At 31.6% G+C, this 240,930-nt stretch overlaps 12 protein-coding genes across 20 annotated transcripts; 6 read left to right on the forward strand and 6 right to left on the reverse strand.

The window, feature by feature from the left end:
• The first annotated feature begins 3,160 nt into the window (after positions 1-3,160).
• LOC134709290 (mammalian ependymin-related protein 1-like) lies at positions 3,161-7,515 on the forward strand. Its single transcript, XM_063569457.1, has 5 exons — positions 3,161-3,370; positions 4,369-4,403; positions 5,241-5,375; positions 6,545-6,819; positions 7,203-7,515. Exons 1-5 carry the CDS (start codon positions 3,307-3,309, stop codon positions 7,270-7,272), a joined length of 579 nt encoding a protein of 192 aa, XP_063425527.1. The 5' UTR covers positions 3,161-3,306; the 3' UTR covers positions 7,273-7,515.
• A 6,422-nt stretch (positions 7,516-13,937) lies between these two features.
• On the reverse strand, positions 13,938-15,188 carry LOC134710543 (probable ATP-dependent RNA helicase ddx55). Its single transcript, XM_063570914.1, has 2 exons — positions 14,916-15,188; positions 13,938-14,338 (listed from the first exon to the last, which is right to left on the reverse strand). Exons 1-2 carry the CDS (start codon positions 15,082-15,084, stop codon positions 13,938-13,940), a joined length of 570 nt encoding a protein of 189 aa, XP_063426984.1. The 5' UTR covers positions 15,085-15,188.
• A 6,425-nt stretch (positions 15,189-21,613) lies between these two features.
• On the reverse strand, positions 21,614-22,684 carry LOC134709291 (uncharacterized). Its single transcript, XM_063569458.1, has one exon. It carries the CDS (start codon positions 22,309-22,311, stop codon positions 21,655-21,657), a length of 657 nt encoding a protein of 218 aa, XP_063425528.1. The 5' UTR covers positions 22,312-22,684; the 3' UTR covers positions 21,614-21,654.
• Positions 22,685-30,716: 8,032 nt separating this feature from the next.
• Positions 30,717-31,757, reverse strand: LOC134710544 (uncharacterized). The gene has a single exon (XM_063570915.1). The coding sequence runs from the start codon at positions 31,755-31,757 to the stop codon at positions 30,717-30,719; it is 1,041 nt and encodes a 346-aa protein (XP_063426985.1).
• Positions 31,758-36,415: 4,658 nt separating this feature from the next.
• Positions 36,416-37,429, reverse strand: LOC134710546 (uncharacterized). The gene has a single exon (XM_063570917.1). It carries the CDS (start codon positions 37,427-37,429, stop codon positions 36,416-36,418), a length of 1,014 nt encoding a protein of 337 aa, XP_063426987.1.
• Positions 37,430-42,695: 5,266 nt separating this feature from the next.
• LOC134710605 (serologically defined colon cancer antigen 8 homolog) lies at positions 42,696-58,675 on the reverse strand. Its single transcript, XM_063570989.1, has 16 exons — positions 58,504-58,675; positions 55,702-55,904; positions 54,990-55,115; positions 54,190-54,312; positions 53,488-53,565; positions 53,007-53,071; positions 52,071-52,220; positions 51,152-51,290; positions 50,724-50,876; positions 50,161-50,295; positions 49,632-49,748; positions 49,270-49,398; positions 48,518-48,650; positions 47,065-47,182; positions 44,628-44,802; positions 42,696-43,263 (listed from the first exon to the last, which is right to left on the reverse strand). Exons 1-16 carry the CDS (start codon positions 58,556-58,558, stop codon positions 43,024-43,026), a joined length of 2,139 nt encoding a protein of 712 aa, XP_063427059.1. The 5' UTR covers positions 58,559-58,675; the 3' UTR covers positions 42,696-43,023.
• Positions 58,673-124,302, forward strand: LOC134710604 (centrosomal protein of 170 kDa protein B-like). Of its 9 annotated transcripts, none has more exons than XM_063570983.1 (17): positions 58,673-58,819; positions 72,523-72,636; positions 80,294-80,383; positions 81,453-81,531; positions 82,598-82,731; positions 87,995-88,265; positions 95,526-95,603; positions 97,210-97,577; positions 98,686-98,869; positions 99,771-100,441; positions 111,227-111,335; positions 114,444-116,275; positions 116,677-116,700; positions 117,434-117,616; positions 119,738-119,823; positions 121,402-121,553; positions 122,188-124,302. In XM_063570983.1, the coding sequence occupies exons 1-17, from the start codon at positions 58,811-58,813 to the stop codon at positions 122,406-122,408; spliced, it is 4,605 nt and encodes a 1,534-aa protein (XP_063427053.1). In that variant the 5' UTR covers positions 58,673-58,810; the 3' UTR covers positions 122,409-124,302. The 9 variants fall into 9 exon arrangements, with proteins under 9 accessions (XP_063427053.1, XP_063427049.1, XP_063427050.1 ...); XM_063570979.1 differs by lacking the exon at positions 58,673-58,819 and adding an exon at positions 67,034-67,208; XM_063570981.1 differs by lacking the exon at positions 58,673-58,819 and adding an exon at positions 68,674-68,988.
• Positions 124,303-139,292: 14,990 nt separating this feature from the next.
• LOC134710611 (protein PFC0760c-like) lies at positions 139,293-159,170 on the forward strand. Its single transcript, XM_063570994.1, has 8 exons — positions 139,293-139,431; positions 141,210-143,516; positions 144,893-144,978; positions 146,134-146,257; positions 154,124-154,255; positions 155,449-155,506; positions 156,057-156,122; positions 158,465-159,170. The coding sequence occupies exons 2-8, from the start codon at positions 141,243-141,245 to the stop codon at positions 158,656-158,658; spliced, it is 2,934 nt and encodes a 977-aa protein (XP_063427064.1). The 5' UTR covers positions 139,293-139,431; positions 141,210-141,242; the 3' UTR covers positions 158,659-159,170.
• A 9,599-nt stretch (positions 159,171-168,769) lies between these two features.
• LOC134709292 (potassium channel subfamily K member 16-like) lies at positions 168,770-175,806 on the forward strand. The gene is made up of 5 exons (XM_063569459.1): positions 168,770-168,975; positions 171,081-171,242; positions 171,961-172,293; positions 174,215-174,387; positions 175,431-175,806. The coding sequence occupies exons 1-5, from the start codon at positions 168,774-168,776 to the stop codon at positions 175,614-175,616; spliced, it is 1,056 nt and encodes a 351-aa protein (XP_063425529.1). The 5' UTR covers positions 168,770-168,773; the 3' UTR covers positions 175,617-175,806.
• A 2,399-nt stretch (positions 175,807-178,205) lies between these two features.
• Positions 178,206-217,690, reverse strand: LOC134710617 (endoplasmic reticulum membrane-associated RNA degradation protein-like). The gene is made up of 16 exons (XM_063571000.1): positions 217,533-217,690; positions 216,956-217,057; positions 213,585-213,674; positions 213,152-213,249; positions 212,106-212,224; positions 211,330-211,547; positions 210,934-210,963; positions 210,313-210,381; positions 208,012-208,182; positions 207,623-207,700; positions 207,401-207,471; positions 201,185-201,322; positions 197,688-197,769; positions 184,445-184,620; positions 183,171-183,272; positions 178,206-178,564 (listed from the first exon to the last, which is right to left on the reverse strand). The coding sequence occupies exons 1-16, from the start codon at positions 217,593-217,595 to the stop codon at positions 178,435-178,437; spliced, it is 1,737 nt and encodes a 578-aa protein (XP_063427070.1). The 5' UTR covers positions 217,596-217,690; the 3' UTR covers positions 178,206-178,434.
• Positions 217,691-221,770: 4,080 nt separating this feature from the next.
• LOC134710618 (uncharacterized) lies at positions 221,771-226,462 on the forward strand. Its single transcript, XM_063571001.1, has 2 exons — positions 221,771-221,874; positions 223,371-226,462. Exon 2 carries the CDS (start codon positions 223,384-223,386, stop codon positions 226,441-226,443), a length of 3,060 nt encoding a protein of 1,019 aa, XP_063427071.1. The 5' UTR covers positions 221,771-221,874; positions 223,371-223,383; the 3' UTR covers positions 226,444-226,462.
• A 9,563-nt stretch (positions 226,463-236,025) lies between these two features.
• On the forward strand, positions 236,026-240,037 carry LOC134710547 (DNA ligase 1-like). The gene is made up of 6 exons (XM_063570918.1): positions 236,026-236,319; positions 236,922-237,088; positions 237,672-237,833; positions 238,229-238,272; positions 238,802-239,072; positions 239,661-240,037. Exons 2-6 carry the CDS (start codon positions 236,929-236,931, stop codon positions 240,035-240,037), a joined length of 1,014 nt encoding a protein of 337 aa, XP_063426988.1. The 5' UTR covers positions 236,026-236,319; positions 236,922-236,928.
• Positions 240,038-240,930: the final 893 nt, after the last annotated feature.

Here is a 240,930-nt window from a genome sequence, read left to right on the forward strand (position 1 = left end):
CAAGGTCAAAGGTTAATAGGACGTTCTGGATTTTGACCTTTGCTTTAAATTCACATTTATACATTATAAAGTCATAGGAACTGACATTTTAGATTGATTTTTAATATTTTGAAAAAAAAATAGATCTCGACTTGTGGAAAGACCTTCAATTGTTCTCTGAACAATTGGTTTTTAATTATTTTTTTTTTTTTTTTTCTTCCGCCTAATTTTTTTCTTGCGTAGTATTGAGGTTTCAAAAGATGTCGCTTCGATATTTGAAATATCATATCATATAGTTTTTACGCTTTAAAAATTCACAACGACAAAATAAAATACTTTACGTTGTAAGAGTTATCTCCCCTTACACTGTTTTTCTTGTGGCCACTACTCCTTCGCAACCGTAAAAGATTACGACAAATTTATTTTACCAAATTGCTCGTTACATCTTCAGGATTAGGATATTCATTTGGACCGAAGCTTTACGGAGACTCCATATGAGAGTTATTCCCCCTTTTTCATTTGATTCAAGTGATATGCATTTTCAACTGGTAAACCATAAGTGATAGAGACCTAGGGTCTTCAGATTTGAGGTCCTTGGTCCAAAAAAAATGAAAATGAGGTCAAGGTCAAAGGTCAAGGTCATATTCTAAATTTTGATTTTGGCTTAGTTTCACTTATTTTCAAATACCTTATGACATATCGTCGAATAATTTTTCATAAATTGTTAGTTGTAACATGTCCTTACTTGTCTATTTTGGTTGAAACGGTGCCCACACAATAAATGGGTGTTTTTGCCCATCTTAAATTTAGAATTAAGCGTAAAGTTATATTACTCATTAACCAAACATATTTAAGACCTAGGGTCTTTTGACTTAAGGTCCTTGGTTTGTGACCTTGAAATTGAGGTCAAGGTCATAGGTTAATAGCACGTTCTAGATTTTGATATTCGCTTTAAATTCATATTAACACATCATAAAGCCATAGGAACTGACATTTCAAACTGATTTTTCATATTTCAATAATCAAAATAGATCTTAACTAGTGGAAAGACCTTCAATTGTTCTCTGAACAATTGGTTTTTAATTTTTTTTTTTTTTCTTCCGCCTAAATTTTTTTCTTGCGTAGTATTGATGTTTCAAAAGATGTCGCTCAGATATTTGGAATATGATGTCGTAGAGTTTATACGCTTTAAAAATTTACAACTGCGTAACAAAATACTTTACGTTGTAAGAGTTATCTCCCCAAACACTGTTTTTCTTGTGGCCACTACTCCTTTGTAAACGTAAAGGATTACGACAAATTTATTTTACCAAATTGCTCGTTACGTCTTAGAGATTAGGGTATTCATTTGGACCGAAGCTTTACAGAGACTCCATATGAGAGTTATTCCCCCTTTTTCATTTGATTCAAGTGGTATATATTTCTAACTAGTAAACCATAAGTGATAGAGACCTAGGGTCCTCAGATTTGAGGTCCTTGGTAAAAAAAAAATGAAAATGAGGTCAAGGTCAAAGGTCAAGGTCATATTCTAAATTTTGATTTTGGCTTATTTTCACTTATTTTCAAATACGTTATGACATATATAAATCATTTTTCATAAATTGTTAGTTGCGACATGTCCTTACTTGTATATTCTGGTTGAAAGGGTGCGCAGACAATAAATGGGATTTTTTGCCCATCTTACATTTAGAATAACGCGTCAAGTGATATTACTCATTAACCAAACATATATAAGACCTAGGGTCTTTTGATTTAAGGTCCTTGGTTTGTGACCTTAAAATTGAGGTCAAGGTCATAGGTTAAAGGACGTTCTAGATTTTGACCTTTGCTTTAAATTCATATTAATACATCCTAAAGCCATAGGAACTAACATTTTAAACTGATTTTTCATATTTCAATATCAAAATAGAACTTTACTAGTGGAAAGACCTTCAATTGTTCTCTGAACAATTGGTTTTTAATTATTTTATTTTTTTTTCTTCCGCCTAAATTTTTTTCTTGCGTAGTATTGATGTTTCAAAAGATGTCGCTCAGATATTTGGAATATGATGTCGTATAGTTTATACGCTTTAAAAATTGACAACTGCGTAACATAATACTTTACGTTGTAAGAGTTATCTCCCCAAACACTGTTTTTCTTGTGGCCACTACTCCTTCGCAACCGTAAAAGATTACGACAAATTTATTTTACCAAATTGCTCGTTACTTCTTCAGGATTAGGATATTCATTTGGACCGAAGTTATCCGGAGACTCCATATGAGAGTTATTTCCCCTTATGCATTTGATATAAGTGATATGCGTTTCTAACTGGTAAACCATCAGTGATATAGCCCTAGGGTCTTTGGATTCAAGTTCCTTGGTTCAAAAAAATGAAAATAAGGTCAAGGTCAAAGGTCAAGGTCATATTCTAAATTTTTGGCTTACTTTTTTTTTATTTTGGCTTATTTTCTCTTATTTTCAACAACCGTGAAAGATATTGACAAATTATGTTTACTTAATTGTGAGTTGCGACATGTGGTAACTTATAAATTTTGGTTGGAAGGGTGCGTAAACAATAAATGAGAGTTTTCGCCCATCTTATATTTAAAATCATGCCCAAAGTGATATAACTCATTAACCATACATATAACAGACCTAGGGTCTTTTTATTTGAGGTCCTTGGTTGGTGACCTTGAAATTTAGGTCAAGGTCAAAGCTTAAAAGGACGTTCTAGATTTTGACCTTTGCTTTAAATTCATATTTATACATTATAAAGTCATAGGAACTGACATTTTAGATTGATTTTTAATATTTTGATAAAAAAATAGATCTTTACTTGTGGAAAGACCTTCAATTGTTCTTTGAACAATTGGTTTTTAATTATATTTATTGCGTTTCTGCTTAGAAAATGTGTTAATTGATATGAATTTTGAAAGGCGCATTCAATAACTACAAAAACAGTCAGTGTGTCTTGTTTGCACACTTAGGTTGCAAGAGCAGTTTGAGAAGAAAAATATCTCCTTTTTACTGGTGTACGTTTGTCCTTGATTTAAATAGTTCTATCGTCCTAAAGATTGAACTCAAAACATATCTCTAAGTACATCGCTTGAGGATAACAGTATTTTGATCACTCATGTTCTTTTATGGATTACAAATTCGTCCGCAAGATAATTTCCCGATTTGGGTTGTAATGTTTTTGTCACCAAGCAAACGACTTACCCATCATTTTGCTCTGGATTCCACCCAGATAAGTAGAAAAATCAGTCAAGTGTGCACAGATAAGATAGATCTGAAATATATACATTATTCTCAGTCCCCTTACCTGTTTTGACCCAACTATCTCCATCATGAAAGTCTTCATTGCCATTTGTTGTTTGGTGGCTGTGTTTGGGCAGGAGCCACCGCCATGTGGTAAGTTTTTATTGCATTAATTTTTATAATTAGATATAATTGATAAACTTTCCAAAACAAACCTGTTTAAAAAAACTGAAACCTACATGTACTTTGTCGGGTACAAGGAGAGGGTAGGTCAAATAGAGCTCTCCTTCAGATTCAATATAAAAAAAAAGAAGATGTGGTATGATTGCCAATGAGACAACTACCCACAAAAGACCAAAATGACACAAACATTAACAACTCAAATAAGACACAGGTAACCAGCAATGTAAACATCAGTCATTACTGAGGCATTTAATAAAAATCTAACTTCATTATCTACAATACTTAAATTTTCGATGGTATATGTATAGTGGCTGTTTTTACTTTACCATTACATTAAGAATCCAAAATTCCAAATTTCGAATATTCAATGGCAAAACACATTGTAATCTTTGTTGTAAGAGTTATTTAATTACCATATGACATAGACAAATTATTATATGACATTGGTGTATGCAACATTGTTAAGAACAAATAATTGAACTGATGGAATGCATGAGTTTTTAATTCCTGACTGTAAAATAGGTTCAACTGACGTCAAACGAGCTTTTTTCGTATTACATTTTAGCACTTAAGAATGTTTCTCGTGATGCAATATATTTCCGTAAAAATTAGTAAAAAATTACTAGGGAAATAACTGTTGAAGTTATGTCTTCTAAAAATATAATACAAAGATAGAAGCCATCCTCGCCGGCGGAATACAAAACGCATTGCAGTTCCACAAAACATTAAAATGAAAACCAAAGGCTGGGCCATATGAACCGCATTCACTTGCAAATTTCAGAATTTTCAGCACTTGCTTAAAAGGTTGTTAATTCATAATTACTAATTTAATATAAAAAGTTAGACATAGCTGTATCGTTTGAGTTAATTTTCTATTTCATAGTATGTGAAGTGTCAGAAAATTTATGTTATAGTTATAGTTTCACTTCTCTACAAAACAATATTTTTTTATTCGTATTCCATTCCAGAATCACCAAAACAATGGGAAGGCCGACGTGTAGCGGTAAGTAGGCATTGAAATTACTAAACACAATATTTGATATGGCCTTCTCGTACGCCGTACGTCTTTAACGAAAGAAAGACAACTCACGATTAATTTAGTTTTAAAGAACTATAATATTCTTCTAAAGATAAAAGGCGGCACAGCTAACAGCTACAGAATTATCTGATAAAAACCTTTATATAAGCTTTGCATCGCTCCTACTTGTATGGAACACAACAAAAATCCTAGTGTCGTAAAAGACAATATAAAACGGATTCGAAAGGTACCGAAAGGGACATGCAAAGTCATAAGTCGGAAATAAACTGACAACGCCATTGCAAAAAAAATAAAAAGACCAAGAGACAACACTATACAAAACACAAAATAGAAAACCAAAGATTGAGCAACACGAACCAAAGAAAAAACTAGGGGTGTTCTATAAAAAGCTAATTTAAGGATGCTCAAATCTCACACAAATCCTCTAACAACATATAAATCGAGGTAAATGATTGTAGTTCCAATACCAGAGAAACCGGATGCGTCGACAGAACAGCTTTTCGTATGCAGCCATCACTTGCCATATGGACCCACACTCCGTTAGAAAAGTCTCAACCCAAAATATGACACAATCGTTACGACGACTTATAAAAATAAAACATAGTAGGCTTAATTTATATATGATTCAGAAAGTCAGACGAGCGTTTCTTCTTACATAAGATTCGTAAGTGGTGCTCAAACCAAAGCAGGTGACAAACAATACTAAAAAGATGTATCTCTTTTTGCGATTTATACTAAATGTTCGATATAACTGTAATCCAATTGGTGATTTTAATTTTTGTCATTCAAAATTTATTTCAGTATGACAGGTCAAAAATGTTTGAAGAAAGATCAAAGGTCAGCTACGATGAAACAAACGAAAGAGTGAGGATTGTAGAAGAAATAGAAATTGGTCAGGACAGAGAATACTATGATGTTCTATACCTCCATAACATTGTAAGTATATTGTTGAAGACAGAGATATATTTACTATATTATATACATCCATAACATTTTAAGTAAATAAGAAAGGACACAGATATTACGACGGTGTGCTTTACCTCTATAACATTGTGAATAAATTGACGAAGACAAATAATATTACGATGTTCTGTAACTCCTCAACAAAGTAAGAAAATTGATGAAACCGGAGATTACCAAAATGTTCTTCACCTTTTAAACATTGTAATTAAATTGCTAGAGCATGTACTACTACGATGTTTTATACCTTCTAGACATTGTTAGTAAATAAGAGGCAACAATTGTTAACCGATGTTAAAAGACACCAAGTTGATACCTTAGTACGCCAGACAACCTTCTATTATTCGTTTACATAAGACTCATCAGTGGCGCTCGAATCAAAATAGAATCATATTCAAAACAGTGTGGTCCTGGCCATTGATTGACGACCTAAATTATCCCATTGACTGGGACAGATTAGGTGAACGTTTGTCGGTAACAATCACTGCTCACTATGTACATGTTAAAGACACCGAATCTGTGGGGTCACCAAAGGTTCTCAACACCTAAATAAAGCAATTCGAAAAACTAATCCGGAATAATAGGATGTGTTGATTTATATCAATAATATAAATCAAAACATAAAGGTTATTCCTGAATAATTTTTCGAATTATTTTATTATTAAAAGCGTTAAGAACCTTTGGTGACCCCACAGTTTAAATTCTATAATAAGTAAGAAGTGAGCAATGGTCGTTACCGACAAACGTTCACCTAATCTGTCCCAGTCAATGGGATAATTTAGGTCGTCAATAAATGGCCAGGACCACACTGTTTTGAATATGATTCTACTAAGAAAGCCAATTGCTGACTTTTCAGTGCTCTTCATCTTTGTTCTTCTTAGAACGCAGTCGGAGGGCACTGGAAATCAAACATCCTTAAAAGTCTCGTAAATCTATTTTCAATTTAATTTTCAAAAACCTGGATTTTATGTAACATTGCATTAGTTTGGATCGAAAGCTTTGCAAACATCTTGGAGAATGATTTCCAAGAACTGTTTGAAGATAACTAGGGGGAAATCAGCAACCATAGATATATCCGTTATTATATATAAATTCGTATATGAAATATACACAACTGTCATAAATTTACACTTTTAATTTTAAAGGGAAAAGAATACAGATTAAATTTCAAAACGCGCCAATGTAATGTAACAGAACTGACAAGACCATTCAGACCTTTCGGAGTACCTCCAGAGGCAGAGTTCGAAGGATCTGCAACTCTCGGGGTTTCAGGTCTACCCGGAGAGTTTCTTACCATAGAAAATTTTGCAGGAGATTTGAAGCGTGAAAGCACACGATTCTTTGGTTTTGTTACATCACCTGACTGTTATCCTGTTCAAGCCAACTTCATGAGCACCGATACCGGTTTAGTTACCATGTCGTAAGTATTTTGTGGATAACAAATGGTGTATTCGAACACATTTGTGTACTTGTGTAATCGAACACACAATTTTATGATTGTTCCTGTTCTTAGTTATGATTTGGACTTGTTTAAAATAAATAAATAGAGAATTGTTCATTGAAAAGAAAATGTTTTTTTTATGTGGAACCCTTTCCAAAGTTTTGGAGTCTTTATGAAAAAACCCGGGAAATGGGTGCAGATGGTGCACGTTTACACAGAATTGACTGCCTGATTGTATGAATTTGTAATGTGGCAGCCATTTCCCTTCATTTGCTCTATTTTAGTTGCTATTTACCAAAGTAATGCACGTGAATCAGACACAACTGAAGAATTGTCTAATAGTATGAATTTACTTTTTTCAGATTCTATGACATCAACGTTGGAATCACAGATCCAAATGTTTTTATTCCACCTCCAGAATGTTTTAAATAAAGTTTTAAAAAATATTTTCAAAACATAAACAAATAAAAATATGCTAAAGAACAGTAACAGTAAAAAAAACCACTAAAAATTGCATACCTCATGTTTTTAATGTATGTCATGATAGTTTGCGTTACATGTTATAAATAAAAGTAAATATATGCCATATGCTTACCGTATGTGAGCAAATACTATAAATTGTAATTATGAACAAACATCTATGATGTCAGTTTCCTAATAAAGGTTGGCTGTGTTTTTAATTTCTATCACTCCTATTCGATATTTCAATAAGTTTAATTATTTAAGAATTAAACAGGGATGTGTTACTTTTTCTTTCTTTTTCTTGTGTACAATTTGTTCTGAAGATCTGTTGTACACTTTGAATTGGAGTAAAACGGAATCCTAAAAAAAAAGTATAATAAAAATACCGCATGGCAAATTTATAAAACAAGAGCCCATAAAAACTGTAATTAATGTAACGCAAACAAACATTGGAACAAGAGAAAACGATGTTATTGTTAAGATATTGATAAAGAGGTCGATGCAAGAAATAAACGGAATATTTCTGGAAGGGTTAGCGGTTCCCGTTCTTATAGTATGCATAAATGCTACAGTAGTATACAGTGTTCAAATGTCATAAATCGATTGAGAGAAAAGTAATCCGGGTTAAAAACTAAAACCGAGGGAAACACATCAACCATAAAAGGAAAACAATTAATAAAAAACAAGAAACCGAAATGCAATAAAAACAAACGCCAATATACAAATAAACGAACCATTTGATAACAACTGCCTTATTCATGACTTGGTACAGGACATTTAAGAAATGTTGGAGCAGTTTCTGTGTTAGGAGCACTCACGAGCATTACGTATCAATTGAGATACGTAAGCACCGTATGACGGAGCAGAGGATATTAAAATAGTACTGAGAATTGGAAAATTGATAATTTGGAAGTTGAAATCATCCCGTTTGTCATAGAAGTCAGTGTGAAGTCGTCCATCTGTGTCAATATTGTGGTAAAGATCAAGGTATGGAACATTCCTTCTTGTATCAGTAGTATCCATAATTTCAAGTTGGGATATATGAGATGCAAGTTCTGACTGGAATATGGGTTATACAGTGAAGGGACAACATCAATATATACCAGTATCTGCAAATAAATTTAATAATTTTGCAAGGTGCTTTTTCTTTTTGTCTTTTAAAAGGTTCTGAATGAATTTTGCTTCATAAGGTGTCACATATACTGTGAGTTTATGCTTATATTGTTAGCACTTAAATCGAGATGACTTAAATTTATTGCATATACGATGTTGAATTTGTTTAAAGTAGATATTGGTGAGATAGACCGACACAGAAGAACATTTGTAACCAAACGAAAAATCCTATTCTAAATAAGTTTTGATTATTTCCCTTTACAAACATATTAATATTCATTAACTTATATTTATTATCTACATGGGGATCTACAAATATGGTGAACGCTAGACTTTGCAACTTCTGAAAGCACCTTACCTTAGTCTTACGACACCCTTGATAACAAAGCCACCCTCATATACGAAAATACATTATGGCTGAAAATATATACCTGCTGTTTTGCTCAGTATATACATCATATGGTTTACCGTCACAGTGGCGGATTTGTGATTACCGAAAAGGGGACCACTGACTGGGATCAGCACAACTTATTACAGCAATTGGTTAAACATGAGTAACACATCAGGTGTTACTAGTAGAACAGGGCTGCTGTTGGTCCATTCTGGAGCACCCGATTTCACCTCCGGTTTAATAACCGTACTTTTTGCTCAATCTTGAGTGTTTTTTAATGATGTTTGGTTATTTGTGTTCGTCTTAAAGTAGTTTTTAGTTGTGTGCATTGTTGTCCGTTATTGACCTCACGATCTCTTTACCTTTTCAAACACATTCTATAACATCCTTTGGAATACACAGATTTTACCCCCAGACCAAAAATGTAGGATTTGTACAAACAAAACGTGCGTCGTACAACACTGTTAGTCTGATGCTTTGATTCATTTGTACATACTTATGTATGTAAGTTAAAATACATGAAAATCAATTTATTTAGATATGAAACGATGCGGTATGAGTGTCAATGAGACAACTGTCCATCGATATATCCAATTCACAATTGGTATAAGAAAACCATTATAGGTCAAAGTACGGTCTTCTTCACGGAACCTAGACTCACACCGAACAGAAATATATTAAGGGCCCCAAAAATCACTAGTATAAAACCATCCAAACGGTAAAACCGACGGTCTAATCTATATAATAAACGTGCAAACAAATCCAGTGAGTTAAACGTTTCAATAGGTACCAACCTTCACCCTTACCGAAACAATAGTGTAACATCACAATATAGAAAGACGTACTTTAAAATAAACTTTAAGGTTATTACATCCTCTTCTTGTACACCAATTCTGAAAAACCTATTAAAACGCAGATCTCTGGTTTTGTAATCCTCATATGATATAATATATACGAGCACTCTAATTAAAATATGACTGTATTCTAATCAGACTGAACATATGACAATGTGATAGTGTTACTAATGTTTGTGAGTGCTCAACTCCAGCCTATCACAGGACAGTGATGCAACTAAACAGTACAACATAAGAACAAACTGTAAATATAAGATGGAAAATTACTGAACTCATAATACCGGCAAGTAGCATAAAACGCCTATAGGAAAAAGACAAAATTAACGTGCCTTACTGAATTCATTAATTATTCTAATGGTGTGTTGTTGCAACTCTATCACACGCGTGTTAATAACACTAAGAGTGTTTTGAGAAGTAACAAACAATCAAACCTGACACATTATTTGCGTGTCTGTCCAAATAGAGGAGCATATAATTAGGTGGTGGTCTTTGGTTGTTGTCTGTCATATTAGTATTGCATGTGTCCATCACTCTATGGTTTTCGAGATTGGATATGTCTTGTAGGAGCTACTAGCCTACTATACAGTTTGGGTTGTGTATCATTGTTGAAGGCCATACTGTGCCCTATTATTGTATACATTTACGTCTCTGCATGGGACTCTCAAGCTGTAACTAGATGTCTTGTTAGCAAGCTTTAACATACCGGCAGCATCTTTTTATTTCTATGATTTTTTAGTATGTGTAAGATGGTTAGGTACCAGTCGATTTCGTGTTTTGGAGTAACTACTTTCACAAAATTATATTGGGCCATAGAAAATACATTAAGATAGTACTTGTTATGTGCCCTTGTTTTGTTTGGAGTTTTTCTAATTCATTTGTATTCAATAAAGCATTGACTCAGTAATTGAACTTATCTTCTTAGTTCCGGGCGAATTACATCTTACAAGAGGCAGGTCGGTTTCTGTCATCCCTTCATATATAGACAATAATAGTTCATTGACTTGACATATCAACGATATAAGGATGGGGCTTAGAAACGGGGAAATGCGAGGCTGTGCAGGATATGTCAAGTCAATGCATTATTATTGTCTTTATACTGCAATCTAAAAAAAACCATTTTCAATTGTTATTTAGTGTGTTAATGTTATTTATTTGATTTAAATATTTAATTCAAATATTTATTGCCATATAAACTTTAAACATTAAGTTTGTGACATATAAAATAATAAACAATATAACTATATTTCACATATATATATACACAATCATCCATTTACAGTAACTATTCCAGTGTTCACTGTCCTCAGTTCTAATGACCTTTTGATGTAGGACCCCAAATTATTTACTTGTGATGGTGTTGATGGATTGAGTATAGAAATCAACTTTTCTTCATCAGATAAATCTTTAACAGAAAAATTAAAATCCAAGTTGTTAAAAAAGTTATTTCTTAGTTCCATATTTAATTTACAATCTAATATAAAATGTTTTTCGTTTTCTAATGTTTTACATTTAAGGCATAATCTCTGCTCTCTAGGAATATTTGTATGTCTGCCTTTTTCTATATTTAAATTATGGTCACTTATTCTTAGTTTTGTTATTAATTTTCTATAAGTAAAGTTTGATGTTCTTAAATAGTCTTCAAAACACAAATTTTGTTTAAGATTCTTATATAAATAAAATTTACTTTTTTCATCTATGTTTTGCATCTTATCATGTATCAAATTTTCAAAGAAGTTTTTAGAGCTTGTTTTTATATAAACTTTAAATGAATTATTTATTTTTTTGTCTGAACTAGTATTTTGTTGAATTTGTGATATATCTATATTAAGTTCACTTAAAATATTTTTAACATAGGTAAACCAGGAGTATACTCCTTCCGAGTCTAAGTTTTTACTAAGCAGCTAAGCTTCTGTCAAAAGAGGATTTAATTTACAGCATTCAAATCTCTTTAAATATAATAAAGTTTGTGTTTTAATATTAAATTCTATAGGAAGTCTCCCCAATTCAGCTCTAGTTGCAAGATTAGATGCATTCTTTCTAGTTCCTAGTAAAAAAATTCAAAATTGCAAGTGTAATTTTTCAATTGGACTTTTTTCTGCAAAATTTAAAATATCTACTTTCTTTCCAGAATTTAAAGCTCTGTTTTTTGCTCTAAAAAGAGATATATATTTGTCTAAATATGTAACTTCAGAGTTGTATATCATTATTGGTTTATTGAGGGAATCAAAGAGGTGGCATGCAACTTTGACTGGTATTCAGAGACTTAGTGTAAGCTTTTAACCCAAATAATGCTTTTTTGGCTTTATAAACAAGTTCTTTAGTGCTATGAGACATGTTGCCATTGCATTTAATTAATAAGCCTAAAAATGAGTATTCTGATACATTATCAATGTGACTGTTTTTAAAATTCAAAAATGTTTTTTCTAGTTTAGAGCATGTCCTATTAAATATCATAGATTTTGTCTTTTTAATATTCAATTCTATCTGCCATTTATCACAGTATAAAGCTAAATTATTTAGACTATTATGTAGCCCTGTTTTAGTTTCTGAAAAAAATAACAAGTCATCTGCAAACAGCAGGCAACTTAGTTTTGAGTCTATAATTTTTAGAGGATAACACAAGTCATTATCAAAGACCTCTGTGATGTCTTTAATGAATATATTAAATAAAGTAGGACTCAGTGAATCACCTTGTTTTACCCCTCTTGTAATATTAAACATATCAGTTACCATGTTTTTGTATTTAATTGAAGACCCAGTGTCATCATATTGATGTTTTATAATGTTAAAAAATTTCTTCCCTACCCCCATATTATAAAGTTTGTTCAAAAGAGCATCTCTCCATACAGAGTCAAATGCCTTTCTTAAATCTACAAAACAAGCATAAAATTTCTTTTTGTTTTTATGTAAATACTTATTTATTAGAGATTTTAATATAAAAATGCTATCTGCAGTTCTGTGATTCTCTCTAAAACCGAATTGGCTGTTACTTAATTGTTCATCTATAATTTTAGTGAGCCTATTGTTTAGAGTTGCATTAAATATTTTTGCAAGACAATTAATCATAGAGACTCCTCTGTAGTTATTGGGATCATTTTTATCTCCAGATTTATGTAATGGGACTAAAAATGAGTTTCTCCATGTTTGAGGGTATTTCCCTGTTAACAGAATAAGATTAAATATTTTTACATAATTTTTAATCATAAATGGGTTAGAGTATTTTATAACTTCATTTATAATTCTATCAGGGCCAGCAACTTTCCCTACTTTTAGTCCATTTATAACTTTTTTTATTTCTGAGAAACTGAAAGGTTTATCTGTTTCTAAATTTTCTATAATATTATTTTCTATATTCTTAAGTTTATTTTCTATTTCCCTTTGGAAGGTGGTATTAATTTTAGTTGGATTTCCTTGATCTATAAAGTGCTTGATCAGTTTGTCTTCTTCTTTTAATATTTCAGGGATAGTATCCGTTTCATCTGTTCTCTTTTTTATAAATGATTTTAGAATGTTCCAATATTCTTTTGGACTTTTACCACTATTATTCTATTTTCTTTAGCTTTACCATCTTTTTAAGATTTTTGCAAAGAAGAAAATATTTTTGTTTTAAATGATTATTAATAGGGTTATGTTTTATTTTATTACCAATGGAATTAATCTCTCTTTTTGTTTCATAAATTACATTATCTGACCAAGGTTGTCTTTTTTTCTTTTTCTTTTTCTTTTTACTTCCAAAAAATTTCTTACATGCTTATTGGGAAAAATCCTCCTTTAAAAAGGCCTCATATCACACCTGTCAGGCGGAGAAATATACAACACGATGAAATGTACATCATTACCTGTTGAAAACCGCAATCAATGCAAATTCGTTTGTTTACAGACTAAAATATCAACAATAAACATAAAACATAATCATTTATAGGTTGCAAACAAAAAATAATAAGTGAAATATGTTTTCCCAAAAATTGTAAAAGAAACAAGTTTGAGTCGTAAACGCGTCATTGTTTACATTGGAAACAAGAACAGGTTGAAGAGGTCGTATGAATAATTAAATATAATTTCGACAATTTCTATTTAAATATGCATGAGGAAAAGTGATATCAGGTCAGTGATTGTATATGACATAGAAATATACGGTCAACGCATTTTGACTGCTCAAATACAACGAGTGCAGTATAAATTCAGCTATACTATTTTGACTGATCATTCAGAAAATAAAACACAACAACAGTGAAAAATATTGAAAATTTAATGTTAACTTATACAAAAACGATTTATCAAACTACAGATGCTGCTTTGTCCATTTCCTGTCGTTTAATACAAGAAAAATTCCGGAAAAATGCACGAATGTTTGCTGAAAATGTGTCCTTCTTTCCATCAATGGTTGTATCTATTCTTACAATGTTTTCCTTCATAATATCCAAAGTTTGAGAATCTTTCTCCTTTTGATCTATAACCTTTTCTTCTCCTTTTTTAGCTTTTCTATTTTTCATAGCAATTTCTTTAGTCTCTACATCATCAACAGTGTGAGCCTCTTTCTTCTCATAGTCCTCATTATTCCCTGTAACTTTCTTAACTTTGCTTTTCTTTATATCGTTTTGTTCTTTCTTTACACCTAAAGCTTGGGCCTGTTTCTTCTTTTCGTTCTTTACACATTCTTTCTCTCTTTTATTTATTTCTATAAATGTAAGTGTTACACTCAAATAAGTTTATGAAGTTTTAAAAATAAAATATGAAAATAACGCAAGTGCTCTTACGTTCAACGAGACACTAAAATACAATGAAGACACACGTGCAAAAAATATTTTTTTATTGCATACAACATACTTTGTTTCAGTTCCATCTATTTGATCATGTTTTACTTTATTTGTTAAATTGGCTGTAATTTAAATAATGTTTTAAGCAAATATTTTCACTGCAAGAAAAGCGTCAGCGTCCGAGAAGCAACTGAATAAGCGACTGGTTTTATTAATAAATTAAATGAGTTTCTGTTGTTCTTTTTTAACGTTAATTATATGTAGTGGGTATTAATAATAACAAAATACAACAAATATTTTCATAGGAAGCTTTGATGTTCAGTGTTCCAATCGTAAATCTAACCAACGCTTAAGAAACTTTTAACGGAAATGAATTTAAATATTATTAAATTTATAATTTTCGAGTTTGTACGATGTTTTATTCATCATTGGCATGTGTTGGTTAAACTAAAAAAAACATTAAGGAGAAAAACCCTAAAAGAATACGTTTCAATGTACCTTTCTCCAACATCTTAAGGGCTTTTTTCTCCGCCTTTTCCATTTGTTCCCTCCTCTTTTCTTCCTTCTTGTGTTGTATTCTAACATCCTTGCTGTACCTTGACATAATGCTGTCAACTGCTTTGAAATACAACTGCACGACTTTTTCCTCTTCTTTGGCTATTTTCATTCTAATTTTCTCCTCTTTCTTCAATTTTCTTTTTTCCCTTTTTTTGTCCTTTTTTGTAGGTTTGCTAATAGCTCCATTTAAATCAAAATTTTGGACTGTATCCTATAAAAAAAAATGCCCATCGTTTATATAGTCCCAGATGTCATCCTGTTCCACAATCATTCGAGGAAAATATCAATAATAACATATCTATAAATAAAACATTAAAAAAAAACCCAGGAATTTCCAAAGTATTGGACAGAACCACAGACTTCAGCAACCAACATCGCCTCCCTACTACTAACCAATTAACACGAAAAGTAACAATATATGGCAAAGATAGTGAGACTGTGGACATTAGGTTATATCTCTATTAGAAAATGCCTGTACCAAGTCAGGAAAATGGCAGTTCTTGTCCATTCGTTTTTGATGCGTTTTGTTATTTGATTTTGCCATGTGATTATGGACTTTCCGAATTGATTTTCCTCTAAGTTCAGTATTTTTGTGATTTTACTTTATACCCGTTGTACGTACTTGATAAACCTCCTTATTATACGTGTATCAAGTACAACACGACTTTCACCGATTGGAAATAAATCCTTTTAACTATAGTAAGACAAAACAAAAGATAACTGGATTTACTCACATATTCCACAGTACATTTGATCAGACCAACCATGAACCAAAACCCCACTCCGCAGATTGAAAAGAAACACCATATACTGATATACATGCACAAAGACCACAAATAACTGATAATATAAGAAGAACATAGCCAGATTCTACAACAAGTAGTGGGGTTAAACCGGGGCTTAAACCAGTTTGCCAAGAGGTCTCAAAAGTAAAACATGCTTTCAAAGTTTATACAGCCACCAACAAGATGACCATTAATAAGGGTAAAAAACATAGGAGTCCTGTAATTTAAACTGGTATTTTTTTAAAATAATATAAAGTTATAACAACCTTTGGAATGTTAGAGTTGTGCCAGTTCACATCGAAAATAACTATTTTCATTTGGCATATCTTTGTAATCTTTGCTCCGTGTTTGGAAATTTAAAAATTTTATTAGCGTCTGTGGTGTTCGCTTAAATTGTATACATTCAAGATTTAAAAAAAGTTTCTCAGTTTGAATATATTGTCATGATTCCTTTGACATCGTGCTATTAATGAAGAAGGATATCTGTCATCCGAAATATCTAATATTTTTTTTCATTTTATAGTTATTTATGGTAGAGCCCAGGTGGTCGTGTGGTCTAGCGGGACGGCTGCAGTGCAGGCGATTTGGTGTCACGATATCACAGAAGCATGGGTTCGAATCCCGGCGAGGGAAGAACCAAAAATTTGAGAAAGCAAATTTACAGATCTAACATTGTTGGGTTGATGTTTAGACGAGTTGTATATATATATATAGATATATATGTTATTAATATCAACTTCACTTTTTTTAAACATTTATCATGTATTATGTTTCTTGTCACTTGTGTATACAATGTACTATGTTTGCATTTCAACCCGTCAGTGTTTCATGTTTTTTTGCAATAAAGTTATAAAGTTATATATAACAGGTTTCATTGGTAATATTTGTTAGAGGCGTGGTTTTTTTTTTAACTTTATATTACTTAGTGTTTTCTGCAGGACATTATCAAGCAAATCTAGCAATCAATCAACCTTGTTAAATCTTACAGCAAAAAGTAACATTTTACCATTTTCACTTGTAACAGAGTGGCTATTCTCCCCTTCATGTTCAGTGGCAAATAGTTCGTACATATTCAGGACAAAGAAAAGCAATAAAAAAGATATCTGTCCACCGCCCATTAATAGTTCACAGTATATCATGTAAGATTGTTTCTGTAATCACCATCTTTCCTATTTACCTTAAAAACATATCTGTCATCTTTCATCGTTTTCTCTGTTGGTCCTATAAAATGAACAAAATAAATAAACTTAGTAAAGTGAAATATAAAGATGAAACATGAAATAATTCTTAATATCCTTCAAATCAATCGACTTTACCATTTATGTTATTTACTGATGTTTAATGAACGATCCGAAACTCTGTGCTACTGTTCAGCTCAAGGTGAATAACATAAAACAGGGAACTTATAGGTATAGCTGAAAAAACTTATCATTTTAACTTAAAGCAAAAACAAAAAAGAACTCAAGAAATACGACTCAATTATGGAGAAGATTTAAAAAGTATTACGTACTTGTGTCTCAAATGTAGGAAATAAAATATATTTAAACTTAACCAAATATTTGTTCAATTAGCAAAGTTGAATTCAAGAATAAAGAAGAAGTGACGTCATTACCTGGTGCTGTCATTGATGCATTCTGCTGTTCTTCTTCGTCAAGTGATTCCCCTAACTCTTTCAATATATCATCTACACATTGAGTGTCGTCTGGAACTGTCAATTCAGTGTCCTCTGTTTCTGTATTTTCTTCTGCAGTTGTGTTCTGATCTTTTAATTTATCTAAATGGAGAAACAGGCCTTTGTTAGGCTTGTATGATTTTTAATTTTAGTTTCTTGTGTATATTTCAGAGTTTAGTATGACGTCAATTATCACTGAACTAGTATATATTTTTGTTTAGTGGTCAACTGAAGCACAACTCCGGGTTAGGAAGTTTCTCGCTGCATCGAAGACCAATTGGTGGCTTTCGACTGTTGTCTGCTCTTTGGTCGGGTTGTTGTCTCTTTGACACATTACCCATTTCCATTCTCAATTTTGTATATCACAATTATCTTGAACAATGGGGGGATGGCCTGCTATATTGTGCATGATGAGACAACAATCTAACAGCTCAAATAAACAAAAGTGTCTGATAAACTTAAGTGACCATTTGTATACACGCGAGGCGATGTTGACCTTGACATTTGTAAGGCTTTGAAACAGAGAATCAGAATGACATTGTTTTATCTGAGAAATTACCCATTATTGTGCATGAAACTTTTTACTCAGTTTTGCCTTCATACAAACATATCTACAAACAATTTCGTTTTATATCCAGTATCATCTTGAACAGTTTGTTTTACAAAACATAAGGTTATAATTTGGTGGGGTTCGTGTTGTTTATTCTTTAGTTTTCTATGTTGTGTCATGTGTACTATTGTTTTCTGTTTGTCTTTTTCATTTTTAGCCATGGCGTTGTCAGTTTGTTTTAGATTTACGAGCTTGACTGTCCCTTTGGTATCTTTCGTCCCTCTTTTTTTTATCTATATGTTAAGAAAATACTAGTAGTGGTCAATACATGTACAAAAGGATCATAAAAGACAATCTTTATTTTGATTTATAATTCAGAAGTGTAAGCTAAGACAGAGGAGGAAGACTATTTGAATGACGGGCATACCTAATTCCTTTATTAATACAGACTCCCTAACTTCCGCTGCTCTGATTTCAACCTCCACAACTTCCCATTTTTCAAGCGTGAACTTGAAAGTTGCAACACTAAGGATTGCCTCACTCGGGCCAGCTTCTGTCTGATGTACCCTTTCTTCTTGGGATGACATCTCCATGTTTATCCTGTTGATTGTTGAGATAAATGACAAAATTAAAAATGCATTGTGAAATTTGTTGTTACCCCTCCCCTATGTCCCCCTTCAAAAATTCAGTCTGCTTAAGCAATTATACATTATATTTGATTGTTTTTATGACTACTTATTGTATTGTATAAATGAACAGAAAAATCTAAGCTAGCTCTTAAACATTCATTTGACCAATGCATTTACTCTAACTTTGCTCAATTTCAAATTTTCAAATGGCTTCAAACCCTGAAACTGATTCTAGAATAAACGAAATTTAACATATCTAATTTGCCAAATTTCTACCCAGTTAAGTTAATGGGAACTTAATATTGACCCTGAATGCATTTTATCTCAGATTACTGTATCATAGAGCTCCAATTTTAAGGTCAAACGTACTTTTAGAATTAGCTGTCTAGCCAAACTAAATGTATCGCAAAATCTATGGAAGTATAGAGGATGATCAGCAAATTTAACATACATTGAAATGTTTTAATACTTTATTAGGAGATATAACAACGACCTTCTCATTAACGTAACTTCAAGACAATGGAAAAGAAGACTTACATCAACTTTTAGGTGATGAAGGCCTTAAAAAAAATCCCTTAACGATGATTTTCCTTTTTTGTCTCATTAGCTTTTTTTTTTTTGAAATGGAAAACAGAGTGACTTGGTTAAAAAGTACATATTAAAAAACTCACCACACTTCTCTTTTGATTTCCACTATCTTCTGAAAAGCTGCACGGGATTAATATTTTAAAAAACTCTAAAAACTTATCCTTGTGTAATCTATTGCCGATACTTCGACAATAACGTTGTCAGCGGAGATGTTTGTTTATGACGTCGATGTGAATGGAATAAGCGCAAGCGCAACATCTTCTCGGATTCCTTGGATAATGCTGTGGTAAATGTCATCATCAATTTCGTACATTGTATTTTAATCATATCCCGCCTAATACAGTGACGGAGGAATTCGTCCGTCCGTCCGTATGTGTGTTGTACCGTTCGTAGTTTTGTTGCGGTATTTTATCCGCTTCCACGCTTTAACTGATGAACGAAAATTAATGAGACTTTGTCGAGATTTTACTGAAAATATTAACTTCTGCGCCTATTATTTCATTTTTATCATTTGACCACATTTTGGGTTTTACTTTTGGAAGAAATTATATTTACACACTATAGTAAACATTTGTTATCCCCTTATCACATTTACATTATTTTTTTGCAGATTCTCAACTGTGTAATGCTATTGTACACTTTCTCGTTGTTTTGTGTGTATGTGGGGCGGGGGATAGGATATTTTTCTTTGGGTTCCCCTAGTAGGCTAAGGTATGGACCACACTTTTGCTTTATTTTTAGTTTACCACTATTTTTATGCATAAATCTTCTTAATAAAATTAAGAATGGAAATGGGGAATATGTCAGAGAGACAACAACCCGACCAAAAAGCAGACATCAGCTGAATGCCACCGATGTACTGCTTGTTCCTTCACGGTATTTTATACATATTGTTTTGGTCATATTTTCCATATTCTGTGTAGTGTTGTGTGGACTGAGGTAAATTGATCTGTGTAGTGTTGTGTGAACTGTTGTAAGTTGATTCGTGTAGTGTTGTATGAACTGTTGTAAGTTGATATGTGTAGTGTTGTGCATACAGTTGTAAGATGATATGTGTAAAGCGACACGAATGGCCCCGTCCCAAACTCGTGTGCGATTATTTTTAGGAACTTTTGATATTGTGTCATATTTCTAAATTCAATATTGATTTGCTGATTATTGTACATAATGAGAACTCAAAATAAGAAGATGTAAGCAACTATATGTAACTGTATTGCAATTACTGTAACAATAAGCAACACTTATTCATATATGATAGCTAAATAAAAAGCCACCTACATGACAAAATGCAACAATTCAAAAGAAAAAACAACATCGGATGCTTTATGAAATAACAATAAATGACAAACAGAGTCAGCAACACACAGCAACCTTTTTGTTAATTGCAGATTCCCGACTTTGGGACACGCACATATAGCATTTGGGGGGTTGAACATGATTTTAACGATCAACCCTCTCCCTAACCTGGTACAATGGTGAACAAGGTATAAACAAAAATACCGAACGCCAGGGTAAATTAAAAAAGGGGTAGTTCATAAGACTTGACAATCTCAGGTGCTAGACTATTTCAACTAACGGAAAGAATGGTAAACAATTATGGTCATATTCCTCATAACAGCACTTCTTAAAAACAAATTGTATGAATAAGTTGGGAATAGTTTGATCTTTCATAACGGAACGACGCACATAAAATAACTAATATAAAAAAAGAAGATGTGGTATGATTGCCAATGAGACAACTATCCACAAAAGACCAAAATGACACAAACATTAACAACTATATGTCACCGTACGGCCTTCAACAATGAATACAACTGACACAAAGTACCGATCTATGAGTACTCAAAGCTTAAAGCCAAATCTAGGTAATATCAAAGATCTGAAATTTAACATAAAAGTTTCAAGTTGAAAATAGCGTGGTACATTGTATGTCAATCTGATAACGGTTCAGATATTTGTAAAACTTTTACATAATAGTTACATAACAGTTGCAATAAAACTTCAATAATTATACTTAGATTTTCAATGATCGAGTCAGGTAATTTGGACAAGACTAAAATGATCCGTTTATTTCGAGTGTTCTGTTATGTCAGATAATCATAATATTAAATCACAACTTTAGATCTATAAAATAATCTATATTGAAATAAATGAAATCAACAAAATGTTTACATAAAGGTTATAACCCACATTACAAAAGTCTTGCCACTGGACGTTAAGCAACCAACAATTATTATATTACAAAAGTGACACGCCGGAAAGTTGAATAAAATGATTACGAAATTAAATGAAAGAAACAAACAAAATGTTAAAAGCTATATTATGAAAGTTTTGCCACTGGACGTTAAGCAACCAATGATCATTATATTATGAAAGTGAAAGGCGAATAGTATAATTACGAAGTTCAAAGAAGATTATTTTTTACCAATTTATTAATGATCTAATAAATATTCCATCATAAACTCTCGTCTAATGGTAGTAATCTAACCGGGTATTTTATACGTCTTATAGGCGTAGGTTTTCCATAGTTTGTTTCCCATAGAGGAGGTTTCTGTTTGAGTTGTTCCATTCGACGTCGTTTCATTTCCTGTTTTAGAATTTCCTCTCGTCTCTCAGCACGAAGACGAGAAGTTCCAGCATTAAGCAACGTGGAATTTTCCATAGACAACCGTACTACGTCACTTAGATCTTTTTTCTTCTTTTTCCAAGACACCCACGTTGTATCTTCGAGTTCGAGTCTAAATCCTATCGTATGATAAGAATCTGGAGCAGTGCAGGGGAAATGTGGACACTGTCGGTCTCTAAGGACTCCATAAACACAAGAAACACTCCTTCGTATACTCTGTCGTGAATCTGGAGTCACTGATAATCTACCGTACATTGAACTTGAGGTTATCCTAGGAAGAGCTACGCCTGCTCTGCTATTTTCAAATTCTAAATTTTCCAATTGTTTCTTCACTAATTTGATAGAATTTTCCATCTTATCCTTTTGAATATTGCATTTCTTGTCAATGGAATGTAAATGGTGTTCCATCTGGTTCTCACAAACTCTTCGAATCTTCCTGAATTTCAGCTCAGGACTAATATTCAAAACTCTGTTCTTCTGCTTCATTTTTATTTTAATTAAATGCGATAAAATCCTTTAATATATCAAAATTCTCGACCAAACTTCAGAGCTATTTCCACATGTAACATATTGCAATTTCCTAACCTTTTTAAAGAATAGCTGCAAGTTCAAAGCATTTTTGAAAAGTAAAAGTATAATTTGTCCTGATGCATCCAAGCAAATATTAATGAAAGTTTAAATTCGCTAATCACTCTCTACCTGTGCTTAGTTTCTTTTACAATAGTCTATCAACTGTCGATAGAAGCCACAATACGTGAGCAAACATTAAACAATTTATATAGTATATATAAACGCAACTGCCAAGTGTGAAAACATTGAGAAATTTATATCTGCATTCTCTATACAAATGTAAATGAACTTGGGCTTTATGCTATTAATCTATCACTTCAAGGGAATTTATAAAGCTAATAAATTAAATATAAAATGGAAACTTTGTAAATTAAACATTTGATGGATAATATTGTTTAGTTATGGACATTTTTTGAATATATGTATTGACATAATCTATATAAACCCTGTTTGCATAAAACATTACAGCAGAATTTGGTCCTAAATGGTAAACAATGTATAAACATTCAATAGCAAATTTAAATATTGAAAATTTGATGCAGAAAGAGAAAAATCAATAAGAGTTTTCTAATAAAATCGTATGTTAAAGGGGAACACTATTGATTGAGGACAACGAAACAAAAGAAATCTATAGTATTGAAACCACGATTCAATAGAGAATTATTTACACTCGGTTTAAAAATCTCATTGAAAGTTCTTTGTCTGGATTATGCAACACCATAACCCTTTAACATCATATCCAGCTCGATAGAGAATTATTACACTCTGTTTGAATATATCATTGAAGTTCTTTGTCTGGTTTATGCATAACTATAACCGTTTAAAATTATTTCCAGCTCAAAGAAAATTGAAGGATAAAAGGAGAATATACAAATTAAGGCAGGACTCTTTTTGTAAACCCACAATAGTTGACTGATTGTAGAATGAAAACAATTATACAAACAACAACCAGAACTTTTTCCATATTTTTTATACTTTGTGAGTAGGACAAAATGTTAAACGCCTGCCGCTTCTGTAGATGAGAAGACACTATAAGTTTGCGAAATTATGTATTATCCTATTTGAATCAATGATCCAATAAAATGATGATATAAACTTATTTATAAATTCGTTATAATTTCTTAGGTACTAATTTTTGTGGACATTATTTGGTAAAAAAATCAATCCAAGAAAATTGTAACCTTCAAATATATCCAGAATATAGTGAGACAATTAACCGGTTTAATGGTATTTTTTAACGCGGTATAATTTTTAAAAGCTTAGAGTGATTCTTATCGTGAATAATCTATAAGTTTTCTTTAATTTAATTGATATCGTATTTCAGTTGTTGTGGAAGCTGAGAAACCATGGACAGCAACGTATCCAGGTGTAAATAAGTAATTGGATGCCAGAATACAATGGCTACAACAATCCATTGAATTTCTTTCTTTCTTTTGTTCATACCCCTCGTCTATTTGCGAACAACATAAACTGTGTAACATAATACTAAATAACTTTTTATCATATAGATTTATAGGGCAATACTTATTAGATGTTTGCTGAGTGGACTTTAAATCTGATTTATAGACCATTGAATAATTATCTGCACTATATATACATATATTACTTGTTGGAGTGAGATTGTAAATTAAGATTATTTATCTCCATGGCGGATGTATGAGAAAGGATAAGAAGAATATATAATTATAAATAGACATTGGCTAACTGTTTCTCCAAGTAGAAACTCCAACAGACAAGTTCCCAACATAGTTTGTGAAATCAGCTAATGGCACGATTAACTATGCCATATATTACGAATAAAACTTTCGGACATGTTCATATTTGGCAGATTTATAAAAAAAATTAAAAGAAATCAGTTCCAAACATCCAAGTTTAAAAAAGAAGGCATATAGGCGTGAATAAATGACTATATGTCAACTGAAAAATGTTATGGATTTTTGTCTAAGTCAGACATTTTTCTCTCGCGCAAAGCGAATTTAAATGGTTGTTCCCTTAGAAAAATTTATTCTCAGATCCCAGAACACTGAAATATGATAGACATTAAATTTAAAAAGAGATACCAGTATAGATAATTTACGATATCCCAACTGCATCTGCAAATCACAACAACTAAAGATATGACTGGAGAAAGCAACACAGTGTTATATTCGTGACATTATATAGTTTCTGCATGTATATGTTGATACAAATAAGGGCTTTAGTAGTTTATAATTTTATATTCAATATATATATAATAATAAAGAGGGACCTCACTGACCGCATGGTCTAAGTAGTTCAACTACTATATCATTAGCTCAAACCCCGCATGTATCAGGTGCGTTCGACTCCAATATTAGCAATTGCATGTCGATGGTCAGTGAATCCCTCCGACTTCTTCAACAACAACAAAAATAGACCGTCACAAAAGTGAGTTTAACAATCTATCTATGATCAAGAGGTCGTAAGTCTGTCCAAATGGTGGGAACTTTCCTCCACATATTTTAGAATATTAAAAAAAATAGACATCTTTTTTACCATTGAATCAACACAAGGATAAGGATTATGTACCCTTGCGTTGATTCAATGCTAAAAATATGGAAATTTGATAGAAAATTCACTTCCTTTCCCCGTGTACTCTCATATTTGGTAAATTCGGTGCTTTATGGATAGGAGAATTTGCTAGCAACGATTTCTTTAAAATTAGTAAATTTAGATATTAGTTATAACAAATCAAAAACACCTTTTAGTTCGACTTTAGCGACTACAAGCTTGCATGGATGCTTATGACTTTTTGTAAACATTAAACGCTGGCACATCATTGAAAAACATGTGACTTCTCTGTGTGTAATGAATTTCCTACAAGAACCTTGGTTTTATTTCCAAAAAAAATCCCCCTTTTCTGTTAAATGCACTGACACAATAAATAATAATGCTTTCCCCATAGTATATGTTCAAAATGGCCCATGTCTATTATTCATCATCTTTGCTGTTTTGATACTATTGAAATTTTGTAATTTACATGGCTACAGAAGGGGTCATAAACCTAAACTGAATGTTGATTTTAGTTTTAAAATGCTGATCAAAACATATTTACACTATACTCAAGGTCACACAAAATGCATGTGTATGGCGTGACTACAAAACATAATAATTTATTAGAAATTTTAATTGCCTTTTTATTGCCTAGTACATACTATATGCGTCGATTTCCGATGAGTTAATGAATAATTTACTTAGACATAATAGTTAATTCACATTAAATGATCACATTTACTTTTCTATATATTAAAATTTGATGGCACAATAATCATCATTAAAATTTATGTTCATTTCACATGCATCATTCCTTCAGTAAACTGTCAATCTATAAATTAAGACTTGAATGTATATATTGATCAATTGTGTGTAGTAGATTTTCGTGTCAATAGTTATCAAAGGTACCAGGATTATAATTTAATACGCAAGACGATAGTTCGAACTGAAAACGCGACTAAATAAAATTAATTCAATTGTGGTCTGTGTACATAATTGTATGGGAGTAACCAACGAACGTTTGGAAACATAAATATTAAGGGGAGTGGTTGGGAAGGGATATCTTCAACATTAGAGTTTAAAATGTGTGATTTCTATTTCGAAATAAAAATTTTGTCACGAATTATATTAGACGATAGGTGCAGATGATGATAATTGTAATGACGCCCTAATTGGTATAAGGCTGCTCTTAGTCAGGAACCTGATGTTCATTGGTTGTCGTTTGTTGATGTGGTTCATAAGTGTTTCTAGTTTTTTTATATGTATTGGACTGTTGGATTTCCTGTTTGAATGGTTTTATACTAGTCATTGTTCAGGCTCTTTATAGCTTGCTGTTCGGCGGGAGCCAAGGCTCCGAGTTGAAGACCGTACTTTGACCTATAATGGTTTACTTTTACAAATTATGACTTGGATGAAGAATTGTGTCATTGATATCATATCATATAATATCTTCTTATATCTAAAATTTAGCAACCAGTGCTGGTATTGTAATGGTTCCTGATGTAGTTGTTGTAATACACATTTCATTCATGGGAGAGGACGAAAACAACTACGGTTTAGGTTGTGACATGAAAGATTCATTCGAGTCTGTATCCACCATCCTTGAAACCAAGAACGAGTTGGCCTAAGGAGGTGCCACAATATTTGCAGTGTTTCCTGGCATCGTGTTTGCTGGCAATCTAAAAAACGTGAATATCTTGGTTGTAAGCTTCTGAGGTTCCAAAAAAATCTTCAACGTGCCTTTTAGCATCTTTCTTGAGGAATGGGCCTCCGGTAGGGGAGAAGTTGTCTTCCTGACCACTCCTCCTTTGATAAGATGATTAGATGTCATGACAGAGTTTGTTATATATTTTACTTATCTTGTCTCTCGAGGATTTTCTGATCTTACATCTTCGTCGGGTTTTGCTTAACCACTCGGTGTCTGTCCTCTATTGCTAACAACGATTTCTGATGCCTCCGACTTTGATACCTCATAAAATTACTTTTTCTGCTGATAGCATATGGACAAATGTCAAAAAGGTATTTTTTAAACAGCAGACCTTTTCTTAACACATGCTAGAACATGCTAGAACATGCTAGAACGTGATCATCAAAGTCCTTCTCGGTTTCAGTCATCCCTTCGTTTGATGTGTTCGAACTTTTGATTATGCCATTTGAGTACAAAGGATCCGTTTGGAATTTTCCTGGGAGTTCAATATTCTTGTTATTTTACTTTTTGAACAGTAAATTTGATCGTCTTGTTCATTGGTCTCATCTCTTTTAACAAAATCATATCCAATCGAGGCACTTTCGACAATATCTCGAGATTGGTCGTCCAATTCGGATACATTGTAATGGTTCACCTAATAAACCGAATAAACGTTGATCCAGCTGTTGGCCGTTTTGTCGCCGTTAAGCAGATAGGTTGCATCCGAGTATTGCTTTAACTTGTAAACTAAGGGGATATTCCAAACTTACGTACAAGAAAGAAAACACAAAAAACACTTCGTCATTTTTATTAAATGTATTCCAACTTAAATGTGTGTCACGATATTGATATTGCTTTTGCTGATTTTTTCTGTACAATCTGTGAGGCGTCCTATATTCTCTCCTGTAACTCCCATACCCATTTATTAGCCTGAATGGACTTCACCTCTCTTGGGAGATCATTTATAACATCAAGAAGAGAAACTACTTTTCTTTCTATCTATGTATGGTTCGGAGTGAACCAGGTGGTTTCGTGTGCAGCTGATTAAAACTGGTCGAAGTTGGTTTTACTAACGCACTGTTGAATCTTTATCGTATTGTAGATGTAATGGTTTTGTACGCGTTTTCCTGATTGGGAGAAGGTTACCCATTTCAGAGAATAGGTCACTCTCAAAGCGTCTTTCTTGATTGGAATAAATAATTGTTGGTACGCCGAATCTGCAATCTGGAGTAAAGGTATTTGTATGGTAACTCTCGATGTTTGTAAGAATATTATAAAAAACACTCGTTAAATAAAAGTCAACTCGTATCAACTTTGAGATGCATTTAATATCAACAATACATACAAATTTCTAATAACTTAACAGTATTCTAGTCTAACAAATAAATGTCTTATTAACTTTAGAATATAGTGAATTAAAGAAAATAGAAAGCGGAAAAATATACTAATACTCGGAAAGTTTACTAATTTCCGCAAATGATAAATCAAATTCAATGCCAAAAGATATAGTTTCTCTCCAGAAGATACTCTCTAAATGCAACGTGTAAAGGAATGAACAATCCCACATTATAGGGGCATCATCTCCTAAGACATTGTAATAGTGTTGGCTGTCTGGTTACTATCTTTGGTCTGGTATCTGAACGTATATCAAAATAGCTTGGAATTACCGAGTGTTACTTGCTAAGGGTAAAATCGTGCTGAAGAAATATCTGTATTCGTCGTCGTATCAATACTTAGGTAAACCAATTCACCGATTTGGTTTACCATTTACCATTTTGGTTTACCTTTTACTATGAGGTAGAATACCTAAAATACCTTAATTACCTAATTTACCGATTTGGTTTACCATTTAACATTTTGGTTTACCATTTACCATTTAGGAACTTACTTAAATTACCAAAAACGGAACTGACTTCATTGTACGTCATTTAAAATAAACAATTCAGAGGTTCTCCGAACCTTAAAACATAGGCAAGAATAATAAAAAGTTTTAGAGTTATTAATGTTTAATATAGTTATACAAGAAATATATAAGAAAGGTCAATTATCGGTACGAATAAATCAACGTCATCACACAATTTTAGGTAAAACAAGTTCCATTTCAGGCAACCGACATTTCGTTTCAGTGTTGCTCCAATTGCAGACTGACTTACATCAATATCGAGTATGAAAGGTATAGAAATATTTGGATGTGAGAATTTTGGCGCCTCGACGATCTTGGATTTCAATGTCTTAACTGCATGTTGACACTTTCCAGGTATTCGCGACTCTTTTCTGTTAATTTTTGCAGACATTTTACAATGGCTGCAAAATTGCAAATGTATCTTCTGTAATATCCACACATTCCGAGAAAAAACTCGCTTAAATCTTTCGGTTCTGTCCATGACTCTCACCTTTTGTGGATTCGTCGTCACAACATCGTAACTTATTACATATCTAAAGAAGGACACTAATTTGCGAACAACGAGCTCTTTTTGGATTTTAACTTTAATCCGGCGTTAATAACAGGTAAACAACACATTGGTTAACATCTCTTCGAAATTGCTGTCGACTACAATTATGTCATCCAAATACACCAATACACGAAGCAAATGTTTAACTGGAGTCAAGCCATAACTGTTTTCCATCATCCGTTTAAACGTTAAAGAAGCACAGACAGGCCCAAAAAGCATTGTTTTTTAAATTGGAAGAGGCAACGTAGTGTCGCAAATGCAGCTTTAGTGCTGCAACTCTCTTCTACCTCTACCTGCCGATAACCTGAGCTAAGGTCTAAAGTTGAGAACAACTTGTTGCAAGTAAGCTGTTCCAATGAATCGTCTTTGAGGGAATGGATACGCATCTTTTATCGTACATCATTAATACGACGATAATCTACACAGAAACGAGTATATCTGTCGTTCTTTGGAATCCATTCTTTCGGCTCGATTACTCGTGTGCTAAAATATGTGTGTCAAGTTCTTCACGCATGGCTACCAATGTCATAAAGAAAGTATTTGAGGTGTACATGTCGGTCTGAGAGGGTTCTTCTGACTGACCTCATTGTAAGTCTCACGTGGGAGCCCTTTCTGCTAGGATTCATATGACCTTGATCTCACTTCCATAGTCCATTGATAATAATGAATTTATGATACTTGTACCACGACTGCAATCTAGTTACAGCCCAACCAATGGTATACTAGAACTTAACTCAACAGATCGGTACAAACCACAAATGCAAGTTCTAACGAGAGATGAAGGGCAAAGATTGCTTTCATTTTTCAATTTTGTGAATTTTATTAGCATGGAATTGTATTTTGCTAGGCAAATTTAACCTTTGTGTTGGAGTTCTCTTCCTTTATTTATGATTGAAATATTTTGTATAACAGATTCATACATTATGCATTACTTGCAAATGTGTGTATTTAAAAAAAGCGCTTATATACGGTAATTTCTTATGACTGGATAGAATCTAAATAATGATTAGTACAAAATACAGATCTGAGAGTACTTGTACTTACTGACAGCTAATGAAAAGTCAATAACAACTAGTAAAAATTCATGTATCTAAGACTTAAATTAGATGAGTTGATACATATATGTTATTTCTCATGAATAGGTTACTACATAACTTCTCAAAAATTCATTTGGATTGTAGAATGTTTTGGTTATATTGACATAAGTGATTGAAGACTTCATGCTCAACGTTGTACCATGCTAGTTGATATGTACACTAATGGACATTGATATGTGCACTAATGGACATTGATATGTGCACTAATGGACATTGATATTTCAGTCATTTGTTGTTAAAAAAAGTACAAACAAGAGGAAACCATATTATGTTTAAGGTGATACCTATTTTAAAACACTACAGGGAGATAACTCTGTAAAGTCAGCTAAACGTTTTAATAACGTCGTGTTGCAAAAGGAATATTAAGCTTCTTTCTAAATGATCAAAATTAGTGTATGTCAGATTGCTATATAACCAGACAAAACCGTTCAAAGTTTTTGAATTTTTTATATTTTTGTTAAAGGGTTAAAGATAATACTTTGACAAAATTTTATGAAAAATAAACGAGCCAAATTAATTTTAGTTAAAGTGTTGGGTACCACCTTAAAAAACTAAAATAAATAAATAACTTAATTATACACATGTGATAGAAAGTTTGTGGATTTTAAAACCATCGCTTGCAACAAAATATAAATATTTCCCAATGTTTGTTAGACAGTCAATACTTTCTAAATCAATTGGTTTCCTATAAGCAAGATTGCCGTCTTGAGACAATACTAGCAAAGTCTTATCAGTAAGTATGAGTACACGGCCACTATCCGCACAAGCTACGGCATCTGGACAAAAAATCTCATCAGGTTCATCGAACGGTCCATGAAACATCCAATGAATGTTCCCTGTTTTAGATAAGCCAACAACTCGAGTTGAAACTTCACAATTCCAGTCTATTATTATAATGTCTCCATTCAATGGATTAACAGTAATTTGTTGAGGCAAAGCATCAATAAAGTCAGGCGTATCGACAATATTATATTGGAAATAATTCGTCAATTCCCCATTTGTGTTGTACATAACAATCTTATGGAATGGTTCTGCATCAGTCTCATTTTCTATAACCCCAACCACAATATCTCCTGAATCATATGCATAAATTCCACAACACCCATAGGGAGACTCGTCAGCAAACTTTTCATATTTTCCTTTTAAATTGATTCGTCCTATTTCACCATTTTGAGTAAGGTAAAGAAATCCAGCTTTAGAATAAGAAATTTCAAAAATTCTGTCAGCACTATAGTCACTTTTAACTTTCAAATCCTCTCCCAAAGTAATATAAAAGACAGTTGCATCACCTAATGCCCATAAAGTATGTTCATCAATAGCACAAATAGTTTCGAGTTTGACGTTTTTTCCATCTTCTTGGATTATTTCCTTCTCAGCTAGTGCTGAAGATAAGTCGAATATTTTTAATGTATTAACATTTGTATTTTGTTCTGGGTTTCTTGATTTATCTGCTGCTTCACGCCGGGCAAGCTCATTTTCGCTAAATTCAATTTTGTGGTCATCATGTCGTAGATTGCGACATTTTGGACAAAAAAGACTTTTAGGTTTACATGTTGTACACTTGAAACGAACATCGTAAGCTGACAAACAGCCTGAGCACACCACGTTCTGCATTTGGTTGTATATAAAACCACCTATCAACTAAATCCAGCGCATGCTCCCTTTAATACTTAACCACGTTCAAAATCATCTTCTTCTGATATGCCTGTACATTGCTTGAAATTTGAAACTCCTATTTCACAACACTTGTTTGATTCTGGTATCCACTGTTCTGTTTTGTTCTGTACATGTATTTTCCTCCGTTATATATCGGAGCACTCCCACTTGGGATACAGCTTAAATACTTAACAGCTATTTACAAAGATATCGCCGTAGTGTAATCGGGGTGCTGAAGTTTTAAAATTTTATATACAGGTGAGAATTGTGGGTTTTAAAAGCAAGAAATGACAATTTTGTGCTATTTATAGTTCTACTTAGGTTACAATTTAGGATTAAGGTAATATTTGAGTTTCTATTGAAGATACAGAGGGATGTTTATATCATATTTCTTTAAAAGTTAAAAAAAAAAAAAAAAGTTAAAAAAATTGTACGATTAAAATAAAGATAATTTAAACAAAAACAAAAAAATTGAAAGGAGGTAAATTAAGTCAGAATGTTATCAGCTTTACAAGAGAGAGAAAAAATGAATATTTCAATAATTATAATTTTATAATGTGCCGTGAAATTTGGAAATATGGTGACCCCCTGTCAAAGTTTAAGCATATAATTAAAAAAACTAACTGCTTTACCCATATATGGGGTCGTTATATAGTTAGAAATTCTATGCAGATTGATTTTTCCTTAGTTCCTGTAATTTATATGCATTGTATTAATTTGTATAGTCCAATACAATATTGTTACTAAATTTAATTCAACTTGTTGAGGGTCTTAGAGAAAAAGTATTTGGATGTTTCAGGATTTTCAATGCAGCCTCTGATTAATGTATCACTGTATTTGTAGGCCCGTGCTTTTTTTGCATTTGGTGACAGATTTTTTTCAGTTTGTTAAAATTAGTTTTTAGATGGGATAAGGTAGTTGTTGATAAATTTGAAGCATATCCTCTTGTTAATACTGATCTTGCATATCTCTCCCATTCAACCCGGTAATGATATAAGTTTGTTCATCTGTTTTCAAGATTCTCCAGAGACTCATTTTACAGTAAATAATGCGTAACATCCTCTTCCGCTTTGGTGTAGAGCTCACATATTCTAGATGTTTGATTTAGATGATTGATGCATGTCGGTTCTGGTTATAAGAATACTTTTAACCTTGGCTTTTTAAAAGTCATTCTGATTGTTTTTGACAGATTTCTAGATATTGTATGGGTTTTCAGTAGGGGTTTCTTGGATTGACAAGTATATAATTGCTGTATTTTTCAATTATTCCTCCTTCCAAATATTTAACCAGTAGCTATGGCCTTTTTCGTCAAGTTTTTCCATTTGTACTTTGATGGTGGATTTTCTGTAATTATTTCTTTTGGATCTGGCAAACTATATTTATTCAAGGTTTTTCCTTCTCTGTTTATAAATGATTATGTGAATTCCTTTCTAATTACTAGTTCCCTTTGTAGAATTGCATTTTCAATCCAAAAAATTGTAGAAATAAAAAAAAAACATATTTCAATAAACTGGTTCCATTCCAAGAGGAATATAGAGGGCAAATAATGCAGCCCTTTCAGGTAGACTTAGGAATTCTCTAAATATTTTCCATTGTAGTTTTTCTAGCTCATTTCTGTTTACTTTCTCTAAATCTGTACTTCTAGACCATGGATATATCTTAGGACTACATATGGATTTTGCAGAGAACTCGCGGGCACATTCCTTAACATGGATGCATGCATTCATTGTTGAAGGCCGTACGGTTACCTATAATTGTTAATGTTTGTGTCATTTTGGTCTTTTGTGGATAGTTGTCTCATTGGCAATAATACAACATCTTCTTTTTAATATACGTGTAAAGGAATGAACAACCCCACATTATAGGGGCATCGTCTCCTAAGACATTGTAATAGTGTTGGCTGTCTGGTTACTATCTTTGGTCTGGTATCTGAACGTATATCAAAATAGCTTGGAATTAGCGAGTGTTACTTGCTAAGGGTTAAATCGTGCTGAAGAAATATCTGTAATCGTCGTCGTATCAATACTTAGGTAAACCAATTCACCGATTTGGTTTACCATTTACCAATTTCGTTTACCTTTTACCATGAGGTAGAATAACTAAATTACCTAATTTAGCGTTTTGGTTTACCATTTACCATTTTGGTTTACCTTTTACCATGAGGTAGAATACCTAAAATACCTAAAATACCTAAATAACCTAATTTACCGATTTGTTTTACAATTTTGGTTTACCATTTACCATTTCGGAAAATACTTAAATTACCAAAAACTGAACTGACTTCATTGTACGTCATTTAAAATAATTAATTCAGAGGTTCTCCGAACGTAAAAGCAAAGGCAAGAATAATTAAAAGTTTTAGAGTTATCAATGTTTAATATAGTTATACAAGAAATATATAATAAGAAAGGTCTATTATCGGTACGAATAAATCAACGTCATCCCACATGTTTAGGGAAAACAAGTTCCATTTCATACAACCGTCATTTCGTTACAGTGTTGCTCCAATTGTAGACTGACTTACATCCATATCGAGTATGAAAGGTATAGAAATATTTATGTGAGAATTTTGGTGCCTCGACGATCTTAAATTTCGATGTCTTAACTGCATGTTGACACTCTCCAGGTATTCGCGACCCTTTTCTGTTAATGTTTGCAGACATTTTGCAATGTCTGCAAAATTGCAAATATATCTTCTTTAATATCCACACAGTCCGAGAAAAAAACTTGCTTAAATCTTTCGGTTCTGTCCATGACTCTCACATTTTGTGGATTCGTCGTCACAACATCGTAACTTACTAGTATTACATATCTAAGGAACGACACTAATTTTGCGAAAAACGAGCTCTTTATGGATTTTAACTTTAATCCGGCGTAAATAACAGGTAAACAACACATTGGTTAATATCTCTTCGAAATTGCTGCCGACTACAATTATGTCATCCAAATACACCAATACACCAAGCAAATGGTTAACTGTAGTCAAGCCATAACTATTTTTCATCATCTGTTCAAACGTTAAAAAAGCACAGACAAGCCCAAAAAGCTTTTTTTTTAAATTGAAAGAGACAACGTTGTGTCGCAAACGCAGTTCTACCTCTACCTGCCAACCTGCCAATAACCCGACCTAAGGTCTAAAGTTGAGAACAACCTGTTGCAAGTAAGCTGTTCAAATGAATCGTCTTCGAGGGAATGGATACGCATCTTTTACTGCACATTCATTAATACGACGATTATCTACACATAAACGAGTATATCCGTCCTTCTTCTGAATCCATTCTTTCGGCTCGATAACTCGTGTGCTAAAATATTTAAATATGTGTGTCAAGTTCTTCACGCATGGCTACCAATGTCATAAAGAAAGTATTTGTGATATACATGTCGGTCTGAGAGGGTTCTTCTGACTGACCTCATTGTAAGTCTCACGTGGGAGCCCTTTCTGCTAGGATTCATATGACCTTGATCTCACTTCCATAGTCCATTGATAATAATGAATTAATGATACTTGTACCACGACTGCAATCTAGTTACAGCCCAACCAATGGTATACTAGAACTTAACTCAACAGATCGATACAAACCACAAATGCAAGTTCTAGCGATAGATGAAGGGCATAGATTGCTTTCATTTTTCAATTTTGTGAATTTTATTAACATGAAATTGTATTTTGCTAGGCAAATTAAACCTTCGTGTTGGTGTTCTCTTCCTTTATTTATGATGGAAATATTTTTTATAACAGATTCATACATTACACATTACTTGCAAATGTATGTATTAAAAAAACAAACACTTATATATGGTAATTTCTTATGACTGGATAGAATCTAAATAATGATTAGTACAAAATACAGATCTGAGAGTACTTGTACTTACTGACAGCTAATGAGAAGTCAATAACAACTAGTTTAAACATATTTATTTAGAGTGGATTGGGAAACAAGTTTTGCAACTTATATTAATCCCTTTCCACTTTGCTGGTGCGAGTGCTGTCTTGTAGCGGCATTAGCCTACTCTTTACTCTAAATAAATATGTTTAAACTAATAACAGCTAGTAAAAATTCATGTATCTAAGACTTAAATTAGATGAGTTGATACATATATGTTATTTCTCATGAATAGGTTACTACATAACTTCTCAAAAATTCATTTGGATTGTAGAATTTTTTGGTTATATTGACATAAGTGATTGAAGACTTCATGCTTAACATTGTACCATGCTAGTTGATATGTACACTAATGGACATTGATATGTGCACTAATGGACATTGATATTTCAGCCATTTGTTGTTAAAAAAAAAGTACAAACAAGAGGAAACCATATTATGTTTAAGGTGATACCTAACACTACAGGGAGATAACTCTGTAAAGTCAGCTAAACGTTTTAATAACGTCGTGTTGCAAAAGGAATATTAAGCTTCTAAATGATCAAAATTAGTGTATGTCAGATTGCTATATAACCAGACAAAACAGTTCAAAGTTTTTGATTTTTTTATATTTTTGTTAAAGGGTTAAAGATAATACTTTGACAAAATTTTATGAAAAATAAACGAGCCAAATTAATTTTAGTTAAAGTGTTGGGTACCACCTTAAAAAACTAAAATAAATAAATAACTTAATTATACACATGTGATAGAAAATTTGTGGATTTTAAAACCATCGCTTGCAACAAAATATAAATCTTTCACAATGTTTGTAAGACAATCAATACTTTCTAAATCAATTGGTTTCCTATAAGTAAGATTGCCGTCTTGAGACAATACTAGCAAAGTCTTATCAGTAAGTATGAGTACATGGCCACTATCCGCACAAGCTACGGCATCTGGACAAAAAATCTCATCAGGTTCATCGAACGGTCCATGAAACATCCAATGAATGTTCCCTGTTTTAGATAAGCCAACAACTCGAGTTGACACTTCACAATTCCAGTCTATTATTATAATGTCTCCATTCAATGGATTAACAGTAATTTGTTGAGGCAAAGCATCAATAAAGTCAGGAGTATCAACAATATTGTATTGGAAAGAATTCGTCAATTCCCCATTTTTGTTGTACATAACAATCTTATGGAATGGTTCTGCATCAGTCTCATTTTCTATAACCCCAACCACAATATCTCCTGAATCATATGCATAAATTCCACAACACCCATAGGGAGACTCGTCAGCAAACTTTTCATATTTTCCTTTTAAATTGATTCGCCCTATTTCACCATTTTGAGTAAGGTAAAGAAATCCAGCTTTAGAATAAGAAATTTCAAAAATTCTGTCAGCACTATAGACACGTTTAACTTTCAAATCCTCTCCCAAAGTAATATAAAAGACAGTTGCATCACCTAATGCCCATAAAGTATGTTCATCAATAGCACAAATAGTTTCGAGTTTGACGTTTTTTCCATCTTCTTGGATTATTTCCTTCTCAGCTAGTGCTGAAGATAAGTCGCATATTTTCAATGTATTAACATTTGTATTTTGTTCTGGGTTTCTTGATTTATCTGCTGCTTCACGCCGGGCAAGCTCGTTTTCGCTAAATTCAATTTTGTGGTCATAATGTCTTAGATTGCGACATTTTGGACAAAAAAGACTTTTAGGTTTACATGTAGTACACTTGAAACGAACATCGTAAGCTGACATACAGCCTGAGCACACCACGTTCTGCATTTGGTTGTATATAAAACCACCTATCAACTAAATCCAGTGCATGCTCCCTTTAATACTTAACCACGTTCAAAATCATCTTCTTCTGATATGCCTGTACATTGCTTGAAATTTGAAACTCCTATTTCACAACACTTGTTTGATTCTGGTATCCACCGTTCTGTTTTGCTCTGTACAGTTATTTTCCTCCGTTATATATCGGAGCACTCCCACTTCGGATATAGTTTAAATGCTTAACAGCTATTTACAAAGATATTGCCGTAGTTTAATCGCGGTGCTTAAGTTTAAAGGTTTTATATACATAATACAGGTGAGAATTGTGGGTTTTAAAAGCAAGAAATGAAAATAAGGTGGTATTTATAGTTCTACATAGGTTACAATTTAGGATTTAGGTAACATTTGAGTTTCTATTGAAGAGACAGAGGGATGTTAAAATCATAATTTTCAAAAAGTAAAAAAATTATACGGTAAAAATAAAGATAATTAAAACAAGAAACAAAAATTGGAAGGAAGTAAATTAAGTCAGGATGGTAACAGCTTTACAAGAGAGAAAAAAACAAAAAAAATGAATATATCAATAACTATAATTTTATTATGTGCTGTAAAATTTGGAAATATGGTGACCCCCTGTCAAAGTTTCAGCATATAATGTAAAAAAAAAAAGTAGCTGGTTTAGTCATATATGAGGTCGTTATATAGTTAGAAATTCTATGCAAAACTGCGTTGTTCTTTGTTCCTGTTATTTATATGCATTGTTTCAATTTGTATAGTCCAATACAATATTGATGTTACTAAATGAAATTCAACTTGTAGGTGGTCTTAAAGAAAAAGTATTTGGATGTTTCAGGATTTTCAATGCAGCCTCTGATTAATGTATCACTGTATTTGTAGGCCCATGCGTTTTTTTTTGCATTTGGTGACAGAATTTTGGAGAAATTAGTTTTTAGATGGGATAAGGTAGTTGTTGATAAATTTGAACAGTAAATTACAATTTGAAGCATATCCTCTTGTTAATAATAATCTTGCCCATGTCTCCCATTCAACACGGTTAACAATATAAGTTTGTTCATCTGTTTTCAAGATTCGACAGAGACTCACATTACAGCAAATAATGCGTAACATCCTCTTCAGCTTTGGTGCAGAGCTCACATATTCCAGATGTTTGATTTAAACATTTAGCTTTAGATGATTGATGCATGTCGGTTCCGGTTATTAAAATACTTTTAACCTTGGCTTTTTAAAAGTCATTCTGATTGTTTCTGACAGATTTCTAGATATTGTATGGGTTTTCAGTAGGGGTTTCTTAGATTGACAAGTATATAATTGCTGGGTTTTTTTTTCAATTATTCCTCCTTCCAAATATTTATCCAGTATCTATGGCCTTTTTCGTCAAGTTTGTCAATTTGTATTTTGATGATGGGTTTTCTATAATTATATCTTTTGGATCTGGCAAACTATATTTATTCAAGATTTTTCCTTCTCTGTTTATAAATGATTCTGTGAATTCCTTTCTTATTTCTAGTTCCCCTTGTAGGATTGCATTTTCAATCCAAAAAATTGTAGAAATAAAAAAAAACATATTTCAATTAACTGTTTCCACTCTAAGATGAATATAGAGAGCAAATGATGCAGCCCTTTCAGGTATACTTAGGAATTCTCTAAATATTTTCTTTTGTAGTTTTTCTAGCTCATATATGTTTACCTTCTCTAAATCTGTACATTCAGACCATACATAAATCTAAGGAATACATATGGATTTTGCAGAGAACTAGCGGGCACATTCCTTAACATGCATACAGGACATATACTAGAAGTGTATGTATAGTGTGTCTACTGGTTTTAGTCTATCATCAGTGTTACTTATCTTTTGTCATTTTTTCTTTTATGGTAAGTCTAATTCTTCAATAAAAATATTTCATATGTCAGTTATTTCCTCTGTGTTTTAAAGTTTGTTTGATAACCTTTGATAACTATTTGCCAAACTGATTGATTGTTTTCTCCCTCAAATCTTTGGTTTCCAATGTAAAGTATATCTGTGTTTGTATCAAATGTTACTGTCCTTCCGGGGTCTTGCATAATATAGCGTTGATAAAAAAAATTATCTTGGAGGCATAGGCTTGCATTTGTAAGTCATCAGTCTGTCTTACGATTTGGTAATATTATTTATTTGTCTATATTTGAGTATGGACTTTGTGCTACCTTGTGTATTGAATTTTCAAGAAAATTGATACGTTTTCAACGCTATATAATTTTCTTCGACTTTTGCATTCCAGCTCTTGTTTTAACGTTGATGTGTATGAGTTGGGCTCTCATTTTCCCCAGTTTTGGTCTAGTGAAGATTTTGACTAGTTGGGTTTTGGTTTTGTTAATCTCCATTGGTATATTAGACTTCTGAAGTGTTCGTTTGATGTCTCTCCTCTATGACTATTTTGGAATTTCATATCCCAGCTTCATTTATAGGAAAAATTATGTAGTTTTTTTGGGGAGGTGTACGTCCCATTAATGATTGAAAAATGTAAGAGACGTTGGATATCTGTTGACTGAGGATGACTTGTTGTTGATCATGAATTCCTTTAGTTTTTGGTCGCGTATTCTGTTATCTCTGTGAAGTGACGCATTCATGTCCTCGCAAATAATTGTATGGTAATAATGTACCGTTCTTTCATTTTGGATATCTGATCCATTTTGTCTTTATGATCAAGATCTGCTTGAAGGGATGGCATATAGACATAACTAGGAGTGTTTTCAATGGACTTCTATTGATTGAGATCACTTGTATACGACTGTTGCCATTAGGCATTATATTTATATCTTTATTCCAAAATAATGCTGGTCCGCCTTACTCTCTATTTGCTCAATGATTTATTATGGGATCATCATCATCAACTGATTTGAAGTCATCATTTTTCATAATATCCTTTTTTCTAGTGATCGAATCAAGTGTTCTTGGATACAGAGTATTATAATTATTTTAAGATAGTTTGTATATAAAAGAGTTGCCTTTTATATTCTGGATGTTTAAGGTTCCTATTGTGGAGTTGCCTGATAAGAATTATGTGTTGGCATTCCACACCAATTAGGAAGTTATCCGAGGAGTGCGAGATGGAATTACATACCAGCTAACACCTGGTACAGTGTTAGTACTGTTGTATTCTCCAACACTCAAAGTTTGCAAAATTTTGATGTATTCTGTTTCCTTTCGATGGAGGTTGCATTTCAATTCATTAATTTCTGAATTGTGTTAAAGTTCTATGCTTATAATTTGCATTTTGCGTTGGCAGTTCATTCTAAATTCTTCAATTTGTTGTTCCATTTTTAGATGATTCTAACGCACATATATATAGTGTCGATGGAGGATGATTATTGTTATATCCTACAGGCGATGGTGTTGGTATCATCATTTGGAAGAGTCATATTTCGTTGTTCCGAGTTGGATGTTTTGCTGTGATTTTTTCTAGAATTCTGTGGCTTTTTAGTACCTCTTCTTCCTGTGACATATTCTGGTGTGGCAACCTGTAAGCTTTATCACCTTCTACGTTGTATTGATAAACATTAATTTGGGGAGGGATAGTTAAATTGAGTTGTTCATTTGAGCCTTCAATATAGGTAGAGTTCACAATTCGTTTTGATAGAGTCTCTTAACGATATTGTCTTGTTAAGACTAGTGCTCTTCAATAAGAGCATGTATATGAATCATATATATGGTTTGCCATGAGATATTCAGTAACCCCTTCACATGAGATGTGAAACCAGAGTTTGCATTCTGACATTCAATTGCTGATGTGTTTGTCAACAATGCTTTCAACATTGATTATATTTTTTTGTTAAATCATCAAGAAACTTCTTAATATGATGCCGAAATTTAACCAAAATATAAATGGTAATAACTGTCCTTTTCTTGATTTCATTACAAAATTTGACAAGCTCAGGAGCCTGTAATTCAGTGGTTGTCGTTTGTTTATGTGTAACATATTTGTTTTTTGTTCATTTTTTTATATAAATAAGCTGTTAGTTTTCTAGTTTGAATTGTTTTACATGGTCTTATCGGGGCCTTTTATAGCTGACTATGCGGTATGGCTTTGCTCATTGTTGAAGGCCGTACCGTGACCTATAGTTGTTAATGTCTGTGTCATTTTGGTCTTTTGCAGATTGTTGTCTCATTGGCAATCATACCACATCTTCTTTTTTATAAGCTTTTAATGCCACATCATGTCCAAAGAATTTGTATTTACAAACTTAACCTAAATATTAATGACAATGACTCTGACAATGGAATTCAGGAAGGTTGTGTGTCGATTTTACCACATTAATGTCACAGGCTTTACAAAAAAAACACGATTCCATAATAACAAGTGCATAACTTCAATTATGTGTGCAATTGTTCTGTAAGCTTTCAAAAAACAGCTTAAGTAAAAGTTTAAAACATAAAATTGATGAGGCTTTTTAAAAATCTTGCAGAAAATGACAATGGATCCTAGTCTTCTAAAACGGAAAAATTTCTTTAACAAAATTTAGTAATATGATGCCAAATTTCAATATGTGTGCAATCTCTTTGTGAAGTTTCATGAATCTGTGTTAAAGATCAATAAAGACCCTGGGAAGACAAAAACAAAGTCAGTTTCAGTTTCTTGAATCTGTGTTAAAGATCAATAAAGACCCTGGGAAGACAAAAACAAAGTCAGTTTCAGTTTCATGAATCTGTGTTAAAGATCCCTAAAGGCCCTGGGAAGACAAAAACAAAGTCAGTTTCAGGAATCTGTGTTAAAGATCACTAAAGGCCCTGGGAAGACAAAAACAAAGTCAGTTTCAGTTTCATGAATCTGGGTTAAAGGTCACTAAAGACCCTGGGAACAAATGCAAAGTCAGTTCCATTGTTGGAAACACAAGCCCAATAAAACCTGAAATCAAAAGATTATAAGAAGGTTTTTGCACTTTGTGCAACCAACCCGAAAAAGACGATAACATCCAGTAACTACACAAGATATATCACATATTTTTTATTTATAATATAATATACAAGTAAATAGCACATTGTAAAAATATCAATAAAATATCACAGAATATTCATATCTAAGATCCACTTAACCTACAACCTAACAGTACATTGGACACGTTAATGTTTAACTTGACTTTTAAAATATCATAACTGCTTTTATACTTATAATCATTTCATCATTTGAATCATACATTTACATGTATTAAAATAGTTTTTCTTTTGTTGCAAAATAAGAAATTTAAGGATTTCTTTTTTATAAAATCGAAAATTGATTTGTATTTCATTTACATTTCAAATTAAAAACACAAATAAAATTTAACCTCAACTATTCTGATGAAAATATTCCAAAGAGAGTAGCCATCTTTTAAGATCTATTTCTATACTAACCTTCTTACATGAAAAGTATTCAAAATTACAAAATGTATATAAACCAGAACTTCTGCCTGAGATGAACATGCCAGAACTAAAAACTCTTTTTAGAATTCAGGGCAGAATCGCCACTCTTTAAAGCCTAAATGCACTTTATCATAAGTCATATTCTTAAAAACTATCATGTTTTTGTTCCCTTAGGGTGTCATGTTTTTGTAGATTCATCGAAATGTACACGTTCCTTTGGACCTGAGAAATAAGCCTCCTTTTCCTCTGAATTAACAGTTGATATAATTTCATCTACTAAAGGTTTGTTTGATGATAAAAATTTGTTAAGATCTTCTTCATTTGATTTGGCGATTTCCTTGCGTAAAAATTCCACTTCTCTAACAAGTAACTGTCTGTCTTTCATCAGATGACTTTGACACGCTATAAGCTCTAAAATCTGCAAAAGAAAATTGAACATTGATATGCTGTCGCATGTGGTAAAATAATAGGCATAAAGGGTCAACCCATGGTAAAATCAGTATAAATTCAAGCCCCCATAACTATTTCTTAGACAATGCTAAGAGATAAGAAATTATAATGTTGACAAATATTTTACAGGAGAAGTTTCCACGTAATACCAGTCTATAACTGAGGATAGCCTCTTTTTGAATTCCAAAATTATTTTGTATGTAATTTTTCAAATAGTAAACAAGTAAGACAATTTCGTGCCTCAAATTTTCTTTTTGTCAGCATTTAAACCATTCAGAAGCAAAAATTATAAATATGGCTAGTGTTTATGTTTGATATTGGGAGTATAACTATATTGTCATATTGTTTTATATAATTGTATGACAAATCTAATCCCATTTGTTTTTGTAGTTTTTTTAGTAGAGAATTGTATTGTAAAGATATATACAGTAAAACAAAGCGAGTCAAAATAATGAGTAACAAGAAATGTAGCATATGAAAGAATCTTGTAACTGAATTTTCTTCAAACAATATAAAAACATAAACTTTGTAACAAAAAGTAAAACCTGAACTAATGCTAACTTATACCAACTGTGTGCTATAGAACAAAGTATAAAGAGAGACATCACATTGAGTTCAAAATAATGTTAAAGGTTGCAACAATTACATTACACATTTATAAAAATTATGGACAATCATTTTTTAGTTCTTGCAAACCTACAAAGCACTTTGGGTACAACTTAAATATAATCTATAAACAACAAAGGTGAGTTATTTATTGAGAATCTTTACTTGAACAAAACAAATTAAATGATACAAATGACAAGGAACAATTCTGTGCAGTAAATTTCAGGTATTATTTTTTTCCCCTGGCTTGAAAAGATATTAGATTCAACAATATCTTATACAAAAAGAAAAGATCTGAAAATGAAAATATTTTTTTTTATCATTAAATTATCTCCCCTAAATGAAATGAGCACTCTATGACACTAATAAATGTAAATATAGCTCCATCCATATTTTTTTTTAATAGTTTTGAGAGGTCTCACACTGATTTTTAATGATTATCTTAAACTTTTCTTTATTCAAACATAGTTGTAGTGCTCACTTTTTTGTAAATCAAACAATTGCAGGGGAGATAATTAATTCAAACTTTCAAATATTTAAGGGGAGATAATTAAATTTTCTGAAATTTAATAAAACAATTAATTTGTCCAAAAAACACTGCATCTAATTGTAACTTATATAAAATTATAACTCTTTTGGTGTAATTTTCTTAGATTGGAAATAAGAGAATTTGGTAAATCATCATATTTTGAAAAAGTAAAACCTGACATCTAGCAGCAAACATACCTGTTGTGACTGATTTTGGCCATGGTCATCCAACATTTTTAACCTTTCTGTCATCTTCTTGTGTACTCTGTCATGTTGTTCACTCTGTTCTTCTAAAGTGGTCATATGTGTTACAGCTCGTTCTAATCGATGTCGTAACTCATCATTTTGTGTACGTAAATTACCACACTCACTCCTGCAAAGAAAATACATAGTAAAATAAATGCCTTGAAACTATGCAGGTTATAATTGTTTTTAAATGCTTGATTCTACAAAGAGTTTGGTGAAAATATTGTTGACAATACTACCTCTAGCCTCTTAGAAATGTACAAATCTTCAAAAAATGCAATACTATAGGGTTATTGCATGAATATTGGGGAATATTGTTCGTGAGTAGAATTTTTATTGCACGAGCTTGCTAGTGAAATATATGTTCTATGAGGGACAATATTCCCCAATATTCATGCAAAAACCCTTTTATTGTATAGCAATATAAAATTTGAAAGTAAAAATCTGTTTAAATTAAGATTTTGTCAATGGTGACATCATAATTTTTTAAGATTTATTGCACTAGTGCAATATTATACAATTACTGTCTTTTGGTGAGGTAAATGTGTGGTTTTATTGACTTTTGAAAAACTGACATTCACTGAGGCCAACGGTCAATAAAACCACATATTTACCTAAACAAAAGACAGTAAATGTTTTATTCCATATTCCAAGAGAAATTAATGTAATGGAAAATATTTACCAAAATCAATTGTACATCAAACGTTTTTTTACCAAAATTATACACGTAAAAGCATGCGACGTTTTGCGCGGTGAATATCCTTTTTCCGCAGGTGAATATGCTTATTTATTCAAAATCCCATTCATTTAGAAAAAGCTACAAATATTTTATCAATATGGAATAATAGAATTTATTGCACACTAACTTTTGGTTACTTTCTGTGGGAAATATTATATTGCTATGCAATAATTATTCTTTATAGCCTTAAAAAAATATTTTCTTTCTTGGATTGTCTCACACTTTTATCCAAGGACCAATTATAGCTTACTGTAGGGTATGGATTTTACATTATATGTTGTTCACATTTTGTTATGATAAGCATCTTATAGCTTAGTACACACTAAGGAATTTTCTTGCTGCTGAAGCAGGGTTTTAGCTAGGATTTTGAGGGCTTTAGTCACTTTTGCGCGTGATAAAAATCAGCCTTATTTTTTTATAAAGCAAGGGATCTAGGATGTTTATCAAACTAGCATTACATATATGTCCAAGTCCTTCAAGGACTAGTCTAGGATCTTTGAAGACTTTAGGATTGCTAATGTAGGCAGTTATTTGCAATATTGAATGAATTGACTGATGTGATGCTAAGATATGAAGATAAGAACAGGGATCTGGTAATATGGTCAAAACTTCACTTCAGTTATTTTCAGGGCACACCCCTTATCAACAAAAGTTGGGTGCCTTTATATTTAACCACTGCACAAATGAACTTGTAACGACTTTTTCACTTCACAATCATTTATATCCTTGAAAATACGTTTTAATATCTATTTGGAATCAATTTCTTTAATATTGGATAGAAGGATCTGCATCTATACTTAATGGGACATTTCTAATGACTGTAGATCACGTTTACTTTCGATTTTTAAACGAAATGAAATGAAAACGGGAAGTGACAATTGAATAATAATTTTAGAATAAAACCGGATTCATCTACGAACTTTTACGCATGCGCAATGCATTGAACAGGAAGCACCTGTTTGCAAGTGAAAATATTTACGTTTTGAATAAAGTTCATTCTTTTTAATCGAAGTTGTCGAAAGTTTTTGATGAATATATTTATATAAAGTATGACGAAAATACGTTGAAATGACGAAACTACGACAAGCAAACTGCAAATTATAATCCTAAGGGAAATATTGAAATTTAAATAAAGTTGAAATGTCCGGGAAGTTTATCAATTTTGTTCAAATGACGAAAATACGACTGAACTGTGAGAAATGATTAAAATGAAATGCTGACTGACTGATTTAACTTAAATAGATTATTATGATGGTCATTTATGAGGTTTTATAATGATAATTAAGGGATTAGTGACCCATCTGATTGGCGATAAGCGGATTACTTGTCATCACAACTTTTAACACCTTTGGTAAACGTTAATTACCTGAGGGCCATAAACTTGTCAGAATCATAAAGACAGGTAGAATTCAAGTAATTTGATGTGTAAATACTTTTACACCTTCCAAATTTAAGTGACGAAATTGATATGAAATATTTTCGTCATTTCGAAAACCTTTTCGTAAAATACGAAAGTGACGAGCGCTAGCTAAATCACTGGCTGAAGGCTGTTCTGTGACCTTTGGTTATTTACCTCTGTGTCCTTTATTGGTGACAAGTTTTCTCATTGTCAAATCTTCTTTTTCTTTAATTAAATTATAACAAACAAACCTATTTTTCTTGACTAGTTTTTCTACTTGAGCTGTCTGCCGTTTACATTCCTCCCTCAACTTTCCAATCAGACGATTTTGTTTCTTTAACATAACATCCATGTCATGTGTTGTTCTAGCTACAATTAAAAGAAAAATAGCTACACATCATTTACTTTCAATGATAGTACTAAATAGAGTTTAATAACGACTACATTCACGGGTATTGCACCATTTTACTGTATATAAAAACATATCTAATATATGTTTTTAATTTATTACTATTTAGGAATTAACCTTTATTATATATTCATATTATAGAATATTGTGAGGTTTTTTCCCCTCTAAATTTAATTTTAATTAAACTTTGATGTGTATTTTAATTACCTCGTTTATCTTGTGTTTAATTTATAGAGAGAAGAAGAGTTTATGTGAGCTAATTATTCCTTCATATGTCATTTAGCCTGCTTTGTTTGCAAATATTAAATAATTTGGTAAATAGGTGTGTTTGTTGTTTATACATGATATACATGAAAACTAAGTATCAAATACTCTTGGATAGACATATCTGACTTTTCCAAATATGCAAATCTTTTATAAGTAAAAGTGCTATCTTCAGTCAAATTCAATATACAGAGAATCACAGTTTACCAAGGGCGTACGAGCCGCGGTATAATTGTATTAATGTATATACCATGTACCAGAATATGTCAGACCCCTTCTAGGATTTGCATATTTGGAAAAGTCATTAATACAAGTACACAGCAGCTCGTACATCCTTGGCAAATTGTAATTCTCTGTATATTGATTTTGACTGAAGATAGCACTTTTACTTATAAAAGATTCTTAAACTTACGTTCTAGAAAAAAATATATATAGTATTACCGTGTATAGATATAGGAAGATGTGGTGTGAGTGCCAATGAGACAACTCTCCATCCAAATAACAATTTAAAAATTAAACCATTATAGGTTAAAGTACGGCCTTCAACACGGAGCCTTGGAGTGTATGTATAATTAAGAACTGTAAGATTAATGTATTGTTGTAACATATGTGTGTGTAATAAATTGCAAGTGTTCATGTTTTGCTGATATGTACAGTGTTGATACCAGAGAGTGCTATCTTGGTAGTACTTGTTTTAGTGTACTACTTTTTTAAAAACTTTCGATAAGGTTTTAGTGTATATGATATTTTCAAGATAAAAGTAATAGCAGAGCTTTTGTAGTCTCTTTTTAAGTTTTTGCATAGCTTGTATAGACTTTGGGTACTAAGAGCTAACACTTTTTCATTGTTGCAAATCCTTTGTTTACCTCTAGATGATTTAATAGTGTTGATTGGTTTTAATGTAAATGTAAACTATGCTGAAATAAGTCTAGATTAAAGGGGTTCAAATTCTGACAGGCATAAATCTTTTTAAAATCACATTTTCAGAATAGAAGAATCATCATCCTTGTCAGATCAATAGAGAAACATACCATTTTTCTCTTCAACATCTTCAATAAAACTGCCCAATTGTTCTTCTCTCTGTTTGGCACGGATAGACACAGCTTTCATATCTTCATTTCGTCCCCTTTCTATACTGTCTCGTGCTAATTTAGCCAGATGCAGCTAAAAATAGATATCAGAGTAATTTATTCATGTAATAGAAATAAGGTTTTTGAAAGTATAATTTCTAATTATGCAAGAATAAAATTAAAAGTACTGTAGAATAAAAAAATTCTGAGATATACACAACATTTCTTTAGATTTAATTATAATTATCTATTTTTCTTTCATTCTTTTAATAAGGCAACCTTTATTTCTATTGATAACTCAAAACACCTGCATTATAGATCAAAACATTATTTAAAATGCAAGTTGAACTTCTAGGAAAACCTCAAGTTTAAATAACATACCTTAAGTTTCTGAGATTCCATTTTAGGTGACGAATATTTTAAAATCCTTTTCTTGTTTTTTTATAATTTTAGGTTACTTTTCATCATACATTTGATTTTTTTCTGAATTATCACAAAATGTAACCAGAATGTTTGGGTAACCTGAATTTTCACAGTGCATGGTTCACACATGGATAATCCTGCTTGTTGGGTAAGTTTTCATCATCATTTCTTATCAATTTTCCAGATTTAATTTTTTTTCAGATTCAAATACATGTGTAATTCCTTGTTATCTGTGTATAAAAAAAGAAGATATGGTATGATTGCCAATGAGACAACTATAATCTATTTACCTCTCTTTCTAATGCCTGTGTATTTGAAGTTAGATGAATACATTCTTCTTTACTATTTACTAAATCTCTCTCTGCTTTTTTCAATCTTCTCCTTAAATCTTCAATTTCCATTGACATTCTGCTCTTTTCCTTAAAGAATATATATAAACTCATAAGTCACCAATAATTTAACTAATAGAGTCAACAACACTACAATTATTTCATAATTAGGTTAAATTTGTTAAATCTTTCTAAAATAACCTCAAATTTAGACTATAAGACTTTTTTTTAAATGAACTCTGTTTGAACTACTAGTTTTATAACAATTTAAGAAGACAATTGACCACTAGCCTTTGTTTTATTATAAATGTATTGTCACCTACCTGTTTTGTCTCTACCGCATGTTCTTCAAATGCCTTCTTTGTTTTACTAAGTTCTAGTACAGCATGACTCTTTTGGATACTAGCATGAGTTGATTCTTGCCTGAATGTGTCATGAGCCTTTGAATTTAAAAAATATAGATTATTCATACTTGTACATCTTTTCTGTATGCAAAAAGCATGAGAAAGTCATTTTGTAAATTTCTTTACTGTTTTAACTTGAATTGAGTTTCATTTAGTAAATATTTTTTTTCTTTTCAGATACCTATAGCAGATAAAAATACCATGTTGCATGGGTTCGTTTTAAGTTTTTATTACAATTGAGGATGGCATTAAATGTGCAAGCAACTTTTTCATAGTATGTATATAAATCATTTGTGAAGTATTAAATTTTTTTAATTTTTTTTTTTATCTTTTTAACTTTTTTTTTATCAACTCTGTGTGTGACTGTAAATGATTAGTATGTGACTTCTAAGCGTGCTGTATATATTTTTGTATCAGAATCAGTATTTTCAGCTTATCAATAACTTACAATAGATGATTCTTTGTCAAATCTTTTCAGTTGTAACTTTGTTTCATCTAATTCTCCAATCAGAGCCACTTTGTCTCGAGACAGCTTCTCTAACTCTGCGGACCATGCTGCATTCTTTTCTAAAGTCTCCCTCAGCTGTTAAATAACAAAACTTTTAAACTTCTTTATACTGCCATTTTGTTCCTTTATCATTTTTATAATGATACCAAGGATACAAGATGGCAAAAGAGTTTTTTGAGACTGTATTTTTGGAGAAAATTATCATTATATCATGTGCATCTGCTATAAATTTCATTATACATGTTATAGCTTTGTTCAAACCTTTTCAAGGTGATTTAAAGATTTTAAGTCACATCTTTAAATCATTATTGTCCCCTTTTCAAATTATAATTCATAAGGAAAGGATTTACATACACAAATTGAAAAGTTGAAAACCCAGCATATAACTACTTTTTTCTATATTAATATTTAATTTATAACCAATCACAACTTGTTTCTTCTATCAATAAAAAAAATCAAATTTCCTTAATGATTAAATGGTTTCATAAATAAACTAGCAATACCTTAGCATTCAGTTCATCCACCAGAAGTTTATTTTCTCTACGGACTGATTCTCTCTCCTCATGTAGTCTAGCTTGAGTATCAAGAATACTCCTATCAAACCTCTCTTTCATATTGTTTAATTCTTCAGCTAATTGTTCTTTCTGTACTAATGCCTTAAATATAACATAAAATGAAATATTACATTAACATTGTTACACCATAAATCAGCCAAATCTCAATAATGGTCTTGCATCTGGTCATTTGAATTTAATAAAAATTATTTCATGATTGAATCTTAATAGAATCATATTGCTGAAATAAAAACATCTGTAAACTATCTAAAATAACAGTATCATTTGTCTCCAAACATACATGAAGATTTGATAGAAAGTATGATATCTGCCAACCTACATACCTATATTAGTATCTATAGTAAAGCAGACATTACCTGTGTTTGCTCAAGCTGAGCTTGTTCTACCAGTTCAATGCCTTTCTTCATTTGTCCATAAGCTTCGTCCTCTCTATGGTTCATCTCATGTACACGAGTCTTTAAACTGGTAACCTGATCCATTAATTCATCTCTTTCCCTGTTAATTATCAACAATAAAACATACAATATATCATTGATTTTCAAAATGAATATTGAACAATCTGACATGTCTCACTATTATGAGTTTCAGTCAATGTTGGTTGATTTTAAAAACACCACTATGAAATGAATTCTGTAAGGAAAGTTGTCTGCAAACTGCAATTTATTATGTTATGACAATACATGTATTTCTCTAATTAGTTATTTTTTTTGTGTTCATTTTTTTTTTTATTGTTTTACTATATTTTTTTTATCTCTGTATATTTAACCATGGCACCACAAAAATATATTAAAACTTAAAGCTTACAAAAAAAAAAATCTGTTTGCCTTATTTCCAAAAATTCTGCTTGTATAATGTCTATAATTTCTACAGGCCTTCATAACATTTGAATTGAGTTTCTGACTTTAATATCATTGCAAAAACTTTTAAAAGTTCAAATCAGCAATAAAAAGTCTTTTAAGAAGTACATTTTTTGTTTGTTTATTGCTATTTCATATGTGTCTTCACTCCATTTATTCTAAATGATTGGTTAATATCAATCAAAAACAAATACCAGGGGAATGTCAAACCTGTCTTTGTTCTCAATATGCTTTGAAATTTTAGTTTTAAACTGAAGAAATATTCTGTCATATTATTTCCTCTTGGAGAAATATTACAGTATTAGTTCATGACAGAATAAAGATTATAGAAAATTTGTTGGTGTTGGTTGTCCTTTTTGTAATTGTAATTTTTCATATCTTTTTTTATTGTCTCCTATATTTAACATAAAATAAATACCTTGTCAAAGAGTTTATAGTATGTACATGGAAAGAATTGTGACCATCAGCATAAGGTAGGAATCCATTATCTCTTGTTGGAATGGAGTCATGAACACGGAGTTGTGATTTGTAATCTTCAATCATCTGTTCATATTTCTGTATTTCTGACCTATATCAGAAATAATTAGATATGGTAGTACTCACACATTTCAGATATCATGGTAAATATCAAACTTGTTCATATTCTTTCATAAAATGATCTACAAATCTAAAAGCTTGCATAATTTTTTGGAATCATATTTTTCATTTTATATGTTGATCTTCACTTAATAAAATCATTACATAACAAATTTGGAACACCCAGTTTAAGACTGGTTTGCATTTTTAATACCTGTTCAAACACAGGTTTTCGAAAACAGATTTTATAAATCAAAATGTTCAAATTAAAACTGAGTTCCTATTTGAAGAAAAATACACCACAATTTCTTCTGTGCAAATAAATATTTCTTTTAGTTTAAACCTATTTTATGCTAAACATAAATTTAGAACAAATGCACACAGACAAATTAAAGATGACTGCTGTCTAATCATCTGTAATGATATCTGTTAATATATGCTTATTGATTAATGTCTTTATATGTAAAATCATAAGGATCAATCAAGCATCAAATATACACCCTCAGAGTGTACCGCTCTTTGAGAGGAAAATAAAAAATTTGAGAACCACATATGAACTCATACTCCATTGCCATTCTTTTCTAAAGATTTTTGCATTGCCTTTTTTTGTAAAGATGTTAACAAAAACCCGGAACCTGTGTCTTAAAACTTGGTACTGAGAACTCTGAGTACAAAATGTGTGCTTGAAACACCAAATCCAGCATTTAGATGGTTTGATTCATAATTCAAATACAACAATTGTACTGAAAATTTTATGACCCCAAGGCCAGAACCCCACCTTGAATGTTCTAACTGTACTTCCAATCTGTTACATTTAGCTGCATGTAGAGAGTTCAACCTTTCCTATAAAATAAAAAAAAATCACACTTTGAGTTATACATGTAACATGAACAGATATGTTTAATTCATTTTCTTTCTCTTCAGTTATTGGAACTTCAATTAAAAAGTGTACATGTGGAACAGAAATTATGTTCCTTTTTGCACAAGTTGAGTTCTCAAACTTAAACTATTTCCTCATTATCTGTGCTGGAGTTGTGTGTATCAAGATTGAAGTTATAAGTTAACTCCCCTTAACATTTGAGGCTAATTTTCCGTTATGAACTCACTCAGGTAGTGTTCTATAAATATGGTCACAAATAATATTTTCCATATTTCTTGTGTCTGAATTATGAATTTTTATATCTGCAAAAATGTAGGTCCTGAATGATAAACCAGAAAGCATACAAATCATATATATATTTTTTTTTATCATATCTTACCATTTCAACTTGTATGTTTTTTAATTCTCTTTTCTGAAAGATTCTTCCTCCTGTTTCTTCCATGAACAAATCATCCAACTAGAAAAACAAAAGAAAGTTCATATTCAAATAAGTTTTAAAAGGATTTTTTAACTGCCTTTTTATTTTATTGTTTGAGGGATTGAATTGCTGTCTAAAGGGTCCAGTGTATACCTGTATCTCTTTCATTCATACTTTCAAGCTAAGCTCTGCACTTGACCTCATTTTTGGAATATCAGTATTAATTATAAGATCTTTCTTTGAACCAATCAAGCTCAAGGGTTAGCTTTGTATAAAATTCATTTGTAAAATAAAAGAAGATCTAAGGCTGCAGTGAACTTATTCATGACACAAAAGCTCTTCAACAAATTAAAGTAACAGAGGTGTTGTTGCTACATTTTTTTGTATTTTCCATCTCTATGTTTACAGTGGTATCTCCAAAATGGAGCATTAAATCAAACCTTTCTTCAAATTCAAGACATCACCTTGAGTCTATTTATTTTAACATAAAATCTGATCATTGAAGACTGACACAGGGATAATGTATAATATTCTAGTTAGTACAATGTAACCCATACAAAAGGTTGATAGAACATTTTTGAAACTTGTTAATCATAACAATGTGCTATTGACATCTATGATTTGAAACTGATCAGACTTTATTCCCTCTCTTTTGTATAATACCTTGTGTATTTCTTTATCATCTCCCATGATTTCTTGTAAAACACTTGACTTCAGTTCTTCATGAAGACGTTTATTCTCTTCAATCAGCTCACTCAATCTAGCTCTCATTGCAAACAGCTCATCCTGAATAAAACAATATTAACATTATAGTACAATCTCAATAAGAAATGTTCTTTTATTTCTCTTGATTTTTTATATTCTTAATGTCATAGAGTTTGATATTTATTTTTACAAAAACTATTTTACATATTTGTTTCTTTTATTTTTTTACACATATAAGGCCGTTAGTTTTCTCGCTTGAATTGTTTTACATTGTCTTATTGGGGCCTTTTATAGCTGACAATATGCGGTATGGGCTTTGCTCATTGTTGAAGGCTGTACAGTGACCTATAATTGTTAATGCTTGTGTCATTTTTGTCTTTTGTGGATAGTTGTCTCATTGGCAATCATACCACATCTTCTTTTTTATATATTGTTTTCTAATAAAAAAATTCTATATTATCAACATAAACAATATTTTGAAAATTGATTGCATTAGTTTTCTTTGTTATTGAATTGATATCTCAGATAGACAGGACAACAATTGTATTCCATGCAACTTTTTTAGCATTTTTTATTTAGGTATGCTAAGACAATTTTTCTATATTGTTTCTAAGGTTTTGCTTGTAAGCGCTGCAGAAATTTTGAATATACCAGTAATCTCTACAGCATTTATATTGTAGTTAAGGCTTTTCCATTTGAATCATAGTTTGCACATGGAATATAGTTTCACTATTTATTAGAAAACATCTTAATTTCACCTTGCAGTATCTATTTTCTGATTCTAGTTGATACATATAGTCTGTCTGTGTTTGTACAATAACAGCCAACTCCTCTGATGATGGCAACCCTGACCTCTGTTCTGGACTGCCTGATGGTGGCAACCTCTACAAATTAAAGAAAGTGATCAAACTTTGTGTGTATGAAGTATAAACACATGTATGATTAAAAGATGTGGATCACCTGATAAAAAAGCACAATCAAAAGACAGACATTTTAACAAAGCTTTAAGTAAAAGTCACATAAAATAGAAATGTCAGGCTTGAAATACAAGTCTTATTCAATTAGATAAATAAATGTATAAGAAGATGTGGTATGAGTGCCAATGAGACAACTCTCCCTCCAAGTCATAATTCTGCTATTGAACTTGCACTGGTCCACTTTATATTTATTCATGGGTGGCAGATCTTTAATAGTCAATCTTAAATCAACCACTTTTTTATGTTTGCTTTGAAAAGATTAAAGTCTTTTAATTTTTTGTGCAATTAAAGATTTTAATCTGCATCCAAAATGCAAGTTATTTTTTTTTTTTTACTGTGACAGTTACATTCCTATTATACATGGATTATACATGTAATTATATATTAACGTTTGAATAGTTTGTTTTTAAACATGTACATGTAACAAACAAAAAGTTAAACTATGCTTAAAAGGAAGTCAAGTATATAAATGTTCTTGAACTATAAATCTTACCTGTGGCTCATGACCCAAGATTTGGTTGAGTTGACTAGCTGCATCTTTATACTTTGTGGGGCGATTATTTTCTTCATACCATTTCAAAGTACGAGGATGTAACACAGATTCTAGCTGGTGTTTAGCTTGAGATTGCAGTGTTGTATGATGTGAAGTTCCTTGTAAAATATCCTCTAGTTCATGCAAACTTACATTTGCTCTGTCTAAAAAACAAAATACAAATAACTAAAATAAGTGTTGGTTGCAAACATCTATTTCAAAATTCCCTTTTCATATACATCACTGTCAGACTGTCTTACAACTTATATATTGAACTGGGAAATGTTTGCAACAGCTTTATTTTCTCTAATCTCATAAAAGATAGGGAAAATGATCTTTAGGGTAAATCAGAATAAGAGCAACAAAAGGGGTATACAATAAGAAATATTAGATTTGGTCAGACATTTCACAATATTTATTATTATTCAAACAATAAAATTGAGAATGGAAATGGGGAATGTGTCAAAGAGACAACAACCCGACCAAAATAAAAAACAACAGCAGAAGGTCACCAACAGGTCTTCAATGTAGCGAGAAATTCCCGAACCCAGAGGCGTCCTTCAGCTGGCCCCTAAACAAATATATACTAGTTCAGTGATAATGAATGCCATACTAATTTCCAAATTGTACACAAGAAACTAATATAAAAATAATACAAGACTAACAAAGGCCAGAGGCTCCTGACTTGGGACAGGCGCAAAAATGCGGCGTGGTTAAACATGTTTGTGAGATCTCAACCCTCCCCCTATACCTCTAACCAATGTAGAAAAATAAACGCATAACAATACGCACATTAAAATTCAGTTCAAGAGAAGTCCGAGTCTGATGTCAGAAGATGTAACCAAAGAAAATAAACAAAATGACAATAATACATAAATAACAACAGACTACTAGCAGTTAACTGACATGCCAGCTCCAGATTTCAATTAAACTGACTGAAAGATTATGATTTCATCATATGAACCTCAGGCACAATCCTTCCCGTTAGGGGTTTAGTATCATACCATCTTAACATATATGAGAAGAGCATAACCCATGTCATGCCAACAACTGTTTTTAGAATAAATGTCTTTAGTTCCGACACAAAGACCTTATCAGTGACTCAATATTAACGCCAAAATATGCAATCTTTAATGACTTGACAACAGTATCGTAATTATATCCCTTCTTAATCAGTCTATTTAAAGGTTTTGTAAGTTTCTGAGGTGAATACTGACACCTTTGTGCTTTATAAAGAATATTTCCATAAAAAATTGGATGTGAAATACCTGAACGTATAAAAAGTCTGCATGTTGAGCTATATTTACGAATGATGTCTTTATACCGATGATAAAATTTAGTAAAAGTTTTGACTAGTTTGTGATATCGAAAACCCTGGTGTAATAATTTTTCAGTAATACATAAATTTCTCTCGTTAAAATCTAAAACATTGTTACAAACACGAGCGAATCGTACAAGTTGAGATATATAAACACCAAATAAATATACAGTACTGCTGGTTCTAGAGTATATGTTAGTCTTTTACATTTTATGTAAATAAAAACATCAGAAAATATTCTTAATTCATAGTGTCCAGAAGGACTTAAATTGACATGTGAACAGTGGAAGTGGAAAACTGAATCATGCTGCTCAATATGAGATCTTTCAAGATTTTTATTTATTCATTTTCATGATCTTCATCTTTTGGCTTGACTGTTTATCTGCATGAGCAATTCTGAGCAATGAGTGACTCTGCTATTTTTCTTGATGACCAGTGATTCTTTTAGAAAAAAGGTTATCATTTTATATAAAATTAGAGCTATTCATACTTCATAGATAAAAGACCAATACATGTACATTGTAAATAAAATTGAGAATGGAAATGGGGAATACAAACTACATTTGAAAAAAAAAAATTTAACTCCAGCAAAATTTTCATAAATGAGGGGTTGTTCACATTTGCCGAGTTGTTCTCTATGAATAAATAAATTTTAAAGAGGAGGCATGCTGTCAAAAATAGTATTATAATTAAAATTAATAATTATATTTTTTTCTTTCTTTCAATGCTACATTTAAGTCTATCATTTTACAATTAATATGCCTGTCTGCATGTCTGTCTGTTTGTTTTTGTTTTGTATTTTAGTAACAATCCAATTGTTTGGATTTTATACTAATAAAATTCTTGTTCTTATTCTTATTTTAAATATTTGACAGTTTGTGTCTAACCAAGTAAAAAAATAAAAAATAATTTTATTAATTTATGAAATTAAGTTAAATATTTGAATATGTAACAATCAAGTATGTATTTATTTGCATATGAATTCATATTAAAACCGAAGGAAAAAAAGGGTTTTTGAATTGTTTGCCTATGATATTTAGAATGTTTAGTCTTAAAAATTTTAAAAGCGAAAGACTAATTAAATTGAAATGACAATTAAAATTACTAACTTTCTTTCTTTCTTATGACAAGAGAGATTTTCCTATATCTTTACTTTTAAAGAGTGTAATAAAACATGTTCATACATGTCAGATTAAAAAAAGACATAACTTAACAACTTGTTTTGCATATTGTTGCGCATTAATGGTCAGTATTACGATTATGAAATATCCCTAAAATTAAAAACAACACAGTTATGTTATTACTGAAGGTGCTATTTTGTTTCCAAGAGAAGGTAAATCACTAAATGATACTCAGTACCACAGTAGTCTGGTAGTGGTTGACCTATTTTTTCTGAATTTCATACATTTTAAAGACTTTAGCATATAGAACTTTTAAATTTGCACCTCTCACTGATCTATGGTAATTTTCAACTGCATCTTCATCTGTATATGCATACATTTTTACAAATGTGACATGAGTGGTTTTTCGTTTGTTTTCTTTTTACCGGAAGTTGTCGGCCTAAAATAAATCATCCAATCAACGACTTCGTTACATTTGGCAATACATTAATGCATTTCCTGTGTATTCAATGATCTATTGAAGCGTGAAGAAATGATAAGTCACTGTCATATTTTCTGCAAAGTGAGCAATGCAGTTATTATTTCTTGAAAATATGTAGCAGGAATATTTTCCTCAGCAAAGTGAAATATAATGACATCGGTAAGAAATTAGTATTGACAGTAAAAACATCAACAATGTTGCTGAAGTTCAACTTCGTCTGCTATAATTTTAAATGAGTCATTTGGTCTACAGTCAATTTTTAGTCAATTAAGTAATGAAAAAACAATTATATATATGAAATTGTTCTATTGGCATTGAAATTTACATATAATTGAGTCAGTTTTTACATTCCTATCAAGAAAAATATCTGAAGCTTTCATAGGTTTTGTTTACTCCTTTGCTTCATCAGTCCATAGTAGTCCTTATCAAAAATATCAATTACAATGTAAACAAAATGTGTAAACATGTTGTGTAATTTGTGTAATAACCAAAAGGATAGCTACCCAACAATGTCTACTGGTAAAACAATGTAACACACAATTTAATGGTAAGCACTCAAAGAAACACTAATTAATACATTACATAATCAATATATCTTCTTCATATCTATTCTTTTAATTACATGTACCTATAAATTATAATACGTACTGCATGGTTTGTGCTGAATAATCCAACTTACTGTGAAAAAAGCTGTCTGTTATCTTAATTAATATGTAAATATGGACAGAATTTCAAAGTAAATTGGTCATCAAAGTAAGAATCTTAAAAAAATAAGATTGCTTATAGTTATTGTATTGATCTATGATTATAGAATGACATCTAAAGGGCAATGTTTACTGAATGTAATACTTTGTATAATAAATTGGTAGTTACCAGTCTTTTGAAATGATGGGCATAGGCATAGTCAGCATGTACACAGACATAACAGGTGCAGATTGGTCTCTAATAAGTAGTTCATCTACTGTCTTTCAAACTTGCCAACTTGGCAGGTGCTTCCAACTGCAAGCTTGATTGACCAGGATTGTCAGTTTGAGGTTCTTTATGAACACAGGCTTCCTCCATAAATAATAGCTGATCCCACAAAATAGCCTATATGCATGTACATATATACATGATACATGTATAAAGTTTATATCATGTATATATGTAGAAGTGTTTAAATTGCCATTTGGTGTGAGCCAAATCTCTAGGTTGTAGACTGTACCAATTATGGTTTGCATTTACAAATTGGGACTTGGATGGAAAGTTGTCTCATTAGCTTCACACCACATATTTTGTATCTTTAAAACACCAACAGTCATTCAATCTTCTGAAATTTTTGAAGATGATTCCTTATACTTTTTATTAGGTTTACAACATGTACAAAATGTAGGTATTGTAAAACCCAGGGTCCAACCCATTATTTAGCCATAGAAAACGTCATGCACCAATTAAGTCATGCACATGACAGTCTTTTTGCATTTTTTCCATTCTAGAGATTCATACGTACTTCCTTGGTACATTTGTAGTGTTTTTACTATTTTAGTAATATAAAGATCATAAGCTTGAAGATTTTTGTGAGTGGCTAAATAGAATGATTGGGTTAAGGACTCATTTTGTATTATAAGAAATAAAATGAAAGATACTGGAAACTCTTCATCACGAATGGTACTATAAATACAACTGCAAATATATGTATAAAAATCTCTTACATAACATTGGAAAAACTCCAGCTTCCTCACAGTTTTTAGGTTATTGGCTGTCTACTGGAAACAGACAATGACTAGAAAATTTCTTTGTACTAGATGTTCTGTGATTGAACAAAATTGCTTACAAATGAAAGCATGTCATTTCTGTCATACCGAACACATCAGAAGTGTAGAATCATCTCAGTTCTTAATCCCAAACAACTGTGTTATATAACAAGGATTTTGAAAACCAACATGAGGCAGTTTTTTTTTTGTTATGGCTGTATTGAAGGAAAAAAAGGGCAATGATTTCAAAAGATTTATTTTTGTATTTACATTTATTCCATGTATAGTGTACACAAAATAAACATGATAAACACTTATTTAACTGGTCTAATATTGTATGTGATCACATTAAAGCTGAAGAATTTTGTCAGTTTTCAATATCTTCTAAATGAGTATATTTTTTTTTAAATGCTAGGGAGGGGGAGTGTCATGAGCTATTAGTGTTCAGTCTTATTTCAATTTGAGAAAAGTTTGGTCACATGCATCATTTACAATGATTAAAGAGGTTTTTTTCTGCTGACATAAATGTAGAGCTGGTTTATCAATTCTTGTAAGAACCATGCATGTACAAATGGATTAAGGTGGCAGATAATTATTTAGAAATACATGTAATAATTATATTTTTTAAGTACATACTGAACATGCTGAATGAAAGAAACTCATACATGTGCTTTTTATGGATTTATTCTCTACAACATACATGTACATGACATGTATATTCAAGAAGAAAAAAAGAAAAATCTTGGTTTTTTAAAATATATTTTTTTGTTTTTGTTTAAGTTACTTCTAAACCACCCACTCTTTGAGATAACACATTTACTAAGGACAAGTATAGTTTTAATCCACTGACAATGACTGACATCATCATAAAAATATTAGCATAAAAAAGAAGAAATCAGATTTCTAATTTTGAAATCATTCACAATTTGTCTGAGTATTTGAAATAAACTTTATAGTTCACACAAGGTAAACTCTTACTGGTGGTGTTGATTATGATTTAAGGCATTGAAATGTAATTGAAGGTGACAACACTCTGAATTACGACCCTAATGTCTTTTGAATACACATAAATAAATATTTCAGAATGAATAACCCTAAATAACCTGCATATACTGTGAGAAACCACCACAAAAGTGATGTTTAATGGAATTAACTTATGTACCCTGTATTGTGTACTTTAATGTTCTGTGATATTACATAATATTTTATCTTCAAATCAGTAAATGAATGGATTTATTTTTGTAGGTAAAAGAGGAACAAATTTATCCCTGTAGGGATAAATAATTCAAAATCAAATAAATTTTCTGTATTGCACAATTTTATGCATATATTATAGTACATGTATATATCTTGAGGGTTTAAACATATATAATATTCAAGGTATGGAACCTTTGAATATTGCAAATTTATGTTTTAGTAGATTTAAAGCTGAAGTCAAAAAGATTTTTGTTGATGGATAGTTTTTTTGTGTTCCATTTATATTCCAAATTATTCCATATACTTTTCAAGGCACACATGAAAGAATCTGTTACCTAATTCATGAACAGTAACATATTTATAGGCCATCATGTTGGAATGGTTTTGTCTGTTACTTACAAATAACGTATGGTAGTGACTATTTTGAACAATAGAACTTCAATTCCCATAACCAAAAAGCCCTATCCTATACATTGGAATTAAACTTTTTTTTATTGAAAAATGGAAACACTTTTGTGAACATGAAGGGCATCAAATATACAATGACGGCCATCCAACGACCAATGCCACTTAAACTCAGGTTGATAGTTGTCTCATTGGCAAGTCAAACCACATCTTTTTATTTTTATATTGCTACTTTAGTCACTTTTAAGTGTATCTGATAAGTCAAAATGAAAATAAAAAAAAAATATGTATAGATAGAGAATACACTGCTTTGGTCTCATTATGAGTGTGCAAGCAATAGAATTTCTATCGTGGAGTGAACATATGTTCCTACGTGTTTACAATATGTATGATGGCTGTCATGGTATAATTACACATCAAATTATCAAAGAAATTGTTGTATACTTTAATCTTATTAATTGAAAAACTATGTAATCGAAAATATGTCATAATGCACTACATAATTTTATTCATTATACATATGTATTTATTCCTGCTCATATGGTTTTGTAATGAAATGTAAAAAAACATTTCCTTGGGGACTGACATATGAAATTACCTATATCAATGCTGGTGAATTTTAGATATGATTTAGATGAAATATTCTTTTCATGTGAATATCAACAACCTCATATATTAAACGTAGATATGATTACATCATGGTAATAATCTCTTTTGTCTATATGCATTGTGTGTTTTGTATTGGAAGATCTAAATGTTCAGTGAAGTGGAACGGTAATTGCCGATAAGAAAAGGAACAACTGTTGATAGTATACTTGTTTAAAATCTGATAATCTTGACAAATATAAAGATTAATGAATGGTTGAGTATTTCTGTGTCGAAAGGTCAGACTTTTTGTTGGTGTTGAAAAGGCGGAATTAATGAGTTGAATATACCTATATTATATGTTAAAAAAATAATAAGTCCTGTTTCCAGAACAATATTGTATGCAGATTTCTAACTAAGGTCAGTTCATGGGTCCTTGTTCAATTTTCTCATGAAGACTGAAATAATAAATTATATAGCAATTAAATTTCTTCTTCTAACTGTTGGACTCAGCATAGCTGAAAAAGACAAGTCTCTGGTCTCTCTTCAAAAAAAATCTTAGTGAAAACCCTGGTATGAAAAAAAAAGAAAAATAGTGCAGTTTATATACAGGTATACATGTTCATATAATACAGGCAGTTTAATTTTTAAAAAAAATGTTTTTATGATTTCAATTGGTTACTGAGCAGTGAGCAATTACACATCTTTTGTCATCAAAGTTCAGGTGTTAAAATTAACATTGAAGTGAAGGTTATACAATAACGTCATGTACTGTACATGTTGACATTGAAATTAATGATGATGTCTCTCCCCCAACACCATAGGTCCTCCAGCTCATATGATTATGGAATTGAGTCATGATATTTTGAAGCTACACCTGTATTTATTGTGTCGAGTTGACAATGTTATCATAGATCTGGAACTTATTAAGTATATGTTGTTTAGTCAAAGCTTTGATTTAGCCTTTTATACATGTTCAATGTATATCTGTGACTGAGTTGAAGAACAGCAACAAAAGATTTGTTTCCCTTTGCTTTTGTTTTTCATTGGTTTGTAATGATTTTATGTCATGCTATCATGGCCATTACTTCAGTTTATACATTTATGTAATCAAATGTTACATGTTTCACTGATAATATGCATTGTAAGATTTGTATTTCTTGTATTAGGTTTGTTGTCTGAACTTCCAAACTGATATTAGATGTGATAATTAAAACATGAAATATACTGCAAAGAAATTATACCATTTTAAATTAGAATTCATACACTAATCATTTTTGGGGACCCTTTTATAGCTTGCTGTTTGGTGTGAGCCAAGGCTTGTGAAGTGTTGAAGACTATACTTTGACCCATAATGGTTTACTTTTTACAAATTGTGACTTGGAATGGAGGGTTATCTCATTGGCACTCATATCACATCTTCTTATATCTATTAATCAATATGACTTCTCAATTTTCAGCCTATTGTTCAGATGGACAACAGCAATAAAAACTGTTCATTTATTAAACTGGTTAATTTTATAGTATTCCATGCAATTTGGGTTTCATGTACATGAATCTAAAGTTAAAAACTTGACCTCTAGGGTTAAAAAGTGAATTATCATATAACTTTCAGAAAGTTAGAATTTAGATTACGGAATCAAGCTGACAAAAGTATTGTCTAAAGTTTGATAAAATGGTTATCTTGGCTCAATGTGTGTTTAACAATCACTGAAAAGTATTGCTTTTTTCTGAATTACAAAATTTCTGTAATATTGCAAAATCAGGAGTACAAATTTTTACTGTTACAAATCTTTCAGTTATAAATATTCATTCACTTTAATGAAACTGACTCCTATACTTTTCATCAACATGATATTTTGTTATCAAGTGATGTCAGCACATATTTAGAATACCTTTACTACATAAGCGCAAGCTGTTACTTTAATATTTTGAAGATTTGTGATTCTGACATTTTTACAAATGAAAATTAAGTTGTATACTTATATTTTTTTTTTATAACTTATTAGGTAATTGGGGGTGAATAGTTCAAGCAGTAGTGGTTAAGAAAGTATACATGTATATACAAAAATGTATTATTATTTATGGGAAACAAATTTTGTAGATTTTTTTTATAATGATTGCTTATGTTTTGAACGTGTTCAACAAAATACAAATTGACTTTTAAGGCTTATATGGAGGATTTTATAAAGCTGTAAAATATAAATTTCATTATTGCTCCAAAAAATCTACAAAAAATATTATTTTTTTATTGAAAATCTTGATTTTTTTTACAGTTAAAAGTTACATTGTACTAAGAGCCATAGAGATATAGAAACCTTGCATGTTTTTTTTATAAGTACCTGTGTCAAGGCAGAAAGTTGAAAAAATATGCAAAAGTTACTAATACTTCATATTTGTCACAAACAAGTTTAATTTGTCTATATGACAATAAAGATTATTATTATTCAGTATTAAATTGCATTTCTTTGCTAATCTGTTCTTAAATCAAATGAAAGTACATAAAAACTGCATGACATGCACGGTATATCGTAACCCAGGGCATATATAGTATATCCATAAATATACTTAACAGGTATAATCGTATTACAACCTTTCTAAGTGTCATGTCTTCATTACAAACCCTTTCAAGGAAACAGACAGAGATGTTGGATGAAAAATGTAATTTAATATGTTTTAAAAAGTTGTTTTTAAGTTTTTTTTTAGATGAACCAAGTTACGTATATATGTTAACTTATATTATATTGTATATAGTAAGACTTTTTACAAATTTATCCTATTTGAGCTGTTACATTTGTAAGTTGTAAATGGAATTTTTAGGGAATCTTTGAATAGAATAAGTTCTAATTTTGTGAGAATTCCTACAAATGAAATGGCTACTGAAAACCCTCTCATTGACGAGGGCATTATCAATTAAGTAGCAGAAAAACCAGGATGTCAAGGGAGATAATCAAACTGATTGGAGCCTTTTTTGGAAAATCTTTAAAAAATTTGTCTTTTTCTAATATGTAACATTACTCTTGTATGGACAAATGATTGAGTCTATTAGCATTACAAATTAGAATTTGTTGTGAATTTGAAACAATTTTCTACTATTATTTTTTATTATTAACAATTATAAAATTTTGAATAATTACCTATTAGCAGATAATTTGAGGAAATAAATCTGCAAATTAATTGAGAGCAAAAAAGATTTGATTGATTGTTGGTTGCTTTACGGCGCATTAGCACAAAAAGGCTATATCGCGGCGAGAGCTAATTCGAATAATTTTTACAATTTAAATGAGAGTAAAAAAGAAAGCACACTCACCTTAGGCAAATACTGAAGGAAAAAGTGTACATGTATACTTGCCAGTTTAAGGGAGGGGCACTTTTTTACAATTTTTATGTAATCCAGCTCATTGTACTAATATTTTGATTAGGACAAAAGTTTTAATATATCATTCTATGGTCTGTAAATTTGAGTAAATGTATGTTTACTGGAAGTTATTATTCTTCAGGAAAAATATATAGAAGTGGCCCCCCACTTCATTCTAATTAAATAATGACCTTATATTTACTTAATTATTTTGTTCAAATACTTCATGTCAGAAAGTCTGTTTGTGTCCAGACAAGAATAGAAATGAAAAGCGAATTATGATATAATTTAATTTCACCTATGCCTAAGTTTACTTTTTTGTTGTATCTAAGAGTTGTTAGATGACGGAAAGTGATTGTACGTTTCATTTCAAACTCATTATCATAATACAAATTTAAATGATGACCTTTATCTCTTTAATTGAAATTCCATAAATTTAAAATCGGTGCCAATCGTAAAGGATTGTATACTACTTACCTTAAATCTGGTAGAGTATTACGAAGTGAAATTTTATACAAGTCGAATGATAATACTATCAGTGATTTTGCCACGGGGTGAAGAGCCCGCCCTCAGACCATGACAATAACAACAGTGTTTTGATTAATTAAGGTGTTCATCAGATTACTATTATCCTACTGTTAGTTTTGGACAGTGAAGTTGATTATCTTTATACATGTATGCAGCAGCAGGATTTTATTTACTGGATTTGAAGAAAAAAAACCGAAAGGATTATTTCATGGAATATAAATTGTGCATTTTTTAAACAGCCACCTGTGAGAAGTTTCTTTTCTATTGTTTATGTGAATTTAATTAATTGGCAATTTGGCAGTTATTCTTTCTTCGTAGATTAAAATAATCAAATTTCAAAAACTATTTGCAAAATCAAGGACTTTTGTATATATATGAATATACAGACAATTTTCGTTTAGAATTTCGTCTTGTATATGTGATATTATAATCAGTGTCCTCTAATGTATATACCTATATATATATTCATTTGACTTATCAAGTTTCGGTGTTAGTATAAAGCTTCTGTACAAATTATAAAGACATCTGATAGTTTATTCAGTGGATCTAATCCATTAACACCTAACTAATGTACATTAATCTGAATTAATGTGAAGAAATGTGTGGGATTTATAATATGGATAAAGCATTATCTAAAGCTCATATGCTCATTTCCAAACTTCAGAAAAAATATGGATTTAAGTACAAATCAGGGAATTACTTGTCTTCAGATTTATCTACAGAACTCATCAGTGAGGAAAAGGTAGGATGCAAAGAAAAAAAATATTAAAAACTTCTTTCATGACCTTTAGTACATGTATATATATGCATGTATGTACATCATGTACCTGTTGAAGATTTATGTCATTAAAAATGACAATGTGCGCAAGATTTTAGATGGTTTAGATTTGATGTGGTTTGCAAGATTGCAAATGTGTGGTTATTACCTTCATTTGGTACTTGAAACCAAAAGATACCTGGGAAAAAAGATTTTTATGAATGATTGTAATGTTATAATTCTTTGAGATTAGAGTTATGTCCCCTGAAGTATTTTTTTTTTGTGGTAATGGTATATGCAGATGTCTAGCTGTAATATTTATTGAATGTGATGTGACATGCCTTTATTACACAATTTGAACATCTGGTAGAAACTGATTACAAATATTTTTACATTTGCATGTAATAACTGTTGTTACATGCTGCAAGAAATTACATGAATGATCTAGCTCTGTTGTATGGCATTGGGTCTAAAGTAATTGAAATTTAAGGAACTCTTGAAGTTTCAAGTTTGCTGTAGGTTAAATATCATCATGTATTGAATTTTAAAATCTTCTTATTGTATATTCTATTATTGAAACAATGCTGTATTCTTTTGAAAGCTGAAGATCCGAATTTTAAATGCATAAGATCTTGAAAGGGTTTTGTTAGATTTGATCAAATGTATATTTATGCTACTAATCAGCTTGCATCTATTGGATAAAAAAAGTCAATTTTAAAAATTGGATTTTAATAACACATAAAAAAATCTATATAAAAGTCATTTGCAATATCAAGGATTTGTATAGGTAATTCATATTGTAAAAGGCAACCTTGTACAAATTCAGAAGACAAATAGGTCCCACAGTTTAATAAAGGCTAAAAATTGGACCAAGTAAATAAAATGTTACAATTACTGTAACTAGATATCAAGTTCTAGAATTGAAATAGTGTTTAAAGAATTTTTTTCTCAAAAATATAAAGGCCATTGGCAATAATTCATACTTTTGAATATTTCTGTGAGAAAATGTGAATTTGAATAAATAAGATATAGCAGGTTTATAGGAATTACTATTAATAGGAGGGGCGGTTTGTTCTTGACTTAAATGGATTATTCAGATTGTGTGTATTGATACAGTTTGGTCCACTTTTCTGTGATAATGTGCCAAGGGACTATTGTTTTTATTAAATCAGCAGTTTGTTATAAATCATTAACAGATCTGGGGGGCCCAGTCTATAAATTGCCAAGGGAGATGCGAAAAAGAAGTTCACCAGTACATTTGTAATATTAAGCTGTTAGGGAACGTGAGGATTGGTGTTTTAACAATTGTACCTTTATTAAAATTCGTTACATAATTAAAAATAAAGGTAAAAAACGACAACATTTACATCAATACTGAGTCATTGGTGCAAGCTGTTTACATCTAACAAACAGCTGTACAGGTAATCTCTCGTTAGTTATTGGCTTCAGGTATATGGCAGTTTCTACCTGTCCGTTCAACGATACATCCCTCAATGAATTCTCAGGATAATATCGATATAGATCATCTTGTCAACAAATATGTGGTCAGTTTGGAAAGATACTGAAAAAGACTTTTATTATATACTAAATATACCATAAGTGACATGATTTATAGGACAGTCATTTTTGGAAAAAATAATGATGAAAAACAATGAATTTTAAACATACAAATAGCCATTCCAATATTTTTGCCATACATGGTCATTTACAATTCAAACTGTTGACCAGGATTTATTTTGGTGGAGATTCCGAATTTTCTTCAGAGGTGAGGATAAATATTTTCTTTCTGTATTTTGATTTATTTTATTGATTTGAAGAAACATGTGCAAGTTGTCAGAAGTACGTCACATGTTTCATGTTATAAGACTATCGAAAATAAAATCAGTTATTTTCTATTTATTTTATTTTTCTACCTTCATTTCATCTTTATAAGAAATAGTATAAGGTTGGACAATTATAATAGTCTATATTGGCATGCCATATAGCACAAATATAAATAAGAACAAAGGACTACTGGTGAAAGTCACAACATATTCATGATATTGACAAGGGGATGGGGGAGGTCTTGTCTGGAATAAAAGCTTAGAAAATGATGCTTGCAGTGTTATCTGGTTTATAAAACGTGATGTCTGCAGTGGAACTTCAGTTCCTGTTGGTTTATAAAAAATGGTGGTAGCAGTGGCACTTCAGTTCCTGTTGGTTTATAAAACATGGGGGTAGCAGTGGCACTTTAGTTCCTATTGGTTTATAAAACATGTGGGATGCCATGGCACTTCAGTTCACATAGATTTATAAAGCATTGTGGCTTTAGTGGCACATATTTCTGTTGAACCAAGCATTTATAGATTGGCAAATTGATACTGATTCAAAAGAGCCACTTGAACCGCTTGAACTGATTGAGTGACCTAAGATTTTTTTCTTTTTATTCCCCACTTAGTGGCTTTAAGTTTTTTCTGGTCTGTGTGTCTGTAAATTAGTTTAAACATATTTGTTTATACATAGTGGATTGGGAAACAAGTTATTGCAACTTATATTAATCCTGTTCCACTTTGCAGGTGTGAGTGCTGCCGTGTAGGGGCATTCGTCTGATCTTTTTCGAAATCTATGTGTGTCTGTGCTTTCGTCTGTCTGTCCTACTTCAGGTTAAAGTTTTCGGTCAAGGTAGTTTTTGATGAAGTCAAAGTCCAATCAATGTGAAACTTTGAACATATGATCATTCTAATTTTAATGCCAAATTAGTGTTTTGATCCTAAAGTGACAGTCCACTGAACATTGAAAATGATAGTGTGAGTGGGGCATCTGTATTCTATGGACTCATTCTTGTTAAATTAACTATTCTGTTGGGGAGTTAGTTGACCTGAATTGTTTTCTTGAACATTCAACAGGCAGTCTTTAAAAACTAACAATTTCCACAAAATTATTTTTAGTTTTATGCTGACTCAGCTAGTAGTAGCATACATTTAAAAACAGTTTTAGTTTTTATTGAAATTTAAAACACATACATTATACATTGTAACACTATATCCTGGATCAGTTACAAAAAGATTTTAATTCACTATAAACAACTTACTCTAAACTGATGACCCAAGCAAAAAATGATAAAGATGGATATTAAGTATGTTAGACAGCAACCTAGAAAGTAAATGCAACAAGTCCATAAAACATTGTTTCAAGAATGGCCCATTGTCTTAACCATATATAAAGCTTTAAATAGTTTAGAATCCAGACAAGGTGTCAATAAATTTATCAGACTACTAAACATTTGTCATCAACCACCAAAAATTCTTGTAAGGATTAGATACACTAAAGTATAGCAAAACACAGCTACCAACACACCAACATGTGACAGGCTAGTACTATTTTTAAGGACTTATCCCTCCCAAAGTTTGATTTGAATCCCACAAGCTTGATTGTATTGACTGTGGCAGCTTTGCCTTTTACAGTCAAATCAGAAAACATAAATAATTTACTGAAACATTTTAGATGTCATTTGAAGCTCTTAGATAGCAAACATTACAAGTGACTAGCTTCAAAAATCAATATATAGTTTTTATATGATATTTTTTAAGAACTCTTCATTTACTTGCATTAAAACAAAATATTGATTCCATACTGTTAAAGATAGGCAGTTCATTGTTAAATGAATACAAATGGCATACTAATATGAACTTATAGAGTCTAATATGATTCATGGGACTTATTTAACAGTGATAATACCATTTAGTACTATACTTTGGTGGATAGCTAGGATAGTACCATTCTGGAAATGCAGCAATGCATAAAATTATAACCACTCCTTAGCAATAAATAGTTATGATTCTGAAAATTCCAGCTTCCAATCAATATTCTATTAGGTTCTAATAAAGCTATGGAAGACTAGAGTTCAGGATTGTCATTTTAACCAATGGTCGATGAAAACATATTGTTAGAATTACTCTGTATGGCTTAATTATTTATGTCTTTAAAAAAACAATTATGAAAACATCAATTTCGGTTTATCCTTAGCAGGAATATCTCCTTGTTTCAATTAATCATTTTAAAACTAAATAGATATCCAAATTTTTTTTCTTTGTTTGCCTTGTGTGTCATTGGAATTGGGTTGCTGTCTTATAGTCTGAAATCCTTACATTTTCTTTTTATGCCCTGCTGTAGCTGAGGGTGCATTAAGATTAGGTTTTGCCCTTAACAGCCAAAATGTGTAAGTTTCAGACAGATATACATTTGCATATTGATTATTCATAACTGTGTATTAATTTTATTGGGAGGAGCAATTATTTGATGACAAGATAAGGGTATCCTTGAAATCTTATAAATATTATAAATATTACTACTGGTAGGTAAATTGCTATGACATAATATTAGAGGCCTGCAGATCAAAGTTGTTCAATGAAGGATGACACAAAAATAGATAGTTTTTGTCAGTTTCTGATGATTTCTTTTCATTCATGACCGTGTATGGTCACGACAATCTTAAAAATTCAAATTTTAAGGTTTTGCTAATGCTAAGATAAAAAATTAAAATTCTAGACAGGAAATACTCATGTCTAGTCTCTGTTGCAATCTCTTTTTAAAAGGTTTTCATGTAAATATTCAAGTACATCACATGCATCAGTTAATAATAATGATATTTAAGCATACGACCAAAAGCAGGCTTATCCTGTACATTTATATATGATCATAAAGGACATTTTCATGCCATCAATTTATGCATAATTGGATTTGTATGGTGTTAAAATATTGTAAAGTTTACTTGATATGTGGTTAAGCTTTCAACATATAGGTATATAAATATAGGTTACTCCTGAAGGGGGAGGACAATCCATCTCAAATGGGAGTCACATATATAATTAAATTTAAAAGTAATCCTTGAAATTTTAAGTGTGAATATTAAGAAAGATGGCCATGTGTAATTTGCTTAGACCAAGTCACCTTGACAATTTTCTAAAAGGAGTCAGATGTATAATTAAATTATAAGTAATCCTCGAAAATTTTAATGTGAAGATTAAGAATGATGGGTATTTAGCTTAGACTAAGTCACCTTGGCAAATTTTAGAGCCAAATATCTTAAGCTTACATACAATCTATGACAAGTGTCTTGTTGAATATTTTTGTTTGTACTGGTCAGTTTATTTAAATAAATTTTATTTAGGAATATCTAAGGACAAACATTCAAAGTTTTGACAAGTTTAATACATTAACTGTGGACTCTAAAAAATACCTGGTTGTTTTAATTTAAAATATTAAAATCAGAAATCAAACTTAAGTTTTAAATCAAACATTTACTATTCTTGTTTTACAGGACCCAGAAACAAGTACAGATGACTGGGGTCTGGTGGATGAATGTGGTCAGAGGTACCTCCTACCCAAGACCATGCTGTTCATGGGGAGGGAGGAGTGTGATATAGTTGTCCAGGTAAGATCTTGTGGTACATTCTATACAATATAATACAGATGGGAATTGCAATAAGAAGAAATAATGAAAAATTGAATGAAAATGAATAAATATGAAAGTTACACCACAGACAATAAATATATAAGTTCTTGCCACTGGTAATTTCACGGTGATTTCATTGCTAGATATTGAAATCACTATATTTTGTTATGGTGGATTGGTGGTATCTTTATTCTGGTTACCTTATCCTACCTTTCTGACATCCACTTTAGCATATATTTTTCTCCCTCTAGTGGGGCTATATTGCAATCAGTTTATCATTTCATTTATTTATCACTTTGTTCATCCAACAAATATTTTGGAACACTGTTCTCAAAAACTACAAAAAAAACCATCCTGCTTTAATAACAGACACATTTTATGGTCCCAATATATACCTATCCTTGCAGAAAAGAATATTTAGAGTAGAGACCCATGCTTAATCTGACTTTTTTTTCTGGTCCCCCAGTGTTTCAGAATAGACAAGTTACACCGTATTTTGAAGTTCTTGTACATTTCTAGTCTTTAAAAAAACCCAACTAAAATTCATATCAACACACAAATTTCATAGATCTAATTTCAGATGATAATACTGAATTGGGAGTGTTTAGAAATCAAAACTTAATGTGTCAATAAACTGACAATAAATTCCACAGATTTGATGATCAATATGCCATTATATGGTTTGTTATTAGGATCAACACATTGTTGGAATGTTCGTTTGATATTTATCCAAAAGATTGCCTGTGCCATTATTAACACTTTCTCTCAGTTAATGTGAAGATAAATTAGAGTTATTCCCCTTTAAATGATCATATGACCTGACTGATTTTGTGAATGTAATGTTATGTTTGTGATGGAAACCTGTTCGACCACATGTGCTATTTAAACCGTTAATATTGTTAAAAAAGATATTGGGAGGATAAATAAGATAAATAACTGTTCGAAGGAATAAAAAAGTCAAAAATTAAATGTAAGTATGCTAAGGAATTTATTATATTGATTTTCTTCTTCTATAGTTCCAGGTTATTATCATGTAGTCAGAGACCTGAGATATTGGTTTTAAATTAAACATGTTTATTTTTGAATTTACCTTCTGTAACATGTGGAAGTAGAAATGATAATTGTATAGCTTCAGGTCAAGAACCAATATTGTTATATTTGACACGTTTTTTATCATCAAAGAAACGTTATAACTACATGTATTTATGGTAGAAAAATTTAAATTAGATGTAAAGTTTAATGACATAAGTAATATCCTACTGTGAAAAAATATTAAGTTACTTTGTGTAAACTTTATCGTAGAATGAATCAGCTTAGTATATGTTCCACATAAATTTGTCTTTTTAAAAAAGATCTTTCAATATTCAAGTTGGAAAATGAGCTTTTATATACTTTCTGTCCTGAAATAAGAGATATACAATGGATATATTTGTATAAACTAAATTCAGTTATTTGAGTAAGGTATACATTTATTTTTTGTTCTGATATCAGAATTCATTTGGACACAAATCATTTTCAAGTAGTAACTTGTATCAAATAAATTATTTCATTCATAAATGGATAGAGATCGTATCAGTTTTAGGATCAAAATTCCTATTTTATTTAGATTACAAGGTACTTTTAAAGTCAGGAGATTGGAAACTTAAATAAATTTGTGGTTGTTTAGTAAGTTAAATGGTCAAAATTAAACAGGAAAAATAGACTTTGGTACAAGTACATATTGTATAAAGGAGGGTGGTATTAGGGTATCTGATATAATAATGTATTGTAAGAGTTACATGTTCCAGTGTCTCAGATCCAAGTTAGGAGCCTCGTTGGTGTTTGTTCTTTTTTGGAATTCTGTGTTGATCGAAGATCTTTGATAATCTTTGTTAGATTTATTACCTTTCTGTCTAGACTTGGAATGATTTAGAGCTTGAAATTTTTTATAGACCACTGTCTATTAGAAAGACTGACAGTCAACCACCAGATGTCTTTTGGTTTTTCAGGTTGTTGGTTTGCTGTTTCAATTTTGGTATACACCAGTAAGCCACTATCTTCTTTGGTGAATGTTGAAATTGCTATCAGTCCTTTTCTTAGTATTATTTTCTTCTTTTGGGGTTTTTCAATAAATCTATTAGAAAAATGGAACTTCTTATGACAGGATATACTTATTTTGACTTCTTTATATTTACTGTGTAACACTGATGGTACATAGTCTCTTAAAAAACATTGCCTGATAACTGGTACTTTGGAAACACTATTTGTTCAAACCAAATGTTCTGAATAAAAGTTTTAAGAGTTCAACACGAACCCAAACCCATACAGTTAAGAAGCTGTATGAATGCTAGCTTCAAGACTAATCGTCCACAAAGTTTGGGCAGAACAATTAAAATGAACGAAATACTATTTACACATACTTCTATTTTCACACACATTCAAGAGTGTTCCATTCATATCTTTGAATTACATGTATAGAAACGTGTATTATGTATCCGTAACTGTCTACCCCACCCATTACTACTGTTTGCGTAAGACCATGTATTGAAAGAATTTATTTCCTAAGTCAAACTTGTTGGATAAACATACATGGTTTTCACGTTATGTATATATTTATCTTTAAGACCATTTAAATTATTGTCAATTTATTTATCGAGGAAAGTTTTTTATTATTCAAATTAAATAAGCATAAAACATACAAAGGATAGGTTAAAATAAATGTATTCCATTTAAGCCAGCTTTAAATTTCCATTATGGTCTCTTTGTGCCAAGTAGTTAATGGTGTCAGGATGATTAAATAGAAAGATACCTTGAGGAACTGTTCAGAGTAACATTTGATTTTAGTATATGAACTATATATGCAAATATAGAACAGTAATAAAAACTCTTTTCTTTTGCCTTGGGGTTTGTTGGTGCATGTATGGATTTTTCGTCATGAATAAATAATCTGTATCAATATTATCCCATTTGTTTTGAAAGAGAAAACAATCTTCTTTTTTTTGTCATATTGTCTAGTTCTATAGAATAATATATGAATATGCATGAAATATTTGCCACTGGAGATTAAACAAACTATAAGCAATCATTCACCTGATCTATTTTATTGATCATTTTATTTTTCATTTACTTTGAAAAAGTTCTCTTTTATTGGATAATTTCTGTCATATTGTCTAATATATACTATAAGTACATGTATATGCATGAGATATTTGCCACTGGAGGTTAAGTATAAAAAGGCCAATCAATCATACTCAATTTTATTTGATTAATCATTTTCTTTTTCCATATAATTTGAAATATCTTTTTTCAGTCTTATTTGGTTAAAACAAAGGTATATGAGTACATGAACTATTTGCCACTGGAGATTAAGCAAACAATAGTTAATCATTATCTCTTATTTTTTGGCTATCCAAGGTATATGAATATGCATGAGATATTTGCCACTGGAGGTTAATCAAACAACAATTGATCATACTGTTGATTTTATTTCATCTGTCATCTAACTGGATTACCCTTCTCACTATTAATGTCGTCAAGTTTTTTACTTGTCTATCTCCCCATTAGTTTGTCTGGCTCTGAGTATTATCCCATATTCTTGTCTACTTAGCACTTTTACTTCTTGTACATCTTCACAAGTCCTTAATGGATTGCAAGTACATAACTAGATTACAAGGTACTAAATAAATAGCACTTGCAGTATGAAAAGTGGTTCTTTCAGTAGGAGACTTAGAACTCATTTGTCCCTTTTTATCTACTATGAGATCATAGGTTTAGAAATCAGATATGAATTGGTACAAACTTGAAGAAAATACACACATGGAGCTCTAATACTGTGAATTTTAGTTAATATTGAAAGACTTTTTAAAATATCTGTGGCTTAAAGTAGATTCAGGGAAAATAAGTCTGTCCTCTTAAAATAAATTTTCAGAAGATGTATAAATAAAGTTGTTTCAGTCATATGGCTTCTACTAGTACTGGATATTTAGGGCCCAGTTGAAAACCTCTGTATGATTTATAACATTAGAAATTAAGAAGCTATGGTTACATCTCCCACCCAAATTGTTGATTTGGATATTCTTTAATGTTTTTACATATCAATTGGATTAATAAAAAATATCTGGTTTTGGATGTTTCCAGTGAAAATGATATCCTGAGGAGCGCTCCAGACTCTTTAAATTAATAAAGTGTTATTTTCATATTACTGACAATCAAAAACTATTGGTAGTTGCAAATTGAGTTTCAAATAGTTATGCACTGGTAGGACAAGTATATCATAAAAAAAATATATTGATGCTGAAACTTTAAGGGAAATATTGTACTTCTTAAATCTTACTTACTATTGTCAGATATGACATTAAGAAGATGAATTACAATTTTTCAGCATCATGTTCCGAAAATAAATCAATATTAATATTACAAAAGAATTCACTTCATTTACTCTAAAATTCAACACGTTTTTCATCTCTACGCCAAAGAAATTAATTTCATACATTTATCTTTGGAAACCTACAAACATCATTTCTATGACAATCCTGACAGTAAGATAATTTGCCAAATTAACTACAGGTGTTAGGGTTTCTTGTTTTTTGGTTCAGTTCTGTCTGTTCTGACAGTTATATTTTAAAAATACATTAAAGTTCTAAAAAAAGTTTAAAAAAGTAAAAAGGAAATCATCAATTGTCATTAGTTCACTTTAAATGTTTGTTTTGAGGTCGGAGTTTAGAGAAAATTGATGGAATCAAGAAATTAAAAAAAAGGTTTAGACATATGGCTGACTTCATTGATATGATTTAACAAAGTTCTCAAAATTGAATATTTCTTAACTTTTATATTTCAGCCTTGATTTATAGTTTTTTTACAACTTTATATTTATTGGTGTATGAATGACTAACAATATAGGAAACATCATGGACGAACGACAATGAAAACCCTCAATAGCAGATAAAATAGAGAGCTGTGGTGTAGTGCATCAGACTACTAACACAAAGGTTCCTGGTTCGATTCCCATTCGCGATGAAAATTTCAGGAACTCAATTTTTGGCTCTCCCATGACACCATTTGGGAGAATGGTCTTGAGGAAAAGATGATAGTCCAAGGGGACGATAAATGGCTGACCCTTGTTAAGAGAGAGCCATATCTCTTGCACGTTAAAGACACCCTTGTAGATTTCGAAAAAGAGTAGGCTTATGCCGCTACAAGGCAGCACTCGCAAAGTGGAAAGGGATTTATATAAGTTGCAAAACTTGTTTCCCAATCCACTATAAATAAATATGTTTAAACTAAATTCAATAGCAATATTGACCAACAAACTTGACCTAATAGTGTGTAATAAGAAAACAACTACTGGCATTAATCTGAAATTATTTGGCTATCAAATTCTCTTTTAGGATTTGCCCAGGCTGTGGGACTTCAGACTGAGTTCAGAGAACATTCCATATATAAAACTTGAAATTGATGGGCTTCTCTAGAATTTGCATTTATCAATGTTTTTCAGCTTTCCCATTTACTTTCTAAAAAGAGACTATATGTTTCTCCTTTTAGTATCATATCCACTTCATAATCACCTCTGGAAATATGAAATGTGTCTAAGCTTAGCTAAACCCCTTGCTACGAAACATATGTATAAATGTTGTCCTCACAGAACTCTACCACTAATAAACATATTCATATTACATAATGTTTTGTTGTTGCAGGGAGAATTTTTGGATTTAGATCAAAACTACTTAAACTTGTGAATTTGCCTAAAATACAGAGAGAAAATTCCTATGCTGCAGTAAGGAGGTTCACACATACACTTGTATACAATATTAATTATCAGTCGAGCACTGACTTCTGACCTAACAAACTATCATATAATACTTACTACATGTTTATTACTTGTTTACTATCTTATTATTATTGCATGACATAGTATTCCATTTTCTTTCTGGCATGATTTTTTTATTTGTGAATTTTGGCAGTACCTTCTTGAACCTTATCTTGACGAGATAAGACTTTTTTTTCTCAAAAGTCTGATTCAGTTTTTACTTTTTTTATAATTGCATCTTGAAAATATACAATACAGTCTTTGTCAAAACATTTTAACTTTTTGAAACAGAACAGAAACAAGTGCCAAGAGTTTCTTAACTTTCCTAAAGAATTTATAAAATTTAGGTCATCATTGAAGAAGAAGTCTGTGGAAGAATTCTTTACTCAATTAGTGAGCATTGCAAATATTACACATGACCAATTAAATTGGGGCTTTCAACATGATAAAGTAAAAATGTGTTTTGATGAAAACTTTGAAAAACAATGCTAACTTTACATGTCTTATTGAACAAATTTTCTTGCAAATGGTGATTTGGGTTAATTTATCAAGATCTTATTTAAAAAAACTTTAGAAGACTACTGTAGATCTGTATAAAATTAAAACAGATTTCACAAATTGCAAGAAATTTTGTTGACACATTTATTATTAATGCTGTATAGATTGTGATCTTTTGGTATTCTTGAAAAAAATGCAAAATAAGCCAACTTAATCAGCCTGTTTGACTCCATACTGACATTTGATAAAAACATATTTTGTTATATATTTGTTACATTGCATTTAAAGTTTAATTTTCAATGATTTTTGCATTCTTCACTGTATGTATTATACAAGGCTTACATATATAGGTCACTGTGATCAGTATAAAATTTTACTTGTAACTAACATCACTTCAACATTCTATTACATTGGCATACTCAGTATAGCATCTTCCAATGTGTTATATCTAGTATATATGGAAACTCTAAAGTTTTCAGTTTTCTTTTAACTTCATTTTGAGTCTTTGAATTTTTACTTTTATCTAAAAGAACAAAAAAACAACAACATAAGGACATACACCAAATAACATTATAAAAATTAGACATATAAAAAGCAAGTGAGTGTGACTCAAATGAAAGATTTATGATGGAATGATACAAATTATTAACTTTTGGTTGTAAAATGTCCAGCAGCCAGTATTTCAAATTCTTGACAAGAACAAGTTGACAATGTATCAACTGGCATGGAAGTTGGAGGGACAGATGATATTGACCAGAAAATAGATAATAAGTTTGATCAGTAAAGTTGACCTTATCAGACCACCTACGGTCCCACCCAAGAGTTGTTGCTCTTGTTCTTAAACTTGCCATGAGTTAGAAAATGACATTCTTTCAACACATACTTCTTTACTTAAAAACTGAAGGTGGTTGATTAGGTATGAAACAGTAAACATGAAATTTTGGTATAGCTGATGAATTTTATCTGATTATTCTTCAAACATTTAACTCTCACTACAGGTGATCTACATAATACTTTAATAGAGAGAATACATGTTTAATCACATTTATAATCACAACGTAAATAATTGCAGTGCAGTGGTTGGATGAGGTAGACTAGCTAGTAACATGATCAATGCCATACTTTGATGTGCGATATTCGAAGAAATTGTGTTAGATTTATAAGATTGACTATTAATTTATCGAAGCTTACAGGTATATTAAGGAGCCGTATTTATGTAAAATGAAAGCATATTTTCTGTATATATCTTGTGTCTGCCAGGGATGGATATAGTGTATAGTTTTAGTACCTGATGTCACGATGAATGGGTGGATTAAAATTGTAGACTAGTAATTGTGACATTTTTCTTTTCAGTCACAATCCGTGGACAAACGACATGCTGTGATAACGTTCGACCATTACCTGAACAGGTTTAAGATTAAGGATCTAAGTACAGTTAACGGGGTAAGATTTTTATTCAGCAAATATTTTTTTGTTTAAATAAAGATGATAGATAAGCCTTAGTTTGTCATATGAATGTTTAATTTATATTTTCTAGAATTAGAGATTGTCAAGAAATATAAATGTATTTTTTTTATACACTTTAAAACTTTCGGGTTTACTTCTCAAATTCATAAGTTTTTTATCATCTTCAACAATAGATAGTCTGTACCATATTAATCAAACCTATTGTTAATTGTTCGTAGTCTTGACAAAATGTGAACAATTAAAAAAGAGACCTGTCCATAACACTAAATTCTATTTCATCAACCTACAAACCAGAGCATATGACATCAGTTGTATATATACACAGTATAAAGGGGAGGGGGGGGGGGGGGGGGGGGGTATTGATCTTTTACTGATGGGAAGTGTCAAAAATTTTCAATGCAGAAAAAAGTCTTATCTTTTATTTTGATAATTATGGATAAAGACTTTTTTGCAGGATTAAACTTTCAGACGCTATCATATATAAGTTTGATACGATTTTAGCACACTAGGAAGTGCTTTAGAGATGAATAAGCAAAATGGAAAAACCTGATTTCAGACAGCAGCACTTTAAATACATGAGCACTAAAGCATGACTTTTTATGTACATATCCTTGAATATTTCAATGTTAATTGTAAATATTCATGGCAACAAAGTGTTTTATATATCGTAAAGAAAACAAACACATTAAAAAGATTTATGCTTTTTCAATTTTTTTATCATTTTTTTTTTCAATACATTAAATATTAGGGTGTACAATTCAAAACAGTTATAAATTTGTTTGAAGAATGAAACTCAATAGGTTTTTACATAAAATAAGTTTTTTGCAGTTTCATGTGTAAAGATTTTTAATGAACCATGAAGATATGAATTATTAACCAAAATGTTTACCTCAAGTAGGTTTTTTTGCAGTTTTAACTTGGTTTATGATTTTAAATGAACTACTTACGTACAACCATAAACAAGTTTCTCATTGTCAAATTTAAATGAATATGCAATTTATTAAAATGTTTATGTTTTTCAAAATAATGTGTTTATTTTTTGTAGACCTATGTGAATAACATAAGGATTCAGGACCAAGAATATGTCACCTTAAAACATATGGACTCTGTCAGACTTGGAACTGATATCCTTTTTATAAAACATATGTCATCGTTTCCATGACATTGGAAAACAATGAATCATGGGATTTTATATCGAAGTATACAGGTAAATAGTAAACTTTGCTTAAAACAGTTGGAACTCAATCTAAATCATGGTAAACATAGGACAAGAGATTTTCATAAATTTTAATTTATTTTATGTAGACGGAGAGAAAAGTGAAAATATTCTGATAATTAAATAATCAGAATATTTTCCAAATAGATGGATTTTTATGGATAAAATAATATATTGGAGTAATTAGACCAGGCAGATTGCCTTATAGAAAGTTTGAGGGTGAATTTGCTAGCTTACGCATGTATCAGAAATAGATGCTTACTAGTTCATGTTTTGTTTAGCTTAAAGACAAATATTAAAAAATCAACATTATTCTAATATATTCAACATGTATTTGCGAATATGAAAGCTGAAAAAAAAAATTCATGACACTAAGCATCTACTTCTGTATATCCTCTTGAGTATATCCTATGTCTCTTTATATTGTGATTAGGACCTCATTAAGCTTAAGTGAAAACATAATAGTTGATTTGAATTTTAACATGATATCATATGGTGCTCTAATGATGTATTTAGCGAAGAATCTAAGTTCTGAATAAGATCCACAATAGAAATATTGATGTTTTTCAAATGAACCGTGATTAGATCACCCGGTTTCCGAGATGGAATGTTTACTCCTGGCAGGTCATTATGATACTACCTTGCCCTTAGAAGAAATGAAGCTAGTATTTGAGGCGTTTTTCCTCTATATCTATTGTCATTTTATGTCGATAAATTGAAAATCATTTGCAGCTTACAATATTATAATGACCACGATAAATGATGTCAGCCGGAAAAATTAGTTTTCCCAGCTATGATGTCATTTCATTTGTCATAAAAAACAGATGTTACCACGTTAAAGTTATCAAACTGATTGTTGTAAAACTTAGAAAGAAATAAAAGTGACTAATTCTTCATATTTACTTTGTATCCATGTGTTTCGTATAAATTTCGGTAAAAAAAAATGGATATTTTTCTCCTTAACACTAACTAACATTCTATGGTTTACTACATGGAACAGATCGAAGAAAAATCAGCGATAAATTTGGACGATGACATCAACATTCCTCCCCCACCTACAATGCCGGCCTGGGCAACAAGAGAATTAGCATCCTTAGCCGAATGTGAGGTAATTTATCTTCGTAACTTCAATACGGTGAAGGTCATGACCAAGTTTTACATGACATTTCAGCCAGGGCTTTACTACATACCATATTAAACTTGTTTTTAAATTTACTTACTGGTTTAATCAATTGTAAATTTTGTATATTTAAACCATTGTTAAATTTTACCCCTCTGCTTTTTGTACACAAATGTATTAAACACCTGGGCCTATATCATTTACTGGTTCCTTGGTGTTACGTAATACCAGTTTTAATATACATGTATAAGAATTACAAATATAAGATAGCTACATAACTGGGTTACTATAGAATTTAAAAAAAAAATTATTAATTAGGTACCGGGCATGGATTTATTGTGTTGTTACAGCTATCCAGAACCCTGTCCCTCTCTATAAATATTTCTTTGGAACTAATGGGTACAAAGATATTTAAGAGTGTTCCTCTTCCCTTACCCATAACTGAATTTCTTGATCTACCCATTAATGAATTTTATTGTGCTTGTGTGTAGACTATTTCACTGTAAAATATCTTCTACTTGTGAATTATAGTTGTTATGCCATGATAGATTGCTGTAATAAGTTGATGGGTTCCTGGTATATCTAGAATTTGTGGTTTTGAGCTTCTACAACTGGTGCAAAAATTCTGTATCTGTTGACTGCATTATACCTTGGTGTTGTTGTAATGCAAGAGATCTGGTACATTGAACGATCAATTATTAATTGATTAGATATTTTGTAATTGTCTCATGACATTGAAAAGTCTGTCAATCAATCAATCAAGTTATCAATCTTTTGGGATCTTCTTCATTATTATCAGCAGCAGTCATACCTAACTAAACTCAAAGTCAGGAAGTATTTGAGTTATTGTTGACAACAGATCCAAATTACATGTTGAAATGAGTAATATTATGGAGGTATGGGCTGCCTTACAAAAACAGGTGTAAATTCTCTTTCTCTCAGAAGACTATCAGAACTAATAACAGAATGACATATATCAAACATGAAGAAGATTTCCCCTATCTTATCAAGACAATTAGTATGAAATATAGTTATTTATATTGACATTTGAACGAGGAAGTTTAATAGGCATGCAACATTGCAAGATTGAATGCTATACAATCTTAAGATATATTTGGCAAGAGGTGAAAGTATAAAGATATTATATAACTTCTTGTGAAATACCTTTATAACTAAGAGAAGATTAAGTGCTCTTTGAGAGAGGATTAAGTACTTTCAGCTCACTTTCATTTACTGGTAGCAATCTTTGATACAATATTACAAGGTGTTAAACTTTGGCTGTATTTTGATATGAAACTTTTTCTATATGACTAGCTTAGTTTTTTCCCTTTTACGTTTTCACCAGAAAGATACAGATAATCATGGGGTAAGGGGAGGATACTGTTCAACCTGTCATATGTTTGTGTGCTTGATCCTGTGTCAGGAACCTTGTCAGTTTTGTATTTTGTGAGCTTTTTTTGGCAGAATTTATGGCCAATCAAGATTTTCTTGTTTATATAGATAAATTAGTGTATTTTGTGTTATCTGTCCACTATTTGAATAACGACTATTTTGGAACATTTTGGAAAACTATATTTTAACCTTGGGATGTCTTTTGGGTGTGGTGGGATTGCTATATCTTAGATATTTGTCCCAACATTTACTTTTACAGAGGTTAGCTGATTTTTTTCAACCATACACTGATCAAGAAAAAATAGGTGAAAGACAATACTAAAGGGAAATTCAAACTTATAAGTTGAAGAAAAACTGACATCCCCATGTCAAAAAACGAAAATACCCAAAGACAAATAACAGTACACAAAACACAACATAGAAAACTAAATACTTAGCATCATGAAACCCACCAAAAGTCTCTAAAAAGAACTTCCTTAAAATATTGCTATTTTTTATCATTTGATGCTTGTGATTAACACATATATAGGGGGAAATTGAATCTAATCAATATGTATAAATATATAGGGTACATAGTTCAACAACTTTTGAGGTACAGAATACTGGTTTGTCTCTGACTGGTATAAGTAGAACATAGAATATAACCACATGTTTAATTTATAGAAGTATATAACCACATACATAATGTAGACATAGGTTTTACCTGTCTGATGTATTATTGATCAAGGATTATTTACCTGCCTTTTGATTAAAGGTATTCAGGTGTAAACTTTCTGAGGCCGAACAAAGTTCTGCATGAGAGTAAGAATGACGTGGATGAAAGAGGTGCTGTTGTTTGTACTTTAAATAGGTTCTTCATTCTATTCTATTGTGAATTATCTCAAATCTTCTGGGATGAATAGAGCTTTGTCAATATTTTATCAGTTTATAGTATTCTTTATAATCGGGACACATAGAAAAACAAATACTGTGAGAAGATGACATTACTAAGTACACATGACCTTAATATTTTTGTGGGTGAAAATTATGGTTTAGAAATTTTGTAAAGAAAATATTATTCAAAAAACGCTTTGACCATCCCCTCAAAAAGTTTTAAAAAAAATTGAAGATACAAGAAGATGATTTAAAGTGCAGAAGTTTAAATCTGCTTTACCAAAAAATAGAGTAAAGTAAACAAAAATCCTTGCTCAACATCACAGTAGCTCATAACATTAAAAAATAATATGACTTTTTATTGATCATAAGTTTTATTGAAATTTTCTTGACATAACTTTTCTTGGAAGATTTTTTCTAAAATTATTTGCTAGTATGTAAAATTATTTAAATGGTCAGTATAATTTTATTACATGACCTTGACTTGATGGTGTCAGACTTGTCTGACCTCAAGCTTCAGTTATTTGTTTTTATTATTTATCTCATCAACATCTACTCCATATATTTTTATACTCTAGGCCATCAACTTCATCATAAATACTAATTTCAATTAGAAGTCAGTTCATGGTCTACAACTTAACCCCTGGTGGATGAGACTTTCATTTGTGAACATATGGAAAACAAAAAATATCTGTATTTTAGTTTAAAATGTCTATCTTATAGTAAGGTCTAGCATGAAGTACTTGTTCCAAATATTTTTTTATGGATGTCAGATGGGACAAAGTTTCAAGTTGATGTACAAAAGGGGAAAATGCAATCTGTAACCATCTATGAATTTATTTAACTAGTATACATTTACTAGATTGAGTTGATTATTTGACAACTTTACATTCTTGTATAGATGAATAAATTTACATAGAAAGTTCAAGGTAGATGTAATATGTAGGCAAACCTAAACCATTGTCAAACAACTTTTAAAGGATATTGCTTATCTGTAAAACTAATACCTATGTATTGAACATATTAAAGACAACCATTGTATCAACAAAAAATTTTATTTGTAGATCATTTTAGGATTTATCAATGTAGAATAATTGCCTTCTAAGCTTAAAAATTTTAAGAATATTAAATTTAAAATTCTTGAGATTTTAAATATGTAAACTTGGCAAGCTTTCTTATTACTAACTACAACAATTAGATAATAAATATCTTTATCACAAAAAGTAGGTGAAATGTACTTTTGAAAGGGTGGATCCAGGGGCCTCTGAATGGGTGGGCTGAGCAACCCTTGTGTGGGAAATTTTTTGTTGATTTATATATATAGGGAATCACTGAAACATGACTGGTGTGGACCTCCTCTTAGGGCAGTCAGTGACCCAGTGGTCCCTTTCTGGATCCACCACTGAAGGGGTGTATTCTATTTAGAGGGAGGGATACACGATATATATAAAGAAGAATTTTAAGGCAGTTTCAATGTAATGGTCTTTCATAAAAGTATTTGATACTGTTTCAAGGGAGATAACTGTCAACACAAGCATTGTGTTCTTTTGTTAACTTAAGTACCCTTTTAGAGAGAAAGATATAAATACTGCCAGAAAAGTTCAATGGAATTATAAGAAAACAAAATTTAAAGCACAAAATGAGAGAAGAATTGAAAAAGTATTAAAAAGGAGACAGTTTGTATAACAATTTTACCGAAACTTGCACTATGCCTTACTTCTATTACAAGCCTTTCTTTATGACCTCAGTGGTCTAGTGGTCTAAGTAGTTCATCTTGTCTACAGTATCACTAGCTTGTCAACATTAAGGTTGGGAATTTTAAACCTGCACATGTCAGGTGTGTTTGACTGGTATCTTTTATTATGACTGTTTTTCTTGCTGATGCTCCATAGTCTCCCTGATGGTTTCTGGTAGTTCCAATTTCCCCAACAACAAAAATCTGGCCAACATGTTAAATTCAAGAGTGCTGAAAGTCTTGTTAAGCACCAAAAATCATTCAATCATATATTGCATTTCATTCATTCTTCAACAAACAAATAGAAGTTTTTAACGACCTTGACTGGCTATACAGCCCTTGCACGGTCGGGTCATTCTTTATTTTATATGTCTGCTTATATGCGTTTGATATGATGTATTTTTTTCTGTACATAATATGTCTACATATGTGAAATTTTTCCTTTTACAAAACTTCTAATGTGCCATTATTCATTCTATATGTTACTTGCTTGCTGCTATTTTATGAAATGTTATGCCTAGCTTTGCAAATCTGCTGGTATAATGATATTTTCATTCCTTATGTAAAAAGCATGTTTTGTAAGCTTGCTTATCTAATGATGATTCCTTTTATTACAAGCCTGCTTTTGAAGGAGTGTATATTCCTATACAACCAATTATGGTAGGTATTTTACACAACCAATATTGTGCTAATAGTTTGCATCTTAGTATATTTGTATTTTGCATTTCAAAAAAGCAAAAAGTGCTTATGTGGTTTACCAATCATATGAAAATGAAAAAATGAAAATGACATAAGCTTGAATATTTATCTGGGAACTGATCAAAATTCATCAGTTGAAGTTGATCGAATGACTGATGACTTTTTAATTATGAAAAACTAGAAAATCAGCATGAGGAAAAATCATATGAAACATTCATTGCCAAATGTCTAGAAAGAAGATTTAACTTGCACTTTAATTTGATAAGCCTCATGATTCCTATGTGATGATTTAAAAAAACGCACAATTAAATCGAAATATAACATTTTGGTACATTTCTACCCCTCGTGTCCAGTAACCTACATTACACCTCTATTGCATTGTTGCAGGCTAGGTGATGGTTGCTTGATTTTCTATTCAATCTACTTCCTTCTGCCATAAAAAAAAACATTTTCTCAAATATGTAAGAAGTATAAGTGTCACTATAGACTATATACAGCTATTAACAAGTATGGTTGAGAATTCAATTGTGGATTTGATTTTTGTCATTTTAGGGCTGCATAGCAGAACAGAAATTATGTCACACTTGTGGAGGAGAAAGAAAAGACGTTTATCTAGAAGAGGAAGAGGCTGAGGATGAGGTCCACATTCACACAAGTCATCACAGAGACAAGACAAAAGATTCCAATACATGGCCTCGAAAGAGGGTCAGAAATACTCAAAACATTGCCACATTCTTCCCTGATAATAGTAGTTTTGATGATTCTGAAACTGGTCACAGAATATTACGAGGTGAAGGCAGCATACCAGAAAATCTTCCTCCAGGTTAGATATTGCTAATTTTCATCCTCCTAAGAACCTATATCATCCTACTCACTGAGTTGTTCCTTGGACGTCAGCTGAACTCACCAGTCACAATGTTTCTGGTGAAGTTAATCTCTTAACTATTTTATCACATGCTAATGTTTTTTGCTGAAATTTAAAAAAAAGGTGGGTGGGTAGCGGTTTAACTATTATAACTGGATAAAAGAGGGTCAGTAAGAAATCAATTTGACAACACACTAGTTACACCATATTGATTATTAGAGATCACTGTTTGAGCTTTATACAAAAGACTTATATCACAGATTCACAGTGTTTGTTCATATTATTAAGCCAAGATCTCTGTTCTGTATACAATATATTGAAAATAATTGTTCCATGCCAGATGTGATTTTCTAGCTTATCATCTTACTATTTAATGACTTCCTGGGTCCATGCCTTGGTTATGAAATTCTTAGACTAGTACTTTATTTTTTGTTGAATTCAGCATATTTCAATGATGAAAATTTTCTTTAAAATAAATCTTGATTAAAAAATGATATATACAAGTATGTCAACAGTTTTTCTTTTGAAATGAATATTTCTACTGCATTTATCAGATGTTTGTTGATAAGTAATAATGTTATTGTTCTAGTTAAATTTACAAGCCTTAGAATCATTATCCTGTGAGAGTTTGAAGGTTGAATCAAGAAAAATATCTCAGATTAACTTGAGTTAAAGTTATACTCCCTAAAATGTGCAGATAATTCTTGATAAAACTGTGTATACTTGACAACTTGCAGGAGAATACATTGCGAGTCAGTCTAAATGCCTGGGTATCTTTTGGTTTGTTTATGTCTTTGGGTTTTGTATGATTGATGAATAAATAGTTACTGGTATAGATAGCGCAGTTAGAAAAAAAAGGCAGACAATACCAAAGGGGCAATAAATATTATTTGTAAAAATAAATAGACAATTTCATGGCAAACAAACAAAAACAATGACAATAAAAACAACAGTCTAGAAAACCTTTTCAGAAACTTATAGACTGAGCAACACCAACCTGAAACAAAAATGGGATTTGATCTCAGATGTCTTTTGTCAAATAAAATGTAGACGGATATTAAAATTCATTTCTATAGCGCTATGTCATTTATTACAGAAAATTATCATTTGATTTTTTGTACTTTGACAGATTTAAGCCTTTATCAGTTTAAGAAATGGTGCATCCAATTTTATATCACTTTACATTCCTAAAAATCATCGTTTTGCCAATTTTATCTCTCTGTAATTTGCATGTATGCCAAATAGAATATTTGCACAACATGCATTTTGTAATATTTTGCATGTATTACAAGGCATTTTCTTTAAACTAAGCAATACCTAGACATGCCTATATTTATCTCTGGGTAAAAAGTGAAGAAAGATCAAGGAAAAGACCTTGACTGCGATATTGCAGATTTGTTAGTATGGAAGTTGAATTTCAATACACAAATGCATTAAAAAATCTTTAAAGCTGTTCATTCAAGATTATGTTGCATTTGATATGTTTAAAGTATCGTTTGATACTCATAAGCTACATCCTTAGACTTTTGTCATTTTAACCCTTTGTGTATAGTTGTTTCACTAGCAGACATACCACATCTGGATAAAATGGGTTTTGGTCAAAGAAAAGAGGTTTGAAAAGCAAATTGTACTTTTATTCTAGGCGCTTTTTTTGTGAAATTGTACCATACTTACTCAATCTAAAGTTAGTTTTACTTCGCTTACTTCCCCTAATGAAAGTATAAAAAGTCTTTTTTTACAAACAATTCTTTTGTATTTTAAAGGCCTCAGACTATACATCCTGATACAGATGTCTGTCAAGATTTCTACTTTCAGATGATAAAAGTACTGCATAATCAATATTTTTGGCAATTTTTACACAGTGGAAAAAACCTATAATTGACCTTAGATAGGATTTAGAGTTGTGTCCCTTGTTTATCATGAGCATTCAAGAAAAATTTATTGATCATATTGTTTTTTACAATTATGGTTTCAGATTTTCTTCAATAATATTGATTCATTGAAAAAAGTGTTGAGTAGTGTCTTGAAATTCATTAACCACAAATTCATGTCAATAGGTACATATTCTTACTAGTTGAGAGGATTTATCTGAGACCACAAGATCACCTCCCCTTTAAGTTCTTATTAAAAGTGATTGTTATTTAAAGGGGTATATTCAAACCTCCCATTCCAACATAGGATCAGGTTTGACCTTGACCCACTGTAGATATTTCTTTGATGATAAGTTAAGTCCCAATAACACAGATGGTGTACATAAGCCATTTTTTATCTGTCATAATTTTTTTATATCCTCGTAAAAATTTTATTGAAGAAATGACAAATTTGGTCAAGTTATATGGATTTTGGTAGATATAATCCTCTGTAGTATGTTAAGGAAGAATCAATATAGCCCATCAATAGGAAATAAATGGTATATAATAAAACGCTGTGCTGTAACGATACTGCCAACTATAGATTGTCTTCTTATGTTGATGCCAAAGGACATTTTGTTGATTACTTGGATTTTACAGGAAATTTCGTCTTTCGAGGGTAGGTTATTTCATCATTTACTGTTGTATTCTTATGAAGTTGTCTTTGAGGGTTGTTAATTTAGTGATTCAAGAAGTTTTTCATTAGAGGTTTTTTAGATAGTAGATGAGATAAACAACCTTCAATTTATGTTAATGAATATCATAGTAATGATTTTTTTTAAAGAAAATAGTCTTTAGTGATTTCTACAAAATTAGAATCTCATACATTAATGTGACTCTGAAGTATGTTTTCTCAGGATAAAAATTGATGGTAGTTTTGTATATAATAACAATGGGGATGGAAATTATGTAATCGACTATTGCTGCCTTTTTATGATGACTCAGTTTTATCTTGAGTTTTTATTGTTCAATATTTGGATAATTAAGCAATACTTTCTCAATAAATATCCCTCTAAAGAACTACTTAATCATATAATTCTAGAAAGTTCGTAACATTTTCAGACTTTTAAAGTCTTATTAAACGTTGTGATGTAATTTGGATTGTTTGTATTTACCATACATGTAAACAAACATCTTCATAGTCAATCAGAAGACCTACCTGGCAACTATATGTATACTTAATCTAAAAGGATAAAATTTCAGGGTCAAAGGTTTGAATTTTGTAATCGATCACGTCCCATTATTGGTACCGTTCATTCTGAAATGAACCTACATTGAATGTGATATTTGAGTAGTCACCTGATAATTTATTAACTACCTATTGATAAATATTTTAGTTACCTTCTTAATTTAGGATCAGGATCGCTCTTGTCTATTAATCATAGCTCCTTGAACACTTGACAAAAGGGGGTCTCCTGCTAATGTGTAATGTAACCACTCTATAGAACGGTCAAATAACTTATGACAACATATAGTCATAACATGTTAATAAAAGAAATTAAATACTATATTTTATGTTTGATAATTATATTTGATGTGATTTGTTAATTGTGGGTATTGTATACTTCAATCAATCATAAAACTTACATATACTTAAAACTTCATTCATATTTTACGTTGGAAGAAAATTTCAATAAGTTTTATCAATGAATCACATTAAAAATTTGTAATTGATTTGTATACATATGAAAGATGAGAAAAATACATTTAAGATTATGGGAATATAAACTTTGATTTGTAACCTCTTAAAAACCTAGACAACTGACCGATCATGCATAAACAATAAAAAGCCATTTGAACTTTAAAATCTGACAAGAATTATTGATATTTAAATAGAATCGCTATCTATAATAGATTTCGACCTAGACTTATTATTTATACTTATTGTGTATTTCCTATGACAAGTTGGCGGTTGTCCATAAGGTCTCAACCTTGATTGTGGGCTTACTACTTTGTACATTTGCTATAATTTGTGATCAAGGACAGAAATATATAACAATGGAATATGTGTGATAAGGAGGGCAATTATTTACTGAAAATGGACTTCTATTAGACATTATTACGGCCCATTATTTAACTCATTAGGGTAAGTTATGGTGGTTTTAAGATAATATATTGGAAATGTCATTTGTGGGAAAAAGTGTTACTGACAAGGGCACAGTAAACATACGGGAAGATAACTTTGTGTCTGTGATAATGGTTCAGTTGGAGAATGATATTAATTTTCTAAATTTTGGATAAGATGAATGTGATCATTCAAAAGAAAGTATGTTGAATACAAACTTGACATAATTATGTAAACATGCACAGTGCTGTATGTTTGTAAATTGTTGAATAATACATTTTCCTGTAAAAATCAATACATACATTGGGGAAATTATACATTATAGTAAATCACGGTTACAGCAATAATATCAAAACTCTATATTATTCATTTTCATTTTTATCATTCAAAGGTGATCTTAAAAATCGATAGTGTGTGTAAATAAACAGGTTTGGGAAGTAAAATTCAGGGTTGTGATTCATCATAAAGAGAAAAAATATCCGCTTTAAATTGAATATGCAGTGTTGAATCCAGTTCAAAGTCTGAATTTTCAATTTATTTCCACAAAAAAAATAAAGAAAGGATTAGAAAATGATTGAAATGGATATGTAACTGTTGAACATAACAAAATCAGAAGAAACATTATACTACCAGTAGTATATGTGCATGCATTTATGAAATTCTGTTACAACCCAACACTAGCATGTGTAGTACAGTTTTCCTTGGAACCAATCAGTTAAATTCGAAAGATTGAAGAATCAATAGTCATTAAAATAAAGGTTGTTTTGGTGAAATATCTTTTTAAGGTGATTTCCCTTCAGATTTGATATAGTTTAATCAGATATTGATCAAACTGAGTTCAACAACTGATATTTGTATGTGCTGCCTACAACAGTAGATCGATTGATTGATTGGTGTTTTATGCAACTTTCAGCACTATTGTTCTATGTTGTGGTGGTCAGTTTTTATTGACCGATGAAGCCAAGCAAGAAGAACCAATCTTTTGTAGGAAACTGTCAATCCTAGTCAATTAAGATTGAAGTTGAATGCACGACCGCAGCCTTGCAAGGCTAGTAATACAGTCCAACTATTTAGACCAATTTGGCCACTGAGGCCATACAATAGTAGAGAGGCTGCATTTTTTCTGATCTGTGCCTCAGTCTGTCATTCTGGTTTCAAGTTGGACTTTTGGTTTAACATACTTTGCGGTCACAACAACTTGAAACTTAGTATTCTTAACATAAAAATAAAGGAGATGTTGTATGAAAGCTTATTAGACAAGTATCCACCAGAGTTCAATTGAAGTGGATGTAAGAAATTATAGGCAATTATATTGTTGTTCATTATGAGGTGACTTTTAAGATATATAATCCAAATTACACTTTTGACCCAGTTTTTGCTGTTCACTAAACATGAAGATGTGATATTGCAAGAGGTGCATGGTGTCTTTGTTTGATTAACTAATAAATTCTAAAATGGAATTGCCCAGTTTGAAGAAAAAAAGTGAACATCTCTCAAAATCCAAGATCTTAACCAAATTTATGAAGATCTAACTAATTTCTCTTGAAGATACCAAAGTATATATTTCATGAAAATCATTGAAGTAATACATTCCCAATATGTTTATGCATGAGATCTAAAAACAACTATCTTAACCCTGCTGCATGGTCAGATGCCTGTCATAAAGATGGGAACCTTATCCACATTTGTCATTTATCATTTTTCATATCAAGCCAGTAGCCAGGAATTCCCAAGGGGGGTACATGGACAATCACAGATACAATTCAACTTGAACCTTTAACATTGCTTATTTGTTATCAAAAGGGGGTTTGTATGGATACCTTGAACCCCCTTGGCTAGGGGTGTGCATATCATATATGTTTTTATGTTCCTGGAATTTAGTTTTAATGGTAGATCTTGTTAAAACCTTTGTAATTTATTCATAACATATTTTTAACTTCAGTAGATTTAAAGCTTAACATTTTGTAAAATAATGTAAGTTGACCTTTTAAATATCTTTTGTTCCTATTGTTAGGTTGCTGTAACATTGCCATATATTGTCTAAATCTCCTTTTCTCCATAAGTAAATGAAAAAAGCTTGTATATATTTATGTAATTTTCAATAACGTAATTAAATTTTTCACCTTATAAATATACTGAAAAACTTAATGTGTTATAAATGAAATATGATATTTTCTAAGTAGTTTTCAAGCACTTAATTAATTGTTTGAATATACCAAATTAGTATTTTTGATTTAAATTTCATTGCTTTGAAGTGTTGATTACAACAACAAAAGAAGAAATGAAGATCAAATTGTATTGTTCAAAATTATTCACAGCCTTTCACTTCTGTTGAAAGTTATTGGAGCAATTCTTACTAACTGTTAGATTATATATAATATGGGATAATTTTAGAAGTTTAAACTTGAATAATAGGATTCATTTATACTCTATTATTTCAAAATAAACACAGTTGTTTAGGATTTAAATATAAACACTGGCAGATATTATTTCAATTTCAAAACAGATATATGGAAATGAATTTCAGATACTGGTCTGAATATGAAATTAGGTAAGAAAAACCTGTTTTGGACAAGTATATATCTTGTTGTGTATTTGCAATTCATAATATTTTCTCAAATATGACAAGTAACTGAATTCATTTGCCCATGTAAACTTTAATAATATATCTATGATTTGCCAAAGTTCATAGATCACATAAAATGTGAAAATTCCTGTTTATGACTGCTGAGAACTCTTTAGTTTCCTGTAAACAAACATTTCAATATGTTTTATGGGGAAACTATACAGGAAAGTGTTTCAGAGTTTTATACATATATTTATATATATATATATATTTTTGTTTGATGTTTGATGGTACGTTCATCGTTTTGAGAAGATTAGCGCATTCTTCACACAGCCAAACTGATTGATTCCATGTAATGATTGATTATGAATTTATTTTGACTTTTAGAAGTACAGATGTACTCTTTATGAAATACTAGCTTTGGTATAATAATTACTTACACATTGTTTTTGATTGTACTGAACAAGTGACTGTAAAGAAGTCTATTTCTTGTATGAAGTGACAAACTTATAGTTCTCTAACTATGATTGATTGATCGAAAGTTACTATGTATGAATTACTACTAAGCTTGTAGTACACCAATTATTTTTGTTTCAGAACAGGAGACTGAATAGAAGTGTAATTCTCTGTATGTACAGCTAGAACTGTGGTTTAATGATATGTTTTGTCTTTTACAGAATTAGAGACTGTTAAGAAGTGTACTCCTCTGTATGGGCAGCCAGACTGGTGGGGAGAGGAGGAGGCTTATGAAAAGAGTAAGTTTTTCATCAAATAAAGGGGGGATAACAAAGGGACAATCAAGGTAAAATGACATCATGGCAAAGAAAAAGGTTAAAAAGATAAGCAAAAATATAGTTAATGCCAAAACACATAATGAACAGTGCATGGTAATGATTTAAAGCTTGACCAGTTTCAATTCTTAATCGACTTTCTTCAGAGTAGGATTGACTCTGGCACACTATTTGAATAGTGTTTCAAAGAGATCCCTGACTGGATAATTATTTGTTGTCCATTGCTGTCTTAAAAAGACAAACCACACTACTGAAACATATCAATTACACAAGTTTTTAATGATATAGCAGGGACAATTAAACATACAGAATTAATGAAATACTTTTGAACACATACAAAAGAGTAAAATCACATGGGGTGAAAAAATCCATTTTTTTAATACACTCCTACTAGGATATGAGATGACTGGGCATCATGTTGTCCTGCTTTTGCATCCATCTGCTAGTCAGCCCTTCCATTAGGCCATCTATTAGTTCATCCTGTATTGGATAAAAAAAATATGCTTATATATGTATTCAATCATGAAGTTATGGTCACATCCAATCTAAACTTTGTACATATGTTCATTATGATATGAACATTTTAAAATATATACCAAACTGTATCACCAAGACTTTGTGGTCCATTGAATATGAGAGAGTGCAAGGAGGCATAGTATCTTATGGACACATATTCTTCTTAAAAAAGAGGGACGAAATATACCAAAGGGACAGTCAAACTAATAAATCGAAAATAAACTGACAACACCATGGCTAAAACTGAAAAAAACAAACAAACAATAGTACACACAACACAACATATAGAAATTAAGAATAAGCAACACGAACCCCACAAAAAAATGGGGGTGATCTTAGGCTCTCTGGAAGGGTAAGCAGATTCTGCGTACATGTGGCACTTGTCGTGTTGCTCATGTTATAACCTACCGAATTAGACTTTTTACCGGATTTGTAATCACATAAGCAACACAACGGGTGCCGCATGTGGAGCAGGATCTGCTTACCCTTCCGGAGCACCTGAGATCACCCCTAGTTTTTGGTGGGTTCATGTTGTTTATTCATTAGTTTTCTATGTTGTGTCATGTGTACTATTGTTTTTCTGTTTGTCTTTTTTCATTTTTAGCCATGGCATTGTCAGTTTGTTTTAGATTTACGAGTTTGACTCTCCCTTGGTTTCTTTGGTCCCTCTTTTATAACAAATCTTGTAAATAGGCTACTTCATTAGGTCACATTCATGAAAGGGAAGGGGATTGTAGTTACGACGTAAGGAACATATCTGATATTATCTGTGAAACGGTTCAACGGTTCATAACGCTCAACCAACTCGTGATGGTGCTGTAAAATTTACGAAGGGATGATTTCAACTCCACCATTTGGAACTCTTGATTTTCTTAGTGTTTTTCACCATTATGTCAAAAAAAAATAGAGGCCTTCCATCAGGATACATAAAGAATATTTTATATTTTCTTTTAATTTGAACCTTATACGAGGCAATGAAATATATTTTGTAATAGCACAATATATTTGATAACAATTTATGAAGTAATTCATGTTATCTTTCATTTATTTCCAGATTCCAATTCAGAAAAACCATCCAATTTAAGTCTTCAGAACAATGTAGGAATAGGTGAAAGTAGTCCTCCTAGTGAAATTGACAATAGCAAAGCATCAATTTTGTCAAAAGACAGTTTAATATCTCATAAAACCGGTGAAATGGACACGCCCGAGTCTCCTGAAAATAATTCTGTCTCAACTTGTGCACCAAAACCTGCAGATGGCAGCATTAGTATGGCCTTTACTGTTGAATTTGACGAAGAATCACCTAAAATGAATATCAGTGGGAAACTAGAAGATTTCATGCCATCCAAAGTACGAAGAAGTTTCAGAGGTCGTACTGATAAGAGAGCTTCTAAATCATCAGAGGACTCTTTTAAAGAAGAAGTATGTATTTCAGCAGTTTAAAAAATCAAGAAATATAGATGCCATCCATCACTGAATCAAGTATTACAGTATATCTCCACTTGAGACAGTTACATTTTAAATTGAGATTGTGAGGCTTGCTAAGCTTTTTAGATATTTAAAATTTAACTGTTGAGAATGTAGGGGTATGGTCATACATGAGATATAGTGGTGGACTTTGTTTCTCTAATGATTTTTAGATGAAGTTTATCCTTCCTTTTCAAAGATTTTCCGAAAGTTGTGTTCTTTATATTTGAAATCAACAGACATGGTCGACTTTTTTCATGAAGTCACAATAGGAAATTCAGAAGAAATCAAGAAAATTCATAAATGACCAAAAATATTCTGAGAACAAAGTTTTCTCTAGAGAGGAGAAATATTTTTTCACACTGATTGAGAAATTAAAAAATGGCATGAAATTAGAGAAATATAGATTCTTACACTGCAACAAGTGTATTACGATATTTCTCCACTCGAGACAGTTAGATTTTATTATTTAAAGCGCGAGGCTAGATTTTTGACTAGTGAGGAGAAATATTTTTCTCACACCGGTCAGGAAATGTGAAAATAGCACAAAAATTAGAGAAAAATATTTATTTATTTTCAAAGAATTTTTTTTTTTTATATATATAAGGTTTGTGATGGCCAAGTTGTAAGGTACAGTCAGTTTTTATAAGAATCAATGATATACATATAAACTGTATAATTAATGACACATAAAATCTGTTTTATTCATCTCTGGAAGTAGATAAATAATCTCTATCAAATTACTTTCAAATAATAAATATTGTTAGGTTCCAATAAATGTTCTGAGAATTAATGCTTTCCCTGAATATTTACAGTAAACAAATTGCAGGGTAAACTATCTGTGTGATTGGTGTTATCAGTTATTTGGTAACGCTCAATCTTTTCATTCTTATACCTTTTAAAATGTTTGAAAGTCTATAGAAAATGGATATAACACCATCTAACAAATTTACAATCAAACAGATTTAAAAAATCTTAGAATAAACTCCTATTCAAAAATTATGTTAAAAATTTCATATGCAGTTATTTCCCTTTGATTAAGAAATTTATTTATTTTTCACAGAAAAGTTCATCCAGAGGATCTTCACCAACAAGGAAAAGCTCGTCAAGAGGATCATCGCCTGCTCGACAGAAAAAGATAGATGATTTGTGGGAGTCATCGGACAAGTCCCGAAAACCTATGCGACGAAATTCCAGTGGTGCTAGTGATTATAGGGAGGAATCTAAAACTAGTCATACAATAAAAGGTGATATGATATTTTCATTCCTATTTACTAGAATTTTTTTTGTTTTCTCTTAAAAGATATATAAGCTGTTTATTGATTTACTATTTTTGATACTTGATGATGTTGGATTTATGTTAATGAAACAGCAAATTAACATCCCAACACAACTAAAAAGAAATCAAGAGATCAATCTATGGGTAACTGTCTACATCATTGAAAAGCTTGTTATTATTTTCAATTTAGAGAAGTTGTAAATAAATATAGCTGATAATTATAGATTATCATTGATCATCTCAACAAGATTGATTTTCTCGCTTGAGCTGGTACAGCGAAAGTGAGAAAAGCAATCGAATTGAGATGACCAATGATAATCTGTTTATCGCTATTTTACCTATGACGACGTTGTCAATTTCATGTCAATTTCGTTAGCAACGCCACGTGCCTCCTTAATTTCTAGCGATAATTTTTCCATCTCAAACGAGAAGCATGATATGAAAATTATCACAAAAAAAGATCAAAGGAAAAATGCACAAAATAGCGATAATACCAGATATCCTCCTTCAACACAGATCCTATTAGGACATTGTGTATAACTTAAATTGGACGCATGCATGCAAATTTTCTTAGAACAAAAAATGAAAAATGTTGAAAAAAACCCTGTTCATTTTTATCTTATTACAGTAAGGGATATAAAGATATTTACAAAATGCATTCATCAGTTTGATATGCTTAAATTTTGCTATATCAAACCATTAAAAGATGCATTCTGTTTTTATGAAGGAAAAGCAGTTCCACAATATGACAACTAGGTCAATTTTAGAATTCTATGTAAAATTGTATTTGATATCCTTTTCTTAGATTTTTCAGAAAAAAGCATGATATCATGAGGACTGACTTAACTCTTTGTTTTATACTTTTTTAGAGCTGAATAATCAGAAAAGAAAGCTTTCGTCGGGAGGATTAACAAGAGGAAAATCATTAAAAACCAAAGAAAGTGAAATTAAACTTGAACCTGAGGTGAACGAAAGTGCTTCATATTTGATAGATAAAATGTTTTCTTCTGGTACAACTAAATCGCCATTGAAATCACCTAAAAGTGATAGATTCACTGAACATGCTCTGTATAGAGAAGCTAAACTGTATGAATTTGGTAAAGACAATGCCAAGGATACCAGTGCACCAAAAAAAATCACACGTCAGCCTCTTCTTAAAAAAATACCAACAGAAAAGGAGGAGCCTGTTCCTGCTAAAATTATCCCTGTTGAGGCCCCTAAAAAACAAGAAGAAGAGAATGTTAGTGAATCAGGGACCTATACTATTGAGGCTGACAGTAAACCAAAGGAAGAGGAGGAAAAAGCTCGTGAGGATATTGACAAAGCATTCGGTATATCGGATAATTATCTGTCTCAGACCAGTAATGAATCTGGTATAAAAAATCAGGATACTGTAGAAAATGGTGATGTAAAATTAGAAGATATTGAAGACCAGATTGATGAGTTAGAGAAGGTTAGGACACGAGGACCAGTGGCTGAAAGCCTTGATGTTGAAGTTGGCAGTGATATTTTGACAGAGCTCAAAATTGTTGAGGATGGGGTTAGTATAATTTGAAACCATTCGCAGTCCAAATTATTTGTTCTCATCTCTATAATAGATACAAGGATATTTTTCTTTATTTTCAAATTTAATTTTACAATTTTGAAAATAATTTTAGTTTAAATGAAAATTTACAAAAGATAGATCCTTCTATCTTTACATAAGAGTGAGTATCTAAAATTTAATTTTGTTTGACTAAATCTTTACTGGTAAATGACTGCACAAAGTAAACATATTTGCAATATCAAACTTTTTCGACAAATTAACTTTTCAAAGGTTACAGGTTTGTTATATTCTTTACTTACAAATCAGGACAAATTTTGCACTGCATTTTAAAAGTTTATTTAAGTCCTTATTTAAATCTAAGAAGGACTTGTTGTGTAGCTGACATTTTAAGTGTAAAATGAAGATATCCTTATGCATGTAGTAGAGAGAAGTATGTTATAAGTCTAGATCTAAGTGATATTTTAGGTGATCTCTCCTGTAACTTCAACTCAAATGGTCTCAATGTGTATTTTTAGTAACTTAATCATATCTTTAACTAGTCTACTAGATATTAATAGTTCCTTAAAAATAAGCTTTTGATATTTAAGATCCGAATTCGTAGGCGAGCCAAGAGGCCCACGTCATGGAAGGTATTATATGTATTTCTTTAGAATTCTTTTCTTTCTTATTCTGTTATTTTTAGAAATTTTAACATCCCTTCATGTTTTATTTAGTTTGGACAGGTTTTTACATCCAAATATAATTTTTGGAAAGGGTTTCCAAGGTTTTTTAGTTCATTTTATTGTGGTGAAGATTTTTTTTTTTTTATATATTTGATAGTGATTTATGTTTACACTAATCAAAGGTCATATAAGGTCAGGCTGATGTTTACAAACCATCAGTATCTGATAAATATATATAAAGATATGGCTAAAGTGTATTACATGTACATGTAGTCAATCAGATGATGGTGTGAATGACATTTATGATCATTCATTTTAAGTTGACAATTTAATTTTATTTAAAAAAAGACAAGTCTGAAGCCCAGAGTTAGCTTAACTGATAAAGGTTTTTGCAATGTACGAAAATAGATAGATATTGGCAATGGCAAGATTGAAAAAAATATAGGCATAGGACTTTTCAGAGATCATTGGACACACAGTAGAAGAAATATGTGACAGACTTGCAGGAGAAAAATAATTCTTAGTCATTAGCATTAGACAGAAAATAGCATTCTTTAAAAGAGACAGCAGCCCCTACTGCTAAGACTAGTAGTATTCACCTGATCATAAAAAACTGTCACCTACTGCAGAAGCAAAAACTTACTTTTCAAATACACCTAAATTGTCAACATATACTTATAAGTGAGAGAAAAAAAATGTAATATTTGGCCTAGTAGTCCTATCTGTATGTGTAATGTCAGGTTAAGTAAAGGTACTTAGCAACCCTATGTTTAAAGACCTTTAAATCTGTAGTATCACCGTTCTCATTGTACAGCCTTGATCAATACTATCAATAAAACCTGATAAAATTCTAACTTATTTGTCAAGTAAGATTTATTAAACTTGTAGATTTGTACCTACATAAGTAGTTCCTTGTGTGAAACCAAATAACGAAATTACTTTTTTTCCAATAGAAGATTTGTAGACTAAACAACTTAATGTGTAGTTTTTAGATAGGTGTTTAAAATGTTTACAATCTTTTAACCTTGAATTTGATTTTGGATTGGGATAAAAACTTGTTATTTGGTAAAGACACTTGTCTATATGTTGACCTCTTAATGTCACTCTGAGGGTGTGCTTGGTTGCTGTCTCAAGAAGTCATCTACAGCTACTGCACATGTGGTTGTGTTTTTTTCATCTTTTTTCATTGACACCTTAAACTGCCATCTTTCAGACTCCTATACTATAGTTTTTGTAAATCATTCAGGGGTAATCATAAGTTTTGATTGTACTACCAATCTGACTGTATATACCTATATTTAAATTGTATTCAGTAATTTCAAGTACTAGCCCTGGCTACAAACATTATCCCTCCATATACAGCATTTATATATCAATACGCCACAGATCATGTAGACTTTGCTTTTCCAACCTGTCCATAGTGGGAAAGGTGTTGCTGTTTCCCCTTGCATCCCTTTGAGAAGAAACATATTGTTTCTGTTGTTTTATTTTTAAAGATGTAATCCATAAATGAATTTACATAAGCATTTATGTTCAATACTTTTAATGAAAGAATAAGCATGTGAGTGACTATCAGGGTTGACTGTGTGCCTACTGTGAAAGATGAATAAAGCAAACTCTACTTGACCTGTAGTATAGGTTGTTATAACTACTATTAGCTAGTTCATTAAAAGTTTAGGTCAAGTATATTTGAATAGTCTTATACAATATATATACCATGTAAACATATTATATATAATAAGACAAATATCTACAAAAGATCAAAAGGATGAGACTGTGAATATCTACTTAAATACAGGTTTTAAAATCATATAACGTCAATTGAAACCCTACATGTGTTAACCTATTTTCTTGTTAGTGTTCATGTCAAGTTGAAATGAATCAAGAGCTATTTAAGTAGTTGTTAGGTATTAAAATCACTGTGTTTTTTATGAAATGGTTGACATTCATGTGGTTTCACCCATATATTTATCCAATTTTCACCCAGGCAATTTTCTTTTTACATCCTTATATTTTTATAGCCCTTTACTACATAAAATTCAATGTACATTTGTAATAAAATAGGACACTTTTTAAAGAAATGGGTTGACACAAGTGTAATTTCAGTTATAAAGGGTCTTCATAGTCAAAAAAATTTTGTTTTTACTTTTTCATGAGCTTAGTCATTTGAAAAATATTTCTTCGCACATGACAGATGTTACCATTGCAGATTCGACTAGCTTCTGTGTTGAAACCCGAGGAAGCTGATGACATTATCATACCATCTTAACACGTATGATATCCTGTTATCACATTAAATTCCCCCTCTGGACTGTTATTATGTAGCCATTAAAGTGTAGTCCTGTTCTTTTGTCATCTTTTATATTTAAATATCTGACAATTATGGTACAATTTACAGGTATATGGTTATAGTCTATAAAATTCTACACAAGAGTTTATAACAATATGGGTGTACAAAAGATGTGTATTCAGCTTAAACTGATGTTTATGGTACATATTTACTGGGGATTTAAACCTTTGATTTTTCAGTCATGAGCCATTTACAAAAATTTTACTGTTTTTTTTCTGCTGATGTCAATAAGTGTGGTTTTCTTCCTTGTTATGTACAATTTTGATTCCCACAATACATAATTCACTGTTTTTTAAAACAGTATGCAGGTTAATATTCTGCTCCGGTCAAGTGTCCAGCAATCTGTGTCAGTTTGAAATCATGTAACATATGAAAAAGATATTTTATTCCATTAACCATTCTGAATATGTGTAAAGTATTTGCTACTGAACATGAAGCAAACATCAAACAATATTTTGGGTCTCATTGTGACTTTAATTTGAAGAACAGTCTGAAAAGGTCTTTTCTATTCCTTTGCTGTGGATCTCATTTGGGTCTAAGCGTGACTCGGGATTGCCGATTTTTTGTAAGGGTGACACGTGAAAGTCAAATTATTGTTTTGTGAAAACAGGAATTAGGTCTTGTGGGACCCGGGAAATGACAAAAAATGAGAATTGCTTACGTGCATAGTGTAAGCCGTTAAAGCGGGATACGGGAATTTGACAAAACAGTAAGCAGGATCTGGGATCGGAACCCCCCAATGAGACCTCCTTTGCTTTTGATTTGTGTCAAGTGCTTGTACTAATTTTGTGTTACAAATCAATACACTGTTGGTACACATTTTATATAATGTATGTTTTTGAGGACAGAGAGTCTGTGCAGCCTAATTTAGGAGGAAGGAAGTTGTTGTATTGAACTGGTCATTACCAGATATATCTGTTCTATATAGTATATACATTCCTGAGTTTCATAGGATCAATATCAGCTGTTGTAGGAATATTTGGTATTTTTTATTATCACCATATGTATGGCTTAGGTTTGACATGTTTGTATTGAATTATTGGCAAACTTTCTTTTTTCAATAAGTGAAGATTAAATAGGTAAACAATTGTATTTATTGTATCAAGATACATTGGAATTAATTATATTTAATATATGGAGCTCATATGAAGTAAGAAAGATAACTCTTGGTTGTGAAATTTAATTGTTTTTAAATCATTATATTGAGCTAATAAGATTATTTTGAGATTAAAGACTTTGGATTTTCAATTTGTTTGAAATTTTCTATATTTCTTTTGTGTATAAAGAGACACAAGGTCAGAATGTGAATTGAGTGTGGGAACTGTTGAGATATTCAGAGACAGTGTCAGTCAGACATATTAGTTATACCTCAGCTCACTCGATTTACCAGATTTACCGTGGATATATTTTAGATATATATTTTATAATCTACCTTGGTATTTCCATAACAAAGAAGTAGCACACCATGTGGATTTGATACAGTGGTTAATATCTTGCAATTGTAATTTTATCTCGATGCTTTTGTGAACAAGTTTTGATGAGAAAAACACTTGAATAACTTTGTTATAGGAAGTAGAGTAACAACAACTTTTAATGTATTAAAAGATAGGTCACCTGTGAATAACAACATTATTCCTCGGGGAGTATAATATGATGTTAGGAAAGGCATCAGCAACGGTTTATAAGGTAAAAGTTTTAATTTTGATAACAAAATTATTCAGAATTTGAGTATTACATAACCCTTTCAGAAATGAAATTGATTTAAATTGTAATTTACAGATATTGATTTAACACAAAGTTAAGCTGCAGTTCTATTGACGTTTTAGAGGCGTTCTCTTCAATGTTGAGAATTTAATTTAGAATTATTTTTTTTAATATGGATTACTTATTTGTTGAAAAATAGTATGAGTAACGGTGCATGCATGTGGAATTATAGAAAAACACATATGACAGATGTTACGGAATTGAATATTTCATGCCAGATGTTTGCCTGCAAAAACTTCAGTTTCACACATAACAGAACGTAAACACAAAATCTGTATATTTTTCCTCGGACAGATTTGGAATTATGTGTATTTGGTGTCAGAATTTTGTTTTACATACATGTATATATGTTTGATGGATGACCTACAAACTAATGATTGATTGCTATAAAACATACCTTCATGACAGGGGGACATTAGTCATTCTCTTAAGTGTTAATTCATTATTATCACTCTGTCATTACTAGGTAATTGTTGTAATATTAGGACTGCAGACAGGGAAATAGACTTTCTATTTATAACCTTTAACCTATTGTGACTCTTTAGACTTTTCTCTGACCTGTAAAATATTTTGAATTTTGACCCTGTAAAAGAATGTGACTAGTCTTTACTTTGACCCTGTAAAATATAGCGATTTAATCTTTACCTCGACCTGTAAAATCTTGTGACTTTATTCTTTACTTTGACCTATATATATTGTGCCTTTGGTCTCTACTTCGACCTGTAAAATATTGTGCCTTTAGTTTTAACCTAAACTAGTAAAATCTTGTGACTTTAGTCTTTACTTTGACCTATAAAATATTGTGCCTTTAGTTTTAACCTAAACCAGTAAAATATTGTGACTTAAGTTTTACTTTGACTAGTAAAATATGTGACTTTAGTCTTAACTTTGACCAGTAAAATATTGTAACTTTCGTCTTCTTAATTTTAGCATTTAAACATTGTGACTTTAGTCTGTACTTTGACCTGTTACTGTAAATATTGTGGCTTTAGTCTTAACCTTGACCTGTAAAAAAAAAAATGATTTTATAGTCATTACATACACTATAAATTTGTGCATTTTCATGTTCATTTTGTTTTACAATGCTTATGTTAAGTCATGATAAGAACTTATTGTTCAATTATATGACTTCATTTATGCCAATTGACCTTGGGTCAACAAGTGTAATTCTTTCATAGAAAATAACTTGAGATTGGTCTATAATTGTAGTTCCCTTGGCTCAAAATATAATCTGGTTTAAGTTTAATCTGTTTTAAAATGCATTTAAGTTGAAAAGTTTTGAGCATACTTTAGGCTACATCTATATATTAAGAAGTAAACACAGATAACCGATTTAATTTTCCAAACAAATACCATTGCTTAACCTGTGATAGTATAGGGTCAGTTTATTTTCCTCTCTGTGTGTATTTGCATATGCCAGTCCTTTCTAACCATATCAGGTTAAAGTTTAGGTGAACAATACCATTTTGTGATCGCATCAACTTAACAATAAGTATGCTTGTTCTTCATGGCATGAACTGCTTGATGTAAATGCTAAATTAGGGTGTTGACCTAGATTTCACAGTTCACTGAACACTAAAAAGTAATAGTGGTAGTACTAGTAGGACATGGAGACTTGTGGACACATCTTCTTAATAGGAATATTTTACTACAAGGCTAGGTGCCATTTCTGTCCAATAATATGATCCCAACAGTTACACGGAAAGGTCTTTCCTGATTGAGTTTTGTTATTTGGTTACTGTCTGATGCTGATCATGCTAATGATAAATAACTTGTCTCTTTGTGAAGTTAATAAGTTTTGGTCAAGTGCAGCCACAAAATTTAAAGGTAGTACTACTGGTCAAAGTTTAATTGGATTTTGTTTGTTTTTTGCTGATTATGCCTACTAATTTAACTATTCAATTGGTCCAAAAGATTAATCTAATAAATCTATAACTGTTTTCTTTAAGCTCCTCAAAAGTTCTAAACCCATCAAATGAAATATAACCATAAATTAAGTAATCACCTTTTTATTTGAATTTGACAGATGAGATTATAATTAATATTTATCAAGGTATTAATCAATTGTTTACCTGTACATTGGGGGTATGCAGGGAACATTAAATACCTGGACAGAAAACTTTGATCGTTTTACATTTTTCAACCACTAAGGATCCTAATCTAACTGAAAAACAAACTGGCAAAATAAATAATACTGATTTATTTGTATTTTCCACATTTTTGGGCACACCTGGATGTGTTTTTTATTATTAGATAAATAGATGTATAATTATATGATCTACCTGACAGGTAAATTTCGCTAATTAATATCATGGTTGAGTGATTAGTTTTGACAGACAACAGTTTATACATGTCGTGACTACGAGTAGTGATCTTTTAAACCCATATTGACATACCAAACATACTGTAAACCTTTTAACATGTTCAGTTTATGAGAGAGGGAATATTATTTTGTGCTTAAATATGGATAATAATATAGTGCTGGAATCTTTTTTCCGTGGAGGCAGAAATTTTCAGGTGAGTTCTGTTGCAATATTGATGTTTTTTCTGCATGTATTGATCTGTTCTTCTCGGCCTATAATTTCAATGGTGTATTTAAATTGAAATGTACACTTGTATTACAAGTACACTGTAGAAATTTAATATGTTTGCCTTGAGGTAATGGTTTATAGCCAAGGAGACATATAGTCTTCAAAAATAATAATCCATAAATATATAAAGAGTTGAAAAAAGAACTTTATATTGTGGTTAATATTATTTAAGCTTTGTTTTTGAGCAAAATTACATATTACTGGACACACAAACAGTTTGGATAAGGTCCTTAGTAATGAATGTTATGAAGTGATGTTCATTGTTTTTGTGTGACTGTTGATTAAATGAAGTAAACATCCTTGTGACAGAACCCAATAACACAAAATGATCTGTTCAATTTTGAGTGGTCAATACACTGGTGGATCTAGAAATTTTCATAAGTGGGGGCCCATGGGGGCCCACTGACTGCTTTAAGAGGGTGCCTGCTCCAGTCATGCTTCAGTAATTCCTTAAATAAGCAACCATTTTTTCCAAAAAAAAGCCCCCCCCCCCCTAAATCCGCCTCTGCAATGCCTGTATGCATTTTTCCAAAACTAGAAAAAGATTGTGAAGTTCTATCAAAATTCAAAATTTGGATATTAGCAGACCACTGCATTTAATAAGCCACTGGAAAAATAGATCTTTTTGGACAAGATAAGCAGGCATTTTGCTCCCAACAAATCACCTACTAACCCCCTATGAAGATTTGTAACAGTTCTTTTAAATAGGATTCTAAAACATGTGGTTTCAGGTTTAGGATCCAGTGTCACACCTCAAGGTGTCACTCAGTGTATCGATAGATGGTAGTTCCTGATATACTTTGATTTAAAAGGGTTGAATTCATTTTCATATAAAGTGGTATGGGATTTGCTCATTGTTGAAGGCTGTACAGTGACCTCTAGCTGTTAACTTCTACATCATTTGGTTTCTGGTGGAGAGTTTAACATTGTCATTTGGCAACCATACAACATCTTCTTATTGTATACAATGTACTTTTATAAATCCAGAAATATGATTAGCTTTCGTCTTTTGATTCAAAAACATACATTTGTTATGGTACTTATTAATTGTCGGATTACATATTTTTCACCTATTAATGATACTACCTTGGGAGGTTAGCCAAAACATGATCATAACAAGCAACAATTATTAATAGATAGAAAGTGAATGGCTCATTAAAACTTTTCAAGATGATAAAATGATAGGTCTTGTTTAGATATGTGACTCATGTTTTACATCAGTTGAAAAAAGGTGATAGGTGGAGGAAAATAAAATAGCTGTTGCGTAACATCACTATGAATTAATTCTTAGTCCTAGTGCCTTGAATGATGAATTAATGATTGGGTTTATTATGGCATAAATCAGTCATGTGCTAACCAATCATTTTGTGAATTGTTAATCCTGTGTGCATTGATCAAGAGCTTTTTTAAAAAAAATGTTATGATTAAAGAGAAACTTGTTAGGGATTTAATGTATTGAAATCAATACAGCTTTACCTACCCATGTATTCTATGACCTTGCAAAATTTAGTTTCTTTTCTGATTTTCAAGTTTTTATTTCTTATTTTAATTGTTGTTGGATGTTTGATCTTCTAAAGTTGTTGCAATGCTTGATTCAAATGACTTCATCTGAAATCAACCTTACTTTTTACAAGATAAGTTTTTCTTATAACACCCTTTATCTAGAGTAACCTTAAAAACCTTCAAAGAATTAAACAACTGCTAGGAAAAAATTGGTTAACATGTGCATGGTTATGGTTGCAATTGTAATAGCTGTCTGTAAAGCATTCATTGCTGATGGAAACAGAAAATTGAACTGAAAAATAGGATATTCAGATTGAGTTTGACACTATTGTTATTTCTGTCTTGATTGATGTTACTGTTGGTCCATTTGATATTCTTAGGACTGGCAGCATTGCAATGTTTGAGAAAAGAAAAACTGTTACAAGCATTTCAATCAGAGGAACCAGGAATGTGTTTGTTACTGACTCATCTTTGATCATCTTTTGATTAGCCTTTATATAAACACCAGCAATTTGTGAATAAATAATAGCGCCAAAGTATTGTCACTTAGATAACCTGGGATGAATAAACATCAGAAGAGACGTAGGAATAAACCAGATATGTTTCTTTCTTTTTCTACTGTGTAATGAATTCCTATCAGCTGTTTTATGATTCGAAATCAACATTTCTACATTAGAATGTACGAGGGAATATATTTCATGTGTATCACATGGTAAGACCTTTTGTACCATGTAATATACATCTTTATAATAAGCATCAGCTGGGATAGAAAGGTTGAATGACATGTGATGAATTAAAACTTGTTCTGAGGCAAGATTAAGTGGCAAGGAAAATACCATTAGGGGGATAATATATATGGACGATAAAATCATGTCCATTTACGCTTTAATTTTGTCAAGTTTGATCTAATTCATGTAACTGTGTAACGAAAGGAAAGTTTAATGTTATGTAGACAAGTTGGAAGAGATGTGACATTACATTGAACCTTAAACTACTGGAAATAGCTCAAGTTCTAAGTGTGGTAAATTTCTAGTTGGAGATGCAACGCACCCTCCAAAATTGATGATTATTTTAAATATAAGGACATTTAATTATTACTTCCTTGGTAGGATCCTGTATGAATGATTCATTTAGTAACGCATTAGGAGTGTTGTTTACAGTTTTGAGTGGTACTTGTAGATATTTGTCAGCATTTATACTTTTTGGATTTATTTATTGTTGAATATTTGTGAATTCTGACCAAAGGTAAAATAGTAAAGGTACTTTTTTTGCTAGATACTGTACAACTGTTTAAAGAAAAAGATGTTGTTATCAAAGTTATGAATTTTATATGAAAAAATGCCATGTCACAAATGCTGTCACATATTATTGTAAAGTTGTGTGACATATTTATTTGACATTTTTTATAGAGTATGACAAATCCACATAGTAAATACACTTTACAATTTCAAGTGTTCTATTTGAAATTGATGTAGGGAAAATTAAGTCAAGCATTATAAATCCATAAGTTTCATTGTCGAAGGTTTTAAATTTTAGTGAAATACCAATAATTCTGTTGTGTGATAGATCCTTTTCACAGGTATCCAAAGCTAATATCAACAACATGGTATTCTGTTGACAGTTATTATTAGTTGTCATACAGCTGTTATTTTTAGTTTGTTCAAGGTAAAGGTACATTTTTCTACTGGTGTATTGAATTAAATGCAGTATGGATTTAAATAATTCTAAGAGATATGGTAGGTGAGAAGTTTCTCATGATTTGGTAAAAAATTTGCAAGATGGTGAATCACAATACATTTTTCTATGTCTAAGTAAAAGAACTTTTATGAATATATGATTTGGACCAAAGAAGACAATTCTTGTACCGATGACTTCCAAAGTAAAAAATTTGTACTACTTTCTTTTTCAGGATGACATGAAATCACGGGAGCATTCAAAGTGGATGTCTCAGTTGGAAGCATTGACCAGTAAATCGAAGTCACCATCAAATGATTTGGCTAGTCCACGATCTAATCCTGGTAAGATCAAATGAAAATTTCGTCATTAAGAGAATAAAACACAAATCTTAAATACAAATAGTGATTAAAAAATTTTCAAACCTGAAAATTCTTTTATAAATAAAAACAGGTTGTAGTTGTTTTAATGATTGTTGGCGAAACAGTTAAGCAGAAAAGTCAGATTAAATACCTTAGTCTTAATCTATACTAGAGGATAAGCTACAAATCCATCATAAAAACACAGTCTGAATGTCTTTTGGTTTTATGTCTTGTGTAATTTTGTCTCATTGAATAATTTTTAGTTGGGGGTAAAAATACTTTTGAAAATAAGTCAAAAGGTATATGGTAATTGTCTTTCCTGTTCCTTTGCCTTTAGCTTAGAACAATGATTCAGCATTTGCAACAAAAAGTACATTAGACATGTGTTTAATGCCTTGGAGTGGTTCATCTATATACCATATATCAAATGAAAACAGAGCTAGCCCTTAACAACTATTTTTATGTCAGGTTTATAGCGACTCAATACTGTAGAACTAAGATTTTTCTTTAAAATATGTTTACTGCTCAAACTTTCCTATTTCCATTTACAGAATTTGATAAAACTGATTATTTTGCAAGATAACCCATATTCAGTGGTGTCTTCATTTTCATTTAAAATTCTGTTTCTCAGGTTATGAAATAGACTACCACTGTTAAACATGTTTTTTCAATTCATCACTTTTTATTTAAGTTTTAATTTATTCTTGATATAAAGATAAGAATTGTAAATATGTTACTTGATAGTACATAATATTGCCATAAATGTCTTGTTTGTTGGTTGTAGGTCATATCATTAACATTTACCCCATATCTCTTTCTTTATGTGTTCATATTTGTAAAACACAGTATGGAAGGTTGTTCACTTGAGGGGTTGACGTGAAAAATGGGTTGAAGGTGTCAGACCATCAATTCAAAATCCTTATCTATTCAACCAAAATTTTCAACTTACACAGCTTTATTTCCCTTAATTTTTAACTTCATAGAAAACAAGCACAGTGTACATGTATCACCTTTCTACATTTAAATTGCCAGCCAATGTTTAAAGTCTTGTAGTGAAATACAACCTTTCAGAAGGCAGCTATTACTTAAAATAACCCCTGGTTTTCTTGAAATCTTAAATAAGCATACTATATTGGAGCTCCTCAAGTTTTAATTCAAACTCATGAACAATTAATTAAATCTTGGCACAAAAAAAAGTTTTAATTTCTGCAAATTAGTTGTTTAAGGTATCAATGGCATCTAAGCACTATATTTTGTGAGGAAAGGGCTACATTTACATATGTTCTAAATTGGAGATTGGTGAATTGCAGTGGCAGATCCAGCGGATGGGGGTTCCAAGGATTGTAAATTGGGGCCACACCTTATTATTGACGATCAATGCTTTTGAATGATGACATATGGTTGGAATCCCCCCTTTTTTTGACAATCAATGCTTTTGAATGGGGTAAAATATGGCTGGATTCGCTTCTGAATTGCTTGCAGGGGCGGATCCAGCCATTTTACAAAGGGGGAGGGGGGTTCCAACCACATGTCCCCATTCAAATGCATTGATCGTCCAAAAAAAGTGGGGTTCCAACCCCCAGAACCCCCACCCCTCCCTTGATCTGCCAATGGCTTGTCTTGGCACCCAAAATGTCATGAAAAATCTTTTAAGTTGTTGTAGTAGAAAAATTAAACTACAAGAATTAATCTGATTTAGGCCTTAGCGTGGTTAAGTTATTTTTTTCATACAATATTGTCTTATTATAATAATTTTACCAAAAGCCACATTTCTTTATCAAATTATCCTGATTAAATAACAAATGAAAATACCTCAAAACATATCATAACAGAATATTTGGCTGAAATCTGGTATAAAATTTATATGACCCTTCCATCCACAGTTCAGAAAGATTTTTTTTAGCACAACACAAATGTAGTATCTTTATAACATATCTTACATTAGTCTTAATAAACATCAAACATTCCTGGTGTGGTTGATACAGCAAATGTTTTGTTTTGCTTCACAGAAATGGGTATTTTGCCCAACAGTAATGTGAACCTGTCATGTATTTGACAAGGTATATTTAAAGATAATTATACTAAAAAATCTTAAAATGTTTAAATAAATAATTAGGTAAATTTATAGTTTTATTATGCTGACTTGCATATTTTAAGGAGATTTTGAAACCTGGCACAGTGTTTGGTTTGATCATTAGATGATTAAGGTTTTAAAAGTAATAACAATAAGTTGAAGGATATATATATTGTTAAATATAAATTCAAAAATAGAATAGAAAAATAATACAATATTAATTATATTTTTGATTTATGTGAAATTGAAACCTGTCACAATACTAGATATTCTCAATGAAAACATTATATAGAAATGTCTTTTCAAGTTCTGTATGAGTTCAATTAAAAATGTTGACTTCTTTAAATGACTGGTAAAAAAAGTGGTGTGCAAATGAAGACTATTTCTTTGGTCACATTTATGCAAAAACAATAAATTGGGAAGAGGTTGGGGGTATGCTTTCTACCATCTACCCCTCCCCTCTCCTGAATCTACAACTAATTGACAGAAGATCTTGAGAGTTTGTTTTGATTCCAAACTTAATTAAATTTTGGGTTATTTTGAACTTGACTTTCAGAATACGTTGACCTTTATAAATTTTGTTTTGTTGTGTTGCTGGCTTGCTGTTTTCATACTGATGGTTCCAATTAACTTTGAACGTATAATATAGCAAACAGTACTACAATTTTTAACCAAACAAACTTATTTTCCATAACTGTTTATATGTGCAAACCATGAAACTCAAACACACAAAAAAAAAGAATGAAGAAATTATTAATTATTGATTGATGTTGCTTGCCTAACATCCAGAAGCTTATAAATATTCATGTACATATGTCCATATAAAAAACCTTCACAGTACCAAAGTCTATGAATGTAGTCTATGAAACTTTTTTTACATGTGTGCACCCATGTATGCAGATGTTTCATTAAATCAATGGCATAGATGTCAGACAAAACAAAATTTATAGGCAAAACATTTTGTTCTACCTCCTAATGTTTCTTCTCTTGTTTTATTTAAACTTATTTACTTTCAGATGAAATGCAAGGCACTAGAAAACCATCATCTGGATCTAAAAAGAGGCCAGGTACTGGCAGAAAATTACCCCGACTTCCAAATGATAAAGGAAGTCCATCAGGAAGTGAAACTAGTTCCAGGATGAGTGAACGTAGCTCAAAATTAAGTGAATGTACAAATAGTCCACGATGTCCATCAACTCCTAATGAGTCGAAAATGAAAGTGACGATTTCTGACAAAGTTATAAATAGATATGATGACACTGATACAGAAACGGTATCAAAAACTAAATTTGAGACAGATTCAGAAAGTAACTTTACAAGGATTGAATCTGATACTGATAAAACTCCACAAAGTTCAAGGTCATCAGGGGCTAGTATTGATACAGATATTTTATTGCAGGACACGGCAGATGTCGTAGCTGCTGTTGGAAATAAGAAATCCATGAAACCTTCTTCTAAATCCTTACAAAATGGACATGATTTTTCTTATATGAATGGCAAAAGTCTTACAAATGGCAAAAGTCACATGTATGGAGATTATCATGATTCTGAAAGTATGGTAGCTTATATAAATGGTGACGAAGAATTTGATAAGCCGTCTGATTATGGAAGTCCAAGGGAAAACTTGGCAAAAAGTACAAAAACCAAAACTACCCCTAATAAGAAACCTCTAACTAGAGTTTACTCAACTAGTTCTGCCCAAAGACTTCAAAAGTTCAAGGAGACTAATTTAAAAAGGACTGTGAGCACTGGTGATCAATCTGCTGTTTCGGATGTTTTAAGTGAAAGTGACACTTCTACTGCTGATTTATCATTGGATCTTTCTACCTTTGAGGAAAACAATCCAGAGATAAATAGGAAAGGTTCCAAAGGTAAAGGGACTATTTCTTTGACAAGGCCAAATCGCGCATTCCAACTACGCCGTCAGAGAGCAGACGGCGATGTGCCAACTACTCCAGGTTCTGATATTTCTGATAGCTCATTCACAAGTGTATCAAAACCACCATCTAGAAATGCCAGAACCCCTACAACAACTTCTTCCAGGACTTCTAAAACCCCTACTAGTATGAGGGGCTTAGGCTCAAGGACTCCTACAGGTGTATCAAGTAACTCTTCACTTAGCTTTTCTAAATCTGTGGGATCTCGACAAAGCTGGCATGGATCATCGTCAAGGACAGATTTGACTGTAACTGGTGTTTCAAAGGGACGTTCTGGGAAAGTATCTGATCGTAGTGATGCTAGTTTAGGTGCTCAAATTCAGCGTAAGGGTGAAGACAATGCTCGTACTTCAAATTTAGCACGGACAGAAACTGGTAGACATAGTTTAAAACTTAATAAATCCTTAAGTACTTTAGACAATTCTTCTTCAGATGTTAGGAAATCAGATTTAAAATCATTCAAAAATAGATTAAAAACAACTCAGTCATATGGATTAAGTGTTTCTGGAGTAGGAAATAAAAGTCAATCTCAAACACAAAGTGCGAGTGCAACAAGGTTAGCTGAAGAGGCAGCATGGAAACGTAGAAAGGAATATGATCCTCGAAGAGCAGTTGCCGAAGCTAAAACTAAATCTAAGGAAAAAACTAGTACTAATATTTCATCTTCATTAACTTCAATGAAAAAGATGACTCGGTCATCATCTTTCACAAACTCTTCTGAACTAGGACGTAATCGTAAAGACAAAAATGACTCTCTTTCTAGTGCAGAAGGAACTGACACCTTTGATGACAGTAGTATAGCCTCCTCTCACAGAGGATTTATTCCTTATTCAGGAAGATCTCAGTCTAGTCACCTCTATAAAACCTCGTCAGAAGATGACGAGTTAAGTCTCGTAGCAAAATCGGGTCAGGTTAGTATTTTGTAATTGATACTTTTGTTAGAACGTTTTATGTACTGTGTGATGAAATATTCTTATTTGTCTTTTTTGCTTCCATTCTTGCACATAAAAATGAACCATACCAAAAAAATATACAAACACAAACAGGTAATTGTTTAAAATTTAAATTTAACATATATTATCTGATTAGTGCCACAGTGAGATATTTATAAGCCCATTACAAGAAATTACAATAATTGTGGCTAATTTGATAAATATTTGGCTAATTGGAAATTTATTGGTGTCAAAAGTTGGATGCTTTTAGCTGAAACACATTTTATACCAGACATGTTAGAACTTTTAGTTGGTGACTCAGACTTTTGAGACCAGACAAGTAGAATAATAAGTTACATAATTATCTTATAATTTTTTAGTCCCAGGATGCATCATGTTCTGAGGTATGCATGATATATAACATTCTTGTGCATATTGTGATTCTTAAAATGCATGACAAATATGAAACATACAGTGAAAATTGCATGAAATTTTAAATGAAATAGGGCAGTAAGGTCAAGTTTTGTTTTGTTTTTCTAAAGTTTTTATTAATTTATTTGAAAATAAGTTTTGAATAATTTGGTCCTTTTGATTTAACTTGATTATATAGTGAACGGAAAACAAATTTCAAGTTCATTAGCCTGATTATTCTGAAAAGGCTAACTGCTGAAATGGTTAACTGTAGATGCAGACTTATAGCTCTTGAATCTGAATCTGTGCAGTTTTCTAATATTTTGGAACATTAGCATGATTTAGTATTGATATGAAAAACATCATAAAAGTTAAATTTGTAGTTTTGGTCAATCAAACTTTTTAGATTTTTACAGCTTTCTTTCTATAAAGAATTATGAACAGAACTAAAAAAAAAAGGGGGGGTATTTACTAAAGTAGGCTTGATCAAGGTTCAAAGAAGAATTTTGATGTAATGTAGCATTAACAAAAATTCAAGTTCAAGTTCAAGGTCCGCAATATATGATAGCTTTCTTGCACTTCGTTTTTCATTTTGTTTCAGTTCAGTTTTAATGTCATTTTGGTATTATTTCTGTGCTCTTGGTGTATATTTTTGTTGCAGATTTCTTTTTCCTGTATTTATGTTTCATTGTTTTATTTTCTGCACCACTGAATTCTTATTTTTAGGATTTAAGTCGGTGTTTACTTGGTAGTAAACCACATTTGTCAGCATTCACTCCGCCACCTCCTAAACTTGCTTCTCCTTTACCACGACCTCGCTCTCTTTACAACAAACGCCATTCTGTCACGGGAGACACGACAGAGTTTTCCGATATCATCAGACAATATCATAATAACGTGTTATCACAGGTTTGTGCTTCCGTGTCGCTGATATCATTGTGGTGGGAGTAACTGCATGCTCGGCTATATAATTGCTGATGGCTACATGAATAATGTTTAATTGCTAAAAATAACCATGTCATGTATCTTAATTTACATATACATTTTTTGTAATTAACTTTGTAAACAAGTAATCTTTTATAAGCTGACTAAAAAATATGTTACAATTTTATTTTTAAAGGAAATAAAACCATGTTCTTTTCTAATTGATGGGTTAAAAAAAGCGGTTAACATTTTTTGACTTACCTGAAAATTCTCTGAAACAGATCTTTTTAGCACTAAATTTTTATGCATAATACATTTTTGAATGACATGGTTAAATCAGAATTCTACAACCTTACAATATTTTCTTGCATTAGCCAGAATTATTTGGGTTTCAATATAAGCTGCTTTTAAATGCTCTGAAATCAAAGTATCTGTGTTTCCATTTCATCCAGTATTCCAGAGTTCTTAAGAATCTTTTTTCCTGGTGGTCCATTTTATTTCTATTGCAAAATAGCAAAATTTTGGTGGTCAAAACCATTGGACTACCACTTTTCGAGAACTCTGGTATTCTTTTTTGGAATAGCCTTTATTGATATTCAACTAATAAAATATGAATGTTTTTTTATAAGAAAATATGGATAAGGTTGGAAGAACTTCAGCTATGATTTGTCTAAATGCTAAATGTTTTGTCTGTTACTGCTTTATTTTTTTAGCAATCAGATTTTGTTACATTTATTACATTTTCAAATAATCAGGAGAACATTTCTAAAAACCGATTCAGAAGGAAGAAAACTTTTAAACATTTGAAAAATGAAGCACTATACATTCACTATGTTTTTATATAGAAATATTCAATAAAAATTATTAAATTAAACTGAAATATTTTTTATTTCAATTTTGAAACGAGACTCAAAACTTCTATGCAAAATATCTATTTAATGTAAATCTTCCTATTTCCATATATCATTTTAACATCAAAGATCACTGATGATTGCCAATTATTATATATGAAACAAGGAGCCTGGGGCAAGATGTACGTCTTTATTATCTTATTATATATAATAAATATATACTATATCCAGAGAAGGTGAAAGGAGGCCTGCATGCTTTAATGTATAGACCTATGTTAATATTAAAATTCTGGCAAATTATCTGATAAATCTAACAAATTTATACCTTGAAGTTATACATGTAATAATACTTACATGACTTATATTTGTACCTGAAAGTGACGATTATAATATTTACATAACATTTATAAGATTGGATGGTGTATATGAACGCATGTATAACTTTGTTTACAAAATCTATTTTAATTATAATGAGGTCATTGCCTTCTGTGTAACGAAGGTTGACCTTTCAGGAGTTCAATTACTATTTCGTTAATGATATAGGTCATTGGCATTGTTACAGCGTTTCTTTCTATTTTGGTTTCTTGAAGTACTTTCACTGAAAAAAATACGCTAAGTGCTTCTACTTTTCATTGAGAATGAATAAAGATTCAGCTTTAAAACACTTATTAAAGATGATTTGGAGTATAAGTTGTGAATATTTCAATGAGACAACACAAAAAACTAAGATAAACTTCCTTAATTTATCTGTTACTGTCAAAGGCTGGTTAATAATAAATAATACCGGTTACAAAAAAACAGCAAATAAGTTTACCATTAATATTGGTTATATTATCTGCATTTTGTGGTGTCTTAGGACTTAAGTTTCTTCAAAAACAAAACAAATAAGTGAAAGTTGTATGGATGTGTAGCTAATGCATTTAATCATATGAGAAATAGCAGATGGGAGGTATATATCTGTGCGACAGAAACCTCCAAAAATGCAATATATGTATCTAATGATCAGATTTGTAGGTTATAATGGACTTCATTTCAATCTATTATGCAGCTAACAGTTTTAAAATGTATCATGTTTTAGAAATGCACATAGTTAATATAAGGCACAGTAGATTAGGAAAAAAAGTTCAAAGTTGCATGCATTATCAAATGTGCACTTACAACAATACCATGTATGTACATTCTTTGTCATTCAAATTGCCTGACAGCTATTGTATCTGTTGATGTAGTGTTCATTTGTTATGTTTATCTATTTCAGTCATATGACAACATTTTAGTATCCTCTATATACCAGCTGTCACAAAAACTCAAGTCAAAGACCAATCATGTAGTCCATAGATTAAGGTTAGTAGACACAACAATTATTCTCAGCTGGGGACTTTGTGGCCAAGTGGTACATGTATAAGTAGTTCTACTACTGTAATCACTAGCCAGTCAACACTGAGGTTGTGAGTTTAACTCAGCATGTGCTGGTGCACTCAACTCCAATCTTAATCGGCTAGGATAGTCAATTTTCCTGTCAAAAGTCAGTGATTTTCTCCTGGCACTCTGACTTCCTCCACCAATAAAAACTGGCCTCCACGAAATAACCAAAGAGACTATTAGAGTAGCGCTTAAAAGGGGCATTAAAACACCACCTATCAATCAATCAATCAATTATCCTCAATTATCCTCAGCTTACTGTATTATGGGGAAAAATAAGATGGGTTTGAGAGCCAATGAGACAACTATCAACCAGAGGCCAAATGACATTGATGCAAGAAATGTATAAGGTCACCAAACGGCCAACAAGCAAAACCTATTCTGTAGTGTAAGCTTTGAAAGGCCCTAAAGGTCACTGAAAGGCCATAAAAAATAGCAAAATCTATACTATATAGCTATGTATGAAAACTTCTGACATGACAAAAAAACAATTCAATTGAAAAAAACAAACTGGAAAAACAGTAAAGAAATACAGTTTCCTTGTTTGCTAGGTAGACCATGAAATTAACATTATGTTTGTCTACTACCTACGGAAAGAGTAACAATACTAATTATTAAGTATTCAAATCATGGGAAATTAATGATAGGATGCTGGAAACCTGTTGGGCTTTTTGTTTCGCTTGAATTACAATAGTTAAAAACATCATGGTTCACCAAGCCAACTAGCAAAGTTAAATGTTATGCTTGAAGAATTACACACAGAAGTTGTTTAGCTACAAAAAGATAAGAAGGGATATGGTATATAAATTCATGTCAAAAAAAGTTCTACACACACATGTAGGCACATATAAGATAAATGCATCACTGCAATTCTAAAAGATAGATCTTGACTGAAGGGAAATATCATTAACAAACATGATCTCCCCAGGTTAGGGGGAGGGTTGGGATCCCTTACATGTTTAACCCCGCCACTTTATTTATGTAAGTGCCTGTCCCAAGTCAGGAGCCTGTAATTCAGTGGTTGTCGTTTGTTTATGTGTTACATATTTGTTTTTCGTTCATTTTTTTACATAAATAAGGCTGTTAGTTTTCTCGTTAGAATTGTTTTACATTGTCTTATTTGGTCCTTTTATAGCTGACTATGCGGTATGGGCTTTGCTCATTGTTGAAGGCTGTACGGTGACCTATAGTTGTTAATGTTTGTGTCATTTTGGTCTTTTGTGGATAGTTGTCTCATTGGCAATCATACCATGTCTTCTTTTTTATATGATCTTGACCAAAGGGAGATAACTATTAACACTCATCACCATATATTGCAAATATGTGTATTTTATTATGCATTTATATACCATATGTGACTTTATAATTAAAACAAATATAGGATGACAGAGGAAACAAACTATACATCAATAGGACAACAAATTATTAACAATAATTGAAACTAGAGGTTTGTGTATAAACATATTGATGAAATTTTAATGATTTGTTTTTTTATTTCAGAGATGAAGATAGATTATTGGTAAATTCTCCTTCACCGATAGATGACATCATAGATCAATCCATGAACAGTGAAATGCCAGCTTGGAAATCAGCAAATCAAGAACTGGCAGGAATTCTTAGTAATTTACAGAAAATTGAACACCATTTACGATGTAAGATTTGAAATAAGGATTCAAAATCAAATGTTAAATGAACTCATCAAAGATGCCAGGGTTTAAATTTTGTATGCCAGACACATATTTCGTCTACAAAATAATCATCAAATTAAAAAAAAAGAAAGAAAAAAAGCCAAATAAAATAGAAGTTGAAGAGCATGGAGATAGACATTTACGCAAGGTTTTTCAAACTACATAAAGATATATTACTAATATTTTGAAAAGAATATTGGAAATGTCATATATAGTACAGTATCAATAGTACCATTGCCTACGTCAGTAAAACAGTATAGACTTGATGTATCTCATGATATGGTAAAATAAATAAAACAGTATAGACTTGATATATCTCATGATATGGTAAAATAAATAAAACAGTATAGACTTGATATATCTCATGATATGGTAAAATAAATAAAACAGTATAGACTTGATATATCTCATGATATGGTAAAATAAATAAAACAGTATAGACTTGATATATCTCATGATATGGTAGAGTAAAAAAAAAATTGGAGGCATTTATTATTCTATAAATATATGACTAAAATTTGATGTAACTGCTCTTTCATTAATAGAATTAACAGGGATACATGTAGATGAAGTAATAAAAAATATTTTCTCGTTCTAGGTTTAAATAGAGTTTTATTCCCGGGAGAAGTGAGTCCATCCGATTCTGCAATGTCAGGGAGAGAAAAACAAGAATATTTACAAGAAATAGAAAGAATAAGAAGTGAACTAGCAGGATTCCAACCTATTGCAAACAAAGAAGACACTTGGAAATTAAGACATGATGATGAATCTGTTGAATCTGATTGTGAAGAACTTGGTGGTGCAGAAGAATTCTTCTGATTTTTTGTTAATTATATTTACAAGCGCTTTGTGATATTAGAAATTGTTGTAGAATTCCAACAGTGCTTTTAATGCTGCCAAATATATCTGCTGAAGTCCCAGAATTATTAAAAGTGTTGTCTAATGCTCTGTGTTGTCAGAGGTAACATTTCAAGGTCATAGGTTATCAATGGATTCCTTTTAAAGGTCACAAGCAGTCAATCTAAATGGAAACTACTGACCATGTTTTAATGGTTTGAAGTTTTATTCCACAATGTTTTTATATAAGATTGGAAAAAAAGTCGAATTGTTTGGTACATATTTCTTAAGACGCATAGGAAATTGATTTATTTTCAAAATTACAGCTGTAGAAAAATTATTTAATTACCAGAGGTATTCTGTTTATTTCATATTGATGGAAAATATTTTTTTGATTTCTAAATTCATCTTTGAAGAATAAGATGTTGTCTTTTTTTTTAAGGATTGAAAAATGCAAATAGTGCTATATGTCCACAAAAATTATCAGGAATCTGGAAAAAATTATGTTGAAAGATAACATAATTATTTGTCCATTCTAAAGAACTCTAATGCATTAAAACAAATACTTTAAAACCATTTTATTTTTAAGAAAACCTTTTATCTGTTGTTAAGAGTGTTCAAAAGATTGTTTGTGATAAATAATGAATGATATTATTTTTATGAGGGTCATCCATTGAAGCAAGGTTTTCCTTTTTCATAAAGTCTTGCAATACAATTTGCCATTTCAGATTCTGAAGCATTATGGGTAATTTCACTGTTCTAACTTGAAATGAAAAATAATGTAACATTATTAATTCAATTTCCAATGTTTAGAATTTTAGTAGCCAATCACAACTTTGGTTTTTGCTGGAGTATATATTACCCAAAAGGCATCAGATTCTGAAACTGAATTGATGATGTAGAGACTGAGACAAAAGTTTTTTTTTCGCAATTCCTCTTTTTCAGCGGTAGAGATAAAATTTTACTGAAAAGGTTACAGAAAAACACATCATAGCAAAATTTGTTTAAAAATTTTGAAATTGATTTTCTTATTCAAGAACATTTAGATGTGATCGCAGAAATGGTGTGTTGTAATCTTTTTTTTTAGAATAAGAGGAATCCAATTAAAGGGAAGTAACTTATATTTGATGGATGATCCAGAACTTCTGTGATATAATTTCTCTATTGTATGTTGTATTTTTTTTTACTATTAAATGGTTAAGGCAGTGCCAACATGAATTTTAATTCATTACATATTTAAATTTTTATTTCTTATACAAATTAATCTTTATAAACTTTGAAGAGTAACTTTAAGAAAAAGTTTTATAAAGAGAAAAGTGAGTAATGTTTGAAAGTCTGATGTGATTTTTTTAATCTGTTTCCATAGACAACTTTAACAAATACTACAGAACTTTGTTCATACAAGCTTACTTTAAAGAGAAATGATTTAAAATAAATGAACTTACTAAGCAAATATCTGTAAAGCTAAGCTTAAGATTATATATTCAGTTGGCTATTGTGAAATCCAAGATACTGATGTTGTAGTTAAGTCTCATACCATACTTTCAAAATCTCAATGTACTAAGGCTTGTTTGTGAATTGTAAGAATGACAGATAAAAACACAATATCTGAATGTTAACAATATACCTTTAATATACCTTCCTAATCATGTATTGTAACTTATACAAACTTACAAAATTTAATTAATTCAAACCTTGTTAAGAATGTTGATTATGGTTGTTATTTTGTTGTTTGTACTTCAATATAAATGCAGAAATTAATATGGTGCCATTAACCAACCAATACACAACACCTAGCAAATGAACAAATTTTATGTCTTTGATACAAATTATTTATGAAGATGATGATGATGATGATAAAAAGTAGAATATCTTATTTTTATTGAGTTATTTATTACATTTTAGCTACTCATTATAAAATACCCATGTTTATTAAGGGTTAACAATGGGCCATTTTAGAGTTACCCCTATTTTTGATAAAAGCAAAATGGAAAACAAAATATTAGGTCTGAGCGTCAAATTATACCAAAGTGACATTCAAACTCAGAAGTCAAAAACAAACTGACAACATAAAAAGAAAAAAGACCAACAGAAAAAAAACACAGTACACAAAAGACAACATAGAAAACTAAGGACTAAGCAACATGAACCCTTCCAAACACTGAGGGTGATCTCGAATAACTGTGCAGATCTTTTGGTTTTGAGATCCCCACTCTTTTTATACAAAAAAAATATGCATAAAACAGACAACGTGTACATACTCCATAGGACACAATGCCAAATTTGCACCATCACATTTTTATTTTCAGAAAAAAATCATCAAAGATACTATGCTTGTAGTCAATATCTGTGAAACAATAAATATGGGTCCAACCCCTTATTTGGCATATTTAGGGGGAAATTACATCACAATAAACATGAGACCTAGTTTCAAATTGATTTGATCATAAAATCATTTTAAGCTACCTCATACCAAAACTTTAACTTGTGATGGTATTTATAAACAGTCCGACGGAGTAAGAGGAACATGCAGTCTGAAAAACATGATTCTCCCAGGCTTCTACTGATGGAGAGGTAGAAGAACAAAGGGGTAATATTTAGAGACTACTTAGTATTCATTTTCTTAGTATTCATTTTAACTGACAAGGATGTTTAAGAAGAGAAAAAGAAAATCACAAGAAAGATTGATAAACTCGAGACACAACCAAAAAATAACAGAAAGAATATCAAATCCAGGAACAAATGACAGAAAATTAAGATAGCTATACTTGAAACCCCAGCAGAAAATGGAGTTGGACTCAGTTATTTGAAATGTAATAAGTTCATGATCTGCTAGTAGAACCTGTTATGTTGCTTAGGCTGAGAAAAAAATCAGTACTGGTTTACATTTTGTTAATGACATGAAAGGGCAACAGGATTGTTATCATAACACATGGAACATAAAGTTGTTGGTATTTTTGTTATTTTATTTTCAATTTAATGCAATTAGATAACTGCAAAAAAACATTAATAGTTTAGTGATAATGGCTGTAAAGATTGTTGTGTTTACAAGCTGTCATTTGATGTTAGAACCTTCCTGAACATGATAATGATGCATGCAAACCTTCATGCTTTATGTCTGCTTTTATAGAAAACTTCAAAATGAACTGCAGCATTTACAAATGAAGAGAACTTAATAAAAAGTTCAGAGCAGGATTTTTAGTGATCAGAATATTATGATCGATATGGAAGTAAATCCAGTAGATAGAGAAGCCTGTTATAATGCCTAGCTCTATTAATAATGTTATAACTTTTAAGTCTAAGAATTCAGGGGCAATAGTTGACAAGGACTCTGCAAAAGAGGGGTGAAAGTCAAATTCATAGATCGAAAATAAACTGACAACGCCATGGCTAAAATAAAAAGACAAACAGACAAATAATAGTACACAAGACACAACATAGAAAACTAAAGACTAAGCAACACAAATCCCACCAAAAACTGGGATCTGCTCTTCAACTTTGTGCTTTACTTGACCTTTTAATTTTTTTAAATTCGAGCGTCACTGGTGAATCTTATGTAGACGAAACGCGCGTCTGGTACAAATACAAATGTTAATTACTGGTATGCATGAGTTTATCAGAAAATTTGACTTTGGGATAGATAATGCACCTTTTAATTTACAAATGAAGGTCACATATAGACCACAATTGTTCAATGTGTATGTGCCACCACAGACACAAAGGCGAAAAAAGACTAATGCAGTGCTAGATATAGAAGTGTTATACATAACAAAAAGGTTGAAATAAGCTAATACTAGAAAGGTAAAATCTTCTAAGAGAAATAAAGTAAATTTACGTCCCCTGCTTCAGTTAAGATGAAAAGTCAAGTTCACTGAAGTCAAATAAGATTTGGTTGGATTTGAATAGAACGCTGTTTTACATCTTGACCAACTGGCAATTAATTCAAAATCTATTTACTAGTATTTTCTCTTTTGAAAAGAGTGCTTGTATCTCAAATATCCCAGTGAACTTGAAATTAATGATAATACCGAAAGCCATCTCTGGATCTTTTGATATTGACACAGATGAAGTACTTCAAACTTAGACATGTGATGATCTGAACGATTTCAGTTCATCAGTTGACACCTTCCCCTTTTTTAGCTTACCTGGCCCGAAGGGCCAAGTGAGCTTTTCTCACCACTTAGCGTCCGTCGTCCGTCGTCGTCGTCGTTAACTTTTTACGTTTTGAACTTCTTCTAGAGAACCACTGAATGGAATGAAACCAAACATGGCATGAATGTTCCTTATGAGGTGTTTAACAAGTGTTGTTACTTTGTAGTCGATCCATCATCCAAGATGGCCACCAGCGGGGGACTTAGTTTAACATAGGACCCTATGGGAAATGCATACAAATGACTTCTTTTAGAGAACCACTGAATGGAATGAAACCAAACATGACATGAATGTTCCTTATGAGGTGCTGAACAAGTGTTGTTACTTTGTAGCCGATTCATCATCCAAGATGGCCGCCAGCGGGGGACTTAGTTTAACATAGGACCCTATGGGAAATGCATACAAATGACTTCTTTTAGAGAATCACTGAATGGAATGAAACCAAACATGGCATGAATGTTCCTTATGAGGTACTGACCAAGTGTTGTTACTTTGTAGCCGATCTATCACCCAAGATGACTGCCAGCGGGGGACTTAGTCAAACATAGGACCCTACGGGAAATGCATACAAATGACTTCTTTTAGAGAACCACTGAATGGAATGAAACCAAACATGACATGAATGTTCCTTATGAGGTGCTGATCAAGTGTTGTTACTTTGTAGCCCATCCATCATCCAAGATGGCCGCAAACAGGGGACTTAGTTTTACATAGGACCCAATGGGAAATGCATACAAATGACTTCTTTTAGAGAATCACTGAATGGAATGAAACCAAACATGGCATGAATGTTCCCTATGAGGTGCTGACCAAGTGTTGTTACTTTGTAGCCGATCTATAATCCAAGATGACTGCCAGCGGGGATCTTAGTTTAACATAGGACCCTACGGGAAATGCATACAAGTGACTTCTTTTAGAGAACCACTGAATGGAATGAAACCAAACATGACATGAATGTTCCGTATGAGGTGCTGATAAAGTGTTGTAACTTTGTAGCCCATCCATCATCCATGATGGCCGCAAACAGGGGACTTAGTTTAACATAGGACCCAATGGGAGATGCATACAAATGACTTCTTTTAGAGAACCACTGAATGAAATGAAACTAAACATGGCATGAATGTTCCTTATGAGATTCTGAACAAGTGTTGTTACTCTGTAGCCGATTCATCATCCAAGATGGCCGCCAGCGGGGGACTTAGTTTAACATAGGACCCTATGGGAAATGCATACAAATGACTTCTTTTAGAGAATCACTGAATGGAATGAAACCAAACATGGCATGAATGTTCCTTATGAGGTGCTGACCAAGTGTTGTTACTTTGTAGCCGATCTATCATCCAAGATGACTGCCAGCGGGGGACTTAGTTTAACATAGGACCCTACGGAAAATGCATACAAATGACTTCTTTTAGAGAACCACTGAATGGAATGAAACCAAACATGACATGAATGTTCCTTATGAGGTGCTGATCAAGTGTTGTTACTTTGTAGCCCATCCATCATCCAAGATGGCCGCAAACAGGGGACTTAGTTTAACATAGGACCCAATGGGAAATGCATACAAATGACTTCTTTTAGAGAACCACTGAATGAACTGAAACTAAACATGGCATGAATGTTCCTTATGAGATGCTGACAAAGTGTTGTTACTTTGTAGCCGATCCATCATCCAACATGGCCGCCAGTGGGAGACTTAGTTTAACATAGGACCCTATGGGAAATGCATACAAATGACTTCTTTTAGAGAACCACTGAATGAAATGAAACCAAACATGGCATGAATGTTCCTTATGAGGTGCTGACCAAGTGTTGTTACTTTATAGCCGATCCATCATCAAAGATGGCCGCCAGCGGGGGACTTAGTTTAACATAGGACCCTATGGGAAATATATACAAATGTCTTCTCTTAAAGAACCACTGAATGGAATGATACAAAACATGGCGTGAATGTACCTTATGAGGTGCTGACCAAGTGTTGTTACTTTGTAGCCAATCCATCATCCATGATGGCTGCCAGCAGGGGACTTAATTAACATATATATAGGCCTATGGGAAATATATACAAATGTCTTCTTTTAGAGAACCACTGAATGGAATGAAACTAAACATGGCATGAATGTTCCTTATGAGATGCTGACCAAGTGTTGTTACTTTGTAGCCAATCTAATATCCAAGACGGCCGCCAGCAGGGGGACTTTTGAATAAAATCAAACATAGCCTGTATGTTCCTTTCCTTATTTTAGCAACAAAAAAATATTTTTTTATATGATTGCAAATACCCAAGTAGAATCAGGTGAGCGACACAGGCTCTTGAGAGCCTCTAGTTAACGAACCATTCCCTCTGTCTTATCTTACATATATCAACTGATAGCTAAAGTTCCCTGTCTGTTTTATTTTTACTCAGATTCTAACAGCAAAGTTATAATTTTTATGCATATGAATTAATATAGAGCTCACCGATGTTCAAATCTCCTTAATCGATAAGGAATTAAGAGAAAAATCAAGGCAGCAAACACCTAAGTGGAATCCCATGAACACCTGGAAGGTATAAGATTGGGTGTGTCGACAAAGTAATCGTCTCCATGCATGGATCACCGGTCATGTGAATTCTCACTCAGTAAAGAATCACAGCCAAGAAGAGGTTACAGTTGGTAAAATTACAGTCCAAGTTTTAGTGGTATCTAAGACTAATGAGAAGAAACTTTGTATGGTCATATTTATACGAAACTTTGATGTTGACATGAATATCAATAATGTGGTAATTTTTATCAATTTCTTGTTTTGAATTTTTTTTCGAAAAACTAAGGATTTTCTTATCCCAGGCATAGATTACCTTAGCCGTATTTGGCACAACTTATTGGAATTTTGTATCTTCAATGCTCTTCTACTTTGTACTAGTTGGTTTTATAAATATATTGATATGGGAGTAACTGATGAGTCTTATTTAGACGAAACGCGTCTGGCGTACTAAATTATAATCCTGGTACCTTTGATAACTATTTGAATATTTGAAATACTAAGGCTTTTCTACCTCGGTAATATAATACCTTAGCTGTTGGTTCTTCAACTTCGTACTTCATTTGCTCTTTAACATTTTTTTATTCGAGCGTCACTGATAAGTATTGATCAGTATTTTGTATACGAATCGCGCGTCTGGCGCAAATTTTAAATTTCAATCCTGGTATTTTTGAAGAGTTTATTTGCAACTACTTGCTAGTGGAGTTTTTATTCCCTTAGGGTATCACGAGCCAAGTAGTCAGCACTTTTGCCTTGATATTAATTAATATTGATATGGTCATAATCATAAATTAACTGTTAAAAAAACTTTGTTTTGTTTTTTGAATAATAAGACTTTTATACCTCAGGAACATATTACCTTAGATGTATTTGGCAATTTGTTTTAGGAATTTTAGAGCCTCCACTTCGTACTTTATTTAACCCTTACAATTTTTTTGATTTGACTGTCACTTGTAGATGAAACACGTGTCTGGGGCAAATATAAAATTTAAAATCTTGTATCTTTGATAAGTTAATTTACTGCTGAGAAAAGAAAAGTTTACAACTGAAATGTGGAAATCATCACATGTGACAAACATTGTAGTTTGAAGTTGTCCTTCAGTGTTAATAAAGGCAGCAGTAGTATACCGCTGTTCGAAATTCATAAATCAATTGAGAAAAAAAAACCAAATCCGGGTTACAATCTAAAACAGAGGGAAACACATCAAATTTAAGAGGAGAACTACAGAAACACAACACTAAAATGTAACACACAGAGAACCAAACTATCATTTAATAATGGCCATTTTCCTGACTTGGTACAGGACAATTTAAGAAAAAAAAACAGTGGGTTGATCCTGGTTTTGAGGCTAGCCAAACCTCCCGCTTTTACGGCAATGTAAATATAACATTAAAATGACAACATTACATGACTCAGGACTACAATACAAATAAATGGGAGCAAATAAACATATAGGACAGAGAAACACACAGATAATAGCTATCAAAGGGTACCCGGTTTATAATTTAATACGCCAAACCCGCGATCCGTCATCACAAGACTATAATCAGTGACGCTCAGATAAAAAAAAATCGAAAGCCAAAATAAGTACAAAGTTGAAGAGCTTCAGTGAGGACCAAAAGTTCCAAAAAATTGTGCCTAATACGGCTAAGGTTTTCTGCCTAAGATAAGAACATCCTTAGTACATGTATTTAGAATAATTCATACTTTTGCAAACAGTAAATTCATAAAAACGAATCGATAAAAACAACCTAAACCAGCACAAAAAAGTCACAGCCGAGTTGGCCGAAAAGATCGACGCATAAAGTGACGTCACATTTGAATTTCTAACAAAAAAAATTTAAAAATCGGATACAAAAAGGAATATAACGAAAATTTATATAATTCACTTGGAAACCCAATATTTACTTCTCTTCAAGTCAACAAACCATGTGCAGTCATATGTCCATCTGTGTTTTAATGGGAATCCAAATAACAAAAGCGTCCTCATAAATAGGTTTAATTGCTCTTTGTCAAATGCAATACAAGATACTGGTATTTCTTTGTTAAATATGAACCTTTTTTCATCAACAATGAAAACTATGTGTTAATGATGACACTAAAAGATTCCAATGTTCTATTCAAAATACATACACTTGCAGTCCCTCTCCTTGTGTGGAGTGGTAACCTATGTTGTTCCTCTCGTTTCTCTGTTCGTATGGAACGAACTTCTTACATTAGCTTCTCACGAATTTTACATTCCGCCATCAAGATAAAGTCCGCCCATTGTAAATTTGATGACTACGTGTCCCCCCCTCATTCTCATAAAGCATACGTTGATACCACAGATATGCATATATTTTGCATAGAGATGTTTTGACTTGGAACTCAAAACTTAACACCTTTGAACTGTATATGAAGGCAATAGTAGCATACCGCTGTTTGAAGGTCATAATTCGATTGAGAAAAAGCAAATCCGGATTACAAACCAAAACCAAGGGAAACACATCAACCATAAGCTTAAGAGAAAAACAACGAAACACTGAAGTGAACAAAATACAAACGACAACAGACACAAAACGAACTATAAGATAACAACTGCCATTTTCCTGACTTGACATGAAAAATGGTGGTTTGAACCTGATTGTGTGGCTATCCAAACCTCGCGTTTTTATGGCAATGTTGAATATAACACTTAAATGACAACATAACATAAGTTTGTATACGTTTCACATTTTCCTTCGCTCTATCTTCAAATATCTTTTTTGTTGTTATGTCGCATTTGCCTCGGTTGTCTCTTTATGTTGCATAGACTGCACCTAGTTTTACTTTCTGTTGATAAAATATACTGTTTGCATCCTATAAGATTTTTGTATTGTGGTCTTTGGATTGCTGATTCTACCATTTAGTGGTTGTTGTGGCATTGCTGGCTTTTAATTTTAAGCTGATAACAGTAAGTTTCATTTTACTTCCTCTAATGAATCTACCATTTTTTAAGTGCTGGTGTGGCAGTGCTGGTGTGAAAGCAGCAATTTTGATGTCAACCTTGAACGGTACGAGATGATTAGCGTTTTCTCTCCTTGACGAGGGTTTTGTCGGATTTTTTTCCGGTCTTTTTGTCTTGTTTCCCCCTTTGTTTCCTCATTTGTGTTACTGTAATAACGCTTGTATTAAATTTGAGATGAAAAATCAATATATTTCCCACTATATCTATGTTAGTTCAACTGGGCTTTCCTGCATGTATGTTCAAATGTTAAGCATTGGACGCGAAGCGATATTCAATAATCAGTAAAAGAACACGTATATGACTTTCTTTCACCGTAGTATTAATCTAAAAAAAGTAAAATAGTCAAAATACTGAACTCTAAGGAAATTTCTTGACGAAAAGTCCGTTATCAAATGGAAAAACCTAAAGCTCAAACACACCAACCAAACCGGAATGGAAAACAACTGACTCGGTATAGCCATTTCCTCATGCATGAAATTGTGCAGCTAGCAAACCCTCTAAACTTGACTAAAAACTATTGCAGTTTTAATATTTAAAAATCATACTTTTATCCATATGTATCATTTTTATCTATTGGATTATTATTTTAGATTATCTGCATTCCATACATGGAAGCAAGCTGTGCTACTCTTCTTGTGGGAATGTTCATGTGTGTCAGACAGGAATATGACAGGTGGTGTCCATTCGTTTGATGTGCTCTATCCTTTGAATTTGCCATTTGATTAGGGACTTTCCGTTTTGAATTTTCCTCGGAGTTCAGTATTTTTGTGTTTTTACTTTTTTACAGGAGCTTCTCAGAAAAATATCAGACGTTATCTTTAAACTTTACTTCACCTTCCAAGGATAAATAAATAAATAATCTTTATTTCAAGAGGATGATCCCATTAGTTAAAAACTAATCTTCCTGAGAGTCCTCAAGTCTTGATATAGCAAAAATCGAAAATTGGCTTGAGTGGGAAAGATAGATGATGCCAACCCACTAGATAACATGAACGGTACAAAGTGTTTTTGTTCTGATTGATATTGTGACACGGTGATGATGTCTGTATCTCTATTTTGACAATTTTCACCTGTTTTGTCTTGTTCACGCATCGACTCGTTATAATTATATTTGAATTCGATGCGACTGTCATAGAAGTGATAGGTTAAGAGCTATAAAACCAGGTTCAATCCACAATTTTCTACATTTGAGAATGCCTGTACCATGTCAGGAATATGACAGTTGTTGTCCATTCGTTTGATGTATTTTGCCATTTGCTTTTGCTTTTTGATTTGGAAAACTTTCCGTTTTGAATTAGTTTTTCCTTGAAGTTCAGTATTTTTGTTATTTTACTTTTTTTTGACAATCTATGTTCTCTGTGATAAGTGTTCTTGTGTGTGTTTATGTTGCATGTCTGTTACATAGTGTTGTCGTTTTATTGATATTGTTTACATTGTTATTTAAACGGGAGGTTGGGCTAGCCATAAAACTAGGTTGAATCCATCATTTTTTCTTAAAATATACTGTACCAAAATTTGGCAGCTGTTATCAATTAGCCCGCTTCTACGAATGTTGGCGTTTGTTTTTGTTGCACTACCGTGTTTCTGTTGTTCCTTTGTTGTCCCCTTATGGTTGATATGTTTCACTCGGTTTTAGTTTTTAACCAGGCAATGATTTGTTTTCTCTTAATATTGTTTTTTTACTTTTGAACAACAGTATACTACTTTTGCCATTATTTTTACGTTGTTGTTCGAAGCCAAAATAAAAACCCTAATACAAGCAGCAAGGCGATGTTATAAAATGAAAAGGTCTAAAAGTAATGCAATTCTATGACAATGAATCAAAACTATGCACGAGGAAGATAAATTCCTAAATTTAAAATGATTTATTTTTTTTATTTTGTTGCGGCAAGTTTCAATAGAACAATATTCATATTTTCATGCCAGCAACGAAGTATTGACTCCAAAGTTGGATGAATATTTTCAATGACCATTTTCAAGGACTATTTACTCGAACTTGAAATAAAAGATATTGAAGATAAATTTCAGCCGCCTTTGTATCCTGAACCCTCTGGCAAAGTATAAGAATGATTTTGGCTATTCGCTTTAGCTCATAGATTCAGTATTATCATTCCTTGCCGGCTAGTATCCAATTTTCAGATCATCATAGTGTTCTGAGTATGGTTAATCCACTAAGTTGTTCGTTGCCATCACTGCTGATGGATTATAAGCGCTTGATGTTAACTAAATTCCAGTAGTCGGTGCTCGGGAACTTACCGTGATTTTAAACATAAATAAATGTTTAGAAATTATAACAAAACCAATATTGAAAATTGATGAGTCATATTTTATCTAAGTCAGATTCGGCTAGTACTCTAGTCATACAACAACTCCTGACGTTTTTTTGTTGTTATTATCCATGGGTTTCTCAAAATTTAAGTTTGAACATGCCTGGTGAAGATAAAACTTTTATTGAAGTATTTTGGACGCACAAAATTCATAAAGTGATGTCTTCACTTCAATAAGGTGTTCTCAATTTGCTTAGAAACTCAATATTACTCTCAAGACACTTACAAAAGAAGAAATTCCTTCACTCTACTGGATAGCCAAATTACAATTTTAAGTGTTCATACAAACAACGTTATATTTCCTGAGTCTTCAAAATGCTCCACGAAACCTGTCCTCTTTAATTTCCAAATCATTAACTTCATGCTATCTACTAGTAATTACCGGTGTCATATGGTATTTTGAACCCCCTAAAAATTGAACCCGGGGTCAAAATACCATGCGGTAAAATGACATATGGTATTTTGCACCCCCCTGCGGTATATTGAACCCCCCTATTTTTGAGAAATAGTATTGCAGATAATCTAATTTACAATTGATTGGCTATTATTTTTATTTTTAATTTGAGGTTTTGAGTAGGGGGGTTTAATATACCGCAGGGGGGTCAAATTACCATGGCTATGTAAAATTTTGCACAATATCTTTTCCAATATGCTAAATACATACAAACTACTTATTGGAGTATTATACCTATGTTAAAAATGCATACAATCTACTTATTGAAGTATTATTACTATGTTAAGGAGTTAGAATAGCTAGAATTTTTTAACGTTAAGGTCTATGGAAGGGGGTTCAATATATCGCAGGGGGGGTCAAAATACCATGCAAAATAATTTTTTTCCTAATATTTTTTTCAGCATGTTAAATACATACAAACTACTTATTGGAGTATTATTACTATGTTAAGGAGTTAGAATAGCTAGATTTTTTTTAATTTAAGGTCTATGGTAGGGGGTTCAATATACCACAGGGGGGTCAAAATACCATGCAAAATATTTTTTTTCCTTATTTTTTTTCAGCATGTTAAATACATACAAACTACTTATTGGAGTATTATTACTATGTTAAGGAGTAAGAATAGCAAGAATTTTTGAAATTTAAGGTCTTTGGTAGGGGGTTCAATATACCACAGGGGGGTCAAAATACCATGGCTAAGTAAAATTTTCAAAATATCTTTTCCAGTATGTTAAATACATACACACTACTAATTGGAATATTATTACTATGTTTAGTAGTTAGAATAGGTCTATGGTAGGGGGTTCAATTTACCGCAGGGGGTCAAAATTCCATGGAAATTTTTTTTTTCAAAACATCTTTTCCAGCATGTTAAATGCTTACAAACTACTTATTGAAGTATTATTACTTTGTTTAGGAGTTAGAATAGCTAGAATTTTTTTAATTTAAGGTCTATGGTAGGGGGATTCAATATACTGCAGGGGGTCAAAATACCATGCAAAATATTTTTTTTCCTTATATTTTTTTCAGCATGTTAAATACATACAAACTACTTATTGGAGTATTATTACTATGTTAAGGAGTTAGAATAGCAAGAATTTTTGAAATTTAAGGTCTATGTATACAGCAGGGGGTCAAAATCCCATGGAAATTATTTTTTTTCAAAACATCTTTTCCAGCATGTTAAATGCTTACAAACTACTTATTGAAGTATTATTACTATGTTAAGGAGTAAGAATAGCTCGAATTTTTGAAATTCAGGGTCTATAGTAGGGGGTTCAATAGATAAGATAACATAACATAAGATAAAGATATTTATTTCCTAATCATAGGGCTCATAACAAGCATGTAATCACATAAAGTAAAAATTAAAGGCCTTTCTCTCCCACTCACATACAACTATTGTTCTGATGTATATACCCCAGGGGGGTCAAAAACTCAAAATACCATGGCTAAGTAAAAATATCAAAATATCTTTTCCAGCAAGTTAAATACATACAAACTACTTATTAGAGTATTAATATTACAATATTAAGGAGTTAGAATAGCTTGAATTTTTGAAATTCAAGGTCTATAGTAGGGGGTTCAATATACTGCACTGCGGTATATTGAACCCCCTACTATAGACCTTGAATTTCAAAATTTCAATCTATTCTAACTAAAAAAAATTAAATAATAATTAATAAATGCAGTATATTGAACCCCTACTATAGACCTTGAATTTCAAAAATACAAGCTATTCTAACTCCTCATCATAGTAATAATACTATAATAAGTAGTTTGTATGTATTTTACATACTAGAAATTTTACTTAGCCATGGTATTTTGACCCTCTGCTGTATATTGAACCCCCTACCATAGACCTTAAATTTCAAAAATTCCAGCTATTCTTAATCCTTAACAAAGTTATAATACTCAAATAAGTAGTTTGTATACATTGTTAAAACATGCTTGAAAAGATGTTTAGAAGAAAAAATATTTTCATGGTATTTTGACCCCCTCCTACCATGGTATATTGAACCCCCTAATATAGAAAATTTTACTTAGCCATGGTATATTGAACCCCCTACTATAGATCTTGAATTTCAAAAATCTAAGCTATTCTTACTCCTTAACATAGTTATAATACTCAAATAAGTAGTGTGTATGTATTTAATAACATACTGGAAAAGATATTTTGAAGAAAAAAAAAATCCATTGTATTTTGACCCCCCTGCGGTATATTGAACCCCCTACTATAAACCTTCAATTTTAAAAATTCCAGCTTTTCTTAATCCTTAACAAAGTAATAATACTCCAATTTGTAGTTTGTATGTATTCAACATGCTGGAAATGATATTTTGAAAAATTTACTTAGCCATGGTATTTTGACCCTCTGCTGTATATTGAACCCCCTACCATAGACCTTAAATTTCAAAAATTCCAGCTATTCTTAATCCTTAACATAGTTATAATACTCTATTGATTAGTTTGTATGCATTGAACATGCTTGAAAATATATTTTGATGAAAAAAATATTTTCATGGTATTTTGACCCCCCTACCATGGTATATTGAACCCCCTACTATAGACCTTGAATTTCAAAAATACAAGCAATTTTTACTCCTTATCATAGTAATAATACTCTAATAAGTAGTTTGTATGTATTTAACATACTGGAAAAGATATTTTGAAAATTTTACTTTAAAAGCAATGGTATTTTGACCCCCCTCCGGTATATTGAACCCCCTACCATAGACCTTCAATTAAAAAAAATTCCAGATATTCTTAAAATCCTTAAGAAAGTAATATTACTCAAATAAGTAGTTTGAATGCATTTAACAGGCTTGAAAAGATATTTTGAAGAAAAAAATATTTTGCATGGTATTTTGACCCCCCTGCGGTATATTGAACCCCCTCCTTTAGACCTTGAATTTTAAAAATCCAAGTTTCTAACTCCTTAACATAGTTTTTATACTCCAACAAGTAGTTTGTATGTATTTAACATGCTGGAAAAGATATTTTGAAAATTTTACTTAGACGTTATTTTGACCCCCCCTACCATTGTATATTGAACCCCCTACTATACATCTAAAGACCTTTAATGTTAAAATATCTTGCTACTGTAACTCCTTTACATATTCATTATACTCCAATAAGTAGTTTGTATTTATTTTATTAGCTTGAAAAGATGTTTTGAAAATTTTACTTTTTAGATTAACTGCATGAGCCATGGTAATTTGACCCCCTCCCCCTTTTTTACCATGAAGAATTAAAACTTAAGTCTACCATTCTATATAAATATTTTTTAAATTTCAAAGAATTTAAGTGTCCAAGCTACATGGTCTTGTTATAATGCTTTAAGAAGTTTTTTGAATGAAATTTTGTTGGTTAAGATTACAGAGCACTTATACCAAGCAAATATTTTTCTTTTAACCAATCATTGAAAATTGACCTCCCCTTCTTGTATTAATGATTTTTAATATTTGATTAGCTTTTATATAATGTTAAATGTTTTATTAATCATCTCGAATGAAAAAAAACAGGGGGGTTCAATTTACCATGGTGGTTCAATTTTCCATACAGGGGGGGGGGGGTCAATTTACCATAGCTGTATTTTGACCCTGGGGTCATTTTACCATGGGGTTCAAAATACCATATGACACCGGCAATAAAAAAAAAATTTTTTCTCTTGGAGAATTCAAGACTACTGACAGATTCCATTTGGTAGCTTCATGAATTCAAACCCTAATGAGTATTGGCTAAAAGAACCCCTTCCTTACATGCTGAGATATAGAAAGATTTTTCTCATATTTCTTGTGATCCAAATAATCTGGTGATAACTATCTTCTGTACAGCAGTCAACATTGTATCATAATCTGTAATGTTTTGCAATGTTCAAAAAGCGCTTTGCTCATTGTTGAAGGCCCTAAGGTGAACTATAGTTGTTAATGTCTGTGCCGTCATTTTGGTCTCTTTTGGACAGTTGCCTCATTGGCAATCATACCACATCTTCTTTTTTATACTATATAAGGCAGCAACCATTTGATTTTCTGGGGGGGGCTATGAATTTTTTTTCTGTGCAAACTTTTTTTTTCGCCTTCGGCGAAGAACAATCTATTTTTTTAGCGACAAACCGTAAACAATTTTTTTCTTTCACTTTTAACATTACATATAGTGGCAGCTGAGGGTGAAACAAACAATTTTTTTTTCTCAGGGTCCAAAACAAATTATTTTTTTCACCAAAAACTGGAAACAAACTTTTTTTCCAGAAGCTCGTAAATATACGTTGATAGTGGTTCTTCCAATGGGTAGAAACAAGTGCCTGTGCGAAAGATGTCTCGTTGTGATAGTTATAAAGTGTTGTTTTCGAGTACGTTGTAGTTTTATTACCTTTTTAACTTTGTTTGTGTAATAAGATGTTCTGTTTTTACCGGAAGTAAGCAAATAAATGGATTGTGGGGGAATAAAAAGTGTCAGAATATCTTTTTTGATGACAAACCACAACTGTTTCAAGCTGTTCTAGAAATTTTGAGTCAGAAATTGGGACAGATACTATCTGATATAAGCACTGACATCAGTTTTCTGTAAGTGTGTGTCGTTAAATTTCCAAAGACCTGATTTTTTATAGACTAAAAACGTAAATATGACTTGCCACAGGTGTGTCGGAAATAACTTTTGCATGGAAAAATAACTTTATTTTTGAAAATATGGGACACGAAGCATACAATTTAACAACCTTTTTCTCAGAACTAATAGGTGATCCTACCAAAAATTACCTAGACTGCCGAGGATTATATTTGCCTGGGTTGGAGAAGATCCTCATTCAATGGGTATTTCCAAATTTAAATTATATGCTTTGTATACCTAATTTTAATTTCCTCTCCCATTTGATTTTTTTTTATAATCCATGTGTTGTGTATTTGATCTCAGGTGTTCATCTGTCAAAATCAAGCATGGCAAATTGACATTTTTTTTTGCTTCTGTTCATTAATACCCATTGTGACGTCCGTCAAAGGAGACTATTACAGGGCATCACATAAATGCAGAGTCATGAGTGGCTCTCATTGTCATTTGGGTTTGGGCGTGACGCAGGATTGCTGTTTTTTTTGTTGTACGCTTTACATGTGAAATATTGTGTTGTGAAAACGGGAAATGAAGTCTAGTGGGACACAGGAAATTACAAAAAAAGAGAACTGCTTTAGTATGTACATAGTGTAAGGGGGATATGGGAAACTGACAAAACAGTAAGCAGTATCCAGGATCTGAACCCCAGGCCCCCCTCCCCTAATGAGACCCCCTCATGACAGTATTGCACTAATTGAAAAAAATAACATATTTTTGCTGATCACTAATAAAACATATACATGATATATAAGGCCTTACAAAATTGCAATAATAAATAATAAATTCACACAATAATTTCTAAATTTACAGTACATGTACATTTGTACATGATTAAACCCAAACAATTTTCTGTGGATGGGTATCATGATACATTTGTATTTACTGTCATGGCACCAATGTTCATTAAATTTTTGGAGGCCTCTAGGCTCTAACTTATTCACTTGATACAATTTGAACTACGTATCTATGTATGTATGTTTTGGTAAAAAGATCATGGTTAATTTCAATTTTATTTTTCATGTGACAAGTGTAAAATACAATTCTGTACTAAGTTACTAACTACATGTATATAATACAAAGGAGTTGGTCCAGTAAGACCTTTTTTTGGCCCCAAAATATAGCAGTTTTACAAAGATTTTCAAATGTTAACTTTTAGTTATTTATTGGATAGTAGAATGCTTCTGCTACATAAATATGGGCTATTTTGACAATACAATGCACATATATCAGGTGCTAGCACCATTAAGTCATGCTAAATTATGAAAATCTTAAAAATTCTAGCATTTTTGTTAAATTTTAGACGGTTTCCGTGTAAAACGAAAGTGGCTGCATTCGTGTTCATCCAAAATATTGAAATATAAGTTCTATTTGATGATAACACATAACATATTTAAAGGTTGGGGATGAACACGGATGCGGCCGCTTTCATTTTTGACAAAAACCATCTGAAAAGTGACATTTTTTGGCATACATGTATTTCCCAAATTTTTTATATTTGAGCTTGAATTGGAGTGTTTTTAATGCCTAAATTAGTTAAAATCTTTCATATAAATTAATTGAATGAAATGAAATAGACACTTATTAATATAATAAGTGTTTAAAAAGTGGTCCAAATCTTTTGTTAGATGAAATTGAAATTTGAGGCCAAAATTGGTCCTTACCGGACCTACAAAAATGTACTCCTTTTGTGATGTTCCTAAATTATGTAAATAATACAAATGTTGGCTTATTTTTTTAGGACTTTTAATCTGTGAAGGTTGATGGAACAAACATGTCAAACGTAATACCAATTGTTTCATCTTCCCCACCCCCTTTGGAGGATACAGGGGGTTTTGATGATTGGGGAGATGATGATGATTTTGGAGGGTTTATGGGAGCAGATCAGACTCCTAGTACCTGGAACAACTCTATCAGTACTGATAATACTAATACATGGAACAACTCAATTAATGAGGACAAGTCCACAACATTAGATGAAGTCAACGCAAACATTACCAATAAAATACCTCAACATTTCACAAATGCAGACAAAATTGAAAATTGCAAAACAAAATCCAGTCCTTTATCACTTAATTTAGATAAATCCTTGCCTTATGATAACATATCAAATGATGTGTCAAATGACCAACATACAGACTTAACAGAAAGTAAAACATCAGACACAATCAGTGGAAATTCAACAGGAGATTCAGGGTTGTTTGACGTGTCTCCAGTTCCTATATCCGAAGACACGAAAAGTGATAATTCAGAACTTTCTACTGACCAAGAGACATTCCAGAATACACCAGACGACATTCCATCCGATAAATCAACACTTCAAAACAATGACTTTAAAACAAATTCAGAGGAAAATTTGAATCACGTTGGTCTAAATGATAATGGTAAAAATTCTTCAACGATACAAGTTTCACAAAATGTTGAATCCAAGGAAGTGGAGAGCATTTGTGATGTGGATACCGAAAATGAAAATAAAAATGACTCTGTTGTTGAAGAATCTATAGGTAGTTGTCAAATAGAAACAGGTGAAATTAATGAAGAGAGTGTTCTCTCTAATTCATGTAGTTCGCTGGACAATGACGGTGCAATTTCTAGTGATGATCTATGTTCTAGTCATGAAGAAAAACAATGCAGTATTGAGTATGCAGCTAGTCAGGAAATTGTGAACCAAAATGATGTTGAGAAACAGACAGATAATTCTGAAAATTCAGTGCAATTGTCAGATGAAAACTCTCTTGATAAGTTTGAAGTTTGTGAAGGTGAAGAAGATGAAAATGTTTCTGAAAATGATAATGTAAATACCAATTCCCCTGGTGAGACTGAAAAGATAAATGAGATTTTAGAGGATGAAAAAATTACAACTTGTGATGATTTGGAAGATTCTGGTGAAGAGTTTGCCGATTTTAGTATGGCAGAATGCAGAGAAAATCATTCTGAAAATTTAGTGCAAAGTGATAAAGTAGAATTGGAAAATTCAGTTCAGGTCAACGATTCTGAAAACAATGAAAAGGTTATTTCTAGATCTAAAAATAATGAAAATCAAGAAACCAATATTAAAGACCTGGAATTGAAAGATGAAGTGGAATTTGCAGAATTCGGTGATACAAATGAAGACAGTGACAAAGATATTGAAAATGTCAGTTTGTCGTCTGCAGATGAAAGTAAAGAAGTATCTGCAACAAATTCTGATTCTGTTCAAACTGAAGAAAAATTGGATGAAATTATTAAAAATGATTCAGATGAAGATGAATTTGCTGATTTTAGTTCTGCTCCAGTAGGAACAGATGAAAGTAAAGAAGTATCTGCAACAAATTTTGATACTCTTCAAACAGAACAAAAAGTGGATGAAATTATTAAAGATGATTCAGATAAAAATATTTCAGATGAAGATGAATTTGCCGATTTTAGTTCTGCTCCAGTTGGAACAGAAAATGATGGTTTTGAAAATTTAACATCAAGTAAAAAAGACAAATCTACAAAGACTGAAGATCAAAATGCAGGCTCTGTATACGTAGATACAGAAGAAAGTTCTAATAACTCAGGTTTAAAACCTATTGACAAAATTGAACAAGTTGAAATTTCAAATTCCACAACAGCCGATGTTGAAAAAGATAATTTTGCAAACTTTTCATCAACACAAAATGAAAATGAACAGCAAGAAGTTGAACAAACAAACTCAAAAAGAGATATAAATGAAGACGATGAATTTGCTGACTTTAGCTCAGCTACAAAAGGCGATGAATTTGCTGATCTTAGCTCAGCTTCAAAAGACGATGAATTTGCAGACTTTAGTTCTGCCGTGAAAGAAAATGATGATTCAGAATTTGGAAAGTTCAACAATTCAGGAGACAAGTCTGAAAGTGATGATGAATTTGCAGACTTTAGCTCAGCCACAAAAGGTGATGAGTTTGCTGACTTCAGTGCCACAGGATCACAGGGGCAGACGTCTTCATTACAAGCTAGTGACAAATCAGACTGGGCAACATTCCAACAAACAACTAAACCAGAATCTTCGAACACACCTATTGAATCCAAATCCTCTACACAGGTGAGTGAAAAAAAAATTGTGTCATTTTGATACCAAGTATAAGTACAAGACACACTAATTAACAGGTTTACAATTGGCGCTGGGTCAAACTTGCCAATGAACACTTAAAGACTCAATTTCTGTTTTTCTTTTATTTTGCATTGTCTACCAAAGCTTTACATGTGGGCTACATGTAAGGTTTGGTTTAAAATCACCATTATAAAATGAAATGTACTGGTGGTCAGTGTATCACGGTCACAGATGGTTATTGCAGGTGATTAAGAGTGATACCATTTTAATGGCTTTTTAAAAATCATTTACATGAACAATGTAAATGTACATGTAAAGTGAAATTGTATATGAATGCACTTTTTAAGTGAAGTGGAATTTCCTTTCCGTCAGTTCACTCAAGTTTTTTTGTTACAAAACATAAAAAATAAATCATTCGATTTTATTTGGAATTTTCTATGAGAACAAAGGAAAACAGTATGTCCAGTCCATATAAAAGTGCAGTATAGTTACACATAAAAATGTGGGATTATTAATATTGTGAAAATTTCTTTTCAGAAATACATGAAAATCAGTTGTTATAACTTATATTTTTCATGTCAAATATAAAATCAATGAAAAAAGTTGTTTGTACGTTGTAAATGCTGTGTAACATTTTGTATAACATAAAAACCTATCCCCAGTGAAAAAAAATAAATCTTAAGCCTATTAATGGGACAAAATAAACATGACAAGATATTTCATGTACAAATACATGTGATATATGTTGTGCAAGTTTAAGACATCTCTCATTCCCCCTGTAGGTTAATTACAGAAAACATGTAAAGCTTTGTTCAATGTTGTTCAAATAAAGATGCATGTTTTATACAAATAATTAAAACCATTACTTATCATGTTAATGTACATTGTGTACATACAATGTTAAAGATCATGATCATAACTATATATATTATTATTGGAAAATTATATCATTATGGGAATTGACCCGAAGACAATATTATTGATTTATATTAGGCATGGTTCATATTCATGTCTCGCTCTGATATTCTTTGATATATTTACAAGACACATATATATCGCACCCAAAATATCTTAATTTTAATAAAAAAAAAAATTCTTTCTGTAACACAAATTTGATGAAGACAAAGTATATATTTCACTACTGGATGATACTAAAAATTTTCTGATTTTCATACCATGAATATGATAAGGGTTGATGTACATCATATACATGTACAAACAATGTATAGCTTTCTGCAAATTGAAGTTAAACCAACAACCTTTGATACTGAACATATACATGTAGAATAGCTGCCATTCAGGTTTATGTTCATGAAGCAACTCTGAAAGTTTTGAACTGACCATTAATAAATTTATGTATTTTGCAGAAAAATGTTGGCAGCTTGTTGTCTGGATGTTTCGAGACCACTGCAGTTATATCTGAGGGCGCCACTGATTTAGATGTTGTTGTAGAGTAAGTACTTGATAAGATCACACAAAGTGATTATATTTAGATATCAAAAGGCCTGAAAAGTGAAATAAATTAGCAAGTATTTATCATTAACAGCATTGTTATATGTTAGCATTATAATTCATATGTTATCCAATTTTCATGCAAGTGATCAGTTTAATCAAGATCTATTTAAAAATTACATGCTGAAACAAAACGTTAGTAATGATATATATATACATATAACAGGGTAGGAAACTTTGGTCATTTGTACACACTAACATGACAACCAAATCATGCTTCACTGTAATTTGTCTCGTTTGTGAAGAAAATCGAGGAAAGAGAAACATAGAGATTGCTTTGTTAAGTGGTACTACATGTACATCTTCTACTATATGACTATTGGTTGCACTAAACACAAATGAAAAAATTACTAAAACTCTTCAAACTTGTACAAAATGTAATATGAAGGTCAATGCAAGATCCTTCCATTCGTAAGACTTAAACCATATAAAAGACATGTAATTGGCTTATAAGTGGATTGACTTGATACATGTACTTATATAATACAGTAGTTGAAGATGATTGCACATTAACAATACATCTAAGTGGATAGCCCTCCAATCTCAAGAGTCTACTTTAAAAATTATTTCTAATCTCTGATATGCATGAAAAGATATTCCGGTATGTTATAAAAAAATATACTGACTGCATAAGACCCTTGTGAGTAGTCAAGGTCATTAAAATCCTCTATCATATAAAGATTATAAGTTAATGGAGAATAGAAAGTGCAAGCTGGAAGTTTTGTCACAGATCTATCTTCCCCCTCCAACTGTGAAAGCAGTTGTGAGTTTGTAGAGCCCAGGTGGTCGTGTGGTCTAGTGGGACGATTGCAGTGCAGGCGATTTGGTGTCACGATATCACAGTAGCATGGGTTCAAATCCCAGCGAGGGAAGAACCAAAAATTTGCGAAAGCAAATTTACAGATCTAACATTGTTGAGTTGATGTTTAGATGAGTTGTATATTATACAAAAGCTATAGATAAGGTGTCTGCGTAATGCAAGGCAGTGTTGTGGCAGTTAGCAGCCCCGCTTTGGGAGGAAGTAACAAATCAGAACTTCTCTAACATAGTTAGGTTGATTTTCTAGGCACTATATATATTGTTTGTTTTTTTACAGAGACAATAGTAACCAGTTATGGATGAAAATTCAGAAGATGGATAACTCTGGGCAGCTGAAATGGCCACAATGTTCTTGTAACAAAAATCTTTATGTCTCACTAAAGATTGATACTAAGAATATAGTAAGGAAACCCAAGCAATTTTAGATATAGAAGTATAATTATTAATTTTCTAATTAAAATCTGATTCAGAAGAATGGTTTTTGCTGTCTATGAAAGTTATTAAAATTTAATTTTAAAGATGAGTCAGATTTTAATTAGGTTTTATCTAGTCACCTTTTGTGCTTTTTTTGTGTCGTTCACATTTTATATTAACTTATGTTGAAAAAACCCATCTAGATCAAAGTCATGTGATTAATTCAATATATTATGCCAATGTGCTTTCGTATGTCATTCTTTATTCAATTTTTGCTCAAAGCAGCATATTTATTAGCAATTGAATGATACTTTTTCAACGTTTTATACATTTTTGCTCAAAGCAGTATATTTATTAGCATTTGGATAATACTTTTGCAATGTTCTATACATTTTTGCTCAAATTAGCATATTTATTATTTAGTTTTTAACTTTTGCATCGTTCTTTACGTATTTACTAATTCGTACTTAACCAGTTTTGTTTAAAAACCATTTTCAAACAGCTTCATATATTATATTTTTGTAGATATGTATTATTTGGTGCATTTGACTATTTATTTTACTTTTTTGTAAATAAGAATATGGACATTAGGGTACCTGGCTATTAAACTTGGTGTTATGGATTGAAGTTATATAGTTTATTAATTTGATATTATACAGTTTTATTGAATGTCACAAATTAGATTTATTAATTGTCACAAATTTTAGTTTATTTATAGCTCAAGTGTCGCAAATTTTAGTTTATTTTATATAGATTAGTCTGCATCTTGATAATTTATTTATTCTATTTATGAAAATAAGATGTCTCATATTATCTAGTATTAACCAGATTGAATAAGTAAATGAAATCTTAGAGAAAAACAAACGTTAGTAGTCAACTTGATATTTAACTATATCAGAAATTATTTTATCTAAATCACAAACTAGATTAAACAAGAGGCTGTCACAACGACAGCCTTAATTCTCTCCGCGCCAGAAGTCGCATAAGGCCTCCACGCTGCTTTTCCACCCTTTTCTATCTTTTGCCGCTGTTCTGGCTACGTTCCAACTTGTCCATCCTTGTTGGTTCCTTTCTCTCTCTGTTGTTCTTCTCCATGTAGTTTTTGGCCTTCCTCTAGTTCTTTTCCCTTCAGGTGCCCATTGTAGAGCTACATAGCTGTTGTTGTCTCTTTCACGTCTTAATGTATGTCCTATCCATGTCCAGCGTCTCCTTCTGATTTCACAACTGATGTTTCTGGTGTTAGCTATTTCGTTTACTGTTTTGTTTGATGTTTTACTCTGCCATCTTATTTTTAGGATCTTTCTTAGGCATTGGTGTTCTACAGTATTAAGTTTCTTTTCTTCAATGTTTGTTAATTTCCATGTTTCGTATCCATACAATAATACAGGTCTTATTAATGATTTATAAAGGTGAATTTTTGTTTTTCGGCCAATTCCTCTTGCATACCATATATTTCTTAGGCGATGGAATGTCCCTCTTGCTTTCTGTATTCTGTTTTTGATGTCACAACTGCCTCCTCCCTCTTTGTCAATGATTGCTCCAAGGTATGTAAACTTATCTACATCTTCTATTTTCTGGTCGTATAACGTTATCAACTCTTTATTCTTTGTTTGCTTGGATCTCAGAGTTTTACACTTTTTGGGGTTTAGTTTCATTCCAACTCTTTCAGCTTCAGTCGTTAATTTCTGTGCTTTTTCATCAAGGTCGCTAAATTTTGAGGAAAGGAGTGCGATGTCGTCCGCAAAGTCAAGATCTTCTAGAACAGTATTAAAGTTCCATCGTATTCCTCTTGCTTTGTCTGCAGTTGTTTTCCGCATGATCCAGTCTATGACTAGAAGGAAAAGAAAACCTGACATTACGCATCCCTGTTTCACTCCTGATTTTATCTCAAACCATTCTGATTCACAACGACAGCAAACCGGATTTATTAGCATTTATTTGTGTCCTGGCAATATCACAAGAACCATTACTGATGATTGGTGAAAGTGAAAATCGTCAATATCAGATTTGACCTCTATATTGTCATCAGTATCAACATATTAAAATTTGAAAAGCTTAGATTGAATGGTTCATGAGTAAATGCAACAATGTGAATGAAAACAACATTTTACAATCTTTCAAGAACCATAACTCCTGAACGGTAGAAGTCAAAATCGCCATTATTGAACTTGACCTCTATTTTGTCATCAGTAACAACATATTAAAATTTGAAAAGCTTTTGTTGAATGGTTCATGAGAAAATGCATGCACAGACACGACTGGAAACACCATTTTTCAACCTTTCAAGAACCATAACTCCTGAACCGTAAAAGTCAAAATCGTCATTATTGAACTTGACCTCCATTTAGTCATCAGTAACAACATATTAAAATTTGGGAAGCTTTGGTAGAACATTTCATGCGTAAATGCACGGACACGACTGGAAACGCCATTTTTTGATCTTTCAAGAACCATAACTACTGAACAGTAAAAGTCAAAATCATCATTATTGAACTTGACCTCTATTTTGTCATCAGTAACAACATATTAGAATTTGAAAAGCTTTGGTTGAATGGTTCATGAGAAAATGCACGGACACGACTGGAAACACCATTTTTCAATCTTTCAAGAACCATAACTCCTGAACCGTAAAAGTCAAACTCGTCATTATTGAACTTGACCTCCATTTTGTCACCAGTAACAACATATTAAAATTTGGGAAGCTTTGGTAGAACAGTTCATGCGTAAATGCACGGACACGACTGGAAACGCCATTTTTCAATCTTTCAAGAACCATAACTCCTGAACGGTAAAAGTAAAAATCGCCATTATTGAACTTGACCTTCATTTAGTTGTCAGTAACAACATATAAAAATTTTAAAAGCTTTGGTTGAACGGTTCATGAGTTAATGCACGGACAACATTTGATTGCCGACCGACCGCCTGGCCACCCGCCCGCCGAGCATCCCCAAATCAATAAACGACCTTTTTGTCACAAAAATCCAGTTAAAAATGAAAAATTTTGTTGTAGCTATCAGTTATTTTTTACTAGAATATCCTTTTCATCTGTTATAAAAGTGTATATTTGTTCCTTTGAATTTCTTAAGAATTCCTATTATATCCAAACTATAAAACAACCTTTCTTTAGAAAATATGTTTTTTGTAGCTTTGACTACATGTACTAATAATTTATGGTTAGATAAAATGAGACAACTGTTTTGATGAGTTATAATGCATGGAATTTCTTTGTTTTGTTATAGATCTGTTTAGATGTAATATAATCAAATATAATTATTTATTGTTATGCCCCAGTTGGCACTGAAGGCCAGTATTTATAAGCTATTGCAATTACTTGATGAACTAGATTACCTTTTTGTCTGAAACCTATTCATGATCAGGTCACAATCATCTGGATAAAGGTGATGAACATTACAATTTTTACAATTCTGCTTTACCAAACCAACAAGATAGTCATAAATGAAAAGAATTTACATGTAGGTGAAGTTAACCAAATCATGAAAAAAACTTTACTTTCACATTTTGTGATTCATTTGCAAGTTATAACATTTGTATTGAGAAAGTCCTATGCACCTTCAAATAGAGTTCTCATTTTTATTTGATTTTTACTAGACAAGAATAATTGGACATCTAAAAATTTTGTTCTATTACTTTAACAAATCCTACAAAGTAGAAGAGAAAATAGATCTCTGAATTATATTGACGACTGCCAATCAAACACACCCCTCCCCTATTTATTGAAAAACAAAACCGACAAAAGAATTCATTTAAATTCTGTAAAATTGTGTCATTTTGTTAAAATGAGCTGAATTCAGGATTAGTAATAATGGAAATAGTACCAAATTAGATTTATTGACCTCAACCATGGCCACCATTTTTTTTTATATTAATATAATTTTTCCAAACCAGATAAAAGTCTAATTGCTTTGGACAAACTATCATTATTGGATTAAAAGAAAAAGGGAAATTTAACAAAATCATATATTCAATTTATTTATTTTGATCTCAGATTGATCTCTCTACCGTTACTATACAAAATTGCATATCCCCCCTTTTCACAAATGAATTTCCCAAGTTTGGATTTTGATTCAAATTAATTTTTCTACAGTTTTTCACCAGATCCATGATATTCCCCTGACAGATAACACACTTTCATTGATGTAAGGAAGTTGCTATCATGGAATTATTTGAAGATTTTTTCCCTTTTTTTCAAATTTAGGAACTTTTTAAGTAGTTTTTCAGCAAATTTTTCAAAACACAGTATAATCTTCTTGAGGTTAAGTTTTAAACCTGAATCTTTTAACTTCACAGTAAGTTCCACACCTTTTAAAGCTACCACCGTATGTATCTCCTGTTATGGACACGATGGAATATATAGAAATATTTTGTACTTAAATTTTCATTATAGGCAATTTTCCATTATTTGAGAAAAACTTTGCTCAACCAATTAAGTCTCTCAATCTATCTATGGTGTTAATATTGTCAACATCATGAGAATTTATGTCTAAACACTATTTTTTTAACAATCATGATTGTCATCCTTATTTGTGTTCTCTTGGGTAAATATCTAGTCAGTGTGGAATAGTTGAAGTTGATTCCTGATTAAGTTAGATAGTTTATATAGTCATGTCTGTCTCTATTTTGAGTTTGCAATTGAGTTTATTGAAGCTAGTAAAATTTGACATAGAATTTGGGCATACGACACAACAGAAAATTTTCTGATAAGTGTGAGCATTCAAATACTTATGAAAATCAACATAAAATTGTTTAAGTAGTGTTAGTATTCTGATCTTTTATAAAATCTAATATCAGTGTGAAGTAGGAAAATATCAAAAAGGTGGGAATAGTAGGAACATATCAGAAAATTTGGAGTAGAAGGAACATATAAGAAAAGTCTGAAGTAGGAACATATCAGGAAAGTGTGAGTAGCAGAAACATATCATAAAATTTAGCATTAGTGTGAATAGTTTAAACATATCAGAAAAGTGTCAGTAGTAGGAACATATCAGAAAAGTGTGAGTAGAAGAAACATCAGAACATGTAATAAAAGTAGAAGTAGAAAAAACATATCAGAAAATCAAGTAAGGGTGAGCAAAAGGAGAGAAAAAAACCCAGAAATATGCTGAAGGGGGAGCATTTGAACACATTAGAAAATCTATGGAAAGTTTGAGCATTTGAATGTAATAGAAAATCTACTGATAGTGTGAGCATTTGAACACATTAGAAAATCTATGGAAAGTTTGAGCATTTGAATGTAATAGAAAATCTACTGATAGTGTGAGCATTTGAACATAATAGAAAATCTACTGATAGTGTGAGCATTAGAACATGATAGAAAATCTATGGAAGTTTGAGCATTAGAACCCCATAGAAAATCGATGGAAAGTATGAGCATTAGGACCCCATAGAAAATCTATGGAAAGTATGAGCATTAGGACCCCATAGAAAATCGATGGAAAGTATGAGCATTAGAACCCCATAGAAAATCTATGGAAAGTATGAGCATTAGAACCCCTTAGAAAATCTATGGAAAGTATGAGCATTAGGACCCCATAGAAAATCGATGGAAAGTATGAGCATTAGAACCCCATAGAAAATCTATGGAAAGTTTGAGCATTTGAATGTAATAGAAAATCTACTGATAGTGTGAGCATTTGAACATAATAGAAAATCTACTGATAGTGTGAGCATTAGAACATGATAGAAAATCTATGGAAGTTTGAGCATTTGAACATAATAGAAAATCTATGGAAAGTATGAGCATTAGGACCCCATAGAAAATCGATGGAAAGTATGAGCATTAGAACCCCATAGAAAATCTATGGAAAGTATGAGCATTAGAACCCCTTAGAAAATCTATGGAAAGTATGAGCATTAGAACCCCATAGAAAATCGATGGAAAGTATGAGCATAAGAACACCATAGATGATCTATGGAAAGTATGAGCATAAGAACACCATAGATAATCTATGGAAAGTATGAGCATTAGAACACCATAGATAATCTATGGAATGTATTAGCATAAGAACACCATTAATAATCTATGGAAAGTATGAGCATTTGAACATAAAAGGAAAGCTAGTGATAGTGTGAGCACTTGAACTCTCCAGGAAATCTACTGATAATGTGATTCAGAACATAATAGCAAATCTTTGGAAAGTGTGAGCATTAGAACACATCGGAAACGATTCAACTGATAATCACTATGCTGTAAAAAAAATTCTAGGGAGAACACTATTAGTGTAAGCATAAGAACACAATAGAAAATCTACTAATATAATATTATGAGCATTAGAACACTATTGTAAATCTACTGATAGTGTGTGAGAATGAGAACACATTCTATGATACAATTCTCATTCATTGATGAAGTTATGTAGCTTATTTTGTTTTATTTAGTTAAAAAAAGTAGCAACTTTCAAAAACTTTGAATGATTTATTCAAGAATTTCACTGTATGAAATATACTTAATATGTACTTAAACCTTTATTGTATGGATCTGTTTTGTATTATATGATGAAAAGATAGGGTGGTACAATGTTTTTTGATTGAATGCATGAAGATGATTTTATATTTGGAGCAAAAATAAAAATTGTTCAATATGAACAATTAATACTTAATGTTTTAATCAGGAACTGTAAATTCAGATGTTATTTGGTGCATTTGTTAATTGTTGATAAATAGGGGGAAAATTAATATATTGCTTCAAAATTTAATGGGGAATTCTTATTCTAAAATGTGATATTAATCCTGTCCATTTTTTTTTATGATAATTAAAAATCACAAAAAATCTGAATTTACAGCATTTATTAATTTTGTTGTTATATTTTTGAAATGGCATTTGTCTTTAATAATAAAGAAATTATCAAAACCAGTTTTATTCTTTTATTTTGAGTCGAGATTCTCCATTGCTCTTTATTTCTATAAAATAATATCATCTTCATGGATTTAAAGATTGAATTGGTTGTCCTTCCTGAATGTTTTCACTGAGTGAAAATGTTCATGAATCATTACAGCATAAACAATGCATGTGCTAACACATTTTTTTCAATTCAACATTTCAATTTTATCCAGAGCTATTTGAAAATTGCTAAGTATTTAAATCAAAATGACCAGGATGAATAGTCTTTTCTCCAAGTCAGATTAACCTGAATTCCAGCTTTGGAGTTCAATATTTGACAATTGTAGCGTTTCTTTTACATAAATTAGAATAGAGTTGAAAGAAAATGTGTTGAAAATATATGGTTTATGCTGTGAAGTCAGTGTAACAGTTGGTAAAAATAAAAGCAGTGTTCCACGATATGACGTTTCGATGAAAGAGAGGGACAGAAATTTAACACATTTTAATTGCAAAATCCTATAGTAAAGTCTTTATTTTGAATTTGATATTGAAATTTTCTCTAACCAGTGGTACTATGTAATTTTGTCAAAATTAAGACAACTCTTCATGGTGGATCTACCCTTTTATGATGAGAGTGTGGTCCACAATACCCAATTTCTTATGACAAAATGCTTGCCATACTTCTGCTTTTGCTGTGTTTGGGAATTTGGACAGGAATTGTACTCTAAAAGAATATGTATTGCTTAATGAAAACTTAAATTCTATCAGTATATGATCCATAATAGACCGAATTTCCAATACTATATGATCTAATTCAGACCTCTATTCTTAAATTCTTTGAAAATCAAAATATTAATACCTCTTTATTGAAACTATGAATCTAAAGATTTAGAGCCTGATTAAAACTCCTTAGAAGTAAAGATTTTATACATAACTTATTTAAAGTTTTAGATGGTTAGCTTTGATTTGGATATTGAATTTGTCAACACCTCTGATATGAGATTTTCTTTGATAGTTATTTGGTCAAAAGAAGCCCACAGTACCAATCTATGCTTCCAACATGACTTTACTAGAACCTACAAAAGGAGCACCACCATTAATACCAGAGGTGCCTCTTGTGGACACAAATAAAGAGGTGGAGGTTAAGGTTAGTGTACTCATTTTCAAATTACAAAGAAAGATTAAGCAGAGGTTAAGGTTATGATATTTCAGAACTCTTTGCCATGCATGTATCATGTGACCATTTTTTAATGGTAGAGGAATAAGCAGAGAACCAGTACCTTTTGCAGGAAAACTTGCAATCATAGTCTTTTAAAATCTTGCCATGAGGCATGCATTAAAGATGTGGGACAGCAACAAAACAACACAAATAAAAAACAAAAAGATAATAAACCAGTGAAAAAAATATAATATACGGTCATGGTTTAGGTAAAAAACCTGAATTATGTAAATAAACTGGGGAAAAAAACATAAAATGGTACTTGGATTTTAAAAAGTTCTACACCATCAAGGTCCTTTGCAGAGTAGTATTCCATGAAGTCAAAGGATATTTTCAATCAAAATAAATTTGTACATATTTGGTCCTCTTGTCATTAATGAGATCATATACAAGATATTTTTGTACAAACCAGTTCAATGTTCATTACATGGAACTACAAATCAAATCGATTTGTCAACCTCATGGTAGAGTTGGTTGTTAACAAATATGATCAAATGTATCCTGTTTCAGATTTGTGATAAGGAATTTGTTAGTTATATACTTATGTTCAGTGTATTACCCCAAGGACTTGTTTCCTCCATAAATAAAAGTGATAAAATTAAACTTGGTAAAAGAATTAAAAAAGTGACAATAAACCCTCAAAGTTATCAATTCAGGGAAATCCTGTCACTGCTGAGAAGCTGAGCTGTGCTTTTTTAAAACATTTTAATTTAACCAATTTAGGCAGCTTGAGAGATGTTTTAAATATATAGTCTAAGTTCCAAAGTATTGAACTATGGAAACTCATTTTTGTTCCTATGAAACACATTATAAACCAAAATTCTACTGATGATGTTTCTTGTCTAATGGAATATTGTTTTTTTTTTTTTTTTATGAAATACAAAAATGTCTGCAGTTTCCTTAAATAATTGTGAAATTTATTATGATTTATATATTTAGTGAAATCACTGTTTAAAGACAAATATGAATTTCGAAACAAAAAAAAATGATATGGCTATATTGGATTTTTTTTGGTTAAATTCCAATTTTTGTATACAAATAATGATTTCTCAGTAGAGACATGCATATATATGTCGTATAAAAATATTCCATGACCATTTAATATTTTTTTTAATTTTCAGGATTTGCCACCGGTTCAGTTTGATTGGACGTCTAGTGGTTTAACGAATCCTCTAGAAGGTAAGACAAAAGTCATATGATCAATGTCAAAGTTCATCTTACGCTTCTCAATTGTATTAGATAGGATGTCATATTTATTGGCTTATCATTCACACAGCCAAAGTCATAGTTACTCAAGACGTTAAATACACACCTCAAAAATGATAGGTGTTGTGTAAGAATTCAAAGCTGAAGGAAAGATGTTTAACTAGCAAGATTGAACAAAATAAAAGTGGTAATGATTATCTGAAATATCAAACCTTGAAAAATAAGCAGATCATACCAAAAAGACAATAAAAACTCAAAATTCACAAAAGAGACTAACCAAAACATGCAAAAAAAAACACAGAAAAGAAAAACTTGGGAAGAGACAACAGTTTACAAAGCACTACCTAAAAATATGAAAACTGAGCAACACCCCTGAAAAAACAGGGTAATATCAGATGCTCTGGAAGGGAAATATGTGTTGCTAATGGTTTGTGTTGAAGTGAAAACAAAAACAGAAATGTTCCCTGAATATAGTTGACATTGGTGATAAAATGTTTGTACATGTTTTTTTTTTTCTTCTCAGTAAACAATAAGCATCAGCATTTGGATTTCCTCAATATAGATGATTCTGAACTTACAGCCAAAAAAGGTATGTGCTCTTTTAAAAGCAAGCAGTCGCAATTCACCTAAGAAATCTATCTTCAAAAATTTAAAGACTTTAAGACAATAATGAACCTTTGGCAATGCATTTCTATTGCCTTTAACTAGTGATTTTTTTAAAACCAATAAAGAATGAACAGAACAAATGTATGCGGAGGGAAAAAAATTATCAAAAATCGCCTAAAGGAAAAAATGTCAAAAAAAGACAAAAAAGTGAAAAATGTAATTTGTAATATATGTTTGGCATAAGTTTACATCATGGATGTCAATAACATTTGAAATGATTGGCAAAATGAATAGCATCTTTAAACATATATGGGTATCAAAATTTCTGTAACTGTGATTGATATTTCACAGAGGATATTACTTTAATTTTGTTCCAAATTTTACTAGACAAATGGGATTGGGGTAAATATTATATGTTGTGTCCTTATAAAATGTTGTTAAACTATTTGTTAAGTTTAAAGTTGGTGTAATTTTTTTGGACAGTTATTTATAAGTTTATGAATTTCCCCCAGTTTATTTATAGAGTTATATTATTAATGTTTTATATGAACTGATATGATTATATATGGTTTCATGTCTCTTCCACAGAAAGCAGATGCACATCACTTGAATATTTTAGCATTTTTGTTTAGTCAAATTCCTTGTATAAATGTTGTTATCTTAGAACTATTGTATTGTAATGTCTGTTTTCTGTAATGTAGTTATTTTTGTATTTGATATATGATAGAGCAGAACAGATACGGGTATCCATCCATTACACAAAATCAGTACATGCACAGCAAAACTCACAAAAAAGCAAAAGATAGACTTTTTTTAACCTAATATAGGGATTTTTTTGGTAGATGAACCACAAAATTTTTTTAGGAAATAAATTTTTCTGTTGGCTTGTATGCAGACACTTCCAAAATCATGAAATCATATGTCATTGTCATTGCATGAAAATCAGTACCCATAAAAAAATAATCCACAGTAATTATATCCTTGACAGGGGCGTGTCCAGGATATTTGAAAGGGGGGGCGTAAAATAAAATATTCGCCGAGCAAAGCAAAGCGAGGCGAAATTTTTTTTGGACCTTTTTTTGGCTTAAAAACATAAAATAATAGAGAATTGCACTAATGTAACGGTTTCTGACTTGGAGCATGTATAATTGATAGTTAAAGTGTCAGGGTGTGACATTTTTTATGCCGAGTTCTCTCCATTAATTGTCTAAAAATCAGTTTAACAAGACTTAGCTTCCAAAGCAATCAAACTACAAGTACTCTGTGACTATCTAATCATATTTTGAAACATGATAAATGAACAATTATCGTTATAATTTTAACACCAATATGCGCATATCAAATTAAGAATATTCAGTTGTATTTCGAAAAAAAATTTTTTTTTTACCCTGCAATTCTACCACTCAATATCTTGGCCTTTTTGACACACAAAAAAGTAACAACTTGTAAGTTGGTTAAAATGCAGTTAATAAATAATATTCGCTGCTGATTGATTTATCAAGTACATAAAGACAGAAAGTGGGACAATCTGTGTGCTAATTTAAGTTCGGGTTTCGTTGAACGACACACATGATACAAGATGAATAAACACTGAAGAATAAAGTTCTTTCGTTCTGAGTATTGCTTTAATGTGGAAATATACATATTTCTAGTATACATGTACCTTGACGCAAAACATAAAATGAACACAGAAAAATACTGACGGACTCTCATTTTCAATTACTAGAGTGTATTCATTAGAACCATTTTACGTGGATTTCTCATGGTGTAATCGTCAATAATTTTATCAAAATCAAGTTTAATGTCTCTGTGAACATATAAAAGAAGCAGAGCATTTAGGCGATCCTCCTTCATGGTGCTTCTCAAATCATTCTTGATCAACTTAAGGGATGAGTTAGCTCTCTAGGTGGAGCTTGACGTGACGCTCGTCAAAGGAAGTAAGGAGAGAACTTTCTAGATGTTTGGAAATAAAGTCGAGCATGCCCTTACATCAGTTAATGTTGATGTTATCAGTTTAAAAGAAATCAGAGTATGTGTTTAATTAATGAATATGATAAACTGCCATTATTCAATACAATACAAGCAGATTATAACGATAGTTTTTTTTTTTTTTTTTTTTTTTTTAAAGGGGGGGGCGTACGCCCATTACGCCCTTACCTGGACCCGCCCCTGCTTGAAATCCAAGAGAATAAGTACTGGTATTACATAAATTAATGATGGATTAATAGGTTTTGTCAGTTTCTCTTTTACCTATGAACTTTTGGTATCTTGCATCAAATTTTTTATACAGACAATGCAGAAATAAATAATTTATCTCTTTTCCAGCTTTTGATGCAGATTTAATACATGGACAGAAACCTGCAATGCAACCATTACAGAATATTCTTGCCAATTTGAAAGTGACTAAGAAAACGAGACTGGAAGATCTTAGTAATGAAGCTGGTCGAGTTATAAGCCACCTACCAAACTTATCATTTATGAAAGCTAAAGTTTTAATGTTTCCACTCAAAACAGAATGACATGTGATACGGAAGTGTCAACAGAAAGCTATAATGTGATAAACAGTGCTTGTTTGTTTTACTGCCAATCGTGTGATTTTTCTTCCCAAATCTACTATTTTATGATAAATTGTAAATTAAATCTAGCTTACAATCGTAGCAATTTGGAGGAAATATAATGTCTTATATTTTCTCTATATGACAAAATCATCAGAAAACAGTTATTTTTTTTCCAAATTGGTAAAATTGTAAGCTTGATTTTGCTTCTTTAAGTAGCTTGTATTTGACTGAGTACCAGAATGTACTATCATAATGCAGGCAGTTTTGTTGAAAAATTTCATTATACAGAGTCAAAAGGGCTATTCCAGAAAAAAATGTATGGGAGGGTTGGAAGGCAGTTTTTGTCAGCACCCGCCACCCAGACAATTGTAATTGAGAATTATAGTGCATTATAGTGTGAAAAGTTGCTCTGATACCCATCACCCATGTATTATTCATACAATGTGCCTTCCAACCCCCCCCCCCCCCCCCCCCCCCCCTACATTTTTTTCTGGAATAGCCCTAACATGAAAATACTTTATTTGTCACTGTTCACATTAATTAGCTATTTGTTCTAAAAATAACTTTTCATTCGGAAATTTCTCATGCATTTATTATTGCAATTATTTGATTATGAACACACAAGTGATATTGAAAATGGCAATTTTTGGAAATGATGCATACAAATAATACTATCAAAATTAAATATGTGATTATTTAAAAAAGATTTGCGAACTAATCTTGCCACAATTTTGGCAATTATTTCCAAAATTGACAACACACAATTTCTGTGAAAATTTCTTTTACCACTTACTACACATGATATTTTTTGGTTTAACAATAAAATGACTCTACAGCAGATTAGCACTGTGTCTGTAATGTAAAAAAAGGTAATTTAAGAATATATATTAGTGAAAAAAATGTTGTACTAATTAATTGTATCGATATGATTCCAATATGTATATATATATATATATTTCTGAGAAATGTTTTTAAATATCACTCATTATTAACAAACATGTGTAGTTTTATGTTTTTGACATAAACTCAATTCCAGCCATTTGTTATTGTCATTTTGTTTTAATATGTATATTTAATACACAAATTTGGGAGAATTTAAACCTTACAATTCAATATCATACTTGGGAGAATTTGAATTGGTAGAGAAATATTGGTGCAAATTGTTAAAATGTCCTGGTGTATATTATGTATTTTGTGTTCATTTGTGTATTTTGTTATTTGTTGTTAACACCTGTTTAAAGTTGTAATACAACAAAGTTGTGTAATTAATTTATCATGCTGAAAATATGAATACTTATTAATGTAGGACATCATTATTTGTCAACAGTAGTGTGCAAGCTTCTTTTTTTTTTGATTTCACAAAATAAACATATTAAATGATAACAAATATTAGCCAATAATTTGCATGCAATTGCTCTGACATCTAATAGTAAACTCATTAAAAAAATAAAAGTATTTTTTGTTAGCTATATAAAGTTTGTTTGAAACAGGAATTTATGATGTTTTCATTTATCCATTCTTGTGAAAAATAAGTTCAATTCATGGTTAATCATTTAAAAAAGCTGCATTCCTGGATTCTTGCTCAGATGTTGATCTCAGAGGAACAGTTACATATTAACCACCAATAATGTTTTCATAAATAAAATACTTAAATCATCTTGTAAAGAGTTATAGGTTTCTGGGGATATATTAAAAAAAAATCTATTGAACTGATTTCTTCAGAATAATTCAAGATTGTTATTGTTGTTTTGTTTAAAATTGCTAGATTGTGTTGGAAATTTTTTTATGAATTGAGTGTAAGAAAATTAAATGTCTCATTTGTTTATTTCACTAAAAGTGATAGTAATAGTTCAGAATTATAATTTTTTACACAAACTTTTTAAGAAGATTATTTTCTACACAAAATTCAGATTACCCCAAAATTATTTTCTGATCATGTTTTTGACTTACATAGATTTAAGATCTTTAAATTATTCTATAAATAAATGTCTTGACTTTTTTTCCTATGAAGTAAAGGAAAATGATTAAAAGTATGAAAAACATGTTGAATACCAAGAATTTTAAATGAATTTGAAAATTACAAAATTTTGGAATAAATAGTTATCTCCCTTCAGTGGTCTGCAACAATTTATTTTTAATAAAAAAAAATTAGCTGTATTATTTTCTCATGGCTTAGGTAAAACAATTCTGTATATCCTTGTTGATTTCAGAAAATTGATTTTAAAATTATTTATGTGAGCTCAATAAACTCGATATCCTTGTTTTGATTTTGTTTTACATGTATAGAAAGTATTAGTTTAGCTTTTAATGTCAATGATGTATATACTGTTGTAGTAATAATTTATTCATGGTCATTGTAGTGTCACAAAACTCAAATGTCTCCGGTTCCCTGTAATCATTTCTTCATTGTTTTATTGTCTATAAAAAGTACTTGTACTGTAAAATGGTTTCTAATCACAGAGTTAAAATTTCACGATTTCTTGAAAAAATATGTTAATTTTTCCTATTTGATCTTAAAGATCATATTCCCTGGGAGAATTGATTTTGCAATTTTACCTTTAATTTAACAAAAATATACCCTTGCAAAAATTTGCCACTCTGCAGTACTCATGTCCCTGTTAAATTATTTGTGGAATTCTGGTTAGCGGGATCATGTCTTTTGATAGAATAAAAATACTGCTCTTTCTGGTCAGGGATGAATCTATACTAGAAGAGTATTGGTTTTTGTTTTTACATATATTGGCAAAAATTTCAGCTAAGGATATGATATAAAGAAGCTTAGTCTGACTTTGATGTCATAAAAGAAATTTAGATAGAGACCTTGACATTGTTTGCATCTGTAAAACATATAATTCTAAAGAAGAAATAATTATGTTCTGCATGATTTATATTCACTCATCTAATTCCTATCATGTTTTAATCAAATTTCATTCATACCCGGATAAATATCATAATTTCAGGATATGAAAAGTCATACTTTTAATGCTGTGCTTAATTATTTTATTTGGTCTCTAGTGGTGACATCTGCAAGATGGGGGTAACATTCTGATAGCATATTTAGACTAAATCATGCAAGTGCTAGACATGTTTTATATTTATTTATTCCATTTCATTTAATTTTGTCACATTTTCAACATTTTGAAGTTAGATTTATTTTCCTGGATATCAATTATCTTAGACTGAGAAAAATTGTGTTTTCAATGGATATGTGATTTCATGCTTTTTCCAAAACTTCATTCGAACCAAAGAATGTTTGTTCACAAATACCCACAAAATCCCAGAAAATTAATTTTTCAACAATAGTAATGAATTCACAGTAATCAAAATTCAATCCATTAACTCAGATGTTTCAGATAGTAGCCCAATAATGCCATTTAGTTTTCTATTATAATCATGAGAAATCAAACAGATCTGAAAATTTTGAAGGTTGTGGATGCTTGCATTATCAGATATATTGCATATCTAGTTCTACTTTTCATTATACACCATTTATATTTTAAGTGATGTGTGCACTATTAATTTATTGATACGTACTTTTTTGCTGCTTGTATTTAGCTTCCATCTACTAATTACAGAGGCATTAATTTGAGTAATAGCAGTTCCTTTTCTGAAAGGGAACACTTCCCGAAAGGCTCTATTTATTTTTGTTATGCATTTGTGGAAATATTGTATGAAGCATGTTATATATAATTCTTTGGAAACTTAGTTTCACTATGAACATATAAATCTGTCCAACAATAGCTGGAATATACTGTGCATATATTTATTTTCAAGGTAAAAAAATGAATAAGGATACTGAATTGATTTCAAGTTTCTAAACAAATTCAACTTTCAAGCTTATAGAAAGTTTGCAGTTTGTTGTACTCATTAATATCTACCACGTTTATCCATACCCAAGTTAGTATCCAATGAATAATAATGAATTCCACAGTACAAAATAATTTTGTCAAAAGAAATAATATATAACTTATCTATGAAAAAGACAAGCTAACCTGCCCATAATATATTATTTTCTTTGATCTTGGATAAACTTGTTATTTTATTTACACTAATTTCCCAGGAGAGAAATTATCCTAAAAATAAAGATGCATAAAAACTAATTAAAGTCAATTTGTTTTTCATGTGCTCATCTACTTTAATTACCCTTAGGAACACAAATGCAGCTTTCTTTAGTTAAAAGTGCACAAAACAAAATTTGATCAAAGTTTATAAAAACTGGGACTTTAAATTTTAAATTTGTAATTTATAGTAGAGCCTGAGGTTGCTAATGCACTTTTATTTTATTTACATTAAAATGGCAGAGAATGATTATTACGAATAAACTATGAATAACACATTAATCTCCAGCTTCTGAAATGCATTGGAAACAAACAAAAATGGACAGCCAGTATGATAGATCCTACTAGACTTTCCAGCTATAGATTACTTCACTTTTCTATGGTACCTAATTAGTAAAATGAAAAAAAAGTAATAACAAATTTCTAAATGACAAATTTAAGACTCAAGTTTTATTGGATTATTATAAATGAACTTCAGTAAACAAATATTAATCCCTTTAAATAGAAACATCCTTAATTGTTATGGTATAAATAGAGTCACTTTACAGCATTTCATACACGTTTTGTTTCTCCAGCTTGGAAAGTTTCTCTTTATCAATTTTATTACTTTCTTGACAAGGAATCTTATGACTTTTAAGTACTATGGAGTCATTTACTTTCATGGGTTCCAATTTTCGTGTATTGAGGAAAACTTACATTTTCATTGATCTTTGATTTTATGGTTTTGCCAAAGTTGATATACAAGACAATAGAAAATTTATAATTTGTTAAACATCTAAATTTGTAGTTCATCTGTTCCCCACAAATTCAACAAAATTGGTATCCAACGAATAGTACTGATATTTAAAGTCAGTGTTCAAGCATTAAATCCAAAAATGTAACAGACAAAGAATACCTACCAAGTAGCATTGCAATCTGATGATGAGTTGTAAACATTATTTGACAATAAAGTACTGTTTAAATTTCTCTTCAGTAGATCCAAAATAGATTATAAATCTTAGCATCAATCATTTATGTATAACAAAGGATAATTGTTAAGTTTTTTTGACGTTTTAATTATTTGTACATTCCATTTGTTTATTTATTGTGTAATGGTATCATGTTACTAAAAGTGCAATTTATAGAGGATTAGTCATATATGTATACAGAAAAATAAAAAATATCAGATGATAGTTGTGTTAATTTACTTTTCGTCATGTTGTATGATTCAAAGTTTAAGACATTGCATGGCTTTATATTGGTACATGTCTGATGTCAATTGTTATAATAACAGTAAGAAATACTCTGCAGTTATCTTCCCTTCTGTGGTCTGACTGACATTTGTCTAATCTGCTCTTTAGATAGATATAGGAAGATGTGGTATGAGTGCCAATGAGACAACTCTCCATCCAAGTAATAATTTATAAAAGTAAACCATTATAGGTCAAGGTACTGCTTTCAACATGGAGCCTTGGCTACACTGAACAGCAAGCTATAAAGGGCCTCAAAAATTACTAGTGTAACACCATTCAAACAGGAAAACCAACAGTCTAATCTATATAAATACGATAAATTTGTACAGATTTGGTTTTATTCCTATTTGGTAGAAATGGTAAAATGGATGATAATATCTTCAAAGCACAAGGCATTGAAATGATAATCTTCATGAGAAAGGCTTGATATGATGTCAGTTCAAACTAGAATATATCACCTTGGTGGTCTAGCTGAGCTAGACCACCAAGGTGATATCTGCTGTATGTTGATTAATTTTGAATTGGTTATTTATGATAGGGCCTGAAGTGTCTAAAGTGTTTTTGATTCATTTACATTCAAATGGCATGCAATGATTAAATCTGCATTGATTGATGAGGGATAACACTTATTTTATACACATAACTCTCAAGTTTCTGCATTTGTTTGAAAAATTAGCTTATTTGAAAAGCATAGGTTTCCATATATTAAAAAAAAAAGATGTGGTATGATTGCCAATGAGACAACTCTCCACAAGAGACTAAAATGACACAGAAATTAATAACATTAGGTCACTGTACGGCCTACAACAATGAGCAAAGCCAATACCCCATAGTCAGCTATAAAAGGCCCTGAAATGACAGTGTAAAACAATTCAAATAAGAAAACTAACAGCCTCAATTTTGTACCAATAAAAAACGAATGAAAAACAAATACATAAACATATTGTTTTTCAAATTTTTTATATTGATGGAACTTCAGTAAATAGTATAAACATGTAAGAAATTTGGATGGGTTAAAAAGAATGACCTATGTCCTGGCATTTAGTAGTAGTAATGCCTCATTCACACGGGCATTTAATTCGTATTGAATTCGAATCGAATGCTAATCTAATTTGCTAATCGCATTCACACGCTCTTTTTTTTTAATTTCGAATTGATTCGAACTAGAAATATGTTTTTGTTAATACGAATTAAAAGTTAATGTTGTTTGGACAGTAAAGCGAATTTGATGCGCATTGCAATTCAGATTAGAATTGATGTTTGGACGTAAAATGTTTCGAATGCGAATTAAACTAATTCAAATTAGTTAATGCCAATCGAATTCGAATTACGTTTGAACTCAGCATTTGATCACATGTTGGCTTGTAGTCAGGATAATGTGCATCTGTAGGACTACACAGTTTGATGTGAACGTTTATCTTGTGAACTAAAACACACAAAAGCTGGCTCTGTTTGAGGTTTGCCAAATGACTTTAAGCTCACCATCAATTTAGAATTTCTGTCTTATCTCTGCTTCAGTAGAATAGTGGTCAATTGTCAGAACTTGAATACAAAACTTGGCTAAAAAAACAAACCTAGGCATCATAAGAAGTAAAGTAATCTAGATGAAAAAGGTGAGAACTGGGCTATTTTCTAATCTAAACCAATTGTCAATTAAATTTGATTCATGGCTAAGGAATACCTATTTCCCAAATGGTCATAGCCCCAATTCTAGACCTTGTTCTATATTTATGACAGTACTAAATATTAACTTATCTAAGAAATTTAAACACAAGGTTTATAACCACAATAGAAACTTCAAAGGTGGGGATTGATTCTAGGGGTTATGGTCCTAGCAGCTTAGGAATAAGGGGTAAAAAAGGGGCCCAAATAAGATTTTCTAGTTTCCAGACAATAACTTGTGGAACGGTGTATGAATATCTCTGAAATCATACCTCAAGTTTCCATACAACAAAGGAATGGTTATAATTGGCTTTGGGGGTAATGGGTCAAACGGTTAAGGGGGCAGCAAGTGGGGGGAAAAACATGTTAAGGACAATGATATGTTTGGATTATCTCCCTTAGACTGCTGTTAAATTATTTATAAAGAAATGTTGTATTGTCTTGAGGTAATTACCTGTAAATTTATTTTTAGAAGTTACTATTAAAAATACAGATTAAGGAATATTAATTTAAGACATGATTATGTATGTCATTTGAGACTTTTGTGGTATTCAAATGTGTTATCATGGTTATTATGGTTGCAAACTCCATTGGGAATTTGAATTGAGATAATTACCATATCTTGGGGAATGGTAAAAAAAAACAAGAATGTGTCCCCAGTACATTTATGTCCCACTCGCATTTTCCTTTTCTATGTTTAGTGAATCGTGAAATTGGGATGAAAACTCTAATTTGAAAAATATGAATATAGATCAAATCGTATCACCAATTCTTTGACTATAGTTATTCTGTCAGAAACCTATTATGTGTCAAATATTTAATTACAATCCAAATTCAGACCTATATGTAGCGCAAATATTGTGTCCATTTTTGCCTCAACTGTTCATGGTTGGACCTCTGCGGTCGTATTTAACTGCGCTCGACGAAGCAATCATTTTTTTTTATTGAACACCCGTAAAAAGTAGACAATATAAAAACGTCATGAACATATACAACAGTGAAGTGAATACGGTATTGAAAAATTAAAAAAAATAAAAATAAAAAACAAAATAAAAGAACCGTCTATAGCTGTGTAAATTGCCCACTCCGCTATACCAACTACCTTTCGGTGGTAAAACAAATACTTACTTCTTCGCTTAAAGACGGTAATAGGAATTCCATATCAAGTTAACCTAAATGGTGCCACATTTTGATCTTGACCTATGTTTATGGAGGACTGAAATCCCCGTAACGTTACGCACGATGTTCCTACAACACGATGTTACATCACCACGACGTCAAAGAGAGTTTTCTGAAACTTTTGACGTACATTCAATTTGCAAGTCTCATTTGCACGGGTGAATTTTTTTTTTTTGGGTAGATTTTAATATCTTATGTTTTGTAACATATAAAACCATGGCTCTAAACGTCAATCTCCAACATTTTTTTTGTGATAGCTGAAGTAATGCTTTCAAGTCAAAATGAACTAAGCAGGAGAGAGTCTCGGACATCTTGGCGTTTGCACTCTGTATAGCTTATCATGTTAGAGTATTGCCTAATTATTGACGTTTACTACTGACGCATTCCATCTACTTAAACTCACATTTGTTTTCGCGACGAAAAAACCCACATTGGAATTAAATACCACTCCTCTCCTCAGACTAGTTATTGGGACGTTATAACAGCCTAATAAAATGTAAATGAATACATTTAAAAAAAAATGTTGATTCCTAAGTGTTGCTGGCAAAGCTTTGTTTCTCATTTTCATACTAATAACACAAATGGGTTTTAAATTAAAACTAGTGGTACTTCCAGCATCCGTGAGTAATGTCCGACCCATTTTAATTGTTTTATCTAAGTGCTGATATGTGTTAGCAACTATTCTTTCAAATTGTAATGATAAAAAGTTCAGTAGTATATTAAGCTGATGACAAAGAAATCTTTACAAATCGTTCTATAACAGCTGGTCTTTTCTTTTAGACCTAGCAACGAACAATGAAGACTAGAAAATGCTACATATAGACAGTAGTTCGTTTTAACTATGGTGCACTTGGATCCGGTTTGGGATGATTCAACAATGGAACGTTATGTGCCTTCACATATCCTTATTCATTTATGATGAAAAGCATCGTGCTAAAATATCTCTCGTTCAATATCATCTATTACGAAAATTTGCGTTTTTGAATTGGTTATACTGACAAATTGTTATTCATTTCTTGTTTAATTGTTTAAGTAATGTGCAAATGAGACAATAAAAGAAAAAAATCCTTTAATGGTAGAAGTTATTTTAAACAATGCTCGCACTGCAAATGATCTAATCGTCGTTTTAATTGTCATCTATATTAATTCCAGCTATCCGTTTTCACTTAGTTCAATTTTCTGTTTTAGGCATGAAATATTGATAAAAGTAAATATTTATTATCCAGAGAGAATTTCCTCTCAGTTGTATTAACCTAGCTATCGGCATGAGAAAGCTAGCCTACTTTAAGTGGAGAATTTTATTTCTATAATTTAGTTATCTTATAGATTTGCAGTAAAAGGTGCTTAATTTTCAGAAAAGGTATTATATTACAGAATCGACAAATCATCTTTTCAGAGGGGATGTAATGAAAGTCAACGTTAATGCTAGTTGTTCCTGACTACCCGAAAAGATAGTTTTGGCATGCGACAATTTGAAATGACGGATTATAAATTAATTTTGTGACATCGTATTTGTTGATCGAATAAAAAGATTTTGTGAAAACAAAATAATAAATAAAGGTTTGTCACCTTTGCACCTTAGTTCGAATGATGCCGTTTGTGATGAGATAGATAATAAAATAATTATAGCATCTCTAATGTCCCAGAGTAAACATCCGATAATGACATTAGAGCAGGGAAGTTGACAAAATATTTACATTTTCTTTTAATTGTAGTATTTGAACGTGATAAATTCTATTAAGGATTCGACAAAACTGAAATAAACGGATTTTTTGAATAATTAAAAAAACACGAAGATTTGAGGATAGATATTTGTGTTTATAGAAAGTAAAAACAAAATGTTATACTTAAAGGTACTTAGTGCTTTATCTATGATGTGAATATACACAAATTCAATATTAAAAGTTTTGTTTTTTTCCTGCGTTTTTCGAGTGAAATTTGAAGTATGGTTATACCAGACACTGAGCGAAATGAGCGAAATGAGCAAAATTTAGACGACGAAGGACCCGGCTGGAAACGTATTACCCTACTTTTAGTTGTTGCCGTTTCTTACCTTTGTATTGGAGCAGCGGTGTTTCAGAAAATAGAGGGCCAACCGGAAATTCATAGACGGCATGACTTGAGAAAAGCTATTCAAAAGTTTTTAGGTAAGGTAAACGTATACTTTACTTTATATTTTATCCATTCATTAAACGCAATTATTATCATGAAGAGCTGATGCCAATTATAAAATTCTTAATAATCATGAATACCGATAATCATTGAAGACCTGCACGTGAACTGAACCATAGAAGATGAAAAACACTTTCTTTCATACAGTCATAATACTTAGTATCAATGTTTACGTATCCATCTTTATTTAAGAGAAACCTATACATATATTTTCAAATATTACTGACATTGAAAAAAACAAATGGTCCTGATTACTCCTCCAATTCCAAGTGGAAATACACATGTGGTGCACTGTTTAAACGACTATTCATTTTTAATATTTTATTTTGCTGAATTTACTAATTTTTAATTTATATCTATCACGTGCACTTGTACTTTTAAACAATGACAATAATACTTGAACCGTAATATTCCAGGATAAGTTGGAATACCACTTCCCACATAGAAAAGATAATGACAAATATTAAGATACAAGAATTTCGATTATCGTCTCTAGTACCTGAAATTGCAGTGAGGTTGTGAACAAATTAATAAAATCCCTGATCCTTCAAGTGCTGGTCCAGGATTATGAAAAAGGGGGGAAAGGGATGCCGTCGAGCTAATGTTTGTAGTGATACTTGCAAAAAGTCGATGTATTTATCATGTATGACCTCCCTCATAAATCTACCTGTATCTTTTGAACTTATCCCAGTAAATACAAGCTCACCATTGGATGAGTCTAATATAACATTTGATTTTGAAAAGAAGATTTTTTTGCACATTTCCATATTTTCAAAATGTTCATGTATTCAGCGCTACATGAAAGTGTTTGAGAACTTAAGATTTTGTTCACATATTACTATTACACGTTTTTTTTTTTACTTTTCATGGTTAAAACTTTTTTTTATAAATATTCTTATCGATCTGTCTACTTGTGATTATGGTCAGCTTTTCTTCAGGTGTTTGTGATCTGTTTAGAAATATCTCATCATATTGGTAAACTCGAATACTAGCACAATCAACTTTTCTTACATGTTCAGCTCGAAACAAAAATTTGCAAGATAAATGAGATTTACAAAAGAGTCTGGCACTGCTTGTAGACTGTTAATCATTTTTATATGGTTATAAATGTCAATGATATTTTCGGAATAGTATTAAAGTGCTTCGGAACTGGATTACTAGCATTGCTGAACATATACAATGTCATTAGCTACAAATTGTATTTTAAGTCTACAAGAAGGAAACTCTTCTTCATTTTTTAGGCTAATAGTTGTAAGTTCTTTTTAGAACGAAACAACTCACGCTTACAATAAATCCATCAAAACCTGCCTAAATGATATCGCGGTAGCTTTCGCCTCAAGTGCGCCGGGGATGTCGTTTAAGTTTAAAAGGGCAAATACAAATAGTAATGGGGATAGGACGAATGTATACCATGCATACAATTTTATTTATTACCTTGAAAAATAAAGACCGCCAAAAAAGAAGAAGCTAGCCTTGTTGGTCTTTCAAAAAAAACAACCTACACAAAATCACACGACATAGAAATGTTGTAATGCAAAATTTGTTTGTAACATTTGCCACTGGACGCTGAAGATTTATGAAATCATTCAACTTAAACTGATTGTACTCAATTTCACCTGATATATTCTTTTTTTAATATACATGGATGGTTTGTTATCCGATTATTTGAAAAGTTATTATCTAATTATTATTGACTAAAATATTTCATATAGGTCAATTGTTATTACTATAACATATTTGATAGTTAATGTCCTCACATGTATTATGAAGAAACTAATGATAGTGATATCATCGTGAAATTATTGTGATCTTCTTTATAAGCTACAAGAATCAGAAGTTATTCTTAAATGAATCAGCGATTGTTAAACGATGAAATTTAGGTCGCATTATACTTATATTTTGTTTAGTGCATAGCTTGCAGATATATTGTGAGGAAGTAAAATTGAAAATTCGTTTTATCATAAGTTCGAATGATGCAATATCAACTGACAGACACATTCCAAAATTGCGAAGTCTTGCATTACACAATCATGGTATGTGAAACAATGCAAATATAAATCTTATGACTCTTTTTTTTCAGGAAATAATACATGTGTGGATATTACAGAAATGGAAAATTTCATGTCCAAGATAGCCCTTGATTCGGATTTCGCATTGCGAACTTTAAGAAATGAAACGATATCTACAAAATGGGACTTTTCTGGCTCATTTTCTTTTGTTATAACAGTTGTTTCTACAATTGGTAGGTTTCATTCTGCAACTCAAAATTTTCTTTTGAAATAAGAGATTGTATTGAAGACGGCATTTTTTATTTTTGAGCTTTGCATTCTGCAATTTATAAGTCACAAAAAATATTATTTGTGTTTTTTCTTCTTCAACATAAAGTTGTTTAGCATGATCGACATCGTTAGTAAAGAAAAAGATCAAACCAGTGCAAGTAGAAGTTTGAACTTGCCGTTAGACATTTATGAACTTTAGCCAGTTTCATGTTAGAAGGACTCATCACGACCTTTGAGAGAACAGCAAACAATGAATGATTCTAAGTCCTTGAAATTATTACGTCATTCTTTTAAAACGCCGTATCATGGTTTCTTTTATTCACCAAAACATGGAGATGATCTGTTAATTGCCGAAAATGTCAAAATTCTGCAGTTCCAGAATTAAGTCTGTCCAATATTTATGATATCTTAAATCTTCTTGAGACTGTTCTGATATAGAATTTATTTTATCTACCAGGTTCTCTGTAATAAGGAAAACACTTTTGTTGTTGAAAACGCAAATCAATAGAGCTGCATCCAGAAAAGACCTAAAAAAAGAAGACTTTTATTTGTGTTATGTTAAGATATTCCATGTCTTTTGCTTATGGATGTTCTTTTAATTTGATTTATTCGAACTGTTTTATGTTAATTTATGCCTTCAGCATTTTTTTTTCATTGTTATCAAAACTAATCTTATTGCAGGTTATGGAAACATGGCACCAAGGACGAAAGAAGGACGTTTAGCATTAGTTATATATGCATTGTTTGGAATACCTCTGACAATGGTAGTATTAAGTTATATGGGCCAACTATTAACAAGACTTTCTACAAAAGTGAATAGATTAAAAATATGTTCTAGAAAACCAGTTTTAAATAAAGTATTAAATATGGTTCTAATCGTATGTCTAGGATTGACTATGTTGTTCCTTGTTCCTGCTTTTATTTTCCAACAAGTAGAAAAGTGGCACTATTTAGATGGACTATACTACTGTTTTGTTACCTTGTCAACCATTGGTTTTGGAGATTACGTTGCCGGTAAGTGTTTATTTAAAACTATTATATCCAAAAACGTTTGAGCTGTAGAAAACGAAAAAAGGGGTATATGCTATTGGCTTCCCATTCTGTTGATTCTGAGTTAGACGAAAGAAATATTTTTTAAGGGTTAAAATAAGTTGAGTACGTATTAATTTATTACCAAAAGTTTAAGAAAAATAATAAAAAAAGCCAGCAGAACTAGATTTAGAACGATGAGAAATGTTACCTTTACTATTATAAAGAGGCTTTCTCTTGTGGTATAATTCTATGAGAGTTGTCTTTGCCCCTGTAGCTAAGATTTCCAGATGTTTTATGTGAATCAATCAACTCATTAACAGTAATTGAAATGACTAAAATAGGTTTCAAATCCACAAGGCACCGTATGAAAGGTATTTTTAAGCTAGCAGGTACTCCTGTGATCCATTGTTAAAAGGACAGACGTATGAGGATATTGATAGCAGCATTTAATAAATGACGCAGCACAGTTTTGTGCCGGGGTTTCATTGTATATAACACTGCCCCAATGAAGTAACGATTATGTGTGTGTGGTTCTATCAAAAGTGTGTTTCACTGGTCTACTGCTTGTATATCTGAGCAGTGATTATTATTGGCTTCAGTTAAGTTTGTCCTTTTACTTATTTCAGGTTTGTTCTTTTTATCCTCAACTAGCACTTTCGACATGAAAATTGTATTTCAGCTTTAGTGACACTGTTAGCACATTTAGGTTAAACAAATCTAAGAGAATTTTTCTGGGAGTCCAGGGTAACTAAGGGGTTAGAATTAATTTGTCGAAGAATGACGCAAAGCAACATACTGGAAGAAAAAGACTATGAGACAAACAAGTCTACTATATACAATATAAAAAGTTTAACTGAGATTAAATCTGACGAGGCAACTTGAAACCAAAAAAAACTAAAGTAGACTACGGTGATAGGGAAGGGTATGCTAGTTATCAAAATTTTAAATTCCTTTGAATTAATGTTTGTCGGTTTTGTTTTCATCCGTTTACCCTACGACATATAATAATTATGTAATGTCACTTATCTATGTCATTTATCTATCTATCTTAGTATTGCATCTGAACATTAATCTAAAATAGCTATTCAAACACATTTAATTTTTAATTCTAGACTTCTGAAAGATAATATTCAAACATAATCAATACATACTGAGAAGTTGCAGCCTGCATTAAAACAATGCACTTTCGATAAAGTAAAAGCGTAAAATTATCTGATGAAACACGAATTTTTCTTCAATGTCGGTTACCTTTGATTTACCGCAGTTCCAACTATTTAAAAAAATATATTTTTGAATGAAAGAGATATACAAGAATAGCTTGTCTTTTTTAATTCGATCTTCTCACTTTTTATCGTTTTCATCTATATTGAAGAATCTGTTTTATTGAACTGGCAACAGTGTTCCTGTCTTGCAAAATTCTGTCTTTTGAACATTAATAGCTATGTCAAAGAATCGTTTTACTTATATAATTCTATCTTTTAACTTTTAAACATTTGTAGCTATGTCAAAGAATCGTTTATTACATAATTCTATCTTTTAACTTTTGAGTGTGTGTAGCTGTGTCAGAATAATTTTTCTTACATAATTATATCTTTTAACTTTTGAATGTTTGTAGCTATGTAAAAAATCGTTTTTCTTACATAATTCTATCTTTTAATTGCAGCTACTATCGAAGAATCTATGGTCTTGCATAAACTATTCCTATCTTTGACTTTTTATCATTTTCAGCTATATCGAAGAATCGTTTGTCCTTTATAATTATATATCTTCTAACTTATTACTTTTTTCAGCTAAATATCGAAGAATCTATTGTCTTGCATAATTCTATTTCGTAACTTTAAAAAATTGTTGACTATATCAAAGGTTTTTTTTCCATGTAAAACACTATTTTTTTAATTTTCAGCTATATCGGAGAACCGTCTGAGTGACAAGGGAGCTGGTGATGTTTACAGAATTGTGACTTTTGCTTGGATTTTATTTGGTTTAGCTTACGTATCTCTCATTATTAGCTACATTACCAATGTGTTTGTTAAAAGAACAGAACAAGTAGAAAAGTTCACTAAAGATGCATTAGAGGTAAACATTTTATTTGTTACATCCGATTCCATTGAGTGTGTAGGCAAAGGACATATCTCTGGTTAGCTTGCTTGTTAGCTGAACCGTGAAGTCATTGTTAGATCAGGTAAACTATCCTCCTTTATGAGTAGACTAGTACGACAGATAACCAATCTATCTGTCTGTAGAACTATAGGCTACTTTGAAAGGAGGATAGCATACTTTACCTAACAATGACTTCATGGTTCAGCTAGCAAGCAAGCTAATCAAAGATATTAGCCTTAGCTACAAAATCGGCTGTAAATATGCGTGTTCAAATATGATTGTGTAGATACCAGCTTTTGAAATTCGTTTTATGTGCAGAGTTTAAAAACCAAACTGCCCGTTCTTCAACACGTGTGGAAAGCACTGTAAAAACTTTTGATTTCAGGATTTTTTTTCCACATCAAATGTCTGAAAGATATATTAATCTTTACCGTTTGCAAATTCCGTGCAGGGTTATCAAGTTTCTGATTTTGAATCGGATAAAAACACAGGCTGATGTAATAAGCCAAATATTTTATTCACATATCACGCTATTTTAGCACTATTAAGTGTAGAAAAAACCTGAGAATTTTATTTGTCTCAGTCAGATAAAAGCTTAGCAACGTAATGAGGTATATGATCAAAAGATACACTAAAGGAAAAGCCAATGTCATCAAGGTCAACTTTTCTGAGGGACCATAATTTTTTTTGTGATTTCATCATTTGTAAATGTGAAATTTAAGAATAATTTGTTATCAATAATGTTAGTACCGAAGCACCGACTACTGAGCCGATGATACCACCGTGGATTTTGCCTGAATATGCATGGAACTATAGCCACTGGACATTAATCAGATAACAATTAATAGACATATTGTATGCCTTAAATAACTACATTTATCTTTAAAGACTATCAAGACTAGACACATACTTTATGTGCTACTTCTAATCGCAACGGGAACATGGAATTATGTGCATAACTAAGGTGACATGATAAATACTCGAGGGGACAAACGTATATAATTTTTATCTTTTTACAGGGAGAGATTGACAGACTTCAAGTTGAATTGAAGAAAACAAAAACTACAATGTATCAAAAAGCAAGTAGTGTGAAAACGAATGTTAAAAATAAATCCTGGGGCAAACCACAAGGTGATGCTATAAACGAGACTAAAAATAAGACAGGTGTTCAACTTCTTAGTGTGTCAAATTTTAGAACAGTGTGATTTGATGAATGTTAAGAACGGGTGTACAACTTTTAAGTGTGTCAAATTTTAGGACAGTGTGGTTTGATGAATATAAAGAACGGGTGTACAACTTCTAAGTGTGTCAAAATTTAGAACAGTCTGAATTTGATGTTGTAAAGAACATGTGTACAACTTCTATAGTGTCAAAAGACTCTCTTTAGGACAGTCTGATATAGATGAATATAAAGAACATGTGTACAACTTCTAAGTGTATCAAATTTTAGGACAGTGTGATTTGATGAGTATAAAGAACGGGTGTAAAACTTTTAAGAATGTCAAAATTTAGGACAGTCTGAATTTGATGTTGTAAAGAACGAGTGTACGACTTCTAACTATCAAAAGACTGATTTTAGGACAGTATGTTGTTGCTGTATAAAGAACATTTGTGCAACTTCAAAGAGTGTCATAAGACTCATTTTAGGAGTCTGATGATAAAGAACGTGTGTACAACTTCTGCATGTGTCAAATTTTAAGACAGTCTGCTTTTAATAAATATGAAGAACATGTATGCAACTTCTACGTATGTCAAATTTTAAGATAGTCTGATTTTGAAGAACATGTGTTAAACTTTTAAGTGTGTCAATTTTTAAGATAGTCTGATTTTTATGAATGTAAATAACATGTGCACAACTTCTTAGTTTGTCAAATTTTAGGAGTCTGATTTCAGTGAATTTGAAGACCATATGTACAACTTTTAAGTGTGACATTATAGGGCAATCTGTTTGGATGTATGTTCAGAACATATGTACAACTTCTAAGTGTGTCAAATTTTAGGATAGTCTGATTTTGACGAATGTAAAGAATGTAAAGAACGGGTGTACAACTTCTAAGTGTGGTATTGTAGAACAATCTGTTTGGATGTATGTTCAGAACATATGTACAACTTCTAAGTGTGTCAAATTTTAGGATAGTCTGATTTTGATGAATGTAAAGAACATGTGTAAAACTTCTAAGTGTGTCAAATTATACGACAGTCTGATATTGATGAATGTTGGGAACATGTGTACAACTTAAACATGTGTCAATTTGAAAGACAGTCTGTTTGGAAGAATGTAAAGACAAAACTTCTATGTGTCAAATTTTAGTATAGTCCGATTTTGTTGGGTGTAAAAAAAGTGAACATATATAAAAAATAAGAGTGACTCATTGTAGGATAGTTTGATTTCGATGTACCTTTGTTACAACTTCTAAATGATTCTAATTCAGTCTTACTTGGATGTACAGCTTCTAAGTGTGTATAGTTTTTAGACAGTTTTATATGTCCACAGACTTTTATTTTCACATTAATAAATGTTTTAGCAGGTGTGCAACTACTAAGTATACCTAATTCTGGTTCATATTTTCAATATACAGACAGCAGGTGTTCAACTTTTAAGTGTGCATCTTCAAACAGTGAAATCGCAATTATTGGCATTAATTATTGTGAAATTAATCAAATGGTTAAAACCTATCCCTCAATCATGTGTGATTGTTTTTTTCAAGAAGACATTTTAGTTCCTTTTGAATAAATCCCATATCTTTTGTATTTATTCAATGTCACAATTCAATTTGCCAAAATATAAATGTTCAGGTAATTACCAACTGATTTTGGGGAGAGTTTTATTTCCTTCCCGATAAAGCCAGCAGGCTAATAAACTCATATGGCATTTGTACTAGTATCATAAATACATAAGAAAAACAAAGCATATTGTGAATGTTAGACTTTCTTTAAGAGCGCATTTCATGAAGAAAGCATTGACCTTTTCATAATAACTGTTTTTTAAATGATTTTTTTAGGAAGATAAGAAATTCTTGGACTACATTTTGGGCTTGCTGAAGCTTGTTTCCTAACAGTATTAAATAAACACAAGAAAAATGTAGAATTGTGTAAATGTGAGCCTTTGTTTATGAATAAATGGAATCATAATTATAGTCTTACCCATTTTTGTATATATATACCAAACAGTAAAAAACTGTATGAAATAGAAAATGAAGATAGCTTCTTGCAGGATAGAACAATAAAGCTTTTAACTGAAAACCTTAAAATATATACAATACTCTATGTTGCATCTCATAACTATAGATTTTCGAGACATTTAAGTAAAATATAGATCCTCGTCAAATATGGAGCAGGCTGAATTTCACAAAAGGGAGAAAATACCAAGGGGCAATCAAACTCTGAGTGAAAAAAAAGACAAAAAAACAGTTTACAAAACAATACAGAGAAAACTACAAATTGAGCAACACATACCCCATCAAACTCTAGGGGTGACTGTGTGATGGCTTTATACAAATGCACTTGTTTCAGAATTGTTTTGTGCCTGTGGCCTTATAGCCAGTCAAGGTTGTTTAAAAAATACCATCGTCATGGTGAACTCAGGTGCTCTGGAAGGGTAAACAGATCCTACTCCAAAACTGATGTGTTACTCATTACAAGAAGATAATGTTTTAAGCTGAATTTTAAAGTGCAGAGAAATTAAAAACCACCACAGAACATGATAATATGACTATATTTAATGGGAAAGATTACCAGTAATCATAGTATGTATATAGTGGATGAATCGTATTGAAGTGGTTTTCAAGCAAGTCAAAAGTCATTATATTGTTTTCTTCTAGTTTACATCCTATTACGGAATTTATCAGGAACAAAATTTATTCTTTCATACACATCATCTTGAAATATCTGTTCTTAATAATGAATCTTGACAAGTGTAATTGCAATGAAAACTGTGAAACTGACTGAAACATCACTAACTTTTGTACAAATGATCCACTAAATAATATAAGCACACAAAAAAAAAAGGAATACTCTTATATATCAAGTTATAAATTGTTTTAATTTATCCATGGTTTTAATAGACAAGTTAACACATTCCATCCATTTGTTGTTTTCAGAGTTTGTGTATGTTCGTAAATTTTCTGCAAATTGTAATACCGTCTTTAAACACCTGAAAAATAAAGAAATATTAAAATATAATAGCCAACCATACAATATTGTTACATTGACCAACTGACAGGAGAAGTCCAGGGGACCATATTTCTGCACCCCTGTCAGCACTTGGGGCATATATTGGTATCTGTACATATATAATTTGGTATCTGTAATATGTAATTGGTATCTGTATATATGTAATTGGTATCTGTACATATGTAATTGGTATCTGTACATATGTAATTGGTATCTGTACATATGTAATTGGTATCTGTACATATATGTTATTGGTATCCTGTGTAATTGTTGGACTATAGTGGTTTGGTTGTATGTTTGTGTTTAATACCATTATCAATGACCTTGGCTTCATCATGCAGATAAGTTAAGATTTGTAGAGCAAGCAGAGAAACCAGAGGGAACACAAACCAACTGTTTTTAACAGTTTTGAGAATATTTTTTTTACTACAATGCTATAAAGATTATCAGAATAAAAATTGATGTTGTGTGACATATTTTCTAGCAATGATAAAGAAATGTTTCCTTTATGCTGATTTAACCAATTACTTTTTTCAAATTATAATTTTCAATTAAATCATCGTGCGACAGAAAATTATTTTTTGATGTCCTTCACGTCTTTATTATCATATTGTTATACAAGACTGAACTTAAAGAATTTAGAAATAGTTAATAATTCATAAGTAATCATAATTTTAAATGGAGCTTTGAACTTACAACTTATTCAAATCAATTCAAGATAAGCGTGTTTTAAATACTCAACCCTCCAACCCCCAAAACCCTGCAAAAACAATAAAAGAACATGTTGCTATTTGACATATGCCAACCTCAGGGTTAAACCCTAGTTTTACATAATAATAATCATATTAAATTGTTTCATATTTTTTACATTTGGTCTTTCAAAGACAAAGTTACAGTACTGTTTTTTCCAATTGTTGAAGATTGTAGGCCTTAAATTGTCTTTTCAGTTTAAAAACTGTCTTAACCAAAAACTTTAATCTTAAGTGGGACAGACAGACAAATGGATGAAAAACGACCAGACTAACAAACAGACAGATGAACAAACCAATGGACAAATGAACGCAGAGACCAGAAAACAATATGCCCATAAATGGCGCATAAAAATTATTTATTTATTTTTTTCCATTTTCAACACTTAAGTTTGAATGGCTACATTAAAAAAAAAACTTGGTTACACATGGAGGAGATATTGAAAATGAGATGTACTCATAATCAATAAAAGTTGTAACAGAATGAATATCACATTAATACAAACTTGCATTTATTTTGATATATCAATAGGATTATTTTTCTTCTGACAGAAAATATTAAATTGAATTAATCAATTTTACAATTTGTCTTTGATCAAAATTCTTAAAGTAATGTTAAAGGACACGAAAAAAACTTGCATGCTAAGTTTTTTAAATGATTAGAGACTGTTACAGTTCTGTAATTTTATTACATAAGAGGAATTTATTTATGTCCTTTGTAGTCTGCACTACTATCTAGTGTTTGTCAGACTTAGCTGAACCAAATGACTTAAGCCATGATAATTAATTCATAAGAAAGAATACTGTAGGATTGTAATTAAAACTTTTTTGTATTGATTTCATCGAGATATCATTTGTTTTGTGAATATTCAATAAACTTATAATGACTTTAGGTACCAGCGGTAAATATATACCTGACAACAGCACGTCAAAATTTGAAACACCAACACATTAATTTAATATCCATATAAATGATAAATCTGTAAAAGCTCTTATTCATTTAAAATATTGATGATTTTGAATGCCACTATACTAAGTTATACATTAACCCATATATTTGACATTTAGTCTTATTTTCTAAAGCTCTGTTATACAGTCTTTCTAGTTGTTAATAATTTAAATTCAGAAATTAATGGAATGTCCCTGATGATGATAAATGGGGAATGTGTACATGGGACACAGATGATGCCCCCTTTGCATATGACCTAATAAAGGGACATAACTCAAGAACTGTAGAAGTGATGCTACCCAAATTTGTACTTGATCTGATTTTTGTGGTAATAAGCATTGTGTATATGTTTCATAACATTTAGTTAAAGCAAACTTTTTCCATTTGTAAAAGGGCATAACAAGAATGTGTCCATAGTACACGGATGCCCCACTCACACTATCATTTTCTATGTTCAGTAGACCGTGAAATTGGGGTCAAAACTTTAATTTTGAATTAAAATTAGAAAGATCATATGATAGGAAACATGTGTACTAAGTTTCAAGTTGATTGGACTTTAACTTCATCAAAAACTACCTTGACCAAAAACTTTAACCTGAACTTCACACTGTCATTTTCTGTGTTCAGTGGACCATAAAATTGGGGTCAAAACTATAATTTGGCATTAAAATTAGAAAGATCATATCATGGGGAACATGTGTACTAAGTTTCAAGTTGATTGGACATCAACTTCTTTAAAAACTACTTTGACCAAAAACTTTAGCCTGAAGCGAAAGGACACACGGACACACAGACAGACGAATGGAGGCACAGACCAGAGAACATAATGCCCCTCTACTATCGTAGGTGGGGCATAAAAAATAACTCTAACAACGGTAAAAGTGATGCCACCAAAATTAAAACTTGATTTGTATTGTGTGGTACATGTTATAAGCACTGGGCTTGCTGCATTGAGTGTCTCACACAGCAAAGTTGGCATCTGATTGCCAGGTGTTATACATGATCAACCTCCAGATTGAATTTGTCCAAATTACATGCTGGGTCAGTCTTGTATGTTTCATACAATGTTGCTATTTTTTGTTGGTTATATTTTTTACAACACGAGGAAGCAGATACTGAGCAAAGAATTGATTTTCTGATGCTATCAAGCGGTAGTTCCATTATCATGTAGTCTTTTTTAGCCCTGATTTTGTTCACAAGATGACGATGTGCATGAAACTACATGTTGACTTAAAGGGAGCTATGTGCCTGTGCATACCTGGTTACAAGTTAGAAACACGAAGAACTTCCAGTATAGCCTAGATAGAATGAATGACGTTGAAAACATCAGAACACACTAAAAACTAGAATATCTACAAATAAAGGGCGAAATAAGCACAAAGTCCAAACTGTTATGTATATTATTGATTTGATTGGGATTCAAAACTAAAAAGAGAGGCTCCTAGGTATGCACATTTTAATAATTTATATACTATGAAAGTAGTTTATGTGCATCAGGTAATGTCAAACATATTAACCTGAATAATTTAATTGTTATTTTCAACTGATCTACGATGGCTTCATTAAAATTTAAAGCCATCGTCAACGATAAATTGATGTTCGATCAATCCAAATTAGCGCAGGAGTTACCTATCTCTAGTTAATTGAGATGTCAGCTGATCGGCCCTCTAAACCAGAAGGGACTGAATTTAGGACAGGATTTATGATGTGATTTTAGCGTAATTTAAAGTTGAGGCTTCTCAAGAAGGAGTGATTGATTACAGGGGGGCCTGAATTATTGTTGTTAGTCCTTAAATAATCACAGTTTGCCATTTGGTCTACATGACAAGTAAATATTAAAAACTACATCTTTAATTTCAATACTTCCCTGGCAATATACTGTACTCATTACTGGGATACCAATTTTAATGTATTTTGTAGAAATAGGAAAATCACAAATTCAAATATTCAACAACCAATGTTGTGTTTTGATATAGGTTTGTATGCAGAATTTGGTAATCCATGAAATCAAATATCTACAAAACTACAATTTTCCAGCATCAATAAAAATAAATGAATCCACAGTACTTATGTATCTTGTAAAGGAGTCGTGCAATAAGCATTACATTAAACTGACCAGTTTAAAGGAGCACTAGCTGTCAAATCCATGGTCACCTATTTGACTCAAATTCTCATATTTGATTGATAACAATGTAAAACATTTATCAAAAGTACAAAAAGTCTAAAATAAACAGTTTACAGAGCATGGGGTAGAGAATATGTAGTTTCGTTTCGTGTGTATATCAGTCCAGACGCCATCTAATTAACTATCGATTTGACCGCAGATGGCCATATAAGATCATATAAGCGATGTAAACATAAACAAAGATATGAATAGTGCAATTTGATTTTTATAGGTCTGTTTGATTTGATTTTATAGAATAAAAAAATATGCTTCTCATTGTTTTTATGCCGTATAAAAATGATTTTATATGGATCGAATCAGTAATCAATTGATTTAAAGTACTTTCATTTCATTGCTGACATTCTTTTTCGTTAAATAACTAGTTCACGTGCAATGCATGTGTTGTCAATCTCTAGCTAGGGGTTAAATTGAAGTTCACATGAATACGGATTTAATGAGGTCGATTGTTTCACTTGCAAGTGAATAAGTAATTTTCAATGCTTCTTCCCTTAATTTGACAAAATTGAACCATTTTGGATGCCGAAAGCGAATTATTATTTCACTATTCCACTTTCATTATTGATTGAACAAACAAAAAACTTACTTTCGATTTTTTATATATCTCGTAGCTAGTGCCCCTTTAAAGAAGCAAAGTGGTTAATTCATTACCTGATTACTGACTTTAATTGTAACTATAGTTATTTTGAATATGCATGTAACTTACTTTATATGGATTTTTTCTTCAAATTTCTTTGTTTCTATTGTAACCAGGTCACATGTGGTGAACCATACAATCAAATGTAAACTCTGGTGAATTATAAAACAACTGGAAGAAAAAGTGTAAACATTATAAGTTCTGGTGAATTATAAAACAACTGGAAGTAAAAGTTAAAACATTAAAAACTCTGGTGAATTATAAAACAACTGGAAGTAAAAGTTAAAACATTAAAAACTCTGGTGAATTATAAAACAACTGGAAGTAAAAGTTAAAACATTAAAAACTCTGGTGAATTATAAAACAACTGGAAGTAAAAGTTAAAACATTAAAAACTCTGGTGAATAATAAAACAACTGAAAGAATAAGTTAAAACATTAAAAACTCTGATGAATTATAAAACAACTGGAAGTAAAAGTTAAAACATTATAAACTCTGGTGAATTATAAAACAACTGGAAGTAAAAGTTAAAACATTAAAAACTCTGGTGAATAATAAAACAACTGAAAGAATAAGTTAAAACATTAAAAACTCTGGTGAATTATAAAACAACTGAAAGAATAAGTTAAAACATTAAAAACTCTGGTGAATTATAAAACAACTGGAAGTAAAAGTTAAAACATTAAAAACTCTGGTGAATTATAAAACAACTGGAAGTAGAAGTTAAAACATTAAAAACTCTGGTGAATTATAAAACAACTGGAAGTAAAAGTTAAAACATTAAAAACTCTGGTGAATTATAAAACAACTGGAAGTAAAAGTTAAAACATTAACAAAAAAAATCCAATTATTTTTAAAATTAAACAAATTACTATAGAATCACTTAATTTATTATCTGATTTTGTAGTTTAAATATCTCAGTCACAAGACATTTTGAAATAAAACATCAAACATGAATCAAAAATTCCAAAGTTAATCTAAAAACTGGAATATGTTTAGTTTTCCATAGCAAAATCAAAAGTTTTTTTCTATTCAAATAAGTTCTTGATGATTTTTTAATTCAATAACAAATATTTTCCTTTCGTAAGGTTGAAAAGTTTCTATTCAAATACTCTTTGATGGTTTCTGAATTAAATGGCACTTTCAACTTTTAAGGTTTCATAGGCCACTACATTTTTATTGATTTTTAAAATAAAAAAAATAAAACAATAGAAAATCATTGGAGTACAACAATTATTTGAATTGGAAAGTATGAATATCTAATGCTTGAAATTTGCAATGCAAATCATGATGCTAATTTGTCATGCTTCAGCTAATACGGACAATAAGATAACTATACCTACCATTTAATCAACGATTGTAGATTGTTTCTCTGCCGTGAACGTAATGTTTTATTTTTTAATTGTTCCTGACGTGTTTGAAGTGCTGTAAACACTTGAGTAATCACAGTTTCACATTCTGTCACAATTCTCAATAATAAATTTATAATTTCACCATCTTGATTCCCAGAACCTGAATCCTGTAAGAAGAAAAGTAGTACATGTTAATCTCCAATATAGCAATTGTAGTTCTGGTGTAAATTTTGTGCCAATTAAACCAATAATGTTTGCAAAACAATCACTTTTTGTCTGAAATGAAAAGGATTTTTTTTTTCTGTTTTCACAAAATAGAAAAAAACAAAAAGTTAGATGTTCCCAAACTGTAAGGGATGGCAAAAACAAAGTTTTAAAATGAAAAAAAATTTCTTATATTTATTCATTTCGTTTTCAATGAAAATGCCGTCATTAAAAAAATTATATTGGTCAAAAATTTGTTTCTGCCATATAAACTGTATACATTGCATATGTTTACCAGATATGTGGGATAGAAAGGAAAAAAGTTAAGTCAACAACTAGTTCAAAAATTTGTAAGGGTATCGCGGAACCCAGTGTCTCTCCTAATTTTGCTGAAAATCACAGGCTCAACAAAATGAGGAAAAAAATCAATAAAAATATTCCTCCTGATGCTATCTTTTGATCGTAAGAAGCTTCTGTCCAAGTTTAGTAAAAATCCAGGATAGTTTATGAATCTAATAAATGTTAGTTTAAACAATATTTATTAATAAACAATTTCAAGACAAATATTACAATGTTACATAAAGTACAAATATGGGATTCGGAAACAAGTTTGGAAAAACTTTTATAAATCCGTCTCCCTAAAAAAAACAAAAAACATCTATTTAACATACAATATTACGTGCCAACAGTATATTCATTTTATGGTAGCATATGATACATTGAATAAATAAACACACACACACAAAAAATAAAAAAATACAACAAATAAAATAAAGGAAAAAAATAAAAAGTGAGAAAAAAAAAATAAAAAAATAAAAAAACAAGAAACAGTCAACTCTTATTTACTTTTCTAGACAGTCACTGGAACCAACACACACGTCCGACCACAATCATCTACACCGGGTCATCCACTCGATTTTACATCATATTTAAAAAAAAGTCTAAATATATAATATATATATACATATACTAGATTAACTTTCAAAACGTTTTGTTTTATTAATGTATTCAGAAACTTTATGAAATATTTGTATATTGTCCTCGTCAGCTTTTAGACTATCCCCATATAAAATAATCTTAAGATTAGAACAAGAGATCGTCCCGATAGTATCCCTTGGAATTTCATTATATTTTGGACATTTGAAGAAATAATGAGAGGTAGTTTCTACTCGACCACAGGAACACAGTGAGTTCTCGATTAGATTTTTTTTAAATAGATGGTCCCTTAGAACACTACTCTGAAGCCTTAGTCTTGCTAAGCATATCTGTTCTCTTTTACAGCCGAAGTGAAAATATAATGGTATTTTATTAATATTTTGAGAAAGATAAGTTTTAAAACCCGATTTTGATTGGTTTAGACGAATGTCGTCAGGAATATTGTTCCAAAGGTTTACTACGACTGGTAGAAATGACTTTTGATAATAGCTTGTTCTGCATAATACAGTTTGTAAATTTGAAGACCCCCTAGTCCTGTGGTCGTGTAGATCTAGTCTCTGATTTGGAACTAAAACAGAAAGATAATCAGGACAATCTCCGTGAAACATTTGATGAAATTTTAATAACTTATGTTTATCACGCCGAGACTGGAGAGTTTCCCAACCGGTTTCATCGTACAGCAACTGTCTCGATGTTACCTTAGTACCACCTGTAACGATTCTTGCTGCTTCTAGTTGTAAGTTTTCCAGAGATGTTTTTAAATAATTAGGTATGTTATCCCAGACAATGTCCCCATATTCTAAGACTGGGCGTATGAAAGATAAATAAATAGTTTCTAAATGTTTCCTTTTAAGTTTAAACTTTAACTTTCGAAATAATGCTAATCTAGGAATAGCCTTATCAATAATCATTTTTACATGATTGTTCCAGCTTCCATCTTCATTTATAATTACCCCTAAATGCTTATGCGACTCAACTTCTTTTATGATATTATTATTCATATACACTGGCGGGTGGTGGGGTTTATGATGCCTTTTTGAAATGGTCATTATTTCTGTTTTGTTAGGGTTGAAATTGACAAGCCATTGCTTAGACCAATTATGTATTTTCTCAATATCTTTATTTAGCTTTTCTGCCGCTTCATATTCGTTATCAACCACTATATAAATTGAGGTGTCATCAGCAAAAAGTTTTATATCACATTCGATGTCATTGACTATGTCATTTATATAAATGAGAAATAAAATAGGACCCAAGATAGACCCTTGGGGTACCCCAGCTGAGACATGTTCGTTATTGGACGTTTCTCCACCAATGACAACCTGTTGCCTTCTTGAGTTTAAATAGCTTTCAAACCAAAGTAACAAGTTACCATTAATTCCTATTTTTCTAAGCTTATATAGTAAGCCTTTATGCCAAACTCGGTCGAAAGCTCGACTAATGTCGCAGAAAATTACCCTGACCTCTTTCCCTTCATCTAATGCTTTACCAAAATCGTTAATAATACATAGTAGTTGGTTTACTGTCGAATCACCAGGGATGAAACCAGACTGGAATTTTGTTAATAAAGAATTTGTAATAATAAAGTTAAAAAGGTATTTAAAAATGCATCTCTCCATTGTCTTACCAATGTTTGACAGCAAAGATATAGGTCTATAATTAAGTAAAAATTCTGGGCCACCTTTGTTTTTATAAACAGGTATAACATTTGCTAGTTTCCACACATCTGGAAACCTCCCTGTTAAGAGGGATAGATTAAAAAGTTTTGTAAATGGATACTTCAAGACAGTTGCTGCCGCCCTCAGGAGTCTTGGACTGATTGAATCAGGCCCTGTAGCTTTTGAAATATCAAGATTCAAAAGTACATCTTCAACATCCTGCTCACTAATAACCAGTTCCTCTAGTTTATTAATTTCATCATTTTCTAATATTGGTAATACATTATGTGAATCATCAACAGAAGACTGAGCGCAGAAATAATCGTTAAAATATGTAGCCTTGTCGTAATCACTTTCTATATATTGGTTATTGAAAATTAAAGTTGGATATGCTGATTTTTTGTTTGGTAGTCCGATCAAATTTTTTATGGTTTTCCACCATTGTTTAGTGCTTAATGTGTGAATACTATCAACTTTACTTATTTGCTTTTCTAAGAATTTTTTTTTACTTGATCGAACATAGTTTATGCATTTATTTCTTATATGTCGAAAATTTGACCAATCAATTTCATCGTTTGTTATTTTTGCCTTTTTATTTAATCTTTTACGCTTCCGAATCATTTTTCTTATATTCGAATTCATCCAAGGTGGATCATTTTTCCTAACCTGAACCATTTTATTCGGGATTGATTTTGCCGCCGCTTCGAGAATTTTTTCCGTAACATTTACTGCCGCGGTATTAATGTTGTGATTATCAATTAGAGAATCCCAGTTAATTTTAAGGAGTTCGTTTTTAAACAAGTCATAATCGCCTAAGTGGTATTGCCAAATTTGTCTTTTAAAGGATTTGGTTAATTATTGTTTTTCGATATTTATTACTGCACTTATAGGGCAATGATAACGTACAGAATTTTCGAGGATGTTTTCACCAACTTCTGAGTACAGTATTACATCCGGATCATTTACCATAATGAGATCAAGTAGCGACACTGACTTTTCGCAAAAATATGTAGCATCAGTAATTATTTGATATAAGCTATTTTGGTTGCAAATTTCTCTAAGATTTTGTTTGCTATGATTACAGATGGGTGCGGTCCTAACCTTGACAAAAGTTAACTTATAGTTAACTTGTTGACTGCTTTCTAAGTTAACTTGAGAATTTTTAAGCAGTCAAGCAAGTTAACTTCGTCGTTGGTGGACCAGACCTACGGTCTGCTTTTTTAGGACTGCTGCAGACCTATCGACAAGTCTGCTCCAGACCAGACCTGTGGACAAGTTTGCTTTTGACCAGTCCTGAGGACAGGTCTGCCCAGACCAGACCTGTGGACAAGTCTGCTTTTGACCAGTCCTGAGGACAGGTCTGCCTCAGACCAGACCTGTGGACAGGTCTGCTCCTGACCAGACCTGAGGACAGGTCTGCTTTTGACCAGACCTGTGGACAAGTCTGCTATTGACCAGACCTGAGGACAGGTCTGCTTATGACAGATTATCGTTATAAGAGTTTTCATATCAGACTTGAGCTTTCAATAAAATATGTAAACAATTCAACATTCGCATTGTTTTTCCACAGATATCATTTATTATTTACTCGCTAGACTCTAATAGATATTATACAAATGCTCTCTTTTATTTGATATACATGTATTCTTATATAAATAAAAAATGGCTATACGATCACACAGAGGTTTTTTTTATAAGAAGGCGGATAGAAAGGTTATCCAACGCATCGGAACAATATTCTTATATCACGGGATATCGGCAACATTGTCTACGTTACTTCGTTCCCCGTTGCTTACCTGTCCCTTCCTAAATTTTACTTTATGCATAAATTTATACTTGCATGGATATTTCATTGATATTCAACTTGTTTGCATTGGATTTACTATTCTATTTCCCGCAGAATATTCTAACAGAAATTGTACAGTGTCCGTAAGCATACGGTGTGGTAAAACTATCAACAATCTCGTCAAATTCGTCAGATTTATCGAAAGATTTGTCATTGCCGATATTTATATGGGACGTCCTACAATTATACTCAATGCGCACTTTAATGAAATAGTTGCCACTTGACGTTTAACTATAAACAAAATTAATCAACCGACATAATAGATTCCAAGAAGAGAACCCCGTATACTTTTTTTTTATTAAATCATTGTAAATAGTACAAATGAATTCAGACATGTCAGTGTTGGTACTTTGATGATGTGGCATAATAGTTTTGTTTTACACGTACACCGTAATGAAATCCTATATATATGATGTGACTGTTATTGTGAATAAAGAGATGAAATTCTGAAATTCTCAATTTATTCATAATATTTTTTGCATTAATAGTTTTCTAATATTATTGATTACGTGTACATTTACGGTATTACTAAAATGTGAAAAGGAGTGCCAGGAAAAGACATTAAGGCGCTCGGTACAATGGTATGCAGGTATATAGATTTGCAAATAAAAGTGCACATATGATCAGTTTTGGTCAAATAGTTTTGTTTTCCAAGTCAGCATGAGGTATTAAAACTACTGAAATTTTGTTACGTATCAATATTTTGAATAAAAGGAGGACACACTGGTATCCTAAATTTATGCGAACAAAAATTTGTTGTTATTAAATTGCAATATTGCTGTCCATTGTCATGATTATATTATACATTGATTCCTGACATAAAAAATATGGCTGATTAATACTATGCGGGTATATAGATTTACAAATTAAAGTACACATATTGTCAGTTTTGGTAATGCGGTCAAATAATTTTGTTGTACAAGTCAGCTGGAGGTATCAAAACTACTGAAATTTTGTTACGTATCAATATTTTGAATAAAATTAGGACATGCTGGTATCCAAAATTTATGCAAACAAAAATTTGTTGTCATTCTATTGCAATATTGCTGTCCATTGTCATGATTGTATTATACATTAAATCCTGACTTAAAAAAAAAGACTGATTAACTGTCCGGGTATAAAGATTTTCAAATTAAAGTGCACGTATGGTCTGAGTTTTGGTGGATGCGGTCAAATAATTTTGTTGTACAAGTCAGCAGGAGGTATCAAAACTACTGAAATTTTGTTACGTATCAATATTTTGAATAAAATGAGGACATGCTGGTATCCTAAATTTATGCGAACAAAAATTCGTTGTTATTATATTGCAATATTGCTGTCCATTGTCATGATTGTATTATACATTGAATCCTGACATAAAAAACATGGCTGATTTACTATGCGGGTATATAGATTTACAAATTAAAGTGCATATATGGTCAGTTTTGGTGGATGCGGTCAAATAATTTTGTTGTACAAGTCAACTGGAGGCATCAAAACTACTGAAATTTTGTTACGTATCAATATTTTGAATAAAATGAGGACATGCTGGTATCCTAAATTTATGCGAACAAAAATTTGTTGTTATTATATTGCAATATTGCTGTCCATTGTCATGATTGTATTATACATTGAATCCTGACATAAAAAATATGGCTGATTTACTATGCAGGTATATAGATTTACAAATTAAAGTGCATAATTATATGGTCTGTTTTGGTGGACGCGGTCAAATAATTCTGTTGTACAAGTCAACTGGAGGCATCAAAACTACTGAAATTTTGTAAAGTATCAGTATTTTAAGTAAAACGAGGACATGCTGGCACCCTTAATTTAGGCGAACAAAAATTTGTTGTTATTATATTGCAATATTGCTGTCCATTGTCATGATTGTATTAGACATTGAATCCTGACATTAAAAATAAGGCTGATTTACTATGCTGGTATATAGATTTACAATTTAAAGTTCACATATGGTTAGTTTTGGTAATGTGGTCAAATAATTTTGTTGTACAAGTCAGCTGGAGGTATCAAAACTACTGAAATTTTGTTACGTATCAATATTTTGAATAAAATGAGGACATGCTGGTATCCTAAATTTATGCGAACAAAAATTTTTTGTTATTGTATTGCAATTTTGCTGTCCATTGTCATGATTGTATTATACATTGAATCCTGACATAAAAAAATATGGCTGATTTACTATGCAGGTATATAGATTTACAAATTAAAGTGCACATATGGTCAGTTTTGGTGGATGCTGTCAAACAATTTTGTTGTACAGGTCAGCTGGAGGTATCAAAACTACTGAAATTTTGTTACGTATCAATATTTTGAATAAAATGAGGACATGCTGGTATCCTAAATTTATGTGAACAAAAATTTGTTGTTATTATATTGCAATATTGCTGTCCATTGTCATGATTGTATTATACATTGAATCCTGACATAAAAAATATGGCTGATTTACTATGCAGGTATATAGATTTACAAATTAAAGTGCATATATGGTCTGTTTTGGTGGATGCGGTCAAATAATTCTGTTGTACAAGTCAACTGGAGGCATCAAAACTACTGAAATTTTGTTACGTATCAGTATTTTAAGTAAAAAAAGGACATGCTGGCACCCTTAATTTAGGCGAACAAAAATTTGTTGTTATTATATTGCAATATTGCTGTCCATTGTCATGATTGTTTTATACATTGAATCCTGACATTAAAAATAAGGCTTATTTACTATGCTGGTATATAGATTTACAATTTAAAGTTCACATATGGTCAGTTTTGGTAATGTGGTCAAATAATGTTATTGTACAAGTCGACTGGAGGTATCAAAACTACTGAAATTTTGTTACGTATCAATATTTTGAATAAAATGAGGACATGCTGGTATCCTAAATTTATGCGAACCAAAATTTTTTGTTATTGTATTGCAATTTTGCTGTCAATTGTCATGATTGTATTATACATTGAATCCTGACATAAAAAAATATGGCTGATTTACTATGCAGGTATATAGATTTACAAATTAAAGTGCATATATGGTCAGTTTTGGTGGATGCGGTCAAATATTTTGTTGTACAAGTCAACTGGAGGCATCAAACTACTGAAATTTTGTTACGTATCAGTATTTTAAGTAAAAAGAGGACATGCTGGCACCCTTTATTAAGGCGAACAAAAATTTGTTGTTATTATATTGCAATATTGCTGTCCATTGTCATGATTGTATTAGACATTGAATCCTGACATTAAAAATAAGGCTGATTTACTATGCTGGTATATAGATTTACAATTTAAAGTTCACATATGGTCAGTTTTGGTAATGTGGTCAAATAATTTTGTTGTACAAGTCAGCTGGAGGCATCAAAACTACTGAAATTTTGTTACGTATCAATATTTTGAATAAAATGAGGACATGCTGGTATCCTAAATTTATGCGAACAAAAATTTTCTGTTATTGTATTGCAATTTTGCTGTCCATTGTCATGATTGTATTATACATTGAATCCTGACATAAAAAAATATGGCTGATTTACTATGCAGGTATATAGATTTACAATTTAAAGTTCACAAAAGTCATAATACAAATTAAAGTGCACATATGGTCAGTTTTGGTAATGCAGTCAAATAATTTTGTTGTACAAGTCAGCTGGAGGTATCAAAACTACTGAAATTTTGTTACGTATCAATATTTTAAATAAAATGAGGACATGCTGGTATCCTAAATTTATGCGAACCAAAATTTTTTGTTATTGTAATGCAATTTTGCTGTCCATTGTCATGATTGTATTATACATTGAATCCTGACATAAAAAATATGGCTGATTTACTATGCGGGTATATAGATTTACAAATTAAAGTGCATATATGGTCAGTTTTGATGGATGCGGTCAAATAAGTTTGTTGTACAAGTCAACTGGAGGCATCAAAACTACTGAAATTTTGTTACGTATCAGTATTTTGAGTAAAAAGAGGACATGCTGGCACCCTTAATTTAGACGAACAAAAATTTGTAGTCAATATTTAAATGAATTAAACTATTGCTGAATGTGGATGCATAGTTCAAGGATGTATAACTAACAAGGACGTATACACCTAACATCAAATATACTTCTTTTCAAAAATATACATAATATGATTGAATTTGATCTCGGAATATATATATATTCAGTGCCTGTTATCATTGTAACCGAGATCGTTTATATAATAGATAAATTGTCAGATCACAGATAAATTTGTGTTACGTTCTGTGCGTACTTATTTTCAAATATTTGTATTTAATCCTGTTCATAAAACGGAAGTATTAATTTTCAAATTACTTTATTTTCGATGTTTATACTACGAAACAAAGATATTATTTTTTTTTTAAATCAACGAAGAGCGGTCCTGGTTACAAGTTAACTTAGTGTTGAGCAGACCAGTCAAAAGTTAACTTGGGAACAGGTCTGGTTTTGATCGGATTTGTCCAAGCAGAAGTTAACTTTGTGGCAGGACCGGTTTCCAAGTTAACTTATGTTAACTTTATGACAGGACCGGTTCCGAAGTTAACTTATGTTAACTTATGACAGGACTGGTTCGAAGTTAACTTATATCAATAGCGGACCTGTTTCCAAGTTAACTTTTTGGCAGACATAAAAACAGTCCTAGGACCAAGTCCGCTTTTCAAGTTAACTAGATTTTGGTCCTAGGACTGGTCAGAGCAGTCCTATATTCGGTCACAGGTTAACTTTGACCAGTCCAAATGACTGGTTATCAAGTTAACTTGCTGTACAGGTTAGGAGTGCACCCATCTGTAAGTTGGTCATCATTAAAATCACCGCAAATTATAATGTTATCTGCATTCGAATTTATGGCAAGATCTATTGAATAGTTTATTTTTTCCCACGTTTGGTTATCTGAATCTGGCGGTCTATAAAAATTCCCAAATAATATATTTGTTCCTTTAACATGTATTTTGACCCAAACACATTCCAATCCGTTTATTTTAAATTCAGGTTTTTCTTCACTAAAAATATTTTCTTTCACATAAATAGCCACACCCCCTCCTGCTTTATGATTTCTATCATTTCTGTATGGTTTTTTAAAAGATTCCAATTTGATATTGCTGTCATCAGTGTGTGTATTAAACCAGGTTTCGGTAAATAACAAAACATCTCTGTCGCTAAGCTCAGCTTCAATTAAGTCTCGTTTCGCTAGGAAACTTTGTGTATTTAAACATGTAAAAGTTAGGAACTGACTACCAGTGAGCCAGGAGTCGGAATGTGTTGAACAGATACTTGGACTACTTGTAGAATTAGAGATTGGACCGGGATTTTTTTCTATATCACCAGCTCTATACATGAGATAAAACAACCATAAACACGTGGCAATAATAAAGATGGTCAGTAAAATCACCAACGACGACAATACACTCAAATTCATATTCTTAAAATCATCAAGTTTATGTTTTTGTTTTGAGTAATAGTTTAATCTAACATTAAGTAAAGCATAAAATAACGTTGTTATTTCAATGTTACATATTATTCGACATAGGACATATAAATGTACACCAAAAGATTTGTACTTTGTTATGATCAGTAATAACACAAGTTGATCTATAGTTAGGCGTAGATGCTTAGGCAATCGAGTAGACCGCGAGTAATTTGACCCAACGCGTGCCCTATATGTAATTAGGTCAACGTTTGACATAACGGTATTATTATAGTAGATACTTTGTGTATTATAGGACACGCGTGGGGGCTTAGTGTGCTCATAGTATAATAATGGTTATAATCGGATCGTGTGTTGGAGGCAACAGTGACTGACGACAGCTGATAGGAATAGTAGGACGTGGATGACTGATAAAAAAAAGTAAATAGGAAAAAGTAAAATGTATACAAAGTGAAAAGGGAGAGGAACATGTAACAGAAAAAAAAACAGGATTTTACCACAACAGTGCCAAAAATAGTTGTACTGTTAAAAGAAAATAAATAGTATTAACTCTGTTTGGACATCAAGATTCGTATATCAAGAAGATATATTAGAATAACATTTTTGTTTGTTTTTGGTGCTTTAGTTGACTACTAATAAGCAATGAATAAAGGCTTTTTGAGTGAATTTGATCTTTTTAACTAATTCAACAAAACAAAAAAAACCTCAAACAATGCAAGAAAATAAAACAAACACAAAAAAAAAAAAAAACACAAAAAAACCCACCAACAACTGAAAACCCATCAACATAACCAGAGGAAAAAAAAGGGGGGGGGGGAATTAAGTAAAAAGCCAAAGGGAAACGGGAATACAACTTATTTCGATATAAGGGGTAGAATACAATGACACTTTGAATTACGTGTAGTTGGACATAACTATTTTTGGCAATTTTTTTTTTACATGTATCAAAGTAACAATATGTATACATTTTCATAAGTAATAATAGTCAAATGAGTACAGGTGTACGCTTGATTGATCTAAAATTTTCGCTGTATAGGAAAATTGTAAATGTGATATTTTTACATCGTTTTTAATTGGTTGATCATTTATTAGTACCAAGAGCACTCGTATAAAGTTGAACAGGATCGTCACTAGCTGGTTGTTCGCTGACCCTGTCATGACCATTTGACGCGTACTGCATTTCTGTTTCTTGGTTGTCTTCAATCTCGTTTATTTCAGTATAGTTATCGGATTGGTAAACATAGTCATTCAGATCATACATACGTGTGACGGCGTGTTTTTTGTTGTCGTTCCCAATAATCATGATCTTTCCATCAACCACCCATGTTGCCTTAAGTCTATGGTTGCGCACATACGCTCTAGCTTTGAATGCTATTTCATCTCGCGTCTTTGTTAAGTCTTGGTTTATACAAATATCATGAAGACCTGGTATTTCTCTAAGTTTCTTGGCCGATTTTAAAATTTCGACTTTTAAATCATGCTTTGGGAACCTTGCAATGATTTGGCGAGTTTTATTTTCCTTGAATTTTCCTGTACGATGGCTTACGCTAATGTCATCAACTTTTATGTTCACTCCTATCCTTTTTACTATGTCAATCACCTTTTCAGTAGTATTTTCACCTCTTGAAAAAGGCACACCACTTAGACGGAGTAGACCTTTTCTACTGTGCTGTTCGAGATCGTCAACTTTTTCTTGTAGTTTAGTGTTTTTTACATGTTTCTCGACGGTCTTGTCAATATCGTCTTTCAGTAGCTGTTTAACAGTTTCGGCTATCCTAACTATATCAATTTCAGTCAAAGATACTTTAGGAAGCAAGTCTGATGGATTACTCATTTCGACTTTTCCTCTAGAATTACAATCTGATTGTTCTGACTCGCTGACTGTGTCCGACTCGGAACTTATTTCACTATTTGTACGTTGTCTCTTGTCCTCAACTTGCGACGACGGTGATGGCCTTGAAGATTTTCGGCGTTGACGTTTTTTAATGTTTAATGGGGTTGTAGAGTATGTTTCGTCGGAGTCGCCTCCCTTCATCTACTTAGTTATGAAACAATCACTATATATATAAATATATATAAATGTACAATATAAATATTTTGGTTTTCAGTTTGTAGTTAGTAAGTTAGAGACCAGTTGTTAGACGTATTTGCATCACCAAAGTCTTCAAAGCCAAATTCAAAATGTTAGATAAAAGTTCATCCACGTATTAATGGCTGTCGTTGTTTTGGTGTGGTCTCGTAGAAAAATTATCCATAAGTAGGTTCATTTAGACACAAAATTCATAGTTCGTGCACTAAAGTGTTTTCCTAGAGTTTAACTAATACACTGCTGTGGTAAAATGTGTTTGAAGTTGTGTTTTTTACATTTTATCGGGATTTTTTACCAAGAGTCATTTACCATACCTGTTGGCACTAGGGTGCACTCGACTTTTACTTAATACTTAATACTTAATAAATGTTGAAAAACTTTAACTGCAGACTGTATGTAATGTTAACTGGAAGAAAAATTAAGTCCATTTATAAGTAAAATACAGATACACAGGTACAAAATATTAACAAAATTTCCTTCTAGCTTATGATTAAACAAGCTTCTGTCTAAGTTTGTTACAAATTAAAAGTAGCATAAGAAAGTTATTAATTTTGTTTTAAATTTAACCACAGAGTAAATCTAAGTCCATTTTAAAGTAAAATACATAAAAAACAGATTTATTTTTTCACAAAATTTACTTCTGTATATTATCTTTTGATCATAAACAAGCTTCTGTCCAAGTTTGGTACAAACCCAGGATAGTTTAAGAAAGTTATTAAAATTTTAAAAACTTGAACCATAGAGTGAATGTAATGTTTCCCCGCAGAAAAACTAAGTCCATTTATAAGTAAAATACGGAAAAAAGGGATTTTATTTTTTACAAAATTTACTTCTGGATACTATCTTATGATCATAAACAAGCTTCTGTCCACGTTTGGAAGTAATCCAGTATAGTTTAAGAAAGTTATTTAAATTTCAAAAACTTTAATAACAGAGTGAATATTTGTGGACGCTGCCGCCGCCGACGGAATGTAGGATCGCTTAGTCTCGCTTTTTCGACAAAAGTTGAAGGCTCGACAAAAATAGACAAGTGTCTATAGTATATGTCAAGGTCAAATTGACTTGTCTTAATTAAATAAACATTTTCCTTACCGTATATCTAAAAAGAGTTTGTATTTTTATATTTAACATTTCACCAATAAATACACTGCAATCAGCAAATGGTGAAAATACTCTGAAATAGAAAAAAATGAAAATTACATTATATAACAACAAAAGTGAAATGCAAATCTACATGAATTCTGTATACCCAAAAATAATTGTTAGTTATTTTTTATGAATAGATTAAATGAAGACTTGTACAAAAAACACCAACTTGATAATATCTGTGACACAAACATTCCATAACTGTTAACTACTCATGATGACCCTTTTCAACTTTTCGAAGGGACAACTTCAAAAGCTTATCAGACCTTTAAACAGACTTATTCAGAAGGGAAATGGTTAATTAGGATACTGTTGTCAGGTCATTAAGGATTGCATATTTTGGTATTAATATTGATTCACTTATAGGGTCTTTGCATCAGAAAAAAATACATTTATTCTACAAGAGTGCACACGCTGAAATATCTCGCCTTCTTTACTAATCATTGATATTATGTTGATAGTCCTAAGTATAAAGCTTTATTGAAAACTGTCACATAAACTTAATATTAACCAAGATAACTAAACAAAGACCAATGAACCATGAAAATGAGGTCAAGGTCAGATGAACAATGTCAGGCAGACATGTACAGCTAACAATGCTTCCATACAACAAATAAAGTTGACCTATTACTTATAGTTTAAGAAAAATAGACCAAAACAAAAAAACTTAACACTGAGCAATGAACTGTGAAAATAAGGTCGAGGTCAAATAAAACCTGTGCGACTGACATATAGATCATAAAATATTTCCATACATCAAATATAGTTGACCTATGGCATATAGTATTAGATAAAAAGACCAAAACTCAAAAACTTAACTTTGACCACTCAACCATGAAAACAAGGTCAAGGTCAGATGTCATGACATCTGCCCACTAGACATGTACACCTTGCAATCATTCCATACAACAAATATAGTAGGTCTATTGCATAAAATATGAGAAAAACAGACCAAAACACAAAAACGTAACTGTAACCACTGAATCATGAAAATGAGGTCAAGGTCAGATGGCACCTGCCAGTTGGACATGTACACCTTACAGTCTTTTCATACACCGAATATACTAGCCCTATTACTTATAGTATCTGAGACCACCAAAACTTAACCTTGTTCACTGATCCATGAAATGAGGTCGAGGTCAAGTGAAAACTGTTTGGCAGGCATTAGGACCTTGCAAAGTACGCACATACTAAATATAATTATCCTATTACTTATAACAAGAGAGAATTCAACATTACAAAATATCTGAACTTTTTTTTCAAGTGGTCACTGAACCATAACTAGAGGCTCTAAAGAGCCTGTGTCGCTCACCTTGGTCTATGTGCATATTAAACAAAGGACCCTATGTTCTATTTTTAGCCGTGGCGGCCATCTTGGTTGAATGGCCAGGTCATCGGACACATTTTTCAAACTAGATACCCCAAAGATGATTGTGGCCTAGTAGTTTCAGTGGAGATTTTGTAAAAGATTACTTAGATTTATGAAAAATGGTTAAAGATTGACTATAAAGGGCAATAACTCCTAAAGGGGTCAACTGACCATTTTGGTCATGTTGACTTATTTGTAGATCTTACTTTGCTGAACATTATTGCTGTTTACAATTTATCTCTATCTATCATAATATTCAAGATAATAACCAAAAACAGCAAAATTTCCTCAAAATTACCAATTCAGGGGCAGCAACCCAACAACCAATTGACCGATTCATCTGAAAATTTCAGGGCAGATAGTTCTTGACCTGATAACGTTTTTATCCCATGTCAGATTTCCTCAAAATGCTTTGGTTTTTGAGTTAGAAGCCAAAAACTGCATTTTACCCCTATGTTCTATTTTTAGCGGTGGCGTCCATCTTGGTTGGTTGACCAGGTCACGCCACACATTTATTAAACTAGATACCCCAAAGATGATTGTGGCCAAGTTTGGATTAATTTGGCCAAGTAGTTTCAGAGGAGAAGATTTTTGTAAAAGATTACTTTAATTTACGAAAAATGGTTAAAAATTGACTATAAAGGGCAATAACTCCTAAACGGGTCAACTGACCATTTTGGTCATGTTGACTTATTTGTAGATCTTACTTTGCTGAACATTATTGCTGTTTACAGTTTATCTCTATCTATAATAATATTCAAGATAATAACCAAAAACAGCAAAATTTCCTCAAAATTACCAATTCAGGGGCAGCAACCCAACAACCGATTGACCGATTCATCTGAAAATTTTAGGGCAGATAGATCTTGACCTGATAAACATTTTTATCCCTGTCAGATTTCCTCAAAATGCTTTGGTTTTTGAGTTATAAGCCAAAAACTGCATTTTACCCCTTTGTTCTATTTTTAGCCGTGGCGGCCATCTTGGTTGGTTGACCAGGTCACGCCACACATTTTTTAAACTAGATACCCCAAAGATGATTGTGGCTAAGTTTGGATTAATTTGGCCAAGTAGTTTCAGAGGAGAAAATTTTTGTAAAAGATAACTTTAATTAACGAAAAATGGTTAAAAATCGACTATAAAGGGCAATAACTCCTAAACGGGTCAACTGACCATTTTGGTCATGTTGACTTATTTGTACATCTTACTTTGCTGAACATTATTGCTGTTTACAGTTTATCTCTAACTATAATAATATTCAAGATAATAACCAAAAACAGCAAAATTTCTTCAAAATTACCAATTCAGGGGCAGCAACCCAACAACCGATTGACCGATTCATCTGAAAATTTCAGGGCAGATAGATCTTGACCTGATAAACATTTTTACCCCCGTCAGATTTGCTCTAAATGCTTTGGTTTTTGAGTTATAAGCCAAAAACTGCATTTTACCCCTATGTTCTATTTTTAGCCTTGGTTGGTTGACCGGGTCACGCCACACATTTTTTAAACTAGATACCCCAATGATGATTGTGGCCAAGTTTGGTTTGATTTGGCCCAGTAGTTTCAGAGGAGAAGATTTTTGTAAAAGTTAACGACGACGGACGACGACGACGGACGACGACGGACGACGGACGCCAAGTGATGAGAAAAGCTCACTTGGCCCTTCGGGCCAGGTGAGCTAAAAATGAGGTCAAGGACATTGAACATGAGACTGACGGAAACTTCGTAACATGAGGCATCTATATACCGTACAAAGAATGAAGCATACCTTCCAAAATATAAAGCTTTTAAGAAGTTAGCTTACGCCGCCGCTGCCGCAGTAGCTGCCGCCGCTGCCAGAACTTGTGGTAATCTGATGTTCAGTACTTCAGTACTTTGATTAATATTGAGATTTTAACCATACTATTTCAACCTTCATCAGCGGAAATACTCAAAGATACATCAAAGAACAGAAATAGAAATCATCACAGGAAAAAGGAAATACTATATAATATATGACAAATTTTATTTCACGCTCATGTGGAGATTTCACTTAAGTTTTTCCATTCTGTGACATAATTAGATATTATTACCTGTTCAAGACTTCCTGTATTGTCTTTCTAATATTCCATTTATTACATAACTGATTGATTATAACTGTCGTTTCTTTTGTTATTAAATCATTTTCTTGAAAACTAGAATCAATGATTTCCTTGTCATTCCATTGGGTTCTGAAAATATCAAACAAATACTTAATACTACAAAGAAATAGAAATGGATATACATGCTATTGGTTTGGGGATGCCATTTAAGTTCTTTTCCCTTGCAGATGAAATTTAAAAAAAATGAAGGATGTGAAGGCCATTAGTCTAAAAAAGTAAAGTAATTTTTTCTTCACCTTTAAAATGCTTGACTGAATTCAAAACATTTACAATCAGGCAAAATAAGTTTTGTTTTAGTCAATAAAAGCTTTTAACTATTAAAATTGACTATTTCATTGCAGTTTTTGATGGCATTTCAAGCTATACATCATTTAAATTGAACATTTCATAGCAAACATATTTTTTGCAATTAAAATGTTTTACAATGATCAGTAGTTGAACAAAAAACACCTAAATGATAAGCAAAATAAAAAAAACCAGGAAAATCATAAACAACATTTTTATGTTGCTTACAAATTGATTTTGTTGTTTTAAAATTATGCATAAACATTCCAAAGTACAATAAAATCATTACTGAAAGTTGGTTTAATGGCCAATTTATGTTGATATTTGGTACTATGCTACATTAAGGGAGACACATTACATCTACAGACATATTAAAGGGGAAAAAAACTTTTAATACTATTGCCCCCCTTGATGTAAGTACGCATATTCTTTTAAAGGTAACACTGGTAAAATATATGGAAAATTGAGATATATTTTAATAAACATAAAAAAAGAAGACAAAATGGAATATCAATCAATCAATCAATATTTTATTGGAAAGAGCACAATAGAGGCATGATCCAAATACAGACAGTTATAATATTAAAAAAAACATATAAATGAAATAAAGATGCATGTAACAACAAGTCATAAGCCAATTCTATGTATACCATAACAATACATTATAAACTAATATTGATACCATAAACTTATACATTAGTATTATTCTAAATTTTCATAAATTTACTTAAAACACCATCACCTTATATAAGATATATGTGTATATGCACAAACTACTGTAAAAGATTATTATTATCTGATGAAATGGTATGGTGGTCTTTGAAATACATACAAATAGATTTTAATTCTTTTTCAGACATAGGATTTAACATTTTGGTAAAATTTTCATCCAAATTATTTGAATTAATAGTTTAATTTTATATCTAGATTTAATTTTGTTATATTGCGGACATTCAATCAAGAAATGTTTCTCATTTTCAATACACCTTATCACTATTTTTCCGCCATTACTGGATATCACACAGGTTCCCGTAAAATTGTGACGTCCTAAAACAAAGTATCTGACGCCACAATTGAAAAGTGATTGTTGTTGACGTCAAAAGTTCAAGCAGCCGGGGTCAAGCGGGAATAGCGATAAGGTGTATTTTTCCTGTGCAAAATTTACAAAATCTCTCATCAGAGGGTATTTTTGGTCTTGCATACCTACCAGTTTCTATTGCTAATGAGTGTGCACTTATTCTTAATTTAGTGAGTTTTTTTCTAAGGTATTTAGGAATATTAAAGTTAAATATTCTTGTTGTTTGAACATAGTATAAATTTTACTAAAAAAATTAAAATGTTTACCAGATTTCCATCTTTTATTTTAGATATTTCAAATATAATTTTATTTTTGTAGAAATCTTCTAGTTTCTGTTTGAAATTTCTATTACAATGCCTGTTTTAAAAAGGGTATTCAAATATATTCCACTAATTCAGATATTTATATGACCATTAATTTTCTCTATTTGTGAGAGTTTTGTCCACTTCAAAAGCAGCCCTGAGAATTTCATGTGGACCACCAGACCAATCACCAATATCACTGAGATGCACATAGTATTTATACATAAGTTGATAACATTTAATGTTAATGGGAAATGTGCCTAATTCACATTGCACTGCTAGATTGAAAGACTTTCCATGAACCCCAAGTATGTTTTTAAATATGGAGTTTTGTGTTTTTTCTAATTTACTTTTGTCTAATGCTTCAAAATTTGGTTTGAATTCTGATATCCATAAGTTAAAATAGGAGTTATCATTGAATTAAAAAGATGGAGCCAAGTCTTAACAGACAAATTTTCACTATTTCCATCCTTTTTAAAGTCCATAGAGTCCAGATGATTTGTATATGCAAATGACAGGGTTATAACCAACTGCCTGGAATCCATCCATGCTCGTTGCAAATACGAGCAGTTTTATTCAGCACATTTATTATCTTTTGTGTTATTTTTTTTTTAACAATCAAATTAAGAGGGCTATACACATAATTCAGACAGAGAAGACTAGATACTTGATAGATTGAAAAGCTGTTGGCTTCATTTTTTAAGCAAAGGGATAGCTACCTTGATAATTTGTTTTTCTTGAGTTTATTCTATGTGCAAATTTGGCATTTCAATTTTTAATTACTAGATTCACTTTATGTTTCTAGGTCTGCTTTTCCTGTGCATAATAAAAGTATTTATTGAGTTAGAAAACCCACTTCAATCACAATATTGAAAAGGTTTTTTGTTTTCTCTGGGGACCCCAGCTTTCTTCATCAAATATAAATTGATTGCCATGAAATAGCGCAATAGTGTTGAAAGTGGCATTAAACACCAGTCAATGAATCACTACATTGAATACTAATAGCATAAATAAACTTGTGAATTCTGATGTACTTTTGAAAAAGATATGCTTTTACTCTTTTTCAGCACATTTTATAAAATAAAAACACATTTACATTTATAAAATAAAAATACATAATTTTTTTTTTAAATTCTGCAATTCAGCATGGGTAAATTGTCTTGGGATTCAAAAGACAACCAAAAATATTTTAAGCTAGATTTCATGCATAAATTTAATCAAATATAAAGTTGTTTCCCACATGTGGAGGCAATTTCCTGGTTGGAAATGGAAATAAAAAAAGAAGACAAAAAGTAAATTCTTTAAATCCCAAAAGCTTTGATGCCATAGAAACTTGAGTAATGTAACTTTTTTTTAATTTTCTAAAAATTAATTGCTTTAGTGTATTAATAACAGCTGTTCTGATGAGTATATCAATAGTTCAATTCATTTTTATCATTACTTAATACTGTATAAAATGTTAGAATGGAATATCACATTTTTCAATTCTAACAGACGCATATCTCCCTGTACGCAAACACATAGGTCCATACACACGGGCATGCTGAACAGCTGAACAAAAAAAAAACTTCTCTGTTAAAGTTTATAAAACGTAGTATGTTTCTATTTAATTTGATCGGATTTAGCTAGCCTAACCTTTGTCTATTTGTCATCACTGGACGACAGTTGTTCATCCAACCGTCTGTGACCTTAAAACACATTTTGTTATACCTTAATGGTGTTCATTTGTCCTAATAACGTTTTCTAAATATGCACCCCTCTAATTGCTACAGGCCTTTAGGCTTTACTCATGTATGTCCTTGCACCCATTCGAAATTGGTTCCAGTTTGCATCAACCAATTTTGTGAAACTTGTACAGTGACAATGATTAGTAACAAAACACAAATCAAGTTGGAATTTAAGTACCGTCACAGTATTTCAGTGTGAATATGGACAAAGTAATGGAGAAGTTCTTTCATCAAAGACCTTAAGAGCAGATTATGGACAATTTTGAGTAAATTCTGTCTCACAAATACGTGATGCTTATGTTTACATGTACCATGATTTATTCTATTCAAAAGATTTCTGAATAGTTTTGCATTAATGAATTGTCTATAAGTCCTATGTAGCACAACCATCCTATGACAGAACAAAAAATTCTGCATAAAATGGTCCCCAAAAATTTATCGCCTAGCCTCAGCAGTAAGCTTGCACATACTTTTACCCTAGCAACGCTCAGATCTAATCTTTGAAATGTATGTCTCCAGCAAATCAACATTAAGGCCATTTTTGAAGAATAGAAAATTAATATCAAAATAACCTATCCCCAATGAAATGTGTACACATTATGATAAATTATCAAACACTCAGTGATACAGACTTATATCTATCATCTAATATATATAGCCATTAAGGTTGTTTTTTCTTCAGCATAAAAAAAGAACATCAAATGTCATATTTGCATGGTTGAATGCAAAATGTATTTTATTATTCATTATTTAACAATTAAACAAAAGGTTGATAAATAATTCTTTTACATCCAAAAGTTTGAAAATAAACAAATAACAGATACATGAAAAGATTTCTTGTAAGAACTTTTATATTTGATCCAAGCAAATTAGATTTTTTGTAAGGCCACACCAATTTGATTCCTTGTTCGACGGACCCGCCCGCACCTATTTTTTTCAAAACAGATTTTTTTAATTTTTATTATATTCCCGCTTCCCGCATCCGGAAATGAAATCATGTCCATTTCCCGCACCGGTTTTTTTTTGTAAATATTATATAAAGATCTCAACATTTGTTTTTTAAAATCACAGTCTAGCCTTTATACACATGTATAACGATTTTAAACCTATAAGCACCCAACAACACTGTAAATATCTGCAATAATATTTGTTTCAGCATGAATCCAAGCAGGAGTGCTCCGATATAAATAGAAATATCAGTACAGAACAAAACGTTGGTTTCTTTCCCCCTAACTTATATTCCCTATAAAAAAAAGTTCGTTGTTAAAATACAGTACAAAGAACTTCTGAAGGATTTGCCTTCAACTGCAATTATAATGTATGGTGACGGTCATACCCGCTGCAGGTCCTGGTTGATTCAGAGACCTGTCGTTCAGCAGTTATCGTTTGTTGATGTGGTTCATTGGTATTTCCCCGTTTCGAAATATAATTTAGATGGTTGGTTTTCCTGTTCGAATTGTGTACAATACTAAGTTGTGGTCCCTTATAGCTTGCTGGTTGGTCTTGATCAAAGCACTGTGTAAAAGGCCATACTTTGACCTATGTTTGTTATTATCAGGTTGGGACCATCCCTCACTCAGACAAGGCCCTTGAAGGGGTCATTTTACCATGTTTACTGTTCAGTCTTCTATACAAAACCTTTGACAACTTAACAGAAATTTTTACTCAAAAAGAGGAGAAATACATTATATTTTAAACAACTTTTCTAAAAGAGGGATGGGTCTACTTATTTTGATTAATATTAAACTGTTAAAGTAATTGTGTTAACATGGTTAAAGTCCAGGAATATAACAAATTCTTGGACATGTTTTGACCATTTAAACCCAAATATTATAGTTCTTTGGGAAAATAAAAGCCCTTTTGTACTTTAAGTGTTTTTACAAAAAAAATATATATATATAACTTTAATATTTTGACCCCTCATAAAAGGGATATTCATAACATTAAGGGGTTGTTCTGAACCTGATTATGACTTGGATGGAGAATTGTCTCATTGTCAGTCACACATACATAGACCAGATTTAATTATTCAATTATTTCTTGTTGAACAGGGAAAAAATACTTCATAAATTAAAGAAATGTCAAGGTACAAGTGATAAATCAAGTTTAAATATAGTAAAAACCTACTATTTTATGTTTACAAAAAAAATATATAATCGCTCGCCTTTACTTTTTAAGCTTCGCCTCAAAAATTTGCAAATTAAATATTTTTTTAATAAAATTTTCAAATCGCTCGCTCGCCCCAATTTTTGGAGTTCAAAAATCCATAGAACAAGAAATTAAATTGGTGTGGCCTAATATATGACAGGAAGGTAGCTAGTATTTGTGGTAAGATTGCTGCAAAATACAATGTGACTGGGAGGTAGAAAACTAGACTATGCACAATCCTTTTAAAAAATTGCCATTTGTAAAGTATGACCTTCTTTTCTTTTGCACTTGAGTCCACACCCTATTTTCTGGTAGGGTTCTTGCTAATTACTTACGTCTTCAGTAACGTTTTCACTACATTGCTTGACTTTTCATTTTTTTCTTTTAGCCATTTTGTTGTCTCTTTTTTTCTTTAACTTGTGAAATTGAATTGCCTTTTGGAATTTCCTTGCCTTTTTTTTTTAAATTACTATCTGTAGCCAACATTTGATATAGAATGCTAGTCAAATATTAATTGTTTAAAAGCCAAATGAAATTTCGATAGCAAAGCTATTTCACACCAAACATGTTACCATTTTGAAGACAACACATTTCTTCTTAATCTTACCTTTTATCTAAAGTGTATGTATATTCTATTTGTTTATTAAATTGACCAGCAATCTTTGTAACTTGTTTGATCTGAAAAATAAGGACAGACAGATTATTTGTATGTAATACTTCCTTGTAGTCTATTTTTAATACAATATTTTTTTTATAAATATTACATATCTTTCAGCAGCTACAGCAAACTTACATTCTTACATTAGATTTTAAAATAAAATATTCCTACCTTTGATTTTACTAATGATACTGGATGGAACAAGGTTTCATACTGATCAACCCAAGATGCAATTCTCTTTAGCCAGGGCTAAAAATACAAAAAAAATCAACAAATTACCGAAATAGCATGTATCAATAGATCCTCCAACATTGTGTGATTTTGCAGAGCTTAAACATATTAGTTATCAACAATACAATTACTTTTAATTTATTTGATTGAAGAAAACTTAAATAATTTAGACATTCATCATTTTTTCTAGTAATTTATACTAATTTTTTACCTAGTAAGGAAACATCAAAGATTAAAAAGTTGCATACAAAGATACTCAAATGAACTATTCAATTATTTTTTCTGAATACAAAAATAGCACATGTTGTACTGGTACAAAATATATTTACCTTTTCATTACAGTCATCTGCAGACTGGTACCTGGATGTGATGTGTACTGTTACTATGACAACAGCAGTACATAGCAACTTGGGAAAAGTAAATACATCAGCTTCACCATGACTTAGTTTGTCTCGTACACGTGGTCCACTTGGATATGTTAGCAAATCCATTAATATTTCCTGATCATAAGACAGAAAGCATTTGCAGTAGAAAAATTACTGGTAGTTAAAACATGATGTTTTATAGGTATTGTGAATTTTATTCCAATGTTGCTTTAAAACTAGAGGCTCTAAAGAGCCTGTGTCGCTCACCTTGGTCTATGTGAATATTAAACAAAGGAAGCAGATTGAAAATTGACTACAAAGGTCAATAACTCCTACAGGGGTCAATTGACCATTTCGTTCATGTTGACTTATTTGTAGATCTTACTTTGCTGAAAATTATTGCTGTTTATAGTTTACCTATATCTATAATAATATTCAATATAATAACCAAAAACAGCAAAATGTCCTTAAAATTACCAATTCAGGGGCCGCAACCCAAAAACATGTTGTCCAATTCATCTGAAAATTTCAGGGCAGATAGATCTTGACCTGATTAACAATTTTACTTCATGTCAGATTTTCTCTAAATTATTTGGTTTTTGAGTAATAAGCCAAAAACTGCATTTTACCCCTATGTTCTATTTTTAGCCGTGGCGGCCATCTTGGTTTGATGGCCAGGTCACCAGACACATTTTTTAAACAAGAAACCCCAAAGATGATTGTGGCCAAGTTTGGATCAATTTGGCACAGCAGTTTCAGAGAAAGAGATTTTAGTAAAAGATATATAAAATTTACGAAAAATGGTTAAAAATTGACTTTAAAGGGCAATAACTCCTAAAGAGGTCAACTGACCATTTTGGTCATGTTGACTTATTTGTAAATCTGACCTTGCTGAACATTATTGCTGTTTACAGTTTACCTATATCTATAATAATATTCAATATAATAACCAAAAACAGCAAAATTTCCTTAAAATTACCAATTCAGGGGCCGCAACCCAAAAACAGGTTGTCCAATTCATCTGAAAATTTCAGGGCAGATAGATCTTCACCTGATTAACAATTTTACCCAATGTCAGATTTGCTCTAAATGCTTTGGTTTTTGAGTTATAAGCCAAAAACTGCATTTTACCCCTATGTTCTATTTATAGCCATGGCGGTCATCTTGGTTAGTTGGCGGGGTCACCGGACACAATTTTTAAACTAGATACCCCAATGATGATTGTGGCCATGTTTCAAATAATTTGGCCCAGCAGTTTCAGAGGAGAAGATTTTTCTAAAAGATTACTAAGATTTATGAAAAATGGTTAAAAATTGACTATAAAGGGCAATAACTCCTAAAGTGGTCAACTGATCATTTTGGTCATGTTGACCTATTTGTAGATCTTACTTTGCTGAACATTATTGCTTTTTACAGTTTATCTCTATCTAAAATAATACTCAAGATAATAACCAAAAACAACAAAATTTCCTTAAAATTACCAATTCAGGGGCAGCAACCTAACAACGAAATGTCAGATTCATCTGAAAATTTCAGAGCAGATAGATCTTAACCTGATTAACAATATTACCTCATGTCAGATTTGCTCTAAATGCTTTGGTTTTTGAGTTATAAGCCAAAAACTGCATTTTACCCCTATGTTCTATTTATAGCCATGGCGGCCATCTTGGTTAGTTGGCGGGGTCACCGGACACAATTTTTAAACTAGATACCCCAATGATAATTGTGGCCAAGTTTGATTAAATTTGGCCTAGTAGTTTCAGAGGAGAAGATTTTTGTAAAAGTTAACGCAGGACGACGACGACGGACGCCGGACGCCAAGTGATGAGAAAAGCTCACTTGGCCCTATGGGCCAGGTGAGCTAAAAAAGAGATTACATTCATTATTTGCAAATTCTCTCTCTCTCACACAAAAGCAGCTGCTAGAAAAAGAATAATATACTGACATACACAAGTCACAAGTATGGAAGGAAAGAAAAGAAGAGTCTTTGAAGTCTCTATATCTGTATGTATATGAAGCCTTTATAAAAATAACTTTATCACAGACATGTCCATTGTTGATCTAAGTATGTAGAATGTTCTTACACTTAATTTTTCTAAGTTATTAGGTTATTCTTAAGGCAAATTTGGTTTTCAAATGAAGATAAGTTGTTAAGCTTTTTTAGACCATGCCTAGTTCATACTGAATGAAGAAGAGTTGAACAGAATGAAGGCAGAAATGCAGTGTTCAATACAATGTTTGATATTTAGACTGATAAAGACTTACCATAACAGGCTCACCAAACTCCCATGGAAGCTTATTTTCTACATTTTCTGTGACATATTGATCTAGTATCTATCAAATTAAAGTAAAATGAAAAGTATAATTTAGCATTTTGTTCTCAAATTTCAAAATTCAGATAAAACTTATGCTCTTTAAGATATGTCTGGTAGGAAATTTTATATCTATCTTAGTTACTGCACATCCTCAATTCATTTTGAAAACTGGTAATGGTTTCACTTGTACCTTTATTTGTTGTGAGACAATCAATATCAAAATATGAGATTCTTTAATTCTATCAATAATACACTTTTCTATTGCTGTTTATAACATCTGCTAGCAAATATATATGTGGAACCTGTCAAGGAAGGGGATATAACTCAATGTCATATAATTTATTTTCATTTTATCAGTGAAATCTGTTAAACAATGGGAGATAACTCAATCTTTTTTTCTTCATTTATATATCTTGTACTGTCTTATGTTGAAAGGACATCAGTATTTGACATTTTATAGTAAATAGTGAATATATCAGTATAATCTGTAAAGTTAGGGGAGATAACTCAATAAAAGTGTTATTTGAAAATAAAACAAAATCTCTTAACAAGTCTGATAACCTAAACCTACCTCATCAAGAGTAGTATATAATGTTGTTGCCTGAAAGAGAACAAAGAAAACATATAGTAACTTTTAACATTTAAATAAAAACTCACCAAATTCTGACATTTAAAAAAAATCACCAATGATTGTCAACAACTAATAGTTTTTTGATAATCTGGTTTTGAAAGTGGTTTTTGCATGATATCAGTGGGCAAAATTCCCCAAATTATTCAATTTTAAATTTTATTTAAATATAAATTGTAAAAGATTTTGAATTCAATCTCATATTACATGCGACCATGTAAGATATAGCAAAGATCCTGTTTTAGAAATTAAAAAATAAAATATTTGCCATAAACAGATAAAAAAAAAAAACAAAAAAAACCCAGACCCTTGAGAAAAAGATTGAACAAAGAAGCTAACCTCAGCTGTAATGGTTCTTCCTGGACATTTGTTTACGATGGAAAACTGACATCTGAGAGCATGTTCTAACAGTGGTAACAACAAAACTATAGCCAGGCCTGGTTTATCAGTGTAATACAAGTCTATGCAGTGGTTCCATAGCGTTAGGTGGTATTTAGGTATGAAGCTACTGGTTTGCAGTAATATCTTCATCTCTTCTGATGTCATGTCAATTATATCTGATTCAATAAAACAAGAAATCAAAAGTTATATATCTAGGTATACTTCGTTAATACTAACTGAACAACTTTGGTTAAAACAAGCAATTAGAAAATATGAAATAAAAAATAATTAACCGGCTGTGAGAAAATTTATGAGCATCCACAGTCAAACATGCTAAAAAGGTGAAATATGTTCAGCTAGAAGTTGTCTTAGCACGTTCCTTTTCCCCCCATACAGTATACTGTAACTTCAGAAATTATTGTGTGTATTTATAGTTGCAAATTTTGAAAAATGGACAAAAATGTGTGACTAATTACTGTGATATCAGGAAAATCTGCATTTAGAAAAATGCATCAGATATAAGAATGCAAGTTCTTATTATTGCGATACGCACTCAGACACATAATTCGCATTCATAAAAACCTCACAACAATTTCTAAATTTACAGTACTTATATATTTTGAACCTCAATTCAAAGGTCATCATTCTAATAAGGTCAACTTTTCATGGTTTTTAGGCTGATTTTTATATATAGGTTTATTATGAATCTTGTCTTAGTTTGAATGATTGAATACCTGGCAAAATCTCTGCATACTGTCTGTCTTGAGGAAAAATTACTGGTGATCGATGAGGAATATCTCCTCTTACAAATTGGACTAGACTTGGTAACACTATTAACAGAAAACATGTGTATCTGAAAAAATGAATAAAAGTAAAATTAAGAAATAAGTGTGGTAAAGTCCTTATGTTCTCTTGCAACTGATCATGAAGGGCTGTTTCACATCCAGAAGAAAATTACATGCATATTCAGGACAAGGATATAATAATGTGGTATGAATAGAAACACTGCTTATTGCTAAACAGTCAAGGTAAGCTTGATTTTTAACGTACTTCTTCACAATGTAACACTCTGCAATAATTATTCTGATTCTGAGCCCAGCAGTCTTTGCTCTTTCTCCTAAATTACTGTTTATTTGTTGATAAGCAGCAAATCCTCTCTTTTAAGTCTTTGGTTTTACCCATTCAGGGAATTTATACATTTCAAAAATTATAAATAAAATAATTAAATAAAAATAACTGTAAATGTAAATTGCAAATCTACAAGGAAATTAATGAAAAAATATAAATGCAAGTTTACATAAATGATAATTATGTGCAGGTGGTAATCACATGGGACCTTTTCTAATTATAAAATTCTCAAATAATTTGCACCTTTTATAAAAAAAACCTTACATAATGATTTAAACATTTGCTGTAATCATCATTTGGGTATATCCATTATCTGGTTAAATATTTATTGATCATATACTTATTCTAATTTGAGATAAAACATCACTTCTAAGGTGCAATAGGAGAAAGGGCTTTTCCAGAATTTATTAAATGGGGCGTAGAAACACACTTTTATAAAAATTAAATGGGTGGTGGTTATTTAAGGAAAATAGCCTTAACCTTTATATGAAATAATCAATTACAATTTAGGGGGAAGGGGAAGGGGAGGGAAGGGGTGGCGAGTAAAGGTTAAATAAAAAAATGTCTTTCCATCCCATATAAACTTAAGTTTTACTAACTGTAAAAAAAGATCTAAGTCTAAGAAAAAAATGTGAGTATCATTACAACTTGCCTTTTTGAAATTTCTTGTTCTGTAGGAAATCCATGCCAAATAACATTCCTTAGATTCAATGAAATTGGTGGACCAATAACAGCTCTTAAAACTTGTACCTGAAATATAAAACATACAAATCTGCCATAACTTTTTTTTCTCGATCAATTGTATTATTTTGTTTTGTTGCCTAAAAAAATAATGAAAGCCAATTATGATCAATTATACTTTAGCTTGCACATTTAAACAAATTTTAATCTTGTCTTTGTCTTGTCTTGTCTTAATTAGGAATATTTATTTTCAAAAGTTTACATAAGAGCCAAGTTCTTCTTTTGAATATTTGTCTTGCAAAATAAATAATATTGAGGCATACAAGCTGGGTACATGTATGTAGAGAAATTCTCAATTTATATTTTTATTTGGCCTAAAGAGACTCAAAGCATACAATACTCACAACAGTTGGTCCAATGATTTTCTTGAGTGTTGATGATGATAGAATATCTTTTAACATGGAAGGACAAATGGTATTCTCTAACAAATACACCTGTAATGAAAAGTTAATTACATTATTTCATATTGCTCTAAGCTCTATACTTGCACAGGAAGCCTAGGGAGAAAACCTAATTAAATCAAATCAAAAGGCTCCCATTACAAAGTTTACATGCTCTTTACAGGCACAGGGTAGATAGGGTGGTATTATAATAGGTTATATACTGCAATTACATCTAGAAGTGCTCTTTCTAGACATTGGACAGATAGGGTGGTATTGTAACAGGTTAGATACTGCAACTACATCTAGAAGTGAGTCAAGTGCTCTTTCTAGACATTGGACAGATAGGGTGGTATTGTAACAGGTTGAGTATTTGAAAGGTAAAACAGAATATCATATAAAATTATTTAATGATATACAATTAGATGATGGACATTTCATTCTTTTCCCTGATGAACACAAGAGTGCACACACTGAAATGATTCGCCTTCTTTACTAATCATTGTTATTATAATGATAGTCCAAAGTATAAAGCTTTATTACAACTGTCACATAAACTTAACATTAACCAAGATAGCTAAACAAAGACTAATGAACCATGAAAATGAGGTCAAGGTCAGAAAAACCATGCCAGGTAGACATGTACAGCTAACAATGCTTCCATACATTAAATATAGTTGACCTATTACTTATAGTTTAAAAAAAATAGACCAAAACACAAAAACTTAACACTGTGCAATGAACCGTGAAATTAAGGTCATAGTCAAATAAAACGTGCGGGACTGACATGTAGATCATAAAATCTTTCCATACACCAAATATAGTTGACCTTTGGCATTTAATATTAGATAAAAAGACCAACACTCAAAAACTTAACTATAACCACTGAACCATGAAAATGAGGTCAAGGTCAAATGACATCTGCCCGCTAGACATGTACACCTTACAATCATTCCATACAACAAATATAATAGACCTATTGCATAAAGTATAAGAAAAACAGACCAAAACACAAAAACTTAACTAAAACCACTGAACCATGAAAATGAGGTCAAGGTCAAATGACATCTGCCCGCTAGACATGTACACCTTACAAGCATTCCATACAACAAATATAGTAGACCTATTGCATTAAGTATAGGAAAAACAGACCAAAACACAAAATCTTAACTATAACCACTGAACCATGAAAATGAGGTCAAGGTCAGATGACACCTGCCAGTTGGACATGTACACCTTACAGTCCTTCCATACACCGAATATACTAGCCCTATTGCTTATAGTATCTGAGATATGGACTTGACCACCAAAACTTAACCTTGTTCACTGATCCATGAAATAAGGTCGAGGTCAAGTGAAAACTGTTTGACGGGCATGAGGACCTTGCAAGGTAAGCATATCCCAAATATAGTAATCCTATCACTTATAATAAGAGAGAATTCAACATTACAAAAAATCTGAACTTTTTTTTCAAGTGGTCACTGAACCATGAAAATGAGGTCAAGGACATTGGACATGTAACTGACGGAAACTTCGTAACATGAGGCATCTATATACAAAGTATGAAGCATCCAGGTCTTCTAGCTTCTAAAATATAAAGCTTTTAAGAAGTAAGCTAACGCCGCCGCCAGAACACTATGCCTATGTCGAGCTTTCTGCAACAAAAGTTGCAGGCTCGACAAATCAAAGTGAAGGATATCACTCATGGAAAGATTAGAACAGTAGTTTGAATTTTTTCATATTAAGGTATGGTGGGGAAAAATATACATTTATAAAACACTATTGCTGAAAATTGCATTTACTGCAGGTCTTTAGAAGAAAACTTGCTTTTCCAGTATGAGGATAAAGGTGCTCAAATTAAATAATATGGGTCTCTAAATTTGCACAATTTTATTTAAACTGCAGTTTATATCTTATCGAAATTATGTTGCCGGTTCTGAACATGTTTCAAAAAACAAAAAAATGCAAAAATTCTTCTAGTAAATGTTACCAAATATCCTAATAAGACATAAATTTAGACCAACAGCTAAAAGCTTTAAAGTGCCAACATAAATAATCTATAAATGTTGTTTTGGGGCATTTTATAAGTTGAAACAGAGGTTATATGGCAGTTTTAGAGTGCCTTTTGATCAAATTTTAATGTATTTTTCAACACAGGGCATTTTCAATTTTATTTTTCAACGTAAACTAATTAAAAAACTAATGTTATTGAAATGTGGATTCTTTCTTGATTGCAAAAATATATATTTGCTTCTAAAAAAAAATTCAAATGACTAAAATAGACATAATGATTGATGGGAAATAAACTAATAAACAATGTTTTTTTATAATTAAAAGTTTATAAATTTTAAAACTGTTTCAAGCCAATTCCTGATAAAAAAAAGTGAACTAATCTAAATTGTTGATTAATTACAGATGATTATTGGAAATTTATCAAGTAAATTATAGGCCATACTTGAATACCTTTTATATATTCATATTTATATTCATATTTCATTTTTTTAAGATCTTGCTAATCCATTAATCATTTATCTTTCAGATATAATTTACAGAATTACTTTATGTAATGTAGATCAAAAGTAATTGGCAATAAATAAATCTATCATCCTTATAAATATCAAACAAATAATACACACATTTGTGTAATCAATTATGAGGTCAAATACTTGTGTATTAAGAATTAGATGTATATTGGAGTAGTCTGTACAATTATGTAAGACTGATGTAGATAGGTAATGTGGTCAATTTGATTGGCAGTTTGGGAGGTGGGGCATTGTAATTAAAAGTCCACCTTGTCTCTGATTGTTTAGTGATAATGATAGTTGTCAATCATACTAGTTGAATCAATACCCACTTACCTAATCAAAATGATTTTAAAAAAGCCTGCACATCAACACACATTAATGACATACATTCTTGAATGAACTGCTCCAATAATATACCCAGTTTTTTCAGTTTATTTGTGTATTATGTGCACATACATGAGAACTATAAGGAACTATATTTTAGTGTGAAAACATTTAGTAACAGTAGCTAACCTGTTCTGTTGTTAGGGAGGGTGGTGCCTAAGTAAAGATTTAGAACAAGTTCTAATCTTTCCAAAAACTTTATTATAAATGTTACCTACATCTCTAAGTCCTCTTTCTAGACATGGGGTAGGTAGGTTGATGTGATTAAACTTCCAATACTCTTTATAAACAAGGGGCACAGATAAGGGGGTCTTATAGCACTAATGACTATTTTACTTACATTGTCAAGTGCTTTTTCTAGATATTAGGGCAAAATTACAAGATAGAGTGGTTTAAATCTTATAACAGGTTGACTACTGTACTTACATCTCCCAGTGCTCTTTCTAGACAAGAAGTAACCAGTAGAAGAGCTAAATAATTATTTGTTAACTTCTCAGTTTTAAGTAGCCTGAAACATTCTTTGATGACCTAAAAATCAAAAGAGTGAAAATGCAGAAAAGCAATTTCAGGCAATGTGAAAAATTTTGCACTAAATTTTTTATTTTTTTCACAGTTTCTTTTCTAAATCTGTATTCAAAAATTTGAAATGATTTAGTTATCATGTATAATGTTAAATACATGTTCAACATAACATGCAGGCGAGGGTCATAATATAGATGATGATTTAAATTGGGAATTCAATTTGCTTAGCTGCTTGCCACTGGTTCATTTTCAGTGTTAATTTTCAGTGTTCATTTTTTTTTAACTTAAATAGCTTTATGTCATGTATGTTTAAATCATATGTCTTTTTTGTCGATAAATTATATTTTTCTGATAATGATTGGAATCATGATTGAAATGGGTTTTTTTCAGAACAACATGGAAAATTTTATAAACGTTGATGTTCCTTTTTAGAGAGCATCTCATACTAACAACTCAGTTCATTTACTACACATAACAATACCTGTTCTTGACCTGTCCAAGATATAAGAACGCTGTAATGATGCAGAAGGTCATCTATTGCCATTTCGTTCACACAATGTTCACATTCATTAAAAAGAAAACCAAGTCCAAAAATACACTTTTCAAAATAATCATCACTGTCTGTACTTTCTAAACTTTCATCTGTAAGAAAAGACAATAGTTTTAGATTGACTCAATTGAGTAAGATTTATTTCCCCTTTTGTCATAAATAAGGTTGTTATTAAATCATTGATGAAATTCAACTCATTTGTTGATGATACTAAACTAGCAAATAAAATGTGTCAGTAAGCAATATTCAACCAGTTCAGGGACCTTATTTGAAAAATGAGTTGATATATATATTTCTCTAATTCTTCGTCAATTTATCCTTTCTGCACCCATTGCATAAAAAATTTAATCAACATGTGGTTCGTTTGATCTCAATACTTCATTGGTTAAAATCCGATTATGACGTCGAATTTTCTTGCTTTCCTCTGAAATTCCTATTGTGACAGCATGAAAAAAGGGTGACCAAGCAGAAAGAACACACCTTTTTGCAGATCATTCGAAAGGAAGGAATAAGTTTGTCTGTATAATGTTAGAAAATCATTACAGAAACACATTCCAGCACCAAAATCTTGTGTTATACGATATTTATCCACTCTCGACAGTTAAATTTTAAATATTTAAAAGAGGGACGAAAGATACCAAAGGGACAGTCAAACTCATAAATCTAAAACAAACTGACAACGCCATGGCTAAAATGAAAAAGACAAACAGAAAAATAAAAGTACACATGACACAACATAGAAAACTAAAGAATAACAACACGAACCCCACCAAAAACAAGGGGTGATCTCAGGTGCTCCGGAAGGGTAAGCAGATCCTGCTCCACATGCAGCACCCGTTGTGTTGCTTATGTGATTACAAATCCGGTAAATAGTCTAATTCGGTAGGTCAAATTCATGAAAGGGAAGGGGATTGTAGTTACGACGTAAGGAACATATCCCATATCATTTGTGAAACGGTTATTCCATAACGGTTATTCCATAACGGTCAACCAACTCGTGAAACGCTCGAGCAAGCCTAACATTTTAAATTTGAAAATTTAACTGTCTTGAGTGGATTAATATCATATTACACACGATGCAGTGGTAGAATCTATATATATATATATATGTGTAAAATTGATTTATGACAAAAATTTTATCTAAACTTTATATATAGACTATAAATGTAAGTTTTAAGTTATTTCTGACAAAAAAAAAGACATCTACAATAATGAAAATACATTTCCTGGTCAAATTTTAAACAAAAAATATAGGAATAATTTGTAAAGTAAATAGATGTTGTCAGTGACATTATTTATTCAATTTTCTAACTAAATATGTTTGATGTGAGATATTTTGATGGACCAAATTCATACATGTTCATGGTAAACTTTGAAACTCTTTTGCAGTCAAATACAGTTGCAAATTGACAAAGACATCTTTAAAAGGTTTACATATCAATAACCATCTTGGTGAACAGATGAAAATAACAGCAATAAATAATTCTAAAATAACTGTAAATAAGATTCTTATCTCCTTTCTTTAGCTAATATAGATAAAATATTGAAATAATTTCAAAGCAAATTTTCAGACTGCTTTAATACATGAGTTCTATTTAAAGTAGCAGTCATCATATAGCCTGAACCAAAAAATCCTCTTGTTTTGTTTACAGTACATGAGGGATATCAAACAGCAAGTGTACATGTAAACAATTCAAGTCTTTTATGATATAATTTAAAAACTTTATTCATTGTAGTTGATAAATACCTGGTAAAACCTGACTTAAAGTATCCCAACATATAATCTTGGATGATGACAAAAAACTAACAGGGCTGGATTCATTATGAACCCCAACCTCTGTTATCAACCTTCTGACCTTTGGTGACAATGCAGTCTGCAACAATTCAGCCATCTTATAATTCTGAAGAAAAAAACATTGACATGAGTAGGATAGAATCAAAAGTGTGAATATTTCATATTACTCAAAAATTTAGAGCCTATGAGATTGCTACTTCTATGCTTTACTGTGTATCCAATGAACAGGGTGTCTCAACAAAATATTTTGGGTAAAGTCAACGCAAACAGGCAGCTGGCATGTCACCACACACTGTCATGGATTTGTCACCCAACCACCATAGGCTTCAATATGTTTCTGCCACAAAACCAGTTCCAACAAAGGCATTTACACCTAAAACAGATTAAGAGTTTATTAAGAATTCTAGAAAATGGAAAGGTTTAGACCATGGGATGTTACTCCAGTGTTGTCATTAGTTTTCTTCTGAAAAAAGACCTTGTATAAAATTGAGAATGGAAATGATGAATGTGCCAAGGAGACAACAACAGGACCATAGAACAGAAAACATGGTTATATGTATGATTACACCCATGTGATCATGTATGTATAGTCACACCACTGTGATCATGCATGTATGGTCACACCACTGTGATCATGTATGTATGGTCACACCACTGTGATCATGTATGTAATGTCACAACACCGGAGTAACATTCCATGGTCTAAACCTTTCCATTTTCTAGAATTCTTAATAAACTCTTAATCTATATAATTCTCTGTTCTAAGTCCATTTGGCCACACTTTTTCAATTTGTTCTTGACATATGTTTTATGGATTGATGATTGTTTTGACATGAGCTTGTTTTCATAAGGTATATTTAAACCATCAAACATGGCCAATTTGGTAGTGTGGCCAAAATATTTTGCATCAACCACTATACTTAAGATAACCATATACATGATAAACAGCTCCGCTATGAGTGCATACTATGCCTGTCACATTTTTAAGAATAAAATTTAAGAACTTTTCTGAAATTTACAAAAATACTAAAGGGAGGTTATCAATAAAAATATAAACCAGTCACCAAAGGTTTAATGAAAACTGCTCAATGAACGTTAAAGGTATTGTTCAAAAATGAGAAAATCAAAAATATAAAGGGAGCTCAGGTCAATAGATATAGACAATTGACCAAAGTTTCTTGTAAATTGGTGAAAATAGAAAATAAGATGTGGCAACTGCCACAAGAGACCAAAATGACACAGAAATTAACAACTTATAAGTTCTTCATACGGCCTTCCACAATGAGCAAGGCCATACTGCATAGTGAGCTATAAAAGGCCCTGAAATGACAATGTAAAAAAATTTCAAACGAGAAAAAGAGCCTTAGTTATACAAAAAAATGAACAAAACACAAATATGTAACACCAAGGATTTCTATAGTTAGATAACTATACAAATCCTTGGTAACACATAAACAAACGACAACCACTGAATTACAGGCTCCTGAAAAAAAATAATGTTTTAGTAATTATTGTTTGAAAACTTGAAAATGCCCCTTTTTATAATGAATAAAACACCATACCTCGGAAACGTAAAATCTAAAATTTATAAAGACCGATAGCTAAACAATTCACCAAGTTTTAAGCAAATTGATTGAAGCGTTTTTGATTTCATGTCAGACATGCGGACAGAAGTACAACAGTTTACCAGTTTAAAGAAGCCATCATGAGTTTGTTGACCATCATGGGAGAAACTTTTCATAAACAACACGATGGGTGCCACATGTGGAGAAGGATCTGCTTACCCTTCCGGAGCACCTGAGTTCACCCCCGGTTTGTTGGTGGAGTTTGTGTTGCTTATTCTTTAGTTTTATATGTTGTTTCATGTGTACTATTGTTTGTCTTTTTCATTTTTAGCAATGGCGTTGTCAGTTTATTTTCGATTTATGAGTTTGACTGTCCCTTTGATATCTTCCGTCCCTCTTTTACCATATAATACCTCTTATAAACATGATAAATACTAGGCGTATAAAAAGAAGAAAAATTACCACAATTATTCATATAAAATAATCAAATGTATGGAAAAAGACATACTATCAGATTGAAACATTACTCACAGATCAATCAACTCAATATTTGTAGACAGTCAAGTCACTTGGCAACTCAAATCACAAATGCTTTGGTTTTGTTTTCCAGGAGCAGATGTCAGAGCTGTGTGGCTTCCATAAAGAATTAAAATGATTTCATTATAATAGCAAACAAATCTTAATTTCATGAGATTATCTCTGTATTTCCATGCATGTGTTTAGATTGCTTTAAAAATCTAAATTTTCTAATCAAAAAAAGTCTACTTTCATTTTACATGGCGTCAATAACTATCGAGTCCGTGACGGTAGAAACGTCCGTTTCCGTGTATTCATTTTGGCGGGAAATTCAAACACCCAAGAGACGGTGATGACCACAAAGGTAGTGATGAGAGCTTCAGTAAAGATGTAGAAGGTAAGATTATAATTAAAACTAGCATATTTAAATTTGAATTTGGTTAAATAAAACAATTCTGTTATAAAATCATATTTATTTATTTAATCAGTTTTAAAAGAGTTGGAAGGCCCCCTTCATATTGAAAAAAATCTTGGAGACTGAAGGATGTTTAGAAATAGCTTAAATTTTGTATGTGTTTTTTGTGTGTGCTTAGCATGTCAGTCGAGCGTGAAATCCTCCTCCTAACCAAAATTAACTTATATTTTTTTCAAATCAATACTTTTGTTATCCAATAAGCAATATAATTAGTTTTGGGACCCAAACATTATGATATTGATAATAAAACCCAAATACAATACACTTTCGTGTATCATAGACATGTATATGTCTTGTAACTTGTTCAGTGCCGTATATATATGTCTTTTGGAAAATGTTGTTTGTGCTGTTTTTAGTCCCTTCTACAACGAAATTTGTTTTACATGCACACGTATAAAAATTGCGGTTTTTATCCAACGCAATCATAGGTTTGAACGTAGTTTTCAATTTAGCTGTGACTCGTTTATGTCTCTTCATGTACACACAGTTAGATGAACGATAAACTATAAGTAAAAGAAAATAATATCCAAACCTCGATCCAATGACTCTTTTATGAGCGAAATAGGAGGAAACAAAAAATTACACCCCACGGTTTTAAAAGATTAATTAATGTGAGTAAGGAGTTTGTATTATTGGATGCCGTAGTCACATTAGAATATTCTCCTATTGTTTGATCTTCATTTACTGGTCTTATTAATTTAGGGTCAGTTTACAGTATGGGTTTTGGTTAATGTTTTAGGTTAGGGTTAGTATAAGAGTAAGGATCTATTTTACATATCTTTTTAAAGGATTTAATTTTTCGACAACACGATAATGTTTCCTCTTCGCTGGCGATAACTTACCTCATTACTGTATTCAGATCACATACATATATTCATTTGCAGATAAAGAGAAGATAAAAATTTAAAAAAAACCTTTTCTCTATCAACACATACTATAAAAATAAGGAGATGTGATATGACTGCTAATGAGACAACTATCCACCAAAGTTAAGATGAAGTGGATGTTAACGATTATATATGAACTTGAACTGTGTGGCGGCCAATAATCTGAAAAACCCGTACCGTATAGTCGGTTTTAAAAGACTCTGACATGAAATATATGAAACAGCTCAATTGAGAAAACTAACGGCCTTGTTTATAACAGAACAATTTACAAAAACAAGTGTGTCAGACATGAGCCAACGACAACGACTGAAATACAGGCTCATAACGTGGGTCAGGCACAAAAAGAATGTGGCAGAGTAAAACAGTTTGTGAGCGTTCATATCTCTCCACTAGAACAACATAAGAACAAAATATAAAAATAAATTGAAAAAGGATTACCTAATCAGATCGATAAAAAGCAGAAAATCATCCCCCCCAAAAAACCCAGACCAGTCATGACAGGGTATTATAGTCCATTTTTTATGTTTTTAGTTAACGAAAATCGATGTCTGCGGATAGAAAGTCAAAACCGAGTGCTTCACAAGAGGATTCTACTCCAGCAAAGAAGCAATGCATGGACTTGCATTTCCATGACGACTCTTCTGTTTCCAAGTTCACGTGGCCAGAAGATGGAAGTGAGTCATCTTCATGGCAAATTTGTGATGCGGATGCAGGGGATAATTCGAATCCACCAAGTCATGATGCCACAAATCCACCCAGTCGGGGTAACTCAAATCCACCAAGTTTAGAATCTACAAAGACAAATAATTCTTTGAGTAGTGAATCCCTGGATAAAAAGAAATTGATTAAAGATGCATTCGAACAGCATTCTTCCAAGTCGACTGCTCCGTTTGTAATCCCAAAAACTCCAGAAAATTCTGAAAATGATCTTGCATCAACGAGCACATTTAGCACATCAGCAGAAAGTAATTGTTCTTCACCAAGCACACAACAATTCGACAGGAGACTGTGCTCTCCTTGCAAAACACCCCAAAATTCTGAAAACGATTTCTCATCAACGGGCTTTTGTAGGACATCAGCAGAAAATAAGCGATCTCCACCAAGTACAGTCACTCAGAAAAACACAAAACAATCCAACAATAGATCGTGTTCTCCTTGCAAAACACCCCAAAATTCTGAAAACGATTTCTCATCAACGAGCTCATATAGCTCATCAGGAGTAAGTAATTGTTCTTCAACAAGCACGGTCGCTGAAAGTAATTTCTCATCGAGCACAACCTTTGAATGTGACTCTTCTTCATCAGACACAAGCATTGCAAGTAGTCAACTTTCTGACAGCACTATCTCACAGAATTCTCAGGATGGCCTGTCTGAAGGCATAAAATCTAAAAATTCTGTCGGCTCGACAAATAGACCAGTTCCAATAAAACAAACACGCCTAACCGATTCAAGTGATAGTAATTCGTGTGAAAGTGATTCATCCCTTGATCAAGATATACAAGTAAAACAAAACGTAAAAAGAAAGTCTAATTCTCCTGCAATTAAAGGACAAGATACAAAGGTTCCAGAAAAAATGCATGATAACCACGACAAAGAAGTAACAAACAATTTTAAAAATGTGAAAGGTAACAAAACTAAAGAAGAGAATCAATCAAAAAGCAACGAGGAAGATAAATTGAGTGATGACGAAGATGACGTCAGTAATTATTCCGTTGAAGATGAGGAGTATTATTGCAACAGCTCTTATTCTGGTAGTGGTAGCGAATATGAAGTTTCGGATAAGTCAGTACAATGTAATGGCATATCTCCCCTTCATATCAAGGCAAAGGTTGATAGACAAGCGTTTGTAATGAAAATCATGAAAGCGTTCAAATGCAACTCTCTGTATGACTCGTTTTGCTTTACTTTGCCTCGGTCAAAGGATGCTATGGATGGATACAATATGACAGTCAATGGAATACTTAGTTTGGCCGATCAGTGTAGGTTTGGTCTAATCGAGTCGACCTCAATGAACTTTCCAAGTAAAGAATCCATAGATTTCGCAGAAGGAGTTGTAGAAGATATGAGGAAGAGATATAAGGATTTGTGTGGAGAAGGAGAAAATAGTAACAGTGATTCCCACCATTCTTCAGAAGAAAGCACAAGTAGTATTTTGGAGAAGGAAGTGGACAATGATCTCCCTCATAATATTATATTCATGGTTTCCGATGGAATCAAAGACATTGTGTCGACATGGAGTGGACAATTCCAGGTCTCTACAAATCCAGTCACATACATTATGTCGCTCCGAATGTTCGATTATAAGCCTTCATTTTCAAACAATATTCGACCAGTTTTCGGTCAGAAACCGGATTTGACAGATGAATTGTGTAAAGATATAGTCGATGAAATGGAAAAGTTCGAATGTTCGAGACAATTGCGATTGGATGTAGACTTCCGAACTTTTGAAAGTCTTACATTTTTCAAGTGTTCCGAAAACGAAGCAATGCTACTTATAAACGTAAAAAGTCCAGCTACATTTTGCCAAAGACTCGTAAATAGCAGCGCCATAGACAGAAACGATTGGCAACCAAGAGACAATTTTCTCCCTTTTGAGCATGGATGTTATCAGGATTACGTTTTGGTTCTAGGGGGCGTAGTCTCTGAAATTTCAAGTATAGCAGCACAGATAACTGTAGCATGTCCAAGCGTTAAAATTTTAAACAAAGATATAAACGAGTTTTTGCTCTATCATATCTCGGTCGATTCCTTGGGAAAATATAGAAATTTAGAAACTAACGACAGACGCAAAAAATCAACAAATTTGTCTGTTGATCGTCGAAATAACATCATAGATGTTTTGGAAACAAATCATCTTCTTTCAAAAGACAAATGTGAAGAACTAAGAACAAATATAACAATAACAGAAATGAATTCCAGAATAAGTTCCGAATGTAATTGTCTTGATGGTACGGACTTCCATCCATGTTTCACTGATTACTTAAACTACAGATGTTTAGATGTTAGTGAACTGGAGCATCAACTCTCAAGAAGATGTAATATCTCAGAGAAAATGGCCGATGCCAGACTTTCGGATTACAATCCTGATTCCCAGAACATGAGCGTAGCAGAATACCTGGCTTTAAATTCAAATTCAAATTTTTATTATTCTTTCTGTAGCTCAGAAATTGTTCCCAACGACACGTGGCATTGTAAAGTATGTGGCAAATGCAACCAAGAAAACGAATGGCACTGCCCAAAATGTGACAAATGTTCAAAAGCACAACCAGCATGTCAGCACTGTGGATATGCTGGATATACGTATATAATTAAACCAGGCTCAGTGGATGAATCCATGGCGCCAAAATATGATTGGAAAATCAACTTGAGTACGACAGATGTCCCTGATTGGTCTGTTACTCTCGATCATTCAACCGAAAAAGCCTCATTCGACATGGACGATTTCATGCAGGATGAGTTTGGATTGATCGATCCTATGGCATTTTTGTTGGGTTCTGAGGCTAGAGGAGGCGGGAAAAGACAAGGTCGTCGACTACAAAAGTATGAGAAAAAGATTGAAGGAAATCCTAAAATGTTAGCGGCAGCAGGATGTATATTGCAATAAAATATAATAAAAATCAGAATTTACTTCTCTTATTTTAATCAACTGTATATTTGAGCAAACCACGTGTCGCTGTTGAATTAGATAACTTTCGAGTTTGTGCTTCAGGAACAAACAAAAAATCCAAGGGTTCCTTCAACACACAATTGGTTTATATTGCCATTTATTCAAAAATATTTAAGTCATGCTAACCCAAAAATATGAGATGTGGAATGATTGCCAATCATTGGAGACAACTATTACAAGAAACCACGAGCATGTAAACAGATATATATTTATGAACGGCCTTCAACTATGAGCAAAACTGTATTGTAAACTAAGCTATAAAATTAACACAACAGATAATAAATCAATAAATGAAAATAATTATGGCATACTAGTATAACAACTCCCACTTAAAAGCCCATGACTTGATAAAGACACATAATCAATGTCAATACAATTAAAATATAGGTCTTTGATTTTGTTATCCTTTTATGATATATTTTCGAGCACTCGACTTAAGATAGATATGAATTTCAACTATAGATTGAAGTTATGTGGTAGTGTTGTTGACAGTTAATCATTTTTGTGAGCGCTCAACTCGCTTGTATCCTTCGACAGTGGTGCAACATAATTACAAACTGTAAAAATCAGTTTAAAAGCTTACAAAAAACTAAAAAAAAAATAACACCAATCAAAAAGTTCTCGCAGTTGCTGAAAGCTAATGAAATGCGTATTTCTACTTTTAAACAAACCATGTTATCGATCTCCGACTTTCTTTCACGTCTTTGTTCTTTGCTAGAATACTTGTTATGTCCCACCTACGATAGTAGAGGGGCATTATGTTTTCTGGTATGTGCGTCCGTTCGTCCGTCTGTTACACTTCAGGTTAAATTTTTTAGTCAAGGTAGTTTTTGATGAAGTTGAAGTCCAATCAACTTGAAACTTAGTTTACATATTCCCTTTGATAAGATCATTCTAATTTTAATGCCAAATTAGAGAATTTATTCCAATTTCACGGTCCAGAAAACATAGAAAATGATAGTGCGAGTGGGGCATCCGTGTACTGTGGACACATTCTTGTTTATTAATCAAAACGAATAAATCAGGGCTTGCTTCATACAAAATAACCAACTTAGATAAAACAAATCTTGAATGAAAGATTGATAAAACATTCTTACTCTGAATCTGGTATCAAGATTGTTTTTATGTTTGATAGGCGTTTTTTCAAGAGACAGTCTGCATTCCAATGAGAACCATGTTCACATCGACTGGTTCCTTTTTTGTCACACATTCTCCACATATAAGACTTTATAAAAGAGGAATTTGAAAGGAAAGTTCGAAGGAGTAAGAAAAATAATGGAAAAATTTAATATGTCAAATAGAATCATATTCAAAACAGTGTGGTCCTGGTCATTGATTGACGATCTGAATTATCCCATTGACTGCGACAGATTAGGTGAACGTTTGTCTGTAACGACCATTGCTCACTTCTTACTTATTATAGAATTTAAACTGTGGGGTCACCAAAGGTTCTTAACGCCTCTAATAATAAAAGAATTCGAAAAATTATTTATGTTTTGATTTATATTAATGATATAAATCAACACATTGTATTATTCCGGATTCGTTTATCGAATTGCTTTATTTAGGTGTTGAGAACCTTTGGTGACCCCACAGATTCAGCGTCTTTAACAAGTACATAGTGAGCAGTGGTTGTTACCGACAAACGTTCACCTAATCTGTCTTAGTCAATGGGATAATTGAGGTCGTCAATCAATGGCCAGTACCACACTGTTTTGAATATGATTCTAAAAGGAAACGTAAGTTTGATCAAATCGCTAGCAGTTCAAAAATATCAGTTCCAATCAAATTACAAAGAAGGCACAGAACCAATTCAAAGTAAATGACAAGATATCAAAACCCATACAAAATGCATAACAAGTCGCAATAAAATAAAGGAATGAAAGAAGAGAAAGCAGATAAAATGATTGAGGGAATAGTCCGAAATGATACATGAAGTATAAAGGTTGGACTAGGTTAACCGAGCATAATCTATCTACAGAATTGTGAAAGAAGACAAAAAAGTGCGAGTGATAGATTATCTGTTTTCCCAGTGTATTAGGGACGACATCGCAAAATCAATGAAGGATATTTTTTTTTTAATTCAAATAGGTTGGTTTTTTTTTTGTTTTTTTGTTTTTGGGGGGGGGGGATCAAAATTGCTACAAGTATTGTTTAATTGACATCGATTTTATATATATCCTTATTGGTCAATCAATTTTTCCCAAATTAACTTAAGAGAGGGGTAGGGCATCAGTGAAAAAACTATATGACTTACGTTTTTTATCCTACATTGAACTTTTGATATCGGTCCCTTTAAATAGTAAATTATCAGTCGCTCTAAACAATTCGAAACTATTTAGCTCATTCGCTGCGCTCCCTCGCCGAAACTCAAGTTTACATAGGGCTAGAGACTGATATTTGTGCAGAAACCAGAAAATGTATACAATCAATATGGCCTTTTCAATTGATCGTTTAAGCATAAATAAGGCATCTGTTCTCCTCCATAGAATGTGATCCGTTTTATCATTCTGTGATGTTTCAAATACAAGTATAACTTACTATATTGCATGGAAATGTTCGTTGTTGAAGACCAAAAGTCAACCTTAAGTTGTTTCAATCCCTGAACTTTAGTTTCTGCTAGATATTTGTCTCAGTGACAACCCTTCGACGTCTCCTTGTTTTGATATTAAGATTATCTTTTAAAAAAGGTTTGTCAGTTTAGGGTTTTCCTGCATGCCGCTTGTCATATTAAAATTCAGAAAGTTTGCGTTCGCCCGCTATCCTCCTTGAATATACCACTGTTGAATATCATTTTGATGTTTATAGAAGAAAGGTTTACAAAACAGAAAAGGTAACAAGAATTCACAAAAAATTGAGTTGACGTAAATTTGTAAAATGACAACACAATGACAAAAAGAACGTACAACAGAATACAGACCAATGTACAACAGTCTACACAACACTAAACAGCCCAACTTACAACAGTCCACACAACACTAAACAGCCCAACTTACAACAGTCCACACAACACTACACAGATAAACTTACAACAGTCCACACAACACTAAACAGCCCAACTTACAACAGTCCACACAACACTAAACAGATAAACTTACAACAGTCCACACAACACTAAACAGCCCAACTTACAACAGTCCACACAACACTACACAGATAAACTTACAACAGTCCACACAACACTACACAGATAAACTTACAACAGTCCACACAACACTACACAGATAAACTTACAACAGTCCACACAACACTAAACAGCCCAACTTACAACAGTCCACACAACACTAAACAGCCCAACTTACAACAGTCCACACAACACTAAACAGCCCAACTTACAACAGTCCACACAACACTACACAGATAAACTTACAACATTCCACACAACACTACACAGCCCAACTTACAACAGTCTACACAACACTAAACAGCCCAACTTACAACAGTCCACACAACACTACACAGATAAACTTACAACAGTCCACACAACACTACACAGATAAACTTACAACAGTCCACACAACACTAAACAGCCCAACTTACAACAGTCCACACAACACTAAACAGATAAACTTACAACAGTCCACACAACACTACACAGATAAACTTACAAAAGTCTACACAGCACTAAACAGCCTACCTTACAACAGTACACACAACACTACAAAGATCAACTTACAACGGTTCATACAACACTACACAGATTAAATTACAACATATATATAGGAAGATGTAGTATGAACGCCAATGAGACAACTCTCCATCCAAATAACAATTTATAAAAGTAAACCAGTATATGTCAAGGTACGGACTTCAACACGGAGCCTTGGCTCAAACCGAACAACAAGCTATACATGGCCAATTACTAGTGTAAAACCATTCAAACGGCAAAACCAACGGTCTTACTAATCTATATAAAAACGAGAACACGTATAAATTACATAAATAATCGACTGTACATCAGATTCCTGACTTAGGACAGATGCAAACATTTGAAACGTAATTAAACGTTTAAATGGTACCAAACCACACACATTAACACACTATGAACAAATAAATTTGATCTGCGATACCTGAATGCAAATACAAAGTTAATAGAATTTATTAGGGATTAATAGTGTAGGTCAAAAGTTAACAAACAGGTTTAAACAAAGTTAAAGTAAGATACCACTGTGAAATATTTAACAATTTTTAGAAATTCATCACCTTTGAAAAAACCTGTTTCATATCCTTCACAGGTAATTAAAAATAATTTTGTCAGTCCACACAAAAATAAAGAGATCAACTTACAACAGTCCACACAACACTACACGGATTAACTTACCACAGTCCACACAGTAGTACGCAGATCAACTCACAACAGTCCACACAACACTACACAGACCAAATAACTAACCACAGTATACACAAAAATACACAGATCGACTTACAACTGTACGCACAACACTACACAGACCAAATAACTAACCACAGTCTACACAAAAATACACAGATAAACTAACAACAGTCCACACAACACTGCACAGATAAACTTACCACAGTCCACACAACACTGCACAGATCAATTTACCACAGTCCACACAACACTGCACAGATAAACTTACCACAGTCCACACAAAACTACACAGATCAATTTACAACAGTCCACACAACACAACACAGATCAATTTACCACAGTCCACACAACACTACACGGATCAATTTACCACAGTCCACACAACACTGCACAGATAAACTTACCACAGTCCACACAACACAACACAGATCAACTTACAACAGTCCACACAACACAACACAGATCAATTTACCACAGTCCGCACAACACTACACGGATCAATTTACCACAGTCCACACAACGCTACACAGATCAAGTTACCACAGTCCACACAACACTACACGTATCAATTTACCACAGTCCACACAACACAACACAGATCAATTTACCACAGTCCACACAACGCTACACAGATCAATTTACCACAGTCCACACAACACTACACAGATCAACTTACCACAGTCCACACAACACTACACGTATCAATTTACCACAGTCCACACAACACATAAAGAAGCGTAGCCAGATGTCACCACTGTTTCGGAGTTTGAGATCAATATTAAGGCAACACGGTACCGAATGACGTTACGCCACGAGTTATCGTTCCTGACGTTATCGAATAACGTTTACACATGTATACAAGCCAATGCAGCAGGTTATGCAATTACAAAGTGATCTTAAATAATAACACAAATATTTTTGGTAACAATGTGACATTTTTAACGGAAACTTTTTCTAGATGCAGAGTGCCAAGAGTTTTGATGCAATATGTAACAGTTAACTTATTTGACATATATATATTGCTTTATCGATTTCCGTCAATTCTCCGGCTCATTGTTAACCTTTAAAAATGTATTACTTTACATTTAAATATTCTGTTTCTTGAATATTTAAGCATCTGCACGATTTAACTATATAATTATGTTCTTAGGCATAAAAGACTGAGTTTTGTCACTTTATTTTATTTTTGGTTTATTTTTGCAATAAATAATTATTCATGATGCACGCCGAATCCCCTAACAAGTGAACTATTAATTCGTATAAAAATGGTCGTCTCGGGCAAAATGAAAAAGGTTATCACCTGAATGAGAATTCAAATAGTATTAGGCGAAAAGAACCATACATTGACTTTGAAACTCATACAGACAATAACATTTCATTCATGATGACACGATAGTCCAGCCCTGGCCTCAGTGACTCTTTTTTTTTTTTTTTTTTTTTTTGTTGTCACTGACAACAAAAAAAAAAAAAGAGTCACTGAGGCCAGGGCTGGACTAGATGACACGAGGTCGCACAATAAAGTGCACAGGTGAATTTAAAAAAAAATAAACTTCATGAAAATCGTGTTTTTATAATCCTAGCTAAAAAATGTAATTATAAGTATTGAATGCTTCTTTTTGTAACTTTATAGGGTTGTAAAAGCGTTGACCATGTGTACATTTTTAGAATGAAGCTTCATACAAAATGTACTTCGGTCAACGCTTTTACACCCCAATAAATTTACAAAAAGAAGCATTCAATTCTTAATTAAAGACAGCCCCATGTATTCACTTGCGTATTTAACGCAAGTTCATAGTCAGGATTGGCTAGGATTGGCTGTAGTCAGACTGGTTCCATGACATTTTTTTCTTTTGAAATTTACAAGCAAACGACTGAATAACTTTTTATTCAAACGACAGAAAGAGTCTTGTTTTGTAGTGAGTATACAAATAAATTTTATTTTTCTGACAATGAACATAATTTTATTCTACGAATTACACCCCAATGGTGACTAGGGAATAGAATGGTCACTTCGTCTTCTTCCGACCGACAGTAAAATGGTTCCAAAGTGAGGCGTCCATTTGGCTGTGCGGGATGTATCAACTTTGCAGCCACATCCGGTCAGAATGGGGACATTTAATCCGATGCCTCGAATACATTTAGCGTGACTTTGAGTGGTCGATCCGTATATGGCCTGTTGCAAGATAAAATTCCTATCCCTATCCAATATACCCTCATTTTCCAGGGTCATTTCAAATTTACTCGACCATAATCCCGGAACGCCTCTATTACATATAACCTATTAATAGTATTGATTGTTATTTTGTTCTCGCCCATACATGTAACATGCATGATCTATTTGTCACTGAACGTAAAGCAAACAGCAATAAATCCTACAATTTACAACCGTCACTTAAAACTTTAGTTATTAAAATTCAAATCATTGCCACTAATTTCTTCAATTTAAAAGAAATCGACAAAGTTTACGAACATTTACGCAAAAAAGAAATATCTACGTCACCGCTGGCTCATTATGGAAGTGGGGTAAAATGATACTAGTAAAAGTACAAATATATTTAAAGGAAACAATTATATGGAACATTTTATTTGTACAACAGTTGTCTGTTATAATGATACATGGAGATATAGGATATGCAATTTATAAGAAAGCAATATCTGGAACCAAGGCTCAGTTTTAAAGACCGTACATTGACCTATGGTTTACTTTTTTAAACTGTTATGTATCAGGATCATAGTTTTCATAACTAACAGAATGTGCAACCTTTTTTTGACTGGTGCATCAAATGTGTCTTTTATAAACAACTGTTTTCAAAATTGTATTGTATCGTCCCGAACATGCATGAACTATTTGCCACTGAACGTTAAACAACCATAAAAAACCGAGCAATTATAAAACTGTTAACTGGATCAAATTTTTAAAGTACTCTATTTCTGCATGGATGAAGCGATGACACCACCATCAGTGTCTTAAAGGATGGAGTTAAAAAATCAGTTATTCAAATGAGTCGCACGTCAAATTTCTCATGTTATTTCCACATGAGCTTTACAAAAATATGAAGGTATTTTTCATGATTTTAATTAAATTTTAGAATTAAGATATTATTTGAATAATCTTATTTAAAAAAATTACGTGAATACAACGTGTACCTATTTCCGGAGATTTATTCATGAACTAGTGTATTACAAGATTCACGTGGAACTAACCAGTTCAAGCAAGTTTCAAGTATATATAAAAAAGAAGATGTGGTATGACTGCCAATGAGACAACACTCCTCAAGTCTGAAGAGACCTAAATGACACAGAAATTAACTTTTTTAATTTATTTATTAATGAAATGCACATTCATACCCCTGGGGGTTGAAGGCATATACAAACAATACAATACAATATACACAATATAAAAATTAACATATCAAACATCATATATAAAGTGGTAAAACAGTAATATTTATGCAGGCGTCCACTCCCCTCAGTGCAAATGACTTTTTAATGAACGGAACAGTAAGCTGCATAATATCAAATGAAGATAGAATTAATTGTAATCTATCTGTTTCAGACAAATTAAAGTATTCTGGACATATATTATTTATATCTTTTTCAAGCTGATTACGTAAAGATTTATTAATTTTACATTTTAAGAAAAAGTGGGTTTCATCTTCAACCGCATTTAAATTACAATGTTTACATATTCTATTTTCTCTTTGAATTCTTTTATATCTACCCCTCTCTATTTCCAAGAAATGGTCACTTACTCGAATTTACATAATAATTTTCTATTTTCAAAACTATTTTTAGAAATGTATTTGTCTATTTCATATTTTGTTTTTATTTTACTGTACAAGAATATTTTACTGGTTTCATTAGTTAATTTTAATTTTTCAAAGAAAATATTTTCAAAGCTATCTTTAAGTTCTTTTTTAATATTTTTTGAGAATGACCTCTTCTCTTGTTTATAGTTTATATCCTGAATTTTATTTATGTCTAATTTATTTACATTGGCTATATTTTCTACATATGAAAACCATGAAAATATACCGTTAGTGCTAAGCCATTTAGATAAACAAAATGCATCATATAATAAAGGGTTATTTTCATCACTAGAAATTCTTGCTAAGTACTTCAATGATTTTACTTTAATAAAGACATCTATGGGATACTGAGCTAGTTCTGCTCTTGCAGCTATATTGACAGATTGTTTACTAAGCCCAAGTATATATTTGCAAAATTTTAAATGTGTCTTCTCCACTTGGCTACTATCAATCATTGATAAAATATCAAATTTACTCATGTCTTTAATTTGAGCTCGTCTTTCAGCTCTTATTATTTTTTCATAAAAATCCATATACCAAATTTCAGAGTTATACTTAATACAACTATAGGTCAGCGTAAGGCCTTTACTAATGAGAAAATCCTATACCGCATGATCAGCTATGAAAGGCCCCAAAATGACAATGTAAAACAATTTAAACGAGAAAACTAACGGCCTTATTTATATAAAACAATGAACGAAAAACAAATATGTAACACATAAACTAGGTTGGTCCCCTCCGTAAAACATTCAGTATGCCTTCGGAATATACAAATAATAACCAAGAATTTCAATAACGGCCGGGAAACAGACTACACATAAACAAACCACAACCACTGAATTACAATATGCTCGTTTGGTGTGAAAATCAGACAAAATTAATGTTAATTCTTTTGAGTGAAATTTCTATTAGCGGTACGAAATATTTCATATTGCATTACTATGAAATTTACGACAACCGACAGGGAAAATAAAATAAACACCATTCAGATTCCGACACAAATGACAAATGTTTACTACAGTGTGCAAACATAACTTCTTCCAAAAGTAAAACCCAAAATATAGTCAAATGATAAAAATGAAATAATAGGCACAGAAGTTAATATTTTCAGTAAAATCTCGTCAAATAAAAAAAAATAAAAAGAAGATGTGGTATTATTGCCAATGAGACAACTATCCACAAAAGACCAAAATGATACAAATATTAACAACTATAGGTAACCGTACGACCTTCAAAAATGAGCAAAGCCCATACCGCATAGTCAGCTATAAAAGGCCCCGATAAGACAATGTAAAACAATTCAAAGTCTTATAAATTTTCATTCATCAGCTAAAGCGCGGAAGCGGATAAAAAATCGCATCAAAACTACGAACGGACGAACACACATACGTACGGACGAAGTCAGAGTCCTCCGTCACTGTATAAGGCGGGATATGATTAAAATACAATGTACGAAATTGATGATGGCATTTGCCACAGCATGTAAAGAACCCGAGAAAATGTTGCGCTTGCGCTAATTCCATTCACATCGACGTCATAAACAAACATCTCCGCTGACAACGTTATTGTCGAAGTATCGGCAATAGATTGCACAAGGATAAGTTTTTAGAGTTTTAAATATTAATCCCGTGCAGCTTTTCAGAAGATAGTGGAAAACAAAAGAGAATTATGGTGAGTTTTTTTTAATGTACTTTATAAGCAAGTAACTCTGTTTTCCATTTCAAAAAGCTAATGAGACAAAAAAGGAAAATCATCTTTAAGGGAAATTTTATTTAAGGCCTTCATCACCTACTAGTTAAAGTCTTCTTTTCCATTGTCTTGAACTGAGTTCGTTACGTTAATGAGAAGGTCGTTTTTCGATCTCCTAATCAAGTATTAAGACATATCAATATATGTTAAATTTGCTGATCATCCTCTATACTTCCATAGATTTTGCGATAAATTTAGTTTGCCTAGACAGCTTATTCTAAAAGTACTTTTGACAATAAAATTGGAGCTCTATGATACAGTAATCTGAGATAAAATGCATGCAGGGTCAATATTAACTTCTCTTTATCTTAGCTGGGTAGAATTCGGCAAATTAGATGTTAAATTTCGTTTATTATCGAATCATTTTCAGGGTTTGAAGCCATTTGAAAAGTTGAAATTTAGCAAACTTAGAGTAATTGCATTGGTGAAATCAGACTGAAGTTTTGAAAGGGGAGATAGGGGAGGGGTAACAACGAATTTCACAATGCATTTTAAATTTTCTCTATTATCTCAACAATCAACAGGATAAGTATGAAGTCCCAAGAAGAAAAGGTACACCAGACAGCAGCTGTCTTGTGTGAAGCGATCGTCAGTGTTGCATCATTCGATTTCACTCTTGAACAATGGGAAGTAGTGGAAGTTGACATAAGAGCTGCTGAAGGCAGGGAATCTGAATTGTTAAAGGAATTAGGTATGTTCGTCAAATAGTCTTCCTCCTGTGTCTTCGCGGACACTTCTGAATTATAAATCAAAATAAAGATCGTCTTTTATGATCCTTTTGTACATTTATTGACCACTACTAGTATTTTCTTAACCTATGGACAAATTATAACCTTATGTTCTGTATAATATACTGGGTATGCTATTTGGGTATAAATTGTCTGTACATGATCTATATCTATTGATTAAAAAATGAGTAAACTATGATGTTCATTGTATACTAATTGGTCATTTCTCAGATAAAAAAATGTCATTCTGGTTCTCTGTTCTAAGCCTTACAATATGTCAAGGGCAACATCGTCTCGCGTCTATACAAGTGGTATCTTAAATTTATCAGATACTTTTGTTCATTGTTAGTTTGTTGTCTCGTCATGTACACTATACCTGTTATCTCCCCAATGTTGAAGATCATTGTGATATATAAAATTGAGAATAGAAATGGGAAATGAGGAATGTGTCAAAGAGACAGCAACCCTACCAAAGAGCAGGTAATAGCCGAAGTCCACCAATGGGTTCCTTCAATGCTATCACACAGGGTCTGTTTCTCAATTTAGACAAATTAAAAGATCAGAACACAACTGCAGAAGAAAATACAAAAACAGAAGACAATGAATTGACAGTTCCAGACGACACTCAATGTGTAGATGATATATTGAAAGACTTAGGGGAAGCACTAGACGAAGTAGAACAGCAGAACACATTAATGATAGCAGCAGGTAATGACGTCACTTCTTTATTCTTGAATTCACCTTTCTTATTGAACATTTTATTTGGTTTAGTTTGAATATATTTTATTTCCTACATCTTAGACAAAAGTACGTAATACTTACTAACTCTTCTCCATAATTGAGTCGAATTCCTTGAGTTCTGTTTGGTTTTTGCTTTTAGTTAAAATGATAAGTTCTTTCAACTATACATATAAGTTCCTTGTTTCGTGTTATTTACTATGAGTTGAACAGTAGTACAGAGTTTGGTCGTTCATTAAACATCAGCAAATAACATAAACTGTGAAAGTCGATTAATTTGAAGTAATTGGATATTAAAAGAATTTTTTGATGTTTCATCTTTATTTTTCAGTTTACTAAGTTAATTTATTTTTGTCATTTTATAGAACCAACAGAGAAAACGACGAAAGATGCCACATATGTTTTTAAGGTAAATAGTAATAGAAAAGATGCTAACGACAGCAATAATCTTACATGATATACGGCTGTGAAATATTAATGGGTCAGTGGACCGATATCTTTTTTATTGCTTTTCTTTGTCCTGAATATGTACGAACTATTTGCCACTGAACGTGAAGGGAACTTTTTGCTGTAAAATTTAAGATGGTTGATTGGTTGATTGATTGATTGCAAGATTTTTTTGATAATGTCCTGCAGAAAAACACTAAGCAATAAAATATAGATTTCTTATATAAAGTGCAAATACAACATGCCTCTTACAAATATTACTAATGGATCGGTTTGTTCGTTCTTCTTTGACTATTTTTTTCGTGTTTATTGGTTCGTAGTAGCGAGGCGATGTTGGTTGCTGTAGTCTGTTGTACTGTACAATAGTTCGGAAATTCCTGGTTTTTTTTAAATGTTTTATGAGATATGATATTATTGATAATTTCCTCGAATGATTATGGAAAAATTATGACATCTAGGACTATGTAAACGATGGGTAATTTTTTTTATAGGATACAGTCCAGAATTTTGATTTAAATGGAGTTATTAGCAAGCAAAGGAAAAGGGAAATAAAGAGGGGAAAAAGCAAAGCAACGAAAGAGCAGAAAATAAAAATGAAAATAGCCAAAGAAGAAGAAAAAGTCGTGCAGTTGTATTTCAAAGCAGTTGACAACATTATGTCAAGGTACAGCAAGAAAGTTAGAGAACAACATAAGAAGGAAGAAAAGAGGAGGAAGCAAATGGAAAAGGCGGAGAAAAAAGCTCTTAAGATGTTGGAGAAAGGTACATATTCATTTTATTAAAACGTACACTTTTAGGGGTTTTCTCCTTAATGATTTCTTAGCTTAACCAACACATGCCAATGATGTAAAAAACATCGTACAAACTCAAAATTTATAAATTTAGTAATATATAACATGATTCATTTCCGTTAAAAGTTTCTTAAGCAATGGTTAGATTTACAATTGGAACACTGAACATCAAATCTTCCTATGAAAATATTTGTTGTATTTTTTTTTTTATTAATACCCACTAAATATAATTAACGTTAAAAAGGAACAAAAACTCATTTAATTCAATTATAAAAACCAGTCGCTAATTCAGTTACTTCTCGGACGCTGACGCTTTTCGTGCGGTGAAAATATTTGTTTAAAACATTCTTTAAATTACAGCCAATTTAACATATAAAGTAAAACATGATCAAATAGTTGATACTGAAACAAAGTATGTTGCATGCAATAAAAAATATTTTTGGACGTATGTCCTTATAGTATATTAGTGTCTCGTTGAACGTAAGAACACTTGCGTTATTTTTATATTTTATTTTCAAAACTTCATAAACTTATTTGAGTGTAACACTTACATTTATAGAAATAAAGAAAAGAGAGAAAGAATGTGTAAAGAATGAAAAAAAGAAACCGGTCCAATCTTTAGATGGAAAGAAAAAACAAAACGATTTAAAGAAAAGCAAAGCAAAGAAAGTTACAGGGAATGATAAGGACTTTGAGAAGAAAGAGGCTCACACTGTTGATGATGTAGAGACTAAAGAAATTGATATGAAGAATAGAAAAGCAAAAAAAGGAGACGAAAAGGTCATAGATCAAAAGGAGAAAGATTCTCAAACTATGGATACCAAGAAGGAGAACATTGATAGAAGAGATAAAACCATTGATGGAAAGAAGAACACATTTTCAGCAAACATTCGTGCATTTTTCCAGATCTTTTCTTGTAACAAAGCTGTTGTTTGATAAATCGTTTTTGTATAAAATTAAATTTTCTATATTTTTCACTGTTTTTGTTATTATTTTTCTGAACTTGATCAGTCAAAATAGTATAAGCTGTATTTAGGGATTACACAAACGGACCTGCCTCTCGTAAGATGTAATTCGCCCGAAACTAAAAAGATAAGTTCGATCACTGATTCAGGGCTTTATTGAATACAAATGAATAAAAAAAGTCCAAACAAAACAAAGGTACATAAAAAGTACTATCCTATTGTATTTTCTATGGTCCAAGAGCGTTAGTTACTCAAAAACACGAAATCGGCTGGTACCTAACCATCTTACACATACTAAAAATCATAGAAATAAGAAGATGCGGTATGTTTAAGCTTGCTAACAAGACATCTAGTCACAGTGACGTAAATGTATGCAATAATAGGGCACAGTATGGCCTTCAACTATGATACAATACCCAAACTGCATAGTAGGCTAGTAACTCCTACAAGACATATCCAATCTCGAAAACCATAGAGTGACAGACACCGTACTTATATGGCAGACAACAACCAAAGACTACCACACACTATGAACAACGAAGGTCAAAATTAAACAAACAGGTTTAAACAAAGTTAAAGAAAGATACCACTGTAAAATATTTAACAATTTTTCGAAAATCATCACTTTTGAAAAAAACTGTTTCATATCCTTCACAGGTACTAGTAAATGAAAAAAAATTGTCGGTCAAAAAGATCAACTAACAACAGTCCACAGTCCACTACACGGATTAACTTACCACAGTCCACACAACACTACACTGTTCAACTGACAACAACAGTCCACGTAATACTAAACATATCAACTTACAACAGTCCACACAATACTAAACAGATCAACTTACAACAGTCCACACAATACTAAAC

The sequence above is a fragment of the Mytilus trossulus genome, chromosome 3 (genome assembly GCF_036588685.1).
Source record: "Mytilus trossulus isolate FHL-02 chromosome 3, PNRI_Mtr1.1.1.hap1, whole genome shotgun sequence".
Classification (NCBI taxonomy): domain Eukaryota; kingdom Metazoa; phylum Mollusca; class Bivalvia; order Mytilida; family Mytilidae; genus Mytilus; species Mytilus trossulus.

Bases quoted from the DNA above. Each gene is read 5' to 3' on its own strand.
- LOC134709290 (XM_063569457.1), top strand. From the start codon at position 3,307: ATGAAAGTCTTCATTGCCATTTGTTGTTTGGTGGCTGTGTTTGGGCAG. The intron at 4,404-5,240 runs GTAAGTAGGCAT...AATTTATTTCAG, and splicing joins GGGAAGGCCGACGTGTAGCG to TATGACAGGTCAAAAATGTT. The intron at 5,376-6,544 runs GTAAGTATATTG...TTAATTTTAAAG, and splicing joins TTCTATACCTCCATAACATT to GGAAAAGAATACAGATTAAA.
- LOC134710543 (XM_063570914.1), bottom strand. From the start codon at position 15,084: ATGAAAATAGCCAAAGAAGAGGAAAAAGTCGTGCAGTTGTATTTCAAA. The intron at 14,339-14,915 runs GTACATTGAAAC...TTACATTTATAG, and splicing joins CCTTAAGATGTTGGAGAAAG to AAATAAATAAAAGAGAGAAA.
- LOC134709291 (XM_063569458.1), bottom strand. From the start codon at position 22,311: ATGAAGCAGAAGAACAGAGTTTTGAATATTAGTCCTGAGCTGAAATTC.
- LOC134710544 (XM_063570915.1), bottom strand. From the start codon at position 31,757: ATGCAGAACGTGGTGTGCTCAGGCTGTTTGTCAGCTTACGATGTTCGT.
- LOC134710546 (XM_063570917.1), bottom strand. From the start codon at position 37,429: ATGTCAGCTTACGATGTTCGTTTCAAGTGTACTACATGTAAACCTAAA.
- LOC134710605 (XM_063570989.1), bottom strand. From the start codon at position 58,558: ATGTATGCATATACAGATGAAGATGCAGTTGAAAATTACCATAGATCA. The intron at 50,296-50,723 runs GTATTGCTAGTT...GTTATTTAACAG, and splicing joins TGGATGAACTGAATGCTAAG to CTGAGGGAGACTTTAGAAAA. The intron at 44,803-47,064 runs GTTTGTTTGTTA...TTTTCTTTGCAG, and splicing joins AAACTAGTCAAGAAAAATAG to GAGTGAGTGTGGTAATTTAC.
- LOC134710604 (XM_063570979.1), top strand. From the start codon at position 67,065: ATGTGTGGGATTTATAATATGGATAAAGCATTATCTAAAGCTCATATG. The intron at 82,732-87,994 runs GTAATTTATCTT...TTGTCATTTTAG, and splicing joins CATCCTTAGCCGAATGTGAG to GGCTGCATAGCAGAACAGAA. The intron at 111,336-114,443 runs GTAAGATCAAAT...ATTTACTTTCAG, and splicing joins TAGTCCACGATCTAATCCTG to ATGAAATGCAAGGCACTAGA.
- LOC134710611 (XM_063570994.1), top strand. From the start codon at position 141,243: ATGTCAAACGTAATACCAATTGTTTCATCTTCCCCACCCCCTTTGGAG. The intron at 146,258-154,123 runs GTAAGGAAACCC...TTTCTTTGATAG, and splicing joins AGATTGATACTAAGAATATA to TTATTTGGTCAAAAGAAGCC. The intron at 156,123-158,464 runs GTATGTGCTCTT...TCTCTTTTCCAG, and splicing joins TGAACTTACAGCCAAAAAAG to CTTTTGATGCAGATTTAATA.
- LOC134709292 (XM_063569459.1), top strand. From the start codon at position 168,774: ATGGTTATACCAGACACTGAGCGAAATGAGCGAAATGAGCAAAATTTA. The intron at 171,243-171,960 runs GTAGGTTTCATT...ATCTTATTGCAG, and splicing joins AACAGTTGTTTCTACAATTG to GTTATGGAAACATGGCACCA. The intron at 172,294-174,214 runs GTAAGTGTTTAT...TTTAATTTTCAG, and splicing joins TTTTGGAGATTACGTTGCCG to CTATATCGGAGAACCGTCTG.
- LOC134710617 (XM_063571000.1), bottom strand. From the start codon at position 217,595: ATGGCAATAGATGACCTTCTGCATCATTACAGCGTTCTTATATCTTGG. The intron at 207,472-207,622 runs GTAGGAATATTT...CTTATTTTTCAG, and splicing joins TATCATTAGTAAAATCAAAG to ATCAAACAAGTTACAAAGAT. The intron at 178,565-183,170 runs GTAAGTTACATG...TTTATTTTTCAG, and splicing joins GAAGAAAAAATCCATATAAA to GTGTTTAAAGACGGTATTAC.
- LOC134710618 (XM_063571001.1), top strand. From the start codon at position 223,384: ATGTCTGCGGATAGAAAGTCAAAACCGAGTGCTTCACAAGAGGATTCT.
- LOC134710547 (XM_063570918.1), top strand. From the start codon at position 236,929: ATGAAGTCCCAAGAAGAAAAGGTACACCAGACAGCAGCTGTCTTGTGT. The intron at 237,089-237,671 runs GTATGTTCGTCA...TTCTCAATTTAG, and splicing joins TGAATTGTTAAAGGAATTAG to ACAAATTAAAAGATCAGAAC. The intron at 239,073-239,660 runs GTACATATTCAT...TTACATTTATAG, and splicing joins TCTTAAGATGTTGGAGAAAG to AAATAAAGAAAAGAGAGAAA.